This window comes from Tiliqua scincoides, chromosome 7, assembly GCF_035046505.1.
Source record: "Tiliqua scincoides isolate rTilSci1 chromosome 7, rTilSci1.hap2, whole genome shotgun sequence".
Lineage (NCBI taxonomy): Eukaryota > Metazoa > Chordata > Lepidosauria > Squamata > Scincidae > Tiliqua > Tiliqua scincoides.
In genome coordinates, this window is record NC_089827.1 from 60,475,376 (window position 1) to 60,763,733 (window position 288,358).

The following is a 288,358-nucleotide window of genomic DNA, read 5'->3' on the forward strand; positions in this document are numbered from 1 at the left end:
AGACCCCAGATATTTGAACATATGCATTTTCACTCATTGGTGTAGTGCAGATTGGGATTTGTAGGTTTAAAGTGGTGCAGACTTCTCATCATTCTTGCTTTTATGTTGTCTTAATCATGTTGACATGTCTTTGGTCATGTTAAGGCTGCCTAAACAATCATTCCTATGCACTGGCAGTTATGCAAGAAAATCCTATTTGCTTGCAACTTTCAACCTTTTTTTGCAGCCTCAGTCATTTCATGCATTCTATTTTAGGTGTACGCCTCATAAATCGATCTGTGAATGCAACAAACATGTTTGCAAGCAATTATATCATACGTATATGTGCAGTGATCATGCTGTCAGGGGTCAAATTAGGTGAAGCAAAGGAGATTCATAATTGAATTTTAAAAAAATGAATGCTGTTAACTGTTAGACTTTAGTATCACACTTTTGGATACAAATGAAACTGTATTTATTTATCTGTCTTCTTAAAAGCTGTAATGAAAGAAGAGATTTTGATTTTTTGACTCCTTCCCACATCAGGTTCCTGAATTAAATGCCCCCAAAGCTGCTGTTTGTCCTGTTGGAGAAAACATCTAGGTATGTTTATAGCAGCTTGCATCTGCTATAAAGGGTGGAGGTGTCGGATTAGGAAAATTGCATAGATAAAAAAGGTTGATCCCCTCCTTGTTATCACCCCCTAATCTGATGGGTGCTCACCCCTGGCTGTTTTAAGAAAAGACAGACATCTCACAAGACCTAGTTAAAGTCCTCCTGCATGTCATCTGTTTTGGCCCTCAGGACTGGCTTCAAACTCCCTGCTAAGTCTGCATTTGGTAGTCAACTCAGATTTGTTGCCCCATAATGCGTGGAACAATCCTCAGGAGGTTTGTTCTTAGGCCAAATAGGCCCTTCCATTTTTATTTTAGCGGGTTATTTTTCTGTTCAAATTGGGAACAAATCTTATTTGGGAAGAAGCTGAATGACAGCCTTCACCCTTTGCATCATTCTGTAATAAAATGGTACATTTCTACAAGGCAGTGATGGATGGAACCCCATAGTTCATTTCCCAGCCTTGCTTCCCTCCTTTGCTCTCTCACACAGAGAAATCCCTGTCTCCCTTCTCTTTTCCTTGCATTTCATTTTTACTTTTTATGCCTGGTTGCAGAACGGTAAAGTCCAACGTGAAGTGACATATATGCAAAGTATAATCATCCATACATTGATTGTTCATTATTATATGATCTTCTAGGATGCAGTGAATATTCTCCCCTTGGTACTTATCAGCTAGTCATTTTGTTGTATTCTACTAAGGAGGACCAAGAGAGGAATGGGGGGGGGGTAGTGAGAGTATTTTAGGGCCCAGTCTTATTCAGCTGTCCAGCACCAGTACAGCCTTGCTAATGGAGCATGTGCAGCATCCTGTGGTGCATGGCAGTCCTGGAGATCTGCTCAAGGTAAGGGAATGTTTGTTTCCTTACCTTGGGGCTCCATTGCAACTGCATCGGTGCTAGAAAGTTGGATAGGATTGAGGAAAATTTTCAAAGTCTGCTTTTATAAGATGACACCATTTCACTATTCTGGAAATGAGGTCTTGAGGTGGGAAAACATTTTTTTCCCATCATCTTCAGCAGCCAACAGCCCACAGGCTATATCTGGTCCGTCAGCTGCAGTCACCACGCAGAGTTTGGCTTTGGAGGCTTTACCCCCCTGCCGAAGTTGCCGTTAGCCAGATTAGGAATGGCAGAGCTACCTGCCATTCCCAGTCCTATACTGGATGGGAGGTGAAGTTTACAAAGCCAGGCTCTGCACGGGTCACTTTCTGGTGCTTGGCAACGCAGAAGTTTGGCCATGATGTGATGATGTCACCACCAAACACCTGACTCCTTAACAGAAAAAGGTTGCTGACCCTGGATCTCTGATCTACAGAGTTTCTTTTGACATGGACAGAATAATACGTTCACATAAGTGTGATGGGGTGTCAGTGTGAAAGGTGTGAAGTGGTTCCATCTAAAAATGGCCCTAAGAATGACTGGACTTCTTTCTAAAACAGTGGGGGAACCGTGGCGGGTTGAGAGGGTTGTGTGTCTGTGAGAGAGAAAGAGAGAAAGAAAAATGTGGATGCCCATCATCGTACGTGTCTGAAGGCAGGCAGAAGGGAGTGAATAAAGTAGGTACATTACTGGAAGAGATTACTGGAGCGGAGAGCATAAATGAGCTTGACAGGCAGCTCCGTTTCTTCCTCTGAAGAAAAAGAACAGTGAAGGCATCTGGTTAAAAAAAAAAATCATGAGGGCAGCACTGACCAGCTGAATTGGCACCCTCAGTTCCGGCTGTTTGGTCTGCCCTTCCTTCCTTTTCTAAAACTCTGTAGTCACCGGCCGTTGTAATTCTGTGTGCAATGTGACTTTCTAAACAGGAGCCCAGGCGGGCAGTGTAGCAGAGGCCAACACGTGCCACATTCTGCTCTTGAAGCTGGCAGTGTTTTCTAGCTGCCACCAACAGAAGACCTTGGGAAGAGGAATGGGCCTCAGCTTGTCACACAGTCACAGGGACACCATGGTCCAGTGCACAGCTTTAATGTACTGTGAAAATATATTGTGTTCAGCAGCTTGAGAACTTACTCCTCACCAATCTCTGTAAGTACAGAGGATTGAGAAAGCATCTGAGAAATGAAGGGGGGGGGGGAGGAAGGGATGAAAATGAATGATAAGACAGGGAAAGAAACATTGGGGAAAGAGGCAGATGTGAAGAGTTTAGGAAGAATATGGAAAAGAGAAATAAAATAGCAACCAAATAAGTCATGAACAGGGTTTTTGCACTATTCCTTATGGGACATTATGGGCTGATGTACAGCTGGATGAAAGAACTGTGTGCCCTAAAGTCAGGGCAACTCTTCACATCTATGGAAGTATAATTTCTTTCTCATATGTGCAATTCTCTCTCATCGTATGTGCCATCCTGTCGGTTCACTCTGCCAACGTAACACCCATGCTTTGAGATGGGCACCTGTCAGTATCCCAACATGTCCTGTGTCAGGGTCAAAGTTCCAGAACACCATAGCTACTGTTCCCTGCTAGGACTTATTAGACAATTCACCATGTTCTAAATAATGTAGACTTTGATAAAGTGAATAAATGTAGGGTGAACATGAGGCTATATTCAAGACCGAAGCACTTTGCATTGTGGTTAATCTGGATTTGCTGATGCAGCAAGTGCACTATTTTGGTTTATAGAGAGCTCTGCATTAGGCACAATGGCAAGGAAGATAGTTCTCTGTTATTTAGAGAATAAATTTGTTTACCAATAGCTAGAGGTGTTTGAAAATGGGGTGGTTTTACTCAGAAGTAAGCTCACTGTGTTTAGAAAAACTTAGGCCGCGGTGGCAAACCTTTCAACTCTAGGGCCTCTGGACCTTTAGCACTTCTGTCGAAGAGGGAATTTCAGCAGGTACAGCTTGTCATGACAGGCTGCACCTACTGAAATTCCCTCCGCTACACAAGTGTTAAAGGTCCAGGAGTCCTAGTGTTGAAAACCTGGCCACCCCTGGCTTAGGATTACAACCTGTCTTACTCACTGGAAACAAACACCCGTAATAGCACACAATCTTGATCTGTACATGTAACTGACTGATGGCACAATCCTAACTGGCTGGTGTGCTGGCAGAGCACATGCTTTGCTGGTGCAAAAGTGCTGGAAAGCACTTTGCAGTGGCACACCTGTTTGCAGTGCTGGCAAGAAGGTCAGAGCCGTCTACTGGCGCTGGCACACAGATCTGTGCCCGCCGGACCAGGTAAGTCTGGCACTGTGTAGTGAAGGGATGGGGGGAGGGTGGTGATGGGGGCGGGGTGGCTGGAGCAGGTTTGGGAGTGGGACAGGATCAGCAGGGCCAGTGTGCACTTTATCCTATCCTCCTTCCTGGGCCTGATCTGCTGACACAGGTCAATGCAGTCTTCTGCCAGCAATATTGCTGGCACAGGCCTGAGTTGACCCACAGCAGTGACTGCACCTTTCCCTGGAGCAAGGGGACAAATGTCCCTTCATCCCAAAGAGACCTCCTGCCATCTAAATCCCCCCCCCCGAAATGCAGCATAAGCTGTGCTGGTGCCACTGCATCGGTGTGTGTGAACTTTGGTAGGATTGGGCTGCCTTTCCCTTTGGAGCGGTATGTGGCACAGAAAACCAAAAACAAATACATTTTAATTTGTAACCAATCTATCCATATAACTAGAAATTCGAAATCTTCCCATTTTCAATGTCTCTATGCTGCAGGTGGCATTTCCTTGTGTGGCCAGTAGCAGGCAAGCTGTTGCTGTGGCTGAAAGGCTGAGTCTGGTTACTTCACCCTCCGCCTGAGAGCACAGAGGAGGTTGGCTTAGTCAGAGCAAGGAGCAGGAAACCCCTTCATCCTGCAGCAAACGGCTCTGAAGCATTTTTCCTTATAACGACACTTGGGACCCTTTGAGATGATGGAAAATAAGCAGTCGTTCTCTGCTACGTCATCATCAACAACCTCTTCCTGTTTGGCTTACATAGAAGTGAGGCTGCGCTGGGCCTCGTTTTCTTTTCTTTTTTTTTTGGCTTATTCAGAGATTGGGACCATGGTGGAGTAGGGTAGGGCAGGCCCATAGCCCCAGTCTTCAGGTGTTGATCCAATTGTAGCTATTTTTGGAGATATTTTTGTGTAGCATGATGTCATATTATTAAGTCAAGAAGGCCTTGTTAAGATCTCTACGATTGCTTTCAATCTTCTGGAAATGAATGAAGACTCCTGGAAATTCCAGGTCAACCCAGTAGGGTTGGCAACACTATTTGTGTTTCAGGAATTCAGCTCATGGGAGTGTAAATGAACCCCTGGGCTAGAAGCTTATTCAGGGTGAACCAGAATTTGCAAAATATGTGGAGCTGTCACTGTTCTGTGCCCCGCCCCCCATGTAGCAGAATTTGTGACATGTTGTCATTAGGCTGTGTGTTTTTCTGGCCTGCCTAATTGATGTCACTGACCACTGTTAGTAGGGGTTAAATGTGTAACCCAATGACATCATGTCCCACAACTTGTTATACGCTGAGTCCTCAGCATACAGACTGATTCTGTTCCAGTCCAGAAGATGAAACGTATAGGTTGAAGGAGCCAGCCAGTGCACTCGCACAAAAGCACCACAATGGATAAGAACATAAGAACAGCCCTGCTGGATTAGGCGAAAGGCCCACCTTGTCCAGGCTTCTGTATCTCACAGTGGTCCACCAAATGCTTGAGGGAGCATGCATGACTATGAGATACAACCTGTGTCCTGGTGCCCTCTCCTGCATCTGGCACTCTGAGGTAGCCTACCTCTAAAACCAGGAGCTTGCACATATCTATCAAGACTTGTAACCCATATTGCATTTGGAACTTGGATGGTTGTAACTCAGGGAGTCGTCGTACTCCACATTACTGGTCAGAGGGAAGAAAGAAATTTAGCTGTGGTGACTTCCTATTTCTCTGAATGTCTAGTTTCATCCTCAGTTTGCTTCTTTAAGGAGTGGCAGCTGGTGTACATGAGTCCTACAGACTCATGGGGGGGGGAGGATTTTATTTCTTTCCAACCACCTGGCAGACAGGAGCAGCATTTCATCACTTCATACTTATCCAAGGGCACACATGGGCTCTGGCACTTGAATAGAACTTCTAGTCCGGCCCTGTAAGGCGCCACCAAGAAAAGAATGGCTTTTGCTGCTGCTGTCTCTTGGTATTTATGTGCCAAGGCTGGGCAGTGTCACAGTCACCCGCTGTCTTACTTAATGGCTTTTGTGAGTGTGTTAAATTTGCTCCAGCAGGTCGGTGTATATGTGCCAACTCGTATAACCCAGGCAGAACTAAACCCATCCTTAATGGTTTGGCACCTATCTTAATTCTCTCTGGCTTGTCATCTTGAAGAGCAAACAGAACTTCCATTATGAGAATAGGTTAAGAGAAGAAATCAGTTTTGGTTCAGCAAAAAGATGGCTGTCTGGGTGGTTTGATCCTGTTTTTAAGGATAAGAATCAACGTACAGTGAAAGGATTGCTGCATCTAACCTATAGCAGCATAACTAATATAATGGGCTGAAATGGAAAGGCAGGAAGATTTGAGTCTGAGCATCACACAACAGTTCCTAAGGGTGTACTTTATTAGAAGGTAGGATAATCTTCTAATGGCAGAAGCCCCACTGCTTGAGTCATTTCTGACTGTATAACTAGTGGGGGAATATTCTACAGAGAACAGCCTTGAAATGACCAGGGGGAAAAATGAGATTATCAAATGGAAGCATTTCATTTATAAAATTCTGTGACACAAGCAGTGCTGTTCTTTTCAAATTCCTGGAAGCTGCTGCCAAAGCATCTATTTTTCCTATGTGTCAATTATGTACATGGGGCAGGCTTTGAAAGGAAGGATTAGCTTTGGTTCTGTTACTACCTAAATTATCCATGAACAGATATGAATTCCTCTTAGCACGTGCCTGTGTATGGGGGTGTGGGGGGGCACAGCAAAGGAAAGGGGAACCAGGAAGTAGAGGAAAAAAAGCTCGAGGTTACATAAACCTAACAAGGTTTAAAAGGTTTCTGAGAATGCTATCTGATGACTGCATTATTGTAGAAGATACAATGCTAAACGTAGCAAAGAAACAATGGTGCTGTGCTTCTTGGGACTCACAGGAGCTGGGCATGGTGGGAGCATGACCTGGCTGTGCTGGTTTGAAAGTGTATTGCTATTGTGCAACAACCCTTACGGAGAGGAGACCTCTGCAAATGTCTCTCCACAGCAGGGGTGCTCACACTTTTTTGGCTCGAGAGCTACTTTGAAACCCAGCAAGGCCCGGAGATCTACCAGAGTTTTTTTTACAATGTTTGCGCCATCATAACATATAACATTTATGTGTACAATGTATGTTGGTGTACCTTGAGCCCCACTGAGTATAACAGGACTTACTCCTGAGTAGACATGCCTAGGATTAGGCTGTGAGGCTGCAATCCTAGCCACACTTACCTGGGAGTAAGCCCCATTGAGTACAATGGGCCTTACTCCCGGCGTTTCCTCTCAGAGGCACCTGAAGGGGGGGGGGTCGGCACTCCGCGATCTACTCATTTTGCCTCGCGATCTACCGGTAGATCGCGATCCACCTATTGAGCACCCCTGCTCCACAGGATGCAGCGATAGCCATTCTGGTATTACTTCATCGGTCAGGGTGGGGGGTGGGAGGAGGGGAATGAATAGAATTGGGCTGTTACATATTTAAAAGATTTGTACCTTGTCTTTCCACACTTCTGGGAGCTCATGTCAGCTTTCAGAATAAAAAGATAAAACAATAAAAGGAGTCAATAAAAACCAGTGGCATCCTAATGAAAAACAATGTGGAATAAAAAGTCTTTCAGTGCCCTGCAGAAGGGCTGCAAGGAGGGGAAAGGCCTAAGTTTGAGGAGGAGTTCCAGAGGCCAGGTGCCACAACCGAAAAGGCCCTGCCATGGGTTGTTGATGCCCAAATATCAAAAAGTGACAGTACCTGCAACAGAACCACCTGTGATGACCTCCCAGAATGGGGAGAGTCACACAGGAGTGAGTTTGTTTAATTGGGGGGGGGGGAAGAGAGAGAGAAAGAGAAATGATAAATGGTGCAAATAGGTTCCATCAAGTGAACAGGATGACTGCTATGTGACTATAAACTGAACCCAAATCAGGTTATAAAGACAATGACAAGCAAACAAGGAGGTGGCTAAAAAGTTGATTCAGAAGAACCTCAAACTGGATGCAGTCTCTTTCAGCAGATACTTCCTATTGAGCCAGTGTTGAAGGTATGTTAAGAGTCTCAATCCACCCGGGGCATTTGGGCAGGTGTCAGAGCTTGCTATCCTCCCAATAAGGCTAGCCTGACAAAAGCTTTCATGTGATACGTTCTTGAGTCCTGGATCCTTTCAGATGGGTGGATATTTGCCAGGCTTTCATCCACACAGGCGGGGGAAACGAGGGGAGGGAAGAAGGAATGTAACATTAAAGCATGGCTAAAATTAGCTAAATTGTGCCAAGCTCTTTCTCAAATGGAGGAACAGCTTGTGGGAGAATGCTCCCAAGTCCTCTGGAATGAGTGATTCTGATCCCTGCTCTGAAGGGTTCTTGCCCTCGCCACACTGTGTGTCAAGTTTGTTTACTCGCTCAGAGATGGCAGGAGCCTCTGCTGCCCCGGCTTCTCACTGGCAGAGCAAACGGTTATTCTTTATTATTATCTGTTTCACTTATCAGCGCCCAAAGTGAACATGGCATTTTACAGACAAATACAATATGTCAGGAGCTTACCCCGTATAGCTTTCTCTCTAAATGAAACATTACACTCTGCAGGGACGGTGCTGTCTTCTTGTATCTCTGTTTGTTCAGGACCCATTGCAGGGCCGCAGAGGCAGGGGGTGGGTGGGTATGGGGAGGCCAGTCTGGCTGGGTCCGTAGGCAGAGGCGAAGAGGAAGACAATTATTTGAAAATGAACTTTTTGAAGTCAATCCCAGGTTCCTGATGGAGAAATAGATTTCGTAATAGCAAGAGTGATCAGGAGTCCTGGAGGGTAGAATTTCAATGGCAGAGCAGGGGGTTCACTACGAAAATGGTATGGCTGCTTCTACATTCAAGCAAGGGGTTGAAGCCTGTCTCCCAAATGGAGATAGAAATCTCTGTCTGGAAACAGCCCAGCCATTTCATTCACAAGCCCTCTTTTTCCATTCTTCTCTACCTTTGCTCTTGCCATCGTCTTGCACCATCTGCTGTCCCACACCTGCACCCACTTGCACCCTCACAGTGGGTTCCTGCCTCTAGTTTTACCAGACTAGATGTCTGGTAAAATAACGCATCACTTTGGATCAACACTGAGTTTGATCCCCAAACCTCAGCCCTGAATGGGTTCAGATGCAAGAACCTTCGATTGCTTCCCTTCTGAGAGGTTATTTTGCTTCCTTCAAATCATGTGGAGTCATGTGGAAGAGTTTCATGTGGACATCATTAGTGTTAGCTCTACAGCCTATATGGGCACCAGCAATACCTCTCAGGCTGGGTTACTCATCAGAACTGCAAACAGCTATTAAGCTCCCTGCTTTCCAGAGCAGCGGTTTGTCAAACTTGTACTACCTAACCATGCTGGAAGGTACTGCCAGAAAGAGGGTCTTAACCATTTTCCTTGTTACCTAGAGAAGCCTTGGAGAACAGCCCTGAAAGCCTACTCATATATCTTCTACATATACTCAGATTTTGTGACCTCAGGATCATAAACAGTGTGCTTCAATTTCATATCTGGAAGTTGTGTTGCACAACATTTTGATATAAGGGCAGCCTGTATATTGTGGCATCCAAAAAAGTCCAGGATCAAGAGCCCCTTTAATCCAGAATGGGGTTTGTAGTAATGCTACCTGACATCAGTAATAAGTCTGTGCTCTGCTCTTACAATTTTGTTGATATTTGCCTTGGAAGTAACCTTTATAAAGGTACAGTGTTAAATAAAGTTCTCATGGCATTTTGGTTTGTTAGTCCTGATATCCTGGCCAAATTCCAGCCCCAGTAATTCTACTTACCTGAATTTCCCCTGCAGGTTCAATTGAAGAAGTTATTCTTCATTTCTTCCCGTGGCATAAGTTCAGAGCTGTTGTGCAATGTTTCACTGCATTGCTAAAACTAACCTGCCTTCTGTCACACAGAAAGCTGCATTTTAAGAGTGGATGGTCTTGATTTTGTGGCAAAGAGATAGTGAATAATAAATATGCATCTCGAAGTGGTTGTACCATGGCTTTTATATTGATAGAGACATTTTGCACAAAGAGACCCTATGACACAATTGCTCCATGTAGAACTGTATCAAATGTAGTCCAAAAACAACAGCACTCATGTTCCTTATCTTCCCATCCCTAGGGAAATCCCCAGCCCCAAGCCACCCAGTATAGCGGTTTATAAAATGGGTGTCAGAGGATCATTTGGAATAGTGTAGAATGCAGAAGGGAACTATTGTGGGAAGGCAAAATTGCAAAAAAAAAAAAAAAAAATGTGGAGGGCAATTTCTGTGAATGGAACACCACTTACTTGAAGCTGCCTCCCATGCTTTCTTTTCATTTTGGCGATTTGCTACTGTCACAATTGCCCCCTGCATCACATCCCACAACTTTCCTGAGGACCCCCTGGCCTCCAACTGTGGCATTTCAGGGGCGTTCCCTAGGGAGGAGGGGACAGAAGAGATAAGTAGTATGAGCAGTGCTTCACTTATGCTACTTAGGTGACAACCCAGCATAAATAGTATGATTTGTAAGCAAAGCCGAGAATCCGATTTCCATTTTGCTGCTTCAGCTTGATTTTTTGACAGTTTCAAGAGTAGTGGCAAGGATAGGATTGAGACGCGGCTTCCACATACCTAATTTGATGTGCATGCACCCTGCACACTTGAGGGAGTATGTGCACACTTTGTACCTGACTACAAAAATAGGCCGTGAAAAGAATCAGCCATGAAAAGGGATTTATTCTTCACATATGTGAAGATGCCTTGAACAGGAAAGAAATCAATTGTTCTTTTTGTCTGCTAAGAAAACCCTTCTCTATTGGAATGTGGTGCCTCATAGGACCCTGTTTCTCCTGTCCTGTTTCTCACAACCCATACAGTAGTGTTATCATCATCACCATCATCATCATCACCATCACCACAAGAATATTTATATTCTGTTGTTCTATTAAGAAGTTCACAAAGCAGTTTCCATATGAAAATAATTAAATAAATGGTTCCCTGTCCCAAAAAGGGCTCACAATCTTAAAAAGATGCAAAGGAGACATCAGTTAATAACTTACTGGAAAAGACATCCTGCTAGGTGAATGGTAGTAGTAAATGCTCTCTCTCCAGTAAATCTAAGCGGCACATAGCTTTAAAAGTTTGCATGAGAGCCATTTTAGAGCAGCTGAAGCATTTGTAACTGGAAGTGGAATTAAACTGGAGTTTAGCCTAGTAGAATGTAATAGAAAACTATACTATTCAGCCATAACGTTTTCCACAGCCAAAACTGTTTACTCCTAAGTAAGTCCTATTCAGCAAAGGCCTTTGATAACTTCAATTAAAAGTTTATTACTTGTAGGTTCATCTCATTTTATTGCTTCATACTGATGGTGGCTGGGGAATTAATGACCTGACATTGCCCTTTGACTAGCCTCTCTGAATTGCCCCCATGTCCATTTCTGTTCCTGCAGAATGGGGCTTTAATTACTGATTTCCACTTTTTTTTTTTAATTTAAAATGGACTATTTTGCTATAAGAAATGAAAAGGAAAAAAATAATAGTACAGTAATGAGAAGGAATAAGTGATTAGGGCTGCAAGTGTTCTCACACTTTCCTGCAGCTAAGTCCTATGGAGCACATTGGTTTCTTTCTGAGTGGGCATGCACAGGATTGTGATGTTAAGCTTTTTCCCTTGCTGGAAACCGCAACTGCCAGTGGGGATGTCCTTCTCAGTGTGCAGAGATCTCCCATTCAGGTCCCTTTCTTATTTGGGGAGCGGCTGTAGCTAAGTGGTAGAGCACATGGTGGCACCTCCAGGTGTGGCACAGAAAGACCCTTATCTGACCTGGAGAACTGCCAGACGGCAAAGACAATGCTGCATTGGATGGTTTCTGACTGAACATAAGGCAGCTTCCTTTGTGCCCTACCCACCTGCATGCACGGTGAGGAGAAAAACAGGACTCGGTGGAGTCCTGTGGAGACCTTTCTATGTGTATGTACTGCTGCTGCCTCTGTGTAGGGAAGGAGCCTACCCTTAATTTCCTGGCTGTGGTAAACCGGTGTGAGAGATAGAGCAAAACTTTGATTTAAAGGATTTTGTCTGTGACTTAAACAAATTAGACTTTTTAATTTAGGGTTTTGCCATTTTCTTATTGACTGCCCCCCCCCAGTTGTGTCCTTAGTTCTGATTACAGGTGCAGTTGGGATATGGGTGATGGCAGTTTGTCTTGTAACTTCTGAGCAGGCAGAAACCACTCTTCTGCTTTGCAGTGTACTTCAAGGTAGCAGTGGTGTGAAGGACTGACTACGACTAAGGGCTGAAAGGGACTGTCAGTACTGCAACTAACTATGGCATAAGCAAATGAGAATAACCGGGGAGACAAACAGCATCTACTTTGACATGTACAAAAGAACGCACGTGCCCAGTGTGTTAAAGTGAATCAACTGATACGGTGCTGGGGACTATATTTTCTCTGCCAAAAAGAATCGAATCTACTGTCTTGTAATGAGGGGGTCACCGTTCAGCCGAAATAAAGTCAGCCACTCATTTGGTCAAAGTCTCAGAGTCTCCTTGTTCCCCTTTTGAGCTTGTTCTAAGAATGGAAATCCAACAGCAGTTACGATGGATGGTTCATACTCCTGTTCCTTTATAAATGGATTTGGACCCCCCCCCCTTTGCAAATTGTAATTATCCATGTCTTCATTTGTTTTGCTTGTTAATGATAGGACGGCGTGTTCCTTCCTCGGAGAAACACATTTGGGGCAATGGGCAAAGGGGTGCATGTCTGAATTCAGGACTGCTGAAATGACAGCACTGTAATAGGCTGAAGTCTGCATAAGCGGCTGTGGAATGGTCCCTTAGAAATGAAACTCGGCATTTCTAAGTAAAGATAGAAAGTAATCAATGAGGGTTCTGCATCAGCAAAATGGCTTATTAATTAGTGGCGCTGTTTACAGCCCATGGAACATACGGAGTTGTGTTAGACTATTCATCCTCCCAGGACTTGGCAGTGACTTTATTAGTTAGAGAGCACCACCAGTGCCCCCACACTTTTATTGCTGTGGCTGTTTACCTGTGAGGTAATAGTAGGGAGGGGAGATTTGAAAGAGGATCATAAAATAGCAAATTACAGGTGTCCAATGGGAACAACTTCAGTTAACTTCTGACTGAGCAGAAAAAGTAAAAAGAATAATGGCAAAAGGGACTCTCAGCACAATCCTACTCAGAAGTAAGGCCCATTAAATTCAATGGGACTCCCAGGGTAGTCTGTATAAGATTGTGGCTTACTCCCTATCTGATGCGATGCTCCTCATGTTGTAGGGGAAGACCCCAGAGGCCTCCTCTGTGTTGTGCTGGACTTGCAACCTGCTCTACAGGCCACTACAGACCTCAGAATGGTCTGCAGAAACCTCTGAAAGCTACTTCCGGTATTGCTCTGATTTGGAGCCAAATGGAGGTGAAGAAAGGTGGGAGGGCCCAGGTCATGACCCACCTGGCATGGGCTTGCCACTCATTAGTGGGTTGTGACCCACACTTTGGGAAACCCTGATCTAATGGAATCCTGGTGCTGTGGAGGTTTAATTTGTCACTTCAGATTAAATTACAGACCAGATCAGGGAACAGATTTGAAAAGTTTTGTTCAATCATTTCAGCTAATCATATTGACAGAGTGAGGGGTATAAAGTCAGCTACCTGCAGGGCTGACACTTCCATGAGGCTCAGGTGACGGCCTTAGCAGCAGATTGACAGGGGAGAGCCACTTCTGTCAGTCCACTCCGCTGCTCTTCCTCTCCCTGCTCCCTGGTTTGGAAAAGGAAGGTGGGGTGGACCGGAAGAGAGAGTCAGAATGGTGCATTCACACATTGGAGGCTTCCTCTTCCCTCCACCCCCCCTTCCTTGTTCAGTCCAGGGAGTAGGAGGAGCAGAGGCTCACACATCATCAGGTAAGGGGGGGCAGCGTTGGGCATGTTGCCTCCTTGCTGCTGCCTACCTAGATGCCCCTGAGATGTCATTTTTGCTGATAGCGGCTGTCTCTGGGTCTACCAGGCAAAGCTGCACTGCTCTGATTTTCAGTTTGGTGAGACAGTGATTGCAACACATACCTTACAGAGGTGCTGTGAGGATTAATTAGTTGCTGCTTGTAAAGTGCTTTGCAGATGAAAAGAGCTCAATGTTATTAAAACAAGGCACACTAAAGTATCCTGTAGGGAGTAATCTGGCACTAGCAGGGTTGCATTGATGACCTCATAGGTCTTCTTCATCACTTGTCCTTAGAAAAAGGAGGCAGTCTTTCCAGGGAGTGAATTAGAATTATAGCAGCAGTTCCATTAGCTTGGAGGCCTGCTGATCCTCAGGCGTGAGAGCAAAGATGATCACTAAAGGGGCTTGGGGAAAAAATTTAGATGTACAAGCGGCCACGCTACTGACAGTCATGGTCTTCTTTTAAATAAAATTAGGGCTGGTACAGCCTGGAATTAACTAATTATTGAAAGATATATATTCCGCAGCTTTCCTCTCGCACAAGGAAGGCACTCAAAGTGACTTACAAAGAACACCAATGAAAGCAGCGAAATGCATATAAACACAGATCAGTCTTAACAACAAAAGAAAGCAGCAGCCCAGAAGGGCAACACAGAATGCAAGTGCACAGCAGAAATCATAAACTAAAAGCTGAGTTGAAGAGAAAAGTGAGTCTTTAGCCAGTGCCAGGGGAGGCACTGATCTCACATCCTGTAGGAGGGAGTTCCACAGCCCGGGTGCTGCCGTGGAGAAAGCCCATTCACTCATTATTTCCAAATGGACTTCATGCAAAAGAGTCTTCTCAGAAGCTTAAGGGATGGGCTATCTATGTTGGGTTAGGGGAGGGAACCTTCAGTTACTGGTAATTTGCATTTAGTTCTATATGAAATGCATTATAGTCATATAAACGTAAGGAGTTTATGTTTATCCAGAGGAAGGATGCCTCAACTTGATCTAAGAAGGGACTGTGATAGGTGGTGGGAGGGAAATCCTGCCTCCCCGGCCTCTTTCCACACCATGGCACAGCTAGGGCATCTGACACCCAGAGCACGTAAATTTTTAACTCCCCCATACCTCCCAGCTACACTGTGCACAGCCTCCCTGGGGCTCAGAAGGCCTCTGAAAGGCACCCCCTCAAGGTGTGGTACCATGGGCAGTGAACCCCTTTGCCCTTTGCTATGCCACTGCTTCCACATCTTTTCTTTTGGATTGTTTTGAAAAAATTAGTTGCAGGTGGATACAGGTGTAAGCATTGTCTGTTACAGTTCAATTCTAACATACTCTTCTTATTTCACATAGGTTCCAATCCTAACCAACTTTCCAGCACTGGCATAGCTGTGCCAATGGTGCTGCGTCTCACGGGGGCGCTCACGGGGGCCTCCTCAAAGTAAGGGAATGTTTGTTCCCTTTCCTCGAAGTTGCATTGCCCTTCTGTAAGTGCTGGAAAGTGGGTTAGGATTGTGCCCATAGACTTTCAAAGGATGCTAATTCTCAATCACTACTGACTGTTGGGTTCTGAAATGGAACAGTGGTGTAATGGTTGCATTGGTATTCCCTGTCTGACCTTTGACTTATTTAGTAACTTATTCAGTGCTTTCCCCTTTAAATTTCCAGGTAAACTTTACACGGTAAAATGTTTTCTCCAGTCACTACTGGAGTTAAAGCAACATCTCTGTTTCAAATGAATAGTTTTATACTGAGACTAATTAAATGCCTCATTGGGGAAGGGGCCAAACCTTATTGGTACAGTCATTACATTGCACACAGAAGTTCGATTACTGGCATCTCCAGACACAAAAGACTCCTGCTAGAAATAGTGGTGAACACCTGCTAGTCAGCATATACAATACTGGGCTAGAGAAACCATTGACCTGATTCAGTGCAAGGTGCCTTCTTGCGTTCGATATGGTCAGGGCTCTTTACAAAGAAGAGACGTTATTGGGCTAACTGGACCAATGGTGTGCCTTAGCAGCAAAATGCCTTCTAGCTATGTTGAATTTTTTTTCAATGTTCTTCTCTCTGTCTCTTTTTAGGGAGTGCAAGAGCTGAAGATGAGGCCCAGAGCAGAGTGCTGTTCCTCAAAGTTCTGGCTTATGCTGGCAGTCTTAGCAACAACAGGTGGTGGGGCCTGGGCCCAAAAGAACCAACCCAGCATTGGCATTGCTGTCATCTTAGTGGGTACCTCTGACGAAGTAGCCATCACAGATGCCCACAAGAAAGATGACTTCCATCACCTCTCTCTCATGCCTCGTGTGGAACTGGTGGCCATGAATGAGACAGATCCCAAAAGCATCATCACCCGCATCTGTGACATCATGTCTGACAGGAGGGTTCAAGGTGTCGTGTTTGCTGATGACACAGACCAGGAAGCCATTGCCCAGATCCTGGACTTCATTTCTGCCCAGACCCTCACACCCATTCTGGGTATACATGGAGGCTCTTCCATGATCATGGCAGACAAGGTAAAATGTAACTTCTTTTTCACATTCAGAGCATGAGAGTGAGGCATAGTCAGCATTAGGAAATAGCCTGTTCCTCTATAAGTTGCATTGTACAGTATTTGTTCAAGTTGCTACAGAACTGGGTGTGTTGTGTAGCCCAGATTGTGTAGGTTATATGGAAAAGCGAATTGGAGATCTTACAACAAGTAGTATTTTGAGCTTGGCAAGTGGGACAGTTCTATCTTGCTATGCTGTCAATTACAATTCCAAAGGTTATTACCAAATACTGGGGATTTAGAATGGTATCTGTATGGTTGGTTTTGTCATAGAGGTTGAAGAGCCTTTAAGATATTGTGTGGTAAGTCTCTATTTCCACCATTGTAATGTCCGTACCTTTGATGGCCTTAAGGCCAATTCCATCAGGTTGGGACCACCAGTGGAAGCATCAGGATCCAGATGGAAGTTGCCGCACTTACTGATGCCGCTGGTGAGCACAACCAGGCTGCCAGCTCTGAGCCCAATCCTATCCACACTTCCCTGGGAGTAAGTCCCATTGACTATAATGGGACTTACTTCTGAGTAGGCATGCATAGGATGATGTTCTCAATCATTTGCGGCTGCATGCATTTGCTGGCAGTGAATGCACTGCCCACTGGTGCCTGGTAAGGGAGTGGAGGGGGTGGGCAGTGGGAGGAATGGAGAGGGAGTGGGAAGGACAGCAGCATTTCTGGGCAGGGAGGGGGGAGAAAGTAGGGAGCAGGGAGAAGGTGGAAGGGGATGGATTCTATGGCAATGAAGCATGCCGGATCTTATCCCCTCTTTTGTAAACATCTCTGCCCCTATCCCTCCTCAGACATAAGCCACCAAAATAGGAGATGGGGCAGCCTGGGGGCTTACTTGGAGGCAAACTGAAATGTTTTATATTTACCTCCAGCTTGCCATCAGGTCACTTCCCACCCCCCACCATAGGATGCAGCCTTCTTTCTTGGCATGGTTGCATCAGTGCTGGTGGGGGCTAGGACTGGGCTCTCCAGATTCTACCCAACCACTTTAGATGCCATTGGAATGATGTGCTGTTAGAGCAATTGTCATACCCCATTTTATCACGTTCATTTGCCATGCAGTGACTCACAAAATCAAGCCGTAGAAGAATTAAATGCATGTAGCCTAACTGAATTATAGCCATGGAAAAGATGCAGATGGTCTGAAAATGGTGAAATACCTACATCAAATAGATAGGGAATTAGTAAAAGGCTTAAGATTCCTTGCCCTACAACTTAAAGGGGTGGGGGAAGGAAGGTTGTTTCCTTTATTTGCTCTCTCTTATTTTAATGTTAATGTCAATCTGTTTTAAATCAAAATGATCACTTCTGAAATTTCTGAGATCAAGCGGAGGGTCCAGAAATACAGAGAACACTATTTTGTAAATGTCTCTAGAACACGAAGAAAAAGTATTTTGGAGTTTCACAAAGCTGTTAGGGAGAAATCTTTTATAAAGTCAGCTGTCTGAAAATATTAATTAGTGAGAAAAAGAAGGTGATTTTTAAGCTGCCTGCTAATTTTAGGATGTCACTTGCAGAGACATATTCTTTCTGAGGACGCTGAATGAAGATTTTTGTTTTTAACTGAGTAGCCAAGACCTTCTTAATATATTGCCTGTCGCAGGAGTTTGTATTCAGCAATGCTTCTAGCACTGAATCTTATTTACAGATAAGGGTAACAAACATGTTTTCATGAAATCATAGAGTTAAAAGGCCCCAAAGGTCATCTAGCTCCTTCCTTGGCCAGAGGAAGGATCATTTACATAGCCGTCTTCTCACAGCTGTCAAACTAAATAAACATGATGTGCCACAAAAAACGAAGTAAGCACACAATAGTAAGGAAAGAGTTTGTGGCCATTCTGTAGCCATCAATTCTTATATCCATAGCCTGCTGTAATGTTACTGGCTTTTCTCTTCTACTATATTATTTTCCACAATACATTTGTAGAATGCTTATCACTATAGTTAAACTGAAAAAACCTAATCTCTTTGTAAAGTAAATTCTCTATTCCTGTAATCATCTGTTGCTCTTCTGTGCACCTATTCCAATTTGAACTGATCCTTCTAGAATCTGGATTACATGGTGCATATATTTTAATCTCACCCCTAATTCTTTGCATAAGGTAACATTGTTTCTCTCTCTCTGTGAACGATGCCTGCCTCATAGATCCAAGAAAAACAATTTGCTTTCGCTGTTTCCTTTGTCATGTCCAACTGATGAGTCCTCTGCTTATCGCCAAAACATTTGCTTCAGTGTATTTTCATAGACCTATCTTTATATGCTCAGCAATTTAGGTAGTGAAATTTTTCCTGGTCTGTGCCTCTTTGGGCTTTGTGTGGGAAATGTTACATGCCTGAATGCTTTCCCATAGGGAAAAAATGCCCCTCAAATAGAAAAATATGTTAATTTTTATGTAGTATGTTAAAAAGAAGGCTGGGCTGAATCCTCCTCTGACATATTTCTTTTGCATGTGCGAGAAGTTTCTTTGTAGTCATACATGCTCTTGCCCCATCTTCAGCCTGAATTGATACAGTCCAGGAAAATCCTATTAATGTATCAATTGGCCCTTATTACTTTGTATTCCTGAATGTCAATCCATAGTAGAACACTTGAGTATTGCTGGGATGGAGGAGCTGCACTGCCTTCTCCCAGTTCCTCCCTGGGGTTGTTTGTTCCTCTGAGATGCACAAGCAATGGCAGCTCTAGGGATGGACTCCCTAGAGCTGTCTGTCTCCATGGGGAGATGGCCATTCTATGGAGCCACTGGCAGAGGTAGTGTAGCTCTTCTGTCTCCCATGGTTTGTAAAATAATTCCATCTCCCTTCTTCGAGAAGCCCTTGTGGCAGGGAATAAAGCTGTGGCTCACTGGTTTGTGCAGTGACCTGGATAAGCACAACCTTCTTCTCCCCACCTGTACTGGGAGAAGCAAGGGTTCTGATCTGCCAGGGCACTTAGGGACCTGGTTTTTCTCCCACCTGGAGAAGGTGAAGGTCCTGCTCACCACTGGACAGTGAAAGAGGAGTAGATCTCAAAGGCCTAGCACTGAAATCTTCTTGTGCATAACCATCTCAGTAGTCAGTAGGCATCAGATCAGTGCTGGAGCAACAGCACTCCAGGCTCTCTGCTCTCTGACCTAGTTCATACTCTAGACAAACCTAGACTTCAGCCAAAGTCTTGTTTCCAGTGCCTACAGTGCAGAGTCCTAGGTTTGGACACGAGATTTGTGCTGTGCACTCTGCTTTATTGCCTGCCTGTGAACTCTGCAATTCATCTACCACCAGGACTGGAGAAATAAGGGGTCCCAACTGTATCCCTCCAGTCCCACCAGTTAGTAGGCAATGGCTCTGGGTTTCAATCATGAATAGGAGAGTTATAGACTATTACACACTGTGTGTGGGATGGAACAACAGTGACCAAAAGCAACCACTTTGTTGACAGCTTAAAAAAAATCTGTGCAGACTTATTCTTTAATGCTGTAAATGGAGGCATTGGTGATAACTCCAGGACTTCTGCTTAGTGAAGACTTTGAAAAAAATCACTTTCAACTTTGCAGTGGTTGATAAGAAGCCAGGAAAAGCATTCTGACATCCCCCACTTAAAGTTCTTATATATTTATGAAGGAGCTGGTAGTATCTTTCTCCAGCTCTGAGTTTTTTAAGGATCTGATGAACTCTACTGGATGCTTTATACCTTCAGAACATGAGATGACGCTGCCTTAGAGTGCCCCATTCAGTCATGACCACTGCCTCTAGCAGCAACTCAGATTGGGAGACTGAGGAGGAAAAACCAAGTGCTAGTGCTGGTGCTAGACCCACAACCAGTCACTGGGCTGGAAATGGAACTCATTATCAGCCAGGAACCTCAGGAACCAGAGCCCCCAGAATCTGCCTCCCCCAAAGCTGACAGAGAGCCAACCGAGGCTGTGATCGTCTGCGCCTAGCCTGTCCTTGTCTTGCCAGTATCTCTATGAGGTTCTAGTGAGAACGAGACTCATCTCCAGTGGTGAATGACAGGTCTATGGAGTTTAAGCCCCTATTCGAGTTTGGCAAGCTCAAAGGGGCTTGACAACTTGAAGTGGGCATGCCTGACTCAAGAGGCTACGGTTTGTATTTTGAATTCCTCTTGCCTTGTAACATTTGGACCATGTCTCCTCTAGTGGCTTAGGCTAATGTTCATGAGTCTTGATTCAGACTGTTTTACGCTGCACTGCACTTCTCAGACATACCTTTCAAGCTTAGATTTGCTCACCCAAAAGTATCTGGGAAAGCCTCAAATCACAGATTTTTGGTTAAACAAACAACTATTAATGCTTTAAGATCTGTGCTGCCCTGAATTATTATCAGCAATGTAACACATTTTTAAAATGTGTGTTTTCTCACACTCACTTATACATCAATTTGCACCACTGACAGCTGGATAAGAAGATTAGTTTCTTAGTTCTGGAATAGGCAGACCTTTATTACAACCCTAAATGTCTAAATTAATTGCATTCAACATTTTCCCTGCCCCAAACTAGCTTCAAAATGAAATTGAAAATCGGGAGTGTGAAATTGACTGACCCTGCTTCCTTAGATCCTCAAGACATTCCTCAGAGGCCATCAGCCCGCAGCTAAGTGGTACTGCTGTACAGGTAGAAGTTTCTAGGTTCAACCCCTGGCATTTCAAGTTAAAAAAGAATAATGTATAGCAATACCAAGAGAGGCCTTGACCAAAACCCTAGAAATGGCCACTGGTCAGTCTAGTACTAGACAGATCACCAAGGACCCAATTCTATCCAGCTTTCCAGTGCTGATGAAGCTGCAATGCAGCCCTGAGGCAAGGAACAAATGTTACCTTGCCTTGAAGAGGTCACTGTGACTGCCCCTCCACTGCAGGATCATCACGGGAAAGTTGGATAGGATTGGGCCTACAGTCAGACCAAGTCACTGCTTTATGTATGACAGCTCTCTCTGGTCAATCTTTCTTTGCCTGTTTTGTTTTTATTATTTGGGGGGAAGAGATTGTAGAAGTTGAGATAATCACCTGGAAATGAAAGATACTGTAAGTATGTGGCTGTGATAGTGATATTTACTAGCAAGGAGACTAAGTGGGGGAAATTCCCAATTATTTTTACATCTTGGAATGCCCAAAAATTAGATGGGCCTTTTCTATGGCCTGTTGCAACTCTATTCCATCCACTGTTCTTTGGGGTAGATTTCAAGGTATTCCTCTCCAGGATTCTCTCCAGGAAAGAATCTGTCCTTGCCCCCAGCGAGTTGCAGAAACGTTAGATCACCTCCTTTTTCATTGCCCGCTTCATAGTGTGGCTAGGAGGAAACGCTTAGTTCTCCAATTTTATCTTAACTCCTCTTTTGAGATCTCTGTTATATTGCAATCTTTATTAGCCTCCACTGACCCTAACATCATTTTCCAGATAGCTACATTTATTTCATAAATAGTGGCGTCCAACTTGAAGCGTGTCCCTACTTCCTGAAGTCATGTTTTTTATTGTCAATTTTAGTCTGATATGTTATAGTTCTTTAGTCAGCTCTTTTAAGTTTTTTTTTCTTGTATATGTAAGTGTGTATGTATTGTAACTGTATGCCAATAAAGGTATTGAAATTAAAATAGAAATAGCAAGGATACTTCTGAGAAAGACAGGCAAATTTGCAAGATTAAAACCAAGGGGTTTTCCCCCCTTCCAGTGTGTTCTGATATCTTCCAGCTGCTTGGTTTCAACTAGTCATCTGAACGATCTGCTGTGACTCCGTGGCAAACAGTACGGGTTTTTCAAATGTTTTGTCACAAGCTTGCCAGCAATGTGGGTTTGTGAGGACTTGCTTAGATAACCCGTTTACCAGCACAAAGGAAAAGCAGTAGCACTTCAAAATACAGGTAGGAATCACATGATTGAATCTCCCTTCCTAAAAAAAAGCCCCGCTTGCACAGAAAAACCAAATACATTGCATGGAAGACGAGGCTAGAACACTTTGTCCTGACTTTGTTCAGGTAGGCAGTTTGGGACTTGGGAGAGCATTCAATCATGTTTCCCCTACATGCATTCTGAAGTGGTACAGACCCAGAAGAGCTGTATGATGTGTTTTCTTGAATGTGTAGTTGTATGTATGTAGAACATATAATGCAATCCTCAGCATATTTAGTTAGAAATATCATTTTAGGAGTCTAGAATTAAGTTGATGCAGCTGACCAACTCTGAGCACTTTAGACAGAATCCCCTGAAAGAAAAATTTCTGAATCCACTGGATAAGCCAGTGGTTCCAGACTGTGAGCCATGGCTCTCCGGGGAGTCTTGGAAACCAGCCAGGGAGCTGTGGGAGCCTCCTGAAAACCCTGTCACCCAATACAGTATATAGACATGATTGTATATACATGATTGTATATAGGATTGTAGCCCTAATGGAGAGCTATGGCCAATGGCCCAGGTCAAGGGAATTACCAGCTGAAAAAGTTTGGGAACCACTGGGATAAGTCAGCATAATCCTAGGGTCCAATCCTTTGAGTTTGTGGCACCCTTTGAGTAAGCGGCATCAGGGGGGAGGCCTGCGCCGCCCCGCCAGCATCTCGGAGGAAAACCCAGCCACCACTGCCCAGGTAAGCACTGGGCAGTGTGGGGAGTTTGGTGGGAGGATGGGGGAGGCATTTCTGGGTAGGGAGAAGGGCATAATGGGGGAGGAACCAGCCCTGGTGGCGGGTGGGACCACTGGAAGTCTCCTCCACTGGATCTTATCTGTATCAGGCTTGGAAGCCCAACATGGAGGTTCTCAAGACTAGAGTAGCCCCATTGTGGGGCCTGGGGTAAGGGGATGAATGTCCTCTTCTCTTGCCATTTTGGTACCACTGTAGCCTGCAGCACTGGGAAGTTTAGGATTGGGCTGCCAGAGATATTGAGATACATCAGCTATAATCTTTTATTATATTAGTATTTTATTTTAAATTACTGTAGTAATGATTATAAATAACTGTTGTATTGTTACATTTGTTGTTGGCAACCTTCAGTCTTGAAAGACTCTGGTATCGCGCTCTGAATGGTGGTTCTGGCACAGCGTCTGGTGTGGCTGAAAAGGCCGATTTGGGAGTGACAATCCCTTCCACACTGGAAGCAAGTGTAGTGTGTCCCTGGTCTGTCTCCCTGGCTGTGGGCCTTCCTTTTTTGCCTCTCTGCCTCAGTCTGTTGGCAAAGTGTCTCTTCAAACTGGGAAAGGCCACGCTGCACAGCCTGCCTCCAGGCACAACACTCCAAGGCCAATGTTTCCCATCTGTTGAGGTTCATTCCTAAGGCTTTCAGATCCCCCTTGCAGATATCCTTGTAGCACAGCTGTGGTCTACCCGTAGGGTGCTTTCCCTGCACAAGTTCTCCATAGAGGAGATCCTTTGGGATCCGACCATCACCCATTCTCATGACATGACCAAGCCAACGCAGGCATCTCTGTTTCAGCAGTGTATACACTCTGGGGATTCCACCTCTTTCCAGGACTGTGTTGTTTGGAACTTTGTCCTGCCAGGTGATACCAAGGATGTTTCGGAGGCAGCGCATGTGGAAAGTGTTCAGCTTCTTCTCCTGTTGTGAGCAAAGAGTCCATGACTTGCTGCAGTACAGAAGTGTACTCAAGACACAAGCTCTGTAGACGTGGATCTTGGTATCTTCCTGTCGTAAACTTAGGGGGTTTTGGGGTGCTCAGAGTTCTTGGTTCTCGGACCCTAAAACCCTCAAGGCCCCCCTGTTCAGTAGTACTGCCACCACCATGTATGTGCCAGTGCCTCAGTCCAGGGACACTTGAGACCCTCTAGGCTTAATTCTATCCCTTGCAGGCACTGAGCACTTTCTCCAGTTAAAGCTTCAGCCCTCAAGTTACTAGACCTCAATGAGCACTTGGTAGCTTGCTGAATGGCTAGGCAGGATTCTGAACCTTTGTCTCCAACAGACAATGAAACAACTTGGTAAAAGAGATTTTAGTTTATTAAGTACATGAGGTTACATAAGGCAGCAAATGCTAGAGGCATAAACATCTAGGAAACATATCAGCAATAAAATAATAAAGCTAGCTGGCTATCTCTATTAATCCCTATCTCTCACCTGGGTCAGTTACTCTTGTAGATCTTTTAGCTCCAGGCTGCCTGTGAGACCAGATGCCCATGGTGGACAATGGAGCTCACAGCATTCAGGATGTTGCACCCAAAACCTCTGTCCAAGAAGGAGCCGGACACACCCCTTGGGCACTCATTATTATACTTCTTATGCTAATAGTACTGAGGTGACTTCATACTTATTTAGACTGTCCAATCAGAAACTTTTGAGGACAGAACCTTCTCGGAGTGGGTCTGGTTGCTAGCCCTCCTAGTTCTTACCCCACCCAATTGGAGATCCACAGCTGCACTTCATCAGCTTGATAAGGCGCTTTTCTGTCTGCAGAGGTGCTAACATTCCAATAGGTTGTCATTCTTGTTGTCTGTCCTTTCTGGCCAGCAAAGGAGAGACAACAATCCTTTTGTTTATTTATTCACATTCTTGCAGCTAGGAACTGCTAGCCACTTCTCTGTTACTGATTTAGTTTGGTTCAGGCTCCACATGCTAACCAAGGCCTAACATGTACATATTCATGACAGTTCTGTCAGCTTCTTGTTGGACCATACTCTCTTTGTGAGTCTGGAAAATGTGGTAGCTGCTTTACCGATGCGTTTGTTTAGCTCTGTATCCAGAGAAAGAGTGTCGGAGATTGTTGAGCCAGGGTACACAAAGTCATGGACAACCTCCAGCTCATGCGCAGAGATTGCAATGCAGGGAGGTGAGTCCACATCCTGAACCATGACCTGTGTTTTCTTCAGACTGATTGTCAGTCCAAAGTCTTGGCAGGCCTTGCTAAAACAGTTCATGAGCTGCTGGAGATCTTTGGCAGAGTGGGTGGTGACAGCTGCATCATCGGCAAAGAGGAAGTCACACAGACATTTCAGCTGGGCTTTGGACTTTGCTCTCAATCTGGAGAGGCTGAAGAGCTTTCTGTCTGTTCTGGTCCAGAGATAGATGCCTTCTGTTGAAGTTCCAAAGGCCTGCTTCAGCAGGACAGTGAAGAAAATCCCAAACAAAGTCGGCGCGAGAATACAGCCCTGCTTCACTCCGCTTCAGATGTCTAAGGGGTCTGCACAATCCAGCCCGCCCCCTCACCCCTCCATGTCCCACAATCTCTTCTCTATCCACCATAATAAAATTGTTACATTTAAGCTACCCTGATCTAGTATAATATCACTTTGTTCTCTGTTTTGAGCATATACAGTAAAATTCCAATAATCCAGCATCATAGATATGTAGGTGGTGCTGGAGTATCATATTTGCTGGACTCTCCAGTGCAGAGGTAAATACCTTAATACAGAATGTAGTCATCGAATTGAAACAGCTGGAGAAAACGCACCTGGCATCACACAATGCCAGTGGCACACTGATCTGGGCCTGACTGGATTTGAGCAGTTTAGTAGCTTCTTTTTTCCAGAATGGAAGTTCAAACACTTCCATAGTCATTTTGATCCCAGACATATTGGGATTGCTGCAGTATCAGATGCTGGATTATCAGAATTTTTCTGCATGTTATGAAACGATTATGTGATTTTGTAAACTCATAGAATCAGTTTATCCACTGTTTATGGATGATGGCAGAAAGAACACTTTAAAAATTTTTAAACATGAATGAAATGGATTAGCAGAAGTACTATTTAATAAACATGATTAGTGGGATCAGGCTATAAAACACAGTGTTAAGCACTAACTCCCTCCTGTCAATTTAGTGTTAGATGCCAAAGACCAGCCCAGATTATAAAGTCTAATGACAGATCAAAAAGATGCATCAAAGCCTAAACTGGACTATCTTAAGAAGAAGGAAACTTTCTATATGTCTTTGATATCTGAACTTGGTCCTCTTCAGAGGACATTCTCTGTGTGTCTCAGAGACTGGGACATGACATGGAAAACAGAGTCTTGGGAGGCTTAGGTGGGGTAAATCCAAACTTGTAAGAGTTTGGCTCACAAAGTGCTCATTTTATCTTTTGTCCTGTATGCGAGCCATGATTCAGCTGTAGCATCTGAGCAGTCTTTCAGGAGCCTCCCATACAGCGCATTACTGCCCTCCTCTCACATTTAGCTCCATGGGTTTGTTAAATTCAGGGAGGGAGGAGCAGGAGCAGGCCCAGTGGTCCCTTCTCTGATGCCAAGCACCTGCTGGCTGTGTGCCTTGTTGTCTTGAGAGAGGTACCATAGCCCATTTACCATGCTGGCAGGAACCTCCCAGCAGTGTGGTATACACAGAAGATACACAGGAGGTGCAATTCTTTTCTCAGGAACACTGATATGTGGGTGCTGGAGAGGCATGGCTGGTGGGCACGGTCCTGCTCGCATTCCCTCATTCAGTAAATGAGGGGAACATTATATAAGGAAATGCTTATAGTGCTAGAGTCCTGAGGTTCTGAAAATAAGGCCATGAGGGCAAAGGGGAGTCCTTTAGTTTATCACTTTATCTGCTTAGAACCATCTTGTTCTCCTGTTAAAGGCTGTTCTGTTGGACTTTCTGTTGTTTTGTGAGTGAGCAATAATTGGCAGGTAATTGCTGTTTTGCTCCATGAGAGCTGGCACAGTGTAGTGGCTAAAAGGCTGAACTACCAATCAGGACTTCTCCAGTTCAAATCTTGCCTCTGCTATGAATTTTCACTAGGCAGTCTTAGGTAAGCCACCCCTTGGCCTAAGTCTTCCCCAGCTACAATATGGAGATAATAATACTTACCCTATAGTTGTAAAGATTACTTCAAGATAATACATGTGATGTGTATTGCACATTCAGGTAGCACAGCATGAATGTTAAGTATTGTTGTAGAAGCAGCTGGTACTGGCCACCCTACCTATGGATAATTAGTTGTATGATTAATGGACTTCTGTAGGAGATGAGGTTGCTGCAGCTAAATTAATGGACAGCTGTTTGAATGAAACTCAACGGAAGACCCAATCCTATGGGCCTTCTATGACAGCAGAACTCCAGTAGTCACAGGCTCAGCAATGGCTGTGCATTGTGTACTGCTGCTGGGCTATTCAGACCTGACAACACAAATGTTAATATGTCCTCGTGCCTACTGCCACAGAGTCCGGGCTGTGCCAATCATAGTTGGTGGTGATGGGGTATTGTGGGTGGGGAGAGCAGGGGGTGGTTTGGGGATGGACGGGGTTGATTACAGGGGCAGCAACTTCTACCAGAATCCTATCCCATCTTTTCCAGGCTACCCTGCCCCTTTCTGTCCTCAGAGTTACACCAGCTACATAGCTGGCATGGGTCAAGGAGACCCATAGGTGGCCAGAAGGCTCACCCAGAAATAAGTCTGTCTGTCTGTCTGTCTGTCTCTCTCTCTCTCTCTCTCTCATTGGTTGACAATGATGGAGGACAGGATTGGGCTGTGAAGGCTTAACAGTTTCTTAGGAGGGTTGGTTGGCAACCTTCAGTCTCGAAAGACTATGGTATAAGCCTACAGCACCCGGTATTCCCAGGCGGTCTCCCATCCAAGTACTAACCAGGCCTGACCCTGCTTAGCTTCCGAGATCAGACGAGATCGGGCATGTGCAGGGTAACAGTTGCTGCTCGGGATGAGCTAAAAGCACTGGTAAGAACTGAGCAAAAGTGAAACTGAGGCCTGTTGACAGGACATATTTCCTATTTGTTGAATTCTGTTCAACAGTCATAAGACATTTGAGGTGGAACTTAAAGCTGTTTCAAAGTGGGAGTGGACAGTACAGGAGGAATTGCATTGCAGGGGACCAGCTGTGCCACAATCAGGGCGGGTGGGAAGGCAAGAAGAACAAACTGCAAGATGAGCAGGATATAGATGCAGAAATATGTGGGAAGAGCAGGCTACAAAGACGATCTGGCATGATCAAAGGGAAAAAAGTTTCATTAAATGTAAGACCTGTAAGGCAATTTATAAAAAAAAAAAACAGTGGGGGGGGGGGGGAGACATGATTCTTGTTCCCTTCTATGCTGCAATGATAGCTTCTAGCCATCACTGTGCAAGGTTCTGTATGCTAATTATAAATTGAATTTTCAGAATGAGTTGGTTCGGAAGAGGAAAGCAAGAGGATTGAAGAAAAGGGATATCAACCGAAACATATTGGAATAAGGAATTAAGCCTGGCCAACTTATGGGGTACAGTTCTGGAGATCATGGCCCCAGGAAATGCCACAGCAAATAGCTTCAGCAATGCACAGCCAAACACACACCAAATGTTTGGACATATTTATTTATATTGAGGCCTTGTTACCTTATATTGTGACCCCCAAGGCAGAGAGCTCTGCATCAAAGGGGTTGCAGAGAGGAAGAAGCAGGTTGCATTTATTAACTTGGCTGGGCATGCATTTGTGTGGAAGTGGTTATGGGCCAATTTCAAGGCGCCCAATAAGCAAAACTGCCAGACACTTTTGAGAATGCTGAGTATTGAGAGCTAGTGTGATGTGTTGGTTACAGATGCTGGACTAGAATGATGATGGTCCAGGTTTCAACCCCCATTGGACCATGACACTCACTGGGTGATCCTCTTGGGCCAGCCACTTTCTCTGACCCTAACCCATGCCATGGGGTTGTTGCAATGAATTGATGGGTCACGGAAGAATCATGTACAGCTTCCCCTGAGCTCCTTGGAGGAAGGACATGATGGAAATAGTAAATAAAAGTTCAGTGGTAGTGCTAAGTCTTCCATTCACCATCTTACCACTTTTAGCCAAGGAAAGGAAAAAGAGAGACTTGGACAGGAAGCAGGTAAGACTTTGTTAGTCTCCAAGCTGCTGATTGTCAGCTTCCTGAGTCACAGCCATCAGAATTGTTGTCAGCTTTTTGTACAGATGCTGGTTGACAGGGCTATTCCTAGTCCTTGGAGATGGAGCTGCTGCACCCACTGCTCAGTACATTCCCCACCACTCTCTCATTCTGGAGCTCTCCTTCTGTGCAGCTATGACTCCAATCTCCGTGGCATTTAGCAGCAAGAGCAGAATTAGGATTTCAGAGCTGTATTTTGTTGGCTTGGCAAAGTATAGGGTGGAATCACTGCCAAATTATTAGCATTGCCAGGTGGCAGTTGTGTGCTTGTTCAAATATTGTTCTCTTTATATCTTGATTCTGGTTTTCTCTTTGTCTTGTTCTCTCTCTTTCTCACATTCTCTCTCTCCCTTTTGCTGTCTGCCATTCTTTCTCTCCCTCTCTCCACCCCCCTCCCCCCAATTACTGTTTGAAAAATGCTTTGAAAATGTAAAGTGCTATCTTAGGGCTGGCCCAGCCGTGAAGCAGGTTGTTGCAGGGCCTAGGAGAGGGGGGTAAAGGGGATAATTTGTACCTGGGCCCAGGGTCAGAAAGGGAGCCCGGGAGTCAAAGGAGGGGGCTCATAAAGTTCCCATCTCCCTGAACTTACTGCCTGCACACGATGCTGGGGGCACAACCATTGGCATGCAGTGGCAACTGCTGCAGCAAGCCATACTCACTGGACCCAGGAATGCTGCCATGACACTCCTTAACACAGTGTCATATCTGAGAGGAAACTGGCCTGCTACAGTAGCTCGTTGGCTTGTGAATCCGATAACCATGAAGGAGTGTATAGAAGCTCAGGGACTCAGCTGTGGGGCTACGGCTGCTGCAGAAGTTCATTTTGGTCTATGCTAGTGCTAGTCCATTCACCTAACTATGATGATGCTGATTTTCTGCAATGGATTTTCTATATTACAAAGATTTTAGAGAGACTTAGGAGTGTGTTTGGTTTTCCATATTGCTTTATCTAGCTGCCAATGCCTGATGGTTGGGTAGACCTGGGCTCCACATCAAGAAACTTGGTAGACCTGGACTCCCAAGACTATTCTGGATGTCAGCACCCTCCCCTTGCCCTATTTTGCTCCCTGTTCTGCCTATCCCCCTTGCTCCCTTTGAGAAGGGGCCCAAAAGAAACTTTGTACCCCCTGATAAAATTCCTCTCAGAGGCCCTGGGTTGATGCGACTTGTGTTAGTGGCAGGGGGTTGCGAATTCAGAGTGCCCTTCACCCTGTCACTGTCTCCTTCCAGCCCACTGCAAGCATAAACTTCATTGATCTGCTTTTCACTTGCAAAAAGTAGGTGGGAATCATATCATCCCCTTCCCTCCATCCTCACACTGGGTTTCAAGTTCAAAAGGAATGCATCCCTCAGACCTTAAACCCTGTGCAAAGAAGGAGCACTTTGCTACATCCTCCCCTCACTCTGTCCTTGTGTGCCATTTGAACCTTAAAGGAACATGCTCCCTTTAAATGTAAGCCAAGAGCAAGGAGAGGGGGTAGTGAAGCACTCAGTCCTCATGAACATTTAAAGTTTAAAGAGACATGATCCCTGATGGGGTTTAAACTCCATGTGAGGATGCAGTGCAGTGAGGAGGAAAGGGGCTTTTGTTGGGAGGGGGCCCTGTTTGCATGCATGAACATGCACACCTTGGCGAAGGCAGCAGCAGTAAGTTAGGGGTGGCTATGCCATATAAATGCCAAGTGTTGTAATTTCTTTCATTCTGGTTCCTCTTTTTCCATTTGTCTATTTGTGTTCACTTTCCTTTGTGATTTCTGGAGAGAGAATGTAGAGCTCTAAATTATGTATAAGCTTACAGAGTAATTACAGAAATGATTTAATTACTCTGTTAACACAGTTCTTTGCATCACAGCCTCTCAACCTTTGTGCAATTGCCTTGCTGCAGACCTTCAGATGCAGCAGGGGTGGGGCATGCGTGAGGGAGCAAGAAGCAGCCAATCTCTCCTGAAACTAACCCATCAGAATTGGGTTATCTAATATTAAGGTGTAAGTTAACAGTGATTATGTTAATCAAAGTCTGTTTAATGGGACAGTTTGAGTAAGGTGTGTCTTCAGCAGTTTGTATAAGATGAAAGATTCCTTTAACTTCAGAATATGGGAAGAAAATAAAAGGTATTGTATAGCTACCCATTTTTAATCACTATAGACAGAGAAGAAAAAACCTCACTAGTCCAAGGCTTTCAATGGTAATCAAATGAGTGATTAAAGACATGACTGGTCAACATCTTTTTTTTTTTAAATTGAATTCTGGCATCAGTTCAGTTGAATTCAGAATTTGTAGCAGAATTCAAACAGAATTCTACACAATATTAAACAGAATACTACAAATCTAACCTGATCTGGAAAATTAATTACAGCCTTTGAGAGGCATGAGCAGGCTATAGGTATGTTAGAAGTCTACCCTGCTAATTAGGTAAGAGGCACTTTTTCAAGTGGCTGCTCCTCTTTTATTTAGCAGGGGGAGAGTAACTGGCCAACCTCACCCCAGCAGTGTCTTTTCTAGTGACTGTCTGCTGGTGTTCTTTTGCATCTTTTTAGATTGTGAGCCCTTTTGGGACAGGGAGCCATTAGTTATTTGATTTTTCTCTGTAAACTGCTTTGTGAACTTTTAGTTGAAAAGCAGTATATAAATACTGTTGTTGTTGTTGTTGTTGAAGTCAAGTGAACACAAGTGATTCACAAGGTCCATTGGTCAGTTCAGACCATTAGAATGACAGGATTTTTTTAAAGCCGGAATTACTCAGTATTGACTACATCACTGTTTTTTCCATTAACATTTTATTGGTTTGGCAGTATACAGTATAGAGTGAAATGTGTATGCAAAGAATCAGGTTAACACAGGAATGCTATTCTGATCATATTTCAACTATATTATCCATCCCTTAATGAACCAAAGCTTTCACCAGTCCCCACCTGCTGCATACGTATCTTACCAGTATCCATTTGTCGTCTACCAATTTGTGGTTTGTCAGAGCCATTGCTACATGCCTTAACCCTTTTTTTACTCAGTAGCCTGCCACGAAATCCATGAACCGCCTCAATTGAAAAATATTGTATATGAGGCAATATGCATCTTCAGTCTGCAGTGTTTGGTCTGTAATGGGTTTTTCCCCACACATAGGCTCTTTCACCTTTTTATTGCAGTCAACAATTGATGGACGTACATTTATCTACAAAGCATAGAGATGCTGAGAAGCACCACAGAAAAGGAAGTTTTAAGAAAGGTTTTTAAGGAGAGGGAAGAATCGATAGGAAAAAACTTTCAGGGAGAGTGAGGAGCTAGACATTTTAGACCATTGTCTATGTTGTGCTGGTACTTTTCATTCCCCAGATATCTTTGCCATCAGATATAGATTTCAGAAAGTTTAGTTCTTTGCATCAGACTCGACAAATAAGAACTGTGATAATGTCTTTAGCACTATGTACAGGGAGAAAGGAAACGGACAAATGTCACACAGGTCAGTGGAACAAAAGAATAGGTCAGAGATTACTGGATGAATCTAAAACAGGGCTGGCCAAACTTTTTGGCAGGAGGGCCACATCATCTCTCTGACACTATAGCACGGGCCGGGAACAAAATTTGAATAAATTCACATAAATGAATATATTTGAGATGGAACTTATATGAATGAATGAAGGTCTTGCAATAGCTCAAGGCCTATAAAAGACCTTGCACCAAGCAAGGCAGGTGTTTCCTTCGCTGCTGCTACTACATCACAGATGTCAAACCGCAAGCAGCCCTTGTCGCACAGCTCACGTGAGAGGTCGAACGGTCACCCTCACGCTGAGAGCAGTTGCATCGGGCCAGCATGGGCTCCAGCAAATCTCCGGAGGACCAGACGCTCATTGGAGACTGGAGGTTCCCCACAGGTCGTATTGGGAGTCCCTGAGGGCTGCAAGTGGCCCCTGGGCCGGAGTTTGGGCACCCCTGATCGAAAAGAATACCAGCCACTGGGACTCATCACAGTTCCTGAAGGAATCCTGAAGTTGAGAGGTGGGTAGGTCACTAATGTTCCGGCATCATTCCAGTGGCTGAAAAAGTATAGTGCAATCCTGTGTATGTCTACTCAGAAGTTAGTCCCACTGAGTTTAATGTAAGTTACTCCCAGGTAAGTATGTATAGGATTGCAGCCCAAGGCTTCATAATAGACTTGGATAGGATTGTGTTGTTGTCGTAAAAGGGGAAAATAGTAATGACTGTTACTTTGACCGTTGTAGCAGGAGAGATATTATAACAAATAATCAAACATCTAATTTGTAATCTAGTACATTTTACAGTGAAGTGGTGATTGGAAGTCAGAATTGTTTCATTAAGAGCAAATCACGCTAGACCAACTGGTCATCTTTATCTGATAGAGAGTTAAATTCAGTGAACAGATGGAAAGTAGTTGATATTATATCTTTGGACTTCAGGCAAGGCTTTTTGTCTAGTCCCACATGACATCCTTATTATGAAAACGTGTCTTAGAAGACAAGAAACGTGTCTTAGAAGAAAAATGCCGTAAGTTGGGCATGCAGTGTACGAAGCCAATACATGCACAGCATGGCAATAAATAGACTGATATTAGATTGAAAAAGATACCCATTGTCATTCTACAGGAGTCCAATGTTGTTCAGTGCCTTCCACAATATACTAGACAAGAGACCAAACAGTAAACTTATCAGCTGCACTGCCAAAGCAAAATTAAAAGGGACTGCAAACAATCCAGAAGAGTTTTTTTTTATTATTATTTTAAATTATCTTAATACACTAGAGCAGCAGTTCTCAAACTGTGGGTTTGCAGCTTCTGGGTAGCACTGGTGTGATACCCACTTCGTTGGCTGCGTCTCGCCCCAGAATGCATTGTAGCCTTGTATCCTGTGGGATGACCCAGAAGCCTCAAGGCATTCCGGGGTGCAATGCAACCATCGAGGCTGACGAAGTGGGCTGTGGCAGTAAAAAGTTTGAGAACTGCTGCAGTAGAGCGTTGGGCAGATGTAACAGCATTTATTGTTCTATGCTGAATTTCCAAAGATTACTCAAAGAAAAGCAGGATCAAATTAAAGTTGTGAAGGAACAGCACTTTAGAGAGAGGTGTAAGAGTTATGATGAAAAACAAATTGAACCGAATTTTTGAAAATGAAAAGGCATCAACAAAAGTCCTTGGGTTATATTGGCAAAAAATATGGTTTACCAAAAGTAAGTTCCATTCCTCATCTTTTTCTCCCCGATTGTGTCAAAGCATATTTATATTTGCATTTCCTAATCATAACCTGCTACTTCTTTTAAGTTTCTTTTTAGGTTTAAAATCTTCTAGAAAATTTTCCATGTTACATTATCAATTATGTTGCTCATCTTCTTATTTTGGCTTTGTGCATGGGAGTGATATGCATATATGCTTATAGTAATACGTCTCTTTTCCCGGAGGCGCCTTTGCTCTGGAGACTTTGCCAAGTCACCCTTGGAGCATGTGCACATGTATGTATGTGCTTTTCTCAAATACTGTTTTGCAGCTTTTTTTTAATGCTTTATTTTCTTTTATGCAAAAGAAAAAAAATACGTAGATGTGATCATTCTTAATTTGCCAGCAAATTTGAAAACAAATTTTGAAAACAATTTGAAATTGTTTGAAAACAAATTAATTTGATTTGTTTGAAAACTTAATTTGAAAACAAAGCCAAACCAAATGGATATATCAGTAGTCTAAAGCAGGGGTCTCCAAACCCTGGCCCGGGGGCCAGATGTGACCCGCAGCAAGCCTCTATCCGGCCCGCGGCCAGCTTCTTGTCCCCTGAAAGCCCCTGGCCCGCTTTGCCGAACATGACTGGAACTGTGCTCTGGTTGCATCTGGAGGGTGTTCTAAGGGCCAGAGAGGTTGAATGAATGAGCCCATTCATTCATTTATTCACACATCTAAATTCCATCTCTAATTTATTTATATAAATTTTATATTTAAATTTTTTTCCAGCCCTCAAAAGCATGCCAGACATTCGATGCGGCCCTCTGGCCAAAAAGTTTGGAGACCCCTGGTCTAAAGTATTGAATAGATATATCTATATGCTTCACGTGGCTTAAAGTGTTTTGTCAAGGAACAGCAAAATATGCTGTTTGCTGCTGTTGCTTGTTCCTTTTTAGGATCATAGATGTTGTTGTTTTATTGTTTCAGCTGCTTAGTTAATGTAATGGCAGCTTTGGTTTTTTAAAAAATCTTTTTCCTGCACTATACAAGGTTTGTATAGAAAATATAGAAGTCAATGACTCAACAGTCATTTTTAGAGAGCATTGTTTCTAACAGACTTGTGAACCAACTTTTCATTAGGGGAGCTGATTGTAGCTAAGTTAACTTTATTTTGTTGAAATACATGTATTTTATTTTGTCTCTGAGCAACCTTATGAGAAAATGCCAAATATTTATATATTAACATATGAACATAAGAACAGCCCTGCTGGATCAGGCTCAGGGCCCATCTAGTCCAGCTTCCTGTATCTCACAGTGGCCCACCAGATGCCTAAGGGAGCACATGCAAGACTACAAGATGCTTGCATCTCACTGCTACCTCCTGCATATTAAGATACAAGTGATTTTCATCTTTTTTGGTTTCAGTAGTTTATTTATTCCAACTGAAAATCATGGAATGGCTTATTGGTGGTTTATCATGTGATGTGTAAGCTCACATAGAGGACTGGTTCATAGTACATCAGGGGTGTCCAAACTTTTTGACAGAAGGGCCACATCCTCTCTCTTACACTGTGTCGGGGGCCAGGAAAAAAATTAATATACAATTTAAATTTTAATAAATTTACATAAATGAATATATTAGAAATTATTATTAAGTATTTATTTATATACTGCTTTTCAACTAAAGTTCACAAAGGGGTTTACAGTGAAAAATCTAATAACGAATGGCTCCCTGTCCCAAAAGGGTTCACAATCTAAAAAGATGCAAAAGAACACCAGCAGACAGCCACTAGAAAAGACGCTGCTGGGGTAAGGTGGGCCAGTTACTCTCCCCCTGCTAAAAAGAGGAGCACCTACTTGAAAAAGTGCCTCTTACCCAGTTAGATGGAACTTATATGAATGAATGAAGGTCTTGCAATAGCTCAGGGCCTATAAAAGGCCTTGCCTTTCCCTGGTGCTGCATCACAGATGTGAAACAGCAAGCAGTGGAGGGAGCCCTTGTCCCACAGTTCACGCGAGAGGTCGAACAGAGAGCAGTTGCCTCAGGCCAGCGTGGGCTCCAGCAAGTCTCCGGAGGGCCGGAGGCTCATTGGAGACTGGGGGCTCCCTGAGGGCCGGATTAGGAGTCCTCAAGGGCAGCAAGTGGGCCCCAGGGCCGGGGTTTGGCCATCCCTGCAGTCCATGATAAACAAACAAACCTCTGGGGGCTTCGATGGTGCTGCTGGATGCAGTGGTAACCGTTTTGGCCGGTGGGGCTGCTGGCTTTAGGACTGGGCTGCCCATTTCCTGAGCCTCAGTGCTTCCAATTTCCCTCAACCCTTACCTTCTTAGCTCTAGAGCAGAGCTCCAAGGTGAACATTCCAATTTGTTATACCACAGCTGCACACCTCATTTGTATCTTGAACTTCTTTAGCTTTGGTTTAAAACCACAAGCAAACCAGGATGTGAAACCCACGTTGTGTCTCTGTTGTACAACTTGGGTTAATTGTGGTCTGTTGAACCACAGTTAAACAACAGCTCCAGTTTTGGACAAGCGGCACAGAGGAAGAACTGATTCTGCTGAAGAACAGCAAGAAAGGAGAAGTGGAGATGGTAGTGTCCAGGAGGTTTGCCTTGTGATTATCACCATTGAGTTATATGTTGATGGCCACCTGAAGCTTCCCACCCATTTCACTCAATCTTTTGTGGCTCATTTCATTATTAGTGGATTATTAAATGTCTGTTGAGTGAGCTTTGCTCATCTTTGGATAGATTCAAATTTTTGACAGGCATTGCTCAGGTAGGAATGTGATTCTTAAATTGTGGACTGATACCTTAATTTAGATTTATTAAGGCACTTTGTGGTCCATTAATTATGCCTTTGTGCTGAGTGCTTAATGCCAAAGAATGCTAGAATGTAGAAGTATTTCAGTCAAAGATGAGCTGAAGATGATACGCATTGGTGTCATTCAACATGACTGTGGAAACATTTGTTAGTGAGTAGCAGCCTTTGTCACTAGACTGATTTTTTTTTTTCTAGCTCCTAGTATCTTGGTGCAAAAATAGTTCTGTGGTGTTCCATTCTAGTAAACAGCAAACCCCTCCTTATTTTGCATTCTTTGCTTTAAACAGACTGAGGGCACAATCCTATCCAATTTTCCTGTGCAGGTGCAACTGTGCCCATGGGTTGCACTGCATCCTGTGGCAGGAAAGCATTCACAGAGGCATCCTTAAGGTATGGCAAAATTTGTTCCCTTACCTTGGGGCTGCACTGCGACTGCACTGGTGCTGGAAAATTGGATAGGATTGGGCTCTAAATGTGCTGGCTATTTTTTTTTTTTACATCTGTAAATTGTAGTGTTGACGAGTCTGTCTGTGGTTCTCCCAGAGGCATCTGGTTGGTCGTTGTGAGAATTGGGATGCTTGACTAGGTGGGCCTTGTGCCTGATCCAGCAAGGCTCTTCTTATGTAGGGCAAACTTTCATGAAAACCGTGTTGGCAGCAAGGAAAACAGGTACTAAGACCAGATATCATCTGGGGACAGGGCTAATTTATGGTAGCCACTTGCTCTCTCCTCTCTCACTTCCGAATCTGTGTGACAACAACATTCGTTACGTATGTGTATTTGCTCACATCTGTGTGCGTTTGCCTGGATGCATGTCTGCAGTGCTCAGGGTGGGAAGAAGCGGTTCAGTGTGTCTTGTGCAACCAAAATGCCAGGAGCAAGCTGACGGCTCCCTCTGCAGCGGCCATAAAATATAGACGCTCTCCTGAATAATGCATTGGCATTTTATTAACTAGCAGTAGCAGGAGTTCTAAGTTAGTTATTTTCTGTTTTCTCTTCTTCATGCTGGTGGGGGAAAGTCATCTCATCTTAAATTATTTCTTAAATCCCTATTGCTAATAACCAATGTTGGCCACGTGTAGTCAATAATGTGAAGATACTGTGCAGCTGTTTACCGATTTTTAGGGAGAGTCTATCAAATGTCTATGCGCACATACTATATGTAAGGTCTCTGGAAGCCTTGGGAACACAGGACCCCAATTATTATTAATAGAACAATGAATAAATATTAATAAATAATTTCTTTTTAGAACTCTTTTTTATCTTGTGGATTGTGATGGATTCTCATTTTAAAAAGTGGGTCCCAGTGCTAAACAGTTTGGAAAACTCTGGTTTATTGTATAAGTTAAGTGAGATAAGTACACAATACACAATATATTGTGCATATTCTTTTTTCCCTTTCTGTTTTCCCTGCCCTTTCCTTGTTGTGCCTTGTCTGTTTTTAGACCATGAGCCTCTGGGCAGGACCCAAATGTGTCTTTTTCTGGATTAACTTTTTTTAAGCACTATGCTACTATGATTACAATGACTGCCATGACTGCCACTACTACTGACAATTTAATCTTCATATAGAGCAGAGGTCTCCAAACTATGGCCTGGGCAGCGGCATTGCTAGGGGGGTGCAGGCTGCACTGGGTGACACACACAAGGGGGTGACAGCAACACTCGCCAAAAATTTTCAAATCTTAGTATTTTCAAATTAAACCATCATGTTATATATCACTCAGTGTGTAATTTCATGCAGAATGCAGTGAAACGAATTGCATTGAATTGGAAAAGGTGCAAAAGAGAGCGACTAAGATGATTACTGGGCTGGGGCACATTCCTTATGAGGAAAGGCTACGGTGTTTGGGCCTCTTCAGCCTAGAAAAGAGACGCCTGAGGGGGGACATGATTGAGACATACAAAATTATGCAGGGGATGGACAGAGTGGATAGGGAGATGCTCTTTATACTCTCACATAATACCAGAACCAGGGGACATCCACTAAAATTGAGTGTTGGGCAGGTTAGGACAGACAAAAGAAAATATTTCTTTACTCAGCGTGTGGTCGATCTGTGGAACTCCTTGCCACAGGATGTGGTGATGGCGACTGGCCTGGACGCCTTTAAAAGGGGATTGGACAAGTTTCTGGAGGAAAAATCCATTATGGGGTACAAGCCATGATGTGTATGCGCAACCTCCTAATCTTAGAAATGGGCTATGTCAGAATGCCAGATGCAAGGGAGGGCACCAGGATGAGGTCTCTTGTTATCTGGTGTGCTCCCTGGGGCATTTGGTGGGCCGCTGTGAGTTACAGGAAGCTGGACTAGATGGGCCTATGGCCTGATCCAGTGGGGCTGTTCTTATGTTCTTATCTCTATTCTGTTGAAAGTTACAGCTGAAAAACCAGAGGGTGCAGGGCAATGGTACATCACCACACCCACTGCTTGGCATTGTCCCTCACACTGCATGGGAGGAGGTCCATCGTAGGGGTGATATGCTGGCCTCCTGCACCGGGTGATGCCAATCCTAATGATGTCACTGGGCCTGGAGGCCATATCTGGCCCGCCACAGGTTTTTATCTGACCCACAGCAACTTTTTTTTTGTCGGAACAATTGCTAAGGTTTCACATTTTTTACTCATTATGTAGCATTTCTCAGTTTCAGCATGGCATTGTTTCTTTGCAATTGTCACATTTTAATTTTGTTCTGAATCATTATTATGCTGATTACAAAAAAGATTCATGTAAAACTTACTCATTCATTTAAATTTCATTTATAAAACTGATTTATTTTTTTAGCCCGTGAAAATGTGTGGAAATATGACATGGCCCTAGTACTGAAGAGTTTGAAGATCCCTGATAAAGTGTAATTTAATTAGCCCAATCATTCTCAAGAGAAAAATTGTTTCACAAATCTAAAAACAGTTCATCTAATTGTCAACACGCATATATTTATATCAGAATAATCCAAATACCTAATCGATACCTTAAAAAATAGTTTTTTAAGCAAACAGATTGTGCCTCGATATCCACGGGGGTTCTGTTCTGGATTTAAAAAAAATCAGTGGATACCAAATCAGAAAAATAGCTTTAAGGACCCACTTCCAGGTTTCTTGCTCCTCTATTGTCACCCCAAAATATATTGATATAGACACTATACCCAAATATTTTTATTTTGAATGTTATTATTATCTTCCTTAGTTGGTCGTGCAAACTACTATTCTGAATAACACTTTTTATAGTGTAGGGAGCACTGGGGATGACTTTATGGACAAAGGGGCAATGACCCCAAACATTTTGGGAACCACTGCTATAATACATTGTCCAACTGGCAATCTCATAAAACTTTACCTGTCAAAAGATATTTGGAATGTTCATTGTCTGGATGTTTTGCTGAATTTGCCAAAATCTTTCACCCTGACCCCAACTTCCTCAATATCTGAAAATGAATTTATCACACAATCTGGAATTTCCATTGAAAGAAGATCCTCAGATCGCTCAGACATATCTTCATGCAGCATACCAAATGGTCGCAAAAAACTTGCAGATGATCATCTTGTTTTCCACCTGTCTTCTTTAGCTCAGAAGGTCCTGGAAATTGGTATAGCTCATGATGGCCTATATTATGCTTGAATAGCATTAACTTTGAAATAAATGTAGAGATGACAGATTTGACCTGAGAAAGATTGACCTCATTCCCTTGCAGCTGCAAATTCATTTCATTGGACTTTGCAAATAGTTCTGATAAATAAGTCGTGTCATGCTTGATTGCTTTGAGTTCATCACTGAGCATTCATGTCTTCGAAAAACTCCACAACAGTGTCAAAAAGGTTGTAAAAGTATCTCACACAGTTGCCTTGTGATAGCCAACAGACTTCAGTGTGAAACAGCAAACGTTCAAAATATTCATCGTTCTCAGCAGAGACCTCCCAGAATAGTGATCACTGAGAGTATGGGCTTTAATTTTACTCAGTGCAGCAATGACAGCTTGTAATGCCTTGTGCAGGTGATCACTGAGGTTACTGTAACCAGATGTTGGTGATGAGTGAGACAGTGAATGGTAAAGGCATTTGGCACTGCTTTTTTTTAAGTAAGCAGCACACCCACGGTAGTGAAAAGTCTTTAATGGTGCTTCATCAGTTGCACAGACAAGTATGTTATAAGTGGAATTTCCTTGTCTTTGAGGAACTGCTCAACAACATGAAATAGTGACTCTCTTTTCATATCTGTTCTCAGTTGCCTTGCAAATAACAACTCTTGAGCCAAACTTTCATCTTTTCTAAAGTGCACGTAAGTGAGAAGCAAAGATTCATTGCCTGGCAAAGCTGACTCATCCACCTGTAATGCAAATTCTCTTGTCCTTAATATGCTGCATAATGTATCCTCCACATTTTTGGCCATTTCATCTTTGCATCTTTGCCCTAAATTGTTGCTGAGAGAAATGGTATTAATTATGTTGTGTGGTGACATGCAAAACAGTACTCAGAACCTCGCTAACAGCCCAGTCCAACTTATTGGCAGTGCCAGCAGAACACGTGTTCTGCTGGTGCTGGCTGACACAAAAGTGCCATAAAAAACTGCAGCAGCTGGCACAACAGTGGGAAGGCTGGAGTCTTTCTGCATGTGCCAACAGAGTGATGGAGGACCACTGGAGCAGGTAAGCCCAGCACAGGGGGTGGGGAGGGGGTGTAATGGAGTGGGGGAAGGGCGAATTGGGTGGGGGTGGGTGGATTGGGAGGGGGTGGGCAGATTGGGCCTGGAGGTTGGGATCAACAAGAGTGGTGCACATTGAATCCTGGGCCCCTTCTTGGTCCTGAACCATCTACACTGATCACTATGGACTTGCACCTGCTATATCACTGGTGCAAGTCCGAATTGATTCATTGTGGCTGTCAGGGCTTATCTCAGGGCAAGGTGACAAGTGTCTCTTTATCCTGAGGAGACCTCCAGCAGTCGCAAATCCCCCATGGAATGCAGCATAGCCAGTGCCAGCGCAGCTGCATTGCCACACAGAGATTTAGGGTGGATTGGGCTGTAACTCTTGGTAGGAAGAGTTCTTCATCAATTGTATGTGGCTTTCCCGACTTAGCAATCAAGAATGAAATGTTGTCTGTTGCACCCAAACCATCAGTGTTTTGTCGTGAAGCATTGCAAAACATACTTGTCAGTGTTGGCCACGTTTGAAATTTGTCACAAAGTGATTGAATAAAAGTTAAGTTCTTATCTGCCTTGTCAGGATGCATCTTCTTCAAATGTTCAATCAGTCTGGAAGGCTTCATTGCCTCGTTAGAAAAGACCTTTTCACATATTAGGTACATTGGCAGCTGCTGTGTTTTGATGGTGCTGGTATAAATCCATACTTCAGATATTCCAAACTATATTGGCTACATTTCTTATTGGATTTTTCTGCTTCTGTCATTTCTATTCAATGACAAAGAGACAAAAACAGAGGCAGTGACGACAAATCTGAAAATGCAGTATACTGGTCTGTCTAAAGCTCTGGTGGCAATATTTACTAAACCAGTGTTTTTCAGACTGTGAGTTGGGGCCCACTGGGTGGGTCGTGAGCCTTTTTCAGGTGGGTCCCCATTTATTTCAATGTGTATTTCATTTTTAATATATTATTCCTGATGCTACCATGGTATGTGACTGCATTTGGAGAAATGTTACAGATCTGTATTTTTTAACAGGCTACTCTGTATATTCTTTTAATAAGGATAGTCAGTGGGGCTTACTCCTGGGTAAGTGTGGATAGGAACACAGCCTTTGGGATGTTTGGGGATTTTTAAAAAAACAGATCAGCAACTGCTTGGAAGGGTTAGAAGGGTGGTTATTTTAAATAATACTTTAAAATTTACTTATCTTATAATACTTATTGTAAACTAAAAAAATTATTTGCAAACAAAAATACTTCTTGTAAACTTTTAATTTACTTACTTTGCCAGGATGGTTGTTGCAGAAAGGTTAGCCTCTTGCATATGCTTCCAAAGCAATGACAACTACCCAACAACCCATGGGTGGGTTGTGATGCTGCAATGCCTGTGCTTGCATAGAGAGACAAGAAGATAGCCTGATAGATAACTCCTTTTTAAAAGAGTGATGTAGTGAGAGTAGGAACCAAAGCCTTCCATGACTGGGTACATGGAGGGAGACAGTCCTTACAAATGCCTGCAGAGAACTGACTTACGGCAGCAGCCATTTTGGGATTGGTTGTTTTAGTGAGAGTTGCACAGTGTGAAGCAAAGTTTGTTGGTTTCATCCGTCAGTCTCCTGGGGCATCATTTTTGTAAGTCTGCAGCAGCAAAGGGAGACGCAGGCTGAAAATCAGTGAGGGGATGAGAAAGTGAGAGCGGTGTTTAGAGTCGTTCATGGGCAAAAGCGAACAGAGAGATTTTAAGGCAATATTTGAATAATTAATTAATGACCGGAGGGATGAAACTTTCTCTCAGAGCCATGAAATATGCATCGTGTGAGTTTTAGTGAGCAGGCCGCTCTCCCCTCTTCTCAGGGTTTCTCTCACTCTCACTTGGACTCGGTGATTGATTTCAGCACCCATCAGCTTGCTTCTGGCGCTGACACAGTTGCCTGTTGTGTCACTGATAGAATTTCTGATGCTCGAGCTTTGTGACGTTCTGCTCGCTGCCGAAGAAACATGTGCAGCTCTGGCGACCTCATCTCAAAACACATCCAGTTGAACTGAAAAGGTGCAGGGAAACAGCAGTGAGCATCATAACTGTTGCTTATTGGCGGAGCTCAAGCTTTGCATGAAAATGGTCTTAGCTTCAGTCCTGGCATCACTGGCTTAGAGCAGGGGTCTCTAAACTTTTTGGCCAGAGGGCCGCATCCAATATCTGGCAAAGTGTTGAGGGCTGGAAAAAAAATTTAAATCTAAAATTTATATAAATAAATTGGAGGTGGAACTTAGATGAGTGAATAAATGAACGAATGGGCTCATTCATTCAACTTCTCTGGCTCTCAGAACGCCCACCAGACACAACCAGAGCACAGCTCCAGTTGTGTTCAGGTGAGTGGGCCAGAGGCTCTCAGGGGACAAGAGGCTGGCTGCGGGTTGGATAGAGGCTTGTCGCAGGCCGCTTCTGGCCCCTGGGCTGGGGTTTGAAGACCCCTGGCTAAGTGAAACAAGGTTTATGAGGTAAAGGTAGGGCCTCTGTTAACTGTTTAGAAGCCATATTGCCTCAGTGCAACCCCCTGCTGGTAACCTGCCAAAAGGTAAATGGTTTATAGTTGCTCTGGAAATGGTTACTATTGTTAAGATGTGGCTCGGAGTGCCATCAGGGTTATTGGCTAGTCTTTCTTCACCCTCTGAACTTACATAAGAACAGCTCCACTGGATCAGGCCATAGACCCATCTAGTCCAGCTTCCTGTATCTCACAGTGGCCCACCAAATGCCTCAGGGAGCACAAAAGACAACAAGAGACCTGCATCCTGGTGCCCTGCCCTGTATTTGGCATTCTGACATAACCCATTTCTAAAATCAGGAGGTTGCACATACTCATCATGGCTTGTAACCCGTGATGGATTTTTCCTCTGGAAATTTATCCAATCCCCTTTTAAAGGCATTTAGGACAAATGCCATCACCACATCCTGTGGCAAGGAGTTCCACAGACTAACTACATGCTGAGTAAATAAATATTTTCTTATGTCTGTCCTAACTCTCCCAACACTCAATTTTAGTGGATGTCCCCTTGTTCTAGTGTTGTGTGAGAGGGAAAAGAGCATCTCTCTACCCACTCTATCCTTCCCATGTATAATTTTGTATGTCTCAATCATGTCCTCCCTCAGGTGCCTCTTTTCTAGGCTGAAGAGGCCCAAATGCTGTAGCCTTTCCTCATATATGAGGGGTGGCAAACTTATAATGCAGGGGTGTCAAACAGGGCCCAGCGGCCAAATGCAGCCCACAGAAGCTCTTTATCTGGCTGTTGGCCTCTCCCAGCACCACCATCAGCTGCTCTCAGCTGCTGAGCTGTGCTGAGGTGTCACTGCTGAAAGGATAGCCCACATGATAACTGGGATCCCCATATCTTGAAAAATATGATCAAAATTTGAGTATTTGCTTTTCGAACACTTGCAGCTAAGGAGTTCCTAGGTGGAAAAAAGTGCTTATTTCTGTTCATGACCTGCTTAATGACATCACTTCCTGCTTAATGATGTCACTTCTGGCCCTTAGCAGGCATCATGAATGCTATTCGACCCTCTGTATGAAATGAGTTTGACACCCCTGTTATAATGGGACAGAGGTATCCAAAAGATCAGATTGTTCCATTTGTGGTCATTCCATTTAATTGGTCAGTGTTTAATGTGATTGAGCCTGACAGGTGGCAAGTGTTGATTGGCTGAGTAGAGGAGGCCTGGAGAATGTTTCTGGCCAGGTACACCTGGTCACAGGAAGAGACCAGATGAATGAGTGAAGACAGGACCAGAGAAGCAAGAGATAAGACTTGAGCGCCAAGGTTGTAACGTGACCTTTGTTCCCTTGGTTTTTGGAATAATTTGGTAAAATATCAGAGAGGGAACTGAAAGACAGAAAAATTGCAGCATGGAAAGCATGGGGGTGGCTTTAATATTTTGGCTCCAATGTGGTTCCAGCTGAAATCATGTCCGTTGTGCACTGTGGATGGAAAAAAGCTTTGACTGAAAGCCAAAGAAAATCTACTGTTAATAGTGTGTGGGGGACATAATCCTGATCAAAACCATGGTGGGGCAAATTATTAAAGTTCTGCATGTCCTTAGAAACCATAGCTATGTGAAACAATATTTCAATAGCTCATTTATTTCTTGAACATACTATTTAGTCAATAGTTAAAATAAATTTTATTGCAACACTGCTTTTAAGTAGCTGGTCTTCTCGTCTGTCTGCCCTGTCCCTGTAGCCTTAGGGCCCACTCCTATCCAGTTTTCCAGTGCCAGTGCAGCTGTGCCGATGGGGCATGCACTGCATGTTGGGTCAGGCAGCAGCCACAGATGGCTCCTTGGGGTTGCATTGCAGCTACACCGGTGCTGGAAGGTTGGATAGGATTGGGCCCTTACTCAACTACTGAAGGGCATGGTGCACATTTGGGGGTGGGGTGGGGAGATATGATAAAGGAAGATTTTAAGGAAAGAAGTAAGTGACAGCAGGAAAGTAAAAGGGATAGAAGAAGGTGGGGTAGCAGAAACAATTCCCAGTCCCAATCCTGCTTAAAGGATTTCTAGTAGCAGGGAGGGGAAAGATTCCCCCTCAGATCTTGGAGAGTCATGGGCAGAATGCATAGTACTGGTCTAAATGGACTGAGTGTTGACTGCTTTTGTTGTTGACTCTGAGTGTTGAGTGTTGCTAAATTTCTTTAAGCCATTTGGTACAGGCAATTGTTGGAGGCAAGATTTTTGCCCTTACAAAAATTGCTCAGCCCTCTATTTTACACACCCCTTGTACTATCTCTGTATAGTTATTGGCAATGATTAAGTGAATTCCACGTTTTGCTGATTTTGTTGTATCAACAATGAACATGAGTGAAATGTTTTGTGAGAACTTCACAACTTTTTGCTGGTGCTTTGTGTTTCTCCACTGTTTGGTCTGGTTATTGGTCTTGCATGTGCCTTGTCGTAGGGTGTGCTCATAAGAGAAAGATGGTGCTTTTGTCTTCTACCAGGTAATTCCTCTTTGATTTTCATGCTCATGCCAAAAACTGATAAGGCAGAAAAACGTGCTTTCTGAATGATAGGAAGTATACAAAACGTGGATCCCTGTTTTAAGAGGCGGACAAAAATACAGCCCGTGATGAAACAGGCTAGAGAAGCCCTCCAAACGAAGCCAGTTGCTACTATAAGTGTTCAGCGCATCATCCCATTTCCCCTTTTCTCCTAGTAGTTCAACCATTTAACACCACAAATAGCCAGTTCTAGCTGCTATGGGGTGATTCATTGTTGCCATGGCAATGAGGCCTGTCTCTCCAAATTAGGACATTTTCCTGCTGCTTTTATTCTATGCAAGGTTTGCTCACGTCTTATCCCTCTTTCTTCTTGATGTCCACAGCTCAGAATGCTGCGTACTTTGCCTCTCACCCTTTGAGTAGAATCTTACTTCAGTAGTCTGAATTAATTCCTACAAAGCTTCTGCCATAACAGGTAGCTGTGCAGATTTCGCTGTCTGCCTTTTAGTTTACTTGTACGGTGACTGTGGTGACCCAGCTCCTTGTGCTCAGGAGACTGCAAGAACCAGAGGCTTGTTTATGAGGAACTGGGAATTAGTCACTGGGTACAGTGTTGTTCATTTTCTGTGGCCTTGTGTGTGTGCAGTTTCATACAATACATGGACAATAGATACCTGGAGCCAGGGATAAGGTGTACCTCCAAAAAATGGGGATGCTACAAGTTCCACTCACATGGCTGAGTCACTGCCACTACACCTGCTCCTCACTCCACCACCCAAAGCTGCTCATACCTGTTCTACTCTTGGAAGACCCTCCTGTCAGCCATAATAGCTACACGTAACATCCCTGTTCGGAGGAAGGATTCAAGTTGCTAATGGCAAGCTACACTGTTGGCCTCATGCCTTGCTCGTAAGCTTCCCAGGAGCATTTGGCTGAGCCAGTGCCATAAAAGGAGTCCTGGAGTAGATGGAGACAAGTGCAGGTTGAAGACCACAAACAAAGTACAAGCTTAACAAAGAGCATAAAGTGTTAGTTAGAGTGAACCGACACCAAGCACTGAACTGTTCCGCACATACTTAATTCCACATTTGCTTCTGCAGTCTTCATTTAACAGAAAGCCAACTAGTGAGACTGAAAGATAAATGGCTTGCCCAAGGTTATCAATTGGGTACAAGGCCAAGGTGAAGTCTGTTACCTGAACATCAAACCCTCAAATAATTTAACATTCATTACCCAGATTCTTCCAAACAATTCTCCTAACACTCATTTTCCCCTGGTCATCCAAAGAAAGAAAAGTGCCTGTTTTTCTCTCACCCGTGTCTGCCCCAGTGCAGTCTCTTTCAGTATAGTCCACCTTCCAGCTTGCGGTTTAAAGATCAGGTGTCAGAAAGAAACAAAGTAAATTTAAAATAGGCAACTGCTGTCTAATCAGGAGCTACCCAATGTAGCTGCCAGTCCATTCTGCCTCCATTACATGACCCTTTCAGACACCTCTCCCTAAAGATCATGCAGTGGCCAATGTGGGGGTTCCAAAGTCCACTGAAAGCAAAATCTGCACACTCTTTTCATGCACTGGTGCTGGAGCCTCCGAGCCTACCCCCAGCCTTTTTGAGGGAGGGAGACAGACAAAAAAAGTGGAGATTGGCTGAGATTTTTTGCTCTTAAGGGGGCAATTTTGTGCACTGCATGCTGTTTAGGAGCTGCAGGTACTTGGTGCTAGATGAAAATGCCAACTTTGATCTTTCAAAAAGCTCACCTTTACAGTTATGGAGATGTATCAGAAGGTATGCAGATAGTGTACACAAAAGGCTCTGCTATTAAGGACTTGAGGGCAGAACTTCTTGAGTGCATAGCTTCTTGAGTGCAGAACTTGCACCTTCTGTTGTAGAATTTTGGGGGATGAAATGTACTGCTTGTAGTCCTGAGAAGCAGGTTGTTACAAGCACAGCACCAGTTGATGCCCAGTGCCCCCTCTTCAGTAGGGAGTTGAGGATGGGAAGAGAGGCCCCGATCATGAGTTCTTGACTTGTCTGAGGTTTTCTTTCTCTGGACATCATTATCAGTGTCTTTTGCTACGGGCTGTCTGCTTGATGGCATGCCAGGGCTGCTCACCCAACTGCACTGGAATGTCTTACGCACTTCTGCCTCCAAGGGCGGGGAGAAGCACATGGCATTGCTTGGAGCAGGCTGCACTCAGCAAAACATGGAAGAGCAGCTGTGCTGCAGAAGAAACTTCAGCATTGGCCTTAGAGAATGTCAGGGAAACAATTGCTGCCCAAATCCTTCCCTGATCCCTCTGCACTGAAGCTCATGAAAAGAAAGGGACCAAACGGGGTGAGAGAGACAAAATCCGAGACCTTCTGTGACTGCATCGGAGGTGGAAATGCTTCTTAAGGGGTTTTATCTAACCCAAATGCTCCTCCTGCTGCTTCCAGTGATGGGCTGATCTCCATAGATTTGGTAAGCCAGTTCCCAAAGTTTAGATGCTTAGTCAGACCTTTCTGATTTGACGGCAGGCTGGCAATCAGCCAAGAACAGGCTTTTCTTACAAGCTTTCCAGTTCTTCATCATTAAAGCTGTGCTTGAAGTACTCTGAAAACAGCTTTTCTTCCTGATACACTGCTACCTTGACTTTCTGTCCCAGCTGGCATGCAGGAACAACCGCAATAATGAAGTGGCCGGGGATTCTGGAGTGGTTTTTTCATGTGTGTGTGTCCTCTCATTTGAGTCGAATATCTTCCTGTCATTCCTGCGATGTTTTCATTCTGCCCTGTTTTGTGCTGTGGTCCTGAGCTGCAGCTGCATTTGCAAAGCTGATAAACTACAGGACTGAAAATGAACGGGAGATGTAGTAGCAAGTTGCAAATGTGAGCTGAAAAAAACACCTGTAAGTGAGAGACAGAGTACAAGAGATAGAGTGGAAAGGACACTGAAAGAGAAAAATGATATAGCAGTGAAAGAAATCTGGAGATCGTGTTGGTTCCAAGAGGATTTCCGAAAGATTAGAAGTTGGGGCTTTATAAGGTATTGGTATCTTTAACGCTGATGTTCCAATCCTTAAAAGGATTTAGGGTTTAAGGAAAACCTCACAAGACAGGCTAAGGATTGTTTCCATTGTAACATCCTGTGCTTTTAACATTATAATTATATCATGGATAGCATTTTAGGGATCGTATTTATATAGCACTTTTTTGAGGTGCTTACAGTGATTCCAATCTCTTTCTCTTTAGTCATTGTTACAACCCTGTAAGTAAGCCCAGTATTTTTCAAATTTCCATATTATGAATGGAGGGTTGAGATGGAAAGAGAGAGTTTCTGGCCTTATGGCTAAGCTGAGATTTGAGACAGGGGCATCTTGGTTCACAGATTATGCTTTTAACCGCTCCGCGAGACCATTTCTTTTAATGATAGTCACATTGCCTCCACCCGTCTATGTCACATTGGCATCCATCAATTATAGAACTTTCCCAGGGCTCAAGCTGTGAAAGAAGAACTTGACAGAAATCAAGGAGTGTGCTCATAAATCCATCTGGGAAACATTGCAGCCCCCATGTAACATCTCTAAATGGAAGCGCTCAAGCAGTTGCTTTTAAAAGTCATTCTGTGAGCACAGAACATTCTGTTGGAAGTGGCTCACAGATAATCCCAGACCATCTTTCTCAGGCTGGTGCTGATGTACGAATTACCTTCATGGGAATGCTTTATTAGTAGCTTCTGTGAAGGAACGCAAGCTGAACACTTGAATTAGAATTGAAACTACACATGAATTTTTTTGCATATTGGTCTCCCTTTTCCTTTCAGTGTTTTTGATGGTAAACCAGCAGGTGGGGGTCTGTCTCTTTTTATTCTGATTGTACAGCACAAAAATGTATGTGCCGTGAGCATCATCGTCACAATCCAAATAATGTCTGTGATTCTGTTGACTTTACTCATGTATCTCTCCTGAGTAATTTGTTTAAATTTAGAATAATTCTTTAAGATTTCCCATTGAGATTCCTTTACAGACATAATGCAAGAACATTCCTACATTTATTTACTTACTTGCATAGTACAATCTGTGCTGTATATACAGGTGTCCCCCCATATCTGCAGGTCCCATATCTGCGGTTACACTTATCCATGGTTCTCAAATTCCCTCGTAATGCTCATGAATCACCTTTCGTTGTTGCAAATGCTTTACAAAAGACAGTTTTTCTTCTTCTTTTAGCTTGGAACACTTTGGAAAAGGAAGCGAAAAAAGGAAGCAGCTAGATTCATAGCTGCTAGAGGAACACTAGAGGAGGCAATAGTGAGAACACTAATGGACAGTAGACAGTAGAAGAGGTAGACAGTGAGAACAGTAGACTTTGCAAAAAGAAGTAAACCCTGCCTTTAGCAAAGCTGAATCCCAAGCCTGATCCGCCTTTCTGGGTCAATGCGGACTTGCGCCAGGGATTGAGCTGACACACACCTGAGTAGACCCATAGCCGAGTTGACCTGCGGCCATGTCCCCTTACACCAAGGAGACTTCCAGCAGCCAAAAGTCTCCTACGGGGTACTACAATAGCTGTGCTGGTACAGCTGCATCACTGTATGAAGTTTTAGTTAGAACTGGGTTGTTTCTTGATACAAAGTTGTCTAGGCCCTGGGGGTGCTGGTCATGACAACATTTGGCTTCTCAATCTCCAAGCAAGCACAGCCAGGCTCCCTTAGTGCCTTGCGACTGCAACTCCCCAGCAGCTGACCTTGCTTGTGGACAGTCTGTCCTGAGATATGGAAGGGGGAAGTGGTGCTGGCACCCTTTTTTCCTAACCTTAGCTCCTTTCTCTGGGTCATTGGGGCAGGGCTCTGTTCAGCACAGCCACCTCCACATTAATGAGCCTCCTCATCAGCCTGCAAAATGTGGGGCTCCCTGTGTGGACTGCCCCTTTTGACTCTCCGGCCATCCCAAAAGGAATCCTCCCCCTGTGCTTCCACCCCTGAACCCAACCATTTCCCTCAGTCTTGCCCTCTTCAGCCTGCCTGCGGCTTCTGCTGGGGGTGGCACCCTGAGGTTGTGTCAGAATGGGCCTCTGCCCACTCCTCCTGCTTCAGGGGGCCTTCTGGCATCTGCAACCATTGAGCACCCCAGAAGGCTTTACTGTGCAAACGCCAGTGCTAGCACTACCTAGCTTGGTTTGAGGGCAGTGACGGCCGCTGGCAAGAGTCTGCTGGCCGCAGCGAGGAAGGCGTCTGTAGCAGCACCTGCAGAGTGGTTTTGGAGCTCGCTGGCTGCGATGGGCACAGGGGACCCTGGACAAAAGTGGAACACTAAAAATTAGGAGGGGAAGTTTGTTCTACATTTGGACTGTTAACTTTATCATTACTCCATGCAGAAAAAGGAATATAAAAGGATCCCTTATCTAGGATAGATAAGAATGGAAATACTCAATGGATGTTTCCTAATAACTCAACTATTTATTACTGAGAGCTTACTGGAAAAATTAGTGCATAAAATTTAAAATAATAAATAAAAATAAGTATATTATATCTGCAACTGTAGTTTCTAGACCAGTGTTTCTCAGACTGTGAGTCGCGAGCCGATTTCAGGTGTGTCCCCATTATTTCAATATTTTATTTTTGATATATTAGACTTGATGCTACTATGGAATGTGACTGCATTTGGGGAAATGTTACAGACCTGTACTTTTAGCAAGCTTTACTTTACATGTGATGGTTGGACCTGTTCTCTGTTACACAGTTAGTGAAGATTTTGGGGAGCATTTGCAAACGAGGATTTGAAACCAGAGAAGAGTTTTCCTTGATTGGTCTTTTCACGATGCAATTCTGGATTAATAGACAGGAAAGAAGTAGTCCAGCCCCCTCTCTGCCAGTGTGTACTCTGCCCTTTAATCATTTGAAGAGGGTAGGCATGTGATGTGGAGGTGGGTGCTGGGGGAAGAAAGAGGCTATAGTTGCAAAGGGGCCTGAAGGCACAGACTCACAGTGAGCTGTTTCCATGGCAGTGCTATAGAAACCAGGTGCTGCTGCTTGCCTCCTCCCAAAGTGGAATTTCAATGCTTCGTGCTGCTGTGGCACAAAAGAGAAGCATCTCTTCAGAATATGCACATCTACGTGCTGTCTCCCCTTCCTGTCATCACTTCCCTGTCTCTGCTAGTGTTAATATGACATGTGAGTAGTGGCTGAGAGGCTGAATTGAGGCTCCCCTGATTCTTGTAGTCATTGACCGCAGCTCCCCATTACAACACCTCACCTCAGTTACCCCCCAAATGGGAATGAAGGTGTTATAATTATACACTAGAAACAAAAAAACAGCTGCCAGCACTCTGAGGCTGCAATCCTAACCTCACTTTCCTGGGAGTAAGTCCTATTAAACACAATAGGACTTAACTTCTGAGTAGACCTAGCTAGGATTGTGCCCTTTTTTGTCTTACAATAGCAGCCAACAGAGTACCCCCCCCCCAAAAGGAGGCAGGAGATAAAAGGGAGATGGCTGAAAAGGAATGGGTATTTTTATTTTTTAATCAATTTTTGGAGACAAAGCCATCAAGAGTGGCTTTTTTTTCTTTTTTGAAGGGGGAGGTAAAAGAGAAAGCTGAAGATCCTGGGTTAAGCTGTCACAGACCCCAAGCCTATGTAGGTCTACTCAGAAGTAAGTCCCATTTGAGTCACTGGGGCTTACTCCCAGGAAAGTGTGGAAAGGATTGTAGCCACACCGAGCAAGATTACAACTCACCCTAAAGTAGATGGGGGTTGCTCACACACATATGGACCCCCCCCCCACTAAAAGCAGGCTGGCTCCTTCCTTCCCCAGCAGAGGAGAGCGCTGAGCTGCTTGTACTTACTCATCCCTCCCAGTTTGAAGCCTGCCAGGAGGGCGCCCTGTGCTGATGAGATGCCGCACTTCTGCTGCTGCCCAGCCAGCCTTCTCTCCCACCTCCCCCCACCATGTTTCACAGCCCTCCCAGCCTCACGCTGCCCCACCCACCTCGTTCACAGCTGCAGAAAAGCAGCAAGTATGGAGGCAGCACATGCAGCTGAGCAGCTACAGCCACCTCTCTCCTTAGATGCCTCTCTTGCCCTGGAGGTTGCCCCTGAGGGAGGCTAGTCACACCCCTAGAGGCTAGCCACGCCTCACTAGGGAGGTGGGACACACAGATTGAATACCTCAGCCCTATGTGGTGATGAGGTTTGGCTTCCGAACACCTCTATGGGGAAAGGGGACATCTATTCCCTTGTCCCAGGGTAAGCCCCTGTTGTCTGGGTGGGTCTACTGAGACCTGTGCCTTGCTGCCGCAAGTGCGCATGGTCCTGGGAAGGTGGATTGAGCCTGGAAATGGGATTTGGATTCAGTGGATGCCACTGCCACTAAACCCACCCTGTCCACTCTCCTTCCCACTTCTATCATTGTTCTGTTCAGCCCATCCCCAGCCTTCCTCCTGCCTCCAACATGTGCTTACCAGGGTGGTGGCTATCTGGAGTCTTCTGGTGCGCAGAGCCAGCCGCTCACCACTTGTGGCGATAACTGACTCTGATGTGTCTTTTGTGACAGCTGGAAAGTGCCTAGTGCTCCTCAAACTCTCATTCTGTCATTGCTAGGTGCCAACTGGCTTGGGCCCTGGGACTTTCAAACGTGATCACGGGCACTTTGGACACAGACCCGGAGTAGAACTAATGGGATGACCACAAACTCTCAATAGTTTAATTACTACTAATAATTTTCAGCATTTATAAGAGTAAAACATCAGTATAATTTTCTTACTTCTGGACTGAGATGCCTGATACAATGTGACGAACACCGTAAGAGTCTCAGCACAAATGGGAGGGATTTTTTGAGTGTGCGAACAGTGCACACTGGAGCTTGTCTGCCAAGCCGAGCCTCCGACTGCTGCTTGTTGCATTGCATTGCTGGTCTTGCTGCCAGGTGTGGCAGTCCGGGGTCCCTTGGTACCACTGAACACCATCTCAAGTACCACCAGTGGTATGAGTACCACTGGTTGAAAAATGCTGGCCTAGAAGATTTTTAAACTGGTCCACAAATGCTTTAAAGGCAGTTTAAATATAGCCGCTTTTTTGAGCCATGACTGGTGGCAGAACCAAAAAAAAAAAGGCGTTAGTGAAAACTACACAATGGTTCTCCTCTGTAGCAATAGGGCAGGACACAATTTTACGTGTCATTTTGGATCAGTCACTTTCAACAATTACTGTATTTGGGGATGGAGAACAGTCCCAGACTAAAACCTTAAAATCTTCCCTCTAAAGAATCTAAAGAGAACAGCATGAATGCACTAAACATCTGACGATTTCCTTTTCTTCTGATGGTCATGTGCTTTCTCTGCTGTGGAAGGGCCACCTCTAGCAGGCAGAATGAAATTCAGAACCATCTGGTATAGTCACAAGCTACATGGTCAGCAAAACAGATGCTTGGAACTAATTGTGATTGTTTTATTTCTTACAAATTCCAGAAGGAACTGATGTGATGGTCTGCACCTCTTTTTACACCTCAGTAACAATGCCAGGGTTGTTACAGCCAGACAATGTGTTTCCTGTTTATGTTGTAGGACAGTTGAGTGAGTCAAATATGTGGAAAATGAAGTGTGGGATGGAGGAGGGTGAGAAATACTCAGTGTTGTTACATTTTAGTTGACCAACAATATCAGCATTTCCTTAGAAATTTTTCTTCAAAAAATAGTTACATGTAAAGTTTTACAAAATCACTCACCTCCCTGGCTCTGTCGCTTTTAGCTACTCCCTGGATTGCAAAAGAAAGAGGGGAATGAAGTGTCAGGAAGTGTAGAGGAGAGGAGAGCGATGGGATAGAGCAGTTGTTCTCAAACCTTTTAGCACTGGGACTCACTCTCTAGAATAACAATCTGGGGACCCACTGGAAATGATGTCATTAACCTGGAAGTGAAGTTATGGCCTGAAGTGATATCATCAAGCAGGAAAAATTTTAACACCCCGATACGACAAAATGAAATCAATCAAGTAAATTAAAAGTTTACAGTGAGTACAAGTTTAAAAATTTATTAAAAAAAAAAAAATCCTCCCAAGCAGTTGCTGTTCTGTTTAAAAAACAATTCCTCAAACATCCTAAAGGCTGCAATCCTATTCGCATTTACCTGGGAGTAAGCCCCATTGACGATCATTGTTAAAAAGCATATGCATAGTAGCCTTTTAAAACTACAGATCTGTAACATTTCCCCCAAATTCAGTCACATACCATGGAAGCATCACATCTAATATATTAAAAAATACACCTTGAAATGAATGAAATTCCCCTGAAATTGGTTCATAACTCACCCAGTGGGTCCCACAGTTTGAGAAACACTGGGCTAGAGCATGAAATTAGCACTCTGTCTTAGGCACTGGAAGGCCTTGAGCCAATCCAGATTCCTGGATACATTAGATGTCACTAAATTAAATCCCGTGACAGATTATCATTTTATTTAAAAAAAAAAAATTAATAGCAGCAGCTGTTTTGTTAGATGGTGACATACATTACTTTAAATTCTTTAAATGGTGCCCTTAGAGGGGGAAAAAAGTGTTTCTTCTCTGATTTGGCCTTTGGATGATACACAGAAACAAGTCAATGAAAGAGTGAGTTAGTCAGAAAGTACTGAATCTGTTATTATTCATTCTGTTGAATGATAAGGGAGGTAATTTTTGGCTTGAATACTTGCATGTATCAATTTGATTTTTCTGAGTCCTCTTGAATTGTACTGAAATGTACATGAAATATATTGAAATTTGTTTTCCATGAACGATCTTGACATTAAAACCCAAATTCTTGACGTAAACCAAACGATCTTGAACAATCTTGACATAAACCAAAAATTGGGCACAGAGGTCAGATCTAGTGCAGAATCTTGTGTTTATGTAGTGACATTTTCCCTTTGTTGCTGTCTTCTGCACGACTAAAGATGTGATCCTCCACACATTTATTTTGTAGTAAGTCACACTGAACAAAAATGAGCCCAACCATGGAGTAAACATGGAGTAAACATGGGCAAGAGGTCTGGTCTAGAGGGTTGAGCCTCCGTTTGCCTGAAGATAGCATCCGAAGGTCGCCAGTTCGAGGCCCCCGGCACTGTGAATGGCGTGACCTTGAAGCAGCTGACAAGCCAGCCGAGTTATTCCACCTGCTCTTGGAGAGATGAAGGAGCTGCTTGTCAGCCTGCGTGGGAGGAATCTGGAGGCCAGAAAGTGATAACAGACCATAAAAGATCCATCTGAAATTTTGTGGTTCTTGAAAGATAGAACCTTTCTTCAACTGTGTAAAAATCCCTATGGGGATTTAGAACAGCCTGCCTATGTAAACTGCCTTGAATTAAAATCTGAGGAGAAATCTGACGACCAAGAAAGGCAGTATATAAATGCCTGTATTGTTGTATTATTATTATTAAACAGACATAGGACTGGGCTGCACCTCAGTCAGAAAGTTTCACCTTTAAATGTTGGCTTGTTTTACTTGCTGCAGATTTGCGCATGACTAAGGTTAGTGTGTTTCGGACAGCTTGTTCTGTTTAATAAGCCATCGAAAACCAAGCTTCCCAGATGTAATCCTCTTTAGTGTACATTAATGTGACTATGGTGGGAGGAGACTATAGGAGATCAGGCACAGGAAGTCCATTTTATCAAGTTCTGCCTACACAATATTCTTCTGAGTCTTGATAACTGAGATCAAGAACTTAGGAAGTTAGTTTTTCAGTAGCCTAATGAGGAATAGGGGTGCAACCCTGACATTTACCAGGGAATTAGGGCCCAAACCTAAAGTCACCCAGCATCAGCACTGAGCCTAGCATTGGCGCTGGGTGCTGTAAACATGCTGTAAAGCACATTTACGGCACTTGGTGAATAAGGACCACTGGTGCTAGGCCTGTACCAGTCAGGGGCTGGGCCCAGCGTTGGCAGGAAGAGGACGTGCTGCTGCTGGGGGTAAGTGCAACCGCAGGGCAGCCTCTGGGGGCAGGGGAGGGTGGAACAAGGTTGGGGTGGGGGTAGGAATTAGGGTGGGAGGAGTGTGGGGTTGGTGGAGCTCTGCTTCACCGTATCCTAAACTCTCTGTCAGGCCGGAAGATCCAACACAGAGTCTTTCAGGTCTGTGTCGGCAAAATAGCCGGCGCGGACTTGAGAAGCCCCATTGCAGAGCTTGGAGCTTTCCCTGGGGGAAGGGGACAAAAGTCCCCCAAGAAGACCTTCCTGCTTCCTGGTGCTCACTGGATACAGCTCCTTTGGTGCTGCTGCTCCAGCGGGCGCAGGGATGCTCAGGATTGGGCTGTTAGTCTTTAATGGAACTTGCTTCTGAGTAATTGAATGGAACTTACTTCTGAGTAAATTTGTTTAGGATTGTGCTGTAAGGATTGTGTTGAGATGTGATTCGGTATGCCTTTAAAAGGGGATTGGACAAATTTCTGGAGGAAAAATCCATTACGGGTTACAAGCCATGATGTGTATGTGCAACCTCCTGATTTTAGAAATGGGCTATGTCAGAATGCCAGATGCAGGGGAGGGCACCAGAATGAGGTGTGCTCCCTGGGGCATTTGGTGGGCCGCTGTGAGATACAGGAAGCTGGACTAGATGGGCCTATGGCCTGATCCAGTGGGGCTGTTCTTATGTTCTTATGAAAAAGAATGCAAAGCTCCAGGTCAGAAGACTTGAAGGCTCTTTGGGTGGGAGGGGCTGAACTGGGAAGAGTAATCTGGGCCTTGGGGTGTTTAAGGTTTCAGTCACACTCTGGACTTTATTGCCCACAATGTTTTGCTGCTTCCATCTTTCAGTAAACCCACTGCGCCTTGTGTGTTCCCACTCGTGAAAAGGACAGATAGTATGTGATATTACCTTGGTCCAAACTGTGAAGTCTCCATTCAGCTGCCTACTGCATGGAAGTGAGTTAGCGAAGAGGACTTTTTTTCTTCCTCTGCCACCATCATGTCTGTAGAATACTCTCCACCAGAGTTGTTCCACATTGTGCAGGGTTGTTATATTCAACATCTCAGGACTGATTCTTCTGATGCCCACTGTGATGCTTTTGCAAAGCACTTTGCTGAAATCAGGCATGTGGATCTGACTTGAGTTGGGGTCTGCATTGACAGGGTTAATGAGTGTCTCTCATGCAACTTCCTGTCAAGTTATTTGGGATTCTTTTCAGTTGATATGACCAGAAGATGTGGACAAGCCTCTTTGGAGTGTGAGGCCTGCTTCATGCTCTCTCGATTCTTGCCCAGCATGGCAGTTATAATCAGCTTGAGTGAATTTGGCTGAATGAGTAGGGAAGACAGTAAATTCATCTCCTAGGGAAGGGGTATTGCCAAAAACTTTAAAGATAGTAGTAATTTTCCCTCTCCTGAAAAAGCACTCCCTAGACTTGATGGTCTTGTATAATTTCCAATCTCACTTTTGGGGGGCAGGTTGGACACTGGTTGGACACTGGGTGGAAATTGAGCAGGTGGTGTTTTCCCAGCCCCAGGGAATTCCGGAAGAATTGTTTTATCTGGACACTTTTCAGTCCAGTTTCAGGCCAGGCTACATGATGGAGACAAACAAAATGGGGGAGTGCATCCCTTTTGGTCCTGCTGGTCCTCTCAGCAACTTTGAATACAATTGACCATAGTGTTCTTCCAGAACTGCTAGCTGTTTTGGGGATTGGAGGCACCGATTTGCAGTGGTTCCATTCCTTCCTGGAAGCTCCAAACCAGATGGTAAGTCTCAGGCATTCCTTCTTGGCACCCTGGTTGTTGAGCTGTGGAGTGCCACAGGGATCCATTCTGTCCCCCATGCTATTTAACATCTACACCAGGGGTGCCCAAACCCTGGCTGTGGGGCCACTTGCGGCCCTCGAGGACTCCCAATCTGGCTCGTGGGGAGCCCCCAGTCTCCAGTGAGCCTCTGGCCCTCCGGAGACTTGCTGGAGCCTGTACTGGCCTGACAAAACTGCTCTCAGCATGAAGTTTAACCTCTTGTGTGACCTGTGGGATGAGGGTGCCCTCCACTTCATGCTGTTTCACTGCTTGCTTGCTTGCTGTGATGCAGCAGCGGCTGCTATGGAAAGGCCAGCCTTGCTTTGTGCAAGGCCTTTTATAGGCCTTGAACTATTGCAATATCTTCATTCTTATAAGTTCCATCTCTAATGTATACATTTATGTAAATTTATTCAAATTTGAAATGTAAATTAATTCTTTTTTTTTCCAGGCCCCCGACACAGTGTCAGAGAGGTGATATGGCCCTCCTGCCAACAAGTTTGGACACCCTGGCCAATTTTCTACTGCACCTCTGTGACAGGAGGCTTCCAAGCAATATTTTCAGTAACATTGTATCACCCTATTGCCAGTTAGCCTTTTCTTGCAACTAGTGGTAGCCTGTATAATTTTGGGGTTAATTTAGCTCATTGCTCTCAAACTTTGCTGGACACTGGCAGACTGCGTTGTCCGTTGAGTCACCTGGGAACACTGTAAGTCTTGTGCCTGGGGATGCGCCTGTAGGTCTTATGCCAGGAGATGCCTCTGTATGCCTGGAGGTGTTCCTATAAGTTGATGCTCTTAGGTTTTAGACAAATAAAACACTTCAGTGACAAGCTTGGACTAGACTTGCTTCTTCCACAGATCCCAAAGATCCTTCAGCCCACAGCCAAAGCTAGGGCCTGGAAAAATGTGGTTTCCGGAGGGATTTAAAAACGCATGTATTTCTCTTGGCTTTTGAGGAGGGATGATTTCTCTGAGGACCCCTTTAATAATTGGCTACAGCTTTATGTTATTTTATGTGACTTTTATTATTTTATTTGGATGTTATTATCCACTCCTATGTATTGTTACTTGGTTCTTATCTTATTGTATGTATTTTCATATAAGGTTTGCCCCCTTATCCACGAGGCTTCCATTCCTTATCTTCCTGTGGGTAACTGAAACTGCAGATATGTGCTTCCCTGGGCCTCCCAATGCTTTATAAAGTATTAAAAACATCACTTTGTGTTTCTTCATGAAACCAGAAATACGTGTTTTGAGCTGCTGTGCTCAGTCTAAGCCCGTCGGACACCATGGACAAATGTCTGTGATCTCTGCCGAGCTCAGTGGACCATCTGGGTCCCCTCAGTTCTGGAGGGGGCATGCATGGGGGGGGGGGTCCTGCAGACACGATCCGCGGATTACTGAATCTGGGGATATGGGATCTGTGGATAGAGACACTCGTATTGTTCTTTGTCATTTTAAATTTTTTTAATACTGTATGTGACTTTGAGACTATGGAAAGCAGGTTATAAATCTTTTAAATGAACAAATGAATCTGCAACATAAAATAAATCCCTAACTAATTCTGAAAACTTGAGCTTAATCTTTATGGTTAAAAGTTGAAGATGGTGTTTGAAACCCATGTATTTGGAAGAGCCTCTGAAATCTGTGGGCCATACGGCCAGTTCACACACAATTTGGGGTGTCAACTGTACATGGTGGAACAAGTCTCAGGCCTGCTCCATCTCCCCACAAAAAATGTAGACTTTGCCATATGGCAGAATGCCAGCAACACATATTTTTACCTGTATATGCCCAAGTCAACCCAAAACAAAACAATTTAAAAAAAGATGGATCAATGGGTATGACATTTATGTCTCAAGCTGTATGTGGAGATATACCAAATCACACAATGTGTTCTACCCATGGGAGACTGGCTTCCATGACCAATTGTATGTTGACATGGGTTCCTCTATGTGATGGGTTGCTGTGTGAGTGATCTGTTTTTCCCCCAAGTTGATGTGTTTAGCTTTACATGCTGATGTTTCTGCTGCATGAAGTTAGATTCTCCCTATGTGTTTTAAAGTTAAAATTTTTCAGGTTGCCACACAGTTAAAGAAACCTAACTTGTCTAGAAATCTTAGCATGGGCGCAATCCTAACCAACTTTCAGTGATGCATCAGTGACGCAGGGTTGTTTTGCAGCAGGCATTCCCTCCTTCCTTCTCCAGAGGAAAGCCCCTTCTATGATGGCACTTGTCACTTGTTAAGTGTATTGCACTTAAACAATGTGTTGTTTGATTGACTGGGTGTAAATTGTCACTCAGAAGCTTTCTAATTGATTGAATTTACTGATTAATAGACTAAACAGCGTAGGTCTATTCAATACTACTGTGCAGAATTTCAGTCTCAGATATGGAGAACTTGTATCTGACTCAAAGCCATGAGAACTGCACTGTGATATGGCTGGGATCAGATTTCCACCCACTCATGGAGCACAGTCCTGGATGAACTGTGATCTCTCTCTCAGTCAAACCTACTTTGCAGTGTTGTCCTGAGGAGGACATGTGGTATGGAAAGAACCTTGTATGCTGCTCTGTGCTCTTATAAGCAAGGTGGATCAAAATGTAGCCCATCATCATCATCATCATCATCATCATCATGGTATGCAGGCAGACCATGGATTGCAAACTGTAGTTTGCTGGATTTAGATGCATTGGCAAACTATCGTTTGCTTCAAACAAGGATGGGAAGTTTCTAATCTTGCACATCTTAGGAGGAGAGGGAAGAGAAGTATAGAACATGCACCTGAGGCTTGTGCCTGCTTGATCATGGTGTGCATGCAATGTATTTGAATAATTTTTTTAAAGTGTAGTGTTTGAGGTTGTGCCTGTACAGTACACTGCTGTACAGTAAACTTCATTTTACTTGGATGGCTGTTTTGTGTCTTTATAATACGGTTAAGAGAGGATTTATATTTTTAGCTCTGTTAATGTGTTATTATTATCTTTTATGATCCTGCATCTATTAGATATTATTCCTCATTGGAAGTGAAAAATATGTGTGCCCTAATTCTCCTCAATTCTGGAAGGCACATGAATGGAATTAGGGGGTGGTATGATGATTGAAAACCTCTCTTTTTCCAGTGTAAAGCTTCCTGCTTGAAATCAGAAACACTTCAGCTCATGATCGAACAAAGACTGTTTTGTGTGTTCCTTCACTTCTTCATTTGAGTTCCCCAAGAACAACAGTTCCTAGCCAGCGAACTGTTGGGATTGGTACACACCAGCCAGTTGGTGATCCAAGATTACCTGATCAGGTCAGAGGGTATTTAGTGATGCTCAGGTGGTTGTGAAACATCCAATCAGATGGCATAATATAGGTTTCTTAAAGTGTGGTTGGTTATGTTATGATCTCTCAGAGTGGATCACTGCATAGCTGGTTCCACCTACCTCCTGGAGGACAAGAAAGGTATAATGGTATCCAGAAAGCTAAGGCCCTGAGTCTTAGGGACTCAATAAGGGACTGAGTACAGGGACTGCTAGTAAAGTTAGATGTGTTAGGATGCAATCCTAACCCCTCATGTCAGTGCTTTCCAGCACTGACATAAGGGCAATGCAGCGCTGAGGTAAGGGAACAAACATTCCCTTACTTTGAGGAGGTCTCCATGAGTGACACCCAACCGCAGGATGCAGCACATGTCCCATTGGCACCGCTATGCCAGTGCTGGAAGCACTGACATAAGGGATTAGGATTGCACCCTTAGGCAATTACAATATTTTGCTTTCAAGTTTGCCTGTAATTGTCTACTTTTTTATGATCCCAACCTGGGCACTTACCTAAGACATTTTTCCAAGCCTGCTTTTTAAAATCTTTTTCTTCCTTTGTATCATAGAACTTCTCCTATCCTCTTTAAAAATACAAAATAAATTCTTTTTATGTTTTAAGTTATCTTTAAAAAAAAAAAACTTAAACAAAGCTTTGCCTTAGTCCTCCTGAACCTTTTGACTAGACGCTTTTGGGTAGGATTTGGGAGGATTTCCAATATAACTGGGAGAAAGTCTTCTGAGGGTGGTCTCTCTCTCTCTCTCTCTCTCTCTCTCTCTCTCTCTCTCTCTCTCTCTCTCTGTTTTTTTTGTTGTAATGACATTGGTGACCATCAATTTTTACCCTGGCATAGGGGCAGATCAGGAGAAAGGAGGGAGACAGTGGCACCAGGGTTTCCCCCCACCTGATCACCACTGATGGATACACAATGGGTCACTGGTGGAATGCATTGACACTAGCTGGTAGAAGTTAAAAGATTTAACAATGTATTGAGCTCCTTCCATAGCTGCTCTGGAATGGATGCTGCTGCTGTGCCTCCACGGTTGCTATGGTAACAAAGCTGGGTACCTAAATGACACACATTCTGCAATCTTTTCCCTTTCTTCTTCTCTCTGCCACCCCTCACTGGTTAATGGATGAACAAAATTTAGAGGATTTGTGGGTGGGCAGGTGAGAGGAGGAAGAGTGACAAGGGTGTGAGCTTATCATGGGGAGCATGACAATGAATGAGAAGAATCACAGTAGCACATATGTGACGGAGAAGGGGGAAGTGTCTCTTTTATTGTGATGGTTGCATTACCTCTGATGCAGTAAAAGAGTTTGAACTGATACATGTTCTGCACTATTTAGGAAATAATGGAGGGTTTCCTATGTAAGTATCTAAGAATGCAATCCTAACCTCACTTTCCTGGGCGTAAGTTCCATTGAACACAATAGGACTTCTGAGCAGCCTCCGCAGGTCCCCATAGGGCCCCCCCCCAGTCCTTGAATCTTAGAATGTTGAAAAAAAGGTGATCACAAACCACTCCTCCTGCTTCTGGGGGCGAGAGCTGCAATAGCTCATTTTCAACATTCTAAGACTCTGGGAGCCCTGCAGAGGGCTGCATGAGGTGCCCCACAACTTCTGGACATTGCAGCAGCCCTCTGTAAGTAAAAGCACCCCCCTCATCCTGGGGATTGTGCCCCCTCCCCTGCAAAGACTTACCTTGGGAGTTTTACTCCCGAGGAGTTTGAGAACCCCTGCTCAAGACTAATGACCCAGTCCTAACTAGGACTGGGCTGGCATATAAAGCGTTTCACAACAGTGGACCAGTGTACTGATGTTGGTGCTGTGGTGTTTTATGAAGCTGGAAAAGCTATTTTAGGATTCTTTTAAACACATCAGTTGTCCAAAGATTAGGGCAAAGATTCCAAGAATTGTACAACTAGTTGCATTCACCCTGCTGGATTCTGAGCTTGTGTTCCCTCTAGCAGCTTTCCTAAGCCAAATGGCAAACTACTTTTGAAACAGAGGGAACTTTCAAAGAACAGATACAGGTGTAACCTAATTATCCATGGATTTTTCATCTGTGGTTTTATCTCAATGCAATGAGAAGGGCCCTTTAAATTAAAGGAAAAACATACTTTAACAATAGCCTCACTTGCCATTGTAACAGTGAGAGTTAATCTCTCTCTCTCTCTCTTCTGGTGCTTAAAACAGTTCTCTCCCTTCCCCCTGAGCATGTGAAAGAATGCAAAGGGAAGTGATTATCACCTCTTCTTTACATTCTTTCCCCAAGCTCCAGCCGAAGTTTTTCTCAGTGCCTGGAGAGAGATTGATTGCCTGCCTGCTGCCTCTGTCATGCATTACAAAGGTAAATAAGGCTATTTTTAAATCACTGAGCAAAGAGACATTGTTTTGTAAATGAATTTCCCTTAACAAGATTTTTGTCATACAAGGGGGTTCTGGGATCCCTCCCAGAATCCCTGGGACTCAACCTGTAATGATATGACAGGTGAATCTCTCTTGTTTAAAGAAACAAAATCCCACTGGGCATACTCACACCTGTAGGCATACCTAAAGCAGTTTCCCAGCCTAAGGCCAGAAGAACTTTAGATTTTTATTGGGTAGCAAACCCCATTGATTTTAGTGAAACTTCCTTCCACATTAGAGTACTAAGGATTGTATCTTTACTTGATGAATTTAAGAATGATTACTTCCAGCTGTATCTTTTGTTGACTTCTTGTAAACCATAGCAAAATAAGTATATTCAAACATGTATCAAGAAGTTTTCAGGAAAGAATATTCCATCACATAAGATGTTACTTAGGTTGCCACCCAGTAGTTTATTGCCCCATCTTTTGTTTTCTCTTTATAAATGCTCTTTGGTCATTTTGCACTCACTTTAAAGTCTGTGCTTTGTATTCAGGAGTAAATCCCATTGAGTTCAGTGGAGATTACTCCCAGGAAAGTCTGCATATGGTTTCAGCCTTAGGGTTTTTCTAAAGGTAGCACCTCTAGAAGTCAGCTACTGTTCTTGAATATAAACTTTGCATCCAAAGTCCTCTGTTGTAAAAGTTGTCTGCATCTTCATCTGTGTTTGGAGTTGAGACAACCAAGGCCTTCTGATCCTCCTCCCATGACTTTATGACCGGAACAGTTAAGGTTGATCCCAGGGATAACTTTTATTACATTTTCAGAGACACTATCAGTTTTCACTGACTTTTTAAAAAAACACACACTATTTGTCTAGTGCTACTATGTTGCATGTTAAGATAGTGGAGTAAAATTAATTAATTAACAGTATTTATATACCGCTTTTCAATGGAAAGTTCACAAAGCGGTTTACAGAGAAAATCAAACAAACAACTTATGGCTCCTGCTCCCAAAAGAGCTCACAATCTAAAAAGATGCAAAAGAATACCAGCAGACAGCCACTAGAAAAGACAGTGCTGGGGTGAGGAGGGCCAGTTACTCTCCCCCTGCTAAATAAAAGAAGAAGAAAAAGTGCATCTTACCCAGTTAGCAGGGGCAAGACCACTTTGAATGTCTGTTAGGGAGATAAAGTGGGGTATAAATGAAGGAGTAACGCACCCATGAACATCTCTTTTGCAACATGCAATTGGGCTAAGGCCTGAATCCCAACCAACTTTCCAGCACTGGCATAGTGGTGCCAATGGGGCATGGGCTGCATCCTGCAGTTTTATGGCACTCACGGAGGCCTCCTCAAAGTAAGGGAATGTTTGTTCCCTTACCTCAGAGCTGCATTGCCCTTATGTCGGTGCAGGAAAGTGGGTTAGGATTATGCCCTAAACCTACAAACAAAGCTTTTGTTTGGTGGGGGGGGGGGTATGAAAATATGTTTATGGACATAGTCCTGTGGTCCCAGACCGGGACTTCGAAAAAGTGCTTGGCTCCAAGGAAACTGCCGTAGGTGATAGCTTGAGTTGCTTAGTTGAACCCTGCTGAGGAGGGAGCCTTTTGTGGTTATTTCTCCTCTCATAAAAACTGTTTCTTCTGACCCTTTCAAAAGCAAATTACAGTGTTTATTTGGAACCTGCTGTGGGAGGTAATGAACTGCCTACTTCTCTGCCCACAGAGTGAGCCCAGAAGACCCTTGGTTTAAGACACATTTGTATTCTCTCCTATTACAGCTTAACGATTCCCCTTCCCCTCGGGGTGGGATGTGGTGGAACTGTGGCACCTCTTCAGCTCTTGGGTTCCCTAAAATTACAAGCCAAGGACCCTGTTAGATTTGAAACATGCATGAGCACATATGTGATTGTGTCTGCAGTGACCTTTGCATGCCAGAGACCTATGGTAATCTAAAAGATGTTAGTGGGCAGTGGAGAGGAGAACTATCATCATTACTAAAACATACATATATGTGAATCATGCTGGAGAGAAGCAGATTATTGAAGGATGAATGATCATGACAAGGCAGAGATAACACTGGAAGAAAGGGGCGACATCTAAAAAGCGACACTGGTTGCCTTGGAGGATGTGAAATGCCGGACACAGTATTTTATTTCCCCTTTCAGATCCTTGTTTATCTTCCTTTGTTGAGTGCTCTAACTGGGCGACATTCTGACTGAATCATCTACTCCTTTCTTACTCGCTGGAGCTCCTGCTGTTACTTCTATCTACACCCCACTTTGCCATTGTACCAGAGTGTGGCTTCGAGAGAGAACAGACAACGGGAGATGCAAGAAAACAAGATGTTTTGGATTCTCTTTTGAGTCTGCAAAAGAGCTATTTCAAAACCTTACAAGCCTCTCCTAGGTTTTTATTCTTGCAGATTCTTTTATTCTTCATACTGCTATCCCTGCATTTGGCAAACAAAGGCAAATGTTCCCACTGCTCCACATCTGTGTCAGAAGTCTTGCACCATATGTGCCACTGATCTATTTTGCTCCTTGACGTTTGCGCATCGCTCTTAGGAGAACTGGAGCTCAGGCCTAACTGTAATAATTAAAAGAGAAAATTCTAAATCTGGATTGAGAGGAGGAGGAAAAGGAGGACAATGGAGTAAGAAGGAAAATGCTTGGTTTTGTTTGAACATACCTGGCGTATGTTTAGCTGGTGTACCTAAATTCCTAAAATCTAGTCTTTCTTTCCAGAGGCTTGAAAAACAGGAAGATGCTTTTCAGTGGTGATTATTGTGAAAGTAGATGTTTTTGCATTTAGTATGAAATGTCTGTAAAATTTATTTGTCAAATCTGTAACCAAATTTAATGATTCATATTAAATAGTTATTTGCTCTACAGTGCAGAGCACCATGTTCATTCATACAAGAGTTGATGTGAAGCATGGTTATCGGAGAGTTTCATACGCGTTATCTTGACTATCTTAAATACAGACACCACCACCCCCGCCTAGATACCTGAAAGTTGCTTCACACATTACAATTTTAATTTTTAATTGCAAGAGAAAGATCTGCTTCATTTACCTACTAAATCTCAGTATTTGAAACAATGCATACTCATATCTCCATGTTCAATTACAGAAATATGTGCTGAGGTCAGCAATGGCAACCCACAACTTCCCATATTCATGGATGTAATTTAATATAACAAGATAAATTCATGTTTCCAGAAATCCGCAATTCTGTACAACTTCCTTGTATTCTTCAGGACGTTATATGTGCATGAGATTTTATACTGTATTATATAAACGGGATGTGCATGTTATAAATCTATGTATGTATGATTCATCAGTCTTTGGTTTCTACGTATAAGTGACTAGAATTCCACTGAATGGGTGAATCTCTTCCATTTCTAACTAGGGTAAACTGGACTTGAGTAGGATAAAAATCAGTGTCTTTCAGCTTATTTTCCAGATAAGCAATGGCAAATGAAATTGTAACGTGCTTTGACCTGGTCAGATTCTAACTATGCAACAACTGGCTTAAGCATGACAGAAGCATGAGAGTGGGATGTATGCATATATGTACAAGGGTTATTGTGTATGTCCTTAAGATTAGAAATATACCATTACAATAGAAATATCTCATGGAGATTACAAGAAGTAATGGTACCTCTGTATTCTACTTTATTCAGACACCACCTGGAATGTTATGTCCTTTTCTAGGTACTGCAGTTTAAGAAGGATATTGATGAACTAGAGCAGGTCCAGAGGATGGTGGCTAGGATGGTGAAGGGGATGGAGACCATGTTCTATGATGACAAAGAGATAGCAAGTCATTGAAGGAATTGGGTTTGTCAAGTTTGGAGGAGAGATGGTTAAGAGAAGATATTATTATATAAATATCTGAGGGCCTGTCATGTGGAAGATGGAGCTGATTTGTTCTTGGTTGCTTGGAGGATAGGACCAGGACAAATGGGTTTAAATTACAAGGGCAATTTCAATTAAATGTTAGGAAGAACACACTGATGGTAAAAAGTGTTTAGCAGTGGAACAGCCTGCCTCAGAAGTTTGTTGATTCTCTATCCAAGATCTTTAAGTACAGCTGGATCTATCTGGGGGTGTTGTAGTTGTAGACAGCCAGCACTGGCTATGCAGGTTGAACTGGACCCAGTAATCTTGCAAGTCCCTTCCAACTCTCTGATTCTATTCTTAGAATTGGAGAATATTGATGGAATTAGATGGAGACTGGATAGGATGTATCTTACCTCCTTCAATATTCTTCTAAATAACCCAATGAGTTTCACTAGTTTCAGAGTATCTTTGGAGGCATGGAATCAATAATCATTTAAAACCTTAAAGATCAATTAGATGAGCAAGGAAGATGCAACATTAGCTTTCTGATGCAGCTATTACTTGCTGGTTGATCAGAAGTCTGGGTAAGAGGTAAGATGGATTTTTCACTGCTTCATCTGGGCTTTAGGAAAGCTAATGGTAATTAGCTACTATCACATTTGGAAGTGCCTGGAATTCTGGCACTGCCCCACCCCCCCATACACACTCAAATGCCTGGTGTAAACAGTAGAGTTCCATTTGTTCACAGGCACCCATTACAGATAGTACAGAAATAAAACCAACTTCTCTGTTTCTGTGCCAACAACATTTTGATGGGGTTATCTGGCAAACTTTATGGACTTGGGCTTTCAGAAAGTATTTGACTCACTAATGACTCTTGAATATACTTAGTAGTCAGGGGATAAGTTTTCTCATGGGTTAATCCTATCCTGCCCCCCCCCCCCATCAATGCATCTACACCAAAAAGGTTTGTGCTGCATCTTGAGAGGGGGGCAGTCCCAGCGGTCTACTCTTGGTAAGGGAACATTTGTTCCCTTACCCAAGAGTAAGCCTCCAAGGTTCAAATGGGTCTATTTGGACCTGCGCTGGTGAAATCACTACTGCAAGTCCATATGTATCTGGGTCAGGGGACTGAGTTTGGGAAAGGGGCTTGGATTCGGCAGACGTAGCTGCTGTCAAACCTGCCCCCTTCCCGGACTCGATCCATCCTCCTCCCCACCCCTGTTGTCACCCTGTTCTTCTCACTTTCCTGAATATTTCTGAGCATTTATACTATTATCTCTGTCTATCTAAATTGTGCTCTTAGTCCTTCTGAAGAACCTTATCAGCACATGTCCTGGATAAGACACCCTAAATGGGATTTTTCCTCTTCCAGAGCTTTTGTTTGTTTTATAAGGCTACTTGTAAGATAGTAACAGGTGTTTTTTTTATTTCTAATCCAACCAGGAAAAGCTGTAAATTATACCCATGTTTGATACAGCAGGAAGTATGCTGAACTGTTGCCTGCTGCCACCGGTACTAACTCTCAGGAGTTTATGGGGACAACCACACACTTTATGAGTGGTTACTAGGGAAACAACAAGATCTCAGCTGGAACTAGAACTGCAGGGACCATTTTGTATGTAGTCTTCTCAAGATGAGACATTCAAAATATACTTTGAGTGTGTATTATGTTATCTACAACACACATTTTGAAGTGGGTAATGCAGAATCTAGTGTGATTTCAAGTGGTTGCAGTTTCTACCAAGAGACCCCTCACATGTTTTGAAAGGTATTTCAAGAAATCTCAACTAGTTGAAAGACCGAAATCTAGCCTCCCTGCAAATGATATTAATCCTCCATTTCCTTAGACTGGGCCTTTCAACCTTAGGGCTCCTGGACCTTTAACGATTGTATAGAGGACGGATAAGAATATACCTGGGGGCTAGGGGATAAGAACCCTGAGGGGCTTGGGGATAAGAATAAGTCCTCAGTTTGGCTGTATTTGTCGTAAGAGGTGACTAAACAGCCACCGGGTAGATGGAACTTGTTAGCCTGGGAAGGCAGCTCATCTGAGAGAAGGAAAACTCTGATCCCAAAACTCCACTGCCTTGTGGCTACATCCAGTTATGGAAAAGGCTTCACGAGTCAACCTTGAGGCAAAATCCGGAGCTGGAGTCCTTGAGGCAGTTTGTGGCTGAACAGAGTCACGTTGTGGCAACTCCTGTGACGCCACTAGAACCAACCGTGTTGGCCTCTGCCTTTCCATTGGACCATTTCAGCGACGTGGAGAGGGGGGATTTGCTGCATGGGAAACAGTCTATCCTCCATATCTACTTTACCCAGGCTTCGCACACTGGAGAGGACCATTCAGAGTGCAATACCATAGTCTTCCGAGACTGAAGGATGCCAACATTATTTTACCCAGAAACATTTGAATTTCTGCGACAGAGCTGTCAGTCTTTCTCTGGGTTCCATACCCATTGGCTATGGAAGTAGGGCCTTTAGGTTTCTAATCACTGAATCACAGGATGCAGAACCGATAACTGAGTTCATTCTCTGACTTATGACCTGCTACACAATCCAGTAAAACTGAAATGATTGAACCAGATTAGTCCATTTCTTTAGATTGTCTTAGTTGCAACCAGGACGCAAAAAACCCACAAAAGAGCAAAATCTCAATTTGTGGCAGTTCAACAATCCTTTTGTATTGCAGTGGAGCTGAGAGAATCTTGTAATATTCTACCTGCGACTTGTATTGGTTCCATTTATTCTCTGACTCTTTCCTTCACTTTCCCTTTTATCAGAAGAGTAGCTAGGAAGACTAATTTGAACCCTGAAGTCTATTTTGCATTGCTGAAGCTCAGCTTCAGATGATATGAAGAACAAAACATATGTAGAGTACCTTTTCATCACTTCTGAATAACCTGTATCAAGTTCCACATTTCTGGGACTAAATGTTTGTGACTTTCAAGCAAACTTGAGCCCTGGTACAGCTACCTTTTAGAGATTAAGCACTGTAGCCAGGCCAGTTTAATTGCTCAGAAAGACTAGAGAAGCCTGTTATTTGTGACTTCCACTAGTTTCAGTGGGGCCATGGTTAATTTTAACCAGATTTGAGCTATGTCATTTGATGTGCCAAATATCTGCTGATAGTTATGTCAAACTGGATTTTTCCCCCCCAAACACTGACTAGTTGGTAGTGCTGAAAAAGTTAGATGGCAATAGATACATTTCTGAACTTTCCAACTTTCCAGTGCTATTAAAATTGAGTGTTTTGAAACACTTTGAAGCTTTCTCCTCATGACTTGTAATAACAGACCAATGGGAGATTTGATTAAAGAAAAGCACAGCTAATTGAGAAAGGATAATGTAAGTATGACTTCAGACAGCATATAGATGATCTGTGGAATGTAGTGTTCCTTGATGACCTGTTAGAAACCAGTTACACTTGCTAAAGCAGAGGCTATCCATTAATGATGAAGGAATCTGTGATTTTCTATTTTAGGCTGTAAATCACAGATGGGCTGCTTCAAGCTCCTTTGGGCTAGAGCTCCTTTATAATATACATATCAATTCTTAAGTTTACACTAATGTGCATAAAGATGTGTTTACTTTGAGAAGTAATTGCCTCCTGCTTGTTAAAAATACTTAGAATCTATATAGTGCTCTCTGAGCATTTCATGTGCATTATCTTGATGCCATCCTTACTACCTCTCTGTAAAGTAAGTGAATGTTATTATCCCAATATTGCAGTTGAGTCTGAGAGGAAGTGTCTCACCTAAGACCATGTAGTGGGTTCTCCGAAGAGGTGAGATTTAAACTGAGAAAACTCTGATTTGCAGTTCAGTTTCTTTTAGGCTGCAAACCATTTCAGTTATCTGGGAGTAAGCCCCATTCACTATAATTGGACTGGCTTCTAAATAGACATGCATAGAATTTGGCTCTTACAATATAATCCTATGATTGTCTTTTCAGAAGCTAGCCTCATTAAGTTCAATGGACTTACTCTCACGTAAGTATGGTATAGGATAGCAGCCTTTGTCATTATGCTGTACCTGTTCTGTTTTCTGTCATTTGTTTTTACTTTGACATAATCATTCTTCCTGAGAAGCTACAAGACAGTACTCTCTGAATACACTCACAAAAATGTATTTATTCATTAAAATGTTTATATCTTCCTTTTTGGTTCTCAAAGAGACTCCCAAGGTGGTTGACAAAGTTAAGAGGAAAGAAAGACCACTCAATAACATAGGCCAGGGGTGGCCACCCTTTCAATTTTAGGGCTCCTCGAACTTTAACAATTGTACACAAGAGGGAATTTAAAAAGGTACAGCTTGCCATCTCACAGATGAATAGTGAAACTAACAACAACCACAAAGTGGAGTTAGCAGCAAAAATTAATGCAGGGAAAGAATTATTCAAGTCATAACAATAGCCAAATAAGATGGTTTTTACTAAATACTGAAATACCATCAGGGCAGATGAGATGAGGCTTTTGTGGCAAGGAGTTCCATAGTCTGGGTGCTGTAGCTGAGGAGGCCCTAGCTATTGGCTTCTTCTCTCAGAAGACAAATGAAATAGTTGGACCTGGTCTATTGTGATTTTGTGAATGACTATTTCATCATATTTGTGAATGACTTCCCGTTTGGCGGAGGTGGAATGCGATCGCCCCGCTCTCACTTTCCCTGACTCGAGGAGCCCTGCAGGTGCTCGCGCCCGGCTCCCCACAGCCAGGGACGGCTGCTGCAGGGACTGGAGGGTGCACCCCAGTCCCTGCAGCCTGGTCAAAAGGGGAAGTGGGGCAATTGCGCACCACTTCCGGTTTAGCGGAGCAGGGCGCGATCGCTCTGCTGTCACCTTCCCTGATCCGGGGAGCCCTGCCGAAGGTCGCGCAGGGCTCCCTGCACCCCCGGGGGCTGCAAAGGGCTTGGGCAAGTGCACCAAGACCCTGCAGTCCCCCTGAGTGGCACGATCCTGGGGATCGTGCAGCTGCCGCCTCCCTGCCTCCTGGCTGCCCCCACCCCTTAAGGGGAAAGGGACCAGGACCCTCAGGCTGGGGCGTCACGGCGCCCCAGTTTGAATACCACGTGTAGAGGAAGGAATTTCAGCAGGTGCAGCTTGTCATCTGCGAGATAACAAGCTGCACCTGCTGAAATTCTTTTTTTTCCAGGTTGGCTCTATTTCCTCCTTAAAAAAAAATTATAAATTTATCTTAAGACACCAAAGGTTAACAAATACAAACTCAGAAAATTGGAACTGAAAATAGAAATGAAAATAAAAACCGGTATTGAAAGCTGTGTGGCAAGTGTGAAGTTATAAATCTTTGTTTCTTTGTTCTACAAAAATCATATAAAAATTCCCTCTTCTACATAATTGTTAAAGGACCAGGAGCCCAAAGCTGAAAGGTTGGCAACCCTTGTATTGGAGGCCAGTTCAAAGTAGTGTTCCCTTTTTTATGCTCAAAGGCAATGTATAATAGATTAGACATTAACATGTGTCCTACCACTGTGCCCTTTCCGAATTTTTTTAAAAAGATACTGCAGTTCCCCTCCCCCACTGCGTGGCTCATCTGGGATGAATGCAGAAGTGTGTGTGTACTGAGTGACTATTCATTTACAAGGATCATCTAATGGTAGCACATTGACTCGTGACCCAATCCTTTGGGCCATTGATGACAGTGGATCTTATGATTTGCTGTCATAAGTGAGCCAACGATGACACAAACGTTGCACCACCATTGCATGCAGTGGGGCCACAGGGTTTAAACTAACTCTCATATTCCCCCAGCAACTGGCCGGATGAAAATGATATCTTGACAGAAGGGTAATTGTCTAAATGCTCGACAGAAACGTTTTAATCAGATCAACCTCCAAGATAGAATACATCCATTGGGACCGTGCGTTAGAACTGGTTGAACCCAGTGGATACAGAAGAATGTGGAGTTTGTTGCTGCTTGTATCAGTCTAGTACTGCTCTTGTGCTCTCACAATACTTTCCGAAACATCTCCGTGTGATGACCTGAGGGAAGGATTCACTTTCTTATTGTGTTTCATGGTATAGCTTATAGTACTTCAGACAGGACTGATTGTGTTGAATCTTTGAAAAGTAAATTTAAAAAAAATAATGTGGGGAGAAACAAACGTACAGAACTCTGGCTGCAGGCTAGTCTGTGCCAATCGTAAATGAACTGTTAGCAACAATGATCTCACTTTCATGTCAGCTTTACTGTAATAAATGAGGTTTGAGGAATAGGGAAAATTTAATTATTAGATTCTATAGCTTTCTTTTTGAACTTCCATCCAAACTTCAGTTGTTGAATGAATTCATCTGTACACCAAAGTGTGAGGAGAAAGGCTACTAATAATGTCTTATTTTTTTCTTGAAGATTGGAAAATTGAATTGGAGAGCCAGGATGGTGTAGTGGTTTGGGAGGTGGACTTAGACCTGGATGATCCAGGTTCAAATCTCCCCTCAGCCACAAAGCTTCCTGGGTGACCTTGGGCCAGTCACTTTCTCTCAGCCTCACCTACCTCACAGGGTTGTTGTGATAACAAGAAGGAGGGGAGGAGCAGCTGTGTAAACCGCTCTTTGGAGGAAGGGTGGTATAAAAATGTGAATAAATAAAAAAATAATAAAAAAAATGCACACTGGACTTCATGAGGACACGGTTTTTGTAGCCTTGTATCCTTATTACTCTTTTCTTTCTTTTCCTACTCTTTTTTTTAAAGAGAATTTTTGCAATAAACTAAGACTAGTTAAAAATTAAATTCTCTTAAAGATCACAAATGCATTTTGTATCCATGTTGAATTTAGAGTGTGTTCAGAGGTTGCCTGTCCTGATATGTCAGCCATCTCAAGGCAAATGGGATATCTATGGAAAGTTTCACCGCTTTTTACCTCCAAAATGATATGATTGCTTGTCTCGCTTGAGTTTGCCCTACAATAAACATTGGTGCACATCCTTGGTAGTAAGCAAGCTACAACTGTTTCATGATTAGTTTGTAAAACCGTTTGAACAACCAGCTTACATTAAAGAGTGACATTACTGGAACATCATAGAATGATTTGCCATAAATATGATGGCATTGAGAATCTTACATATGCTTAAAATCAGCTTTTTGCTCAGTCAGGAAAATGGCTGATTAGATGTCACAACTTCCTTACCCAATAGGCACAAAGGCAACATATGCTTGGGCAAGCCTCTCCCTTGCTAGTGAAGCTGCAGTTATCTTTGCATTGCTGTTAGAGGAGTATCCATCCAAGAGGGAAGCATGGCCACTGCAAATATATTTTATTTTAGCAAGCCGGGATTTCACTCAGGTGCTATTGGAGTAGAGATGAGGGATGTCCAAAAGGTTTCTCATCACTTCATAAATTTCTGAGGTCAACAAGTGCTTTCATATTTTACATTTGTTCTGTAGATTACACTGTTTGGGGAAAAACGAATGGAAGAAATTCTCCATTCCCCAAAGGGCACCCTGAAAAATGTGTCCCTCTCTTTGCCATATCTGCGAAAAATCATTGCTGAACAACAAGTGCCAGTTGAGCTAACTACTATGGTCTGATTTGTCTGTGAGACATTTCCTCATATCCTTCCCAGAGAGCTCTTGTGGCAAAGATAAAAAACATTAAACTTTGTTCTTAAAACAAAGCAGGGTGCAATCCTAACCCCTTATGCTAGTGCTTTCCAGCACTGGCACAGCAGTGCCAATGGGACATGTGCTGCATCTTGCAGTTGGGAGGCACTCATGGAGGCCTCCTCAAAGTAAGGGAATGTTTGTTCCCTCATCTTAGAGCTGCATTGCCGTTATGTCAATGCTGGAAAGCACTGACATAAGGGGTTAGGATTGCGCCCGCAGTTGCTTAAAAGGCATCGTTCTCCTCCCAAGAGAAGACTCTACAGTGTCCTCTGTGTGTGTGTGTGTGTGGTGGGCAGGGAGGCAAGGGTTGTAGGGTTTGTCACACTGGGAACAGGCGGTCATTCCTCTTACAGAAGTGGCCCCAAGTGGGGAAGGGACTTGATCTTTTCTCAAAGTCTCTAACCATTTCAGTGCTAGGAATAAGACTCCAGTATGTGTAATTAACACACCATATCTGATAGCAGGAATTCCTGACAAACTTTGAATCCAACAGAAGTTGAATCTGAGGCCAAGCCACATCTTACATTAAACACAAAGCTGTCTAATTAGAGGCTTACTTTTCCCTACGTGTAATAGTTGTGTGAGGCTACGGTTTGGATCAGGACCACAGTGCAGAAGTAAGGGTTATTTGCAGCCCAATCCTAACCAACTTTCCACTGCTGATGCAGCTGGAATGCAGCTCCATGGTAAGAGAACAAACGTCCCCTTACCTGGAGGAGGCCTCTGTGAGTGCCCCCCCTCCAAGTTGCAGTGTATGCTCAATAGAACAACTGCATCAGCGCTGGTAAATTGGATAGGGTTGGGCTGTTAGTCTTTACCTCTGTGTCATCTTCCCACCAAAAATTGTACCCTGAAGTGACTATTTTAACCATGAAGATACAGTAAAATATCAGTATTGATTCTTCATCAGATCCATTGTCAGGGATTCCTACTACTGGTTGAGCATCTCTAGTCTGAAATTCTCCAAAATCCAAAACAGATTATCTTTATTTGGGTGGCTGCGATTGCGACACCTTTGCTTTCTGATGGTTCAATATATGTAATTTTGTTTCATGCACATAATTATTTTAAAATATTGTATAAAATTACCTTCAGGCTATGCATATAAGACATATATGAAACGTAAATGAATTTGTGTTTAGATTTGGGTCCCATTCCCAAGATCTCTTGTTATGTATATACAAATATTCCAAAATCTGAAAAAAAATCCAAAATCTGAAACACTTCTGTTCCCAAGCATTTTGGATAATGGATACCAGTGGCATCACTAGGATTCGCGTCACCCGGTGTGGGAGGCCTGCGTGTCACCCCATGCAGTGGGCGGGGCAACGCCCCGGGGGGGATATCTCATTGCCTCGCCCCCACTGGTTTTTTGGCTGTACCTTTTGTTAGAACACAGATATTTCAATGTGGATTGTTTCATTGCATTCTGCATGAAATTACACATTGATTGATATATAATATGATGGTTTTATTCCTCCAAATTCTGATTTTAGTGATTTTGAAAACTTGTAGAGTCTCACACACACACTCCGTGTCATCTTATTAACAACTTTTTGCAGTAGTTCTCAAACTTTTAGCACTGGGACCCACTTTTTAGAATGACAATCTGTCCAGGACCCATTGGAAGTGATGTCATGGCCAGAAGTGATATCATCAAGCAATTAAAATAAATAATTATAAATAATTAAATTAAAATAAAATAATTAAATAAGGGGGAGCCAGTCCTGTTCCACCAAGTGAATCTACTCTGAAGTAAGTCCTATTGTGGTCAGTGGGGCTTACTCTCAGGAAAGTGTGGGTAGGATTGCAGCCTGTGAGCCCAAGCCTATGCATGTCTACTCTGAAGTAAGTCCCATAGTGGTCAATGGAGCTTACTCTGTAGTCTGCCTGCAATAACAGCCCCCCCAAAAAGAATCAGTGAGATTTCCAGCCCTCCCCAGTGCCCAGTTTAAAGTTCTTCTATTTCAAGCAGATCAGGATAAAGACCCACCTGGCTTTGCAAGTGCAAAATAGAAAACTTTCCCCTTACCATTCAAGCCTCTTTTTTGTTCATTTTAGGGGGGAAGGCTGCCTTCTGTTGTGCTCCAGCTCCATCGGATCAGGACCCTTCTGGTGTCCTCACATTCCCCTTTGCCTGCCCTGACCACCAGCCAAGGCACGTCTGCCTACTCACGAATAAACGCGACTGCGAGGCTGCTTTGCTTTCCTTAGGGCTCCATAGACTGGGAGGGAGGCAGCTGGGCGGGAGGAACCTCCTTCTCCGGTGTTTTGGGGGGCTGCACTCAGTGGATGAGGACCACTCTGACATCCTTGGAGTCTCTCAGCCTGCCTTGACTAAGGCAAGTCCGCCTACTTGTGAGTAAACGTGACCACGTGGCTTTGTTTTGGGCTCAGACTGGCAGCTGGGCGGGGGGGAGCGTCTCCGGTGTTTTTTTTTTGGGCTGCATTCATTGGATCGGGATCATTTTGGTGTCGTTGGATTCCTCTCAGCCTGCCCTTTCTGACAGAGTATGGCAAGTATGCCTACTCATGAGGAAACGCGTGATACGTCTCACTTTCACTTTCCATAGGGTTCCATGCATTTTTTCCTTCTGGTCCGCACCCCCTGCACCCCCGTAGCGACGCCAGTGATGGATGCTCAAATTGGATTGACTAATTTCTAATAACCATCTACACACACTGTGTGTCTTCTTTCTAGCAGTGGAAATTAGAGACTGGAAAAAAGCATACATTTGCTATCCCTGTGCTAGTAACTTCAGAACAGATTTTCAGCAAGGGCACATATTTGTGTTGGCCAACAAACTGTGTAGATTGGATCCATATCTAACTCAACTCCTTGGAGTTAAAGAGTGCAGCTGTTGCATTCAGAATGAGGGTGCTTTGTAGGCTCTGGAGGGAGAGGATCTGGCAGCAAAATCTCTCTTCTGCTTCAGGCTTGTGAGGCTTTGTGAAACATTTTGCTTTTCCTGTTAAGCACCAAGCAATAGGATGTGTTGCCCACAGCAGGAAAAGATAGGTGAGACATAACTAGGGAATCACAATTGGTTGGATTGCTGCAGCCAATGATGGTGTTATCCCGCTTGAAGTAATCACTTAAATTTACCAATCCTCCCTGACTGGAATAAAAATCAATTATTAAAGCTATTATATTAGAACTGGACTGCATGTATTACTTTAAAAGCATAGACTGTGATGTTAAACGCTAACTTAAATTTGAGATACATAAAGGCTTAAATGCGTTCTCACTGAAATAATTTGAGTCTATTTAGAAGCATACTGAACCATTAAATACTCTTATAACTGTAGCATTCCATTAGTGAGTGAAAGGATGCTTGTATATTATTTACAGGACAAAGTAAAATGGTTTCAATGTTGGATCAAGCTGTATTTCTTTTTCTTTTTCTTTTTTTTAAACACCGATTTGTGTGATATATACTGTATAAAAATTCAATATAAAATTCAATTTAAAACAGCATCTTGGAAAGAATTTTGGCAAATCTCATTTTAATAAATGAAAGCATACCTGTCAGTTTCAGGCAATTATCAACATCCTCTGTCACAGCCTTTATTAATCTAGCGTAGTTATACTCCACAGCTAGTAAGGCAATTTCCAGAAAACCTAATATATTAATATCTTTCTATCTCCTCCCCCCCCCCCTCACTTCAAAGAATAAGGCAAAGTCTTGAAATCCTATCCTGGTTTCCCATATTAATGCCAAACCATTCATATTTGTTTCAGTTAATTTTATATTCAGACCTAAATTTCAAGTTCTCTAGCTGGGAGCAGAATCCTATGGCGCAGCTGCTCCTGAGCTGGTGGAAGGTGTTGAAAACATGCCACAAGGCACATCGTGACACCATGTGAGTAAGCAGCTTTGGTGGACTGGCTCTGGTAGCTGTCGCAGGTAGATAAGATGTTGAGTGGCACAGAGGCATGGGGATAGTGGCGGGGGGGGCAGGGACAGGACATTTCAGAGTGGGGGAGGGCAAAACGGGGCAGGCCTGGGAGAGGGCGGGATTGGCAGAGGCATCCTAATCCTCTTTCCAGGACAAGGAGCTTTACACCAGGCTGCTTGGATTTCCACTAGCTTTATAGCAGGCAGAGATCTGAGTAGCCCCATAGGGCAGGGGCATTACTCAAGATAAGGAGAAAAATATCCTCTTACCCCAAGGAGACTTCCAACCAGCTCCCAACTAGCAGTGGATACAGTGCAGGCCATGTGACCTGGCTGCGCCAGCGCTAGTTTGGATTGGGCTGATAGTACTGCTACTGAAAAGTCAAGTATAGTTAACAGCAATTGCATGTCGCCTAATTTTGAAAGAGCGCTCTCGTACCGTCATCCCTTTTCTATTGCCCGCTTTATGTACACCTTTATGACAAAGAGTTCAGTAGATGATGTGGAAATGGTAATGAGTCCAGCCTTTATTCTGATTGGATGTAAATAAAATAGAGCAGAAAGAAAAAAAAATTCTGATTTTGAATACGTTTTAAGGCTGCAATCTTATGCATCCATGCCTAGAAGGCATTCCCACTGATATAACAGTGAAACTTATTTCTGGGGAAACTTCAATAATAATAATTAATAATAAAGACTGGCGCACTGCACACCAGTCCCACTCATGGATCTTTCTCCCATTCCACAAGCGTCCAATACTTTTTTCAGGTGCATGATCGACTGCCTTTTTAGCACCTGAAAATATCACAGCAGTTGTTTTCTTTGATAATTTTATTGTGCTTATTATATTGAATAATCTCCATTTATTACTAGTAATTATTTTTGTACAACAAATCTTAACTTCTTGAAAATATTTATAAGTACTCTACCAAACCACTTGACCATCCCGTAGTCCATATCTGAATGCATTGACTTAGTAATGATCGGTACTAGATACTCATAGCTTCTTTTTTCCTGAAATTCCATAGTGGCACCTACCTTTTCAAACAGTTTCATACCACACTGAGTTCAGCAGTAAAAAAAAATCATTTCTGTATTGTTCAAATAGGTCACTTTTGTGGTGATTAATAAACTACTGTTGCACCTCTTTGACCTAACCTTTCTGAGTGAGATGAAAAATGGTGGCTATCCCATATTATTTTGCACTGAATAAAGGACTGTGGGTGTGGGGAATAAAGAAGTGCTGTATTTGAGAAGGACAGATAGGAGACCAGAAATAACCTATCACTGAACCACTCATCTCTTTCAAGTAATGCAGGAGAGACTGCAATAAATTACTGCCTAGTCTTTTAGCCATAATTTGCAGTAGCAATTTACTGGTCAAATGCAAACTACATACAGGTGCCGAAGCACATCCAGCGGTTATCTCTATTGGTAAACCAGTGGTAGAATGCCAGTGCAACTGTACCCTTAAATCTGATCCATAGGTCATGTTCGCTGATGATAAATAGCAGATGTACCAAAGGCAAAAATATAGCAGTGAAGCAGTCATCACATATTCAAGCTTCATGACACGTTGTAACTCATAGAATTCATGGAGATATAACTTAAAATGCACTTATTAAAAATTTGAGTAAAAAACTATCAGGTTGCCGAACTTCGTGCTGTGGGGCTTGAACACTTACAGAGAACACTGCTGGAAATATGCTGACCACTAATGCAGGTGATAAAATACTGGCGTAGTCTGATCTATATGTCTCATGCTGGTCAGCAGTCATGCAGCAGCCTTAAGCACCCGCTGAAGTTTCTGAATGGTCTTCAAGGGCAGCCTCATGTAGAGAGCACTACAGCACTCTAAGAGATTGTGATAAGGTCTGATGTCCTTTATCTTAGTTTATCCTCCTCTGGTGATCAATGATTTTTCTAAACTTCATTTGGGCAGATGAAGTGTCAGAATGATTAAGCACAAAAGAGTGTTTCACCAGGTGGCAGTATGGAATGGCTTCAAGAATCCTAAGCCTTGAACTGAATCCGCCTTGAACTGAATCCGCCTTGAACCGAAGATGCCTCTTGCTGATGTAGTCAAACACCCAGCATGTCAGTGGCTTTAGAATAGTAGGGACATGCACAGTGGGCTGGTCCACAACATTTTGCATGGGAATGGTTTAGAAGGACTAAGGAATTGGATATTCCAAAGAAGATTACCTGTGTGAATGGCCTTGTTTTCTGTTGAGCTACTGGAAGTAGCTCTATCTCAAAATCTAATTCAGGGAGATTTGGGTAGAATGAATCTAAATAACAGCCAATAGGATGTATACTACATGCAATTTGAATGCAATCCAGAGAAAGCTATGTATGCCTAAGCCCCTTGAAATCAACAGGACAAAATGCTGTATCTCCCCAGCCTTAACATATGTTGTGTCCAACTACAAGTGGAGGTCCAAGAAACCAAGTCTGGGCAGGTGTGAATGAGTAAGGTGCATCAGAGTCACAGTAATGGTAGCTCCGAGGGAATCAGACTGTTTTGGCAAGTGTTAGGGGAACACTGAGGCTTTAAATTCTTCCCACAGATTTCCTGGGGCCTTATACTTTGCCTTGTCTTGGTCCTGCCTTGCCTGTTGCCAGCTTAGAAAAACCTTGTCACGTATTCAGTCTCCTTTTTGTTGCCTGGAATTTTTTTTTATCACTAAATGCATCATCTTTGTGCCTTTATTTGTTTAAGATTTCTGTTTAGTGAAAGAATGAAACTGGAAGGAAACCATTTATATATAATGGTTTATATTTTGTGAAATAATTATGCCTGTGCCAGGAGGTAGGCCACATAAAGTCTGTGGTTTCTGTCCAGCCCACCAAAATTTCTCCGGGGGAAACATCCTCCCCTCTTTTCTCTGGGGATGACTACTTGTGAGGATATTGTGACAACGATCCACTCCATACTGGGGGGGAAGCCTTGGGTGGGATATGTCCTTTGAACATAGGCCTGTCTCTTCAAGGGGAAGGGGTCATATCTCATTTGTAGAACACCTGCTATGCATTCAGGAGATCTCAGGTTCAAACTCTGGCATCTCCAGGTAGGGTGTGGAAAGACCCCTTCTTGAAACCTAAGAGAGCTGCCAGCAGTCTCCATGAACAATATTGACCTAGATGGACCAATAGCCTGACTCGGTATATGGCAAATTCATGGGATTATTTAGGATTGGCAGAAAATGTATGTTTAACTGTCATAGGCCATCATTTTGGATGATTTCATTGACTCTAGAGTGGCATACTTGATTATTTGCCTTCGCATATCTTTACACTACACTCATTATAAACTTCTATTTATGCTACAGATAAGCTATCAGATTCTTCTAGCTTCTGGAATTATGGAATGATGGAAAATAATTTCGAGTATCTTCACTTCACTCACACATTTTATCCATCCTTTTCCTAACACTAGAATATTTCTAACAAATGTCTGTTCAAGATATTGCAAACAGTCTTACAGCACAATGCTATGCATGTCTACTCAGCAGTATATCTACTCAAAGAGTTCAAGGAGACTTGCAGTCCAGTCCTAAAGGCGTCGCCGTCGCCAGGTACAGTGGCACCAAAGCGGCTACTGCTGCATCCTGTGACCCCACAGCAGCCACCAGAGGTCTCCTCAGGGGAAAGCCCCAAACCCCACAACAGGGCTTCTCAAGTCTGCACCAGCTGTTTTGCCGGTGCAGACTTGAGAGACTCCATGTTGGGCCTTCCAGCCTGACACAAAGTTCAGGATCTGGTGGAACAGGTCTCTGCCTGTCCGACCCCCGGAACCCTGGTTCCTTCCCTGCTCCGCTCTTCCCCTGCTCTAGAGCACCTCTGCTCTGCTGCTGAGACCCTCACCACTGCCCAGAGCTCTGGGCAGTGTCTGGCCAGCGCTGGGCTCAGCACCAACTGGCACTGAGCCTGCGCTGCAGCTGACTCGGCGCAGGGTGTTGCGGGCATGCCTTATGGCATGTTTGTGACATCCAGCGCCGGCACTGCAGGTCAGTACTGGTGATGTCCTAAGTCTGGATTGGGCTGTTACTCCCAGGTGAATGTGAATAGGATTGCAACCTTAGTATTGATCTGACGCAGGGGTGCACAAACCCCGGTCCGGAGGCCATTTGTGGCCCTTGGGGACCCCCAATCCAGCCCACAGGGAGCGTCCAGTTGCCAATGAGCCTCTAGTCCGCTGGACACTTGCTGGAGCCTGCACTGGCCCAACACAACTTTTCTTCATGCAAGGAACAAATGTTCAATCTCTCGCATGAGCTGCTACCTTGCTTTGCACAAGGCCTTTTATAGTTCTTGAGCTATCGTGACCTTCATTCATTCATATAAGTTCCATCTCTAAATATATTCAGTTATGTAAATTTATTCAAATTTTAAATGTAAATTAATTATTTTTTTCGACCCCCCAACACAGTATCTGAGAGATAATGTGGCTCTCCAGCCAAAATGTTTGGACATCCCGGGTCTAATGCTTCAGGTGTTGCTGGCTTGGTAGTGGGAGGGGGGTATTTTCTCCACCTCTGAGTTTGGATTTTGTAGCTTGGTTCTCCTCCTTCTGGATATCAGGGATCACTAGACAGGAACTTAGGTGATCGATTCATAATTGCACACTCTAAGCTTTTTTCTTTAGGGATGGCTCAATGAAAAAATCCTATTCTTCCTCAAGATCTCACCGCTCACCACATGTTAGCAATCTTTTATAATCAATCATTCTCAGCTTTCAGACTGTACAATGTCTCCAGGGCAGTAAGGAAGGAGTCTTCTCCTCAAATTGGTTAAGGGAAGACTGACTGGTGATTGGAACATGTGGTTTGTCTTTTTTGCAACTTTTCTGTATCTTTTTCAGTGCACCTGTTTACTGTTTAGGTCACACTGAGGTCTACATTGTGTGGATTATCTGGAGTGGGGAAGGTCAGAGCTGGTGGCTGATGGTCTCCTTTTCGGGCAGGCTGTTGGGTGATTGATTTTTATCCTTCCAACTCTGTTCATAGGATTTTAAGACAACCGAGACACAAACTGTAGACATCTTATGCCATGCTGTCATTGCATATTCTGCTGTAAAATTCATGTACGGTACAGTTGTTTGTAATCATTATCCTAAATATAAAGCAGACTAGTGCAAGATAGTTCTTATTCCTCCCAATCTCACTAGAGCTGTCCAAAGAACTTATTGTTTCCTTCCATTGATCTTTGCTCCTTTTCTTTTTTCCTGTAGGATGAGTCATCCATGTTCTTCCAGTTTGGCCCATCAATAGAACAACAAGCTTCTGTCATGCTCAACATCATGGAAGAATATGACTGGTACATCTTCTCCATTGTCACTACGTATTTTCCTGGCTATCAGGACTTTGTCAACAAGGTCCGCAGCACTATTGAGAATAGCTTTGTAGGCTGGGAGCTAGAAGAGGTACTTTTGCTGGACATGTCTCTGGATGATGGAGACTCAAAGATCCAGAACCAACTCAAGAAACTCCAGAGTCCTGTCATCCTCCTTTACTGTACTAAGGAAGAGGCCACCTATATCTTTGAGGTGGCCAACTCTGTGGGTCTGACTGGCTATGATTACACATGGATTGTGCCCAGCTTGGTGGCTGGAGATACTGACACAGTGCCCTCTGAATTTCCCACTGGACTTATCTCTGTGTCATACGATGAATGGGACTACGGCCTTCGTGACAGGGTGAAAGACGGAATAGCCATAATAACCACGGCTGCTTCTGACATGCTCTCTGAGCACAGCTTCATTCCTGAGCCCAAAAGCAGTTGCTATAACACACAGGACAAGAGGATCTACCAATCTAACATGTTGAATAGGTAAGGAAAATAAGCATAGTGTGGATAGGCAGTGATTATCAATATGTTCATCAACAGCGTGAGTACATGGTAAAGAAAGCATTAGGAAGAAAACTTCCTGTTGGATCTGATTTGTTGGGTAAATGAGGAGTCTTTCAAGGTCAGCTGTTTTTCCCTTGCAAGTATTTCATGTGTGCATGCACACCAGGCAGGCATTTAGTAATCAAGTCAGAATGCAAACACGGGATGAATATCAATGACTCGGTATGGAAGCCAACAGGAAATAGAAGTAAAGTAGCATCATTATATCAAGGGGGGTTTGTACACGTTTCTGAGACAGAAAGCTATTTTGTGTTTATGTGCTCTTGTCAGGGCTTCCTGTAAACGAACTGGTCTAGGAGCTGCAAAGTGGTTTTAAGATTTAGCAAAAAGAAAATTGTGGATTTTTTTTATAAAGAGGGATGGGTTTTTAACTGGCAATGCGATAAATACCATGGTATTAGGAGCAGCTGGTTTTTGGGGGCTAGATTGGAATAGGGGGAAGCTGGAAGAAAAATATTTTGTATGTTGATCAGGATGGTTGAAAGGAGCATCCAGGAATAAGCATGTGAAGGCAGAAAGGTACTACAGGTTGAGACTAATTATTTGCTTGGGTTCTGTTCCAAGCCCTCCTGTCCATGGCAAAAAACACACTATAGCAAATCAATTTAAAAAACAAAGTTCATTTGTTCCATTGATTTAAAAACAGCCTTGCTGACCTTTGTGATGTAAGATAAGAGTAATTAACAAGACAATCCATCAATCAGTCCTCCTCCAAGAACTTACAAAGAGCTGAGGGCGTACACTCAGTCCCTCCCTTCACCAATGCAAAGGGATCACCTTTCTTTCACGTGCTCAGGGCAGGACCTCTGAGAAGCATTTTATCAGGGGGTACAAAGTTTCTTTGGGGCCCCTTTGCAAAGGGGGAGGGTGCTGATGGGCAAGCAGAATGGGAACAGGGAAGGGCAAAACAGGATGGAGGGAGGGTGGAGACAGCTGGCTGGAAAAGTCTTCTGAGCCCTGGTCTACCCACCCATGTGGCATCGGCAGATAGATATAGTAATACGGAAAACCAGACACACTCCTAAGCATGTATGGTTTGCCAGTAACTGCAGCTGCATGCCTGTGGTAGTGTCCCCAGCATCCCATGAAAGCAACAAGTCCGAATAGATTGGAAAAAGTAAGATCCCAGAAAATTGCTGGGCCCCCTCCTTTGGCTCCTGGGCCCCCTTCTTGACCCTGGGCCCGCGTACAAATTACCCCCTTTACCCCCCTCTGGCTCAGGGGGAAGGGAGGGGTCCACTGGGGAGAGAAGGATTGATGGATTGTCAGCCAGCTGCCCTCTCTTTCTCTCATTAAGGAGGCTATTGCTAAAGGACTGTCCAGTTTTTTAAACTGATTTTGAAGGGGTGCATTTTCCCCTTCTCCAGGGATCAGCACATTCCTTTTCATTGCAGCGGCCATTCATATTGAGTCAAATCCGTATATATAAAAAATCCTTATATAAGCTGGACCTGTAGATAACAAAAGCAAGCAGGCTGTGGATGGTCCCAGAAGGGGCCAGTAGAAAATGTCCAGGGCAAGGGTGTCAGGGCACATGGAAAAACCCTATAAGCACCAGGCATGTCCTGAGGGGGAATCAGGAGATCACTGTGATCCTTTTGGACCTTGAAGTAGCAAGCAGACATTTCCACACTTGGGTAGATGAGGGATTTGTGCCTACCATGGCTTGGGGAAAGGATGGAAGCCTAGGCAAGGGATGGTACAGCTGTGTTCTGCCAATATGGGTTTAGCTTTTAGCTGTACCAGCTTCTGGGCTACCTGTCCCTTCTTTATCAGCTTCTGGGCTACCTGTCAGCCTGAGTCAGGGCAATGCAGTGGCTAGGGCCTCTGAGAGAAATTTTATCAGGGAGTACACAGTTCCTTTTGGGCCCCTTTGCAAAGGGGGGGGTGAAACAGTGGGGGAGGGTGGTGACAGGCAAGCAGAACAGGCAGGGAGGGGCAAAACAGGGTAGGGGGAGGGTAGAGACACCTGGAAAAGTCTTTGAAGCCCAGGTCTACCAACCCATGTGGCATCGGTAGTGTCCCCAGCATCCCATGCAGGCAACAAGTCTGATTAGATAGGAAAACATAAGATCCCAGAATATTTCTGGGTCCCCTCCTTTGGCTCCAGGGCCCGGGTACAAATTACCCCCTTTACCCCCTCTCCTAGGCCCTGGCAGTGACACTAAAGCAGCTTCCACTGTATCCTGCAGGGGAATTTTTTGCTTGTTGAAGCTTCCTCATGGTAAGGGAACATTTGTTCCCTTGCCCATGGATAAGCTCCAGCAGCTGTCATAGGGTTCTATAGCTGGCATAAGTCTGTGTTGACCCATGAAGGTAGATCAGACCCGGGATGGGGATGAGGGTGTGGTGGGTGTCCCTGCTGCCAAAGCCATCTTCTTCCTGGGTCTGAGCCGCCCTTCTCCCTGCCGCATCTCCTCTCCATTCTGCCCGTCCCCTGCCTTTCTCCCAACCCCTACGCTGCTTGACTTGCTCTGGTGTCCTGGCTGCTCATCACTTGTGGTGGTGGCCAGGCTGCATGTGCTGGTGCTGTCATGCTTGTGATAGCCATAAAGCTGTTTATGCAGGCAGCAAACATGTTCTGTCAGCGTAAATAGCCAATAGGACTGGGCCATAAGGCTGCAATTCTATATATATTTTCCTGGGAGTAAATCTCACTGAACACAATGGAACTTGCTTCTGAGTAGACATGCATAGGATTGTGCTGTGAAACTCTGTGTTTTCAGAGGGTCTGTTACCATTTTAGCAAATACAAAGTTTTCACTAGATGGAGAATATTTTTAGTCATTTTGTATTACTCACGTCCTCAGTCACACAGGTGTAGATTTAAAAATGTAAATAGTGGAGCCAAATGAAATATTGTAAATAGTGAAGTCAAATGAAATATTGCATGTCGTGTGTGACAATTCTGTGTAAAGGTTAAATGTATGTAAGGAAAGCACAGTGCAAAGTCACAACAGCAATAATTGCTGGTGACAAAATCCTTCGAGAGTTGCTAAATTTCATTAGCCCTGGAATGTGTCAGGGTTAGGGGTATGACAGTCTATTACATGGCATGCATGAACTACTAAGTTTCTATCTGAAGACCTTCAAAATTGAGTTCATCAGGTGATGGGCTGTACTGCTCTCCATAAGTACCTGCATATTGTAGGCATTACTAGAAATAATTAATAACTGTTTCTATTGAATGCATTCCTCATATAAGGCTGGACATGGTATATATTGTAATGTGGTGGGAGTAAGGACTAGTCATGAAGTTCTGTTAATGTTTCAAAAGAGCGAACTGCATACTGATTACAGAGTTCTTTATAATGCCCGATCAACATGTAAATACGCTACCTGCCCACCTTACTTGTGATTCCTCAGCAGCACCTCACTTACTGCCTAGTGGTCAGACTGGCCATTGCCCATGTTAAGATTATAGTGGTTCTATACTGCTCAGATCATTAACTGTTCCAGACCATGGAGGAAAAAAAATTAGAGGGAAATTGCGTGAGACATTATTTGAATTTCTTGTTAGTGAACTGGTTTTTTCTCTCAGTGTAAAAACACATTGTTTTTATTGTTGTGTAGTAGGAAAGTGAGCAGTTTAGTTTCTTCTCCTGAAATTAGTGTTAAATGGCAATCTATAAAGCATTTGTTCTTATTGGTAATGATCTCTTTATGTGCAGGCACTTCGTGTTCTTTTCTATGAATGGGTATTGATCCTTGGGCACAATACTCTTTACACTCCTTGGGAGATGCTCTTTACACTCTCACATAATACCAGAACCAGGGGACATCCACTAAAATTGAGTGTTGGGCGGGTTAGGACAGACAAAAGAAAATATTTCTTTACTCAGCGTGTGGTCGGTCTGTGGAACTCCTTGCCACAGGATGTGGTGCTGGCGTCTAGCCTAGACGCCTTTAAAAGGGGATTGGATGAGTTTCTGGAGGAAAAATCCATTATGGGGTACAAGCCATGATGTGTATGTGCTACCTCCTGATTTTAGAAATGGGTTATGTCAGAATGCCAGATGCAAGGGAGGGCACCAGGATGCAGGTCTCTTGTTATCTGGTGTGCTCCCTGGGGCATTTGGTGGGCCGCTGTGAGATACAGGAAGCTGGACTAGATGGGCCTATGGCCTGATCCAGTGGGGCTGTTCTTATGTTCTTATGTGCTACTACTCATGCATTTATCTCTTCCAGAAAATCACGAGAAGATCTTTATGCATGGAATTGGCTGTGTGTTTATGTTGGAAATGCTGAATTATGGTCACTTATTTTTTGGATAAGTGGAATATTAGAATTGCCATGCCTTCATAGAATGGGGTTTGTTTAAACAAGGGTGAGGAAATACAATACACCATATTTTCTTTTGACATCTGTATCAGGGACATAAACTATGTGACTGAAAAAAATTCAGTGACATCAGAATGCCTGGAACAAAATGACACATTAATGTAATGTTGGGCAAAATAAAGTGTCAGAATAGGGTTATTGGCTTACTGAAAGAATAAGAACCACAAGGTGGGGAAACCTTGCAAACTACAAGAACCGAGCTCTCTGCAGGGCAATTAACAGCTATTTTATTTGTGAATAGCCTCAAGGCTTGAGGGGCTTCATTATGTGATCCAGCCTTCACTTGCCCCCACCACCTGTCATTGATGGACCTGGGGGTGGGAAAACTCAAGTATTTATTTCCTTATATTTACACAAGCTGAAGAGTCTTGCATACTGCAAGACCTGAGCTCTTTGCAGGGCAATTAGCAGCTATCTGATTTTTGAATAGCCTCAGGGCTTAAGGCAATTAGTTAACTGATCTGTCCATCACCTGTGTGTATCACTTTCCTTCATTACCTGAAGAGGTTAATGAAGAACAGGACACTTTGCTATTGTTCAGTTGAGCTGTAATGGGCCTGTGCTGCTCCTAAATATGAATGTTTTAGGACAGCAAGACTGCAGATGTCATGCAAATGCATTTACAGAAGAAACCATGGCCTTGATTTCTCCTTTATTTGCAGTGGTAGTTTACACGCAAATTTATCACTGCAGTTGATTACGGTGTTTTTATCTTTCTCTGAAAGGTTTCAGCCCAACTGAAGAACAAATGGTAGATCCAGACCTAAAACAAAATGCCAAATTTTCAACTATAATTTTATTAGGGTTGCAGTGGGGGGAGTAGAACCAGGCATGGCAAAAAAATTCTCTGATATAGTCATTTCTGCCTCATTTTTTTTTCTTTGAAAGCATGTCTCTTAACAGTATGGAAAAAAAAATAATCAAATGAATAGTAGACTCTTTGAACTGTTCAGTAGCCAAAAATCAGATCAAAAAAGTGATCCTAAGTATCTGAAACTAATTGTCAAATTAATGTAGCAGATTAATGTCAAATTGTCAAACGAATGTTTTGGACTAGCAGAGATTAGGTGAGGGAAAGTAGAAGGATTTGCAATGGAACTGCTGTGTTTGGGTTGAGATGCATATGTGCCATGTTACCTAGTTGGGCCTAAGGCAGTGTTTCTCAACCAGTGATATGGGTTCCACCAGTGGTACTTGAGGTGGTGTCTGCTGGTACTCGCAGGACCCCCTGGGGCACCTGCTACCCAGCAGCGAGACCAGGAGTGCAATGATACCCATAGGTGATAAGTAACAAAAAAATGTTTTTACGTACCTCCATTTGCCTTTGAGTTGCAGTCTCCCACGGGACGCAATGTGAGCCTTTTTGGTGTGGCCACATTGGTGCTGCTGGTGGGGGACAGGTTTGGGGCTGTGTCTCCTCTGCAGCTAAATTATCACAGCTGAGAACAAAGCACAGAAGCAGGAGGTCATGCAGTTATAAATGAAAGTACACCATCAAGATTTCGCTGTAAGGGGTCCTTGTTCTTGAAAGTTGTTTCTCCTGCCCAGTTTCATTAACATTGAACGTCTGGTTCCAAAAGTGTCATCTTAGGTGGGGGGCGGGGAGGAAAACAGAGAAGGGGGCTGCATTTAGGGACTATCACTTTGTGATTATATGCCGCAGCCTAAATGTCTGTTGCACAGGATGGGAGCCCTATAGTCGCATTTAGGAAATGTCAAGAGAGAAACGGCGAAGGTCAAAACCCAGAGAATAACTTCAGGAATGTCCAAAGTTGTGGATATGCCCAGTGGGATCATTTTGTTTTGAGCAGCAGCCTCCATGTCATATTACTAGAGAAGTGATTTTTCAGTGATAACGAAATAAAAACACGGAACACCGGTTTCTTCACTTCGCATTTTTGTAAAAACAAAAACAAAATCTGCAAAAAAATAAACTGGGAAATCTTCAAAAAATTAAATACCAAGTAATGGACTAGATGGAGGGGGAGGGTGCACAGGTAATGACTGCGGCTGTATCTGCTGATACTACACCACCTATATCACTTACCAAGTACACTTTTATGGTGAGTATAGTTTATAATTTATAAAATGGAATAAAAACACCTAACACCGCTCTCTGCACTTTTTTTCCCTGGGGGAAAAATGGAATTCTGCAAAAAAATTAAAAACATTTCAGAACACCTCTACGTACTATCAAACACTTCCGAACTGAGAGAGGAGAAGTGGGGCAGCTGTCAGTGGGGGGCCTGGAACTAGCCCGGTGTCTCTCTTGATTGGGTCAGTGGTTGGCAGTCAGAAACGACTAATTGAAAAGAGATGCCATTTCTGGAACGTCTGTTAGAATTTTCTATGAGCTCTTCACAAATTCTAGATTTTACAGGCTGTGTTCTTGTCCCATTGTAGCTCACGAGCCCCAGGGCGCTCTCGTGAGTTGGTTGCATTTAAAAGTTGCTTCTGAATTCCGGGCTCTGTCCATTGTGTTTTTGTTTTGAAGGTTACTAATGAGTTCTACACTGATTGGTTTTAATAATCTTTCATTTTGCCTTAGGAGGCACACATATGAGTTTTCATTTCAGTAAACTCATTGAACCATTGGATGAGGCACAACTTTGGAATTAAAGTCTTTGCGAAGATGTGTAATAAGTGGAAGATGTGTAATAAGTAGGCGGAAGATGTTCCCTTTGCAAGCTTTAAATATTTGGTGCTTTGTTTCAAAGAAAGAACTGGGCAATACTCTCTTTCTTTGTCCTTTTTTTTCAATGGAAGCTTTGAAAAGGTGAAAGCTAAGCTATTGCTCTGTAGGGACCTTACTGCTTTCCTTCTCCATCAGGCACCAGGTACAGTAATTGTACTACATGAATACGAACAATAAATGACAGTGATGATCATGATAATAGAGTTAATCCTGTTTCATGCCAACAAAAATGCATGCTCTCTCTTCTTTTCTACCTGGTCTGTGCAGCCAAGCTGCACAAAACTGGGTGGATATATCTTTCGACGTGAATGGAGTCCCCATCTGGAGTGCCAGCTATTGTGCCCTTCTTGTGCACAACCACAGCTGGATCAGGGTCAGGACCTATCTGTACACAAAGTGATCACGTATAGTTTCTAAGGTTATCTCAAACTCTTGATTTTGTCTTTAGTTCCACATATGTGCTAGTTCCAATCCACAGCCAGGTGATATTCCATCTTCATATAACGGGTGGAGAAAAAGCCTTGTTGCAGAGATGAAAAGCCTTCGCGTAGAAGATAAGTGGTTGACGCTTCTTGGGGATCAGGGGAGATAGGCCCTGCAGTGCTTGAGAGGGTGCATGAAGGTAAGATGACACAGATTCTCAGTGTGTAGTTGTAACGTACTGGGGCTCATCCACAACCATGATGAAGTGACCATTATACATAGCTGTGTGTGAAGCAGAATAGATGCTAATTTGTGGCTAAACTGATTGTTTAAAATTAAATCACCGACGGCTGCATCATCTGCAGGCTGCATGAAAAGGCAGGTTAAATGAATTATTTTTGCTTCTTTACTTGAACGTAAGCTGGCTATAAGCTTTTTGGGAGGGGTGGTGGTGGTGCGACTAACTCGCTAGGACTCACCCTAACTGTAACCAATGAAAGCAAGGTAAAATCTTTCTTTATGTCTGGACAGCAACTGAGATAAGATTGGTCATGCAGCTTATGATGATTGGCCCAGGCCATATAGCATGATGACAGAGTGTGTTGTAAGGAGAAAAGAAACAGGAAACACTTTAAGGAGGGCATCTGTGTCAGATCAGCTGACATGTTATCACAAACAGGACTCCCAGCCTGACTACACTTCCTGTCTCAGCATAGTCAAAATGATCTTTGAAGGTGTCTGCTGAGAAAGTTCTAAATACAGACCTGGGGCAGGTGAGAAATTCTTGCTACTATGGAACCGTCATGGATGGGACACAGCTGATGCTTGCTGAACAGTTGTTATAATATGTGCATGAAAAAGATAGAAAACGATGTTGGGGCCCCTCCCAGATGTCCTGACCCCCGACTTACCCTGGAGCAGGCACCCCATGCCCAGGGTGGGGAGGCTTCACTGCCCTTGAAGGGGGCAAAGCAGGTTGGCTCACCCCAACTAGCCAGAGGGAGCTGGCAGGGCAAACAAGGAACACTACAGGAAACAAGGCAGGAACAGGAAAGGCCTTTTCTGCCCCACCTGGATGAAGGGGAGTGGCCAAAGGGGGCGGGCTTGCTCCGTAAAACAGGGAGGCCAGGGATGAGAGGCAGTCAATGTGAAGCAGGGAGCTGTGAGGTGAACAGCTCCTGCTCCTAGGCCAGGTTCGGCAGCTCTGCTAGGGAGGAGGACAAGGGTGCTGGAACCCCCTCCCCCTTCAGCCAATCTGAGGCCTCCCTGGGGGTGGAACAAGCTTGCTCCAGGCCCCTCCAGGGCAGGGACCCTACAATGAAATGCACAGGACTTATTTCTGGAAATGGTAGAATGCGATTTGCAGAACAGAGTAGACATCCTGAAGCAGATAAAGTACGGACAGGCTGTAAGTTAGGGTTACAAAACTGTAGAGGCCATGGTTATGGCAGTGTTTCAAATAAGTCTGGGAAATACCAAGGCGTGAAAACTAGGGTGCAGGATGAATGTCTTCAGGCATTATGTTCGATGAATGTGCACTGCAGGGTGAACACATGTGGTCATGAAGAAGAGCCCTGAAGTGATGATGTGTTTTGGAAATATGTAGAAGCTGTACGCTGAATTTTCACGCAGCCTGCAGATGGAAAATTATTGAGGAAACTGCAAGACACTCTTCATTCTGTGTCAACAATTAGACAGAGCTGAAGAATCAATGCTGTTCGACCCCTTGTGAAACATCCAAAAGGGGTGCTAACTTCTCTCTTCCAAATTGAAGAATTGACTGGACAGCAGAAACATCGGCTGATGTTGCTTATTGAATGGATGCAATCCTTTGAGTTCATGCTTCTGATTACAGTGTGGTACAAGGTACTTCAGTCCATTGATATTCCAAGCAAGCTTCTCCAGGGACCCAGACTCTCCATGAAAGAAGCTGTGCAACTTTTAAGAGCATCTTAGAAGAAAACGAATGGCTGAATGATCCTTGGCCGTCTTCTCATAGGTCATAACTGAGGGGTTAAGTGTCACCACTGAATTCAACACGCATCTGAAAGAGGAAATATATTCATAATGACACAGCAAAATACAAAATACACAATGTGGGCAGGAGGTCTGGTCTAGAGGGTAGAGCCTCCGTCTGCCTGAAGATAACATCCACAAGGTCGCCAGTTCGAGGCCACCGGCACCGTGCGACCTTGGAGCAGCTGACAAGCTGAAGCCGAGCGATTCCATCTGCTCTGAGCGTGGGAGGATAGAGGCCAGAATGTGAAGCCAGATCGGAATGAAACACCTTGAATGTAGTCGTTCTTGAAAGAAAGAACCTTCTTTGAAATTGTAAAAATCCCTATTTAATAGGGATTTAATAAAGCCTGCCTATGTAAACCGCCTTGAATAAAGTCTTGAATAAAGACCAAGAAAGGTGGTATATAAATACCTGTTATTATTAATGTATTCCCTTGAAAATACATTCAAGGCTGAAATGTTCATTACAGACATTCTCTCAGAATTCCAAGCCCCAACTCAAACCATGGGGAATCAAATCTTTCCAACTTGTTCTTGCCCAACTTTATCTACCAACTTTTGCAGAGGATGAATAAGCTGCAAAGACTACCAGGAGACACGTACAAGGACAGGTTGCAAGATGAACTCTGAATCCGGACATCTGGAGGGCACTGCACTTGAACTTTTCAACCAAATTGATGGTAAAGGTTGAGAATCTGTGTTCCTTCGCATATGCATTTGCTTGAGGATGCTCACTGCCTTGCCAGCCTCTGTTACATCTGGGAGTGCAACTTTTAGGAAGCTTATTAAGAAAGATTTGTGGTCAGCAATAAGAGAGGCTAGGTTGAGCTATTTGCTCATACTTTTAGTGGGAACACACTTGCAAAGCAAATACATTTTAATGATGTAACTGAAGACTTCGTATCCACAAAAGCAAGAAATTCTTTGCTTAGACATGCTATGTAAACTGTACAAGTCATCTTATTCCTAAAATGAAACCATGTACTGCTGCTAAGAACATAAGAGTCCCGCTGGATCTGACCAAAGGCCCATCTAGTCCAGCTTCCTGTGCAATCTCACTTTCTTCCATTTGATTTCTCTTAGGGCCCAATGGAGGGACTCTACCACACACCATGTAAAAATGTGTGGCAGAACTGGTGGTAACTTTTTTAAAAAATTTATTGTTACATTTTATATACCACTTTTCTGCATTGACATTCAAGGGTGTTTACAGTTTGAAAAGATTAAGTTAACAGTAAACATTACAAAAGATACAAGAGAATCATCTACAAGAAGACCAGTGCTGGTTTCTCTAGGAGCTGATGGTCTAAGTTCCCCTGCCCTGGACTCTCCTGCAAAATCAACCTTTGTACTCAGACAGGACTTGAATGGGCTTCACAACTATTTCTTGTAGCATGTACATCATGCTGCTGTCCAGCAAATCACATATAAATTGAAACTGGGTGCAACTTAAGACTGGAAGAGAGAGAGAAAATTCAGTCAAACTGAACTCAGTTCAGTCAAACTGTGCATTTTTGAGGGATTTTTAAGACTAGAAGAATGTTATTAATTGGCGTTCAGGATGATCGCTACACTTCAGCTGTATGCACAGAGTGCCCTGGGATCGTCTAATGACCATGAATATTGTCAGGGTCTCCCCTCAGGACAGAGCCACAAGGGGACTCACTGAGCTGGTCTCTTGGCAGATCAGAGCTTTAAGTGAAACAAAGGAAAGGGAAAGAGGCTCCAGAGTTGTGCACGGAACCATGGCAACTCAGCGGTTTCTATTTTTATAACTTGAAATATAAGAATGTTGTGGGGGAGGGGAGGAACGTCAATTAAGAAAATGGAAAACAGGCAAGCATGTTCTTTCATTAATTCCTTCACAGGACCTTGTCATGGTAAGTTTACCAGCAGTCACTTAAGTGTTGGAGATGCTCAGCACTTTCATTTTATTATTCTGCGATTGTGGCCTATTATTCATTATACTAGTCAGGCCCAAACCCTAACCAACTTTCCAGCACTGCCACAGCTGTGCCAATGGAGCATGTGCTGCATCCTGCAGTTGGGTGGCACTCATGGAGGCCTCTTCACAGTAAGGGAATGTTTGTTCCTATACCTCTTTGCTGCACTGCCCTTATGTTGGTGCTGGAAAGTGGGTTAGGATTGTGCCCTCAATGGCTTAAAGCTGAATTCTAGGAGTATTTTGCCTACCAAGGAGGAGGTTGTTACATTGTACCTGTATGGTGTCCTCCTGCTTTGGCCTGCTCTTCTGTGGAGCATTGAGAGGAGATCTGTAGCTCATTTCTCCAGAGAGAGAGATGGACTGACTGAAAGAATCCAACTGTACTACACAATACATTAACAACTGCAAGGATGTGCCACAATAACAAAAGTAAAAAGATCTGGTGTGGGAACGTAGAAGATTTCAAATTAGATAGGCAAACATTCTGATCTACTTTCTGGTGTTAGACAGAAAAATGTAACTTGTACTGCTTTATAGGGGAGTGGGCCACCTAAAGGGTTTATGGGGCCTGGGGCAGGTACAATGTTGAGGGCTCACTACAAGTACCATGCATTTGGGTAGAAAGTTGGGGAACCATAGGCAAGAATTCTTGCATACACACACTACAGGAATGAATTCCCACTTGTAGCTCTTCTTACCTTTGGAACTAGCAGGCTTTCCTCACTCATTCATGTGGTAAGGATGGCTACACATAGAGCATTTACCTCAGACACAGATTACGAAAGCGAAACAACAGTTTGTGAGTGAAGCTTTCATCAAACTTATGTTACTGAGATAAGAACTACAGAACAAAACGAGAAGAGCAAAATCAGAGACACTTTGTTTAGTTGTAGGCAAGCAGAATTAGGGAAATATTTTCCCTGTATAGAAATCTGGGTTGCTTACTTATTTAAGGGCTGATGCAGCTGCAGTGCAGCCTCAAGGTAAGGGAACAAACATTCCTTACTTTAAGGAGGCCTCTCTGGTTGTCCACCCACTGCAGGATGCAGAACATGCCCCATTAGCATGGCTGCATCAGTGCTGGAAAGTCGGATAGGATTGGGCCCTAAATGTATCTGTTGGCAGAGGTCTCCAAACTGTAAATAGCTGTGTCCCAAAATCCCCTTCCTATCCCGAGCGATGTTTACCATTCTGCTGCGGTACCCCATTTTTTTTCAAGCTGATCTGGGCACAGGGAGGCAGAACAGTAAGTGCAGCTCACGGGGTGGGGGAGGGCTTTTTCCAAACCCTGGATCCAGCCTGCGGGCCAGGATTTGGAAAGCCCTGGTTTATAGTCATCACGTTAAAATCAGGGGCAGAATACCTCCATGGTTTAAAGGCTGCGGATTTCAGCCCCATGAAGAGTTCATTCTCCAAATTCAGCAACATGATGATGGGCAAAAGGTGTTATAGGTCAGGCCTCATTCTACCACTTTGTTTTGAGGCAGCCTATACATAACGTTTCCAACAACTTTTGCTTTCCTATGCAGCTTTGCAGCTTCTCGAGCTCTTATTCAGCCAGAGGCAAATGTTTTGAACAATCTGAACAAAACAGTTCATCCAGTTTTGAGTTATGACAGTGTGAAATAAATGCATTAGTTCTGCTCTCAAATAATTATTCCGATGTGAATTTTTTTGGGCATAATTAATTCAAATTGCTTAAGTTTTAAGCATTCAAACTTGGGAGTGCTTGGAATATTCAGTGAAGGGTGCTTTTGTTGTGAGACATGGAAGGATGACTTTGGAATAAATTTACTAACTTTTGAAGATAACATACCTTGCTGTAAGACGGTGGTCTGGTCTTTGCGCTCCTTCTCCTAGTTTTTTTAATATATATTTTTTTGCACTGTACATGCGGTATATGGTATTTGTATAAAACATTTGAATGAGCTATGTTTCCTATTTCTAAGACATTATTTATTATTTGAAAAACAGGAATGACTTTGAAAAATTAAAACCAAGGAGAGAAAATCTATTAAATTGTCTATTTCACCCTCATCACCCGCATCATTTATCTAGTGAAGGATTGTATTGTACAATGTATTCAGACATGAGTTATGATTTTCCTTTGCATATTGGAACACATTTAAAAGGTCTTGCATTTGCCTTGATCAATTGAGTAAAGATCATTACCGGAGAGATGCTCAAAACCAGAATGTTATGAATAGTATATAATAAGCAAAGCTGGATAATGAATAGATGAAGCCTCTTAGAAGAGACAGCCAGCTCGCTGGAACAGCTCATCATAGGTGCAGTGGACAGCCTTGATCAGATTGGGAGTACATTCTTATTTTATTTTAATAGTGTCTTTTGATAGGAGTCATTAAAACATATATCTGGAATGCCTAGCAATTAATTTAAATCTGACATGATAATGCTATATATATTGTTCAATTTCACATAAAATAAGATGGATTTGTTTTTCTATCCTATGCCGGGGTTTTTAGCAGCACAAAAAAGAACTAATTTGTTAGCAAACTGCTCCTTTCAAGCAAGAGTATGAAAACATATTATTTTATATTATTTATGTTTCTTATTATTTACTTCTGATTATAGCATTTTTATTTTCAAAGCATGAGTTTTCCAAATGGCAAAAGGTTGGTTTAACTGTGCAAATGCAAACATCGCTAGTGTGAAATATTGTCACTGTTTTGTGCTGTTTCATATGCAGTGGTATTTAAGCTCACGGCATGTTGGCACTAGAAATCACCTTGGTTCTTAACCAAGTATTATCTGTAGAGACTTGTTTATTTTAATGGTAACCTATTCAGAATCAGAATATCAGTGATTACTTCACTCATGGTATCTGTATTTTCCTGCCAGATTTAGAGATTATGTGCCTCTGAATACCAATTGGTGAGAGAGAGAGAGAGAGAGAGAGAGAGAGAGAGAGAGAGAGAGAGAGCGCTTTTGCCCACTAGTCCCATAAGGGCACCTTTCGGCCACTCTGGGAAGCAGGATGGTGAGCTAGATGGATCTTTGGTGTGATTCCTCTCATGTTCCCAGGCATTATCCAGACACTGATTTTTTGGTGATTACCTTGGTTGATAGTTGAGAGTTGAGACTTGTTTGAGAGTTGAGTCAACACCAAGTTGAGACTTGGTTGAGAGTAGAGTCACTACCCACTCTGCCAAAGATCTCCAGCAGCTCATGGATCGTTTTAGCAAGGCCTGCCAAGATTTTGGACTGACAATCAGCCTGAAGAAAACACAGGTCATGGTTCAGGATGTGGACCATTACATCCTGCATTACAATCTCTGCGCACGAACTGGAGGTTGTCCATGACTTTGTGTACCTTGGCTCAATGATCTCTGACACTCTTTCTCTCGATACTGAACTAAACAAACGCATCGGTAAAGCAGCTACCACGTTTTCCAGACTCACAAAGAGAGTCTGGTCCAACAAGAAGCTGACAGAACATACCAAGATCCAGGTCTACAGAGCTTGCATCCTGAGTACACTTCTGTACTGCAGCGAGTCATGGACTCTTCGCTCACAACAGGAGAGGAAACTGAACGCTTTCCACATCCGCTGCCTCTGATGCATTCTCGGCATCACCTGGAAGGACAAAGTTCCAAACAACACAGTCCTGGAACGTGCTGGAATCCCTAGCATGTATTCACTGCTGAAACAGAGACGCCTGCGTTGGCTCGGTCATGTTGTGAGAATGGATGATGGCCGGATCCCAAAGGATCTCCTCTATGGAGAACTCGTGCAAGGAAAGCACCCTACAGGTAGACCACAGCTGTGATACAAGGACATCTGCAAGAGGGATCTGAAGGCCTTAGGAGTGGACCTCAACAAGTGGGAAACCTTGGCCTCTGAGCGGCCCGCTTGGAGGCAGGCTGTGCAGCATGGCCTTTCCCAGTTTGAAGAGACACTTGGCCAACAGTCTGAGGCAAAGAGGCAAAGAAGGAAGTCCCATAGCCAGGGAGACAGACCAGGGTCAGACTGCACTTGCTCCCGTTGTGGAAGGGATTGTCACTCCCGAATTGGCCTTTTCAGCCACACTAGACGCTGTTCCAAAACCACCTTTCAGAGTGCGATACCATAGTCTCTTGAGACTGAAGGTTGCCAACAACCTTGGTTGACTGCAACATTGTAGATGTTGTCCCACTGATATAGTTTCAGAAGCACTGCAGTTTCAGGTGAAGAAAAGAATCAGATTGTATTAGTAACAGTCTTTGATGAAGGACATCAGCAGCGGTTGTACATGTACCTTTGAGGAAATCCTGGGATGTTCAACAAGCACTACAGAAAAAAAAAGTTTAATCTAAACAGATCTTACTTTGCTTCTCTTCTTGTTTTGGAATGTCTGAACGCTGAGGTCTCTTACAGCTCAGTCCTATTGGGGTCGTACAGTGATGGATCTCGTGATCCGCCACTCTGAGTCCCAGAACAATCGCACAGAAGTTGTTCTGTCATTCTGTGGACTGGGCATGCCAGCAGAAATGGCCAGAAGTTGCACACGGGTGCCACCGGCCCTCATGACCTTCTCCTGCCTCAGCTAGAGCACCCTCGGTGGCATGGGTGGTTTAGGGTAGTTTGGGGGAGGATCAGGGCAGAATGGGGCAGGGAGTGGCCCTGGCTGGGAGTGGGAGGTGGAGGATCTTGGCAGCAGCCGCACATAGTCCTGCCCCCTGAGTTGCCTGAACCTGTCCCCTCAGTCTCCTCAGACCTACACCTTAAATAGCTGGCATAGGTCCGAGGAGACCTTTCGGAGTCCAGGTGACTTATGGAGAGGTATATAAGGAAAATCTTTAATTACCTCCCCTGGGCCTTCTGGTTGCTCTCTTCCCCCCTCCCCAATAGCATGCAGTGTGCACTCTGGTAGTGGTACTGCATGTTATGGACTGGTGGGAGGAATAGGATTGAACCCTTAGTCACCATAGGCTTCCCTTCTTAGGGAGCAGGTGGTCTTTTTTCTTGACTTCTCCCTGTTCCTCAGGTCAGGACTCATTAATTCATTGATGTTTGTTTCATGGAATCATGGAGAGAGAGGAGGAATGACAATTAGGCCATTCAGCCTTGTAAGGCAGAAGCAGAGCATAAGTATTGTGAATGGAATGAAGGTTGCGCAAGGGGGTCTTTTCTACTACTTCTTCCCCACTGCAGCTTCCTGAGACTCCATAGTGGCTACTCCTGAGGGCCAGGAGAATGGCAGGTTGTGGGTGTTGAAGCAAGAAGGGGAAATCCAGTGAGGGCACCTTAGGGGACTGCAGTGGAGAGGAGAGTGTGGAAAAGAATCCATGAACTTTGTTCTGCTTGCACAAGTCTGAATCCAATCTGTGCAAGCCAGACAATGCTGTGTCTGAGGAAAAAGCCACGTGCATTGCACAGAGCCTGTGGAGCAAATGGTTACAGATGACTAAAACAAGCCAGCCACGTTGAAAGCTGCAGAAAAAAGTAAAAGCCAAGCTGGCATGATAATAGCAATCATGTAGACCCTGGGCATACTCTAAAGATGTCTGTTATCCCCAAGCATTGTTTCATACGTGGCATTTTCTTACATGGAGGTCATATCAGTTAAGGAGGAGGTGGGAGGTTTCACTACTCCAGTGTTGATGAATGTGGTGTGGTTGGTATTCTACTGTAACTACTGAAATGGGCAGGTGCTGAATGTACTGGCTGGCTAGTCTGTGCACTGGTGAAACCAACTCTCATGTTGCACTTGGTAATGATGATAGGCAAGCTTCATACCCCCCCCCCCCCCCGGGAGACTATATGTAGGAAAAGTGTCACAGATGTAGTGATCCTTGGTAATTTTTCACCTGGTGTTGAGACTCTGATGGAATAAGCTTAGGGCCCAATCCTATCCAATCTTCCAGCACTGTTGCAGCCATGCCAATGTGGCATGTGCTGCATCCTGTTACGAGTCAATGTGGCCTCCTGAAGGTAAGGGAAATTTGCTCCATTACGTCGAGACTGCATTGTATCTGCATTGGTGCTGGAAAGTTGGATAGGATTGGACCCATAGTAATATTATGAAATTGACTATGGGGCATTTCTGAAAATGGAATGAAATTGAACAAGGAGTTCATATCTGGTGGCCTGTGAGATCACCATTCCATGTGGAGTTTCTCATACTGGTTGGACTGTGTTATACACTGGCATAATTATTTGCTATATTTTTATTTCTCATCTGTATGTCCTGCCCTTCTGCCAAGGAGCTCAGGGTAGTATACACGGTTTTCTCCTTCTCACTTTATCCTCCTGAGATGGATTGGGCTGAGGAGACTGGCCCAGTGAACTTCAAGCAGGGATTTGAACCGAGATCTCCCAGATCAAGTTTGACACTCTAACAAGAGTTTTTAGCCACTATGCCATGTTGGCATTTTTTGGTTATTAAAATTTAGAATACATGCTTGAGAATTCCCTCCCAGACTCCGAGCTGGCAACGGCACATTCAGTTGTCTGTGCATGAAATTGTCTAATTGTTGAACATGTAACTTTATATATATATACAAAGTTGGTTTTGAAACATCAGAGATAGCAAGATAGAGTACTACTAGGGTATGTTTGTCTTTTTTGTCATTAGCATTTGTTACATACTTATTTCCTACCTCATTCCTGCTGTGATATAGACTGAAATATCACTCAGAAACTTGCTTATGTCAGCATGCATAGTGAGATGGACTGAATGCACAAGCAAATAAAACAAACATGTGTACAATGCATACTGAGAATTGCCTACTACACATACACAGAAACCAACATGTGAACAGTGAATCATGATTTTACACATTTCATGTACTGTCTGAACAGGTTTAAGACTTAAACTACGTGTTACATGTAGGGTCTAAGTCCATTTTGTTTGACTTTTTGGAGCCACATTCAGTCTGGGCAGGCTACAAGCCAGGGCAAATGGAGAGAAATATAATCTCAGTATAATCTTATTTCCTCTGGTCATTTTTCAGCTGAAAACCCTGAGCTGCATTTTTACCTACAGGGAGAATGATATGGGATTGCCTTGAGGGGAACTAGTTCTGCATCCTCTCTCCATTCACCCTTTTCCCCTGACTCACACAGCCTGCTCAAGCTGATTTTGGCTTAAAAGAATGCAAAGGAAAATAATGTGGCACTCCATGTAACATGTGGTTTGAGCCTCTGAAACGCCTTTGACGGTTTCTCCCTGAAGCATTAATATGTTTAAGTCAAGCTGATGTGCTTAAGATTTTCATGGGTCAGAGTGTTTTGGAATAAATATTGTGTTCTATAATTCAGCAAACCAAATTAGGAAATCTATACTGGTTAGATTTATAGTCTCTTCACTAATTTCCACAACCAACTTGATACATTAAGGTTGTGAGCTGTTCAAGATTCAGCATGTGATAAGGAAGTGATGTGATTCATCTGCGAGGTGTCCAGGTTGCAATCCAGCCTGCACTTACCATGACAACATTGCCAAAAGTGGGTTGAATAGTAAATAAATTAAAAATAGAGTTTCAAGCTAAGCATGCCATGAAGGAATCACATGCCCACTTCATTCATTTTTAAAACTCTGCATGCATCCACTCAGTGTGCCATTCTCAACACACCACTTTGATTGTTTGAACCTCATTTAAAATGAGGGCAAATCTCAATAATGAAAATATAAGAAGCTAATATTCAAGGCCCTCAAAACATTCAAATGGGTTGCCCTTGTTATTAATACTGTTAATTAGCACTTACATGTTCATACTTCCTGAAGCTTAATTGGGACATTATTGTGTTTGGGAAAATGCACAATGAGAAAAAATAGAACATGCTGTTGGTTTAGGGTTTTTCTCTCTAAAACATTGTTAAATCAATGGCAGTGCAATCCTAATCTTGTCTCTGCTGTGCCGGCCAAGGATGTTGCAAATGTACCGTAAAGCACACTTGTGGCACCCTGAGAGCAAGCAACGCTGGCAGGTAGGCTGCACTGCCCTGCCTACACTACATCCTGAAGATCAGCCACTGTCAGAAGTGACTGAAGTGCCAGGTGGCAGAGAGGTAGTGGAAGGGTGGAATGGAGGTGGGGAGGAGGTGCTTCTGGGTGGGGGAATGGAACAGGGCAAAACAGGCCCTGGAGGGGGCAGGGTCCATGGAACAGGCCTCCACCATACCCTATCCTCCAAACCAGGCTTGAACATGCCCTATACAGGGCTGCTCAAACTTGCGCCAGAGAATTAGCTGTTACAGATCCAAGTAGCCCCATTGGGCAGGCTGGAGTAATACTCGGGGTAAGGGAAAAAATATCTCCTTACCCCAAGGAGACCTCCAGCCTGCTCCCAACTAGCACTGGATGCAGTGGCCACGTGCCAGCACTAGTTAGGATCCAGCTGTGAGTGTTGTAAATTTTGTCTCCATGGAAAATCCAGATGTTGTGGACCTGGTGAAAAGCATATGTCCTCAGATCTTAGGAAATCGAAACAATAGACCTTTGTGTTTGGTCTTGGATGGTTCTAGAGCAGGGGTGTCCAAACTTTTTGGCAGGAGGGCCACATCATCTCTCTGACACTGTGTCGGGGGCAGGGAAAAAAAAGAATTAATTTACATTTCAAATTTGAATAAAGTTACATAAATGCATATATTAGAGAGGGAACTTATATGAATGAGTGAAGGTCTTGCAATAGCTCAAGGCCTATAAAAGGCCTTGCACAAAGCAAGGCCAGCCTTTCCTTCTCTGCCACTGCTACATCACAGATGTGAAACAGCAAGTAGTGGAGGAGCCCTTGCCCCGCAGCTCAGGTGAGAGGTCAAACAGTCGTCCTCATGCTGAGAGCAGTTGCATCAGGCCAGCATGGGCTCCAGCAAGTCTCTGGAGCGTCAGAGACAAATTGGAGACTGGGGGCTCCCTGAGGGCCGAATTGGGAGTCCTCAAGGGCCGCAAGTGGCCCCAGGGCCTGGATTTGCGCACTCCTGTTCTAGAGGAAGACAATAGAGTGACAATTCTGAAGGTGACTAGAATCTGGGAAAGAGATCAGAGTGACATTCCAACTATTTAGTCAATGGAAATTTGTACCAGAAATAGTTAAATGACTAAGGTTTAAGGACAATGGATTTGAGTTTTCATTATTCAGAACATTTATTTTCTTTAAAAGAACCAGCATTTATTTCCCTCAGACATGTTTTTTCCCCCAACTTCTTAATGCTTGGCAGTGGGTTGATTCAGTCTAACCATGATAGTCGTTGGAGTGACTTTGTATTTCACCCAGTTTCATTCAGAACATACAGTGCAAGATAATAGAATAATTGCTGGGGCATGTAATCTCCAGAGACACAACCAAACCCCAGGAATGTCAGTTTTCTTCAAAGGCTGTGTTAGAAGCCTAGAATGGGGTGTTCCTGCTGTTCCTGGAGAGGTGACTGTTTTCAGAGAGGCTTGTAGGGGTGCAAAAGTGGGGAGGGAGGAGGAGCAATTATAATTTTGTAAGAACAATTATAATTTTGTAAGAACAAAATACCACAGATTTTTGAACGCTGCACAGATTTAAAAGGAACATTTTGGAGAAAGACTTAAAAAGAGCTTTGAAAATATCAGGGAAGTTTATTAATAAAGACAAGAATTATGCACTACATTATGCTGGCATTTCAACTCCGGGGGTGGCATTTATGTTTCCAAGATGGTGCCCACTGCCGACGGATCTTTCTTTCTCCTGTTCCCATCACCATCCATGTGTGTCTTTCTTTCATCCATATGTTTCTCTCCTCTTCCCACCCGCACCTTCTCTTCTCTTTCTTTAGAGACACACAGGAAAATTAAACCTTGTTTAGTAATAATCTAATCTCAGTCTTTCCAGATTGTCAGATCTTCTTCCAAAATAATTTTTTAATTCTCCATGGTCTGGCACACAATACAATTCTGCTCTTTTGCTCCTGGTTTCCTTCTTAATAATTTCTTCTTTTTATTATCTTTGTTGGGTTCTTATCAGGTACCTCATTTTCCCTTTTCTTTCCTTTTATTCCTTCTTTATGGGCTTTCCTGCATTAATATGCTAATTCCTAATTTGTATCTATCCTGGTAATTGAGGGATTTCTAGAGTGAAATATTGGAAGTGAGAGAGATGTGGAATGAAGCAAGTGACTTGGCAAAACAAGATGTGGTGGGGCCAGGGGCAAGGTTGCATCAGTGGCAGATTGCAGGGGGCAAGAGGGCGGCAGATTCAGGGTGCTCTTCACCCTGTCACTACCACTGCCTCTTCTCCAGTCTGCCAGGGATGCAACCCCCACTGATCCACTTTCTGCTTGCTTAAAAGAAACAGAAAATGGTCCACTCGACTCCTTGCTTTGCTCTTGGTGCAGTTTCTTCAAATGTGAAAGTGCAGGACTTCTGGTTTAATTTACAAGGACAGTGCAAATGAAGGAGCTTTGCATGGTCCCTTTAAATCAAATATGGAAGTCCTGCACTTCTTCAACCAAAGAAACCACCCAAGGAGTGCAATAGGTGGCTGCCTTAAAGAAAAAATTGTGCAGAGGTAGTGGACCTAAGGTGGCATCAGGTCAAGTTCTGGACCGCACCTCCACTGGGTGAGGCAGCCTGTTTGTCTTTTCATGTGTCTACCTCGTTCCTAAAGCATGGGTCAGGGCAGGGTTTATTTTTTACAACAGGGATACTGACTAGACCCCTGTTTGCACCTGGTGTGTTGAGAGTGAAGGTTGCAGAAACTTTAGATCCTCACTTGTCTTTTTCAATGTTAAAATTAGACACCCTCCCAAACCCGTGCCTTATTCAGAGGTGGAGCACATGTGAATAACATGTGTGGCTGCCCCCTCAACATCTAGTTTTGCCCTTCAAGGTGGCTATGGGAATGGATTGAATGTAGGGAAAACTGGTATGGGATGGGGGTGTCAGTGGCTTTGGGGGAATGAGGCACGATTTGGGGAATAGGAGATCATATTGAGCCACAGGAGGTTTCTGCTGATATCTTTGAGTTTTAGGAATGACTCACTGAGGTGGTAATAGGGTATGGAGTTGAAAAGCCTTGAGGGATATTCCCTAAATGTAACTGACCCAGTGGATCTACCTTGTTCAGCTGTTTGATCATGTTGTTTACATGGTAAAATAAAATGAAGCCCATTTTATTAGGTAATAGGTAAGCTTTGTGTTTAGGAACAGCAGCATATGACCTAGCTTCCACAACATTTTCTTCCTAATTTCTTTTGCCATGCAATTGATTTGAAAAATCTAATAGACATACTTTTGTATCTAAGTCTTCATTCTGATTAGATTTCCTTAAGAGATGTTACTTGGTTTCAGCTGGGTGGAACAATCTGTTGTTGATTGTTTTGTCCAAGCCCGTGTGAGGAAAGAACAAAAGTTTAAATTAGGTGAAGATCACTAATGTTTTCCCCATAGTTGGGAAGCCCAAATCTACGTGGCCTTATGCTGCAGGAACTGATCTTCCAGAGGTGTAAGGTCCTTCATGGCTCTCACAAAATGCGACATGCTGTTTGGAGGAGACAGGTCACTGACTCAAGTGGCAAGTAGAGTGCGGCAGCCCACCAGTGGTCCCTGGACACCCCCAGCGCCAGTAAATCAGCATGAGAGAGGGATGGGAGGGAGGCAGGAAGTGGATTGAGTGGGGTAGAGAGGCATGGGGAGGAGACCAGGCAGAAGGAGGACTGGAAGAGACTGCTGCTGCTATCTTATCCCCCAGCCAGGCTTCAATCTGCCTTCCTGGGTCCATTCAGACTTGTGCCAGCAAAGCTGCTGGTGCAGTCTGAATAGACCCATTCTGGTGCCAAAGGCTGGGTCAGGGAATAAATGTTCCCTTATCCAAAGGAAACTTCTGGGATGACCCCCACCCCTGCAAGATGCAGTGGGCACTCCGGCAAAGCAGCTACATCAGTGGGGAAGGGAAGGGATAGGACTGGGACCTTGAGACAATAAAGTAGTTGCATTTTAGCTTTGTGCTCATGAAAATAAATGAAGAATGACTTGACCAGCTGAGGGTGATTCTGGTAAAGTGGCGCCGATTTTGTGTAGAAATATTTTTTGGAAAAATGCTAATATTTTGATTAGAAATGGCACATGGGGTGGTCCCTGACTGAACTCAAAACCACAGTGAGGGAACACTACTACAGCCCCCTCCCTTACCACAGTTTTGCCCATTTTGTAGCCCCTACTTTCTACTTCGTTATATTCCCCCCCTCCCAAAAAAATAATCTGGTCTAGTGGATTGAGTTAAGCACATATCTGACTAGACCCTAAAATTGAGCTGAGAAGGATGACCACTAGAGGAAGAAACAAACTTATATGATGATGAACCTTAGCATTAAATTTATATTGGGTTATTTGCTTATGGGAGTCTAAGCAGGCCCAGCTGAAGCCCCCTGAAGTCCTGAAATCATAGTCAAGCAACCCTGATCAGCCCTTTCACCATCTGCATATCCTCCACCTTCTCCTCATGTGGTCACCTTTCTTCTTGTTCCTGCTACCTGTGATTCCAGAAGGTAGAGAAGGGAGACAGTAAGTAGAAAGAGAAGTGGAAATTGGCCACCTAAAGTGACTCCTCCTTACAGGAAGTAGCATCTTGCTAATGGTGCAAAGAGGCAACTTTTAAAGTAACAAGTCTTCTTTATTTGGTGGGAGATAAGCAGCTGACATTCATCCCAGCATAGTTCATCCCTGTACACTCCTTCAAGTGGCTGTTTGCTGGCATCTACTCTTTTTCGAGGCTGAGACCTTTTGGGACAGGGAACAGCTTCTTATTCCTTAGCTATGTGAAACACTCTGAGCAATTGTTGGAAAGGAGTTTATACATCATGATCATGCTCTTCATGGCTGTTGAGAACACTCCTGTCATACAACACAAACCATTCTTTGGTTCAGGCAAACCACAATTGGCTCTGTGCAGTTTTTGCAACTTCTGCAGGATGCCTAGATGCATAAAGAAAATAAGAAATGGTATGCTTAGATGTGGCTGAGTAACTGTGCACTCAGAACAATGCGTCATTATTTATTTATTTTATTTATTAGATTTGTATTCCGCCTTTCTCCCCAAAGGGCACCCAAGGTGGCTAACAATCAATTTAAAATATTATTATTATTATTATTATTATCAACAGTATTTATATACCGCTTTTCAACTAAAAGTTCACAAAGCGGTTTACAGAGAAAAATCAAATAACTAAATACAAACAAAGATACAAATAAACATTAAAAATACAAAACACTTAAAAACAATTAAAATAAGATAAAATACATAGCAGCAGATTAAAAGCATGCAGTAAAAGACATAATTTATACATTTATAAAAACAGCCCTTATAGCGCCTCAAAGGCTTTCCTGAATAAAAAAGTCTTCAGGCCCTGCCAGAACGTTAATAACGAGGAAGCTTTCCTCAGTTCAAAGGGGAGGGAATTCCATAGTGCAGGTGCCAACACCGAAAAGGCCCTGTTTCTGGCCGCCATTCCCTTCACTGCTCTCAATGACAGCACAACCAACACGGCCCCTTCTGATGACCTTAGAGAATGGACCGGACTATACGGAGGAAGGCGGTCTCTCAAATATGCTGGTCCCAAGCTGTTTAGGGCTTTAAAGGTCATAACCAGCACCTTGAATTCAGCCTGGAAACAAATGGGCAGCCAGTGCAGTTGCTGGAGTAGCGGCGTAACAGAGTCAAACCGCCAACCCCCAGCAACTACCCAAGCCACCGCATTCTGCACTAGCTGTAGCTTCCGGACTATCTTCAGGGGCAGCTCCACATAGAGCGCGTTACAATAATCTAATCTTGACAAGCTGCGAACCTGCTCTCTCAGGTTCAGTGCAACCCCATTTAGAGCAGGATGATAGTCCAGCACCCGCATCATGGATTTCTGCACCAGGAGGACCTCTGTCTTCTGCGGATTTAAGTTCAGCTTGTTCGCCCTCATCCAGATTCCAGCTGCCTCCAGGCAACGCTCCAGGACAGAGACAGCCACCCTGGAGTCAGGTGGACAGGAGAGATAGAGCTGAGTGTCATCAGCATACTGATGGCACCCAACTCCAAAGCTCCAGATGACCTCTCCCAGCGGTCACATGTAGATGTAAAACAACATGGGGGGCAATATAGAACCCTGCGGCACCCCACACCTTGAGGGCCAGGGTGCCAAACAGAGTCCCCCAGTACCACCATCTGGAATCTGTCGTCCAAGAAGGACTGGAACCACTGCAAAACAGTGCCCCTGATCCCCACCTCGGCCAACCGTCCCAGAAGGACACCATGGTTGATGGTGTCGAAAGCCGCTGAGAGGTCCAAAAGGTCATGAGAGGATAACTAGTATGGTTTAATTTTTTAGTGGCTAGTGCATTCAAGAGTCAGAGATCGAATGTGCTACAGTGAGTAGGGTGGGATGATGGGATACTTTTTCAACACATGGATGTGTTATTGCCTCCGCATTCCCAAAAGAAGACATAAACTACATGCATATATGGGTTATCTGTGGGCCATTGACTTTACTAAATGCAAGGAGATCTGAAAAAAACCAAACAAACTAGTTGGAGTCAAACTCCCCCCTTCACTTTACCTCTAAGGTAAACCATTCTTGCCTTTTCTTAAACTGCATTGGTCAGCAGGCAGCAGCTTCCTCAAGGCCCAGTCCTATCCAGTTTTCCAGTGCCGGTGCAGCTGTACCAATGGGGCATACGCTGCATCCTGTGGTGGGAAGGCAGTCGCAGAGACCTCCTGAAGATATAGGAGCATTTGTTCCCTTCCCTCGGGGGGAACAATGCAATGTTCCCATTGCAATGTTCCCACTGCAGCTACACCAGTGCTGGAAAGTTAGATAGTATTGGGCCTCAGGCACAGAGATCTTGGAGAAGAGCCCCCTTGCCTAAATAGCACAAGAGGGCACCCTTCCTGTAGGGCTACTCTGTACAAGGAGAGCCAGCCAGCATGAGCCTATCTTTCTCCTCTGCTTGGGTGTGGGCAAAGCCATACACATACTGCAGGGGTGATACTTTTCAGTATACTTTTATCTGACAAAATCTGGAAGTATAATGTGAGCATGTCTGTGTGTCTCTCTTCTTCATGATGCATTTGCCTAGCTCTGGTTGCCTCAATTGGGAGGAAGGGGGGAAGATTTTGGGAGAAAAATGACTGTTCTCACATACTTGACAAATGTTTCCTAGTTCAACTATTAAATGCCAGATTAAAAAAACAGAGTGAGAACTGGGCTCTTGGACATAGGATATGAGGAGATTTAAGCTTCAGTAACATTAAGAGTGTGAAGAACTGATGAGTGGGTGAATGAGCCTATATCGGGGTGCCCAAACCCCGGGCCGGGGGCCACTTGCGGCCCTCGAGGCCTCTCAATGCGGCCCTCAGGGAGCCCCCAGTCTCCAATGAGCCTCTGGCCCTCTGGAGATTTGTTGAAGTCCGCACTGGCCCAACGCAACTTCTCTCAGTGTGAGGGCGACTGTTTGACCTCCCTTGTGAGCTGTGGGATGAGAGCTCCCTCCATTGCTTGCTCTTTGACATCTGTGATGCAGTAGTGGCAGCAAAGGAAAGGCCAGCCTTGCTTTGTGCAAGGCCTTTTCTAGGCATTGAGCTATTGCAAGACCTTCATTCATATAAGTTCATCTTTAATATATTCATTTATGTAAATTTATTCAAATTTTAAATGTAAATTAATTCTTTTTTCCCTCCGGCCCCTGACAGTGTCAGAGAGCTGATGTGGCCCTCCTGCCAAAAACTTTGGATACCCCTGGCCTATATGAATGGATTTCTCGGGCCAGGGTGTGATCTAGAAGTGGTTGAAAACAAATGTATACTGTGAGTACAGATGAGCAGATGAATGTGAGTGAATTGTTAAATCATTATGTGCTGGGTTGAATCAGGGCGTCCAGCAAAGCAAGTTTGAACCTGGTGTGGGGTCATGGTGTGAAGATCATAAAGCCTAAAACCTGTGCTTTGTTTCATGCTGTAAGCCCAGTGGGTATTCTGAGGACACAATAGTTGGGCAATACATTAACTTCTTCAGCTGTGCAGGAGTTTACAAAATCATGTTACCCACTTGGGTTTTCTGGAAAATTTTTTTACATGTAACAAATGGTTGGAGGGCAGTGGTCCTAATTAAATCAGAGTAATATCGTCTTCTTTTTTCTTATTTCACCCGTTACTACAGTCTTACCACCTTGCACCTGCTGTTTTGTTCTGTCATTTAGATTTTGCATGGGTGTCTCAGTTGAGCCGTGATCTTGCTTTTTAAACAAGGTTGGTAGCAATTTTGCCTCTTGAGAGATAAACGTTACAAGCTTTTGCACAATCTCACTGAAGAAAGAGGGGGACGTAAACTTTCTGCTGGGAAGAAGTACAAGAAGGTGGTGGAGTAAAAAGACTATCAGAAGGAGCGTTAAGGGATGGATGGAGAATTGCTGGCACTTGAAAAGACAGCATAGTGGGGAAAGGATTTCTTGGAGAAAGCAAAGCTGTTGGTTTTTAATAACAGATAAAGCGATAACAGTTCAGTCATGAGTGTGAACTAATCTTCATAGTGTGCTCCTATTTTTTATTTTACTCTACAGGATTCATTTATGCAGGGTCACACCATTTTCCTCTAGATTAAGGCTGCAATCCTAATCATACTTTCCTGAGAGTAAGCCCCATTGAACAAAATAGGACTCACTTCTGAATAGACCTGGTTAGGATTGTGCCCTAAGTAAACCAAAGTAACTACCAGATTAAGTAAACCAAAGTAACTTCTGTATTATTGAAGCAAACTGGATCCCCTCTTCACTCATAACTATACTATATTTGTAAAATATTCACTTTTTGTCACTCTTTGGCTGCAATTCTGTATACCAGTGGTTCTCACATATTTAGCACTGGGACCCACTTTTTAGAATGAAAATCTGTCAGGACCCACCGGAAGTGATGTCATGACCGGAAGTGACATCATCAAGCAGGAAAAATTTTTAATGGTCCTCAGCTGCAATCCTACCCACACATACCCTGGAGTAAGTCCCATTGGCTATCATTGTTAAAAGTATATACACAGTAGCTTGTTTAAAGTACAGGTCTGTAATATTTCCCCAAATGCAGTCACATGCCATGGGAGCATCAAGTCTGATATATTTTAAAAAATATTGAAATGAATGGGGACCCACCTGAAATTGGTTCATAACCTGCCTAGTGGGTCCCGACCCACAGTTTGAGAAACACTCAAACATTCTTATCATTAAACTCACTGGGGCTTATTTCTGAGGAGACGTGCATAGAATTACACTGTCTGTGATTGGAACCTTGCGGTCATTTTTTTAAACGCGGTAGCTTTTTGTTTATCTACTCACCTTTCTTCCAAATAATTCAAAGTAGCTAACAAGCTAACTATCAAAGCAACTAACAAAAAACATCAAACCAAGACAATAAAATCAACACAAATACACACTAGCAGAATGGAGAATAGATGAAGTAAGGGCACTTCTTTCATCTTAGGCTATGAATGTCTTGTGACAATGGGAAGAATAAAATGGCATGTGATACGGAGATAATGTAGTGAGAAGGAGTGCGGTCTCCAATTATTGAATTAGAATTTGTTTCCACTCTCGCTCCCATTTTGCAATATTGGAGGAGGAGGCTAAATACAAAGGAGGCTTGAATGCTGAGATAACCAGAGGCCTAGAATTAGTAGACTGTGTTCTTGCTTGGCATCCTTTGTCCTTGTTCTAAAGGTAATTTTGGCACTGTATTTGAAACTCTCTGTAAATATGCTGCTAAACGTGACGAGCTTACTTTCAGGAAGTACCAAACACCTCTAGTTAGTTGCCAGTTAGTCTGTGGGAGGTGTCGGTGCTCAGCTGCTATGAAAAGTAGGCTAAAATCTCATTTACCTTGGATAGCATTGTTTTACTAGTGGTTGAACAGAGCCGAATGATTTTTGTTGCTGAAGGTTTGAAACACCCCAAACTAGTCAGGATAGTGTATAGAAAATATTACAGAATATTTTTTTCTAATAGCTTAAAATTAGTCGTTGTTTTAGACCATGGTCATTAGTTTTGGGGCAGCATATATGCGAATAAGCAACTGATAGGTGGCAGAAACTGGTCTGCAGAAAATTGAATCATTTGAGAGTTTTACTACATTGTTGCTGAAAATCTCTCCCCCCCCCCCAAATTAAAAAATTCTGGTAACATTTCCAATTCATATAAGTATTTAATAAGCAGAATATTTTGGCGTTACGGACATTTGCAAATGTCTGCAAGCAAAGCTTGACTACAGTTTTCTGATAAAGCAAAATGTTTTTGGTATCGAATCAAATAAAATAGCCATGTGTAGATATTCAAACTGCAAATAGTGTATTAACAGCCCGTTTCTATCTCTCCCCCTACGGATGCCCTGTGTGTCAAAAAGGCTTGTGCTGCATCCTGCATGTGTGTGTGTGTGGGGGGGGGGGGAGATTGTGATGTTTGGGAGAGGTAAACTCTGTAAACCTCTGCTCACCAGTGGGTGCTCTTGGCCCTGCTCCAGTTCTTTTGCTGATGCAAGTCTTAGGAGAAAAAGGGTGTGAGGAAGGGGATAGCATCCAGCGCAAGTCACCTCTGCTGGGTGTCTCCTGCCCTTCCCATTCTGCCCTTCCCCTGTCCTGTTCTGTCTCTGCCTCTGACTCACCATCATCAGCGCCAAATCCTGTGTCTTATGGTGCATGGTGGACCTCTGCAGCCTCTCTGCAGGAGTTCCAGCTGCACACAGCTTTGTGCTCTGCTGCAGCAGATGCTATGACTGCCATAAGGCAGGCTCCACTGTCAGAATACTAGTTCCTGCAGCGGAGAAGCCCAATAGAATTGGGCTGTTAGAAACCTTTCATCCCCAGCACTTGCCATCATGTTTGTGCTGTAGATATCAGTGTAGCTACAGCATCTAACAATTGCTTAGTCTCTTCGAGGCCCTTGCAAACATTGGTTTTTAGAGCAATAAATGCACATTTGTGACCTATTTGTTTCATGCTGTCCAGATGTTTTCCCTCAAGATTGCACTTCTGTTGTGGGAATATCTTGTTTTCCCAGCACTGGATGTGATGTAATTTGGGGAAATATGATAGTTGTATGGAACGTATGAGTGTCGTAGGCATTATTGTGTATTGTAATAGACACAGCTCCAAATGGTGCAATTTTTAAAGACTTAGGTGTTTTTCTTAATTATCAGTTTTTAATGTTTCAGATGCTTCTCATGCCTTTTAGAAAAAGTGGTAAACAGCAACAAGGCTGCATTGTCCTTATAACAACATTTCCCCATTTTCTGAAGCAGTTGCTTTTATTTTATTTAGTCCTTTGAGAGTGCGCACTTTCTGTCTTCAGCACTGGGGTTAATATCTACCCTAACCTAGAAGAACATAGGTGATCAGCAATATGGCAGTTTCCCCCTTGCCACAGCAAGAGTATTCTCCCCGTGCATCACGTAGGAACAAAATATCACACAATTGACTTTCAACAGGAATTCTTGAAATATGCAAGAGTGCTAAAATGTGGTTGGGGTATTTACTGGCACCTGGAGAAGATCTCATTTGTCTTGCTACATAATCTCAGGGTTTTCCTTGTCTCATATCAAGTCGTTTATTCCCTGTTGATATTGGAGGGGGAGGAACTCTCTCCCCTTCTGTGTGAGATTGCATGTGCAACTATGATGGTGTTAATTCCTTGAATCCTTCTTCATGGATCCCATCATACCCTGATCAGTTACCCAAGAACTACGGGGTTTCAGTAGCATTAAGACATATGGTGTAAAATGGATGAAAAAGAAGAAATGTCTAATTAGGTTTTGGAAATTGTAGTTGCAGAATTGTAATCGATAGCCTTGTGAGATTGCAGGGTAGCTCAGACACACCTCACACAACAGAACAAACTTTCATAGCCATGGTATGCAGAAACAGAATGATACACATACGGTGGTTTTCTATGCCTCTTCACAAGCTGAGTTCTAAAATGTAGTACATTGTGTTGGTATGACAAAGTTGCCTTTCTCTGAAGCAGATGGCGTAAAGAACATACCAGTTCTGTTCTAGCATGGTAATTTAAGAAGCTTGGCACTGGCTCACCAGAGGAAGATAATCTGGCACCAGTTTCTGGGATGAGATGATTAATATTGCCTTGTGTGCATTGGTAGAGGGATAAAAATGCAATAAATCAGCTTGAAGAAACAGTCCAGTGAATATATTTTTTAATGTATTACAGAAAGGTGCCTTCTACTGATTCAGATAATTGGTCCATGTAGCTCAGATTATTGTCCAGCTGACTAGCAGGTCTGCAGGGTTCCAGACACAATATTTTTTCCATCCCTACCTACATACATCAGTGATTCAGCCTGGAATTTTCCCAGTGCAAGCAATGCCTCCTCCAAGCCTACACTATCAAGTAAATTACAGGTGGTGCCTCGGTATCCAGATTCAGTATCCACCAATTTGACTCACCACTGATGCCGAGGTCCACCTTTAAATGCCTTGTAATGAGGAAAAAAGCATCAAAATCTAATTTCCTACTTTTGCTCTGTTAAATAATTAAAATTTCTTCCACTAGATTCCATTGTTCATCCCATCTAGTGTCTGTACCAATACATTCTAGGGTGACAGTGGTGGAGCAAGAAACCTGGAAGTGGGTCTTTAAAGCTATTTTTTCCACTGATTTGGTATCCACTTATTTTTTTCTATCCACTAGAGGTTCTGGAATGGAACTTGGGTGCCGCTGTTGAAAATGCCATGCCTCTTTTTTCAACCAGGCTTTCATTGCTATAAGTCAGGAACTATAGCCAGGCCCCTGAAGAAGAATGCAGTCCATATGCAGAAACATATGGAAGAAGATGACCTTTCAAGTGTCCAGATCCTAAGAACTTTAAAAGTATTGACAGCACTTGAATTAGGCCTGGAAACATATTGGTAACCAATGCAGATACTAAAGTATGAGAGTGATGTGGTCAGACCAGCATGCTCTCTGAAAGGACGTGGGCTGCTGCCTTCTGAATCAGCTGAGGTTTTTGTGTTGTTTTCAAGGGCAGCCCAATGAAGAAACAGATGCAATAGTCCTGACAGACGTATACGAGCAGATTGCCCGTTGTTTGGAGAGTTCATCAAGAAAGCTTTCTGGGTTAAGTGTGAATCATGGCTGTGATTTTATCCCAGGAAAATAAAACTGTGCCCCATATATAAAAAAATTGGGAATGCGTTAATGAACTCCAATACTATATGTTTTCTCTCCAATTGCTTTATCCAAGAGTTGGTTTCCTGTGAAAGCGCTGCTGGGAGAATTTCCAATAATAGCAAGCAATTTGATTTTCGTTGAAGACATTTTAGAAGAAAGAGCCCCAAATCTTATTTTAAATGATTGGCTACTTGATGTACCATAGTAATTTACCTCTTAGTGCTACTTGAGGCTTTGCCAGTCATCTTATGTCTTTTCCGCGCTACTCCCTGTCAGAACAGGGCATCATGGCACAAATCTAGGAATGGCTGATGACATTTTGCAACTCTAGGGGGTCAGGGATTTCCATGACAAGGGCATATTTCAGAAGAGCCATCCGTCATCCAACAGCTACTTTGTGCCCCTCGTTCAATTCATTATTACTCTTGCTGTTTGCTCCAGTATTCAAGTTGGATGAACACATCCTGGAATGTTGCATTTTGAACAATTCCAAGGAGCCATCAGGTATCATCCTTTATATTGTATTGGCAACCTTCAGTCTCGAAAGACTATGGTATCGCGCTCTGAAAGGTGGTTCTGGCACAGCGTCTAGTGTGGCTGAAAAGGCCAATCCGGGAGTGACAATCCCTTCCACACCGGGAGCAAGTACAGTCTGTCCCTGGTCTGTCTCCCTGGCTATGGGCCTTCCTTCTTTGCCTCTTAGCCTCAGACTGTTGGCAAAGTGTCTCTTCAAACTGGGAAAGGCCATGCTGCACAGCCTGCCTCCAAGCGGGCCGCTCAGAGGCCAGGGTTTCCCACTTGTTGAGGTCCATCCCTAAGGCCTTCAGATCCCTCTTGCAGATGTCCTTGTATCGCAGCTGTGGTCTACCTGTAGGGCGCTTTCCTTGCACGAGTTCTCCATAGAGGAGATCCTTTGGGATCCGGCCATCATCCATTCTCACGACATGACCAAGCCAACGCAGGCGTCTCTGTTTCAGCAGTGAATACATGCTAGGGATTCCAGCACGTTCCAGGACTGTGTTGTTAGGAACTTTGTCCTGCCAGGTGATGCCAAGGATGCGTCGGAGGCAGCGCATGTGGAAAGCGCTCAGTTTCCTCTCCTGTTGTGAGCGAAGAGTCCATGACTCGCTGCAGTACAGAAGTGTACTCAGGACGCAAGCTCTGTAGACCTGGATCTTGGTATCATCCTTAAGGAAGACTGAATCATAATGTAAATACAGTTCCTGAGACCGGCATTATCTGTGGGCCTTTTGTAGCCAACACAAACAGCATCTTTGGGAAGTCAGTTCCTACATGCATTTGGAGCTACTGGAAGAGCTGATTGCAAACAGATTTTTACTGCCCTGGTGTGGACTTATGTCAAGCTGTACCCAATGGAAGCTGACAAGCTGACAGACCAGATCTGTCAGTGGAATATGGGGAAACGGGATGTCTCTTATGCCCATCTTAGAGACATGGATACAAAATATAAGACCACGGGTGTTCCAGGGAAGCACTTGTAAGTGATACAGGCCTATGTTTGGATAGCCTTCTGGATGCTGTGATGAACTTTGTGCAGAAGAAAAAAAATATACACAATCTGAAAAAGAAAGCTCTAGATGTTAAAAACCTTTTGTCACAACAAGTAGTCAACATGAATTGGATTTTTTTTTCCAAAGGGTATTCTTTTTGGCCTTGAATATGACCTGAAAAATGTTAACACTAAACTTTAATTACAAACTTGATATGAGGCTGGAGGCAGGCAGTGTTTGCTGCTTGATTACTTGCCAAAAATGGGAGTTCAGAGGTGGAACATTGTTTTTTCTCACCCATATCTCAGGCAGCAAGGATGATTTTTGGCTTTTCCTGTTGGCTTTTCAATTCCAGCACAAAATCGATGTTTAGATAATTTGAGAGGAACAAAATAAGGCTGAACTATGGAGGATTAATTCAAAAGAAGCTGAAAGGATTAGGTCAGATCCCTTCAAGAAACTGAGGATTTTTAGAAACATTGATACTTGAAGCTCAGATGAAATGTATACTTCAATTCATAAAAGGTACAATCAGGTCCAAAAGAATACCAGCATGGTTAAACAGTTGAGTCAAATAAGCCATAAAAGGAAGGAAGATTTCTTTGAAAGATGAGAATCTTGTCCAAGTGGAAAAATTCAAAAGGTAAGTAAGCAAAAATAAGTTATTGTTGCATTGATTGGGGGTGTAGAAGGGTCGTGAAAATACTTCACAGTCAGACAACTGTGTACAGGGAATCCACTACATAAGTGCAGGTTCCAGAAGTCAGTAGTAAAGTTAAAATGTACTTAAGTTGCAACTTTATTTATTTGTTTATTTATGCGTGCAACGTGAACAAATTTGTGAACAACTTTCTATAGTGGCTGAAAAACTGTATAAAAATATTTGTTTCTATAAATTATCTATAAAATAGATAATTCACTCCCTACTGATTGTACACTCTGTGGCAACCCTGGTTTTTTGCTTTTTCTATTTTTGCATAATGTACAAAATGGGCCTTAGAACATCTTATGTGCATAGGGGCTGAATTGGGCAGGGCAGTGGTATTCAGACTGGGGTGTTGCGACGCCCCAGCCTGTGGGTCCTGGCCTCTGCCCCCTTAAGGGGCAGGGGCAGCCAGGGGGAAGGCAGCGGTGTGATCCACAGGATCACGCCTTTCTGGGGGGCTGCAGGGGCTTGGGTGCACTTGCCCAAGTCTCTTGCAGCCTCCCGGGCTTGCGGGGAGCCCTGCACAACCTTCAGCAGGGCTCCCCAGGTCAGGAAAAGTGAAAGCGGAGCGATTGCGTCCCACTCTGCAAAACCGGAAGCGGAGCACAATCGCTCCGCTTTCCCTTCTGACTGAGCTGCAGGGACTGGGGTGTGCCCTCCAGTCCCTGCAGCAGCCGTCCCTGTGTACGGGGAGCCCTGCGCGAGTGCCTGCAGGGCTCCCCAGGTCAGGGAAAGGGAGAGTGGGGTGATTGCGCTCCGCTTCCGCTTTTGCAGAGGCAGAGCAGATCACTCCACTCTCCCTTTCCCTGACCTGGGGCACCCTGCAGGTGCTTGCGCAGGGCGCCCTGCACACAGGGATGGCTGCTGCAGGGACTGGTGAGTGCATCCCAATCCCTGCAGCCCGCTGAGCAACGCGGTCCTGGGGATCGTGACGCTGCCTTCCCCCTGCCCCTGCTGCCTCCCCCCCTGCCCCCACAAAGACTTATTGTGGGTTTCAAACTCCCGGAGAGTTTGAAAACCGCAGGGATAGGGGCTAAGAACATAAGAACAGCCCCGCTGGATCAGGCCATAGGCCCATCTAGTCCAACTTCCTGTATCTCACAGCGGCCCACCACATGCCCCAGGGAGCACACCAGATAACAAGAGACCTCATCCTGGTGCCCTCCCTTGCATCTGGCATTCTGACATAGCCCATTTCTAAAATCAGGAGGTTGCGCATACACATCATGGCTTGTAACTTGTAATTTGTATTAGTTGCATTTTACTACTTGCCTTTTACATTTTACAAGTTACAATTTGCATTTGTATTAGTTAGAGAGGAACACAAATACAGTTCTGTTAACTACTGTACTGGCTTTCCTTTACCCACCATTTCTGTATCTCTGAAGTCTGTGGAACTCCTTGCCGCAGGATGTGGTGATGGCATCTGGCCTGGATGCCTTTAAAAGGGGATTGGACAAGTTTCTGGAGGAAAAATCCATTACGGGTTACAAGCCATGATGTGCATGTACAATCTCCTGAAATGGGTTATGGTAGAATGCCAGATGCAAGGGAGGGCACCAGAATGAGGTCTCTGGTGTGCTCCCTGGGGCATTTGGTGGGCCGCTGTGAGATACAGGAAGCTGGACTAGATGGGCCTATGGCCTGATCCAGTGGGGCTTTTCGTCTGTTCTTATGTTATTAAGTGTGTCTCTCTGCCTTTCAAAGACACAGCATCTTTGAATGCTCCATCCCCCAAACTGGTGTCTCTTTCCCACTCTGAAACAGCGCCTCTCCCTGTCTTCAAAACCATTGCTGTTGTGCCTTTTCGAAAACATCAGTGTGGTTGGAATACATTTGCACAAAAGCAAGATGCAACTGCTCTTAAGTCGAGACATTGGTAAACGGGATATCCTTAAGTCAGGGGTGCTCACACTTTTTTTGGCTCAAGAGCTACTTTGAAACCCAGCAAGGCCCGGAGATCTACCAGAGTTTTTTTTACAATGTTCGCACCATCATAACTTATAACATTTATGTGTACAATGTATGTTGGTGTACCTTGAGCCCCACTGAGTATAACAGGACTTACTCCTGAGTAGACATGCCTAGGATTAGACTGTGAGGCTGCAATCCTAGCCACACTTACCTGGGAGTAAGCCCCATTGAGTACAATAGGCCTTACTCCCGGCGTTTCCTCCCAGAGGCACCTGAAGGAGGGGGTCGGCACTCCACGATCTACTCATTTTGCCTCGTGATCTACCGGTAGATCGCGATCCACCTATTGAGCACCCCTGCCTTAAGTCATACTCTATAATACTCTACGTTCAATGTAGTCTACAAGGATTGCTTCTATAATCCAGCCCAGGGGTGTCAAACTCATTTCATACAGCAGGCCAAAGAGCATTCATGGTGCCTGCTGAGAGTCAGAAGTGATGTCATTAAACAGGCCGTGATCAGAAATAAGCACTTTTTTCTCACTTAGGAACTCAGCTGCAAATGACAGAAGAGGAAAAAATGTAAATACTGAGCATCTCTTCAAGATATGAGAGAGCCCAATTATCATGCGGGTTGCCATTTAGCTGTGACACCTCAGCCCAGCTCCGCAGCTGAGAACAGCTGATGGTGGTCCTGGGAGAGCCCAAAGGCTGGATTTAAAGCTTCCTCAGGCAGCATGCGGCCTGCAGGCCTTATGTTTGACACCCCTGGTCTAGCTAGTAAAGACAGAACTACACTACATTTGCTATGGGAAATGTTAGCATTATTATGGTTTTGCACAGCAAACATGTAATGTGTGGAAGTAGTTATTCATTTACGCAGTCTTTAAACATCTATGGGCCTGCTTGACGCTAGTTTCCCAGATGTATGCACATAAGTGCGTAACTGAGTTCATTCACATTTTAGTTCCACACTTGCTGCAGGAAACATCTGTAACTCTGGTGTTTCTGGCAGTAATTAAGAAGTGCTGGCCTACATTTGTACCCAAAAATAATTTTGTCAGCAGTCTTGCTTATTGTGAACTAAGGGCCGGTTTTTGCTACTGAATTTCTCAAGGTAGTTGTGTACATAACTGACAAATTATTTCAACAGCTGCCTGAGCCAAACTGCACTTTTTCATTCTGGTGCAGTCTTTTATGTCCAAACCAAGCTCAGTCTCCCTTGGTGAGAAGCAACTCCTTTAAGCCACTTCTGCCCAATGTTGCATATATGCAACAGGGACCCAATGTGTACACCTGTGTGGGCCAGGCAAAAATGGGTTGAATGGGGTGTACTTGGCTTGGAACCTTGAACTCCTTTGGTGCCATATGATTTCTTGGAAAGCCTGGTGGCATCTCAGGCAAGGAGAGACTGGGTAAACGTGGGGTCCCAGATAGTGTGGTGGCTCTTCTTCAGGGGTCTTACCTGCTCTAGGGAATGGGGGTGCTCGCCCCAGATGTGTCTGACTGCACAGTCATTCGAATCTGCTTCTCCCTAATGAATTGAGGTTCTGCAGGTCATCTAATGCCACATTTTCCAGATTGGTTGGGGTTCATACCAACGTTCAAATATGCTGTTGTTGCAGTCTTACTTTGAGTTTACCAGTGACTTGGTGGACAGAGTCATGATGAACTGCCTATGTAGTAAGCTAGCAATGATATTGGTGATTTCAGCTGTGCTTTTTCTGGCCGTTGCAATAATGGAAGGTGGATGCCAGCTCACTGGGTATGATGCCTGTCCTTGTGGCTGGATGATGCTCCCAGGACATGGTGGAGCCCTTGGATGCTGGGTCACGCCTTGCAGAGACAAAAATGGATGCAGGCAGGTGGTGACTTGTGCCCAGAGGTCCCCTGTAGTGCCAGTGGAGATTAAATGAAAATCCGACTGCCTTAATAAAGCAAGAGGCTGTATCAGAGAATCACCTGGAAAGAACTTCAGGGCTGTGGACTAAGCTTTGAGGCAAACAACTTGTCCAAACAACCATGTTCAGAGCAGCACTGTGCCCTGTATGAAAATTGCTTTGAGTCTCACACCCTCTGTGGTCTTGATGGAGGTTTGTTTCTAAAAAGAGAGGTTTATAGAATAGTAAAAAAAAAAAAAAATCTGTTTATAAAACTGTGCATGGTGTGGAGAAATTTGACAGGGAGAAGTTTCTCTCCCTCCCTCACAATACCTAGAAGTCAGGGTCATCCAGTGAAATTGTTTGGTAAGACTTTATTTCCACAAGGTGTAGTGAAGGCCACTAGCGCAGAGGGCTTTAATAGGGGATTTGACAAATTCACAAGGGTAAGTCTATCAATAACTACTAATCGTAACAACACTGTAGAACCTCCAATGTCACAGGCAGTTTGTCACTGAATACCAGTTGCCAGGTGGCAATAGTGATAGAAGCTTTTACCTTCATGTCCTGCTTGTAAGCCACAAGGTGGGCATCTGCTTGGCTGCTGTGGGACACAGTCAGCATTTCATTTAGCCCTGCTGGGCTCTTTTTATGTTCTTGCAGTCTCTTAAAGGGAACGTGCTCTGCCCCGAAGCCTAGTATTCTTTCAGTGTTCCTGGCAAGCTCATTTCGGTTTATATGCCACTTTTCTGTCACAATGGCTTTCAAAGCAGCTTGTGGTCAATAGCTAAAATATAGTAAGAATGTCATGAGACATTTAAGATGAAGAAGTGACATAAACTATCCCATAAAAACAATAGAGGCCTACTAGAAGTTAATCAGTGACTAAGCCCAGCATCCACAGGAGACCAGTGGAAGAGAGATGTTTTGATGAACTACTTGTAGATCTTAATAGGACTTGCCTGGTGGATTTCCCTTGGAAGGGAATGAGTTAGGACTACAGCTGAAAATACGCGGTTCTTTTTAGAGGAAAGCCCCACTGTTAATAGTGGTGGAATGCAAGGCAAGATCTGGTCAGGTTGGCGTAGTTAATTTGGGGTTTTATATGTGAGAAGACGCTTCCATAAGTGTCCCAGTCCCAGGCCATTTATGACTTTAAAGAGCAAACCCAGCATTTTGATAGCCACTGAAGATCAAAGAGAATTCATGTTGCAAAATCTCTGTGATCAGCTTTGACCTAAAATCTAAGCTACCACATTCATGAGCACAACTTTCAATTAGCTAGTAAGATAACAGCCCATTGGGCTTCATCGCTGCCAGAACTAGCTTTCTGGTAGTGGTTGCTGCCTTGGGCAGTTGCACAAAATATTCCAGCAGTGTGCAAAGTACACACTTAAAAATGCTGATGGAGAGGCTGGAGCGAACCTGTGAATGGTGGCAGGTTGAGGAAGGGCTGCCAATTCAGATAGGTTGTTGGTGTGTGTGTGGGGGGGGGGAGGGGGAGAACGGGGTGGAACAAGGGAGGGCTGGGCACATGATGGAGGGAGCAAGTGGGTTACTTGTACTATAGTAGCTGGTACAGCCCTTTTGTCTCTTTGGACCTGAGCTATTATAAAGTGCTTGCACGGGTCCAAGGAGACCCACAGGAGACTATGACACAGTGGAGTAGGGTAAGTAGTACGTTGTCCCCCACCCCTGCAGGATACAGCACAAGCCTTCTTAGCATGGCTGCATTGGCAGGGGGGAAGAAGGATAGGATTGGGCCCTTAGTATTTCCACCCTCCTTTATACCTCTGGTCCAGGAGATGTTTCTAGGTATTCCTGTACCAGGGCCTGATCATGGCATTTCTTTTTTTATTTTGTTTGTCCTTCATTATCCTTGTATTGCTCTTTGACTTTCTCAGTTTGTATGATTTCTTTCCTTGGGACTGTAGGTTTTATTTGAAAACACCAAACAGCCTTGCAAATAATCACATACCTCTACGTAACCAATAAATTTGTTGTGGTAAGCAAACAAACAAAAAAGGAGCTAAGATCTTAAGATGCATCCGTTGCAGCATAGGCTGCAGTAGTGCAAGGTCAAAAGCAACTCTTTTTCCTTCAGAATATATTAGTACAGTGCTTATTCCTGAACAGGTGGATTTGTGCAAATTATATTTAAAACGAAAACTGAAAAAGAAAATGGCTCTGGGGGAGCAGGATAATGGAAGAGGGGCAAGATAGGCCCGGTTCTGTTCATGAAGTTCACTGGCCTGAGGCAGCGGGCTGGGAGGGAGCGCCCACCTCCACCTGCCTACTCACCTCCACTGTCCCGTCACCTCCTCCCACTTCCTGGATTTTAAAAACGGAAGTGTGAGAAAGAGGGCACTGGTGGGCTAAAGCCAGAGCACTTTCCAGACATCTACCATGTGCAGAATGAATGTGGGTGGGTGAGGAAGCAGCATTGTAGTGACAGTCTCCACCCCACTTCTTCACCTTGCTTTGACACTCTGTATATTCAGCTGACAGGGCTCCCATTCGCATGGAGAAGACCCCAAGTTCATATGTTTGCGACTGTACGTGTTGTTGTTACGAATCTGTGTGTAATGCTCCTTCGGATGTGGAAACAAACATGTGTAGATTGAAGGCAGAGTATTGCTGCCACAATGCTGCCCTGTGCCTACCCATGTTAAAATAATTCTTTGTGGTTAAATATCTGGAAAGGACTAGTGCCCCTTTTCTGTACTAAACAAAGTAGCAGGAAGGAGGCATCTATCAGATGTCATTAACAGTTTCTTTTACGGCTGCCATGTTTTTTTTACATACAGTATTTGTTTTGCACATTGATATCCTGCTCCAAGCATACAGTGCGCGGAAGGCGTCTTACAAAGAACAAAAGTCAATTAAATCAACAATAAGTTTAAAAAGAATACAATCATTAAAAACAAATCAGAGCAAGATCTCGGAGCCATTGCCACATAACAGAAATTAGTCATAAAGAGGCTTCTGGAATATATACTTCTATTTAAATTCCTTTTTTTTTATCATACAGCATCATGTCATGTCCTGGACCTCTTCAGTATTTGGGGGTGTTTGATCTATGGGGCAGGCTTGTCAAAATGGGGAGCGATCCAAGAAAAAAGTCAGATGGCTGAAGGATTAGCTAGTCAAAGAAAAAAAAAATGAGTGGGTTTTTTTTAAAGTAGCTAATTTATGAGAAAGTAACATTTCTATATTGCTTCCTGCAATTACAGATGACATCTTTATTCTTGAGCCATCTGGGGTGTGAAAGCAAGTGCATCTGTGTAGCCCAAATTGATACGAAAAGACAGAAAGGAAACTCAATGCTGTGGCAAAATTCTCTCCGTTTTCCACCTCCACAGCTTGCTTCACCATTCTTCCTTTCATTTACAGATATCTGTCTCTCTCTCTCACACTCTGTGTGTGTATGTGTACTTGCACAGAGTGGAATGTGTACTTACACACACACAATATAGTTCACCAAATTTCATTCAGCATGGGGGAAAAAAATCTTTGCACTGTATTGGAAGCTGTGTCCCTTTAAGCCCATGGGCTGTGCAGACTTTTATCTGCAGGTACATGGGATAAGGTAGTCCTTTGTGGACACCTGGAGAAAGAACAATGCCTCTCTGGACTGTGTATCTGTATCAGGTTGTATCTCTTCCGGCCTATCTCTTTGCCCCCTCCTTCTACTTCTCTCCATCCTCTTTACTGGGATCTTGACTTACTTTGGCAGTTAGCTGCGTATGTAACAGGGTTGCCATGGATACAGTATCCAGCACAGTGTAGTCTATCTCTCCCCCCATCCCACTCTCTCCTTGTTCTAAAGCCTGTTGCCATGGAAAAACTTATAATCTACCAAAAATTTCAGAGCACCCCCCACATTTTGATCAGAGGTGTTTTTTTTTTTGTTTTTTTTTTAAATCATTAAGGCATTTTATATGCAACAAACCCTGGGGGTAGGGTGGGGGCACACCTTCTTTAAAACAACCTACCTGCTGAAAGTGGGCACACTGTGGTAGGTATGTTGGTAGGGAGGAATCTGGATGGTCAGCATGATTGACCAAGTGATGGCCACTGTGTTGTAGCCATTGGTGTGTTGGATTTGGAGTGGGTAGGACCGGGCTGAAACCCTCACCTGGCTACATGAAGCTTACTGAGTAACCCTGGGTCACTCACACCATCTCTCAGCCTTGCCTACCTCATAGGATTGTTGTGAGTATAAAAGGGGGGAACCATCTATGCTACCCTAATTTTTTAGAGGAAGGATGGGATAAAAATGTTCAAGCAGTCACTTGGAGGGGGTGGGCACCACTGAATGTGTGTGGGACAAGAGATATACTCCAAGATCCCCTGGTAGCAGGGCCACCTGAGCTATTGGGCTATCTGAGGCAGCCCCCCCCCCTTCCCAACTTCTTCTTCTTCCCAACTTGGCTCCTTCTTCCACTTGGACTCTTGAAGCAGAGCAGGAAATGTGAAGCATTCCAACTTTCTCCCAAAGCACTCTACATCTCCTCCTTTGTTTAAAGAGCACCTGCAGTGGAATGCTTTCTATTCCCCCGCCAGGCTCTTTTAAAGCACCCAGTGTAGGAAGGGGAGGGAACCAGACTGCTGTGAGCAGAAGATCGTAATGCAAGGTCCTTGCTTCTTCCTCTTTGTGGGCTCTTTACACAAAGCAGAAACTGCAGGGTGTGCTGGGAATGTTGATGAAAGAGCTACACAGAGGAAGGGGGCAGTGAGGAGGCCGCCTCCATCCACAGTGGGGGAAGTGGCTGGTGTCTGTGTGCTGCTCCTCCGCTTGGACCCCTGTCTGCACCCAATGTGAATGGGCTCATTCCTATCATAGATGGGCTGGTCGTGCCTGGTGGTGTTACCTACCCCAGGCTTCCTGTGTGATATTGCTTGGGTACATTTCTCATAGCAGAATGATGTAAAGCAGCAAAAAGACTTGCTGTCTTAGTAGCCAGTACAATATTCATCTTGATCCAGATATTGTTTTCTCTCTCTGAAACCGTATTATACTCATTGTATTAGGTAGGAATGAGTTTTACAAATTAATAAGTAACTAATTAACTAAAAGCACATATATCCCACCTGTTTATCCTGTTTGAAGAGGCTTTGGCACATGATATTTAAACAGCAACACACGTGCACACACTCAAACACACACAAAATAATTAAAAAGAACAGCCTACAATAAACAAAGAAGCAACAATGTAGAGGAGCCATACCTGAGAGGTGTACAGCACCTTCTTGGCCTGCAGAAAGCGCCAGGGTCAGTCCCTGGCAACACCTTTAGGAGAGCTAAACACCTGGAGAGCTGCTGCCGCTCAATGGAGACAATGCTATTGATCTGTCTCAGTAGAAGGCCGTCTCCTATGGCACTAATAAAGCAAAGATGGGAGAAACTTACAGAGCAATCCTATTGAGTGCTGGCATATGCTGTATTTGTAAAAGCATTGTAAAGTGCTTTTTGATGACTCGTGTAAGCAGCACCAGTAGGAAGGCCAACACTGTCCTGCCAGTGCTGGTAAGTAAAGCGCAGAGCAGTGCAGGGAAAGGGAGGTGGGATCAGCGAAGGAGGAATGCACCGTATTCTGTCCTCCGTCTTGAGTCTGGAAGCTCTACATGGGGCTTCTTGAACTTAGCTGGCTCAGAACTTAGTATCCCCATTGGGCAGGCTGGGGTGTTACTTGGCTGGGGTGTTACTTGGGATAAAGGGAAAAATATCAGTAGCTTGAGGAGACATCCAGCCTGCTCCTAAGCCTCCCTGGGTAGCAGCAGAGGCTGTCTGGCCCTGCTGTGCCAGCGCTAGTTAGGCTTGGACTGCCTATCTACCAACTAATGGAGAGCAATCCCCTCCACGCTCAAGGGGCTCCAAATGCCCCCTGAAGCCATACAACTTATAGCTGTTGCTGGAAGTGCAACAGGAAGAACAAACTTTCTCTGAGGTAAGTGTGAACCAGTCCTTGAGTCCAAATCTCACAAGTGTTGGTTAGTTTTTATGGCAATATGTTTTCTTTGCCTTCTTCTGCCTGTGTTGTATCCCCCACTCCTAGTTTGGGCCCTGCAAAGAAGCAATAATGGAAAAATGGCACGAACGGCATTACGCCGTTTGTGAAAAGAAAATGGTTTTGTTGGAACTGATGGTTGGCAACCTTCAGTTTCGAAAGACTATGGTATAAGCCTACAGCACCCAGTATTCCCAGGCAGTCTCCCATCCAAGTACTAACCAGCCCTGACCCTGCTTAGCTTCCGAGATCAGACGAGATCGGGCATGTACAGGGAACTGATGGGTGTAGCGCAAGTTGTGAGCAGAGCACTGGCAGGAAAGATGAAAGTCACATCCTTGTGATGATGATATAGGTGATGATGGTGATAGAAGGGTGGTGAAGGCTATGGTAACTATGGAAAGCAATGGTTCAGTCACTGATTTCCCCAAGCACAACAACTGCAATTTAATTAATCTTGGCAATGATAAAGATAGTGGCTAATTAGGGGCTTGATTGTGATGAGGAAGAGGAAAGCTGGTTAGAAGAAAGTCCAAGATGGTTATAGCTGTGACTCAGGGCATGTCTCTGGATATTTCTGCTGGTTTTTTATTTATGCCTGATTTCAGCACTTCAGCTATGTCCTCAAACTGTACTTTATAAGAACACTGGTTATTTTATCTCTCTTTAACTTTCCATCACCTCTTACATTTCTCATCATGTTTGCATAAAATGTGGGGCTTTGATAACTACTTTGCCCACACAAAGTGACAGTCTAATCAAAATTGTTGTCTTGTTGTTTAATTTGTATTGCAACGTGCTCATGAGTGGTTTTATCATTAGATTCTAGAACTATGTAACAAACAGGCATTTAAACTTAGTTCACTCCAAAAAGTCATCTCAGTTAATATCTTGCATCCTGCACCTCTTGCAAGGTGAGCATTGAATGTACCTATTATTGCCAGAAAATAAAAAAAAAAAGATGAAGGAAAGGAACCTCAAGCAAGTCTGAGAATGTGGCTTGGCTAGGAAAGGGTAAACAGATTTAATGCACAGTAATTTCAGAAGCATTAAAGAACATGTTTCTATGGAAACATCAACTCACAAAGGGAGAAGAGGGGAGAGAGAGAAAAAAATGAAATAATAGAGAAAATGTGGTTTTTTGAAAAAGGAAGAACAGCCGTGTTCAGACCCCCACATAAGACTAAAAGACGTGATTATTATCTATTTGTTTTAATGGACTCCCTACTGAAAATGCGATATTGAGGGCCTGGTGGTGCCGCGATTCAGCTGTGTGTGTAAAAGAAAGGGCTGAACCTTCTCTGACTTATTGAGAACTGCTTAAGCCACTTTGCATGTGTGGATCTTTTCAGATTTGAACCATGCCTTACATCCTTTTTTTCAACTCCATGCACATTTACAGTATATTAACGTTTGAGAACCTGAAACATCATAAAGAATATTTGTAGTAAGTTCCTGGAATTTGAGCTGGTACTTTCTGTTCCTGGGTAACATTGCTATGACATGATGGAGCCACCCTGATAGCAACAGAGAGGGGCAGTAATTCATTACCGTAAACAGACATAAAATTTTTTAGAGTGATCCAAGGATAGTAGTGTTCGTACAAAACTAAGTGTGTAATGTGTAACTCCAAATAATTGCTTCAGACATTATGGGTCAAGAGGGTGCTGGGTGTACACATTCTCGTCTGAAGCAGCTAAACATGACTGTTTCACAGTGTGTATTCATGTTGAATATACAGTCTGAATCCACACCCAGTTACAGGTCCCTGCCTGCCAGTACACATGGTGGAGTATATGCTGTGTAGCCATTTCAGTTGGGATGATGTACTATATTGTGCTTACTAACATGTCTTCACTCCCATATCTGTAATGGATGAACAGCCATGCATATTCTCAGAGAATTGTAGTGGCAAGTGGAGCTGAATTGCATGAGATGCCTCTTCAGGTGTTGAAACACAAGGCATTTGGTTCTTTAGCACAGGTTGTAAAGGTTCATGCTTTTTAGATATGATGGATTGCAACCTCTCTTTGATGTGGTGGCATCACCATAAATCTTTCTCCTCCCTTTGTCTTATTTATGGAGCTGGCCCCAAGCAGTTTAGGGATCTAGGCAAGGTGTTTTAAAGTGCCCATCTCCCAAGCACCAGATAATGGAGCTTCTGGGCTTGAAAGGCAGCCTGACTACCCCATGACTCTGTGTCTTGTTGACCTCAGCAAGAATTCTTTACCTTTAAACGTCCATACCCAAACTAAAACCAGCCTGTCATCTTCTCCACTTTTCTTATCTCCAGATCTGCCAATAAGCCTTATATACCTCCTACATTATGACTGATTGATTGCTGGGGTTCATGTGCTCATGTCTCACATCTTTGTTTCCTTCTGCGGTCAGTGGGACAAATCCCTTTCTGTCCCTGTCTTTTTTCCATCACTTCCTGCGCTTAGCGACAAAAGCACATGTGTCATAGTGATGTGGGCAAGGATAGTGTCAGATGTAATCCGGGTTGGGCATGAGCCCTTGACCAGTGGGCCTGCCTGACTCGAATGACCCCTGAACCCCATATGGGTGGTAGCAGTAGTGCCTGTTGTATCACTGGGGGTAGCCAAGGGACATCACGGGTTTGCCCCAGTGCTTCCTGCAATTTGATGAAGGCACTGGGTTTTGGAAAGGAAAATGCCTGGGGCATTTGGTGGGCCGTTGTGAGATACAGGAAGCTGGACTAGATGGGCCTATGGCCTGATCCAGTGGGGCTGTTCTTATGTTCTTAAAATCTCCTGACTGCTGCAGTTGCAGAAGTCTTGCTCTCTAAAAAGTACTGTCTCTAGGCCATTTATAGCCCATCCTTATTAAATGAAATGGGAGAACTCCCAAAATGGAGTTCAAGAAGGAGAGAGTGCACAGAAGAAATGTTCTAGTTTACACCATGCTCAACCATAACTCCTTGGGTCTTTTGCTTGGAATTCTTTTGCAACAAACTGTACCTGACATCTCCCAGATGTTTCCCCAAAACAAGCAGATGTACCCACATCTCTCAGCTGTACAAGCCGTTAACACTGTAGCAGCTGATGTGATAGAGAATGCTGGTGCCAAATGGGGCAAGGGAGGTGGGAATGAGTGATATCAGGTTTGGCAGTTCAACTGTGATAAGCACTAGAAAACGAGGTGGCTTATCTGAAGCTTAAGTGAATTTTTGTGACTCTCTTGGGCCTCTCTCAGATTGCCCTTCGTATCTCATGAGAACAGGGTGTTCTGAGCAGTGTCAAGGTCTGGAGTTGGTTCTAAAGTAATCCTGCATGTGGGTCCTTAAGCGGATTCTAAGAAAAGGTGGAAAGAAGAAAGAAGGGGGGAAATGTGTTATAACAATAATGGCTTGTGTGATCGAGGTGAGGTCAAGGTACTGGTCCACGAGTCTAGACTGATACTCTATCTTCATTTTCCTACTGTTGTTTCTAATTGAGATGCCTATGAATTCTGCAGTTGTGTTTGAGTCAGGGCCAGGTTATCCTATAAGGGAAGAATAGCTAAAATGGGATGGGCAGGGGAGAGGATACTTTGACGTTCATCTTCCAAGAACCTAAAAGTAGGCAGCAGACCTTAGTGGTTCTGCATTCAGGATTCAGCTAGCCTCAAATGTTATTTTACACCAATTATTATTTTCAGCATTCAGCATCTCTCTATCCCCTGCTTTTTGTCTTTCCTCTGAGCTATGTGTTGTGTATATGTATTCCCAAAAATAAAATGGCTTCTCTGTCTTTCCTCTTGCTTCTTTGAAGATAAAAAGGGGACCCCTATTGCTAATACTGGAGCAATGGCTTATGGTTTGTCTCTGCTTTTTAAGCTGCCTGTTTTACAAAAGTGACCAGCATTGGAATGAACGTGCAGGTTTCAGACTGGCTGCTTCTGGTGTAACAACTACAGACCGAAACTCACCCCCCCTTTCTGTGACAGACAGAGAGACCTCTACTGGCTGAACTAGGATATCTTTAAAAAATCACTTTGCAAATAGCTCAGGGGTATCTCATGATTCATATGCACTTCAGGTAAGTATCTGAAGCCATATTAAGCAATACTAGCTTGTTCTGTTTCAAACCTTCATTTTTTCACATTAACTTGGTTACTAAATGAATCAATTTAAATTGCCATAATTGTTCTTTTGCAGCCTTCAAATCCCAATTAGACCTTATGTGACTGAAATTACCAGTCCCGGAATCTACTTGATTTTGGCTTTTTTCCCCTGCGATTGCCTATGTGGTTCTCTGCCACAGCTGGCCGATTGAAGTGGTTGCCTCAGGCAGCAGGCTGGCAAGGGATGCCCGACTCCCTCTGCCACTCAGCTCCACTGCTCCTTTTCTTCCCACTCCTTGAACTGGAAAAAGAAAAAAAGGTGACGAAGAAGTATAGAGGACAGTGGTAGGCTAGAGCACTGGAGAAACTCCAGCCCAGCATTCTCCTCTCTTCCACACGTCCTCTTCTGCTCCATCCCCTCTTTTATTTCCAATTCAGGAAGACAGAGTTGCAGAAACTGGTGCTTCACCAGGTGACAGGACCAGCATGGCTGCCTCCGGTGGCTGGAGGTCTTGGGTTGGCCCCATTTTATGCACACGCAAATTGCGCTTGCTCTCTCTTGTGCGTTCTCTCGTGCTCTCTCTCTCTCTCTCTCTCTCTCTCTCTCTCTCACTCTATATATAGTTATAATTATTTTAAAATATTTTGTTAACTCTTGTCTTCCCAGAATTCTTCTTGCAGGTATTCTGCCTCAAGCCGTCTCCATGCACAAACACCCAACTGGAACCTTTACTTCACCACCCCAACAGGGGAAGGAAGGATAATCCACCCCACACAGGTAAACAAAGAGTGGAAGGGAATCCAATGTTATATTGATGCTGCATCTCCTTCTAATGTCTGTACCCTCCCCATTTGGACCCTTCAGGATTGTTACAGTTGTCTCTGCTGTCAACCTTTCTGCCTAACCATCTCTTCTTTTTGCATCAGCTAAGAGCAGAGAGTGTCTGCTCCCTTTTGGGGAATGCCAGGGACTCCAACTACTGCTACTGCTGACCAAATGTTCATCAGAATCCCTTTTGATTTTAGGACTGCATTATTGCCATGATTGAACAGAGGCCCTTTCCACTGCAGTTCCCCCCACCCCCACCGGAGAGGTTACAGTAATGTTCCAAGCCTCCATGCTCATGCCCCCCTAGAGGGCACCACTGCATGTATACTCTGGTGGCACCACTCTCCCTCCCAAACACCAAACATGCATCTCAAGCTAGAGAACAGGTGTGACTGATGCTGTTCTCCAAACCTCGTTACTCTCTGTTTCTCTTTGCCTCCCTACAGGCAGCTGTTCTACAGGTGAGGATGTTGGGAAGACTTCAAGGGACACTTATAGCCTGCCTGTCTGCTTGCGGTGACCAGAGTGAACCTAGCTGCACCTTGGCAAGATTGCTGACCTTACTTCTTCCAGTCAGGCCCCTTTGACATTGTAAACTCCATGGCAGATATTAATCGAACTGGCACAGCCAGACCTCACTGGCACCTGATACTTGACTGTCTGTCTGTTGGATAACATGCAGTAGCACAATGGCCCTGCTGGGAGGAGATGATGGGCTACCCCACTTGCATGTTTCTCTTTCAGATGCTGCTATGTCACTACTACTGTTCAATAAAAATCTTGACTGAATCACTCTTGTTGTTACTTTGTTAGCAGAGAGCAATCCCTTCTTTCCACTGTGGTTGTTTCTTGCCTTAGCTAGCCTCAGGGTGGGGCTCAGCAGGGGGAGGGGCCTCTCTGCTCCCAGAGTCCACAGCATCCTCATCACATGACTTCATGGGCTCTGAAGGGGGCACTCCTCAAGGATCATAAACCCCCTGTTCTCTGCTGTCTCCATATATGATGGGTAGTGGCAAGGGGACAGGAGGGGCAGCCTTCTAGCAGCCACACTGGCAGGTGCCAGTGATGAGCAAAGGGGTATGTGGTGGATGTGGGTGGGGGTAGCTGGGCAGCCTGCTGTACTAGAAGCCCAGTGATTGACTGGTCCATGCAATGCTCCCTCTGTTAGGCCCATGGGCTGCAACCACCCAGCCAGGTGTGACTTTTTGCAGTGATGCAAGGTGTTAAAAGCCAAATGAGGTGCTCTTTACCTGTCTGGTGTGGCTGGATGGTTAGAGAGCAGCTTTATGGAGTGGCTGGAGTGGATTTTAGACACTTCTCCTTTTATCCCTGCCATGGATGTTTCTGAGCAGTCTTGCACAGGTGAGTGCCTCGCTGATTAGGGTAAGTCTTTGGCTGGGCATGAGGCCATCTTTCATGACTTCCAGCCTTTCTCTTTGTGCAGTGAACTACCAGTCCCCTGCTTTGCTTGAGTGCTGTTGGGACTCTACTTGTGACTTCTTCCAGTCCCTCTCTGGCTTAAGAGCTCCTTCCAGCTGGTGGAGATTCCCACGCAGACTTGAACCTTGCCATGAAGAGACTTGTGTGTTTAGGTTTACATGGCTGCCCTCATCTAAGGGAGCTCTCTTTCAACCCTTTCTTTACTTTGCTCAAAAAAGCTATTCCTTGGATGTGTGTGTGTGTATGTGTGTGTGAATGCAATGAGGGGGCTGGATTCAAGGGCATGTAGCAGTTCTTTGCTTGTTGCTGCTGATTTCACTGTAAGAGATGTGGGGGTGCTGTGTTTGTGTTTGGTGTCCTTTAGGTATCTCCTCATCTGTGTGTGGGTGGGGCGGTGGGTGCCTGTTGCTGTGTTGCTCATTCCTAGTGGCTGGCAAGGGGGTATCCTTCCAGTATAGGCTGCTGATTGACCCAGCACCTGCCCCCTGCCCACTTCACCCTAGTGATGATTCCCTATCTACCTGTTTTGGGGCTGTTTGGATGTGGTGATTTGCAACTTGGACTTCACACCTATGATGCATGAATGTCACACTGATGATGTGCCAACTGTACAGTGATTGCGCATGGACATCACATGGATGATGTGCCGACTTCACAGTGATGACACATTGACATTGTACAGATTGATGACATTGATGATATACTGATGTCACAGTGATGATGCACTGATTTCAGAGTGATGATGGTGTTGTACCAACATCAGGACATCGCTCCATGAGTAGCAGGCTGTATTGGTGTTTCTGTGCATGCTGGGGGTGTTATTGGAAAGGGCCGTACCAGTGATGTTTAGCCAGGGCAGGCTTGGCATATAGTCCTTGATGTTCTAGCATTGGTGCATTGTCAGCATGGCGCCAGGATGGGCTTAGGATGTCATGCCGACACTGACGCATTGTCAGCATGGTGTCCAAATAGGTGTGGGCCATAAATTCCATCAGCAAAGTGTGAAACCGCTTGGACTGCAATCCTCAGCATGGTACTCCTAACTTTGAAGTCCTAACCAATTGCTCCTGAATGATTAGTGGTGGTTTTGATCATGTTATTGCAGAACCAGTGAGAGCTAGTTGTAAGATATTTCTTGCCAATTTCTGTGCATATCTGTGTGCTCTTCACAGATGGTTTTATGCTGGAAATCCCAGGATTTGGCCACTCCTGGGAGGTTGGGAGAAATGTTTAATATTAATGTTTGTTATATTTTTCTTAAGCACTGTTTCCCAAACACTGAGACACAGCGAACGTGATTGTTGAAGTATGAGTGTATCTGACATCATTACGATAGTATTTTTATTCTGGTTCTTGGAATCTTCTCCATGTGAGTTAAAGCACCAATATTAGCAAAGCACAAAGATGTTTAAAGGATGCGGCAGGGTTGCAAAAGGAATGAAACCAACCTTCTATTTTGGGTGCCTAATTCTGATTCCTGAAAGGCAATGTCTGGAATCCTACAGCAAGGAATTGCAGGTGATACCCACCTCTGCAGAAAGAGGGCAGCTCAGGCTCTGCAGACCCCCCCCCCCCAAAAAAAAAAAAAAAAAAAAAAATGGAGCCAGCAGTCAAGGAGAAGACTGAAGTGGTCATGGTTAGCCTCTGAACCCGAAGTACCTCCTTTGCTGTGGTCATATTTGTGCCTCACAGTATTGTTCAAGCATGTGCATGAGAAAGCATATCCTTTAGAGTACATCTGAGGAGCATTCGCAGCATACCAATGTGCTATGGCATACTGATTGAAAATCGCTGTGAAAACTTTACCTACATGCATGAAGGGTCATGAGCCATCATATATATACATGCACATATCTTGTATCTGTCTTGATTACAGTTGTGCATATATAGCAAACTTAGGCATTTACATTAAAGCATGCATGCTGTGATCCTTTCAGTTTCAGTGGTATAAATCAAAAGATACAAAAGGGATGCTATCAAAAAGCCATGAAATGTAAGTATGTGCAGTATTTACTTGATGGTCTTCCGTGCTGTTTAGAACATGACATTTTTAATAGTCATTTAGCCCAATCATTTGTTTAGTCGGCTGTTTCTACTGGGGCTTTGTCATGATGCCTTGCATGTTGTCTTATCTGTGGGACATCTGCCATGGACAAGTTCATATCTGCAGTCACTGGCAAAGAGATTCATTCTGTTCACTTGGAGGTTCATTTAGAGTTTGAGAATTTGATCTCTTCAGATAGTTGTGTTGGCAAAAGACCTGTCATAGCGTTGGAATATTTTATAATGCCCTTCATTAAGAGCAGAATTTAGTTTGCGAATGCTAAACATTCTACTAGGCATTTTGCCAGGGCAATAAAGTTTTTGTGTATAAACTTGCTACTCTTAAACCTTCATTATTTTATTGACAGATGTCATACATATCAAGCAATGAAGTTCTTATTGACTCAAATGATAGTGAGGAGCATTTAATATATTATTTTTTGTTCTCTGGAAGCCATTAACAGTGCTATTTATTACCTGCACTGAACTATCATTCATAAATATGATTTTTGGGGAAAGCTGTGGTTTATACATTTGTAACCACTTTTTCATGCTTAGTCTGTGTATCTTGTGCTCAGGAAAAAAAGAGCAACCTGAGAATAGCTCCTAAACTGTAAGCTGTTAACAGCTTAATCCTATGCATATTTATGCAGAGGTTCCGTTGAAATAAGTGAATTTTACTTCTGAAGAAGCTTACGTAGGGATGGACTGTATATCTCTTAGGAGGAGTGAGACTGGCTACTCATGAGCGTACTTTGTTTTTCTCTAGATCCTTCCCGTGTTAACTGTTTTCTGAATGGAGTTGCTTCTTTATAATTTCTGCCAGAGAAAAATTAAGCAGGTGACCTGGTGGCAAAGTGGTGAGAGAATCTTCACTTGCTTAATATCTGTTGGTCAAGTTGGTAAAAATGGAGGAGCACGGCCACCACAAAGGTGGCAACATTCCTTCTGTGCCCTGAGGAATACTTCTATGATAAATTTGAAAGACATGGGTAAACTCTTAGGGGCCACTGCTGTGCGTCATGTTCCACGGAAAGATGATATTAAAACTCATGGGGGGATCTCTTCCGTGCATACAAAGCACTTATAGCAGCCCTCATCAATCCTGGGTTTGTGTCTCTTTTTCTCTTAAGCAAACAGTAAGGAAGGTGAGCAGTTGCTGCTTCTTCAGTGCAGGGATTCTGGTGGAGGCAAGGAGTGGCTTACCCTTCACTGGCCCTATTCAGATAGCGGGGCTCATCCTCTGTGTGTACAATGAATGCTGGAAAAGTAAAAATCTTGTGTGTGTGCGTGTGTGTGTGTGTGTGTGTGTGATTTTTATTAATTAAAACTATTACTTTTAACCCCTACCTATTCCTACATAATGTAGTGGTAATACAGAAATTTCTACATGAAACCAGTGGGAGACGTCATCAGGAGATTTTGGGTGTCATCAGTATGCTGATGATACTCTATCTCTCCTTTTCATCAGATCCCAGGGGGGCTGTTGAGGACCTGGAGTGCTGCCTGGCGGTGGTTGGGTCTGGATAAGGGCCAATAAACTGAAATTGCAATAAACTGAAATAAACCAGATGCAAGGGAGGACACCAGGATGCAGGTCTCTTGTTATCTGGTGTGCTCCCAGGGGCCACTGGTGGGCCGCTGTGAGATAAACTGGACTAGATGGGCCTATGGCCTGATCCAATGGGGCTGTTCTTATGTTCTTAAATTAAATCTGGACAAGACAGAGGTCCTCTTGGTTCAGAAACCCTTAAGGAAAGGCCTAAATGGCCTAAAAACATTTTTATTCACATTAGCGTTTGGGGGTGGGTAAGGGTGGAACACTCCTGGTTGTCGTTTAGAAACCTGTTTTTATTATGTATTCATGTGTTTTTAGTTGGTTGGGTATTACTTTTTACCTGTCGCCACCTATGGGTTTTTATTACTGCTGTGCTGGTTTTAAATGATCTAGATTTTAACTGTGTTTTATTTATTAAGTTTTTGTAGGCCGCCTTGAGCTTTTGGAAAAGCGGAGTATAAATGTTTTAAATAAAATAATTAAATAAATAAAGTGCACACGCTCACACAAGCAATTATACATGTACACCAAATATACTGAGAATAAGGTATTATCTCTGAATCAGACCATAGTGTATATAGTCTGTAAAAAGGGATGCACGAAATCTTAGATAACAAAGGAGAAGAAATCCATGAATATTGTATTTCGATATGATCTGTTGAGCTCTGGGCCTGCTTCCTCTTTGTGGTGTACAGTGAGTGATCTGTATTTTGTGGATTCTGGTGATTCTGTGTTTATTTTATACACTTGCCCCAGAGGCAAGTTTTGGTGATGGGTGGCTGAGGATTTAATCTGAGCCAAAGCTCAGGCCTGCAAGGGCCAGGTGATTTCAAGTTAGGGACAGATTTAGCTCTGGAATTAGTGAAGAAAAGGTAATGGAAAGAGTACTTCTGAGCAAGTGCAGAGCGCAGGTTGGTGGTGGTTGTTTCAGTCAGCTTTCACTGCTAGACCTGTAACTTGTTTTCATTAGCACAGGTCTGGGACATGTTAAACGAAGGCAGAGACTTTAATGCCCCTGAATTTATCATCATTACTGAATGGGTTCAGGGATCAGGACTTTATAGACAGGAAAGGAATACACTGATACATTGCAAGAGTTCAGGACGTCTAAATTTATCAAGATAAATCAGGAGGACAGCATCTGAATTAAAAATAAATGGCTGTTTTCATGGATGCAGTAGATGAGTCCTGTAGGAGACGAGCTGTTCAGATAATATGGTTAAGCAAACAAATCATTTAACCTCAATGCTTGCCTTGAATTGTCAAAACGATGTAAGTGTATCTGTCTTGGATAGAAGGTACAATCCTTAAAATTGCTTTTGGAGTTTTTCTATATGTGTGTCTGCTCTCCATACATTTATTGTATTACATTTCCCAGGGAGAAAGGCAGCTTGTAAAACAATTTGAATTTGCAAAAAGGCTGATGCCCCCACTGTTCTCCCTTAAAGATTGTAGCCTTACATGGCTGGTTTCCATTTGAAAAACGGTTGGGAGAAAAGTTACCTGCATCTTTGTATAATATCTCATTCAGCCTGTGGTAGAGTTTCAGAGAATGGATCTGTTTCTTTCAAATCGGATTGAGAAATAACCCTGTCCTCTTATTAAGGGTTCCCCTTGCTGAGCACATATAAGGCGTACTTACATGTAATTATGGCTGATTCTTCACAGTCATTCCTGTTAGAAGAAATAAACGCTAAAGATGTACTTGCACCAAAATGATAGTTAAAGGCACTTTCAGCAGAAATTTGACGTGAGCCACTGAAGAAAGTAATCATCCTGTGAGCAATGCATTTTTCACGAAACAGCTGAGGTCTACTTGGCCTGTTTTCTTTGGGGGAAATGCTTATTGTTATATATTCCTTCTGTTTCTCTTTCATTCCCCTGCCACCTCTCAGTTTAGTTCGTAGAGGTATTCATACTGTTTTTACAATGCAGGTGTTCTATCGTAGACAGAAAAGTTCCTGGTGTTCCTTGTGCATGAGCTGTCTATCCTGATTTTGTTCTTTTGCCTTTCTTTCTTCTCTAGGTACCTGATTAATGTCACCTTTGAAGGAAGGAATTTGTCTTTCAGTGAGGATGGCTACCAGATGCACCCAAAGTTGGTTATCATCCTTTTGACCAAAACAAGGACGTGGGACAGGGTAGGAAATATTGGGTAACTCTCGGGATTGGAGTGGGCGGCAGGGGGCGAGAGGGGCCCTTCCAAGGACCTGTTTTGAGAAGCACAACTTGTTATTATTTTTAACTGTCTCAAGGCCAAATCCTATCCAACTTTCCAGTGCTGGTGTAGCCATGCCAATGGGGTGTGCGCTGCATCCTGTGGTGGGAGGGTAGTTATGGAGGCTCCTCAAAGTAAGGGGACATTTGTTCCCTGGCCTCCAGGATGCATGGCAGCTGCACTGGCTCTGGAAACTTGGATAGCATTGGGCCCTTAGAGATTTATTTGGAACAACTAGTTATTGATTAAACTCAGATCACAATTAAGTTCTCATTTTAGTTTGCCTGAAAACACCCATAGGTTTCCTTCATAGTTTTTTTTCTCCCTAATATGTTACTTTCAGCCCGAAACAACAGAGCCCATTGAAATGCAACTTTTTTATCTTTTGACTTGTCAAATCTGCAGTGAACTTTGCCGGACCGATGAATGTATGGTGTTTAAGCATTTCTTGCCACTTCACATCACTGTCCTTTAAGTCAAGGTACTAGTGAACTTTATAGTCAAAGGAACGGGAGGATGTGTTAGCAAGTCAGGCTTTCTCTGGAGTTAGCTCAATGTGTACACCTTCTCTTCCAAGCGGCATGATGTGAAGCAAAGCGTGATGAGACTGCGGGTGCCATTCTGTGTAATAGACAGCTTCGGTTCCATTGAAGTCAGTGAGATTTAAACAGCCCAGTTGTGAACAGGGTTGCAGTATCTGAGAGCAACATTTCATTTTCATTGAATTGGCTGCATTTGATGGGAGGCTTATAGATCATCAGCAATGCCCTGAAGGCACCATGACCAATGTCATAGCATTAATAAAAGCAATTGTTGTATATGGTAAAGATAGTCTTTACTCCCTCCGTCATCCAGAACTTTCCGTGTGTTGGATATTCTGCGTGACTCCCGGTTGTTGTGCAAGCACATTGGAAGTTCTCCTGTAATAATTTTGGTTATGAAAGAATGTCTCAGCTTTAATAAGATTTGACCATAGTCAGTTACCACTTGTGCTGGTCAAGCCTGCTGATAACTTTGAGATGTCCATTAACACAACAGCCATGTAGCACAGATTTATTGTGGCATAAGCTTTTATAAAACACTGTCCACTTCAGCAGATGCATGAAGTGTTAACCTCCGTTCCTTGTGGTCTCTGTGCATTTGTGCTAATCTGCATCTGCACTGTACAATTCTTGAGAATGAATTCTAGAGAATTTTGGCACTAACTGTGCCCTTTTCCACCCAAGGACTGGGGGAGTTATAGGCTATATTTAATGGCTTCCTATTCAGTTCTTTTCTGTCTGCTGTGTGGGGTACAGATCTTTGGAACTCCTCTGAGAAACCTTTCACAGACCTAGCACTTTCCCCTTTCTTATCTCCAGTTCTTCATCATCCACTAACATACTTTTCTTGCTGCTTTTAGTGGTGCAGTCTTTCATAATGAGTAGAATGCCACCTTACAGCACAGCCATGCTCTTTCAAACAGTGCATCTCCTGCAACAGAAAACTTTCAACCTCTTGGTGGTCATGATAGTTGTCTCCATACTATAGAGTGGATTCCTGTATCCCCTGCCACACAAGTACAACAGGGCCCTTTTTCATCTTGGCTGAGTTTGGGGGAAAGTCCCTTCAGTGTACTAATGGACGCCACTGTCTCATGATTGGCATCAGCCCCTCCATCCTTGGTCTACATTGCAGCTCCACCTGCATCTACCAGTGAGTGGGAAGTGACGGATTTGGACTTGAAGCACAAGCAGGATTGCCCACCCACACCAAAGCCCTTCTTGGTATGGAGGTCGGTCCTGATGACCTTCCAAAACCCACAAAGACTGAAAGTGCACTGCTTCTCCAGATGATACCACCAACATTGAAGCTGAAAAAGAAGATCAAACATCATTTAGATTTCTCCAACATGCAACGCGTTGATCCTCCAATTTAAGCATTGTCTATGCTGACCTATAAGTGTGTACCTTCCAAGCCTGTTGTCAGGATTCTAGAGGTGGTGGGTGTCTATTTTTTCAGGGTGGACAATTATGTCGGGTATATATACTGGTGTACAAAATTCGAGGGTTGGCAAACTGCTGACTCAGGGTGGGCAATGCCCACCCTGGCCCCTCTCTAGCTATGGCCCTGGTACCTCCAATGCTGCATTGGCAATGTAGCTGCCTTGTGACATTTCATCAAACCTGGCAGAGCCTGAACCAGTAATAGACTCCAAAATGACACAATAGACTCCAATATGACCTAGTTCTCCATTTCTGGTCGACCTGCTGGTCTCAGAAGATGAAGTGATTGATACCACACCATTGTCCAAGCCTGCACTGAACTAACTATGCATATCAGGCCATGACCCAGTGGAATTCCTCTTGGACCTTCACACCATCAAGAATCTATAGTATGGCGCCCCAGAAGGTAAATTCTTGTGGAATATCACAACCTCTCTGGAATTGTACCAGAGACACCTCATAGAGTTCTCTCCAGATAGGTGATACCCATTCTGATGCACACCACACAATGGATACCATTCCATTGAAACCCCCACGCCACCACATATGGAGACATGGGCTTATTGTTCCCCATCACTTTATGGCAAAAACGGTTATTTCTTTTCCTGTTGCCATTGCACTTCTCCCATTGCTGAAATCCTCTATGGGTGTTCTTCACACTATTATTACTTTGACCAAGACAATTGGGGTTGACTAGACTATCAATACCAGTATAAGCAGGATAGATGGAATCATTTGTACTCTTATTATCTCCTTATGATCAGGGTTTGAGTCAGATTGGAGTGTCAACAACAGTCTCGCCATACCAGGAAGCCCTACACTCCTCCTTCACTTGCCTCATCAGCATAGCCTCCTCATCCTATGCTGACCATTTCTGAAGTCTCAGCTCTACAACCAGGTTCATTTGCTACATTGTCCTATTTCAAGGCTTTGGCTTGGCTTGTCCACTGCACAAATCCGAACACTACATACACTGCATCACAATCCCAGCGCTACATACGCTGAGACCATGTAATGTGCCAATCACTTCTTCAACAACTGTGTGCCCAGGTTTTACTGCAGTCTACCCAGCAACCTCTCTTCCTACTGAAACTAGGCCCCATGTCACTGGTACATGCCTTGGTTAATCTGATGATACGGTTCATGTCATTATGCTGTCACTGAACCAATTATCTTCAGGGGGAATCTGATTCAGGTGGGGCTTCCTCAGGTCCTTCCAACAGAGCAACTGACACTTATTTTAAGCCAGATTCTTGGCCAACCCCCAGCACATAATTTCCTGGCACATTCCAAAGGGGGAGGAATAGCAACTGGTGTTTTTAAAATGTTTAGAGCCCTTCTACAGCCACTGGCCTGAAAAGAATTCAAGGTCACCAGTGGCAATCAGGCAAGTGGTCAAAGGCAAGGCTACTTTAGAAGTGTATAGCATTAGAGAAAACAAATTAAACTGTAGAGCCCAAAACCTAAAAGGTGAATAGTGGATGCCATTTAGTGGAGTCCGTCACTTAACAATCTGTTTCTTCAATAAATCTGTTAGCCTTTAAGATGCCACAAGACTCTTTTTGTGTGTGTTTGATAGAGCAGAATAACAGCCACCCATGGCAATTTGTCACCACTGATAGATAAGAAGTCAAGGAATGACACAGAGAGCGGAGCAATGCATCATCAGCATCCTGGTGACAACTCAGCTACTTCCCCTAGTTTCAGAAGCCTCATGTATATTTTAAAGGGAATGAGTGACAGGAGAAATGACCCCCACCAGAAACACAGTGCAGGCAAGTGGATAATGAGTAGTCGGCTATAACTCCTTGCTGGGATTTCCTTGGAAGGAGTGAATAGAAGAGTCCTATCGGATGCTGTTCCACCCAGTCCTGGACTGCCATGCAACCCTGGTTTGCATTGCTTGTGCTCAGTGCGCAATCCTAAAGTTTGTTTAGGCCAGCGCAAGTCCCTTGCACTGACCCAGGAGGGTCGCAAATGTGCCATAATACACATTTGGGCCTCCTCGAGAGTCAGCTCGGCCGGCTCAGGGAAGCGTGCCGGCCTGCAGAGGCTGAATCTAGCCTCTGCGCTGACTCTGGTAGGCAGGGTTCGTCAGTCAAACTTGGCCAATGCAAGAGTCTGGGGAGTGCGGGGAGGAGGTGGGAGGGAGATGTTCTGGGGCGGGGGAGGGTAGGCAGAAGGTGGTCCCGGGGCAGGAGGGCGGGGGGCAGAAGGCGGGGCTGGGACCCAGCAGTTATGCCAGATTCCAACCCCATTCCCTGAGTAGTGCGGAGCAACTGCAAGCCACTCTGCTTTTCTTGGACTTATGCCACCTCCTGAGGTGGCGCAAGTCTAAGGAGTTCCATTGGGGCTGTGGTGGCTTACCCAGGGGTAAGGGGAAGAGCTTCCCCTTACCTCTGGCTGAGCCACTTTGGGCCCCTATCTTGCGCTGGATGTAGCGCAGGACTCCTGGCCTGCCTGTTCCAGTGCAAGATAGAATTGTGCTGCATGTCTCATCCGCAGGAACAGCTGATCTTTGTTCGTCACTAGAATATGGCCCTTCATGTTCACCAAAATCATACCAGTTTCATGGAACTGTCTGAAACCCATGAAATTCTTCCTGCTGTCTCTTTACATCCTTCTTGCAAACAAACAAACAAACAAACAAACAAAAACGCCAAAGCAAAATAACAAAACAGAGAAATATCCAACAATCCTTTCTTTTAAATGATCACTGGATACTTGCCTGCGCACTTGATCTAGCTCACACTGAAGTACTTGTGATCGCACTCAAACATCTACTGTCCCTATAGGTTGTGTTACTCAAAATCTGCATCAGAGGAGAGCACTTGTTCCGCATTCTATCTTAGCTAATTCATAGGAGTTTGAAAATCTCCTCAGTACTTGATTTGCAGCAGCCAAAATATGCAATCTGGCATGCCCATGCCTTGCAAAAGTCCTCTGCAAATGGTACTTGCAATAGTTTTCTTTGTTATTTGTTCCAGTGCTATTGACTTGCTAACAAAGCTAATCTGCATCATTTTGCTCTTGTAAACAATCCCAGTCCACCTGTGCAGTGCTCCAAAGAATGGTCTGGAATCAGTGGATCTCAAACTGCTCAGTCTGTAGAGCCCTTTATGTTCTTAAAAGGAGTTTCTGGGTGCCCCATCAGCACATCCTTGGAGCCCCACAATGTGGGGTGGTGCAGTGCCAAGCCCAATAACAAGTACTGTCAAAGAGCCAGATCAGAAGGGGTACAAAGAAGGAGAGCCATGAACAGGGGAGGCAGGAGGGATGGATGAGCAACCCAGACAGGCTCAGGGAATACCAGGTCTCCTAGGAGCACACTTTGAGAATTGGTGTATCTCAACCAGTGGTACAGGTACCACCAGTGGTACTTGAGGTGGTGTCTGGTGGTACTCACAGGACCTCTGGACACTTGCTGCCCGACAGGACAGTGAGACCTGGAACGTGGTTGGCAACCTTCAGTCTCGAAAGACTATGGTATAAGCCTACAGCACCCGGTATTCCCAGGCGGTCTCCCATCCAAGTACTAACCAGGCCTGACCCTGCTTAGCTTCCAAGATCAGACGAGATTGGGCATGTGCAGGGTAACAGTTGCTGACCTGGAACGTGATGCAACAAATAGCAGTAGGAGGCTCGGCAGGCAGAGCTCTAAAGCACTCTTTTCTGCACTTGAAAAGCCCTATCAATCAATCCTGAGCCTCTTACTTGTGTTAGCCATGTTGCATCTGGCCTTCCAACCCAGAAGTAAGTGGCGATGATGTCATTGCCAGTTACTTCTGGTGGTACTTTGAACAGGTGGACCATTTGAAGCAATACGGCAGAGAACAAACCTTGAGAAACACTGGTCTAGATAAATGATGAAGTTCCACTGTGGAACTTAGCTAGGTGGGAGCCCACTGAAAAATATTTATCAGCAGCTCTGAGCTCTGCAAAGGGGGAATGGGGTAGACTGTAATATATATAAATTAAAAATGCAGGTATGGAAAGAAATGCAGATATGGAAGTGTGACTATTTTTTTCATGAGACTAATCCTGTGGATCATTTTTTCCTAGATTCAATGTGCCTGGGCACTCCTATGGATGCTAGAACAATATATGATAGCTTCCTTTACTTCCAGGGTCTTTGTGATGTCAAAAAACCTACGTCAGAGGACATGCAATTTCTGTGAAGTTTTAAAAACTACTTCTGCAAATATTTCTCTTCACCCTCATTTTACCTCACTGATGTACGTTAGGTAGTGATTATGAGAGTCATAAATTGCACTCACCTTCTCCTAAACTTCTAGCATTTTCTGCAATAGCATAAAAGAAATAAAGACATGTGTTTATGTCATAAACCCCACTCTTTATATGTTATGTGCTTTTTGTCCCATAATTCCAATGTATTTTTTGGATGTGATCCTCTTTCATTGATTTCTCATAGTAGTGTGAGGCCAGACCAGTGCTGTCAGAGAGATATATTTGGCAATCTCGGTCTCCTTGCATCTTTTTATTTCACTTTGCAAGGCTGTGCAATGATCTTCAATTACTTTGGATTTTTTTCCCTTTTTTTCCTCCTCTTCTGTAAGTTTGCAATCTTGTCAGCATTTTTTCTCCCAAGAACATTAGCTATATTTCTGTCTGCCTCTGAATATATTTAGTAAAAGTTTTTAGCCTTATCATTTCTGAAGCAGAATCAACTTGAACTATTGCCTGGTTTATAGTGTTCCCTATTGGAAAAGTGCGCTACTTCTTTTTTTCAGATTTGTTACTGGAGATTCAATGGCCCGATCCTAACCAACTTTCCAGCACTGATGCGGCCGCAATTGCAACTCTAAGGTAAGGGAACAAATGTTCCCTTACCTTGAGGAAGCCTCTGAGACTGACCCCCAACAAAAGGATTCAGCATATGCCCCAGTAGCACAGCTGCATCAGTGCTGCAGAGCTGGATAGGATTGGGCCCCAAATCAACCAGCAGCACCTTATGTCTTCCAAATCCATCTATTTGTGAGTTCTTCCTTGTGCTTGCATTGTTTTGCTTGGCCTCAGATATACAAAATATTTTGCTGCTTTATGTCATACAAGCATCCTTTCCAGGTCTTGGGAAGAATGACAAGTGCTTGGAAAGACCTCAGAACTGGTCAGATACACGACTTTTTCATCCAGAAACCCCACAATAGTTAGTTTCTACCAAGGAAGAGCCACATGCCATTTTCTTTCAAGTGCAGTGACATAGCTCATTGCAAGCAAGGTAGAAGATACCACATGCCACTGTAACCCACTGAAAAATAATTGTTTGTCTTCAATGAGCCAAAAATAGTCCTTAGCAGAACCCTGTTTGCCAAGCCTCAAGGATGCAACATCTCAGCAGGGTCCGGGGCTGTTTAATAAGTTATGAGATGTGTTTCCTACTTGATATTTGTTATTCCCAGTGTTCTCAGCAGACACAAGAAAGCACTGGAAACGTCAACATTCAACTGACCTTCATTAATAGGACAAGGATCCTTGACGTTTCTCTTCAAGATAACTAGAATACATCTTGTGTCTCCTTTCTTCTTTCTCATTATACTTCCTCATCTTAAAGGATTGATTGCTTGTCTTGAGTGGAGCTGCACAAAAGGAAGCATGCAAAGAAGCAGAACCAGTGACTGGTCATTATATATGAACTAGACAAACTAGGATTGCCAACCCGCTTTGAACCATAGCTTGCAATTCTGGTTTGGGGGCAAACCGTAGTTTGGCTGGTTTGGGTGAAACAGACATTAAGGAGGGTATCGGTGTGTGCAACGGGAGGAAGGCACGTGGAAAGGCCTTGTTCACATAGTTTGGCATCATGGCTGAACCAACCTTTTGTCTTTAAAAACTCTTAGCTACACCAATTTCTTATTGCCCCCATAGCTGCCATTTAAAGACAGGGAACAATTCTTTGAAGAAGTTCTGTTCTTTCTTGAGACTTTTGTGTTGTAACGGAGCTTTAGATCTGTCCTCTAGTTTCCAAAATGGCAGGCACCAGCATCACCTGAAGAAAGTGAAATTGTTTATTTTCTGTGGAACAACGTGGGCAAGAGCCACTAACTGCAATTAACTCCCAACAACTGTCTTACAACACCTCAAGTAGCTTCTCTTTCTCAAGTGACCAAAAGGAGGCTGAAGGGTCCTCTTCTGATGGACAGTTCAGTATTAACCACCGTTGAAAATTAAGGACTTGGGGGGGGAGGGGAATTGATTTTCACTGATTTTGTTTCTATAAAACATTAAATGTTCTTTTCCAGCCATCCTTGATTTGCTGAAAGTCCTTCCTGGCATTGAGATTTATATCACAATATTACTGGAGAGACTTAATGCTGTATTTACTTTACTTCGTCTCGGCCTCCACTTTTTTATCACTCATAAATTGAAAAGAATTCCAACCCAAGAAATGAATGAATTCAGGGATTGAATGTTAAGGTGCCATTGGGAACTTGGGTAATGCTTCACCAGATATCTTTGTGAACTTACCTCTCTGGTACCCATAGCTAAAGGTACCAGAGTGTTGAAAACGGTGTTATTTATTTTACTCAGAAGTAAGCCCATTGTGTTCCATAAGACTTGGGCTATAATTGTATCTTTCTAACTAGAAACAAATACCTCTACCCATAGCTGATATGTGTACTGTGATTAGTGATGGGTGAACCCTAAACAGTCAGGCTTTGAATATGGGATTGGAAAGAACAAACCCTACCTCTTGGAAAATAGTACATTGTGGGCACAATCCTAACCAGGTCTACTCAGAAGTGAGTCCTATTTTGTTCAATGGGGCTTACCCTCAGGAAAGTGTGGTTAGGATTGCAGCCTGTGTTTGCCCCCATTTCCTAGTCTTTTTGGGTCCTGCTGCATTGCCCATGATGTCATTGGGAGTGCAGTAGAATTCAGTCTGATCTCTCTCACAACTCACTGTTAATTTCTATTGTCCCTCCCCAAGCAATAATTGGGGGTGGGTGGGTTATGCAGGCAGGATTTAAGTATCTCTCCTACTCAAATTAAAATCCAAGATAGGGAAGAATTTTGTTGCAAACTGTTTCTTGCTTTAGAAGGGAATAGTGCAGAGCTTCCAGATGCTGCTTTAGAACAGTGTTCAAGTAAAACTCATTAGTATCACTAGGTGTCATGAGTTGCTCTTCTATGACAGTCAAGAGTCAAGATTGGTGGAAGATTCAAAGATGCATTGTCTGAATTCTCCAGTTACAAATGACAGTTCTTTAGATTATTGATTTGTTTAAACTCTGGCTGCTTTGTTTAACATTGTTACAACCAGGAAACAACATTATCATCTTAATTTTATCGCTTATCAGGGAACTGTCTATCTTGCTTTGGTCATATGACATGTCTCTGTGGATTTATGACTAACTGAATCCAGTTAACCTCACACTTTTTTCCTCTGGAGAATTCATCAGTTGTAACTGACTGTGAGAAAAACAGTGCATCTTTTTGATACAGTCTATAGGTTATCTGCATAGTTATTCTAAGCACTTAGTAACTTGGTAGGATTAGAGCAATTTGTGTATTTTTTTTAAATACTGGTTCAGTCTCGAGTCCCTAAAGAAAAACTCTAAAAAGTCCATCGTTTTTAAGGATTTTTTTTTCCTTTGTAACCTTGATTACAAATTGATTACAAATGTAACTCGCATTTCTTGTGCTAATCCAGAGAGGAATTCATTCAAAGTATGTCCTCAAACTTAAGAATCTAAGGAAGTATGCAACAATGATATATGGTTCCAATGGTCATGGGATGGGGGAAAGACTCCGCAGAGATCTGCTCAGCCTTTGATCCAACTACTTCTCTCTTGGCTCCTGTTAAGAAGACCTTTACATGCCTGCTGTAGTTTTTGAATAAATGCGCATGAATGAATATACAATAGCGTTCTAGCTATGGGCAGATAAGTGGTTTCTCGGCAGAGTGATATGCACCAAAAGAGCTATGCACACAGATACAAGTTTACAGAGAAAAAGAAGTGCAAAGAACAAAAGAGATCAGACGGAGAGGCTCACAAAGATGTGGCATTGAGAGAAAGAAGCAGGTTCTGGAAAACAAATAGCAGTAGAAAACAACACAACATTCAGGTGATTTTCTCATTGTTGTGCTTTAGAGGCAAACTGGAAGTCTGGTGGAAGGCACCACTAAAGCAGATACAATGGTCAGGAGGAGTGCCATAGTAACACCACACCTTGGGTTGTGTGGGTAACAGTTAGCGTGATCTCCTGACATCCCTGGGCAGTGTTGTCCAGCAGTTCTTGAGCTAAGCTAATGTAGAGGTGGGTCATTCAGCTGCATGTGGCTTCTCCTTCTCTACTGTGGACAGTGACAAGGCCTGATGTCCTGGGTTGAATGGAGCAGGCAGAGAACAAGCAAACAATGGGATATTTAACTGCCACTGTTCAGCAACCCCCTGAAGTAGGGCTGCTGCATCTGTTTTCTGACTTTCTAATGTTGGACACTGGGAATGTCTGTCCCCTTCCATCCCCTTCCATTGCATCACAGTCTTCCAACTGCAGGCCATTGATGGGAGTCAGGAGTACACAGTCAGGGCAACTACCCATCAGTGGCCTGCAGTTGGAAGACTGTGATGCGATGGAAGGGGATGTGAATAGCCACCATGAGAACTGGCTTGGAAGGAAGGTCTGTTATCCCAAAGCAATGGGGAGGGGGGAGAGACCAAAAACATATAATTCTGATTATAAATACTTATAACATTATAAGTATATATACTTATAATATATGTAATTATAAAAATAATTGTGATTATATTTTATTATTGTATATAAGCTGGCCTGAGAATCCTTTTGGATCAAAAGATGGGCTGGAAATCAATCAGATACAGGTGAAACCTTTTTATATGCTGGTTTTTTAATCTGCGGATTAGACTCAACACTGATGGCCATTGCAGATAAGAAGGACCCTGCTGATCCCTGGAGAAGGGAGAAAAAACACATCCCCATTCTAAAAACTGCTTTTCTAGGGAACCAGGGTGTCAGACTGTTAGAGCTGCTATTTTCAGCTCGCTCCAAGAAAAAATGACCCCTTCTCCCCAGCCCACCAAAGAATGGAATGCAGAAGTGATTAAGTTCACATTCCTCTCCCTGTTTTTGCTGGTCTTTGACCATAACAATAAATACATACATTCCACTCCCCAGCAAGCCAAGGTGAAGGGAGGGGACTGCCCCTCTCAGAGTGAGCTGAAAACAGCAGCCCCAATTGACTGCCTGACTGACTCGTGTTTTGTTTTAACTGGTTTTTATTTAATGTGATTTTTGGTGTCTGCGGGGAGTCCCAGAACTAAACCCCAGTGGCTACTGTGGCACAACTGTAAATAAATAGATTTGCCTAGTATATTTGAGCTCTCCTAGGCCTCCACCCCAGTCCTGAAAGGGGATGGAAAGAGAATCTACCACAACTGGGTGTGCAGACATAGAAGACTTATGTGCAGGCATAGAAGATAGTTGAAGAAGGCACGAATGGCAGCAACGGTAGTACAGCAAGGTTTTCTCAGCAATTGTGCAGTTGAAAATTGCCCTTTTCAAAATGAACTTTTCCAGGAGCCTCATAGGAGTTGACACATCAGTAAAAATTGCATGCTCAACCGAGCCCCTTTGCTGTGCATGTTTCTGCACTGTAGTACTACCAGTTCTTCACTTTGATCAGTAGAAATGCCTAATTGCTAGATTTGATGCCACATTTCACCTAAAGTGGAATTTGGGGCAAATTGAGATGTTCCACTTCAGGCAAAGCACCCAAGGAATTCTGAGGGCTGTGAAAAGAGCTTATTTTTAAAAGAAGTAAAATTTGCACATCCCTGTCAACTGTGAATTTAACAAAAATCTATATGAGAGGGGCAGCGGTGGAGGAAAAGCAAGTGATGCCCATGCTTACAGTGATCTGTGGTAGCACCATGTAAGGAAACACCAAAGCAAAGCATCTGTTGAATTTTGGTGTACCTGGGTTATCTCGGGGAAGGACTTGGATACCAACCAGCTGTTCCTTTATTTCTCAGACAGTGTGGCAGCATTCGCCTCCTTTCTCTCTACTCACTGCTTTTGCTCCTTCCTTCTCTATTTCTTCCCAGGCCCTCTAGGGACAAATGTGTAGGAAGCAAACTGCAAAGGGAGGCTATAAGTATACCACAAACTTCTGCCATATAAAGAGTTGTTAAAGGCACTTTAATGCTTTCTAGAACATATGGCAGCACTAGTTTCACTCTTGCCAGACTCTTCCTCACCCCCACTTCATTCCTATGACAAAACATGCTTTGGTTTCACACTTGGCATGTATGGGATGTCAGTGATAACTTACTGTGAAGAGTGTGGTCCGATCCCCTGATGAGTGGTACACACAGTCTCCTGATTTCCAGATTTCACCAGTGGGTCACAAGAGGATGTATGCGCCCCAACAAGAATTGCAAAAGCACACTCAGTGTTTCCATTTGCTTCTATGAGCTGCCAGCGAGGACTGTGCTGCGTCAGAAATCAATAGGCATAAGTTATAGGCACAGTGCTGAGAAAAGGGGTAGAAATATTTTAAATAAAAAAAAGTGGGCCACATTTTCTCGCTCTTGCTGTGTACACACACAGCTCTCATGATATGATGTAGATCCTACATAACATTCAGCCAAGCCCAGCAAAGGTCATACTAGATTTCAAGGCTTGGGGTGTTTCTGATGACATTTAAAAGCATCCCTTGATAAAATATAAAATGTGTATTTTTTTTTTCCTTTGGTTGACTTTAATGTTGAATGAGTTCTGTCCCAAATAACCTGGGATATAGTGTATGGAAACCAATCTGCTAATCAGACAGCTAACCTTTCTGTGGCTACAGGTGTGACCTGGGAAGCCCCCATTTCAAATTCCACTTTGGAAAAGCTGCTATACTTGCAATCTTACTGCCCCACAGTCTGCAATATAGGAACAGTAATTTAACATTATGTTAAACATGTGGTCTGGATGATGCATATTTTGTTTGGTGTTGATGGCTTAAAAATCAGTCATGGATATTACCAGCCCAAGATTAGGACCATGGTGGAGGAAAAGGCCTAAAGCCTCCTTCCTAATCAGGTCTCTGAGTAGAAGTGGAGCTAAAGGAGGGGTGGTGCAGTAAGTGCAGCACACTCCATTTGGGGCAGTGACAGCAAGGTACTATTGCTGTCCTGAATGGCTCTGATGCGGAGGGGGACGGGCTGCTTACACAGCATGTTGCGAAGTGTTACGTACTTAATGCTCCACCCCCTTCTTTCTCCACTTCTGTTCTGATGTCTGATTTTTTTTTTTTTTACAATCCCTCCTCAAGCATGCAAGAGCCAAACCACATGTTTAATATAGAGTATACTTTGGCCCCAATATTGGTGACACTCTTTATTATTTTGATATATTTATCACATTTTTATCTCACCCATCTTCAAAGGAACTTGGGTCTGTGTGAACGGCTCACAACAACTCTCCAAAGTAGGTTCAGATGTGAGATTGTTATTGACCCAAGGTCATCTGGTGAGAGTTTCATGGCTGAATGAGCCATCTGAACCTACATTTCCCTAGTCTGACCCTCTAACCACTATGCTACAATGGCTTGGAATGCTTGAAATGTACTGTGTCAATGCTAATTATCACCAATTATTTCCAATCATAAAAACTCAAATATTGCCACAGATGCCTTAATCCCATCTAGTCCTGCGCAATCTGTGAGCCAACCCCAGCTTCACCATCTCTAGAGGTGTCCTTCTGCAATCGCTTTTGGCCTTATCTAGCCCCTTGCCTGAATGTAGAAGATCTGCTCACTCCCTTATTTTGCTAGCCAGCATGGAACAAGAGCTGTATCCAGCTTGTGCTGTACATTTCCCACTACTTATTAACTGGGGACGAATTTACGTCAGTTGGTGTCCTCAGGATCTTTCCCCCGCCACTCCTTGATGACTAGAGCTCTTTGCACATGTGAAGTGATAGTTTTCATTCATTTTGCAGACCGTTTAAATATGAGTGCTTGTACACTCAAAGCGCTTCACTTGACACACATTTTATATATGCTCTTCCAATTTAATTGTCAGTCAATGGAGGAGCGCATCCTTTAGGAGGGTGAGCAACTTGAAGAGATTCTACTGGCCCCAGCTCCAGAAGGCTAGCCAGTGTTGAAGACAGAGCATCATTTTGTGGTTGATGTCATAAGCTCTTCTTGCTGCACTTTGCTAGTTCTCTTTTTTGAGAGGAGGTGTTGCGATGACGTGCCTTCCTTTTTCAGGAGTGTTAAGCAACCGGTCCCAAGACTCAGGAGCAGATCTGTTTCCTCAAATGCTCACAGTCCTTTGGAGACTCTTATTAAATGTTCTGTTGCAGAATGATTACAATAGTACTAAACGGCGACTAAATACTGCTAAATACTACTAAATGGCGACTCCAGAAGTATACGGGGAAAAACATTGAAACTTTTTATGCTCATCTGTACATTTCTCTGTCTCTCTGAGGATCCCCTGATAACCTCTAGTTTCATTCCTATTCATACTTGCCTAGGAGTAAGCTCCATTAAACACAGTAGGGTTTCCTTTTGAGTAAACATACGTAAGATGGTGCTGCTCTTGTATCTTTTGTCTTTCTCCCTGTTTGTCTTTTTTTTTTTTTTGCTTGTCTGTATGTTTTTCCATGTTCTTGTAACTTTCTCTGTGCATTAAAACAATTACTTATTTAACATTAAGGGACAGAATAAATGTGGAGGTGTCTACTAGGCATTACCCTATAATTTTGTTACACCAAAGACTATATAATATTAAGAGCACATTTAAGTTGCTTAGATCCCGTATGGAATGCTTTTCTTTCTTGCTCCTAATGACATTTGAACATGCAATATACAGTCACACATAGATCTCTGAATTAGCATTGAGTCACAGGCCATGCCACAGTGTATTCTGTTATTCTAGACCAGTGATTTTCAACCTTATTCATCTCATGGTACACTGGCAAGGCACAAAAATGGTCAAGGCACACCATCAGTTTTTTGACAATTGACAAGGCACACTGTGCTGTCACATCCCCCAACAGCCCTACTAATAAATGACCCTCTCCCAAATTTCTGCGGCACCCCTGGGGACCAGTCAAGCACACCAATGTGCCACAGCACAGTGGTTGAAAATGGCTGTTTTAAACCATCTCTGATGGTGAACATGGACATTTCTAAGGGACCTTTTGTAAAGTGGATCTTTTTTTCCCCCTAAGTAGTGAATGGAAGAGGACCTGAAATAGTGCAAAACTGTGGCAGAGGGGACCTGAAGCCTTCGCTCTTTCTTCCTCTCATGGTTCCCATCTTGACGGCCATCCTCCATGCTCATTGATTTTTTTTTAATTAAAAAAGCCTTCCGCTGATATCCAATGGAAGGGTTTTTAAAATTAAAAATAGCACATGCTTGGGGGATGTGTTTGTGTTGTGATGAGGGTGGAAACCACAGTGGGAACAAAGAGCTTAAGGGCCCAATCCTATCTAAAGTTCCAGTGCCGGTGCAGCCATTCCAATGGGGCGTGCACTGCATCCTGTGATGGGGAGGCAGTCACAGAGGCCTCCTCAAGGTATGGGAACATTTGTTCCCTTATCTCGGAGCTGCTTTGAGGCTGCACTGGTGCAGGATAGTTGGATAGGATTGGCCCTAAGTCCCCTACCCCATGCCATGGATTCCTATTTTTCATTTTTAACTCTTCCCTTCCTGCAACGATCAGGTTACACCTGCGTGTCTGATTTGGCCCTAAGACAAGAAATTGAAGACAAACCCAAGTGACACTGAGAGGTAACTTGGGGTCTTGTCTTACAGCTGAGCATTCTAAAGTGTTCAAGATCAAGCATGAGAATCCTTACGCTTGTGGAATGTCACAAATCGTAGTGTTGTGCCAGGACATGTCTCTGACACTGGCAGTTAGCCCCTGTCCTTGGCATACTGTGTAGGGGTGCCACCAAAGGCCAGATGCACCCGACAGCTGGCAGGATGGGACATGCACCCACTGGGCATATAGGCTTGCCTTGTAACACAGCAGGTCTTTTTTTCCAGGACTGGCTGACACATTGCAACCCCTAAAATCATAGTCTGATATGCAATGCTTGTCTGGCAAAGGATGCCATGAGAACAACTGCCCCCATTACCAGTGCAGCATGGTTGGGATGTCCACTAAATGTATTTAGGACTCTGGCCAGTAGTGCTATTCTTATGGCTTAAGAGAAAAATCACATTTTCTTCTCTTTAGATTAGAAAACTGTACAAGTATGCAAATCTATACATCCTTACCTGGGAGTAAGTGCCATTGAATTTAATTGGTGCTACTTCTAAGTAGACATGCATAGGCTTGTGCTGCAAATGATATTTTAAAGTAGCACTCTGGCAGGTATAGCTCATAGGTATTAGGGATTCCTGAACAGGGTTTACCTGCCTTTACCTTGCTCCTATCATCATCATCATCATCATCACCATCATCATCATCATCATCATCACATCAAAATGACAACACAGCTGATAACGATCCTATACACACAAAAACACAACATTTATCAGCTGGTATTATTTTTTATTGTTATTATTCACATCAAAATGACAGCTGATAACTATCATATACATACACACAAAAATCACAACATTTTTCAGCTGATAAATCCTCATCCACAAGGACATCTGCCTGATGTCTAGGTGTAGATGAGGTACTGATGAAGGATGGATGCTGTGCTGATTATGGCGGTAATTTGGTAATTCAGCTGGTGTTATTGCCGGGGCATCCAGTTGTGCAAATTACCTAATCACTGGAATGGCCCACGTTTTTATTTCCTTTATGATGTTCCCAGCGTTCAATTTTGACTTATCAACTTTTAATACTCTTCTTAAGTATTCTTTCTGAGTCACATTTTTTTCCCTTGAGTGCAGTATATTGTTGCATTCAAGTATGCCATATTTGTACTGGCCATCATGTGCAAGCACTTTTATTATGTCACCATTGGTGAGTTCGACACATTCTAGCTGGTGTACTTTCCCACGCTGCAATGACAATATTGCACATTTATCAAGTCCAAAATTCTTCTGTATGTCCTCGAGTACTGTACTTGAGTATTGAAGATTTGCACTGTATTCAACAAGGACGAGTTCAACAGGGCTTCTGGCATACAATTTCAAGTCGTTCATGTACAGAAGGTAACTTATTTTGCCCACCTGCACTGATATGTTTTAGCCCATTCCAGTTTTGTTCAAAATATCCTCAGAGGAATATCCTTGATGGCATCCTTCAGTCTCGGAAGACTATGGTGTCACGCTCTGAATGGTGGTTCTGGAACAGAGTGTCCTCTCTAGTGTGTGAAGCCTGGGTAAAGTAGGTATGGAGGATAGGCTGTTACCCATGTAGCAAATCCCCCCTCTCCACGTCGCTGAAATGGTCCAATGGAAAGGCAGAGGCCAATACGGTTGGTTCCAGCGGCGTTGCAGGAGTTGCCAGAACGTGACTGTGTTCAGCCACGAACTGCCTCAGGGACTCCGGCTCCGGATTTTGCCTCGAGGTTGACTCCTGAAGCCTTTTCCGTAACTGGATGTAGCCACAAGGTAGTGGAGGTTTGGTATCAGAGTTTTCCTTCTCTCAGATGAGCTGCCTTCCCAGGCTGACGTGTCCCATCTACCTGGTGGCTGTTTAGTCGCCTCTTACAACAAGTACAGCCAAACTGAGGGCCTATTCTTATCCCCAGCCCCCAGGGGGATATCAGAGGAATAAGAACATAAGTTAAACAACAGGGGTGATCATGAATCGCCTTGAAAAATTCCTCTCTTGATGTTGACTTGACCTGTTTCTTCTCCATTAGTCAATAACGTAGTGGACCACTTTTTCATACTCTGTTTAATGAACTTTCAAATGTTTTCACTGATTCCGTATTTTTCCAGGCAGGTGTTGATCCAGCAGTAAGGCAAGGAGTAAAAGGCCTTCTTGTAATCAATCCAGGCCGTATTGAAGTTTGTTTGTTGTCGTTTACAGTTTTTCAAGGTCATTTTGTTTATCAACAGTTGGTCTTTGATACCTCTGGATTTCTTAAAGTTGCCTTTTTGCTCGGTTGTGTAGAGAGAACCATCATGTGGTTGTATACTGAAGTTGCTGTGATTTTTGTGAGAAGCTTGAAGATAGTTGGAAGGCACATAATTGGGTGATAGTTGCTAGGCACATTGCCTTTTTCCACATCTTTCGTGATAAAAAATGTTCGCCCTTTGGTCATCCAGTCATCAGTGGTTGCATTTTAGAGCATGTGATTGAATTGCACTGCAATTCAGTGATGGAGACTACTCGGATATTTCAACCAGAACCCATGTCCTTCATCTGGCCCAGGTGCACTCCAGTTTTTAACAGTCTTTGCATGTTGTTTTACCATTTGCTCTGCAATTACAGGTTGAGTTTTGTTATTCTCATGTAAATGGCAAAAATCACACTAAAGCAAATCAATTTAAAAAACGAAGTCCCTTTGTCTGTGATTTAAAAACAGCCTTGCTGACCTTTGTGATGTTAAGGCAGAGTCTGTAGGCAGACAGTCCATCAATCAGTCTCTGTCCAGGTGAGGCAGTGACCCCTCCCTTCACCCAGAGCAAATTGATCTTTCTCTCACATGCTCAGGGGGAAGGGATAGTTCGCTTTGCCTTGGAGTGAAGCTGGAGAGAGAATGCTTGATAGATTGTTAGCTGCCTGCCCCCCCTCTCATTAATGAGGCTATTGTTACTGATTTTAAAGGGATGTTTTCCCCTTCTCCAGGGATCAGCACATTCCTTCTCATTTGCAGTGGCCATTGGTGTTGAGTCAAATCCTTGTATAAAAAATCAGTGTATAACAAGGTTGGACCTGTATAATGTTATTCATTTGTTTCTCACTGTTGTTCTTGTTAACATCCTTAATCCAGGAAGCGCCATTATTATGTTCAACTGGGTTCTTCCAGATGTCTTTCCAGAATTTTAAAGACTCCTCATTATTTTGACCCTCGTTATTCTGCACTATGCTTCTTTTCTGGAGTGATTTGTAGAACAATCACTGATTCTTGCAGAACTGGGTATTTTGCTGGAACTGTTGTGTCAATGCCTCATATCTTTCAGTCTTTTTGGCAGTGGCTGTTTGAGCTCTTCGATGACTATGTTAATCGTTTTTTGTTCAAGGTCATGTCTTTTGTAGAGACTGTTTTTGTCTTTCTTATTCTTTAATTTTCCTTCTTTCAGGAACTTCAAGTTACTGAGACCTGCTCTCAGTTTCTTTATTTTATTTTCAAGCTGAGTTATCCACCTTGGAGGACTGGATGGTTTATCTCTCTTGGACAATTTGTACTCAAGTTCCGTGGTTATAATGAAGGCTGTACTGTATCTTAGCCTATTAGTTTTTTTCCAGTGTAGTGGTTGGAATCATCGAAATGGCAGCGTTTACATCATGTAGCAGGCTAATTGCTTCTCTGCTGCAAATCTTTGGCAATTTTTGCCTTTCCATATTGTCATTCATGTGTCCCATGATTCTGTCTTTCAACATTTGTTGATGTTCAGTTAAGTCCTGGTCGTTTACTTGTTCAACAGCTGATTGGTCGAGTTTTATGCCCACATTTGAGTTATCTTTTTCGGAAAATGATCCTCTTTAACTATTTGATGTGTGGTTTTGTTAGGCTCTTCAGCCTTTTCTTAGATTTCTTGCAGTTCCAGTTCAGTGAAAATTTTGGTTCTTAGGATAAAGTGCCATTGGTCCATGATGTGCTGCTCAGAGTTTTGACTCTCTGGGTTCCTTTGGATCCAAAATTCCATCATACATTTTTGAAAACCCCTTTCAGAGGGATTGGTTTTGTAATAACAAAATATAATTTCACGGTTTTCATTGCCTGTACATTTTTTGGGGTCAGTTGATTATCAGTGGCTGGCTCCACTATCCCCTGTTGCCCACTTATTGCCAGGTGCCCAGGTGGCCCAACACCTGATGCAGTCAGTGTTGACCTGGGCTGCGACTGATCCGGTATGGGATTTTTCTTTTTTGTACTCATCATAAGATGGTGGGCTGGGGGCACTTGGTCTGGCCCGTCAGCTCTGGTCTTTCTGTCTTGGGTGACCCTGTTGGTAGAATACAGTACCGCCAGCATAGCTTGAAGCATCATCGGGGCACACAAGCCGGCATGACACATCAAGGTGGCCCCTGTAGGCTGGATTGTTGTTGTTGTTGTTGTTTGATTCAAAAAATTCAGAATCCAAACATGGTTTGATTTGACACAGAGCAGAACTGCTGATGGCAATATTCCCTGTCTCCTCACCATCTCAACCAGAGCCTGTCACCTTGAGACTGCAAGTTGAAACAAAACAGAGCTCCTGTAGAACACTGTTGAAAGAGTTTGTGCCTGCTTTCCCCCTGCATTTGTTGGGTGCATGATCCAACGACAACGGGAGAAGCCATGGAATGTCTATTGCCTGAACATATTAAAGTTTATAGAAAAGTGGGGGAAAGGAAATACCATCAACATTACTGAGTTTTAGATGGAAAGAGGAGGCTTAGCTTGTGCTTATGGAAACACAGAGGACAGAAGTGCTAGCAGAGCCCGAGGACATTGTTTCCTCAGCTCTGTTCTATTCGATTAAGACTATCTCTCATTTTGACGTCTTTTTCTGGCCTGAGAGTCCTTTGCTGCTTTGTTTTGTTTTGTTTTACTTGCTGCGTTTCACTAACCGAAGATGATTGTTTTCTCCCTTGGACTTTTGGAAGGGTCAATGGAGGGTATATGTCTTATTTTACTTGCATATTTAGAGTGCCCTCAGATATTTGTGTGCAGTCTGAATTTTTGGTGCCAGTGGTTTGCTTTCATTGGAACATTAAATATGTTTGGCAACATTTACTTTTCTGATTGGTTTTTTTTTTTTTGGCCGGCCAATGTCTAGCTTTCCTCCCCCCTCTCCCACTAAATTGGATTGGTTTGCCAGCCATCTTGCTGGTTACCTCCAGCAGTTGGGGTGGGGGCAAATTCAGTACTGCAGTATGCAGTCCTGTGCTTAGAACAGCAGGTGACGAATGATACAGCACACGATAGCCACAAAGAGAGACTTTTAAGTCAGCAGCACATAATTAACTAAATTGCAATTCTACTTGCAACCCTCAATTAGCATCACCAGCTTTAGGAGCAACTGCCAAAAGATTCTTAATAAGTGGCCAGCTCCTTTTCTTTGTACCTCCTCTCAAAAGTAACATCAGCAGCATAAGTTCATTTTTTTTTTCCAGTTCTGTGTGGGCACATTTGTACAGAAGTGTTTTAGCTATATGGAAGGGTGTCTACTCAGGTAGCATATGTGTGCATCACCAGCATCACATTCTGCATTTGTGTCTGGCAGGATTTTATGGGTACAGAGTTGTTTACTGCATGTGAACTCAGATGCTCCTAAATCCATAAGCCAGGAGAAATAGGTTAAGAAATTAAGGCTCATTTCATTTACACTTGACCCAAGTCTCAACCCTGGAGTGAATCACCCTGCGCACCTTTCCGTAGTGTTCCAGTGCATGTATTAGTGTCTCTGAACAATATCCAAGGTGCTGTTTTTGGCCTATAAATTCTTCAGTGGTTTAGGGACAGCCAGATTTTTTACAGTCCATCATAAACATAAAATCATCACATTCTCCAGCAGTGAAAGGAGGAGATCCTCACAGAGTCAGCCCATCCATGAGGCTGACTGAAGTAGCAGAGGTTCCTGCCCCCCATCCGTATGTCTGCTCCCTTGATTTGAAGAGGAAGTAAAGCAGAAGAGGAAATGTGTAGGAGCAGAGTGGCGGGGAAGAATATCTCTAGTGCTCCAGCTCACTACTCTCTTCTCCTCCGTGCTTCTTCTCTGTTAAACTCTTCCTTTTCAAATCTATAAAGAGGCAGAGATGCAGCACCAGCTGGTGGATTGCTGAATGGGGGCAATTGATATGCCACTTCAGGCACTGTGCCAGGCATGGATCCTTTCATGAGTTCCACCTTCCACTCACTCCAAAAGACAGGGCAGTGTGATCACAGTGTGTACTTCTCCACAAAATGTTGGTGAACTATCCATCCTGCATGAAAGTTATGCTATTGGCACTTGAGTCCCTTTCTGGTGGCTGAAGTAATTTATGTAATTTTTTTGAGTTATATGCCAGATTTCTCTCAAATGGGCACTGAAAGTGGCTTACAAAATATTCAAACACTATCATATAATCATGATAATCAACACTATGGCATTTTATCTGAATACCATCCCATATTCCCTCTTTTCCTCCTTATTCCTGCCCTTATGGGTACCAATTCCTACTAGCACTATAAACTCCAGTGCAAGTAGATGGCCTGGAAGAATTTCAAGTCTAAGACATCCTGGATATTTGTACATCCACAAGGGATAAGTGCAGTATCTGTTTGACTAGAAGGCATATGAACTGGAGTAGGGGATTTGGTGCATCTCTCTACAAAATATTTGTGAGCCATCCATCCTTCACCAAAGCTAATGGGAACTTGCAACTTGTATTCATGCCCACTGACTTGTTTGCCACTAGCTAGTTATCTAGACAAGCCTGGCTCCACCCTGCATCTTCAGGATGTTCAGGTGTGTGTGTGTGTGTGTGTGTGTGGTGTCAGGACCCTAGGAACAGAGGACTTCAATTGGAGGATGAGTTGGAAGAGTCAAGTAGGAGGCAGATTCAGGAATCCCCTTGTTGCAAAACCAGGATTCCCCTTTCTCCAGAAATCCCTGAGTAGGAATTGGACTCATCACCCCTGCCATGGTCAGAAGACACATCTCTGACCCTTGCTTTAGACGAATTTGCAGTGGAACTACAGTTTTCCCTGTGCTGTAGGAGTCAATATTTGAGAAATCAGGCAGGGACTCTCTCAGCCACAACAGGCTTTCTGGGGGAAAGGGTGGAGATGACTGTCTTAAATTCGTCAGCTGCTATATAAACTGCTGTCAGTCAATCTCAGACAGCTGCTGGAACAATGTCGGAGTTTACTTTGAAAGAGATGTCTGGCCCAGTCTGTTTTATGGCTTCCCTTGGAGCTGTCCTTGGTCCTGACTTTCAGTATCTGCAGAAATTGCAGATTCCTTAGAGGCCCAGCTTACCTGATTGAACCCATGTCATGTCTTTGGTCCCTTTGTGCTCCTGGGCCACTTGCGACTGTGCCCAGAGCAGAATACCTTGTCATGGGAGTGGATGAATCAATGCAGGATGACATAATGCACAACCATGAACAGAATAGTCATAAGATTCAGACAAGTCATGAAAGTTCTAGCCCTTAAAGTGCTTTGCTTATCCATACAATTCAATGGCATTTGTACTAGAAGAGTTGTTTGATGATTAATCTGTCAGTTTAGCAATCCACAGTAAACATTTTCTCTTTGAAAGCAACCCATTCCACCTGCCCCTCTCTCAAGACAATTTCCAAAAGCCCCCACTTCCCCAACTCAATCTGAGTTTAGGTGCATGTCTTGTTTCTTTGTAAGGCTTGAAAATGGAGCATAGAAAACATTCATTGCAATTATAAAATATACTAGGTTGCTATTCAGTGCCTCTATTTGAATGCTGAGACAAGCAGCAGCTGCCCCCAAAGCTTACTATCTATACACCACTTGTATCAATTGAGTTTTCCAATGACTTTTTTTCCTCTTCAACAGGAAAAAAAATAAGCAACTTATTGAACCGCATTCTTAGAACACAGCTGACATGGTCAACATCTGGATTCAGATCAAAGTATCTAAAATAACTTGAAGCACTTGAAATTGCTGCAGTAAAAAATGACTTCAGGAAAATTACAGGCACATAACAATACAATTTAATTTCCTATGGGATGCAGCTTACAGCTCTCACCCACCAAATGGTTCCATAGAGTCAAATAACTGAATTGTAGGGAAAATACCATAGAAGAAATGTGATTTCAGAGCTGTTCATATCAGAAGAAAATAGAGCCTAATTATGAAGATGTAGTTGATCTTCTTTAGACAGATGTTTTGGAGTCACTGGAGTGGTAGGCCACATACCCACTTGAAACACTGTCTCTCTTACTGCAGGTTTCCCTCCAACCGTTCTGATCCCCATGCCTTGCCCCATATCCAGCAGCCATCCCCTGTTACTCCTTGGGGATTCCATCTCTAGACTGATTACACAGCCCAATCCTATGCATGGCTACTCAGAAGTAAGTTCCATTATAGTCAATGGTGCTTACTCCCAAGTAAGTGTGGATAGAATTGCAGCCACAATCACCTGTCCAGCTTGCTGAGACTGATAGGCTTGTGGAAATCTCCCTTTAGTCTGAATTTGACCTTGCCAGTTGCTATGTCTGCATGTCAGCTATGGGTTTTCTGGGGTTTTTTTTTTTTTTTAAGAATTGGCATATGCGTTATGTATAACTTAATTGTGACGGCTAAAAGAGCAGATCAAAAAGTTCCTGAAGTTGCCCTTAGAGAAGATGCTTATGTCTCAAGAATAGACTGCAACTAATTTATGAACTTTTAAAATAATTTTCTCTATTTCTCTTCAAGTTTCCATACAGTACATTCATATTTTTGTCTTTTAATGTGAGAGACACAGGAAGTCATTTCCAAACTTCCTGCTTTTATATGCCTACTTTTTTACATTGAGCAGCTGCTCTTGGAAGCTTTATCCTTCCAAATTTGAGTTTATACTGACAATAAAATAGATGCACCTGCTTTTTGGGGATATCTTGAGGTTCTTTAGACAGTTCCAGTTAAATCAGTTTTAAACTGTGCAGCGTGAGTCAGGAGATCTTTTTAACGTACTGTATCTTTGAAACATTTTGAGCCTGGCCTTCCAAGAGGATTTGCCCAAAGAACAGGAGCACAAAGCCAATTAAAACAATTCAGATATATAATCATCTGAGATGGACACTGAGGCCAACATATATATAACTGAGTATAGGATTGTGGCCTTTTAGTTTTTAACTTCCTTTCGTGGTCTGTTAATACAGAATTTTGTACCGAATGGCAAGAGATCAGAAGCTCAGCATCAGCTCATTTGAAAAGATGTACTTAGGGGATGTAATTAAAATGTGTATGCAGTGAATGTGTGACAAAAATGATTTCCATGGGAAATTCACTGGGGAGGAGCCATCATGCAATCATGTTCAGTGTCTGTTATCTCGTTACTTATAAATATTGGCACGTTATTATACAGTGGCAAGTAGAACATCTTCTCTCCAGAGGATTGTATGTGTGCGTACATTGGCCAAGCATTACCTAAAAATGGCTTTTAGTGTGCGCTGACTGATATTTATATGAAATTAAGGAAGTAAAGATTGGAATGGTAGAATTTTCAGGTCAAAATGGGCCAGTCTGAAGCGGGGAAAAGCAAGAGATTTGGCAATTGGCTTCAACTTTATGGAAGCAAATGTTAATGCACCATAAGAAAGCCTGAAAAAAATGAAGATAATTCTTTCCAAAGTCTGTTAATTATTTCTGATGCATTTCAATGAATGATTTTTATTCATTTATTTTATATTATTATTATAAATAAGGGGACATGGAATGTTGAATTGCCATTTGTCACTTGCACTTTGGGTGTGTAAAACCTTCAACGTCACTGAGCAATTGAAAGGCTGTCAGCATTTCTGCATCATATACTTCCATTGGAGTCCTCTGACAGCATGTGGGGTGATGATAAGGGGAAGTGTGTGAATTTCAGTGCCATCCATGTCATATCCTAATATTCCCATTTCTAAAATCCTTCATGCTTTCAAAACCTCTGAGAGACAGCACAGGAGCAGGTGGCTGAGATGAAAACCCTGCTTTTGGGGGGCTAGGGAGGGGAAAAAACCTTTAAATTTAAAGAAAACCAAGAGGAATTTGCAAGAAATGTGTGTGGAGTGGGAGGAAATAAGTGATGGCCCTCCGTTTTTTATTCCTTTGCTTCTGTTCGTCTCTCTGCATTAAATTAATTGCTGTAGGAAAGGGGTTAGATCTAGGCAATGTTTCTGAAGGGGCCAATCCTCCCCCCCCCCCATGATCACTGCAATGGTGCAGAGATATACTTCCCTCTACTACTGAAGGAATAGGGTAGGGGACGGCTCTTAAAAAGCATGCTGAAAGGTGTGGGGAGGCTTTCTCTCCACTGTTATCGGTGGTGATTTTTAAAACACACGCAACATGCACACACAGGAAAAACTTGCCTGCACATTCAGTTCTTCAGTTCAGAAAGAGAGTAAAGCAAGAATCGCTTGTGCTGCAAGTGCAACTATCAAAAATAAAAGGTACTTGTAACAGGCATGTGGAAGGGCTCATGGGGGCACTACTTATGTAGTGTTCCCCCGTGTCTATGGTTTCTGGTATTTGCAGGGGGATCAGGATCACATCCTCCAGACATACCGGGGGCAGCCTGTACTTTTTAGAGTTTCATGGGAAAAGGGTGTTTTAAATCCTGTGTTTTAATACATCGTTCACATAGTTTGAAAAAGAGGAAATAGTAAAAAAAAAATGAATGTCTTGAGAAGTTAGAGATCAAAGGCAAGAAAATATACATAAAACTATAAAGACGGCCCTTTAAATTATAAGACCAACAATTGTAGAAATTGGAGTTTAGGCTAAAAAGCAGCTGGTAAGAAATTGTCGTTGGAACTGACATGGGTAGTGACCTTGCGCTCATTGTAGCATCTTGACAGGATCTCTTGGTCAGCCCTTTCCGGCGTCCTCTGCTCTGTTTGCTGTCCTCTGCTTTCTGCTCTTCCCTTCTCACTGGCTGCAAACTGTGCTCCCCTTTCTAAGAGCAGCCCAGCTGGGACTGAGGTGGAATTGAAAATCTGCCTGCTATGCACTTTCCTAAATGCCTTTTTAAACAGTCTCAATAATTGATGAGCACCCAGGCCCTTTTCCGCGCGAGAGAACACGGGTGGTGCTCAGAACACGGAAACGCCATTTGGCCCATCAGCGCTCATCCCAGAAACAACACCATTTCCCCAGGATGCCGTTTAATTGTTCTTTCCATGAAACCCACTGGTTTTGTGTTTGCCTCAGTGGTCTCAGTTGCACTGACTTCCTTGATCCGATGCTCTTTGTACCACATGTTCTCTCTGCTCACTCCACTCAGCAAAACCGAACTCTGCAGTGGCCCTGTTGGCTCCTGTCCTCCTGCTTCCTGCAGATGTTCACTTACCACTGTCAATCCTGTCTTGGGGAGATAGTTTTGGGGAATCAGACACAGTCTTTTCAATACATGTACTCTTCAAACCACATAACTGGTCTGCTTGCTGGTATGCATTGCAGTCAGAACCAATCACAAGATCTGGGCCTTTTGATCACCATCATGTAGTAATGTCAGGTCTTTCGTGCCACATTGTTCCTGTCTTGCCTTGGGCTCTAGGGAAGGAATTTTCATGCTTGTTGCAGTTCAACACTGTTTAAGTCACTGGATGGGGTGTGCATGAAAATGGTTATACAGAGATTTCCCCAAATACCCACCTCAGACAATTCTAATGGATTTCAAAGTAGCTTTCAAAGAAATATCACACAAAGTTCATTTACATGCAGCCCTTGCACCCAGCACCATGTTCAGTTTGAATGGATTTGAACCACTTTGGGAGATATTTTTTGTCTGAAAATGGGCATAAAAATATAATGAATAAATATGTAGCTGAAGAGGCTGTTCTGGCCTGGTACCAGTCAGCAACTAGTTATGAGTCTTATCAGGTTGGAATGGCAGGCTGTAAGGCACCGGAAAATCCCAATGTGTAGGAGATGGTAGTTGACAAGATGCACAAGGTGATGCAAATCAGAGATATGGTGGTCAAGGACTGAGATGCATTGACAAGATCTTGTGTATATTTCTGCATTTATGTATGGCCTCAGTCAGGGGAAGGACTAAAATAGCAGGATATGCTGCAGGTCAGGACTGAGGTTTATTGCTCTAGCTGCCTCCAGTTGTCAGTACTGCTGTGAGTACTGCTTCAAGTCATGTTTGAGGAGGAGGAGTAGAGTGTATAACTGTGTTTATTTCCAGTGATGGCAGGAAAGGACGGATGGCTGAAAGAGGCTACAAAGATAATACATTTTGTTTGCCAGTGACAGCTTGGAACTGTGTAGCCCCCTTCGCACTCCAGAAAGGAAAATGCCTTTCCTAGAGCCCAAGGCAGGACAGGAACAATGTGGCACAAAAGACCTAACATTACTACATGATGGTGATTATAATACCCTGTGTGCAAAAAGGATTGTGATTGAATCCTTCCCCTTCCCACTTTTCTTTGCAGTGCTGGCATGCCATCAGAATATGGCTTTTCTCTCCCTACTTCACTCAATTTGCATTAGCATCTTTAAGTTGTTCTTTAAGGCTTTTCCAGCAATTTAGGGCCTAATTTCCAGTGCCAGTGGGGTGAGCACTGCATCCTGCAGTCATGGAGGCCTCCTCAAGGTAAGGGAATAGTTGTTTCCTTACCTCAGGGCTGCATTGGTAATGGAAAGTTGGATAGAACTGGGCCCTTAGTCAAGTTTCTGTGTTGAATTCCAGTAACCAGCAACAGCCAGCAGGACAAAGCATACCAAATGCCCCAGCTCAGAGCAGATTCTCTCACAAAGAACCAAGGTTTCTTGATATGGATTAAGTCCGTTGCCTTCCTATTTCTTCATTGTACTGAAGGATCTGGTCTGAAGTACTTGTTGCCAGTCATCACGCCTTTGTCCCAAGACACTCATTCTCATTGCCCTGCTGCATGCTAACTTCTGAAATCTTCTCTGGAAGTTGCTATTCTAAGCAGTTGTTATTTTGAGCATCCAAGGGAGATTATAATACTCTGTGTGCAAAAAGGATTGTGATTGAATCCTTCTCTTCCCCTTTTCTCATCCCATGGATTTATCTGTGGGTGTGAAGCACTCAGTGAAGCTCCTGCACTGCCAAGAGTCTGGATTTTTCAAGCGTTTTAGAGCATTGTATTCTGCAGCAGATTCAACGCACTTTCTTGAAATGAATCTGATTGCCAGCTCTTCTGCAGAAAGACTCTGAGTTCTCAGCATCTATTGATTTAAAGACTGTATAAGTGTTCTTGTAATATTAATGTTCAGGTACAGGGCACATGTCACTCTACATACCACTCGGTGAACCATAAGCAAAACAGTTTGATTTCTATTGTTGGTTCATTGTTTCCAGCTTCCTGCTCTGGGAATGTTTCCACGCTTGCTTTCCTTATGAGAATAATGTCTACTGCCCAAAGAGACCCTTCAAATGTACACTTGGACTTGCACACACAAAATTGGGGTGGGGGGTTCTCTCTCTGTGTGCATCACAACAGCAGCTCCATGCACTCTGTCAGGATCTGCTTCTGTGTTCAGTTACTGAAGAAATGCTGCACAGAACCCCCCCCGCCTGCCCCCCCCAAAAAAAAACCCCAGTGCTAAAATAGGGATATTAATCCAGGCAGCCAGATCTAAAAAACGATACTGAGACCTGGGGGTAGACTTTTTTCTGGCAAAATTATGCACTTCTTCATGGCTATTCCCTCTGCTTTAAAAAGACCTATAGTTCCGCAGCATGCACTCACTGAAAGAAAGTAAATGTCCCTGACTGCTTTATGATGGTCAGTGGGCACGGTAGAAGTTAGTGGAAAGAGCAGCCGAGCACCCTCAAGAGGACACAGAATAGTTATGCACATTTGGGGGGATGAATGAGCTTTTATGTGGCAACTTCAAAAGTGGGAAATGATGTGACCATTTACACTCCTGAATCATTGCACAGTTTCACTGGTTTTCCTTGTGTTGAAGGCTCTTGGCTGCCTTTCTCCCGCTGAAGCATTTCGTGCTGAAAATTGCATGCAAAATACGATGCAGCACAGAGTTGTTTGGAAGTGTTTCGGTGAAACAGAATAGTAAAATCTGGATAGTAAAGACTTCAGTGACTCTCTTCTTTTTGTGAAGAGCCTTTTCCTTGCCGTTTAATCCTAGCAAGTTAATCTCATGATGAGCTGACTTTGCCTTGCCAGTTAATACAAGTCTTGTGCTGTGCAGGCTGCCATTTCTTCTGTTGGCATTCTCTTGCTCATCTTTATGTACGGATGCACCCAGCGTGATGTAGGCACCAAACAGAGTAAACACAATGCAGTAGTCCCCTATTGGGACTCCACCTTTGTCTTAAGTAGATGCCAGTTCATTGATGTTAAATGCTTATCTTTGTCCCAACCGATTAAACTAATCCAGAGAGCTTCAGCCCAAAGTTGGCTTAGTTAAAATCAGTATATGAACTCTAGTTCCCCACTTCCTTGACATCTGTGGTCCACTGACCAAATGCTCCTACCTCCCTTGCCTTTGCACTTCATTTTTCCATCAATGGCACATGTATTCACTTGTCCTGATGCTTTGAAGATTCCTGTAGTTCTTTTGGCTGGTTTTTTGAGCAATAATCAGCTGTTAAGCTACATGTGGTTGCTTTAACCATTCAAGTGCAAAGTTGCTTCTAATAAACAGACTTGCCTGACCTTGTGTAGTGACATTTCTTAGCCATTTCTGTATGCAACTCTTTCCCCTGCATTTTGCCTCTACCCTATTCTTTGTTGCGTACCTTAGGACCCTCCATTATAGCTTCACTTTTCAAACACCTTCAACAATAATATCTAAAAAATACAATTGATGCATTTAAACTTTAACTCGTGCAAGGAAAGCGCCCTACAGGTAGAGCACAGCTGCGATACAAGGACATCTGCAAGAGGGATCTGAAGGCCTTAGGAGTGGACCTCAACAAGTGGGAAACCCTGGCCTCTGAGCAACCCGCTTGGAGGCAGGCTGTGCAGCATGGCCTTTCCCAGTTTGAAGAGACACTTGGCCAACTGTCTGAGGCTAAGAGGCAAAGAAGGAAGGCCCATAGCCAGGGAGACAGACCAGGGACAGACTGCACTTGCTCCCGGTGTGGAAGGGATTGTCACTCCCGAATCGGCCTTTTCAGCCACACCAGACGCTGTTCCAGAACCACCATTCAGAGCGCGATACCATAGTCTTTTGAGACTGAAGGTTGCCAACATGTAGTATTTATAGAAATAATCTTACACCAGCTTTTGGCCCCTCAAAGGGGAACTTACCCCCAAAAATATTTTTTTAAAGATCAAAGAAGCAAGCATTAAGAAGATAAAGAGAACAGTAAGAAAGTAAACAAAAAGGAGAAACTCAACCAACTCTGGGTTCAATCGTATCTAATTTTCCAGTGCCAGTACTGCTGTGCCAATGGGGTATGCACGACTTCCTGTGTTGGGGAGGTATGGAAACATTTGTTCCCTTATTTTGGAGCTGCATTATGGCTGCGCTGGTGCTGGAAAGTTGGATAGGATTGGGCCCTCAGTCAGTATTTTTAAAATTCATATAAAAAACATTACAGCAGCAATTACACCTTGGGAATGGCCTGTAGAGCTCTGAGAAATTCTCATTACATAGTCAGGGGATGTACCTCTGTGAATTTGTATAGAGAAATTTATCAGATGCTACTGTTTTTCAGTTGTCTGCAAAATTTGAATTTTCAGAGATAGTTGCTCAAGTATGCATTTTTTCCTGTTCCCCCTTCAAAATATGAAGTCCTTAAAGAACACTGATGAGAAATATTTGCTGCTGATACATTTGAGATCAAATTTTGAGTGATGTTTAAGCCACTCATTTATTTGATTTTCTTCGTAAACCACTTTGTGAACTTCTTTTGTGAAAAACGACATACTGTATAATCCTTCTTCTTCATGGTGATGATGATGATGATGATGTATATCTTTCCGCCCAGATTGTATATTTCAGAACTTGCAAATGCTAAGTCCTGAACACAAATTTTGTGTGTTAAAAAAGTGCTGGTACAGCACAGTGGCTAAGAATGACGAATGATGAACCTATGAATCAAATAGTGCCCAGTTTGAATCTACCTTGAGTCCACTCAGTGGCCTTAGGCAAGCCACCTCCTTCTGCAATTTGGGGATAATAATCCATACTTCACTGGATAGTGGTAAGGATTACAACAAGATTATTATTAAGAATATTTATATATTGCTTTTCAACAAAAGTGGTTTACATCGCTGAACAAAGATACTACATTGTAATGCACTTTGAGAGCTTGAAAGACAGGGAGCAGCTCTTTGAGGATTCAAACAGAAACCTTAAGCTGCACCCTGCTGTATAGCTGGTGCAGCTTGAGGAGCGAAAGGGGGCATGTTAGGAGGCTCCTGAGAGGATAGCATCCTGGTGCACAATGCTTGCACCCAGATATACCCCCTCCCACCTACAACACATCTTGTACCTTTTCCCCAGTCTACCCGTCCCCCTGCTTACGCAATGCTCCGCTACCAACAAACTGGAACCAGCAGAGCCTCTCCAAGCCTCTGCATGCTGTTCATTTTCTCTAATAGTGCTGTTCACTGTCTCTAATAGTGGCCTAGAAGTGTGCAGTAATATGCGTCATTGGAATGGTGTTTATGACACTGTAGAGCATGTCTCACTGTCAGAATACTAGTTCTGGCAGAGGACCAGCCCACAAGACTGGGCTGTAACTCATTCCACTGATGTCAGTGGGACTTGAGCAAAACTAATTTTATCTGAATTGGGACCACAGTGTGTTTATTTTGGCATCACCCGAGCCAGGGATAGCACAACCTAGAGTGCCTCCTGATGCCATCTCAGATCCACTGCCTCTGCACTTGAAAAAACAACACAAAATCTCTTTGTGCCTTCTCTCCTGCAATTAATAGTAGAGAAAGATTTGAAGGGTGAGCCATGTGGAGGCCTCCTTATCTCACTGTTGCAAAAGAGAAGTCTCTTCTGTCAGGTTTGCCCAAGTTTTCGCTGTCTATTTTGGGTGATAGGTAGACCTCCACTGCTGTGGACAGAGACAGTCAGCACTCAACTGATGTGGGGACACTGCAAGTTTGTTTGGCAGAGACTGAATTGATTGACTGCTATTGGCAAGGAGTTATTTTTGGGAGGTAATGATAAGAACATGCTGTACTCCTATGAGTTTGGCTCTGCCTTGCAAGGTTATTATCCAGGAGTTTAATCAGAGACTGTCAGATGCATAAAGAAAGTGGCAAGTGTCTTCAGAAGTGTCTTTCAGGTGATGTAAGTCTCTAAGGTACAAACGGAACCTATAAGAAATAAAAATGGTGTTTCTTAGGGGGCCTCTTCAATGCATTTCTGAGCTCCTTTTAGGGCAACATACATGCGTGTGTTTAAATCAAAAGCAATCTTTTATATCTTTGTTCCTTTCTAATCCTTCAACAATGCTAGATGGTGGCATTATTTTGTCCATTTCTCCTATAGGCATCCTAAGCTCTTTAAACAACTTCTTTACACAGGAACACTTCACATCCACATATACTGAAATTTCATCTGACAATTTTTTTTAATATAAAGGAAATATAAAAGGTAGCAAAAACCTTTTTTTTTAATCAATGTTTAGAATGTGTTAAGTTATGGAATGAACAAGCAGCGGAGCCTGTCAAAGGTCCACCACATTTGTGGAGTAGGCTTCTTTTTGTCTATATGAGCTCAGTCCATCTTGAGGGATAGCTGGATGTTACTGCTGTCCTCTTTGAAACTCTCTTCTGAATGGTGAGAGTGGGGGGTAGAAAGTGGGGGAGGGGTAGAAAGTGGGAACTGAGAAGCATCTGGGAGAGGAAAGGAATCTGTGAAATTTTTAAAATCTGTTTTAAAGCCCCATGTGAATCCCTTCCGATGGTAAATGTACACAGTCCAAAGTCTAAGGAAAAATATTGGGGCTGTTGCACCAGACATCCTGAAAATAAACCATGGAAAGAACCTCTCAAGGCCTAAAATGCTCTTGCTGGAACCAGCCTGGGGTCAGGATTCCCAACCTGCTTCACCGAGCATGAATCCAAGCAGTTAGGCAATAACTTTAGAAAAATGGGTGTAATCTCCTGAAATCCCCCAAGGGTGAATGCATTTAGCTTTGATTGCCCAGCCATTAAGTGGGAAGAGAGTGGAGAAGCCAGAGGAAATAGAACACAAGGTACGACAAACACTTTGTACTCCATCCTGACTGACTTTGTAAAAGGTTTAGCAGGCAAACTGACATTTGTTTTTTTTACAGACAGAGTTTTGTACCTCTAAAGTGACTTCACTGCAGTTAAGTAAGCAGAGAAAGGTTAATAATCATCACAGCTACTAGTTCAGTTTTGTTGTGGCTGTGTGCATGATAGGGAGCCATCAGCGATGTCTTTCCTAGGCCTTTGAATCATAACCCTCAGCTGGATCTGGATCCTTGATGGAGAGAGTTGTAGGAAGTACAATTTGAAGGCTTGCATTTAAGTTGGAATATGTCTGTAAACCTGGGTTTGGGTAAAACACAAATAGGTCCAAATTGGTCCATATCACAATATATTCATTGACAGAGTTTGTGCATCTCTTCATGCTATCTTGTATCTTTTCCAGGCTGAGATACTGTGAAATGTTCAAAGTCAGCCAGAGGATCCAGTCTAAATCCTTGGGACTGAATCATAGAATGTAGAATCAGAGTTCAAAGGGAGCTATAAAATCACCAAACCCAACCCTTGGCAGTGCACAACTGCAGCATTCTCAGCCTCTGGTTATAGACTTCAGATGATGGAGAGTCTGGCATCTTCTAAGGCAGACAGTTCTCCCACCGAACACTTTCTAATACCAGGAAGTTCTTCCTAATGTAGTCTTCCATTACCACCTCATCTCTCTTCTTGGGAAATTTGTTTCTTACTCTGTGCACTGGATTCTAGTGACTTTTAACAGAAAAATTCATGTTAACAGTTAATAAGCAGTTTGTATGCTTATAAAACAATTCACAGATCTGGTAGTTTTAGGTTACGCAGCTTATCATACACTTGCATATTAAATGTACACATCAAGGGTATGATCTAACTAAAGTTATGCATGTATCCCACCTATTTCACTGTGGGAATATTCAGCACTTCCTAAACTCTCCCATTGAATATGATTGGACTTAAATGTGTTTAGTTTTGGTTAGATTGTACCCAAGATATTTTCTTCGCAAGCAGAGAATTCTCAGCCTTACAAATGAATGATAGTTCAGAAATTAATTAGTTCTGCTTGTTGCGTTTCCCCTTGCACATTTTAGCAAAATTGATGAAGGACAGACAGAACATTTTCCTCTATATTACCTGCATGGAGGTTGTTAACACTTGGGTCATACATCATATCTATCATATCTGAGTTGTAATGCAAACCTTGGGGAACTTAGCATCCCAGCAGCACATGGTTCCTAATGGCCTGGGAGAAAATTATACTCAGTTGTGTTCTTAGTTTTCAAATGCTCCAAGATCTATATATTGTAGTTCATACGTGTGCGCAATTCTCTATCTTGTGCTGCTGTTCAAAGGGTTAAACCAACTCAAGACTAAGTAGAGTTGACCTTCTTTGGTTACCGCAAATCTATCCCTTGCATCTTCAGTGACTGGATTCTTTTTCTAGCATGTCTTTGTGTATGCATATGTTTTGGAGGACATTTTTGTATGTTGACATTTTCCTGTAAGAAAAGGCATTCATGTGTCTTTCCTGCCCCTTAGCAAGAGACAACCGTAAACTCTCCAGGGAGATCTCTGTTACCTCCTGTACTCCCTTCCCCTGCCAAGAGTATCATCTACAGGCCACCCCTAAGGGAAAGGTTTTTAGTAAGTATGCATTAACTGTGTAGGGGTCTTCTTCTGAAACAGGATATGGCAGAGAAGAACATTTCACCTCCCAGAGAGTAACACATGTGGGGGAGGAGAAGGTGGGGGAGAGAGCACCTCATTTCTGTGCAGAGGTGTTAACATTTCTTAGTAGAGGTTGATGTTTCTTTAACAGCTTCTTAGTGCTTCTTTTAAACTGTAGGGAGGTGATTTTGTAGAACATCAGTCAAACAATTATGCCTCAGTACAGTTGGTGTCTGTTAATAAATAAAATTGTTACTCTCAGATTTATTTATTTATTTGTTATGTTTTTTTTAATATCGTGTCAGAAGCAGCAGAGGTGAAGTTGGGGGGGAGCAGAGTCCCAGAACGTCTCCTACAACAGGAGCAGTGATATCATCAGTAGATGTACTCCTGTGTTACCATTGAAACTTTTTCAAAGGACCTTAGCCAAGAAGCAGCACCAGGCTCACAAGAAGGAAAACTGAGAAATTTGCCTAGGGAGCATATGTCTAGGTCACTGTCTTTCCTTAAGGGCCATCCAAAACAGTCTGTGACCAGTGTTACAATTCAGGCTCTGATCCTATGCAAATTTACCTGAGAGTGAACCCTGTTGAACACAGTGGAATTTACTTCTGAATAAACATTCATAAGCTAGCACTCTGAGGGTGCAGTTCTACGCAAATTCCCCTGAGTGTCAACTTCACTGAATTTAATGGGGCTTACTTTTGAGTATGTATGCTTAGGATTGCACTGTAATATACCTTTTATATTTATTTGAGATATTTTTAAATCTTGTCTATAAGATTAGTTTTATATATATATATCTATATCTATATCTATATCTATATCTATCTATATATATCTATATATATCTATATATATATATATATATATATATATATATATATATATTTATATATATTTATATATATATTTACTCTGTTTTTAGACATTTGTTTTCAGTCTCTTGCAGCCCACCCCAAGAGTTTGAAATAAAATGAACTAGATCTGTAAATGAAGAATAAAACATTTGAAGTAGGAATAAGTAGCAGGAGAAGAAAACAATAACGAAGGAAGTTAAAGTTGAGTTTTGTTATTATAGTCTTAATGAGGAGTGGCTGTGGGGATGGGGGTCATTACAAGCTCCTGCACTTAAAAATTTACGTCCACATCTCTGTTCTGCAGTGCTTCCAAGTCACTTCATAGATTATAATCAAGGAGAACCAAATCTCACAAAACATAGACAATTCAAAACAATGGTTTAAATAGCAGTTAAAACAGCAATTAAACAGTATAAAAAGATGGGAAACCAATTAAAGAATTGCCATTTAAACACTTTACATGATAGTTTCTCTTATATTCTATATAAGTTTATCTTATATTCTATAGCTGCAAAATATCTGTCTATATCGCAAATTTACATAACGCTGCAAGACCTTGTTTTTGGAATGTACTAGAGCTGAACTAAAATTCTGTTTTTAGACTATTCCTATTTCATAGAAATACACAAAAACATGAACTAAAATTCTGTAAGCCTGTAAAATTTGTCAGTTGCAGTTTTCAGAATTTGGGTTTTGATTTTGAAATTTGACCTAAAAGTTCAAAAAATGACTCATTGGATGAGTCATTGGATGAGTCTCTGTTAGATGGCGGCTGTAAAGCATTCAGCCAGTTTCCTGGCTGTACCACACTGGCGTGCAGATCACCCTTCCCTCCAGTCATGTACACCAGATTGTATCCCTTCTTTCCAAAACCTCCCTGCCCCTTTTGTCTTCTTGAACATGCACAACCAAAATGGCTGGTGTCTGCCTGAGAAGATGCATAGGCAGCCTGTAGGCTTATGCAGAAGTAAGTAAAACTGTCTTTTACTTGCCTCCCATTTGCCTTCGGGTCACACAGACACCCCCCCTGCCCCAGCATGCAATGTGCACCTTTTTGGTGCAGCTGTATGCTGTAGCATGATGGAGATAGGACTGGGCTCTTAATGTAATAAACAGATTTATATCTGCTGTTTGTTAATTCTGGTGGCAGAAAGCCATAGAGCATGATGCCAACTTAGGGAAACTATAGATGGCTTCTGCAAATTTAAGAACAAACTTCCTCAAATTTCCCCGTATTTGTTATTGGGTTCAATCTCATGACACACAACTTTTTGTTTTGTTTAGCCAAGCATGTATAGTCAAATTAACATACGTTAAATACGCATGTGATGTTATTCCGCTGTATGCTTATGGTAGCTGAGTTAGCCAGTGGCACAGCTGGCCCACCTATGGTGTGAATGATGTCACCTCTCTTCTTCCTTGCAGGTCCTTTAAATAAAATAGAAACATTGGGAGTTCTCAGCATGACCTGCGCTTCCTGTTTTGTTGGAAATGGCTACATTGTTCTTCTGAAGTTTTGGGGAGGGAGGGATCATGTGACAGTAGTGTGGGGGGGAAGTCAGGGGTGGCATCACCTGGCAGATGTGGTTGGGCTGTCCTTGGTCAACAGACATACCAATCACACTGTAGAATAATGCCTTGCAAGACATTTCTCATGCCAGCTGCTTAGATATGGCAATAATATATTGTGGAAATGTTCGATTTACTGAGATCTCAGCTGAGAAATGCAATGTGCTTGTGCCAATACCCCAGTGGCATTTCCTTTCCCTGTTGTCCCTGGCTGTTCTCGCAGAATGCGTTGCATGCTAACTGTACATACATATAGAATAGTTCTTTTGTCATCCACTCACACAGAGTTCTGGGGAGGGAGGCACATAATCCTTTTCTTGATGCTGCTTTGAATACGCAGTTCTCTCTTCTTACGTCAAGAAAAGCAACTAATTAGGATATTGTCATCCAAAACACAAATTTTGATACTTTAACACTGATTAGATTAACTGTGATGCTCCAAGAATTGCTATACCCAATTTACAGATGATGAAAATGAGCGACAGAGAGGTTAAATTACTTATTCAAGGTCACGTAAATAGTGGGTGCAAGCCAGTTGGAGACTTGTCTCTCTCATTGAAACCAGCGACATTTCAAAGTACTAATTTTTGACTGGGTCATGTGTACTTCAGTGGCAGGACCAGAAAACCTGATCTGACGCTCAGGCTACCCAGTGTTTTTGGAACAAGGCTGCCCTTTCTCTGGGCAAGTTACCAGAAGTCCATTTTTTCCTGAACAGAAAAAGTCTGCATCCTTCACCCTCCTTCCTCTAACACAGTCTCATCCCTTCTTGTTCTTCCTTTGTCCTCCTATGTACTGTTTGCTGCTGCTTCCTTAGTTTGCCTTTCTCTGCTACTTTTGCTTATGGTTTCTCCAGCCTGGCTTCCTTTTTCTCTTCGGCAGCCTTCGCCCAATGCCCCAGCACGTTTTTGTCTTTTTCCTACCTGGCTGCTTTGCTGCCTGTCACTATTAATGACTCGTTCCCCTCCTGGGGCTTCCTGCTTTCCCGCTTCTCTCCTTCTACCTTGCAGATGCCTCTTTATCATGTCTTTGATGACTTTGGAACCCACTTAATCATTTTGTACAGATTTAACCCCTTTTTATGAAGGTGCAACTATAAGTAGTGGAGGGTTATATTATACATGTCGGGTTTTTTTGTCCCTGAATATATGTTTGCTAACTTTCCCCAAGCTCATAGCTAATGAACACAAATAATTCAGGGAAGGTGAAGAGTCCAGCTTTCAACTTGTGTAGTAATGAGGATGATCTCTGAGTTTGGAAGTAAGAACTTGAATGTTCAAGGCGATGCACTCCTTCTCTATCCCTTCACTGCTCCACAAATCCCCCCTCCCCATTTCCTTTTGGACAGAAGCAACCCTCCCTTTTCCCAAATACTGGCTTGAGATGTGGATGGCAGGTGGGCACTTCTCTCTGCCTTTTAAACAGTAGAGAACCGTGTAGTAGTAGTTATCAGATCGGGGTGGCTGGGAGTTCATTGTATTGCATGAGAGAAGTTAGTTTTTCTTAATTTGATTTGACCTTGATATTTTAAATTGATTTGATCCTGCATTTGATCCAGATGGAACCCCAAAGTGTCATAAAGCAATATAATAGCAGAGCTATTGCATCTACATTCGGTGACATATAGCATTGCACCAAAGACAAACAGAAGTGCCCGTAGCATATCCCACCTTTCCTCCAGAATTGCAGGCTGTCTTCCTGTCCAGAGAGGAAGAAACCAAGTGCAGCAATTGTGTGATGTGTGGACTGTTGAGGCGATGGTCCCTTTTCTCAGACAATACAAGGAGTGGCGCTTCCCTCCTAACCATGGTTGCCTCTGGGTGACAGAAGACTGAGCACAAATCCCTTCCTTCTGGAGTGACCACAGTAGGGGAGAGGAAGAAGGAGAACAGGCCTGTGGTGTGCTCCCCCCCCCCCAGTTTGCATTCTAAGTGAAGGAAGACTTGACACTTGCTTCTTCTCTGAAGCAACCATGAGAGCAGGAGCACAAATTATGATTCCCCCCCCCCCAAAGATAGCCACTTATTGGTGTTAGTTTGGTGCCTTCTGCAGTGAGGCACCGTACAGAAATTCTTAGAAGAAACAAAGACTGGCCTGAAAGCTTGCAAATTAAAATTCAGTGGCGCCATTGGCTAGAGATGTTAGTTTTTGTTGATAAGCAATTAAAAACAAAATAATACAATTTTTAAAAATGCAATGTATTTGTTTTTGTGTGTGAAATATTAATAATTTTTACTATTAGGCATCAGGTCTCAGTGTGGCTGGCGGAGTGTGAGTCCACTTCCCGGAGGAGGAGACCACTGGCCTCACCTCAGGCCCCAGACTCAAGCCATGGGCCGATTGAAAGTGAGGGTCAGGGGGGAGAGAGATGGCATTGGTGCCTGCATCACAGGGCATTCTGGGGCAATATGAGGCTATTGCCATCTGACAACCTGAAAGTGCCAACTGCTGCTGTGACACAGTGGCAGGCAGTGAAGGCAGGAGCTCCGCCCTTTGTGCTGGTCAGCCACCAAAAGAGGTCACTGAGAAGGAAGACTACCAGGATAGCCAAAGTTGCCCTTTCCTGGACAGCCCATGAGCCCTGAAAGCTCCAGACCATGGGGTACCACCCAGGTCCACACCCCAAGTCTGGACAGATGAGTTGCTTGCTTAAAGCATTTACCCTGTTGTCAAATGTTTTAGCTTAACGATAGAAGAGTGTGCCTTTTCTTCATCAGAGGTATCTATTTCTAGTTTCTCATTTGTAGCCAAAGCAAACCAAAGCAATAGCTGCATATTGCTGTTGCTACCTGCTCCAGTCTCAGCCTACTAAAACACAGCTCTGGCAGCAGTATGTGTGTATTCCACACCAGTGGACTGTTCTTGCCTCTCTTCCTGTTTCCTGTTGAGGGCAGAATACTGCCATCATGTCTGGGAGGAGATCGTGGCTTCTATAAGAGCTAAGGCTGGGTCCACCCATTGGTCTACCCACTTGGGCAGGGCAGGGCATGCACAGAATCTGAAGCAAATCCAGTCATCTGGGTAAAATGGCAAACCTACTCACAGTGGAATCTTCAAAGAACAGTGTTAAAAATGCAGGTGCTTTTGTTCTGTACACCAGTCTAGCAGGCCTGCCTTCCACATCCACTCTTTCAGTCTTCTATTCTGCAGTTTTAAGTCTCCTGTCTAGTTGATCCCAGAAGAGCACACAACAAAACTGTAGTCAAATAGCCTGCGCCTTTGCCTCACTTGAATGTTCGTTGTATCTGACAGTTCTTCAGTATGGAAACCAAATTCATTAATCTTCCAATGGGTTATGCAGTTAAGGTGTCTCTCTGGCTGTGATGTAGATTGGCAAGACCTTCTGCTGAAAACATGTTTAAAAAAAAAACTGAGTGAGAAAAGAGGAAACTCAGCAAAAAATATTTCTCAAGAAGAAAAGCCAAGGGGATAAAAATCATTAGGGAAGGAATTGCATACCTGGACACATGCTATATGCAGAGACAGAACCTGTGTGATGCAGATTATTGTGCATTCAGATATTTGGTATATTGTACAGGTGTGCCCTGGTATTCATGGGGGTTCTGTTCCAGGGACCCCCCCCCCATGGTTAACTGAAACTGTGGATACCAGGGAATGCCACCCCAACTTCTGGAGATGAGGTGGACTCCCTGAGGACTTCCCTGGGCCTCCTAATGCCTTATCAGGCATTAAAACCGGAAGTGACTTTAAAAAAAACTCCGAGGTTCAGTCGGAGCCCAGCAGTGGCAGTGGATGGATGTGCTCAGCCTCTGCTGGGCTCAGAGGGCCCTCCGGATGTGAGCATGTGGGGGGAGGGGCTATGGACCTGACCCAATCCGCGGGTAAGCAATTTTGCGGATACAAGATCCATGGATACAGCCCCCCCCCCCCCGTATAAAGCAGTACAGAAACAAGCTCCACCTCTGCTGCAATGAACAACTGCAAAACATGAACATCAGACTTTCTGGTTAAGGTACCTGAGCTCTGGTACCTGCAGCTGTTTGCCATAACCAAAACCTAGATTTTGTACTTGTATCACTCAAGCAGGCATTAGCCAGGGACCAGATTAAATCCTATGCTCAACTACCTCGAAGTAAGTATCACTGAATATAGTGCGGCCTTTGAGTCAACTTGCATAGGATTGCACTGTCAGGTTCATGAGTCCCTAAGCACACATTCCCCTGTTCTGCATAGAAGGCAGGCCCAAACATTCAGCATTATTTTCGCAAAAGAATAAGAGAGGGTATTATATGAATGGGAAAAACCATTGGCTTTGAAACAACTTGAGCAAAAAACTTCTAGGAGTTGTTTGTTCTCAACCATTTTGCCCATGAGGAAATGAATCCAAAAAAGCAATCCACTTTTTTTCAAATGAAGTTTTATGAAACTTTTTTCTACCTCTTCTCTATAATAGAATATTTCTAATATTTAGATTCTGATATTACATTTAGTGTGCAAATGTTATAATAAATTTGTCCAAAGCTTTGCAATTTACACACTGGTGCTCTTTGAACATATGTATGAAGCCACTTAAGACAGCATGGGCAAGCATTCAACCAATTCTCAATTATAAATGAAATTTTCTAAAGTATTGGCCCAGCTTGTATGAACCCCGCCACCCTACACAGGAAACTATGTGGCCTGCCCTCAGAAGATGGAATTTGCTTGCCAAAGGGGACTGAAAGACATAAAGATTCATTTAAGGGCACGTGTCCTATGACTCACATAGCCCTTATCCTTTCTGTGTCACTATGATTGACCCATTGAGCTAAGCACAGAAGCTTTTAAAGTGTACCTTGTTGACCTTCTCAGGCTTGTTAGGTCAGAGGGCAGGATTTTAGTAGCTGTGGAAAGTATGCAAATGTTGTAATAAGGAAACCCATAATTAATGGCATTTTAACAAAATGGCAAGAATTGCCTAAATGCCAGTGAGGTGATGTGGGGAATGAGTTTCTGAGAAGTGATAATTTTATTTCAGCAGGAGAGAGATGAGAATTAAATCATGCATTTTTCTCTTTATGACATTTGTCTCCTGCACATCCATTTAGTTGGATGCGAAAATGCAAAAGAAGCAGTGTTCTCTTTAGCTCTGTAGCTATCCCTTTTTGCCAAATGTAAAGCTCATTAATAATCATCACCTGTTCTGCAGGTGTAGTGATAAAAAGAGACTTTGCCAGGTGAAAAGTCAAAAGGCGAACTTGAGGCTTGTGAAGGAACACTTTTCATGCTAATTAATTCTGCTTGTGAAGCATCTACCAATATTAATCTCCTTTGACCAATATGGTTAATTAACTATCCTAAGTGTTTGTAAACAGATTTTCTACATACTCTTTCTCCACCTGCTCTTTCAGTTGCAGACTGACATCTTTGATAATGTGGTCCTCTGAGAGCAGAGACTGAAATGACAAATGACAGAGATAAAGTCATGCCCAGGTACCTTCACTCCTCTGGTTCAGTCCACTTCCTGGAGATTTTTCAGCAGGTGCCATGTTCTGATGCAGGCACCTCAAACTATTCTAAGACCAAATCAATACATGCAAGACCATCCAACAACTTGTTTTGACTTCATCAGCACATTAAAATGCTTGTAAGAATCCACCTTGGCTCTCACTTGGACAGAAGAGTTTTCTTTGGTCTGTGCATGTTCCTTGTGGGTGTGCTTGTTGTTCTAGGCCTACCCAGAGGATTCTAATGTCTTTGTATAGTGACTGTGCTTAGAGGCAGTAGAGGCTAAGAAGCAGGTAATGGGGAGCTGTACTAGTGATGCCCTGTCTTCTAAATCCAGGCCCCCAGAGATAAAATCAAAGGTCTGCTTTTATTTTCTTACTCATGATTTTTATTTTCTGTTTTACAAAACTCTCTGGCAACAAGTTCTGTATCAAAAATGTGTGATAATCTTGCACAACCATTTTTTTTTTGTTGGCCTACCATATTTGGGTTGAGAGTCAGTATGTATAGGATTCCCACAGTAAAGGTGAACACGAACAATAGTGGAGAGCAATCCCATGATTTTTTGAACCTTTATTTGATGCTCCCAGAATACACAACATGGAAACTTTCATTGTTGTCATTACACAATTGGCTAATAAGAACAATTCAGAAACTTTTTATGCCCAATCAGCTGTTTCAGGTGCTTTCATTTTTTTTATTTTGTTAACAATAAAAATCTGCAAAAGTGGGATATTTTGTGTAGGGAGATTGGAGGAAAAGCAAGTAAATGGCTACATATCAGTGAAACAACTTTAGGTTAGTGTTTTATTAAACAAGAGGTTTGAGCAGGGCTCCAATGGAGTTTGTCTTACCTGAGCAGGGAATTACCACTTGGAAGTCATCATGAAATCAAGGGTTGTAATAAATTACTACCAGCTCAAAATTTGCAGAGAACTCTATGACACCGTACTTTGCTTTGTGAAACTTCTCAGGGTTATTATTTTTATTATTTACCAGAAGCCTCACCTGTTAATAATTTTGCCAAGACAAATATGTGGGTTTTCAAACATATCCATCTTTTTAACACATTCCTCCCTCTCCATCCTAGAGATGATATCATATCAAACACCAGTCTGATCTTTTTGCTTTCACATTTTCTCCCTCTCAGATCTGTTCCCTTTCAATAAATCACCTTGCTGCTGTTCAGGAACACATGTTTAAAAAGAGTCACTCATGCATGTTCATCCCATGCTAATGCATGACCTACCATCTAAAATGCACAAAAGGCTCCTTTCTTCCTATCCAGTTTTCCAAGGTGGGTGTTTCTCCCTAGTCTGCATTTATAGACTCCAATCTGCCCTTCCTTCTGTGCCTGTTTGAAGTGCTAAAGTGTTCATTGAAGCATTGAAGCACAAAATGTTAACATATTTCCATGGCATTTACTTGGTCCAACACACTCACACAACTTTCTCTTTTCCTCTACTTTGGGCAATTTATGTAATGCTTATTGAAATGGAATGACTTTTTATATTTCATTCCTTCTCTACTGGGCAGGTAAACAGGTTCTAGAATGCTGTGTTTGCACTTTGGGTGCTACAGTGCACTCGCTGTGGCTTTCCACTCTAAAGCTATGTGACCTTTGTTGGTATACACTAGAGAGAGAAAAAGATATGGAATGTCTGATGTTATATCGCCACAAGAACCTGATGCTTATTCATCAGTAAGTTCTGCTGTGTTCAGTAAAAGTTGCTCCCAAATAAACATTAGAGTATAAGATTTCATCCAAGCTGCAGGTCATAGGCATGTTTACTTAGAAACCCCAAGTTGTTCAAGAGGATTTACTTCTGGGAAAGTGTCCACCAGATTGCAGCATTCATGTTCCTTCTACTAATAGTGTGCCTTTAGATGACTCTGTTTCTGATGTTAATACTCTATAATGTTATTTGTAGTTTGAAAGTGTGCCTGCACTGTTGCCTCTGATTTCTTGGGCAGCACAATCCTAACTTGCACTGGAACAGGCTGGCTGGTGGGCCTGTGCTGTACCCAGTACAAGTTTGGGGCTGGCCTGAGGCTCTCCCTTACCCCAGGGAGAGCTGTGCCAGCCCCAATGGATCTACGCGGATCTGCGCCACCTGAGGAGGTGGTGCAGATCCAAGCAGAACAGAGCAACCTTAACTGTGCTGCCTAGGAACGGAGCTAGGATCCAGCATAACTGCCGGATCCCGAAACCTGCCTCCCACTCCCCGTCTGGCCGCCCATGGTCCTGCCTGCCACTCACCCTCCCTGCCCCGAAATGCCTCCTCCCTTCCTCCTCCCCACCCTTCCCACACCCCTCTCAGACCTCTGTGCTGGCTGAGCTTGGCCAGCGTGGGCTCACCTGCTGCCACTGCAGTGGCCTCCACAGGCTGGTGCACCTCCATGCACCAACGCAGCTTACTCCAAGGCCAGCACAAGGGACTTGCGCCGGCTAAGCACATCTTTAGGATTGCACCACTTGCGTGCCTACCATAGAGTGAGATAGGGCAAATGCCCTAGGCGCCGGCCGCTAGGACCCTGCAGAAGCCTCTGAGGTTTCCAGGGGGGGCAGAAACTGTGCTTCCGGTTTGCCAGAAGCAGTTTATAGTGCCGGGGAACCTCTTAGAGATTTCTCTGGCATGGGCGGAGGTTGAGCGACGCTCCATGAGCCTCTGTTGAATGGGGGGGCGGTGATAGTCCGCGGGTGGGGCGCCATCGCGGAGCTTTGCCCCGGGCGTGGGGCTGTGGAGGTCCGCGGCTGGATTGTGCTCTGAAACTTTTTAAACATTCTCCCAGGTGTGTGGGAGCTGCTCATCTTTAAGTGGATCACAAATGGTTAAGAGAACACCGAACACAATCATGTGGCCGGGGGTGACAGCATGGGGACACCTCCACTCCCAGCCGAGTGCTGATTATGTGGGAAAGGCTCACGTGCTTCGTGGCAGTCATGTAATTTGATCATTTAGTTATGCAGCTCTCAGCTATGTGGGAGTCCTCTGCCTGATAAATGCCAAGGGACATGGTTGTAATGCTGTACGCCACCCCCCAAGTAGCAACTTACTTAACCCTTGATGCACATAGCCTAATCTGCTCTGTCAGTTTTGCATACCCCTGAAAACTGGGTCACAACCCACTGGTGGGTCCTGGACCCACAGCTTGGGAAACACAGATTGTTGGGTTGTGTCCAGATTTTGAAGACAATTGGGAATTTCCTGAAACCTATGATTTCTTCCATTCACTGAATTTCCTGCATTGCAATCTGACATGGGAAAAAAATCAATTTATTTAATCATTTATGCAAAGTGGAAAGTATATGTAAAAGGTGGGACATTACTAAAGTTCATTTTCTTTTCAGAACATGACATCTCTTAGTGGTTGCTTAGAAGACAGTCGGGGCTGCACCCATAGACCTGTAATACCTATGAGGTTGTCCTCATAGTGTAGGTTGTCCACAAAGTGTATGATATTGTCCTGATATTGTGTATTAGCACAATATCATACACTTTGTGGGGTTGTGTAAGAAGGCAATTGGTACTTCTAAGTGACTTTATCAAGTGATTTTCTCGTTTCTTTAAATAACTTGTTCACTAAACTCATAGTGGATTTTCTGTGTTTTATTTTTTTTTTTAAATTCAAATTAAGATGTTCAAAGTGCAATAAATGTTTGATGGTAATTCTGAAGGCTGTCAAATTCAGAACACTAGGAAGTCCTTGCTTGTAGCAAAGTAACCCCTGACACCTAAAGAGCCTTTAATAAGTGGTTTTGTTCCATGATTCTAAAACATCAGATATAGGAGAGGGTGAATTGACAGCCACCGAAGCCCACAGAGCAGGTATAAAGTAAGCAACCGAAGTTCATGTTAGTTTCCCGCCCACATTGCCCCTGCTGTCAGTTTGCCTTGACAGAGACTCTGTGGGTGAAGATTGAGGGAACCACATTCATGAAGACGAAGGGAGTTGTTTTTTTTTTAGATCCATTCAGCTTGTATCCTTTTGGCTCATAACAGTTCACTAAGGTGGTAATTACCATCCATAGTGATGGGGAAGAATGTGTACAAAGGCAAGGCTGTTGAGTTTGAAGTGCTCATGGGTGGTTTTCAGGAGTTTCTTTAGGAAATATTCTCCTCAGTTGGCATCTGTCCTAATTGTGTTACCTCATGATTGGTTCAGAACCAGCTTAAGGTTGCAATCCTATCCACACTTAACTGGGAGTGAATAAGCCCCATTGACTATAATGGGACTTATTTTTGAAAAGACATGCATAGGATTGGGCTGTCAGAAACATAACCTTTTGCCGAAGTGATGTGCCTACTACTGATGGAATGTAAAAAATATAACCCTCTAATGCCAAGTTCACATTTCCCGGATAATTTTGCATACTTATAGAAGATGAAGGCTCACCATTTCACACCTCATTGTAATAAAATTGATGTATTTGAACTTTCTATTGACATTTTGGCCTGGTTCAGTCCATAGTTTGTTGGCTCTTGAACAAGTCATGTTCCATACATTCTCTCATCCCCTATCCTTTGTCCTCCTCCCCTTTAAATTCATTTGAATTCAGAGTTTACAGTTTCCCATGAAGACCAAACCAAGAAACTTTTAAGTGATCCATACAAACCAGGGTTGCAAACCAGGATCAGATTGCTTAAACCATATTTCCAGGATTGGATAGCATAGGAAAATTGTGGTCTTACAAATTAGGGAGCTTTGGGAAGGAAGCACATGGCTTGTTGATTGCTGGATTGACTGAAATGAACCACTAGTATGCCTCCGTTTTGCTCCCACTGCCCAGAATGGCTCCAAAGGGGAGGGGCCACTTGTATGCTGCGGTGAGGCTCCCTGCAGAACTTAGTGCTTTGCACCCCTTCCAACTACGCCACTGATTGTTTAGAACACGTTTCTCTTTGCTGTATCACCAGTAGACATTAATATGCTCTGTTGTTCTGGTCCTTAGTGCCTTTTGGGTAGAATTATTGTCCGGCTCTAGGCTCTCTGTTTTCCGCGTTTCTACAGGGCTCAGCTGACCCCAGTGGATTGTAATTTTGTAACATGGCTTTAGCAGTGATACAGCATCTTTCTTTGCTCTTGTATCTCTGTAGGTGGGATGGTGGAAGGACAAGCGCCTCAAGATGAAGTATTACGTGTGGCCCCGTTCTGAGCTGTACCCTGACTGTGAGGAACGTGAAGACGACCATCTGAGCATAGTGACTCTAGAGGAAGCGCCATTTGTGATTGTGGAAAATGTGGACCCATTGAGTGGTACCTGCATGAGGAACACTGTTCCGTGCCAAAAACGAATAGTTACAGAGTAGGTGCCAACAAGATTTTTCTCCAGCCGGCTCCCCTTAGCATATTTCTCCCTGATGCTCCACACCAGCAAAGTCAATTGGACTGTCTCAGACCAGCCATGTTGCCATTTCTCACTAGTGCTTTCCAGGTCGACTTGGCTCACGTGGATGCTCAGCATCAAGTGGGTTTTTCAGTGAGGGATATAGCAGGGAAGGATAGAAAGAAGTAGTTATGGAAGGAAGCTGGGATTAGTCGGGGGAATTTTTCCACAATCTAAATTTTATCATGGCTGAAATATTTCGCAAGGCAGATTTTTTGTTGAAAATTAGCATTTTTGTCTAAAAAATCAAAGAAATCACAAGATGCCTTTTCTACTTTTCTGCTTACAGTGTTCTTCTTCTGCTAGTTGGGAATGTTAGAGAAACTTCATAAAATCCAAAAATGGGGAGTCTGAATTTCTCAGCATAAGAAACTTCAAGTTAGGATAAAGCAAAATGGAAAACATGAACTCCTATGTGCTTTAGTTTTAATTTTAAAGTATTTTATCAGTTCTATTTAATCCCTTTTTCTTGTGCTTATTTAGGAACAAGACAGATGAGGAGACTGCCTATATCAAGAAATGCTGCAAAGGGTTTTGCATTGATATTCTCAAAAAAATCTCCAAGTTTGTCAAGTTCACCTATGACCTTTACTTGGTAACCAATGGCAAACATGGGAAGAAAGTCAATGGAACATGGAATGGGATGATAGGCGAGGTAACCTATGGAAGTGACTGCTTTTACCTATTGTTCTGCCATCAAATTGAATCTGATTTTTGCTTTCAGATCTCACTTCTTGTCCTTGAGACTTAACTGAACGGAACGGCACGTTCCAAGTTTGTATATCAAATCTGAGTATTTTCTGCTTGGAATAATTCTTTGGCTTTTCCCGTACATATTTCTGTTTTCATCTGTGCAGTTGTATGACAGGTTATAGGAAAGCCCAATGTGAAAAGAGCAAAGATTAAAAGAGACATTGTGCTGAAAGATGTGGGGGGGGGGAGAGAGAGAGAGAAGGGCACAAATAAGACTATCTTTTGTTTCTTGCAATTCATTTATTTCCATAGGGTTCCCACACATGCAAGGAAGAAATTAAAGCCGCACTTATCTATTGAAGTGGGCATGTATTAGATGTCTATGTACAGAAGATGGGGGGGGGGGTGCAAGACAAGATTATTGGATGGATCAGTAAACATCTGTAAGGTCCCCCACCTTACCACAAATATGTGTCTTCTATGAGCTTCACCTCCTATAGAGGGAGGAGTATTTTGTATGTATTTTGTATGTGTGTGCATTTGTACACACACTGGTTTAAAAGGCCAGACACAGAGACTATGTCAGCTTATTCAAAGAAGACTTTTTTTTTCTCCTGTAGACAAACATTGTTCTTTCACCCCCACATGCCCTAAGTAATTTTTGGTTTTTTTCTTTCTGATCTGACTTTCTGATCAGTCACTGATCTGACTTTCCTTGGGTAATATACAGGTGTGCCCCCATATTCGCGGGGGTGGTGGTTCCATTCTGGAACCCCTTGTGAATACCTGAATCCTATACCCACCCTCCGGAGATGAGGGGACCTCTGTTCCCATTGCCTCCAGAAGGTCCTCTGGGCCCACACACATCTGTCCATGGTCTCTGCTGGGCCCCAACTGAGCCCTAGTGGTGAAAAACATCACTTTCATTGTGTGTGTGTGTGTGTGTAAAACTGGAAGTGGCATTTTTAGTGCCTTATAAGGTTTTGGGAGGCCTGGGGGAATAACCGGAGGGGGGCTCCAGAGGGGGCATGCGCCGGGGCGCACATGCGGGAGGATCCCATGGACCCAATCCATGGGTAAGTGTATCCACTAATACAGGGGCCTCTCTGTATATAAATACATATATATACGTAGAACAGCATTGTGGCTATTCAGATATGCAGTGGAGTGGTTCTTGAATATTGTAAAGACAACACACTGTGACTGAGCGGAGCTTGCATTTTAGTTGACTGTAACCATTTTTATTTCTCCTTGTCATAGGTGGTTGCCAAACGTGCCTACATGGCGGTGGGATCCCTCACCATAAATGCAGAGCGTTCAGAAGTGGTGGATTTTTCTGTGCCCTTCATTGAGACAGGAATCAGTGTCATGGTGTCACGGAGCAATGGGACTGTCTCACCTTCTGCCTTCTTAGGTAAAGGCTTCTTTTCAGGCTCAGAGGAAGAGGAGGGTTTATTTTTATGAGAAGTAGCCTCCCGTTAAGGCCTAAAATACAGTTTATCAAATTACAAGAATTACCACTGCATCACACGTAGCTTGCTTTAGAAAACGTATACAGAAGTTCTAGCCTGTAGCAGAATTTAGAATCAGAATCCAGATGGGAGAATGACAATATTAAGGCTGAAATCTTATGCACACTTTCATAGGAGTAAGCCCTAGGAAAGTGGGGCAATGGGACTTACTTCTGTGTTGAAATGTGTACAGTTGCTATTACAGTTAACCTCAGAAATATGGATCTCAGGTTCCAGAACCAAAAGTCTCTGGTAGTTCATTATGTCCAAACAAGTTTTTTCAGCTTTTCCCCACCTTTGCTTTTCTAGTCTTAGAGGTGACCCCTTTGATGATTTGGCAGGGTTGCCAGTCCCTTTACTGGCCCTGCTCCTGTGCCTTTAAGAGTAGTATGATATACAGAAATGTAGTAGGCAATACTTTCCCTCTGACTTGCATCCAAAAAACCACAAGTGGAGTTTTGCTGGCAGAGTAGGGCTTTTGTGCCCCTCCTTCCTGCTGCAGCCTCTTGCTCCTCTTGCCAAAAAGTGACCCTTATAAGAGAACAGCATGAGATTGGGGGGGGGGGGGGCGGCGGCGCGCGGAGCAGCAACTGGATGGAGAGAAGCAATGAGCAGAAATGAGTAAGCTCCCAATGTGCAGGCAGAAGTGCCTTCCACTAATATAAGGGGTTCTTTGCAACCCCCTTATTTTGTAACCCGCTATAACAAGTCTAAGCTTTTTCCCATGCTATAAAAAAAGTTTCCTCTCTTTAATTTCTAAATATTATTCTGTTGTAAAAGGCATAGAAAGAGCTAGTAGAAAAAAACCAAAAACAATCTGGTCATTTTGTCAGCCTTCTTGCCCACTACAGTCTATAGGGGTGCCCTGTTTCTGCTGTAATTCCATGGAAGTGCAGAATGGACATTTTGGGCATTTCAGCTTCCTGTGACTGTAGCTTTAACTTTCATAAAAACCGGTTTTTTAAAGTCTTCTAGCTGTGAAGATATGCATGAAAATGTGTGGGCAGTGGCTGATGAAATCCTCGAAGCAGGAGGAAGGGAAGGGAGGTGGGCTGATGAAGACTTCCAGTCTGCGAGAATGGTTCTTTGCCTCTCCACTTGAATTAGTCACATAAAATAGCAAGTCTATGTAATATATTATGCCAAAAATACAGCTTATTTAATTTGCACAAGCAGCAAATTTATTTATTTCATTTGTATCCTGCTTTTCTTCCTTTGTGGAATTCAAAGTGGCCTACATGAAGTTCCCAGGCAGCTACACATCCAGATGCTGGCCAAATCCAGACCTGCTTAGCTCCATCTTTTTAAGCACATACATTGCCCCATCTATAGGCTTTTGTCCACACTGTTAGGCTCCAGTTTCATTAGGGTAGCTGTATGTCCCCTGTTACAGGTGATTAGGATGTTGGATTAGGATGTTCAGGTGTCTGTGAATGATCTGTTCTTTTTTCTTCTGTTTAGAGCCATTCAGTGCTGATGTGTGGGTGATGATGTTTGTCATGCTGCTTATAATTTCTGCAGTGGCTGTCTTTGTCTTTGAGTACTTCAGCCCTGTGGGATACAACCGGTGTTTGGCTGATGGCAGAGGTAAAGAAATGCATCTTTCACCATGTGGTCAACATAGTTTCTCTTTTTCTTCCTGGTTATTCAGGCAGCAGTTTTTTTCCTCCTTATGCATACATGTGAACTTAGCTTGTTGACAGTCTGGACAGATAACTTTAACCAATGGATCCCTTGTGTAGCTCAAATGTTTTATTTCTGTGTCACTGTCAGCCCAGTCCTAACTAAATCTCCTGCAGTGGTGCTGGTGCAGCTTCTGCTGCATCCTGTGGGGGGTTTTCAGTTACTAGAGGTCTCCTTGGGCTAAGAAGACATTTGTCCCCTTGCCCAGGGGTAAGCCATAGCAACCACTCATTTCTTGGCACAAATCTACATTGCTCCATGCAGCCTGGTCAGGCCTGGAAAGGGATGTGGGATTTGGTGTGCACCACTGTTGCCTGATCTGCCCTCCTCCCCGCCCCGTTCCGCCCTCCACCACCCCTGTTCTGCCCACCCTCCTTTTCATTCAACCCCTTCCTGACTCCCTCCAACACCTTGCAATGGCTTACCTGCTCTGGTGGCTGTCTGTCATCTTCGCTGGTGGTCCTGCTGTGTTCATCGGCAGAGGCAGCTTTATGACAGCTGTAAAGCAGCCTTTGCTGGTGCAACGCTAGTTATGGCAGCAGGAGAGGGGGTTAGGATTGGGATGGCCCCATTTGTATCATGAGAAAGATTTGCTAGCCTGCGGAAGCAGTTTTTGAGGAAAAACCAAAATCAGTGCCTTCTTCCCATCATGCCTTCTCTCCTACTATCCCCATAGATTTAAAATATGTTGTTCATTAATGTAAAACATAACCTACATGCCAGAGAGAGGGAAAATGAAGGAGTAAGTATTGGTTTTCTTAGACTGGAGAGAGAGGCCGGGGGCAAAGCTGATCTATATCTTCTACTGGATGATTGATGAGAGAAGCGCTAAAGGTAGACATAGTATATATATCAATGAACAGAGCTTGGATACCGGTAAGTTACTGGTACTCTCTCTTTAGCTTCATTAAGCTGTGAAATGGCCCCCTACCTGAGGCCTTCTGGTTTGTTCACAGAGCACTGATATGATAATGCTTGAATTAAGATATTTATGTGGAAATCTCTTTCCCCGCTTGCCAGATTTGCCCTGAGCAAATTTATGCCACCAAGTTTCTGAACCCTGAAGAAAAGAGATTTGTAATGGAAATTGAGGCAGAGCCTTGTGCACAACAATGCTGAGGGCAGATGTTGTCCATGAGCTGAGGACAGCCTATATGGGCCAATGCACAGATCTAAGGAGGTCTTTGCAGAGTTGTAAATATTAATGTAACTCTTCATACAGAGATTCTCTGTATACACACAATGGAGCAGATGTTTTTAGTACAGGTAGCAGACCATATGTGAATGGTAAATGGCTTAAATGCATCTCTTGGCAAAACTGGATCCTACATATGAAATGACATTAGGATAAGAAAATAACATAAGAACAGCCCCACTGGATCAGGCCATAGGCCCATCTAGTCCAGCTTCCTGTATCTCACAGCGGCCCACCAAATGCCCCAGGGAGCACACCAGACAACAGACACAACCTTCCTCATGTTGCCCTCCCCTGCATCTGGCATTCTGACAGATAGAATATTTAGATAGATTATTATAATGTAAAATAGATAATAATAATAATAGGATACTAATTATGATTATAATAAGATAGTATAATAACATAATATAACATAGTATAACATAATAAGATAGATTATTATGAAGAACTGACATTATACAGATATGACAGTGGGTTTTTTCTTTGATAGCAAATGCTAAGATCACTTATAAGTTCCCAAAGCAGACTTTTATTTCCATTCACTTTCAACATGGAGTTGGGTGGCTTTGGCTAGTTTCCTCAGCATCACTGCTCCAAGACATTTTGTAGGGTTCTTTCAGGACAAGGTGTTTGGGAATCATAGCAATGTGATATATTATCTAAAGATCTCCACCTACGTCTTTGGGATCTTAAATTGTGGGGAATATCAGTTGACTTGTTGCCTGCTGGTCCTTTTTCAGTGGATCATCAGTTTTTGCTGATTGCTGAGATTCATAAAAAGACTGTTGGACTGGCTGGGTCTTGGCCTGATCCTGCAACACACTATTTACTTTTCTTAAGCAAGAAATGCATATCAAGAGGATCACTTGACACAGATTAGTTTTGTCTTTCCTGTTAAGAGGTCCAAAATTCAGCAATACCTGGCACTTTCATCTGGTTAGGGACCAGAACTATGGACAAAAGTAAAAAATGCATGAGTGTCGAAGCAGAGCTTTATTTAGCTTGCAGATTTATTTTGGCCAGCGAAAAGTGTAAATAACTGTATAACACATGTGAATGCATGTGAAACCTAAATAAACAGAAATAAAAATAAACGTAAGTACTTCAAAAAAAATGTTGTGGAAGGTTGGATGAAATCAGACAGAAAAGGAAAGCTCATGGACAAAATTTGAAATGTGGTTATAATGGAAAATGGCTGAAAGAGCAAAGCAATGATAGTCAAGTGGATGAAAGTCAAGGTATTGCTAGATGCACTCCTGCTTTGTAAATGCAAAACATGTTGGTGGTCCATGGAGATTCCAATTTCAAAATAAATAGATGGTGCAAGACTGAAGCAGAGGGGCCTACATTCAATACTTGGCATCTCCAGATAGGAAGGAGCCCTCCTTGAAACTCAGGAGAGCTACTGCCAGTTGGTACTCTGCTATGTACCATTTTCAACCATCCAGAGAAATATGACTGAAAGCTATAATTTAATTCATTACCCATTTTTGACTTTCTTTCACTTTAAAAGTTCCTGCATCTTCTAATTTTTAAAAATGCAAATTGCAAGCATCAATCCAGAGATAAATTAATTTGCATGCAAAAAATAAATGTTGATGAAATGCTTCACTGTTAAGTATTCAAAAAGCAAAGAAATGCAAAATGGATGTTTCTCATAATAACTTATCTCATCTGCATTGCATATGGAGGAGACAGATTTGCCATCAGATACATTCATTCAGTGCTTATTGAAAGTCAGCTGGAGTTGTGGTGTATAAAGCCGCATTAATAAGCATAACTAATAGCCTCAGTGAACTAGGTTCAAGTTAGCCGCATGCAAGTCTCAAAGGAGAAAGAGAGAGTGAGAGAGAGCATTGCACTTCACTGCAAGAATGATTCTAGTCATTCTGATTCTGGTGCCTTTGTAAGGGACTACACTCTTCCCCCCTTTATTTGTAAGAACTTATTTGATAGAAGTATGGTACCAAGAATGATAATTTGTTATAGAGGTAGAGCCTTGCAAAACCACAGTTCCACTCATGGGCATTTGGGAGAGATCATAGGGCTTTTGCGTGCTAACAATCTCTTCCCAAGTACAGAGTTTTTTCTATTAAAAAAAAAGTTGCACTTTTGTCAGGCAGCGCATGGGTTTTCAGAGTACGTTGGTATACAGGTAGGGCTTGTTGGCACACTCTTGTTGCCTCCCATGTAACAACATTCATGGCCCAATCCTACTAGTGCAGCTGTTCCCAAACTGGAGGGTTGCGACCCACCAGGAGAACTGGAAATGGGCCATTCCCCTTGAAGGGGAGTGGCCCAGGAATGTGTACCCTGATGGTGCCACAGCGATCTTGGCACCATGGGACTCAGGGACATTGTAACATACCTGAGGGACTCCTGAAGCCTCCATGAGGATCCCGGAGGCTCGCAGTCCCCTCAGCCTCCTCTCTTGGAAGAGTTTGGGAACCTCTGTACACAAGTGTGTTGTGCCACTAGAACCAGTGCACTGCAGCACAACATAGTTGCAAATTGTGACTCAACAGAGCAAACAATTTGGACACCTGCTGCAGGTAAGAGTATGTAGGGGGCAGGAAGGAGGAGGCAAGGGGTGGGTGAAATGGGACAGCTGTGGGGGCAGTGGCAGGAGCAGATCATGTTCACAAATGGGGTCATTTCAACAGCAGTGGTGCATGCCAAAACCTAACCCTGTGATCTGCCTTCAAGGATCCACGCAGACTTGCTCTGCTGATATTGCTGGCACAGGCTGATATTTTTAGACCCACTGGGCCGGCAGGGGCCTACACCAGGGGAAGGGAACAAATGTTCCCTTGCCCTGAGGAGGCCTTTAGAGGCTAAAATTACCCCACAAGAGACAGCGGAAGCCCTGTTGGCACCAGTGCGTTACCATGCGGGGAGTTAGATAGGATTGGGCTGTAAGAGTATCTGCATAGGGATTATTGTTATGCTGGTTAAGATATATATAATTGTTAATGCTAATCAGGGAAGGTAGGGCAAAGGCACATATATGCTCAAAGAGCAAGAAAAGAGAGGAGCTCATAAGTTACATGGGCCTCCCAGTCACTAAGCCATGTTTTGGCAATCAGGCAGTATATGTGTTAAATCTGATATAAAAAGAAAGTGCAGGTTTTTCTTTGCTCATCTAGAAAGGACCTTTAAACTGCTGATTGTGCCAGTCTCACTATTTGAGTTGCTTTTTTAATAAAAAAAATACTTTATTCTAAGAATAAAATGCATAATTCAAAATAATGTGCAAACCAAGATCATATAACTCAAACCAAGGAATGGAATTACATTATTAAGCAGAGGACAAAAAGCAAAAACCAGAAAAGCCAAACAGTCCAATGAGTCTAACCAGGAAGTAAGATACAACTTATTGTTATGAACCAAAGAGAAAAGTATAATAGCTTTGACTTTAAAATACCTTAATAATGCCATTGATTAATATATACTTTTTTATTTTCAAAGCTAAAGCCGTGTGTCCCAGACTGGTCACACCAGTTCCATAACTAATCAAACACAAATAAATGCTGAGCATTTTGTAGTTAGACTAATCTCTCCTTATTTGCCAAAAAAATTTCATTTGGCTCTAATTTATATCTTTGTTTCATGAATATTGTGGTGCACATAATACCTTTGAAACATCCTGCTTCATATGCTGATAGGTGAAATTCCAGTATTCCAAAGGCTGTCACTTATTGAAAAAAGGATCTCCTAAATTTATCTGTCAGATCTGTATGTTTGTCTAAGAGGGGACTCCCTCCTAAGCTCTCGATAATTGCTCTTCTTTACAGAAGGGATTCTGGTCTGTTTCCAGTTCTGTGCCAAGATTGCCCCAGCTGCTAGTAAGAAGTTTGCAAGTAGCACTTTTGCTCTGTCTGAGGTTTGTGTTTCTGGTGATTTCAGAGCCTGGTGGTCCTTCCTTTACTATTGGCAAAGCTATCTGGCTGCTCTGGGGCCTGGTGTTCAACAACTCTGTGCCAGTTCAGAACCCGAAGGGGACAACTAGCAAGATCATGGTGTCAGTGTGGGCCTTCTTTGCTGTCATCTTCCTGGCCAGTTACACTGCCAATTTGGCTGCCTTTATGATCCAAGAAGAATATGTGGACCAGGTGTCAGGGTTGAGCGACAAAAAGGTAAATGCATCAACAACTGAAAGCATCCCTTTCTCGTCATTAAAGGTTTTTTTTTCCCCTCTCTCGTTTCATTGCCTCATCGTGTCTAGCAGTAATGTAGTTTTGAATTATGATGATAATTTTAGTAGTAAATAATGTGATGTTTCACTTATTAAGAAAACTGTGCTTTCTGTTGATCATTTTAAATCTATACATTAGTTTCTCTGCTCTTACTTGTGTTAATGTAACCCAGTGGTTCTCAAACTCTCTGGGAGAGCCTGAGAGCCTGTAAGTCTTTGCTTAAGGGATGGGGTGGGGGGGAAGGCAGCAACATGATGCCCAGCGTCGTGCTACTGTGGGGGGGGGCACAGGGGCATGCTTCCACTCATCCCCCCCTGCAGCAGCCTCTTAGGGGTCGGAATTGCTCAATCGCAAAACCAGAAGTGGTCACGATCACATTCTACAGGGGTATGTGCTGTGTGGAGAGTCTTGCCATTTACATAGGTTCCCATGGGAATAGTAGTTAATTTATGTGTTTTTAGTATATACATTTTCAGAAAATGCAACCCCAGTGTCAGATGAGAGCTGCCTGTACAATTTTATACCCTAAAGCAGCCATTTTCAACCACTGTGCCATGGCACACTGGTGTGCCACTGAGGGTCTACAGATGTGCCACGGGAGTTTGGAGGAGGATCATTTGTTAGTAGGGCCACTGGGGGATGTGAGCTCCTGCTATCAGTGTGGCATGCCTTGTCAGTTGTCATAAAACCGATGGTGCGCCTTGACCATTTTAGTGCCTTGTCAGTGTACTGTGAGATGAGAAAGGTTGAAAATCGCTGCCCTAGAGCAGGGGTGGGCAAACTTTCAACTTTAGGGATCATTGACCTTTAACAATTGTATAGAAGCAGGAATTTCAGCAGGTGCAGCTTGTCTATCTCACGAATGAGAAGTGGCACCTGCTGAAATTTTCTCTCACTCACCCCTGTTTGCCCACCCCTGCCCTAGAGGATCCAATACATTGTCCCAAGTTATATATTTCCAGAATGGAGATCCTGCTCCATATCCTTAGTCTGCAAGCCTATACACACTTTCTTGGAAGCAAGTCCTACTGAATCCAATGAGACTTACTTATGAATAGACATGCATAGAATTGGGTGGTTAGTATTTGCTATATACTCTGTATCTTTTTTTTTTGTTATTTTTGTTATTCTGTCTGCAGTATTTTGTTTAGCACGTCATCAACTCTGATGGGGCTTGGTTTAACTGTGGTTGCTGACTGAATATACACAGAAGAGTCGCAGATTCATTCCAGACAAATTCAGAACCTGAGCCCGGTTAAACCTGCCTTCCTGTGTGTGCTTTGCCTTTAGCACGTGGGCTGGGATTCGTATTAAACCTTTTCATGTTAGAGTGGCATATTTCATTGTTTGCGCTGGGGTTTCTATATAAACTGACTTATACAATGTTTGCAATTATTTTGGAGTTAGGAAAGAAGTTTAGATTATGTGTGAATGTATAAAGAGAGAGAAAGAGAATTTGTTTGTTGGAAGCCACCTTGCCTGTTTGTCTGAAATGGAAAGCTGGGGTGTAAATACTTTTAATAACTAAACAGCTGTGATCTTAAACAGCCATTCTCAGCTAGACGGAGGTGCCAGGGACGGCACCTTCCAGTTGCCTGAGCAGAGCAATACAGCTCAGGGAGATTCTTCTTTCCTTACAAAGTGGCCAAGAACAGGCATGTTTCTGTTCTTCATTGACTTCTCATGGAAGTTTCTGGATGTTTCAGCCTGGCACTCTTCAACAGGCTTCATAGGGAGGGGGGTCCTGTTATTGCTGGGAAATTGGGAAATTGGGAAAATGGAACCAAAGTGATTTATCCACTTTCCCACAAAGTCCGTGACGGGACAAGGAGTTGCACCCAAGATTTATGGTAGAGTGTTTGGATTTGGCCCTTTTAAATTTTAATTTTCTTGTGCTCTCCAATAGAAGCTGCTTTGTTGGAAGAAAATAGGCTGATGAGTTCTAAAGCTATGAATGTTTAAAGACATCAATGTGTGATATATTTCTGCCTTTTCTATGTGCCCCCCCCCCCTCAGCTCTTTAAATCTCAACTCAAAGCACAGGCTTAAAAACACTAGCGTGCCTGTGATGTGCATTGACTCATTCCTCATAGGATCCTCTCTCTTCCACAATGCTGCAGGGATTAATGGTGGTAAAAACTTGTAATGGGACTCTTCAGGATTAATGGGAGTATAGTACAAGTGTGTGTGTGTGTGTGTGTGTGTGTGTGTGTGTGTGTGATTTTTTTATCCAGTACCTTAAGCAGATAAGGCCTAAAGGCCAGGAAAGAATAGACATGCTCGCCTTTAGGCTTGATCACTCTTCTAGAATAGGTGTCTGAAAATCTGTGCGGTGCTTGTGGCAAGATGAGAAGAAAAACTCAGCCCAGTGGCCGTGTCGGAGGGCAGGCCTACCTGGGCGCATGCTCCTCAAGGGTCACCCCATGGCTGCCACAGGACTGTCAAAGTCTACTTTGAAAACCGTGAATCCCAGGGCAGACAGTGGGGTTCTTCCAGGAGCTTTTGGATCCCCTGGGAGCAACTGTTATTGTCTGCTGCATAGGGGAGGGCATGATCCAAGCTGATGGGGCAGCCACTTGGGTGCATTTCAGGATGAGAAGGGGAGAACGCTTCCCTCCCACCCACACAAAGATAAGCCCCTGTCGGTCAAGCTGGGATGGGGAAGCAGGGTGAGTCAGGGGGTAAGATTGGGGGTGAGCTGGGGGCAAGCTGGGGTACGGAATGCCTGCATGGTTTACACAGGTACAGAAAGAAGCCCAGAATTGGTCACTTACATTTATTTAGTTAGCTAGAGAGTAGCTTCACATACAGCCATGAGTGACTGGTTATCCCTTTGCACGTGTTTTGTGTAATGTGCAAAGAAGGAACTCGCTCACCTTCTCTTTGAGGAGAAATGTGTGCTTAAGATTGCTAGTTAAGATGCTGTATATTTTGATACTGCATGTTTTATAACTTTGAGACTGCTTGTGAATTCCAGTACAGCATTTTGTATATTAGCATTTTGTGTCCACATCTTGGTTCCCGAAATAATTCTCATGAATGCATACATGTGAAAACCTTTTGCTGGAACTGGTCACCTTCACAGCATTTCTTGAACTGAAACCACCCCAAATCCGGCTTTGGGCACCATAAAAGTTGGAGGGAAAACTCAGCAAATCATGAGAATTCTTCATTCAATATGCAGTCTGTACAACATGTTGCATTTCTGTGGTTTTTGGATCAAACAGAAAATTGTACCATTTTGTCAGATATGGAGCCTTTTAATGGCTTTTAGACCACACAGCCCAAGTGTTCCTCAGTTCTCTTGATTCGACCTAAGTCAGAATGATGGGCTGAATTACATTGTTAACTGTTCTACAGTTTCTTGTATAGTCTTTGCTGAATACCCAGAACTGGTTGCGGTTTGAGACAGAAGTAAAGTCTAGACAAATTGCTGTTCTGGTCTAGTAGGCAACTTTTAAATTTGTATGCAGTACCATTCTGGTGTAGAAGAGATGGTGTAGCCTAGCAACAAGGTCAGTGTAGAGGCTACATAGTAAGTTGGTTGTGAGATTCGGCTCTGATCAGAGATCCAGTATGATCAGAGAAGTGGCTGTGTTACTCCAAATTATTAAGTGGTCTGTTTAGTGCAGAGATTGCATAGTTTTGGTTTTTGTGCATAGAGGCCCTGTCAAATTACTGCATGACAACCCTGCTGTATACATTTTATTGTGAATAATTAGCTCATGTGGTTACCCACCTAGCTCAGTAGCAAAGCTCATACACTGCATGTGAAGATTCCAGGTCCGTCCCTGGCATTTCCAGATAGGGCAGAGAAACATTCTTGTCTGAAAACTCTGAAGAGCTGCTGCCAGTTTTTCACCACTCCTGCCCCTTGAAGCAGTTGGAAACCATGTCATATGGGTGTGCCAGCCCTACTCACAACCCTGTGAGGTAGATTAGGTAAAGACTGGTCCAGAGTGAGCTCTATTGCAGAGTGGGGATTTGAACTTGGATCTCATCACCTCTAGTTGGGACCTCAACCACTGTTCTACACTGGCTCTAGTCGTCTGGGCAAACTCAATTTTAAGCATAGATTTCTGTATTCTGTGGTTGTGGATATTCTTTAAAACCCTCTTCTGTCTAATTTCTGTTGGTTTTCCATCAGGGGAAATATGTTAACATGTGCTTTTGTCAACTCTCTCATAAGCTAGCCAGAAGTTTAAGAATGGAGATGCACTCCAGCTGAAAGGAAATGTGCAACATGGGTGAAAGTGAAGAGCAGCACATGAATTTGTTTGTGCATCTGAATGTGCACCCCATAGAAAGTAATGGACAGCATCTACGTTTGGATGTTCATTCTTGTATGCATTCCATTTATGCCCCCAGTTCTTAAAAACAAGGATCTCTGAGACGCCGGGGCAGAAATCCATGGAAATAACAGGTTAGGTAAGGTTGTGCACATTCCTAGTCTTGAATTTGCATTAGTTCTTTGCCCACATACCTGGCTTATAGCATGGCACTAGGACCAGTGTGGGTTACCCTGTCTAAATTGCCCAGGTGATGTTGCTATTAGATCAGCATACGTCAGCAGCTTCCAAACTGGTGGGTCGCATCAGGGACCAGGGGAACCAGAAGCAGCGTTTTCACAATGAGGGGAGTGGCCCTGTTCCAATGGCAGTGGCAGTGCTGTAGAGCTGCCAAGGGGCTTTTTTATTTACCGGGGGGGGGGCAGTGCTGGCTCCTGGAGGCTTGTGGCCCCCACTGATCTCCCCAGCTGGTTTACAAAGCCCTTATCTCTACTCTAAAGCTACTTCTGGTTTTCAGTGAAAACCGGAAGTAGCTTTAGATTGGAGATAAGAGCTGTTTACAGCAGCCATAGAGGAGATCAGAGGGGGATGCAAGCCTCCAGGACTCTGCAGGAGGCCAGTACTGCCCCCCAGGTAAGTAAAAAAGCCCCTTGGCAGTGGCAGGACTGCAATCTCTGCAGCACTGTCACTGCCCCCCTCTGCACTCTCCTCTTTGCCTGTGCAAACACTTATCTGGTTCCCAACTGCCCGAGGGAACCACTGGCATATGTTGTTTTATGTAGCTGTGTGTAGCTGTGTTGTTTTATGTTCAGTGCTAAAAAAAGGCAGCGATTTTCAACCTTTTTCTTTTCACAGCACACTGATCTGTATGGTTTTTTTTTAATGTCTCCATCTCTTGCAGTGTTGCTTCTGGGAGACTTTTCCAGGTTCTGTGGCTTTTCCAACTGTCTGTAGCAATGGCCTGTCCCTCTTCCTCTCCTGGCTCCTTAAGGAGGGACAGACAATTCATTTTTAAAGACAGTTGTCCTGAAAACAGAGCCATAAAGCCCAGAAGAGTTTTTCAGTGATTTTCAAGTGCTGTGTTCCAAACTCTGACAGCACACCTGCAGACCTTTCATGGCACATCAAAGTGCCATGGCACACTGGTTGAAAACTGCTACCTTAGAGGGTGCAAGTTCTGCACTGGTGCCTTGCATGTCCTTGGCAGTTCATAGAAGAAGAGGATCATCTCAGTTTGCGTGTCTGGTTGCAGCAGAATGAAAACTGAGAAGAGGGTTCCAGCTTCTTCAATTGGTGATGGTTGTGAGTTTCCCAGGCTTCCAGTTAGTACTCTTGCACTACGAATAGAATGTGGAGTTGTATGCTATACAGATGTATACTGAGAGTGCCTTGGGCCCCCTCTACAATGAAGTTAATTGTTTATCCCAACGCATTAAGATTCATTTGGAGACTAAATATAGTAGGACGCAGGAGAGAAAAGTAGGAGAAATGTTAAGAGGGATGAAGTATAAGAACTGGAATAATGAAAACTGGAATGTTTGTGTATGGCTGAATAATGTTCCTGAGCTAGAGATGGATTATTGTTCTTTTTCAGAGTGCAGAAGGAGGTATTAAAATGTCATTGTTCCTTGGGATGTGCATGTCCATCTCACCATTGTCTCTAGCAAATATGTTTTGTACGGTTGCCAAAACATGCAAACCTCTTTGAACCATGGACAACAGTTTTTGGGTTTCTTTAAAATGCTAATATTATTTCATTAAAATTTTCCCCTTTTTCATACCACCCGTCCTCCAAGGAGGTTAGGGTGGTGTACAGAGTTCCTTCCCTCCTTTTGTTGTCACAACAACCCTGTGAGGTAGTTAGGCTAAGAGATAGTGACTGGCCCAAGGTCTGGTGTTAGACCTAGAACAGGCTCCTCCAAACCGCAACCTGGGGGCCAGGGCTGGAGTATGGGGAGAGCCTTCCACTCCTTGAGTGAAGCTTACCATTCCACTTCTACATGCTTCGTCTGTTGAGTAGACTGCTGGACAGTTGTGTCTGCCCAGATGTCCTGTTGCACAGCCTTCTGGGACACCAAGCAACAAACTGCCCGGAGTGTCTGGTATGCAGATCTACTCAACAGAATGAGCTGCACGGAGGCAGAATGGTTAGCTGTGATCTGAACAGAGACTGCATTTTCAGAACACAGCGCTCATGAGTTTGGCGACCGCTGACCTAGAAGATCCAGGTTCAAATCTCTGCTCAGCCATGAAGCTTCCTGGGTGACCTTAAGCCAGTTTTTCTCTCTCAGCCTGACCTACATCACAGGGTTATTATGAGGTTAAAAGGAAGGAAGGAACCAGGTACACCACCCTGAGCTTCTTGGAGAAAAGGCAGTATAAAAATCTGATAGATAAATAAATACAAGGAAGATGAAGGATGAACTTTGAGCAGTTTCCTGACAACGACAGGACTTTTCAGATGTTGGAAGAAGCTTTAAAAAAGGTTTTTAAAACACATCTGAAAAGGGGACATTTTATCAACAACATTATCTGGAGCATTAAAAATGGAGTGAGTTTTTGAAATTGGGCGGTGGGGATAGGAATTGGAAATGGTCCAGATCCGCCTATCATAAGCAAGGCCCTGGGGGAAAAGCCACACAGTCACTTCTGGTTCACTTAGCAATGTGGCTGGATACCTTTGGATGTTCAGTGCATCTTAAAGAATATGAATTATGGATGACAACATGTGGAAGATGAAATCTTTCCCTTTCTCCCTCTTACATTTTTTCCTAGACAGGGCTGGCTCCAGCTTTGTTTGAGCCCAGGGCTGTCACCGCCTGACACACCCTACACCTCGCCCTGTGTGTTTTTGTTTTTGCTTTGAAACTTGGGTGCTATCCCCCCCCCCTTTCCACCTCAGCATCTTGTTCATTCACTTTCATTTCACTTAATTGTACTATATGGGTCTGACCAGGTCAGTTTGGGTGATTGGGTAACAAAGTATCTATGGGCCTAATTTCAAGCCCCATTTAGTGTCAGCAGTGGGGGGGGGGGCCCTCCCATTTTTGCTCACAAAAGAATGCAGAATGAATGAAAACTCAGTAAGAGAAAACAACAGATGCAGTCTGGGTTAAACACTGTTTCCATCTTTTCAGTGTTGCTGGCTCTTGTGCTTTTCTTTGCTGCCTAACAGGAGGAGAAGCAACAGGTGCTTCTTGTCTCTGCTTGGAAATACAGTGAAGTGGGGGAAGTCCTCCATTCGCTAAGACTACAGTCCTATTCACATTACCTGGTAATGTCTCTTTGAACTCAGTGGGGCTTCCTTCTGGGTAAACATGCTTGGGATTGCACTGTAAATTTCAGGTGTCCTGCACTAGTCAAAGACTCAGCAGGTGTTCTAAAATTCAGCCACACCAGTTTGTCAAGGTTCTTCCTTGCTTCTCCTGCTGTCATCACTGCCTGCCCTCTCCATCCAAGAGGCATTGTTTGTACCTGACCATCTCTCTCCCTCTCCCACCACTCAGGGCAAAATCATATGTTTATGCAGGAGATATGCGTACAACATAGGGTGCAATCCTTTCCAGCACTGACATAAGGGCAATGCAGCTCTGAGGTAAGGGAACAAATGTTCCCTTACTTTGAGGAGGTCTCCATGAGTGACAACCAACTGCAGGATGCAGCACACGTCCCATTGGCACCACTATGCCAGTGCTGAAAAGCACTGACATAAGGGGTTAGGATTGCGCCCATAGTGTTCCTTTGTGGGGGGGGGGGGTAAGGAACTTGTGCTTTGCTGTTTGTGGCTAAGTGTGGGGGAAGACAAGGAGTACAATTCACATCATGGTATCAGTATGAGGAGTTAGCCCCCAACCTCCCATGCCATGGTCTCGATCCAGATCATACAGATACACTCTGCTGCTTCTTTTAGGAACAGAAAAATACTATTTTGTGCTTCTTGTTTTCCCAAGCTGTGAAAAGGTCCAGGGCAGTGCTACTCCCATTTTGGCTTCCTTTGGGAGAGAGGTCACTGGAGACTTAGGGTGTCTTTGTAATATTTACAAATGAAGTGGTTACCTGCTTCTTGATGGTAATCTGTTCTGGAGACACCACTATATTGTGAAAATATTGTAATGTGAATCTAATAATGCATAGTTTTTTGGTCTAAGACCTTGGAAGTTGACTTTTCTGCCACAGAACTGAGCTATTTCTCTCTCTGAAAGGTGATTTAGAAGGTGCCTACTGTGCTCTTTATGGCAGTTCACATGATGTTGTAATTGTAAAATGCAAATTAGAAGGCTGCATCCTTCCCTCTCTACACACAGCCACATGTTAAAAATGCTGTTACCGGCTGAGACACAGGCCTGGAAGGCTTGCTTTTGCATAAGTGTTTGCACTGGCTATGGGTGCAATCCTAACCCCTTATATCAGTGCTTTTTGGCACTGGCATAGCGGTGCCAATGGGACATGTGCTGCATCCTGCAGTTGGGTGTCACTCACAGAGGCCTCCTCAAAGTAAGGGAATGTTTGTTCCCTTACCTCAGAGCTGCATTGCCCTTATGTCAGTGCTGGAAAGCACTGACATAAGGGGTTAGGATTGCGCCCTATATCTTTCTCTGCATGCACACAGCCACAATGTTAAAAGCACAGCTGTTGACTGAGATGCTACCATTTGCAGTTAATGTCTAGGCCAGTGTTTCTCAAACTGTGGGTCAGGACCCACTAGAGTCCCAGTTTCAGTTGGGTTCCCATTCATTTCCATATGTACAGGTAGAGCCTGTTTATTTGCAGATTTTACATCCACGGATCTGGCTCAACATGGGTCTCCTAGACCCATGTTGAACCAGCCTTGGCTTCACCTGAACCCTTCAAACCCTCCACAGGCTGCATCTGCCTACGGCCTCTGTGAGCTTCAGAACGACCCCGTAGTGCAAAAAAAAAGAAGAAGCTACTTCTGGTTTTTGGGTGAAAACTGGAAGTGATGTTTTTATGCCTTCAAAAGGCATTAGAAGGGCCAGGGAAGCCCCAGAGACCCAGCTGGCCCAGTGCCAATAACCCCTCCTCTCTGGGTGCCATAGAAATGCCTTAGGGCAGATTTGTGACACCCAGTGCCATGGCTGGAGCTCAGCACCAGCACTAATGGAGTTTAGGATTGGCCCTAAATGGAGTGTGGTCACGTATGGGTATCATGATGAGTTCCTGCCTTTTCAAATGTACACCGCCACTTGCACCAGGAATGCAGGCTTCAACAGTTGCCCACCTGTGCTTGCCACTAGCTGCATGTGTAAAGATTCATGCAAATTAAACACAAATATATGAACATTCAGTTCTATCTGTTTCTCTCTCCCCCTCCCCAACTTACGCACCATTGCACCATCCTTGCAACCTTTTGTGGAAACCATTAGAAAAGTATACAGTCAAGACCTGCTGATAAATGTGCCACAGACATTTTGTATTTCCCCCCTACAATGAGCTTTGATTAAACAGGACTTTATTAGGCTGTTTTCTGGAGCTGTATGAATGATTAATTAATTTTTAATGCCCATCCACGAAACCGTTTTTTTGCACAGACTATGAAAAAAGTGACAAAACCAAATTCCAAACTTGGGTGATTGGTAGAAGAAACACTCACTGTGATCTCCATCATTATGATGGTTACTCAATACCTGTTACAATTTTGGGGTGTAGAAAAGTTATATTTTTCAAATGGACATAACACTAAGTTCTGTCAAATATCTCCAGAATTTAAATCACCTTGCTAGGTTGTCAGGAAGAATTTCACATGGTTCTGTTCTCTGTTTATAACCAGCCAATAATAACTCGCCCTTTATTTAATTCTCCACTTCCTTGTTAAATTCTTTTTTTCCTCTTCTGTATATAAAAAGCTGCTACAGTGGTATAGTGCTACATTTTGTCTCTATCAAGATACTGGTTGCAGATGTTTTGTGTAGCTTGCCCAGCAGCCCGTGTGGGGGAGGGGCAGGGCGACTGGGACTTTAAGTGGGTTGAGAATGCCAGAGGTTTTCTAAGAGTCCACCTCCAGCAAGAGTTCCTAAGATCTTTACTGATCCCTCACATTTTTTTCCTTTTGAGATGGCTCAGAACAAATTACCTTTTACATGAAAGTAACTCAGCACCAAATGGTTGGTTGGCAACCTTCAGTCTCGAAAGACTATGGTATAAGCCTACAGCACCCGGTATTCCCAGGCGGTCTCCCATCCAAGTACTAACCAGGCCTGACCCTGCTTAGCTTCCAAGATCAGACAAGATTGGGCATGTGCAGGGTAACAGTTCTTGCAGCAAGTCCTGGGGATCCTGGGCAGGGATTCAGCCTTTGAGTTAACACCAGTCTCTATCCACAGGAAGGAAACTACAGGTTAGTCAACCAGAATAGACATTGAAGGCCAGTAGCAAGCCACAAAAGATGCGTGACCGGGCCCCACTTAAAAATGTTCAGGTTTGGGGGACTTGTTTTGCAGCTCTTCTCTGCCATGGGCTTACTTCTGGCTCCCCTTACCCCGCCGTGCCTCTAGCAACACACCTCCCTGTGCCTGGCACGAGATGGGTTTGACGGCACTACAACCTAGAACACAAAGGCCCTCTGGGGGGAGGAGGCTGCTTTGTGGGCCTTCTGCTAATTGACCTCATTCAGCAGTCGCCGACTCACAAATGCTTTGCACTCATACAGGCTCGGAACAAATTCTTCAAAATCCCTACTCAGAGAGGCAGAAACGAGGCTGTTCTCCAGAAAAAGAAAAGAAAAATTTTATGATACAGAATATTTTTTTTCTGTAAAAGTAAGGAATGTTCTTCTTCCTTCAGTCTCTTCCTTCACTCCTCAGGCCCCCATGGGCAGTTGAGTGGCAGCTGGGCATCGATTCCCTTCAGTGTTGTGAACACAAAGCCTGAAGACTAGGGATGAATATTTATGTGTGTTCCTGTCAAGCTTATGACCAGAGATCGCTGGGCTTGAGTATCTCATGGATCCTTGCATTTCATTTTCAGACTTTCTCTGCACAGGACTGCAGACTTGGATGTGGGAACAGGGGAGAATTACTACAAGTTGCAAACATTGAATTGCCGTGTGTGTGTGTGTGTGTGTGTGTGTGTGTGTGTGTGTGTGTGTGTGTGTGTGTTTAGCCTTTCACCTGTGTGCTAGCTGTTCCTAATGTAACCACCACACATCTGTTGCCGAGAACCCAGGGATCACACAGTCTGATTCAAGGATCATGTACTTCTTTTGCACCCTTTTATATGGTAATGAAATCTAGTTGGCAACTTTGTAACATGCAGTGGTGATCTGTTTCTTTACAACTCTGTGAAGAGTTAAGCACACTGAAATCCTATTGATTTCCAAGTGTCTCATGGGCACATACCAGACACAGGGTTGGAGACATAATTTGCTTTCATTATGGGTGCTTAGTCCGTCCCTTTGACAGGGCGGCTTGGTTCTGTGATGCACTTTACTAGACTTCTTGTGTCTAGTCATACTTTCCCAAAAAAAAATAAAAAAATGCCAGCTTATATTTGAGCAAATACATTTTTCACCTATTTTCTAGCTGTGCAGAAGCACACTGAAAATACCTTTTAATGTATATTTCTGCATTTCATTTGAGGGAGCCAATTTCGCTTGTTCTGCCAGCTCGAGGGATTAATGTTACCACTAGAATATAACATTCTTGCTGGCAAAGAACAGTGTACTGTACACTTTGCTATTCCAGAGAGTTCTAATTTATATCAATTCACAGAGTGACGTATATGGAAGTGGAGGAGGAAGAGTGCTTTTTTGCAGTAGGAGGTGATGATATGTACTCCTCGTACGTCTGCCGTATCCATGCACCCTTAATTAATGGTGCACAGACCCATATGTTTATCTGTTTACCACAATATCACAGCAGCTATGGCTGTTCAGTACATTTCACTTCCTGCCTGCACTGTATTAAATTGGCAAAAAGTGCTACTAAGCTACAAAGTAGCTCTCTGCAGCCCTGAGGAGAGAATATTCTGCTGACTTCCGATGCTTTGGCATAATATCTGGTGAATTCTTGTTCACCAAATCCAGGCAGTCTAATTTGCCTATGCAAATTGTAGATATTGGAGGATTTAAGATTACCATTGCATCTCCATTACAAATTGCCCCTTTGCAGCAAGGCCATGGCCCATTGCACTTTTCTTGCAGACAGTTGCATGTAACATGTTTGTTTTTATTATAACATTTGTGTCCCACTTTTTGGCATAAAATTACCTCAAGGAAGTTTACAATAATAATGTGTAGCTGACTTCTCAAAGGCTAAATAAAAACTAACGTTAAGTCATTTGACAGCACAGTCCTATACATGTTTACTTGGAAGTAAGTCCTATTTTGTTCAGTGGGGCTTGCTTGCTAGTAATTGCGTTTATGATTGCAGCCTGAGAGTGGAATCCTATAGAACCCTTCCCAGGGTGAATTTGAAATTGATGGGACCTTCTGTGTAAATGTGCGTGGGATTCTTCCATGAGTCTATAGTGTAACCTTTAAATTGCTGCATAGGCGTTGGTATCCTTTATAATCTATTCTTCCTCTTTTTATGCATGGCAATTCCTTACGTAGTAAAAGGGACACCTTTAGGTGACACTATTATCTCTGACATACCCTTCACCATGTCACAACAGGTGACAACTGAGACATGCTTGTATCACCCCTGTTCTTAAACCAGAGACTATTTTGCCAGCCCCGCTCCTCCAGCTTCCTGTATGATTGGAAGCTCTCATGGCAGCTCATTTACCCTGCAATAGTCTGTCCTCCACTGTTTTAAAACCCAAGGGCAACATGTAGGTGTGAATGTTTGGGGTTTTTATACACAGGCTTACCTCAGGCAGCTGAAAGATGGGACTAACCAAAGGCAGGTGGAATTTGTCTTTAAAATTACTAATTGAAGCCCAGGAAGCATCAAAGCAAAATACATGTTAGCACAGATGATCCTCTTGTTGCTTCTTCTCAGGTCAGGTCTTCAGGAGAGTCATACCAGAGCAGTGGTGGGGAAGGGAAGCTCTTATTAGTCATACCAATGATCTGCCATTCATTTGTAAAAACTAGCCTCACCATTGCTTTCCAGCTTCTTTGGAAGCTCCCAGGCTCCACTCCAGGAACAGAGAAGTAAAGACAGGAGTTCCTGCTCTTGAAGCTTTTTTTCCCCCCACCCTTGGAGCAGAAATGAGAGCTGCCCATCGAATTCAGTAGAGAAATCCATGATGTTAGCATAGCTGTGATTGGGCAGCAGAATCTCCTCCCCCTGAAGAATAGCCAACCACAACAGAAGGAGCTAATGCTTCTTCCAATTCAGGTCTTATTTCATATTTTGTTCTGGTTTTGTTTTATTTTTAACCATTTTAAGATTGTTATTGGAATGCCAGTGCAGTCCATTTTGTGCACATTACAGATTGGGGAGCCTGTGATTAAGACAGAGTGGCTTACATTAGCCCTGCAGTGTACTACATTGTTAATAGTACAAATTAGAGGTAGAACAGAGTCTGGTTTACATTTCTAGCCAAAAACCACTGGCTGAGGAGAACACTCTTCAGGTTGCAGCAAAAGTCATTCTACTGGAATCTCTCCCTCACACTCCTTTCCCAACCAAATTAGCACTCAGCTGCAAACCTTGTACATACTCCACTTACCTGTATGTAGACATGCCACACTTTTAAATGATTAAAAAATAACTAACCAAATAAGTATAATTTTAAAGCATGAAATAAGATCTGAATTGGAAAAAGGATACTGTAATCTTCTGTCTTTGCTGCTACCTCTTGGAGATGGGGGTTGCCCGATCACAACTCTTCTAAAATCCTAGATTTCTCCATTGTTTTGCTTCCACCCAATAGCTTCAAAGAGGAACCATTAAGTAAGTTCCATCCTAAAACAGCTGAATGGAGCCTGAACTTTTTCCTAGTTCTATGAGAGGGGAAGAAAGCATTTTATCAGTGCTTCCTGTCCATGTCAATCTCAGCTCTGCCTTCCTTCATTCACTAGTAGAATAGAGCGTAGGAGCAGTCTCTTCTCATGGTAGGATCACATGAGTATTTTCTGCCTGGTTTGGCTCAGATCTTGACCTGCTTAGCAGTCAGAAACTTGCCTTTAGAAAAACTGAAATCTGGCAATCCAGCCCGGCTAACAGGGAAAATGGAAACTGAGTGAGATGCCTTAAAGACTGTGAAAAGCCTGCTGATCTGTGTAATATGACAACTCTAATAATAGCCCTCCCCAATGCTGATTTTGAGCCCTTGGCTTGCACTGCAGCTTTTGTTCCTCCCCCCACCTCCCTGGGTATGGATTTTAAGGAGCCTTCGTAATTGTTAGTGCTAAAGTTTACTGTTCATAAAACCCCAGAAAGCATTGATTGTGACTTGAGTAAACCAAGTCAGCATATAAAATCTTACAGCAGTTCAGCCTGAGAAGAGTTTTATGAGAGATTCACCGGGAGCAGCAAAGGGTTTTGCAGGATGGCTTCCACCCCATTCTCTTCCCTATTTTCCACCTTTGCCTTAACCAACTACCAGAGTTGCCAGACAGATAAAATTCTAAAAAATATGCAATTTGTTGTCTGTTCTGTGGGCATCACTGCTTTACTTAACAAGGACAGTTTGTTGGCGATGTTCTGGAATGAGGAGAAGACAAAGGCTACAAAAGAAAGGGGCATACTATCAGGCAGTAGCTTAGCTAGAGGGGGGTGCAAAGCACTAAGTTTTGCAGGGAGCCTCCCCCTCCCATTCAGAGCCATTCAGGGTGGGGGAAGCAAAACAGAGCGCTTCTTCTCTGGGTTGTCTCTGGCCTTCGCCTCCATTTTGGTCCTGCCTAGACTGGCTCTAGAGGGCGAGGGGCTACTTCACGCTGCAATGGGGCTCCCTGCAAAACTTAGTGCTTGGCATCCCCTCTAGTGACGCCACTTCGAGCAGGCCTGCTCCTACATTGCAGAGGGCAAAGCTCTCAGTGAATTGGGGTGGTTAGCATTAAACTACTTAGTGGTGACTTGAAATAGAAGCTCTCTTCCTCAAAAATTCTCAATATGAAAAAAATGAGAGCAGCCACAGGAATGGATGGAACAGGGCTTTGTTTGTGTTTGTCCTGAGACTGTGGGAAGCTGTTTCTCAGCAGTATCTATGCATTTCTATTTAGGATAATGTTCAGAATATTCTAGTTTTATTATTAAAATTGTGATTTTGCAAAACTTTGATTCTGGTTCAAAATTTGGAACTCTTGTGATGGATCTTATTCTCCTTTCAAGAGTTGTTTCTGTTAAGTGTTACAACGCCGAGTTGGGAAACAATAATACCCCCTGTATTTTATCAGCTCAGCCTCAATGCCAGGCAATCAAAAATGCATATGAATTGAAATGAATTATATACATAAATCCTCAACACATTCATATTCCGGATCTTGCCTTCTGGACTTTTGGAAAGCCAGTGAGACCATGTGTGACTTGATATGAGAATTATAGTTTTAGTTAACTCTGTGATTTTTAAGATTTCTTTATTATCTAGGATTCATCATTTGGTTGTTAACTTCTGTATTTCTTGTATTTTAATCTGTTCATTCAATATTGCCTTTGGGCCTCATTAAGGAATTTACAGCTCAGACAGCTAAGATCTGACTTGGGCTATTTGTGACAGTTCCTTCCCATCACCTGTTATGTCCCCTCCCTTCCCAGTTTTGCCCCCACATTGTCTCTGTTCTGTCCTCCTGCCACCCCCCCACCTCTTCCATGGTCTTACCTACTCCAGTGAGTGGGGACATTGGCTTTGGTGGGGGCGGGAAGGCACAGACAGTGCAGTGACTCAGGTGCTGTCAGAGTGCCTTCTGCAACAGGCACTGACTGCTTTATGGCAGTCAGGGCTGTCACAGGAGCTTCGCCACCATTGGGCAGTGAAGTGAAGATGGGGCTCTTGGTCAGCTAGCAAAATGCCACTCATTCGGATGGGTGGCTGCTGAGACAGCATCAGAGGCAGGCAAGGTAGGGCACTGGCTGAAGACTCATGTCTATCAGAGGGCCAAACTTTCAGAATGACCCTGAACCCTCAGTGCCAGGAGCAATGGTAGAGCCCAGTATATTATCGGGAGGGCAGGCAGAGGCACCATGAGGGGCCAGCGCAGAACCTTCCTCTAAGCTCCCTAGCAATTTGGTGCCAGCGCTGGGTGAATGAAGGGCTTGCATAGCTTGCACATGGCAAGGAGTCTGAGGTGCAGGGCAGCTTGTGTTTTTCGTAGGGATGTACACTGCACCCTCCTTTGGAATCCTTCTCAGTGAAGATGACAGTCTAGTCTCAGGGAGTTTTGCCCTCTCTCTGACAGCATGCTAAACAGAGAGTGATTTTTCTCCAGAGGCATGAAGGCAACTATTCACTTAGGGCAGAAAGTAAAGGGATGCCCTTTCCTAGTGACACCAGTGATAACACCACAAGAGTGAGAGCCTAACCTGCTTTCCAACTCTGGTAAAACCAGTGAACCCAGCAGTAGTACATGAGAATCAAGGCTGCTTCTAGTTGCATAGCTCTATATCTTTATCTGCACTCTGCAATTCTCTTTATTGGTCATTATAGGTTACCAATGTCTAATTTTTTTTTTTTGCAACAGGAGGCAAATTAGAAGAAAATTTCAACAGCATAGCAAATATTGTTCTGTTTGGGGAAGCATTTGTTTTTCTGTGTGTCAGTTTTAAAACCAATACTGCAGTCAAAAGTAGGTGCCAGCAAGTGTAACTGGTGCTTCCGCTAAAAGTTCTCTTTTTGCAGTGGTTTTGATAACCAAAGAGGCAGGCTGCTTTTAACATTCAGCAGCTTGTCCCTTCTGCAGCTCAAACTGCTGTGGTGAAAAAACACAAAGAACGCTACTGCTACATGCATGTGTATCGCTTGTGAACACATGTACGTTCTTTGGACCTTGGTGGTCTAGAGACCTCTCTATAGGGAAGAAGAGAGAGCACCAAGGCAAAAACAACAAGAGAGGGATCCACAAAGGCATTCTGAAGATGCATTTGGTTGAGTCCACAACTCAATATTCAAAATAGCTCTGAGGAAATTGAGAAGGTGGCTTTGTTTAACCAGTGCCCCTGAAGAGAAGAGTTACTGACTTGGGATATGTGAGGCTCAATGAAATACATCTTCAGTTCATCTTTGCAGTTCCTCTCTTGTTCTTTCTTGATGCCAGTGTGCCACTAAAGCTGTGGAGCTCCTTCCTACTTGACTTCCTGGGGAATCCAATGCGCACTCTTACAACCACTGAAAGAACCGGATAACCTGTCTTTCTTTTTTTCCAGTTCCAAAATCCAAATGCTTTCTCACCACCTTTCCGTTTTGGGACAGTCCCCAACGGCAGCACAGAGAGGAACATTCGCAACAATTATGAACTGATGCATGCATACATGGTGAAGTTCAACCAAAGATCAGTGCAAGATGCGCTATCCTCGCTGAAGACAGGGTGAGACTGCCTCCTTCCACATTTATTCTTGTTTCACATGAGGTTGATAATATAAACCTGAATGTGTGACGATCTCTTTGAGGACTCTGAGTAACCTACTCCAGAATACACCTCCTACTAAAAAGTTGCATATGCTATATGTACCACAGCATTGTTTAGAATCAGTTAATGCTCATGTAGTCCTTAGTTCTCTTTGTTTAGCAATAAAAGTGTAACTAAACCTATTTTCCAAAAAACCCTGGTCTTTGGAAACAATACCTTAGAGCAGGGGTGGGCAAACTCCAGCCCAGAGCTATTTGGGGCCATCAGGAACCCCAATCAGGTCCACAGGGAGCCCCCAGTCTCTAGTGAGCCTCTGGCCCTTTGAAGACTGTTGGAGCCCGTGCTGGCCCACAACTGCCAGATTCAACCGCTAGACACAAGCTGCTGGCTGAGTTAGAGCAAGGCCTTTTATAGTCTCCATGTGCTTTCTGCTTTTCCCTGGCATTATTTTAACGTCCCCTCCCAATTGCCTCTAAACAATTTATGTCTCCTTGTGTTTCTGGCTTAGTCTGTATGTTTTCACTGTGCAAAAGGTGTGTGGCAAACAGGTCATAGTTCTCATGTGAGTCTACATGCCTTTATTATAGTTCTCATGTGTATTATAAATAAACTAAGTAAAATGTATTCATTCATGTAAGTTCCCTCTCTAATGTATTCATTCATGTAAATGTATTCAAATTTCAAATGTAAATTCTTTTATTTCCTGACCCCTGACACAGTGTCAGAGAGATAATGTGGCCCTCCTGCCAAAATGTTTGCCCATCCCACCTTAGGGTACAGTGCAATATTTAAAAGAGTCAAGGCCAGAATTCACCCAAAATTCTGTTCTCCTGGTCATCTTGAAATAGCCATGATATGAGATCCATTCCTTTTTTTTATGTCAAAAGATCAGACTGTTGGGATCAGAGCCAGGATTATATTAGGTTAGCACCACAATCATAGCATTATGATTGCTTCAAGAGACTCACTGATGTTTTCCACCACAGTAAACACAAAAAATCAATACCATCCTTGTAAATACACTCATTTTGAAAAATCTGTGTACACATATTGGAGACTCATGATTGTGCCAGGGTTCTCAGGCAAAAGTGCTTGGCTAGTTAAAAACTGAGTGTGCATGCATGTGCAATAGTGGCCACACTTTGTGATTGCTGTGCAGATACTGGTGTCTGCTGCAACAATCATAATGCACAGAGCTGCCATAACTTGGGTAGCTAAGAGCCCAATCCTGAGCTCATACCGCCTGCGCTCCACCAGCGGTAAGTGTCCCAAGTGTGCCATGAAGCTACTTCCCTTACCCGGGGGGAAAGGAAGGAACATCTCCTCCTCCCAAGGAACTTCTGGCAGCTGCCTGGTTGCGCTCAGATGCCGCGGCAACCATTTTTGGCACCATGGCAGCCCTGCGCTCTCGGCAGCTCAGGATTGGGCTGCCCATCTACAGAATTAGCACTGCAGATTGTAAAACTCAGGGTGTAGGTGAGAGATTGCAGGGTTGAATGCACCTCCATATTATGCACCCCTACTTCACATAGAAAACTTGCTCTCTAGACTACTCTGCACCATGAGTGTAGGAATACCCCTTTCCATATGTGAGGATGGGTTTTTTTTCTTTTTTTGAGAACCAAAAAAAAAAAAAAATCCCTACCTAGCAAAAGCTGCATATAGCATGTTGGAATGTGTGCATCATCTCGCCATAAGACTCTGCAGTCTTCCCCATGGAATGTCTCCGTGATGGTGCTGTACGTCCTTCGGGACACCATTGCCTGCCTGCCTGCCACTTTCCTCATAAAATAGCCAATCCACATGATAAACCATTCATGTAAACTACCATAACTTTTCCAAGACAGTCATTCCTATCTCTCCTTCTCCTTGCCAGTATTCTTATTTCGTAGCTTGGAAATCTTGGTGGGCTTGTGATGCTTGCCTCAATAGGGCTTGGATTCAAATGCAAACTGTAGAAGAACTGCAGTCTTTTCAGGCAAATCAGTACGTCACTTCCTCCCACCTACCTGCCTGTAAGTCCTACCTACCCACCCTCACGTGCCTTTCTTTCTGTTCTAGCAACATTTAAAAGGAAGAAAGTTTTTTTTTCCTCCCTTCCCTCTCTAATTTCTGGCCTGCTGCTGTGGCCCACTGTGAGGTGCCCAGAGTACTGGGAAGTATAGTTTTCCTTGCAATACTGACATAGGGGAGTGCTTGGAGGCTCACTACGGAAGAGATTGTACCATATCCTGCTCCTCATGATATGATTGGTTTCACTGTAGGGTTAGGTTTGGGCTCAGAATACTGTATGCTTATTTTTTGCGTTTTTGGAAAATAGTTTAGTTTCACTGAGTCCCATTCCAAGCCTCTCCATCACTATTCACCCAGTAATGTAATTATTCTGCTGGGAAGGAGTGGATTCCTTATAGAGACAATCTGTTCTTTAGAAAACACAGGTTGGGATGTTTCCGCCATTTTTCTCACCTGGATTTTGGATTCAGATTAACTGATCTTGTTTCCTGATGCATTAGAAACTCTCCGTCATTCCATTTTTTAACATCTGAATTTTGTACAGAGCCCTGTGCATCCTTAGCTAGTGCCAGCTTTCCGTTCCTTCATTCATATTTTGAGGGAGTAGGAAAGCTTTTGCTTTGGGATAAATACCCTTGGTACTTATTTATAGCAGGAGGAGGGCTACACATGATATGAAACAACCTGGATGTATGAGAGAAACCCAAATAAGACATGAAACAGAAAACCTCAGCATACTAGCAGCGGTCATCTGCATGACCTGCAGCTGGGTGACTGCACCCTTAGTGTTGGAAGTAGCAATTTTTTTGATTCAGTGCTGGTTCCATTCCTTAGTCTGAGGTTAGTGGGGCATTATAAAGCTGAAGTTACTGCTCTCCTAGGGAGACATAACTTGATCTCCTAACCACTTGTCATCTTTAAAGATGCCCATGGGACTCTTCACAAGAGCAGGGGTCCCGGCCAAATCTAATTTGAGTAATTACATTTTGCTTAGCACGATCTCTCCAGCTGTTTTGTTTGGAGATGGTCAGCTTTAATGCCTTAATTCACCATGTAGTTATGGTGGCATGTTACTGAATTGCAGCTGCATTTGTAGCCAAAGATGGAAGTGTAGCTCAGGAGTGAATCAAATTATTTACAAGGGGATGCAAAGGATCTTTAGATTCTTTAGGCTGGAAAATATTGGAGAAATTTAAGCAGATGCAGTGAGGGGTCTTCCCACTTGACTCCACTCAGGCAAAATGTCCTATAGCATGGCTTCCCACATTTTTGGTTTGCCAAGGCCACCCTTGAGCTCTGCATTTCCGTCAGTCGTATGTGATTTAGGATGGGACAGAATCTCCTCTTGACTGTTTTATCTCCCGGTTCTTTGCTGCACAGGAAGCTGGATGCCTTCATTTATGATGCCGCAGTCCTCAACTACATGGCTGGCAGGGATGAAGGTTGCAAGCTAGTGACAATTGGCAGTGGGAAGGTCTTTGCCTCCACAGGCTACGGCATTGCAATCCAGAAGAATTCTGGCTGGAAACGGCAAGTAGATCTTGCCATCCTGCAGCTTTTTGGTGATGGTAAGTGATCCAGATGAGGAGAGAGTTCCTGAGTCACCAAATCTTCAGTGAATGGAACTATTATTTCCCTCTTGTTTTGAAACTGGCATGATTCCCCCCCCCCCCTTTTCATTGCTCACTCAAAAGACTGCTCTGAGGAACAGTGGAAGTTTTGTATATTATTAATAGTATTAAAGGGAGAGTAAAAAAATCTCAAAGAATATCGAGAGCATTACATGGCAAAGGTTACTTTATCTAAACGTATGTCAGTATGCTTTTAAATGTGGAATTAACAAATGTGAGAATCTTGAGAGAGAAACATTTTTGTTACACTCTCCTGTATAGTTCCCTGTCTCAAAGCAAATGAAAACGTAGTATAATTGCAAATGAAGCTGGGGGAATGGAAGGTCAAGGTGGTTCATTCACTTCTAAATGGAGATCTGGGGAATTCAGAGGTAAATCACAGAGTGAAAATATCTGACAATCCTTTCACTAAAGCTGAACCGATTTGCTTTTATCGGTGAAAGATTAATGTTACTGGTAACAGTGCCTTTTCCTCAATGAGAATGGAAAGACAGCTTCCTTATTGGAGAAGATTTCTTCAGGTTTGCCCTTTATCTGCATACTGTGTTAGTTTTGAGAAATTAAAAGTTATTTTTATGTAGTCCATTAATAAAACACTAACGAAGTGTTGCAGCAAAAAGGAAGCAATTGAAATGCATTCGTAGAACAGTGTGTTAATGTATGTGTGGCCAATCACCTTCCCCCCCCCCCCAATGTAACTCATCTTTTTCCTCAGGTGCAAAGCATTTATATCACTGCAACCAGTGGCATAGCTAAGGGGGTGCAGGGGGTAGCAGTTGCACCGGGCATCAAGCTTTAGGGGGGCAACAAGTTGAGCTTGACATTAGTGACCAAAATTGTGAAAATCTTGGTATGTATGAATAATACCATCATGTTATATATCATTGGAAAGGTAATTTAAGGCTGAATACAATGAAGCAAACTGCATTGGCATATCCATATTCTATCAAAAGTTATGGCCAATTAACTAAAAAATGAAAACACAACTGCCTTATGGTACAAAAAGTGGATTTTCTTAACTCAAAACTGACCTATGAGACTGATTGTTTTGAGAGCCAATACATGTTATCATGATAAAGCATGAAACCAATAAGGTGATAATATGAGTTGGCTCACATTTCCATGTATCATATATAGTTACCCCTGCTAACTGGGTAAAAAGGCACTTTTCAAGTGGTGCCCCTCTTATATTTAGCAGGGGGAGAATAACCATCCCTCTTCACCCCAGCACAGTGTCTCAACCAATCAGGGGCAAACTTTTTATTTATTTACTTAATTAAATTTGATTTTGTCTGGTGGGGGGGGCTACAAATCTTCCTTGACACCAGGTAGCAGATAGATGCCTTAGTTATACCACTGACTGGGGGGAGGCAGCAGAGCAAGTGGTTGGCAAGCTGCTGGGGGAAGGAAGCAGATTTTTCCCAATTTTCACTTTAAAAAAAACTCAGGCATGACGTCACTTCCGGTTATGACATCACTTCCAGGGCAACATTTTGAGCTTGGCACCGGGCTACACGATCATTAGTTATGCCACTGACTGCAACTTAAGATTTTGATGGCACTTCATATAGAAAGAACTACAAGATAATATCTAAGATGTGGGACATTACAAGATGAATCCAAAAACAAATATATTGATTACTCTGATAAATTTTTATATACTAAAGTCATATTAAGGTCTCTGGACTGCATTGTGAGTTATACAGAAAAACAATATTTTGGACCACATCTGCTAAATATTCCCTGCTAATTAAAAAGGCATGGTGGAAGATGTGATGCCCTTAGTTAAAGCCCTTTTGTTACTGAGAATTCTGTGTTATGATGGCTTCATGAGAAAGAAATACCATCTGTATTTTTGCAAACGTATTGAGCCTTACAAACTGCTAAGATAATTTATTATTTCTGTTATGGGTTCATTTCTGATTATTGCCATATATAATAACTATTACACCAAACAACAAGTGATATGATTTCAGGATATTGCAAAAGGTTTAAATCCCTAGAACTGAAGAAAAACAACCAAACGCGAATCATTCAGCAAGAATCGTTTGCACACAGCCTTTTATATACACATGCATTGCTTTTTATTGATTGATGTTTGTATCCTGCTGTTTTAAAACAAATAAGACAGCTATTTATAATCTCAGGAATTTTGGAAGTCCTGTACATAATTGGTTCATTCCTTTAAATGTCACATAGTATTCTGGACTGTAAGTCTTGAAACAGGGCCCTAGAGAAGGGTTTTTTTTTTTTTCTGATTGTAAGGCACCTAATTTTATGTGCTGTAAAACTAACAGCACATAGCAGCAATAATAATAACAAGGTCGCAAAGCTAGGCATTCTGCAGTGGATCAAAAAGAACCACAAAGTTGGATGCAACCAAAATGCCATCTAGTCCATCCTCTGCCACAGAGCGGGACTATGCACAAGACCCCGCACAGAGCAGGATCATGAAGTTCAGACTCTTGTGCAGTGTGCCAAAGTGCACCACCCCAAGGTGTCTGCAGATCAAACAGTTCTAAGGTAAGCGAGCGAGTCATCTGTTAACGTGAAACCCCTAATTGCTTAGCACACACTTTGAGCTTTCTGATCTGCATGTCATAAATAAAATAGTATAATCTTTGGAGTTTGTAGTGTCTTTTTATAGAGTTTGGTGGAGCTGTCAAGTCTCAGAACATTTATTGTTTGATAAAAGAACTCTAGGCTTACCTCACCCTGCCTTGCTGTGTATACACCCTGTGTATATGCCTGGAACTTATAAATCCTTGGTGTGGTATCACACTTGCGTGGTTTATTGCTGATTGTATAAGACACAGTAGATGACACAATGGTTAAAATCAGCTTGTTCAGCCTTTCCATGCAAATGCTTGTCTTTGACTGATGTAGAACCCAATATCCTGACTTTGTAATATACTGGCCTGTTGTTTGAAACATAGCTACTAAATACAGTATACAGCTAATATAATCTAGTGGATGAGAAGACTGACCTGTGACCTCACCAGCTTGAGTCTGGGTGTTAGCCAATGACCTGCTAATCACTTCCAGCCTCTTTTTTGCCACCTTAATTTGGGGACAAGATTGGCTGCTCACAAGTGGTTGTTGTGAGGTCCCACAGGATGAGCCCTGTAAAGCAGTGGTTCCCAAACGTTTTAGCATCTGAACCACTTTTTAAAATGACATTCTATTGGGACCCATCTCGCTTTACAGGACTAAAAAAAAAAAAGTTTCATTTGACCAACCACTCAAGCCTCTGTTTTGATCCTTTTTACCTGGCCTTCAGTAAGAGCTGAGGCCTACTCATAACTAAACATGCACATGGTGCTCCTTCCAGTTTCCATAGGGCTCAATACATTCTCCTTATCAGCTTGTCAGTTTTGCAACCCACCAAAAATCAGGTCATGACCCACTGGTGGGTCCCGATCCACAGTGTGGGAACAACTGCTGTAAAGCATTTTTCACATCAGTAACGTTTTAAAATAAGAGCTAATTCTGGTAATTCTCTAGTGATTGCACCTGAACCTTCTCTAATGTTTCCTTTTAATCCTTCCCATCTACTTTTTATAGGAGAGATGGAAGAGCTAGAAGCTCTGTGGCTGACTGGCATTTGCCACAATGAGAAGAATGAGGTGATGAGCAGCCAGCTGGACATAGATAATATGGCAGGTGTCTTCTACATGTTGGGAGCAGCCATGGCCCTCAGCCTCATCACCTTCATCTGTGAACATCTCTTCTATTGGCAATTCCGCCACTGCTTCATGGGGGTCTGCTCTGGCAAGCCTGGAATGGTCTTCTCCATCAGCAGGGTGAGTATGGCCTGCCAAGTCCCCTCTTGTGGAATGCTTTCCCTCCCCAGAGAAGTACACCTGGCACAGAGCCTGTGTTCGTTTCAGCATCAGACGGATCACTTTTAATTTGCCCAGGTCTTTTAATGTACATTGACTTTTTGGCTTCTGCTCAGTGCTGCTGAAACCTTTATAGTAATTGTTTTTATGTTTTATATTATTTTATTGTTGATGTTTGTTTTGCTTGAAGGGCAGAGTTGAAATTCTCTAAATGAAGACCTAAATGTAATCAACGGAAGGCAGAGTGGGGATGCTTCCACTTCATCATCATCATCATCATCATCATCATCATCCTCATGGGTTCTTGGTTTGCCAGATCAGTCAGCCAGAGAAAGACAGTTGCCTTTAATGCTCCCATCACAGCAGGAGAAAGGGCAGTGGTGGCTCCTCCCCCCTGCTGCCTCCCAGGCTAAGGTGCCCACCCCCTCTCTAATTTTAACCCATTTAATCCCTCAAGAAGCTAAATTGCTGCCTGCCCCTGGATGGCAACCAACGAGAGCAAGGAATCTTTATGTGGATATTCAGGTAGTGGAGGGTAGTGCCGTCAGCAGTACAAACACACAGTTGTTTGTGTGTGCCTGAGTTGTGTGTGCTTGTGTGTATGTCACAGTTGTTTGTGTGTCCCGACTGATGCCAGTGGCCTGCATCTGCCCTCTTAAGAAGCTCCGTGTTTCATGATCCTGATGGCAGTTCCCTCCACCATTGAGGGATGGATTCTGGGGCTGGGGAGAAAACAGGTGGGGGGCAGCAGCTGCCATTCATTCTGCTCCAACAAGAGCATTAAAGGTGTTTGACTTGCTCTGGTTGACTGATCTGGCAGGCCCTACTTATGACCATTCCCTCCACTCCAACCAAGACGGGCTGTTGTCTTTGGTATTATTCACCAATTTTGTCCATTATGCTTTCAAGCACCCATTGGGCTTTCATCATTTCCCTCTATGTTGTCATTTCTGGCCTCATTTGGAATGGAATATTACCATGAAAGGGGATCTACAGAAAACTATGTCCTTTGAAAGTGCGAGAGAATGCTCAATTTTGAGACCAGAACTTAGGTCAATTTAAAAAGGGAAAAAGTTTTCTTCCATCCCTGGTCATATAACCGAAAGGTTCAAAAGAAGCTTTCAGATTTGTTGGACAACTCTGTAAGGTTCGTGACTTTTATGTGACTTTCCCCAAAGTTTTTGGAAATATTGTGCTGAGGGACAAAAAGGGAATTGCTGCCTAAAGCCACCCCTCCCTCAGCAAGTAGCTGTGAATTCCATTTGCCTTGGTTATAAATGAACTTGGATCCCAAAATGGTCTTTCTTTCTTGTTCATCATCTCACGTTTCTGAATTCTTCCTCTTCTCAGTCCTGCAGACAGTTGATACTTCTATATCTTAATATCATAAGCTCTAATGGAATTAAGGGCACAATCCTAACCAAATTTCCAGCACTGGCATAGCTGTGCCAGGGGGGCATGTGCTGCATCCTGCAGTTGGGAGGGGCAGTCATGGAGGCTAAGGTAGGGCACCCAAGGTATGGCATTGTTTGTTCCCTTACCTTGAAGCTGCATTATGTCAGAACTGGAAAGTAGGTTAGGATTGCGCCCTTACTGCCCATTCCTAATGGGCAGTCCAATCCTGAGCTGCCCGGGGAGCCCCTGCTCAGCGGCACCATGAGGGCTGCTGCCGAATCCAGCGCCTCCTGTGCTACCGTGGGAGGCACCACAGGAGTAGGAGACGTTCGTCCCCTTCCCCTGGGCAAGGGAGGCAGCCCCGCAATGGGGTTACTCACTTTAGCGGCTCCCAAAGGGGGCCACTAAAGTAAAGGCACTCATGTAAGGCACGCGGCCTCCCCAAGTGCTGAGGATCCTGCGGAGCAGAGTTCCGCGGTTCCTCCTCCTGCCCACCCCCAGGCACGCCTCTGGAACGCCCCCTCCCTGCGTCACGCCAGCCTCCCCGCCCACTCCCCATGTCATGGTGGACTCCCCCCTCCCCAGAATGCCCCTGTCCCCGCCCTGTTTGCGGTTCCGCAGCCTGGCGGTGGCAGGCACCTCCGAGCTGTGGCCTGCGGGCACCCGCTGTGCGGTGGCTCAGCACCGGCTGGAGCTGAGCCACCTGTGGCGGGAACCCGGCAGTAAGCCCCGCAAATGTGCCTTACGGCATGTTTGCGACTGTGGTCCGCACCACGGAGGCGCGGTGCGGACCATAGGATTGGGCCCTTAGTTTGTTACTAAATATATCTCTGATCCAGACCCCTGCACCCACCCCCCCAAGGTATGGCAATGTTTGTTCCCTTACCTTGAAGCTGCATTAGGTCAGTACTGGAAAGTAGGTTAGGATTGCACCCTTAGTTTGTTACTAAATATATCTCTGATCCAGACCCCTGCACTCACAAGGGGCTCCTATTGTCAGCTATGGTAAATGTGTATGAAGATCCATTGCTCTGTTCGAGCCAGCAGTGGACAAATCTTAGCTACAGAAGGCTGCATTGTTGGACTATAGCCAGTATTATCACACTGCACGGTGATGCTTCTGTGAAATAGTTGCTTTATGTGAAAGCTGTTGGTCACATTATAAATTCACCAGTTTGACCCCTTCGTAGATCAAGGATGGTTTGGGGATAGTCATGTAACTTCACAATCTATTTATTATAAGGATGCAGATTTTTTTTTCATCTTTAGATTTTTCATCTAACAGCTTAGGCTATTAGTCCCAAAATGATGATTTAAATAGAGGATGCCTTTAAAATGTCAAATTCTTTGACTGGAAAAGACAGATTTAAATATTGGTGAAAGCAATGCAGTTGTTTTGGTTGAAAAAGTCAGTTCAGTAGAATTTTAAATTTTGTTCAGAGTTCTTTGTCGCAAGATGGAAAAGGAACTTTGGAACTAGCACAAAGCTGTGGGTCGATGGCCGTGATCAAGATGAATAACAGGGACTAGAAGCTAAGCAGAGGGGTGGGAGGCTGTGCCAAGTGAACGAATACTTAGCAGTTCTCTAAGCTCTCCAATTTCCAAGTGGTCATATGTTTCCTTTGGCCTGTTCCCAAGAGCCTAAAAAATATTTGCAAAGGGAGTGAGTATGACTCCTTCAGGACATTATAGAATACAACTAGAATCCTGAATCGGGCCCAGAGGCTCACTGGAAGGCAATGCAATGAGGCAGTAGTAGCGTAATACCCACCCTGTGGACCTGACTACCAACCAGCATATGGGTGACTGAAATCTGCAGTGTTGTCGGAATCAAGAGCATGTTCAAGAGCAGTCTCATGATGGAGAGCATCATAGCAATCTAACGGAAAAGTTACCAGGCAAGGAAGACCACATCAAAGTCTTTAAAACCAAGGAGTGGTCATAGCTGGTATGAAAAGTGGAACTGAGAAACAGTGCTCCTGGCCTCAGTTGCCACGGAGGCATCCCACAGTAATGAGCAATTCAGGAGCACCCCTCAACTGCACTCCTGTGACCCTTCAGAGACATAGCACATGAAAAAACTGAACAGGTTTCTGGATTTCATGCAAATACCATGATGGAGAGGGGGGAAAAGAGAGAGACAAAACTAGAGTGGAGCAACAGCAAAAGGATAAAAAGTGAAAGAACAACACGTGTTGCTACCTCGAGATATCAAAATACGGACTATAGATTGCGCTAGCAAAATCCAGGATTTTTCAATATCTCTGTTGTGCAGGCCTTGCAGCCCCTCTGCTGGAGTTCCCTGCTTGCTAACCTCTCTTTTCTTTTTTTTATTGCAGGGTATTTACAGCTGCATCCATGGAGTGGCTATTGAGGACCGCCATTCTTCTATGAACTCCCCAACTGCTACCATGAACAATACCCATTCAAACATTCTCCGCCTGCTCCGTACCGCAAAGAACATGGCCAACCTTTCAGGGGTCAACGGCTCACCACAAAGTGCCCTGGATTTCATCCGCCGCGAGTCATCCGTCTACGATATCTCTGAGCACCGCCGCAGCTTTACTCACTCGGACTGCAAGTCTTATAACAACCCCCCCTGCGAGGAAAACCTTTTCAGTGATTACATTAGTGAGGTAGAAAGGACCTTTGGTAATCTTCAGTTGAAAGAAAGTAATGTGTATCAAGACCACTATCACCACCACCATCGCCCCCATAGCATAGGCAGTGCCAGCTCCATTGACGGACTGTATGACTGTGATAACCCCCCCTTCTCAGCACAGCCTCGGTCTCTCAGTAAGAAGCCATTGGATATTGGCTTGCCACCAGCCAAACACGGCCAGCTAGGTGATCTTTATGGCAAGTTATCTTTCAAGAGTGACCGATACAGTGGTGGGGCACATGATGATTTGATCCGTTCGGATGTGTCCGATATATCCACCCACACAGTGACTTATGGCAACATTGAGGGCAACGCTGCGAAGCGGCGGAAACAGCAGTACAAAGACAGCTTAAAGAAACGCCCAGCCTCGGCAAAGTCACGGAGAGAGTTTGATGAGATAGAGTTAGCTTATCGTCGGCGTCCCCGTTCCCCCGACCACAAGCGCTACTTCAGGGACAAGGAAGGGCTAAGGGATTTCTATTTAGACCAGTTCCGGGCTAAGGAGAACTCACCTCACTGGGAACACGTGGACCTGACAGATATCTATAAAGAGCGGGGAGATGATTTCAAGCGCGAGACTATAGGGGGAGCTGGGACGTGTACGAACAGGACCCACCACAAACACGGGTCTGGGGACTTTGGAGCAAACAATGAGCACAAGCACAGTGTTGTGAGTGGAGTTCCAGCACCATGGGAGAAGAACCTCACCAATCTTGACTGGGAGGATCGTCCTGGGGCAAATTATTGTCGCAGCTGCCCATCTAAGCTGCACAATTACACCCCAACTGTGGTAGGACAGAACTCCACCCGCCAGCCATGCATCCGGTGTGAAGCCTGCAAGAAGGCAGGCAATCTCTATGACATCAGTGAGGACAACTCCCTCCAAGAGCTGGATCAGCCATCTGCTCCTGTGCCCGTGGCCACCAGCACCTCCACCACCAAGTACCCCCAGAGCCCTTCCAACTCTGCCTCCAAGGCGCAGAAGAAGAATCGCAACAAGCTCCGCCGGCAGCACTCCTACGACACGTTTGTGGATCTGCAGAAGGAAGATGCGGCCCTGGCCCCCCGCAGTGTGAGTCTGAAGGACAAGGGCCGCTTTTTGGAGGGAAGTCCCTACGCCCATATGTTCGAGATGCCAGCAAGCGAGTCCACTTTTGCCAACAAGTCCTCAGTGCCCGCCACCAGCCACCACCACCACAACAATCCTGGCATTGGTGGTGGTTATATGCTCAGCAAGTCGCTCTATCCCGACCGGGTCACTCAAAACCCTTTCATCCCCACTTTTGGGGATGACCAGTGCTTGCTCCACGGCAGCAAATCCTATTTCTTCAGGCAGCCTGTGGTGGCAGGAGGGCCCAAGGCCAGGCCAGACTTCCGAGCCATTGTCACCACCAACAAGCCGGTGGTTTCCGCCCTTCACGGGGCTGTGCCAGCCCGTTTCCAGAAGGACATCTGTATAGGGAACCAGTCCAACCCCTGTGTGCCTAACAACAAAAACCCCAGGGCTTTCAATGGCTCCAGCAACGGGCATGTTTATGAGAAACTTTCCAGTATTGAATCGGATGTCTGAGTGATGGGGAAAAGCTTGGGAGGGGATGGTGCAGGAAGGAAATGCAAAGTGTGGGAGGGGCAGGTGGCAGGTTCAGACCTACTTCCCATTTGCTGCTCTTCTGCTACTTTTTTTTCTTTGTGGAATACTGGTGTTCTGCTTGGGCAGCACTGGTGAGAAGTGCCACCTCTTTCTTTCCCAACCCCCTCCCCTCTTTATCTCTTTTCATTTCCCCACTCACAGTCGCATTCCTGGCCATCACACGTCAGAGCGTAGGAGCTTGGCTTGTGTTTTCACAGGTGGAAAGGCGGGGCATGGTTGAGGTGAGATCAACATACAGGTGGGGGTCACGGCCACAGAGTTTGGGGTTTTCTGAGCACCCGGCAAGTGATGGTTAATGCAGATAAGAGAATGTGGCATGAGGTGGAGAGTAGAAGAGATGGAATGGGCACAAAGAAGATGTAGCTCTTCCGCATATTTGTATTTTTTAAGCAACGTTAAGAGGACATGAATAGTGTGGGATCAACTCAATACAGTCTACGTTGATTACGTGCAAAGATACATTCAGTTCTTTTGTGAAGACTTTGTGGGTTAAAGGCTGAAATATGTAGTTGCATATATACCGAAGGAAACAAAATGTACTGAAATTTTGGGATATTTACTAAGGGGAGGGGAAGTTTGACATGTACGCAACTCTGGCCAGTAGTCCAGTCAAAGTAACCAAGTGGGATCACTTCTGAAAGGTGAGTTGGATGGAATGAAAGAAGTGAGTATCAGGGAGATCAGGAAACCCTCAGCAAAAGCTGTGGAAGGATTAAAATGTGGGGTCCCGGGGAGGGGAGCGTGGCAAGTTTTACCCCATTCATGAACAACTCATTGTTAATTTTGAACTCACGATTCTCAGATGTGCTGAACGTACATGCAACAAGCGTACATAACTAATAATTTATATGAAACATCTCTTTATGAACACAAAATGCATTTATGATCTAGAATACATATAGCGGGGAAACCCAGCAGAGCAAGCCTTTGAAATGTAGGGGAATGCAAAGGGCTAAGAATGACAAGAAAATGGGGCCTGCCAATGCAGCCTCCGCGGTTCACGAAACCTTGTTCTCTGACGGGTTTCATCTGGAAGGGAGATGTCTCCGCATGCCTTCCTGCCTCTTGCCTGTCACACAGTATGACTCTGCAAGTGGAATAGAGAAAAAAGCCTTTCTCTGCTGTTGGTGTTGAGGTGCTTCCTCTTGAAAGGGGGAGGAGATGGTGTTGCTGCTGGTTAGGAATGGGGCCAGAACAAGGATCTGGCTGCACAACTCAGACATGTGTATATGTGTATTTATTGAATATATACTTATATTTGATAATTATAGTGTTGTGGAAATACATGGCTTGTCTTCCACAGGGCATGAGGAGATGAAACATCAGCTTTCACAGATGCAGTGGTGGGGACTGGGGAGCAGAGGTGGAAATATAGCAGGGAAGAGGGTTGTGGAGATCAGCAGATACTAAACTGGAGAAGTGGTCATTGTTGAGCAGCTGCAGAGATGTCCTCTCCCTGTTCTCAGTGCATACCATATGGGTCATAGCCGCTTTCCTGCCAAGGAGTATGTGTAAACATGAGTTAAACAACATCCATGGAGGTGATAGCTGAAGTGTGATTGTTTGTTTTACAGCAGGACCCCTCAGGTAAGGGCAACAGAGCCACTGTTGCTTCCCAAATAAGTTGCAAAGCATCTCACTTTTTTCTGGGTCTGTTCTACTTCCTGCAAAGGAAAGCTGGATGAAAAGTGCTCTTCTGCTAGATCAGGCACACGGCAGTAGAACCGAACACAGGTAGAGGCACATGCAGGCCCTGAACTTTGGAAGCAGCCATTTTTTTTTCAAGCCACGTTCGTTGATGCTTGTTCTCCTCTCTCTTGTATCCTCCCCACCACACCGTTCTTGCATTTAAGCCAATAGAAGGCCTTGTATTTTTTCTGACATGGGGCAGGGATGGGCCTAAGCATTTGGTGAGGTGGCAGTGTTTACCCCCTCTGGATGTACTGAGCAAGTAATGGAAGAAGTCGTGCCGTCTCTATTCTTGGAAGAGTCAAACGGCTTTAGGTTCCTCTTCTCTTTCCCCTGTAAAGGCAAACTATACTTGCCTAGAAACCTGCAAATCATAGAGCAACAAGGCAGAATTCTATCACAAGGAAATTGAAAAGGTATTCATTTCATTTGTAAATATAGGTTTTTTTCTATTGCAATTTGTACAAACTAGTGCTTCTCTTCTTGTGAATATTCAGGTTTGGGGAAGAGAGGGGTTTTAGGTTTTTTTTTTCCCCTACAACTTTCAGACTGTGTGTCTGGAAGTAGTTTTATGTGAGCCCAGGCCATTAAAATGGGGGGAAATAAAAGAAAACTGCATGCATTGAAGACCTCTTTCTAACCCACACCTGTCACCTTTGTTCTTCACGATTAGAAAATGGTGGTCTCTCATCTCAAGCCTTGCTAGCAGGGCTTTCATGTTCTAATGGAAGCACACCATCTCCCTTGCTTCTTTCTAAACTCCATTCCATAATTCCTCTCTGGAATCTGGGTCTTGGGACCTTGTGCTGTTTTCCTTTGGTGACAGAGTGAACCATCATTATGAACGTTCAGTTTAGGCCATCATCCAACACTACAGGGACTTCTCCAAAGTTATGTTGGCTTGGGAACCTTGGGACTGGAGAATGTCCTCCATTTTCTGGTTCTCCCAAAGGTTTATTGGCAGCTGGGTTTGATCCTACTGAGAGCTGTGCCACTGGCAGCTATTTCAGTATTCCTGTCCCTCAGCTGAAACCAAAAAAATATTAAAGAATGGGACTTTGGAGAAAATTAAACTGAAAAACAAACCAAAAAGATGCTAACTGAACTCTCAGAATGATTCCAGAAAATGTGTTTTGCTCAAAGGTTCACTACGGTTTTTGTTTTCTTACAATCTTTTTTCTTTCACCTGAACTCTATTCAATGTTGAACGACATGTTTACATATATAGTGTTTAGGATTGATAATGTTAAAGTGCTTTACAAATGTTAATTTGCTTGCACAGAGCATGAAAAATGTCTGTTTTAAGGACAACTTGAAATGTTGGAGAACTTTGAGCAACAGTCAATCTGCAGGAGTCTTACGTATTTTCTTTCGACACATGCAATCAGCCTCTTAGTCTCTTCCATCGATCCTTCCCTTTCTTTCTCGTGACATTTGGCCAAGAGGAAAAGAGTCAGTTGGATAGCTTTCTCACACATAGGTGATACCTTGGAATGCTGATTATCATTTTGTAATTTAATGTTCCAAGTTATTTCACTAAAAAGGATCAAGTGAACATGATGGCACATTTTCATAGCAGGTGCTGTTTATACTAGAATGGAGGCAGAATATTTTTGTTTGTTTACCTTGCCAAAAAAAAAAAAATCCTGGGGTTTTGCATGATATGGCAACAAAGTTGAATGTGTATCATTGTAAAAATTATGTTTCATCTTCCCTCTTAAGAATACATAACCTCTTTCTAATATATCTTTATTTTCCCCAAGATATTGTCTCATGTGTGGGTGAGTAGTCCTGTACTGAATGTACACCTGATACGCTTTTCAGTCTGGCTTCTCTTGCCATTTATCTTGATTAGGAGGAAGTTTTTGAAATACGTTTGTAATACTAATCCTTCGGGAGCCATGACAATATGCATGTTGTAAGTGCAAAGGGATAAAGGAGCAAACAGTTTTTTTTAAAACAAAATTGGCAGGCTTTCCAAGCTGTTAAACTTAGTATGGCATGCCACCAGACCACTTATTTCAACATTCAGTAATGGACATGATACAATGTCTACCAAAACAACAATTCAGAATGTTATGTTATATCCTGCCATAATACATGGTATTCCATAAATATGGTGATTGGGGATATTATGCATGACAGTGAAAACGTTAAAGAAAGTGGTTTGCACCTGCATCAGCACTAATCTACAATTTTTAAGAAAATGTACAACTCTTTCCCTCCAGCCCATTAAACACGTGAAAATATATTCCAATTCAACACAATCCAAATTTTGGTTTAGGTGTTTTGGCATTTTTCTTTCAGCCTTCCTCACCCTCTTGGGAGTTGCTTTTTCCAAAATTCTTTCATACAAACTTGCTGGAATTTCCCCCCCGTGATTTCTAAACACATATTGTTGCTGAAAAGAGCCATTTGGTTCCACTGTTCTCCAAGAAGTTGCTGCCATAATAGCCCAAAAAGATTTGTGTGCCTCTTGAGTTTCTTTATATTAGTTAAATGTGGGCAACTCTTCTTGCCAGAAAGAGTTGGCATGCTGATTGTACTATTTGGTATTGCCCACCTGTTCCAAAATGGGACTTGTGTTGCTTTCATGCCATTGACATTCATCACAGATAAATGCATGAAACTGTTTGGAAGGTCAGGCCTTTGACATCCTTGAAACCATAGAAGAGGGACCTAAGCCTATCTAACTTGCTTTTACATCCTCTCCCATAAGTGCTTCCCTGCAATTGAATATACTGAATACCGTAGGTCTGTCCAAGTGGAATACAACCACTATATTGCCGGATACTGCTCGAACATAAAGAAAGTAATTAGTGGGACACCAGCTTTGTCCCCCAAGGGCTTATTTCCAGTTTGTAGCCAAATAGGCTTTCAAGCCATAATCCCCTGTTCTTAATATTCCCTACACCCTCACCACAGGAAATGTCGGTTGAGGTTATAACCGCCAGTTATATTTCCAGTCATATAGCTTCATTTCCATTATGGGTGGGTCTCCATTTCTGAAACCCATCAACATAAACCTCAGACAAGACTCAACCACCTCATTTTGAAAAGGTTAATTTTAAGTGGTTTGAAGCCCTTTCTACAGCTTCTGAATGTTTGCAGATTTGCTTTATTGGTGACAATAAAATGTGAATTGTATCACCCTAAAGGTAGTGTAGGTTACATCTTGACAATGCTAGAAAACACTGTATAAGCAAAGTGCAGTGGAGAAAAAATGTCATGAAGACAGATTTGGTTCTCACAACCAAATCAGCATGCCAATACACCTGTAGTAAAGGAGGGGCATGGAGGGGGAAACCTCTCCCCAAATAAAATGTATTTCAGTTTTTGTTACCTAAGATCTTTCATCTGAAGGCAAAGATGTCTGAGACCTCAGGTGACCAACATTTTAGCCAACTTGCTGAACCTCAAAGTAAGTTTGACTGCCTTTCTCCATGGTAGGTTAGTAGACTGAGTGGACTGAGGCTGAAGTTTGCATATGATGAAACTTAAACACATGTCCAACTCACAAATCAACCCTCATTTGCCATGCTGTCACAAAACTGTAAGATGTGGGTTGTGGGATGATGTAACAGTTTCACCATGCACCAAACTTGGCTGGGATCCATTCAGTCAGCAAATGCAACGAGCCCATGTGATCATTTGAATGGGGTCCATGAGAAATATAATCTGTATTAGTATTAGTCATTTGTTAGACATTTACATGATTTATTAAACCTCCTACCATAAGAGATTGTCATGAACACAACCATTAAATTTTTGGAAAGCCCTACCTATTTCATACTGAATTGGTTGCATCTCCTTCATTGGCACTGATGTTTGTGTGTACTCACACACACACGCACACACACACACACACACACACACACACAACAAAATGAAATAATACATGTATGTCTCACATAACTTCCAACAAAAAGCCTGATTATGTACGGACGCATCCCAAACACAGAAATCATACATTACTGCTAATGCTTTGACTTTTTAGTCTCAAAAACGCATTTTCTCAAAGCAGAAACAATGCAACCTGTCCTGGTGTTATTGTTAATATTATGTATTCATGTTGTGCCATTTAAACCATCCGCTTATTTGATTGCGGTTCTATGTAAATATAAGTGTACATATGTATAGGAGCTAATCACAACAGCTATATTCAGGTTGGGGGAAGAGGGTAATTTTTCTATCTGTACAGTATTTCCATATTAGGCAAAGGCATGGGGTAGGGGCGGGGAAGTTGACTTATGAGTTGTGGTTTTCCTTGGTCTGTGGTGTTTGCAGTTGTTTCAGTGGTTGCTTTTGCTGGTTTGGGAAGTTTATCTGGATGTTCTATGTGTGTGCTAAGAAAGGGACTCATGTTGAGGGAGGTTTGGGGCTGGTGGCGGGTGGGGAGGAAAGGGTGTTAATAGTTTCCTTAATTAGAACATGTATTGATTGCTAGAGATTATATGTTTGAAACACCAGATTATCCCCTTCTTTAAGTGGTCTGTTCTTACACTCTTTCCTCTTTGGTTACACATACTGTTTTTCCTGTCTTCGTCCTGGGGTCTTAGCAGCACTCACCATTTCAAGACTGTCTTTTCTCCTTAATCGTTTCGGGACCATCATTTCCTCTTTATTCCCTTGTACAAGGAAGGCTCTTCTTCTTAGAGCACTCCTATATCCAGCTGACATATAGTTGTTTCTCATTCTGGGTTTTCTGTCCATGTTGGGACCTCACTGTCCTTGTTCACATCCTAGCATAACCTTTGACTGAAGTGTTCAGGTCTTCAGGGGTATGTTATCATCTCTCCCTCCCACCTCCACTCCATCTTCAGTAACACTTTGTCTGTGTCTGTCTGTCTGTCTGTCTGTCTGTCTGTCTGTGTATATTGTGAAGATGGTATCACTTTTCCAGAGCCAGAATCTTTCATGATACAGGCAGTGGAGTAGTGTCGTGGAAAGAGTGTTAGACTTGAGTCAAGACCTAAATCCCTTAGCCATGAAGTTTGCTGGTTGGGCTGTTTTTGGGAAATCTTGATCTCTCAACCTCATTTATTGTGCAGTTTTCACAGAGGATAATATGCACCCTACATATGCCATCCTGTACCCTTTGAAGGAAGGGCTTGAATAATCCTATCATCCTTTCTTCCTCACACACAACCCTTTTTCTGGCCTATACCTCACCTGTGAGAACCATCCGTAATGTCAGTTAGTTATGCACTCCGATGAGTCAGGCAGTGACATATCTTAAGTGGGCAACAACATGTATGTCTCCTTGATCTATAGTCAGGAAAGAGCTTGTGACTAAGACAGTTGGTAGGACTAAGGAATTGAGGCATGGACAGAGAGCCAGAACTTGAGATGTACCTTTCTTCTGTCTGTAACCTGACCCATTAAAAATGAAATATTTTCACAGATTGAAAGATCATTGATGGCTCGAGTGCGGAATGCTAACAATATATTATTCTTTCCCAATGTATCAACATACTGAGACATCTAATGTCGCTAATGGATGTTTTGGGAAGACATTGATTCTTTTTTGATGGAAGTGCAATTGATGGAAAGTTCACTGCTTTTGATCCTCCATGCTAAAGGTGGATCATCATTGCACCTTAACATTGCTTCTTTGTTTCATTTGAATGTCTCTACCTTTTTGCTTCCACTTCTTGTTTTTTCATTCTCTGTCTTCTATATCCAGGGGCCCTCTAGAACTCTGCATTTGTTCTTGTGATGGTACTCATGTATCAAGAGCACTTTGTTAGCCTTTTTAAAACAACCTAACATTTTATTAACTCTCCTATTATGTTCTCTTTTTTTTTTTTTTTGTAAAATCTTAATGGTGGTTTGCTCATCTCTATGACCTTTCCAATTTTATCAGGATCTTTTTATAACAGTGCAAAATAAAATTAAAAGCAAATGCACTACTCTGGTTTACCACTATGTGCTCCTGCCCTGTTTACACATCTACTGACCTCATGAACCCCTTTGACACCATCCTGTGGAAAATTCAGTGTCTTCTCTGACTCTAGGGTCACATTCAAAGCACACGTGAAACAGTTCACCAGCTCTCCTGCACAAAGGAGGAGCTGCACAAAGGAGAGCTTCTGAACACGTGAAACAGTTCAGAAGCTCTCCTGCACAAAGCCCTTTAAAATTGGTGAGAACTGTGCGCTGTCTTGGTGAGGAGTTGTACCTCTTATTGTGCATAGTTGCATGGCTTTTTCTGAATGCAGTGGGAAATTTTTTCTGTATGTAGCAGACCAAGCCTAATCCTAAGGGCACAATCCTACTCTGCGCTGGAACAGGCAAACCAAGAGGCTTGCACTGTATCCAGTGCAGGATAGGGGCCCAAAGTGACTCAACCAGATGCAAGGGGAAACTTTCCCTCTTACCTCTGGGTAAAGCATGCTGGCCCCTGTGGGTCTCCTCAGACTTGTGCCACCTCCTGAGGTGGCACAAGTCTAAGGAGAGCGGAGTGGCTTGAAACCGTTCCAAACTCCCTGGGAACGAGGGTTGGGATCTGGCCTAACTGCTGGATCCCAGCCCTGCCACATGCTCCCCCCTGCCCGCCCCCGGGGCTGCCCACTGCCCGCCCTCCCCTGCCCTTCCCCCACCCAGGAATGCCTCCCTCCCGCCAACCCTAGAGCCTTGCGTCAGCCCAGCCGGGCAGACATAAGGCTTGCAGAGTAAGCTGCCACAGAGGCTAGATTCGGCTTCTGTGAGGTGCGCCGATGTGGCTTACTCCAGAGGAGGCGCAAACATGCTTTCCGGTAAGTTTGTGACCTTCCTGGGCTGGTGCAAGGGACTTGCGCCGGCCCAGGAGTGCCTCTGGATTGTGCCCTAACCTGTTAACTTCACCCCCCCTTTTTCCTGTCATCTACAAACGTTCTTAGCCATGAGTTCATATGTCACAGACTGTAGAAAGCAGTTTAGAAAAGCAATAGCCTTAGAATTTTGTCCTTCAGAGAACACTTGATGAAGAAAAAGCTCATGCTAATTGTCCTTTCCTTTAGCAACTGCAAGCCATGAGGAACCTGCCTTTCACAACCAGAAGGATACTAGCACCTTGTTTCACTTCTGTTTAAGCAAGATGAGTATCTGGCTTCCTAAGTTCAACACCTTCTAAAGTTAAGTGGGGTTCATTGTAGGCCTCTCTAGCTGCTGTATACAGAGCCTGACTATTGTTCCGTCTAAGTACAGTCTTCCCTGACCAGCAACAGATGTCCTGGTTCTCAGACAGGGATGGGTCTTTTCCACTCCTATCTGAAGACACTGGGGATTGAACTTTGGACCTGCTCCATGCCAGGCAACCAGCCACAGCCCCTTCCTTCACTCTTTACCATTTTGCCTCTTCAGTTAAATGCAAACACACCCAGAATTTTATTGGCCTTTTTTGTTCTTGCTTTGGAAAAGTCTTTGTTTATTAATAATTCCCCATGGAAAACAATGAATCAAAACTGTTGGTTGACCAGATCTCCATTCAGTTAACATGCTTTACTCAACCTAATTTGGTCTCAGTAGACCTTAATTTCCATGTCAGCCCCTGCTAACTGGGTAAGAGGCATCTTTTAAGTGGGTGCTCTTCTTTTATTTAGCAGGGGGAGAGTAACTGGCCCTCCTCACCCCAGCACTGTCTTTTCTAGTGGCTGTCTGCTGGTGTTCTTTTGCATCCTTTTAGATTGTGAGCCCTTTTGGGACAGGGAGCCATGAGTTGTTTGTTTGATTTTCTCTGTAAATCGCTTTGTGAACTTTCCGTTGAAAAGCGGTATATAAATACTGTTAATAATAATATATTTGGAACTGAAATACTCTCACCTGTACAGCAAAAGACACTATCACCCGGCCGGTTTGAATAGAACTGTTTTGCAGCTTTGATGTCTTAGCACAGTTTGGGGCATAAACTGTGTCAGCATAGGAAGTTACTTTCACATGGTAACTCCCCACTTACCTAGTGCAGGTTGAGTAGAACATTTTCATCCCCATTCATGGAGGATGCACTGCCATGCAGTTGTTTCTCCCTGATTTGGGATCGATGCAGCCAAAAAGTTTAATGTTGCAATTTTGTACTAGATGTTAAAATTGGACATGGAGAATCACATTCTGAGTGAACAAGTGTTTTGACCTGTCCTCTGTGTAATTTGAAGGTCCAAATATGATGGGGAAACATGGCTACAAGTAGACCAGGCGCCTCTGTTCCTCCAGGCCCAAGGCAGGGCTGTAGCTCAATCCTACAGTTTGCCAGCGGGAAACTGAAAAGCAGTGAAGAGAATCTATCTGGTTCATCTTAATTAGTTGTCGTGATTAGTAGCAGAGCAGACCCTCAGGGAGAGATTTATTTTTATGCCCGGTGTAAATTGTTAAAGCTCCTAACTGGGAGTGTCAACAGTCTGGTCACCTCTGTCAGGTTGATTTCACTGCTCTCTGTGTGGTTGGGGTGTATTTACTATCTAAACAAAGTGGGAGAGAGCTGACTGTATTCTTTATGGTGTGCAGTTTATGGTGTATTCTTTATGGTGTTCTTTATGGTCTTTAATATATATTATTTTATTATTATTTAATTTATACCCCGCCTTTTTGCCCAACGGGCACACAAGGTGGCTTACAAACGCTTTAAAAATACAACATTAGAAACAATAATTAAAAACAATTTACAATAATTAAAAAATCTAAAAACAAACAAACCCCGTGGATTTTCATATAAAAAGCAAGAAGCAAGAACGCCAGCCAGCCTGTCAACAATTAAAAGCTTTTTGAAATAAAAAGGTCTTCAGTCCGCGCCAGAACATTAGCAACGAGGGAGCAGTTCTAAGGGGAGGGTATTCCATAGTTCGGGGGCCACCACTGAGAAGGCCCTCTTCCTGGCTGCCGCCCCTCTTGCATCTCTTAGTGGCGGCACAGTCAAAAGGGCCCCTCCAGATGATCTAAGAGCACGAGCAGGATTGTAGGGAAGGAGGCAGTCCCTCAAATACCCTGGACCCGAGCCATAAAGGGCTATATAAAATATATAAAATTTTCCTGTGCAATTCATGAGGTACAGAAGAGACTGTGGTAACAGTCCAGTGTTTGACTCCCTCCTCCTAGCCAAACACCACCATTTTGTAGGAGTGGTGCCTTATGTTCATAGAGTGAACGATGCTGTCAAAACAGTCTGCAGACAGCAAGTCATGGATGCCTCAGATCACCACATATGTGACACACCACTACAGCAAGCAATGGCTGCATCATGCTCTTCTTGTGTTTTTGCCATGCCCACTTTCTTTGCAGCTACGAGCTCCTCTGCCTCCAGGGCAGGTCACTGCTTTGCTGCCCTGTCCTCCTTATTCACAACCTGATGCCTTCCTTGTTCTGCTTGGTGCAAAGAATTCTTCTCGCCTCATCACTGCTGAACAAGACGATACCCATGTCATTGGGCAACCTCTTGGAGGAAATGATGCATTTGAGTGGGCTTTGGATGACTTGATGCTTTGGCAAAATAAAGAATGTTCTTCCTTGCCCGTGCATCATTTCTTCAAATTAATGTTAGCATTGCCACCTTCTGCTATGAAAATCCAGTTACAGATTGTTAAACATATGCTTAACGCTGACACCTGTTTTTCTTAAAAAGCTAGACCAGGGCCATGATGTGGGGAACGGGGAGATTTAACCTTTTGACCCCACTGTAATCCCTAACTGTGGGTGCTACTTAAACAGAAAAAGCTCCCGGCTTCCTATCAGGACCATAGTGGCGATAAAGTGTTAAAGCCTTTCCATAGCACAGTCCTGATTTTTGGGGGCTGACTTTGTAGGCTTATTTATAGCATCATTAACCTTGGAACAAGTCTCCCTCCATCCCTTCAACTGAATTATAAGATCCCTTTTATACACCCATTTTGCAAATGTTTCATGGGAATTCCTTCGACTGGGGAACGAGGAGGTGTATTCTACAATATGATTTTAATATCTCTATTCTAGACTGTATAGTTTAAACAGAAAAGTGTGTCTGATAATAGAACTATTTTGCTATGCCTCTGCACTCCATCTCTAACTGGAAGCTAATTCTGCAGTATGCCCCCTTTGGCCTTGTATCTGTAAGAAAGCTGCTCATTTTGGGTGCAATTTTCCCATTGTTTCCCCTCTTTCCATTTTCATTAAAGTCTTTACAGGTGATCAAAACCCATCACATTCTAGCACCCTATTTGTGCTAGCCCCATTCCAATAGCGTGACATCCTGTTTGAAAGTCAGTGATAGGGGAGGCCATGCTGTAGGCAGATTGTGAGGCACCTTTTCAAAAGCAGGCTACCTGATCAAGCCAGATGAGGTGTAATAACAAAATACTATCAAGTACAACTCTCTGAAATGGCTACATGTGATAACCTGACTGAATGACTGCTCTATTACCACAGAAGCCCAAGGCAAGAGGAGCAGAGCAATCAAGTCTCTTAACAACCTCCCCTTTGGGGGGGGGGGAATTATAGCACTGGCTGTGATGGTGGGGCATCAGTAGTGTCACTGCAGGTATTATCCAATCAACACCTGTGATGTTCATGCAACTACTATTTGCGCAGCATTTGCACTAGCAAATATTGTGGGTTGGATGCTCAGAAAATGTGGGTCTATGCAATAAAAGGAGGAGATTAGAGGTTACCAGGATCTGTGCCACAAATGAGCAACGGCTGCACCTTTTTTTACAGCCCCAAGCCAAGCAGAGATGCATCTAAAGCCACTGAATGTTTCATTGGAACAGAATTCTGGGTGCATATACCATCCAGTCTGTCCATTCCCCCACTCTCCCTGTGGACAACATTTATCTGTACAGGCAAATGCAGTCCATGAGGAGACTGGGGAAGGAGGGCTTCCTGCTCTGGAATGTAGCAGGATTTGTTGGTGTGCCTGCTCTTCCACCACCACGTGTTCCCCTTCCACAGAGAGGGAATGTATAAAGAGGGCTCCCCTCTCTCTTTCGCGAAAACCTATCTGAAATGTTTCATTTCATTGAAAGCATTCAGTGGGCTGACGCATGTCTAACTCTGCACAGGTCTGCACTGCAAATGTGTTTTGTGAACTGATCATTTGAATTTGTTATCCCCCTCCCCCCGTCCCTTAAGAAATATAGCTAGGAAATGTCTAACTTTCTTTGCAGGGGAAAAAAAGCACTTTGCCACCATTGGGCTACCTGTAAAAGGGGGAGGGGGATTTTTTTTAAACTGAAGTGGAACTTCATGGATAATTTAAACTAATTAAAATGATTGTTTTGTATGTGTGGAGTGGATAGTGAGACCAAGTTAGAAGAGTTTGTCTGAAGCACAAAGGAACAGAACATAATGTGAGATTTCATTTCTTTTGTCTGAATTGGAACAAAACAAACCAGTGGGTTTTTTTCTTCAATTAACAGAGAAACTCTAATCTCAGGTAGTGCTTCCCAAAATGCAAGGGAGATGCAGCATGAATCATACTATGGTACAATTTGATTTTTTTTAAGGCCCCATCCTCTTCTTGTCCTTGTGCCTCAGTTTTCACCACAGTTTTCCTATCCTCATGTATAAGGAATAGCTAAATCCCACCAGCTTGTCTAATGCAAAATCTAATTTCGGTACATGAAATGATAGCGTGCTGTACGTAACAGAAGTGAAAGTGTGGAGTTAATGCTTAGAATCCTTATGATTGGTTTTATGAAGTACGGTGGTGAATTAGACATGAATTGATCCTAAATGCATGGATTGATCCTGAATGTGGCAGTGTGTAATCTCATCATGGACAATAGAAGAATAACTGAAATGAGTGGAGAGAACAAGTACAGAGGCAAGTTGAGCAAAGTGTATCTGTGTTGGTTTTCCATTGAAAATCCTGTAATGCACATCACAGATCAGACCTACCCTCCTCCTCCTCGCCAGTGGTCTTTCCACAAGTGTTTCTTGTATTGCCCATGCTGAAGAGGAAGGAGAGGACTGTTCACTGGACTTCATGCTACTTCATTCTAGGCATTCTATTAACTGAACAAGATTTTGAAGAGACAGAAGGTGAGTGCAGATGGCTCGTGGATGTAACTGCTTGGTCATCTGCAACATCTTGCCCCATGACAAGAATTTTATCAAGCATTATCCTATTAGAAATTGGTGGGAGCAGTGGCATGGTAAAACTCTCCATCTTCACACCTTGGTAAGTTATCACTCGATAAATGATCACCTGTATTCATTCATCTAAAGCAGGGGTGTCCAAAGTTTTTGGCAGGAGGACCACATCATCTCTCTGACACCATGTTGGGGGCCAAATTAATTTACATTTCAAATTTGAATAAATTTACATAAATGAATATATTAAAGATGAACTTATGTGAATGAATGAAGGTCTTGCAGTAGTTCAAGGCCTATAAAAGGCCTTGCACAAAGCAAGGCTGGCATTTCCTTTCCTGCTGCTACTGCATCACAGACATGAAACAGCAAGCAGTGGAGGAAGCCCTCATCCCACAGCTCACTCGAGAGGCCAAACAGTTGCCCTCACGCTGAGAGCAGTTGCATCGGGCCATTGTGGGCTCCAACAAATCTCTGGAGGGCCAGAGGCTCATTGGAGGCTAGGGACTCCGAGGGCCACATAGAGAGGCCTTGAGGGCTGCAAGTGGCCCCTGGGCCGGGGTTTGGGCATCCCTGATCTAAAGAGAGCATGACATTTATGAGGGACAAGGTGATGAGATAGATTAACATGCTGTCTCCAGAGTTAGTCTTCAGTGTGTGATGTGCTCAGATGGATGCAAGGGGTATTTTGTTGAAAAAGAATCCTATGCATCTCTATTCAGAAGTTGGTCCATTGTAATCAATGGAGCTTACTCCCAGTTAAGCATCCATAGAATTGCAGCCTCAAACTAGAAACAGATTTGCTCCAGTTTGGTCTCAATTTATGTGGTGACTCTTACGAGTAAGTAGCTATAATCTTTAGATCTAATAGTGCCTAACTCACTGACCTAAATCAACAACCTCCAAAGCGCCATCAACTCCAGAGCTGATCCCAATTCCAAAATATGACCCTTAGGTGGGTTTTTAAAAATTAGAATTGTTTTTTCTGCTTAGCAGTCTAGGTCCATTGATTTGAGGTGACAATATGGATTTTTTTCAGACTTTACAAGAGGGATAATTTATTCATCATTCTAATTTGAAGATTGGAGGGAAAAGTTTGGAATTAATGTTATAAAGCTTATTGTGTATTTTATTTTTAAATAATGTAATGTACTGAGATGCATTTGTTTGAATTCAATAGAGACAGAAGGATTCCTCCACAGTGAAAATCCCTTGTCAGGGATTCCTTGTTAGGCTCTTCTTTTGAACGTCCATCTTCTATCTCTGGGGAAAACATTGGATTCTCTCAGTCTTTTGCTTAATATCAATAAATTCCTCTTGGGCTGAATCCTGTCACCTCCTCTTTGATCAAATTCATGCCAGCCCTTGGATCTCTTCACACATTCCATGTGCAGCCAAAGTAACATGACTGCCCAGGTGACTTTTCATGCCCTGAAAGAAATTTGAGATACACACCCGCAGATTTGTTTGTGGAAGTGGTGCCAAAATGATGGTGGTAGCAGGAGGAAGTGGGAGGCCTAGTAACCCTAGCTGTAGTAAACTTGCACATATTCTAAAAAAGACAAGAAAGAAGGAGATTCCTTGAAATATTTTGAAAAAATATTGTGAATACTTTTTGATAGCAAAAGTAATTTTAACGTAGCATTAAAGTCACCCAGAACAAAACTATCAAGAACAAAAAGTGTGAAAAGAGCTTTGGTTGGGGTGTGGGTTGAAGAGAGAGAGACTGCAGGTTGAATGTGCTGTATGGGAACAGAGCAGGAGAGTCATAATGCAAGATGGGTGTGACTGGAGCATATCTACCTGCTCATGTGTTGCGTGGTACATGATGGTTTCCAGAGGCAAAGGACATCTCTCCTCTTGGCACAGTGTGGTTAGTGAAGGTGGTTTTGATGCTTACAGGACATACAGAGGGATGGCAGGTTTTGAAACTCTCCCTTTGGCACTTGAGTACCAAAATGGAAATGCTGGAAGTGAGGGGAAAAAATCGGCTCCTTCCAGTAGCTGGATGCTTTTTTCACAGGCTCATAACAACTATGAGGTTTGACTAGATAACCTTTTAGTTACCCTTCCAACTCTGTGAGTCTGTGATCTCCCATCATGCAATATGCACAGGACCTGCACTGTAAACCTAGGATCTCATACATGCAGTTGAGAGGAAGGATAGTATAACATGGACAAGAGACCTATATTTCCCCTTTCATTGTGTGGACCCACCTTTTGCTGGTTTCTTTGTTATTGTAGTGCTTCCTGTTCTTACTGACAAATGGTTGGTGACCAACAGTACCCCTCATTTTGTTTGCACAGTGCATCAAGCTGCCATTTAGAGGGCAGATGTCCCACAGGAGTGCAAGTATGATTCGCAGAGTTTGCTCCCTGTCCGTTTCTGCAAATTGTATTGGAGTGTTGCATGGGTGCCAGCACTTTGGAGTCACCAGATCATGGAGAAGGTGCAAGTGGAGAAGGCTCTGTATTGGTGGCACTGGTGGGTGATTGGCTGCTGACTGGCCAGCTACCCTTTTCCTAATGAAAGCATCATTGTCCCGACTCTGGGAGTTTGTCTCCAGCCTCCCCCATGTATCTCCAAGGAGAGGTGGGAGACTGAAAGGGAGAGAGACCTGGCCTGGCTTCTTCCTTGACATGGGTAAGAAAAGTGGGATTTTCTCCTTTCTTTGTGAGGGAAGGGGAAGCAAGGAAATTAATTGAGGGTAATGTGGGTGGAAAATTAATTTCAGGGACAGTAAATCATTTGGACGGAAATTGATTTCAGATGGGATCTGCGGGGGAAATTAAACGGTCTTCTGTAATGATGTTTGTTGGGTTGCAGCGGCATATGTGGGGGTGAAAGGAGTGATTTTGTGTTTGGGGGCTCAGACTTCACCTCTAGCTTGTATTCCATTTCTTGGGTGAGTTACTTGTCTCTCTACTGGTTTGCCTTTTGTGAAATGCATATTGTGTTGCATTAACATAAGTGAGGTCCAAGGAGTTTTTGGGTGGTTAGACCCAGCTTTTGCTTTGGATTAAGTTTGGGACCTTGAGCTTGTCTCTAACTGCTCTAGCTCTCTGTTTACAACAGTGTACAGCCAAATGTCTCTGAAGTATATAGACTGATTCTTAATACAAATGCCACTCAATGATTTTATCATGGAATGAGACATGGGGAAATGGGGGTGGATTCTTAAGGTGGAACAGGGAGGAAATCTCCTGTGACAGTGCAGCTCAATGACCCCCAACATCATGTGAATTATCTACCCGCCGTGAGGTTAGTGTATCATTTAGACCAGGTCATAAAAGCAGGGCATCAAGGCAACACTGTTCCCCTGTTGCTTCTTTCCAGCATCTGGCATTCAAAGTGACAAACTGTGTGTTCAGGCTTTGTGTCATGATCTCCAACTCGGAAATGGTTCAGTATTTTCTTTAAAGTATTTTTCATTCTCAGTACCATTGGTTCACTTACCGCAGCAGCTTGGCTCACTTTCTTGAGCTCTGCATGTAGGTTATTTTCTGCCTTCTGATTATCATACAATTGTAGTCTGGATTCAGATGTCATAAGTAGATTGTACTGCTTGCTTGCAAACGCACAGAATTACTGTACACCTCAGATAAACAGCATTTTCTGTGAGCTCTGCCCCTTAACCTACAAGGCTCTGCCTCTCATCCCTTGACCTGCTAGATTCTGCTTCATGTCCCTTAATCTGCAAGGGTACATCTGTGGAGCCCCTAGATTCTGCCTCTTGACCTTTGCCCTGCCATTCTCCTCTTGTAAGGATAGCTTGGTTGAGTGGTTGTACTTGTGGCATCTTCACTTTTTGGAGGCACCAGCCACCAATGTTGGTGACTCTCATGTGCGCAAGAACAGATCTAATGAATCTGGTACTCTCCCACACATTCCCTTGACCCCTTCTGTCTCCGATTAAAACATGATGTCTCAATACTCCAAACTTTGAGAAAAGATAAAGGCTGAACTTCAACTCCAAAGAGATAGAGCTGGTTCCCAGCCATCTTGAAGAAATATGAAATAAATCTTTTCTTTCTTTCTTTCTTTCTTTCTTTCTTTCTTTCTTTCTTTCTTTCTTTCTTTCTTTCTTTCTTTCTTTCTTTCTTTCTTTCTTTCTTTCTTTCTTTCTTTCTTTCTTTCGAGCTTGATATCTTAGGAGGCAAGGAAATGGCCCATCACAAACAGGGACTATTCTACCATCCTTTCGTATGTGATGTATGCTGGATTTCTTTGAGCTTTCCCATCATTCCAAAGGTTTCCCAAATTCTTCCGAACTCAATGCCACCAGAATGTATTCCTAGCTGTGCGGAAAAGTAACCTAGGAGAACCTTGTGATTTTTGGACTGGGAACTTGAGGGTTGTTGCCATACTGAGGAAAGTCAGAGAAACCTGATGTGAAACAGAAAGTGTCTCATTTCTTTGACTAGAAGACCTGCATGTTTCTGGGACTCATGCATACATTCTTTGGTCCTTTCTTGAATGACACTGCTCATCTGACTGCTATGGTTAGGTCTGTGTGGACTAGTCTGATTCTTTTCTTGTTCTAAGATAGTCCTGGGATGGCATCACATCCTAGACCAGAGAAGAGCAGGTATGTGAATGATCACTCCTCAGCTACCACATGTGGAGAACCACCTTTCAACCCAGTGCAGGCATCTTGCTGCTTTTTCTGCACTGTCTTAACAGCAGAGATGCCCCATCTCTATCCAGGGGAAGAACTGGCTTCCTTGGCTGCTTTCTTCTCTGAGCCGTTGAGCTAAACCGCATTAAGTGTTCTCTGCCACTGTCCGATTAGCCAGTCTTTGCTGAGGAGGTGTGAAAACCGAGCTGGACATCAAATCCTCAAGCTCAAGGTTAAGTGCAGGCTCTGCAATTGTCCTTCAGCAGCTCGCTTGCTTTCTATTAGCCGTGGGGGGCTCTGTAGAATTTTAAGTAAGTTTCTGTGTGTGAGTGGAACTCTCTGATGATAAGTAATGTGGGAGATTGCGTACGTGTGCCTGCATGCTGAGGAACTCTGGGTACTTTCAAGACTTTTTTCAAGGAGAAATTTTCCTTCCCTCACTAGAAACTCCGGCAAAACATTCCCAAGCAAGGTTGTCTTTTTGGATGCTCTCATTCCCCTGTTTTTCTCCCCCCCCCCATCCAACATGCTTCTTTGGAATGTTCTATCTTTTATTCCACAGTGTCAGTCATTGCTGCCTGTCTGGGTGGCCCAGGAGAATGAAAACTGATGTGTGTCATGATTGTCCTGGTGCAGAGAAAAGTCAGTTAATGGGGGTCATGATAGCGGTTTTTGCAAGTATCTAACTGAAGAGAGCAACTCTTCCACAGAGCCATTGAGAGGCAGACAAGAGGCAGTGGAAGTGTGTGGCACAGAAGACTGTAAACATCAGGAGGACAAATCAATATTGCACAGTGGTTTATATGACTTTTACTGCCATGGCTTTCCCCAAAGAATCCATAACATTTTTTGTTAGAGATTCATAATCCCCTCCCTGAACGACATTTCCTAGGGCTTCCCTGGGGAGAGAGAATGATTGTCATGTCTTGACCAAACTCCAAACAGTTCACAACTGGGGAGCCTATCCTGGCTCAAGCAGATGAGGAGTGAAGGGGCCAGGGCAGAAGATGTGGGCCAAGATGGGCTCTTGGTTAAGACGTGGCTCAAGCAAGGCAGAGCAAGGCGGACAGCATAGTTACATGGGCCAAGACGTGGGCCAAGATGGGCTCTTGGTTAAGACCTGGCTCAGGCAAGGCATGGAAAAGCAAGGCAGTCAGCCTAGTTATGTGGGCCAAGACATTCATGTAGTTAGTCTCTGGATCTCCTTGCCATAGGATGTGGTGATGGCATCTGACCTGGATGCCTTTAAAAGGGGATTGGACAGATTTCTGGAGGAAAAGTCCATCACAGGTTACAAGCCATGATGTGTATGTGCACCCATCTTATTTTAGAAATGGGCTATGCCAGAATGCCAGGTGCAAGGGAGGGCACCAGGATGCAGGTCTCTTGTTATCTGGTGTGCTCGCTGGGGCATTTGGTGGGCCGCTGTGAGATACAGGAAGCTGGACTAGATGGGCCTATGGCCTGATCTAGCGGGGCTCTTCTTATGTTCTTACAAGGGTCAAGATGGGCTCTTGGTTAAAACCTGGCTCAGGCAAGGCAAGGCAAAGCAAGGCAGTCAGCATAGTTACTGCCCAGCATACATCACATTGCTCAGACAGGGCAATCAAACCTAGGAGAGTTCTCTACGTAGAGGACCATAAGGACTCCTATTGACTCCCTGGGCCCCCTGGTTCTTCTGAGCAGACTGGGTACAGTTTCTTTTCCTGCCATTGTCAGAAGGTGCTGTGGAGAAGCAAGACTCGGGTCAGCCAGTCCCTCTCCTTGTAAGCTGTCCCTTAATGTGCTGGAGGCCAGCTGCCAGAAGCCCTCGGTACAGACTCCCTATGCCACAGTTCACTCTTAAGCCCATTTAAATGTGTAGCATGCACATGTCCACTGGCTGTCAGTACCAAAATGTCCAGTGACATTTTGCATATGTAGACAGTGTATGTTATTTGAACGTACAAAATTGGGATTGGAGACTGTCCAAGGGCAAAATTTTAACAGCACCCATGACTCAATTGACACGAGCCTTTATTTATTTATTTATACATACATACATACATACATACATACATACATACATACATACATACATACATACATGCCCTGCTTAAGGGCCCTCAAGGCGGCTAGTAGTTAGTCTGTAGTTAGTTATGAATAAACACCATACTTTCTAATCCCACAAACATCATGTGTCTGAAAGGGTGAAAGACTTGGAGATCTACCTCCAACTGATCTTATACAATATCTTGGTTCCCATGGTCAAGGACATCAGGTGCAGGGGTGGTCTGAGGCTCCCTGCTAGCAGACTCCTTTCAGATCTGCCCCCCTCATACACGTACTTGCTCATCCATCCAATGTGGCGCTTGCATCTCTGCTGCCTCCACTTCTTGTGAAATGGTGGGCGGAGAGAACGCAGGCCGAGGAGAATGCGATGTATTCTCAACATCCCTCCACCTGCCCCTTGCAAGCAGTAGTGGCGGAGCTGCCCCCATCCTTGTCTCATGCACTCTCAGAGCCACGAAACAAACATGGGGCAGCTGGTTGGAGCCACAGAGCAGATAATGGGCTGGGGGAGGTAGCAGGTGGGGAGAGCAACCTTGCCTCCCCCGAGATGATAGATTCAATCAGCCTCATGGCTGGTCTGGCATGTGGTGGGATGCTCCACTGCAGACACAGAGCTCTGCTCGAGCAGGCTTGCCTCTGTTTGCCATCTCTGGGGCCTGCTGCCATGACTTTGAAGAGGACGGGATTGCCTCCGCATTGATGAAACTCCTTCATTGATGAAACGCATCCTGAAGCTTTGTGTTGAGGAAGATATCAGGCTGCAATCCAGGTCTTATAGCTGTCAGTAAGCCTTAAAACAATCTCTAGTGTTGATCATTGGTTTGCGTAGCAGCTAGGTGCTTCCTAGGCAAGTGTGAAGACGCAGACCTTCTCCTTCAAATCCCTCACAGTCTAGATGTTACCCGTAAATATGTTTACGTTTGAATTTATATTAACAGGTAAATTGACAGATGCTATCGTTTATATACATTATGCAAATTGTCTTGCATAATCGTGCCTCATACACAATTACATAGTATTTGCCAATGAATAAATTGGGTATGTACAAATAATATAGAAAGCAATCACAGGAAGCAAACAGTTCCATCTGTTGTTAATCCCTTTTATGCTCCATTGATTTTCGTGGAAAACTTATGTGCATCTTTAAAACTTGTTGGAATCCAATGTTTAAGTGTGCCTGGATCATACTGTCGATTGGAGCACAATCCACTTTGCGCTGGGAAGTTCTCCTGTGTAAGCCCCACTGAGCTTAATGATCACAATGCAAGACCCACTAGCATTCGTTTTAGTGGTGCAGGTGCAGGAGAACTTCCCAGTGGATTGCGCCTTAGGTGAATGCCATTGGCCTTCCAGATGGAACATGTTTGGTTAGCTATATTTGGTACTTGTGTCCATGTCCGTAGAGCCTGTGGAATCTTAAGAACATAAGAACATAAGAACAGCCCCACTGGATCTCTGCAGGAGATCATTGACAAAGAGTCCAGTTCTTAGTAGTAGCTTGATTTCTGAGGGACAGACCTGGGGTTCTGGTTTGGAAGAGATGCCTAAATGTAGAGCACTCAGTCTGAACTTGCTAATAAGATCCAACACCAACTCCAACACCATTTTCTTGATGAGGAACTTACCGTTGTCAAGGAGCTCTGTGAGATCCGACCTGTAGCAATTCCTACTGCTACTGCTTTGGTTTCTGGGCACCTTTCCCTAAAGCAACTGTTACCCTGCACATGCTGGATCTTGTCTGATCTCGGAAGCTAAGCAGGGTCAGGCCTGGTTAGTACTTGGATGGGAGACTGCCTGGGAATACCGGGTGCTGTAGGCTTATACCATAGTCTTTCGAGACTGAAGGTTGCCAACCATTTTCCTTAAAGATCACATGAAAGGCCCCATCTTTGTGGTTCAGTGCCAGACACTTTTGCTTTGCTTTGCTTGCATTTCAGTGCGCTGTGCCCCATGAATGTATCTACTACCACTTCAAAGGGTCCCTCCTTCTTGCTACTCCCGGTTTCCTGGCTGCAATGATACATTCATGCTTGTATCCAAACTACACTTGCAGACTTTCAGTGAGTCTTTAGCTCACTGATCCAGGACTGATTCACTCAGGCCAACCACTTGTCAGTTCTGTCAATCAATGATGCTGGACATGATCTCAAACAGATGGATAGGCTTTGATTTACCCCTCTATAACTTGTAGGCTTTTAAATTGTTCCCCCTGCAGGGCCTGTCCCAAGAACATTGGCACTGAAGGCCTGATTCTTCATGGATTGCCCTGGGCATTAAGATAGCCTTGGTCACAAAATGAACTCTTGGCATAAACCAGTGAAGTCTTGATTTGCATCCGAGCCACTCACTTCTAGTGTGGGCCGCCACTCTTATGCATCCTCCTGCAGGTTTTGGGTGTGCTTCTGCATGTTCCCTTTGCTGAAGGCACATGGAATAGAAGGTTTGTAGAGAGCTTTTGCTACTGCCACGGCTGCAGGGGCCAGCTGATCTACTTCTGGCCCATGGTCTCCCCATTTTTTCAGTTCTTGGCTGGGTCATTTCCTTTAGCTTTTCATTCCCATCACTGCTAGCAGACTCCAAGATAGACAAAGCCCATCAATTCTCAGCTACTCACTGCAATACCAGACCTTCCAAATGATTCAGCTTACAAAAGTTGTGCTTAGGATTGTGAGTCTTCCACGCAACCTCGTGTATTTTTTGGAAAGTCCCACTGTGTTCTGCAGGGCTTTCCTTTTGACCATGCCTAGGATGGGAGCCTTCCTTCAAGTGTAGAATCATAGGAAAATTGCTCCATTATTTCTCCATGTACCTGGGGCTTTATCCTTAAAGATAAAGATTTCTAAAGATAAATATGTCTTTCTGATCTTTGTCTTGGATAATCCTTCCTAGCCCACAGAAACTAGGGGGGATTTAACTGGCTATCTAGTAGTTATTGTTAACACAAGGCTGCATTTCAAAGGCCTGATCCATCACCACTGTTGCTATTAGTGTGGTGGAATGAATCCTGTTTCAGCTCTTATCACAATGGGTAGGAGGCATGCAGTTTATTTTGGTGAGAGCTGAACTGGACTCTGGGATAAGGATTTTGACAGCCGTAAACATGCTGCTAAGAGAACTTTTGTTCCTTTTGTTCAGTGTGCATCATTAAGGCTGTGTGTGTGTAGGATGGTGCAGCTATTTTGTTTTAAAGGAAAGCTGTCAACAGAATAGATTCATTTTCCTGGTCTTGGATTCCATTAGATCATTGCAAAAATTCTGAAAGTAAGCTGTCATTATTAGTTTATGCTCTTGATTTAGCATGGTTCGTTTTTGATATGATGCGATCAGTTTTGATTAGGGATCCGAAGGACATTTGTTAGAAATCTGGTCAATATTCTGTTTCTGGATTCAGGCTCATGAATTTGGGGGATGTAATTTATGTTGTCGTTTGAATCCACCAGTGTTTGTATGTGTGGATGGCGTTCTGGTTTCAAAGCCGACATACTCATAATTCAGATACCCAAACACTTAAAGAAAAAAAAATATTCTGGATTTCCCCCTCCCTTTGGAAATATTGTTTTATAATAGTACAACCTAATGTCATTGTGCTTGAAATCAGGATGGTGTTAAAATTCAGGAATCCACAACATTATTTTAGAAAGTTAAATAGAATTTTCTCAACCTTCCAAATGTGTTATCCGTTTTTAGACCTGAATGACTTAGGACATTCCTTTTAGTTTATATATGATTCTTACATGATATATGTCCTGAAAAATCACAATTGGCCTGAGAACCTGTAGAATTGATACTTACATTCCAAAGCATTTGTAGTGTAGAACTCACTGAATAATAATAATAATTAAAAAAAAAAACAAACCTCACAGTTTATATTGCAGTAGGGGTAAGAAGCGATGTAGTTGTCCAATGGAAAATGCACATATTGGGTGTTTCCACATTAATTTTCAAGGACATGCATGACTCATGCAAGAAAGCAAGCCATTTTGCAGTCATCGGTTCTCACAGTTGTAGCGGTTAATGTGAAAGTTACAACTTAACACTGAACATTTTCAAGCGCGTGGAAAATATAGTGTACAAGTGCTCTGTAGAAAATTTTTTTTTTGTCAAACCAAAAAAACTCTTGGTTTGCCTTTGGTTCCATTTACCTGGTGCGCCCCAGCTTAATGCGGTGAAATGCACACATGCTCATGCCTGCACACTTTAATCTTCCATTTCATGACATGAATTTTCATACGACGAAGAGAATGTTTCAGATAGAGGAGATGGGTGGGAAAAGGAGAAGCACACAGTTCCAGGCAGTGGTTCCCAAACACGAGGTCCAGACCTGCCTTTGGACTCAACAGTTGTGGCTGGACTGGCAGTTGCCACTGTTAGGGCAAATTCAGCACAGTGGAATACAAAGGAGTGTCTTCCTGTCAGAGGGACTGGTCTGGCAGGTGTATGCCAAATGAAGGCAAAATTTCCATTAAAATGTTTGGGAATCCCTGGCACGGGAGACTGGTGACTTTAATGGAGAAGAGCACATAGCATTTTCTTTCGACATCTCCGCTGTCTGCTGAGCTTTTGAAATTCAGTTAGGGTTGCCAACGATCACGCCATTCCCTTTGAAACTCTGTGGTGCCAAGAACGGATGCAGACCCTGTATCTGTCCCGTTCCTCTGCCCGCCCCTCAGTTTCCCCTCTCTCTGGGTTTGCTGTAGGACAAAGTTAAAGTCCTGCTTGCTAGAGGAGGCAGAGGTGACAGGTGGGCAAAGGTCCTGGGAAAAGAGCGGAGCAGGGACTGCCTTGCACTGCCTTGGAGCTTTTAAAGGAGCAGGTTTGGTGGTCCCTGGGTTGACAGGTGGCAACCCTCCATTCAATGCCTGAGCCAAATGAGATGAGGTGGATAGGGCCTGGGTGATGTTAGTTTAGTTCCTTATCTCTTGGTTGTTGCTCTGAACAGCTAGTCAAGGGGGGTGTGCAATTATTTGAGAGCGGGGGCTGGGGCAGGGAGGGCTGAGAGTATGGCCGGGAGAATCAGGGAAAAGGGTTTCACAAGCATGGTGTGTCCAGTCTCAGTTTTATCACCAAATGGCCAGCTTGGCCCCGATTATTTTCAAAATGGCCACCGGTGCTATTTCAGCGTATCAAGGGAACACTGCTATGGATTCCGGTAGGGGCGGGACAGAAGAACTATGCATTCTGAATGCAAGCTTGATGACTAAAACAGTATCCAGTGTGGGGTTGAGGCAGAGACTTGGAAATGCAATTTCTCACACAACTCAAATGGGGGAAGGAGACATCATGGTTACTTTCCCAGCGTAGCGTCTTCCCAAGGGAACGCGCAGTCGAACTCAGGCTTGCCTCGTCTCTCTGAGGCCCGAATCCCAGTACCCTCACCAGTCACTACCCTTCTTTCTCCCAGTCCTCCTTTCCCCAACCCCCCCTCTCCAGTTCTTTTTTCTGTAAATAGCTATTTCTGATTTTGGACAAGCAGGGATTGATAGATTCTGGAGGGGGGGAGGACAATTGTTTTACTTTTCCCTTTCTCTTAATGATTTTGGTGTTTGAACTTGAAAATATTATATATAAATGCGTATATATGTGTATATATATATTTATATATATACATACACAGGCAACATCAACACAACATACACACATAGACACACACACAAATGGATCCTGGAAAAAAAAAAAGCAGTTGATTTTACCCTTTTGATTTATCTTGTTTCTCACTGGGCGTTGTTTTGGGGGCAGATGGTTTTTTGGGGGTGGGTGGGTGAAATGTATAGATTTCCAGTACGGCATTGTTCCAACGATGCAGGAAAAACTTAAAAAGAAGGGGGGGTAAAAGGAACAACAAAAAAATAAAACAAAATGAGAAAACTTTGTGATGTACAGAATCTGTAAATAGTAAAAGATTCTTTCTCTTTTCTAACAGCAAATTATTTCTGTCACTTTATATTCAAAAATAAAGAAACCTACCACAAAATATCAGGGTAAAAAAAAAATCTTCCAGTATCGGAGTCTTTTCTTGGTTATCTGTCCTTTTCCATTATGTGCTGAAGAGTGAAAATGTGAATTGTTTGAGTGGGGGCAGAGGGAGGGAAGAAGGAATTGCAGCAGAGACTGGAATTGGTGACACTGGCTGTGTGAGGTGCACAGGGCAGTTGGGCCTAGTGAGTTGGGCTCCAGCCTCCTACACAAGGCTACTGTGCAATTGGGGTGTGTGTGCTTTCGTGTGTGTGACTGTGTGAGCCTGATTTGCCTGATATAAATGTCACATGCTAACTGAAAATGAAAATAACACTCCCTTGGAGAAGGCTGTCCTCTCCCTCCCCTCCAGAAGCCCCTCTCCTCAAATCTGTTTCTCTGTGGCAAATATGATTATGCAGACTGGGTCTGTTCAGTTGGCTGGGAACTGCGTATCCTCCCTCATCTCAGCCTTGGAGTGAAATGGCCAGCTTTTTCTTCAAAATTGATTGCCATATGCACCATCTCCACAAGTTCTATCTCAGGGACAACTCCACAAGAGAATGCTTCACTGGTGAAAATGCATGTTGGGTCAGGTGGCATTCTTCTTTCTCTGTGCGCATGTGTGAAAGAGGGAGTGGTCTAGAAGCCAGTGCGTATGTGCTGGAATGAAGTGAGTGGGGTCAGTGAGGTGAGACATGGAGATTGACAAGGAAGGCCCTGCAGGTCAGTGCATCTGGGAAGCGAGAGCAGGCTCTCCAGAGAGCATTTCAACAGTCCCCACCTTGTCCACACACGTTTGCAAATGTTTATTCTATAAGCAAGAGACTTATTTTTAAACCATCAGTCCCAGTTCAGTTGCCATTTTAAAGCAGAGAAAGCTTCTATGATTGTAGGTTTTAAAAAAGAAAGTTGGGAAGAGCTTTTCTTTGCCCCCACTGTGCCACTTTTTATTAGACCTGTGAAGCATTTTTTTCCCTATTTTTCCCCAAAGCAAGCCTTATTTATTTCTGCCCTGAGTTTGTGACCAAACCTAGACAGGTTTAGCTTCAGCAAGGTGGCTGAATTGTGCATCCTCAGAGCAAGCCCTGGGAGCTCACTTTCCCATCGCACTGCAACTGCGGAATGTACAGAAAATACGTAAGTGGTAACCAACCATAATTAAGGGTCATTTCCTTGAGTGTCTCTGATCCAGTTTCGACACGTGGGAATGTTTGTTCCACCACTAAACAGGGGTCTGTACTTCCCAGGCTGTGCTTTCTAGACACTGGGGGGAGTTTCCCCTTGCCCAGCCGCTGTCTATATTCACACACATGCACCCATAGACCCTTTGTGGCCTCCTTTTAGGCCAGTCGGGAACTGAATTCAAACTGTGCGCAGGTCTTGTGTGAATCGTCCTGGCCCAAACGGAAGAATCAGAAGTTGCAGCAGTCCAATCACGCGGACTTTAGAGCCAACTGTGCCATCGTGTTCTGTCAGCCCTTCCCAATGCTTTGAATCACTGGAGAAGAGACAGAAGTGGGGAGGCGCACCACTGTCCGGATGGAGGAGCCACTCTACCCCCCCATCACTCTCATCCCCAGTCAAGCTCTCAACAATGGGGGTTATTGAAACCAGAACTGCTACAGCTTTAAGAACTAGCAACTGCAACAACCACAAGACAGTATTGCTTTAAGTATTTTGGAGTGCCCTTGGCCTGGAAAGCAGCACACAAATGTGTCAAATAGTATTTGATTCCAGATAAAGCATTTTGGTATTGTTCCCTGAGTCACGGACATGGAAAAGATCTTATACTGTCCGGTATTTTTGCCGGGGAGTGGGAATCAGCTTGGCTCAGATAATGCCAGGAAGGACTCAGAAACAAGGGAACAGGTGAATGCACAAAATGTCCAAAGGAACCTGGCAGCTCACATCTCCTAAGGAATGTCCGCATTCAAGGGGGAAGGCTGTATACAAAGTGGCCAAGTTTCTGAGAGTGATAGTGGTGGAGACTGCTTCTCAGGGTGCATTCAGAAATCACAACAGGATACTCTGTAATAGTCCTTTGCAGGTCTTTTGTTGGCGGTGGTGGTAGCAGAGAAACCCATCAGATCACAGGGGCCTGGGACCCTCCCTTCGCCTGAGAGGACATGCTAAATACTGCCCCCCCCCTTACCAGGGCATGCTGTATTGCCCACCTCTCCTCCTGTTCTCCAATGTTCTAGCTCAGAACCCCTCTCCCCAGTTTTCTCTTCCTTCTCAATCCAGGGAGTTGGAGGTGCAATGGAGGCAAGTAGGCAAGCAGAGGGGGGCGCCCCCTCCTCATGAATCTACTGCCTGAGGCAGCCCCTTCAATAGACCTCATGGATGGGTCAGCCCTGCAGGGGCCAAAGGGTAAGTTTCCACCTTTAACATGAGAAGATGAACTGTGTTCCCATTGCTGTGCTACTTGCTCAGCCATTGCCATCCACTGATGTCATCGGCTGTCCTTAGATGCCTGTGCGTCTTCTGGGAATTTTTCTTGGCTTGTGGCTGCTTTGCTTCTCCTTGTTTACCTCCTGGTGCTGCTTATATACTAAAATGTCATGATGAGAATATCCTCAGGCAACTGGGCAGCAGTACAATGCAAGCCTGAACCTCACAGAAGCATCACCCCCACCACATAAACAAACGTTACACATAAAAGAAGTAGGAGTGACTATTCCACATGGAGAAATAGTGCTATGTAATGTGTAAATATTTTTTAAAAAGGATGTTTCTGCACCCCCAAAAAGCGAAATTCTGTATTCATTACTTTTGCAAAGTAACACTGCAATTCTGTGAGCTTTTCCTAATTTCTGGTGTTCCTGCAAGTCATGAATGAATGAGCAATGAGCTCAGTCTGGTGATCACTGAAAATCCTTCTCTGGCCCACCTGCCCAGTTTCAGAGCCATCACTTGGCATCATTGTCCACATGTTTCCAAGCCTAGCTGTGCAGCTTAAGGGTAAGAAGCTTGTTCTAAAAAGTAGGAAGAAATTAAGATTCTCTTGAGTGTCCGTGAAGGGCTACCATCCATTCCAAGTTTGCCACTTGAGCACAAAGGGCAAGTGGGGGAAAGCATGACTCCCCCCTTCAAGTGCCATGTTATATGAGCTTTTGTGCATCCATTTACTGTGCACATGGTGCCATTTCCACTGGTGTTGCGGATCCATTACTCTGCCACATGTGCCATCTGAGCTGCCATGTGCCAGGAGATCAGTACATGAAGTGCTGATTCAGAGCAGCATTGCCTGGTGTCCAGGATTTGTGGACTAAGCTACTGTTTTGGTGCCTGGGTTTGAGAGGGGAAGCTATATGGGAATGCCCCAGGTATACAACCGGAGGAGGAGGTGCAAAGATTGTGCCCAAGCAGCATAGATGCCCAGTTTCCTCTAGGGCATCATGATGAAAGAAAGCTTCCCACCACCAGAAGTGAACAGGATTTGAAGTTCAGTGAACAACAGTGAGCTCCCCAAACAGCCATCAACTAAGCATGGAGTGCTCCATCTGTAGCCATTTTATGACAGTGGAAACCTCTGCATTTGGGTAGGAAATGGCAGAAGCACATATATAAGACTGGAGATTACACATGATAGACTAGCGTGAATTCAAGTATATGTGCTCAGTCCTCCCCCCCCCCCCCCTGGAGAAAAAAGACAGAGAAAAACAACAGTTTAAACAGTGCAGCAACTCTGGCCGACATTCCACCTGCTCTGCTTATGCTCCAGGGTGAACCTGAAATGGGAGCATGAATCTGCTGTTTCCTCAGATCCTGCATGTCTTGTATCCTTGTGCTGTGATTTTAGTTCTTAAAGAGACAGCATGTATTTGTTTACTTTTAGGGCGTTTTGACTATACAGTACCTGATTTTGGCTTTATATGCTGACCTCTGAATGTAACCCTTATATACAAGAGGTGGGTTGAGTGTACTTGTCTGGGCAGTAGTACATGTGGAAAAAAAAATCTAGGCTTTTTAGCAGACAACTAAACATGAGCTGGCAAAGTGATGAAACCACAAATAGGGTGACTGCAACTCCCCAAGTTTTACCCCTGACTTATCTGAGGGTCATGGAGCTTTCCATGATTTTTGGCTAAAAACTTGCCCTCGCCTTATCTGTGAGATCACCATATAGACAAGTATCTGTGGTATCTACAAATATCTGATTAGCTGTCATGTCATGGAGCAGATTTGTTCTCAGGTAGATATTGATTAAGTGTTAGGAAGAACTTCCTGTTACAAATAAGTGTTTGGCACTGGAATAGTTTGTTTCGGAAGGTGGTAGACTCTCAGTGGCTGGATGTTGTTAAGCAAAGCCTGGATAGCCTTTAATCAGGGATGTTGTAGTTGTGGACTGCCTGTATTGGTAGGGTGTTGTATTCAGTGATTTTGTTGGTACTTCCCAACTCCATGAATCTAGTGGGCAGCTCTTCACAATGCTCAGTTCATGGATGCTCTGAAGAAGGTTGAAGCAACCAAACCAGAAAACAGAATTGGGCCGCAGCAGAATGCAATTCCAGGTTGAGGACAGCTAATACTCCCTTCTCAACTGGTTCAGGACACAGAAGCCAAGGTCTCTGGCTTGCCCAGCTTAGGTCAGGTCATCACAGCCTGTTCCATTTGCTTAGAATTGCTGCTGAGAGTTAGAAAGGGATTGATTGCAACAGATATAGCATTGTTGCAAGCTCTCGCCTCACTTCCCTGAGCAGTGAGAAGTTCCAGCAGCACTACATAGATCCTGGCTTCCTTTGGAGGAGAGCACAGGAGGCTTACAGTGCATTTGTAATAGTTGCTTGAATTACAAATATACACGTTGAGCATTGGACCAGGTGGCAGCTCACCACCTTGGCAAACATCAACAGGCTTCATGTGTTTTGGGCATCTTTGGTGGCTGCGAGGTGTCCTTGGTTGCCAGCTTCTTCTCATTTCAGCTTCAGACTCAAATAGTACTCTTTGCCCCCCCCCCCAGCATAAGCTACCTTTGTTATTTGAATGACCACCAGAGGGGAGAAAGAATCATCTCCCACCTCAGCCCTTTGGTACTGTATGTGCAATTCACCAGCTTTTTAATGGCCAATTCTCAGTCCTGAGAGGCATCTTGGTGGTACTTAGGACTGTTGGGTGACTTTTTCTGAACCTGGCTATGAACCAGGATACCAATTTTGGAGGCTCTGATGGAGAGGTGAACTTCCATATCTTCTGACACTTGTATCAAGCTCACCACTTGGAAAAGTCTGTCCGTTAAACCCCCCCCCCATTCCCTAAATTATTATTTTACTCACAACTCCAGCAGTGAACAGCAAGCAGTGAGTGGGGAGTGTATGGGGTCCGTCTGTCCTCCCCCCCACTCCCCAGTGTTCCTGCCTGTCAAAGGATGACTGCCACTGTAGTAAAGCCATCCTGTAAAGCCTATTCCCAGGCAGTGCACCACTCTTCCTGACTGCTGGGGGCTCAGCATGACCACAACATGTTGTTTGTGTGTGAAGGGAAGAATTGTGTGAACTGTGAAGGGAAAAATGCTTCCTTTGTGCACAGGGGGTTGGAGAAAGAAAGGAGGAAAAGAAAGCACCTCCTTGTGTGCCACGGCAGTGGGAGGCAAAAAAGGGATGTTGTGGACTCCACACACTCCCCACTTCTTGCTTACCATTCAGTGCCACAGCCGAAGAACCAACATGCTCCTTGGAAGGGCTAGTGGAAAAGGCTAGCAGCTGGTCTGGCCAAAGACCTCCTGTTGCCTGAAGCAGGCTCTGGGGTGGCACAATTGGGCCTTGGCCCAAGAGAGCCTCTGTGCTATCTCAGCAGCGATATATTGCTGTGCAGAGTGGTCTGGGCTCAGGTCGCTGGATGCCTAGCTGGGAGGCATGACGACTGATGCTTTGCTACTATGCGCTGGCCTGCAGCTCCCCAGAAAGAAACCTAGCAGGGCTGTGAGGAAGCCTCCAGTCTTCCATTCCTCCTGGTCATTGGATGCAAGTCCCAGCTGTGCTCTTTTCCACCTCTTGCCTTTCATGTGACATGAGTTAACCGGCCAAAAAACTGCGGTGAACAGGGAATTGGGTGCAAATTCAAATGGACGGAGGAGAGGTGGGTGCATGCGCAGGATAAGGGTGATCATAACACATTTGATCGAACACAAACATTTAACAGTATTGGCAGTGAGTACTTCTTTAGTAGGGTACAAATCTGATGGGGACAACGACCCAGAAAGTGGCAGGTTGGTCAATGAGAGGATACATGGAAAAGGTGCTGTTTCTCGAGGTTTCCTCAGTGACACATCATCCTGCAATCACCCTGCTCACTTTCTCACTTGCCGTCAAGGCCATTTTCTTGGCTAAATTCCAGCAAGGGTAATTAAAATCAAGTTATCTCCAAATGCTATCTGCATGTTGAGATGTTCGGGGCTGGCTTTGTTTAACCTTTTTCCAACTCTGACTTCCCACTGACAAATCTGATTTTCGACCGTTCCAGCTTTTAACACTGTGTAACGCATGTTAATATGCCCGTCAATTATAGCATATCTACAGGAAATATAGACATTAGCATTGAATGCATAAAAATATAATAATTTCACATTAGAAAGAGCTATTAGTGTATAATTTTTCCTCATATAGTGGAGGCAGGATGAAATGATACCTTTTGCATTGTCCTATGTGATTAATATGGCAACAAATGTGCACTGAAATGTAGAACGTATTCAATATGCAGCAAACATCATAGAGTACTTTTTTATAAATAAAAGAAGGAAAATGACTGAACATTTTCTCAACACCACCACCACCATACGGAGTTTTCCAGAAGCAGAACAATTTTATTTTTGACAAATGTGATACGATGAGTCCTCTTTTATTCAGATGGGTCCCAGGCGAGCTCTTGTCATGAACCAGTAGTTGCTTGTCACAAGTGGGGTGTCTGCCAAAGGAATGCACATCTCTTTGCACATTAAAAAAAAAAAATGCTTCGAGAGAGTACTATGGCTGAGTTTTGCGGTGGGGGCAGGGATGCACATGATTGCCTGCACATGATTATCCAGGCAGAAGGGTGTTTATTTGCAACATTTCTCTTGTTGAATTGGAGCACAGGTCTATAAGACAGCCAACGTGATCCAGCACAATCAGTGTCATAGGAAACATGACAAAGGACCCAATCCTATCTCCCGCCAGTGTGCATGATGCATGACTGCCGGTGCAGCCTCCACTACATATTGTGTGCTGATCAGAAACCAGGCTGGCCAGAAGGGGTAAGAAAAGAGAAAGGTAAGAAGTAAGAAAAGAAAAAAAATTGTACTTACTTCCTGGTCACCACATGGTCCCTGGTGGGACTCCTCAGTTCAACACCAGTTCTTTTCCTGCCATAGCTCTGAGGGACATGTCAGGCCCAGGACAGGAGTTCCAGATATGGTGGGCACCATCCTGATCCTCACCCCTCTGCTGGCAGATCTGCATTGGTGACCAGTCTATGCTGTGCAGCTGGTGGCACATAGCCTTCTGGCCTTTGCTTTGGTGGAAGTGCTGTGCAGAGTGGCAGTGAGGCTGTCATACTTGTGGACCTTATGGTGTGCTGCTGTACCATGAGGATAAGATTGGGCCATATAGCTGCAATCCTATACTCACCTTCCTGGGAGTAAGCCCCGTTGAACACAATGGGACTTACTTTTGACTAGACATGTAGAAGATTGTGCTGCTTTTCTATGATTAGATTTGCAGTCCTTTCTTGGCTTTGTCCCATAGCACTGATCTCTCAGCTCAGCTGAGGTGGAACTCACCAGTGTGCCGGTTTTTCCAAAAGCACTACAGGCATGCCCTGGTATCTGTGGAGGTTCTGTTCGGAATCCCCTGAATCTGTATATACCAGGGATGCCCCCGCCCTCCTGGGCATTAATTAGGAGGGCACAGGAAGGCTTTAAAGAAATACCCTTTAAAACCTTTTAAAAGAAAAAAGCAGGAGTGACTTTTTTGGCCTAAACAACCATTCTAAGCCCCACAGAGGATGTGGGTGGATGCACACAGCCTCTGTGGGGCTCAGAGCTCTCCTCACTTCCAGAGGGTGTGGAGGGGTGCAGGGGGGCCCCACATCTGCAGTTAAGTGAATCCGCAGATACGGGATCTGGTGGGGCCCTACAGTTTGTATGATCTTCAGTTCTTTCTACAACACAAATTCTTGCAAGGAGTTGAGGCCATCCTCTGGCTGGGATCCTGAGGCTGCTTACCTGAACAGAAGCTCCAGTGAATTCAGTGGAACTTTCTTTGGAAGAAACCTCCCTAGAATCTGACCGCAAGTTGCAAGGTCTTTGGGCTTATTCACACAATCCTGCAAAGGCACCTGTGCATTTGTTTTCCATTGCACAATCTTCCCACAAGCCATCATAACACTCTGAGTGCTTACTGTGGTCCCCTCTGGACTCTCAGTTACTGAAAAACCATTTACCTTGAAAAAACCAATACCCTCACAAATCAAAGGGGATCACAAAGTGCTCTTTAATCAACTTTTCTAAATGGGTTTTCTCACATTATTCTTTTGCCCTCCCCCATACAGTACAGAATTCCAAGCAGGAGCACAGCAGGTAATCTAAATAGTTCTGATCCTACATGCCTAACTGTTCCCAGTCCAAAGAATGGGGGAATAGACCCAGCCACTGGTGGGCCACCAGCCAACCTGATTGGTGCCCAGCCCAGTGAGCAGAGGCAATACTGCAAGTGGAACATGTGTTGTTCCAGGAGCCGGGGTGTCTGAGCCAATTCCTCACTCAGCAGCACCTGCGTTACTAACATGGCATTTTGATGGCCATTTAGCCCTCGCCAGCCAAGCTGTTTCTACACCCTGTCATCATGTGTTTTCAGGTGGTTGTAAAACAAGCAGAGGTTTGTGAATACAAACAGAAGGCTAAGCGAAGGGGAGGAGGAGAATAGCGTAATTAATAGAATAGCCTAATTAATAAAAATGCCAAAACCTCCAAGGTCCAGATGACTGGAATCAAGGGAAGTGGTCTCAATATGTAATGCAGGAAAAGGCTGGAACATTTGTAGCTGGAAAATTGAATATCACAAATAATGCATTGGATGAAGAGCCCATCTTGCTCTGCTTCTTGAGCCAGTAGGGACCATCTGAAGACCCTGGAAATGGGAGTTCCTATTTTTGGTATCGTCAAAAGACTGCAGTTCCTAAACGGTTCAATGTTGATAGTTTTGTTCTGGTGTTTCAAACTCCAGAGCTCTGAGACCCCAGTGTGAAAGGCGTGCTGCGAATTGTGGTTTTTTTGTGGGCGAGGGTGAATCAAACTGCAAACCAACCAACTGTAACCCCAAGGTATCCCAGGGCAATCCTGTAACAAAGGGGAAGGAGAAATTACAGATTGCAACCAGTGTTACGTAAGAACATAAGAAGAGCTCTGCTGGATCAGGCCAAAGGCCCACCAGATCCGATAAGTCAGCAGAAGAGGGGGGGGGCGGAATGGGGGATGGAGAGGGGGTGAAATGGGGCAGTAGGTGGATTGGGCCTGAAGGGGGTGGGATCTGTGGCACTGGCTTCTCCGTATCCTAGCCACCTTCTTGGTCCCAATCCACCTTTCTGGACCCCATCACATTTTTTTTTTTAGTGAACATGCCAATGCTTTCTCTTTCACAGAAGTGCCCAGTGCTCTCTTGAAGTTAACCAAATATTTTTGGAAGGGATAGCCATATAGGACCCTGAGCAAGTGGAGGCCCATTTTGAAAGGGCGGCATGGATGGGTCTTACAACACTCCCCTTCATTTTCTCATTTCCAGTGACTGCCGGTGACATCACACGAGTCAGAGGCTCACCAAGCAGAGGGCGCACATGTTTCGGCTGCAACATGACGGCTGCTTAAAAGCGCAGCACAGGTTTGCTGTCAGCACATCACGAACCATTCATGCACAGCAGTTCATCATACAGGCCAGGTTATTTTTCAAAACAAAGAAGACTTGGAGAGAACAAAACCATCTGCTTGGCGGAGCGAGTTCACATGAGCAACATGGATAATTTTAAAGGTGCCCCCAGCCCACCCATCATCTCTGAGGTTCATCAGGAGCTAGGTCCTAAGGTGTAAATAAAATGCTCCATTATTTTGAGAACCCAGCCCTGTAGGTTTCAGAATAGATCAGATAGTTAAGAAGCAAGACTTATCCCAGCAATTTTCAACCACTGTGCTCTGGTACATTGGTGTGCTGCAAATGGTCCACAGGTATGCTGCGGACATTTGGGAGAGGGTCATTTATTAGTAGGGCTATTAGGGGTTGAGAGCGTTCCACTGGCAGCATAGTGTCCCGTGTCAGTTGTAAAAAAAAAAAAACACTGATGGTGTGCCTTGAAAATTTTAGTGCCTTGTCAGTGTGCTGTGAAATGAAAAAGGTTGAAAATCATTGCCTTAACTAGTGCTTCACAAGCAATCCCTTATGATATCACCACTGCTGGGGGTTCATATAGTGCAAACATAGGAAACTAGGAAGCAGAAGGTCAGGTGTGATGGGGAGAGGGAAGAGGAGAACAGGAAGGCAGTCTATGAGATTCTTCCCAGAATTGTTTTATGTTGGTATAATCAGAACGGCATGGTGAAGAGAATGGCTAAGCAGAAGGGAAGTCTCCTAGCAGAGGATTGCTCAGCAATTAAGATTTTTCAGGGGCTATGTCACATGTATTATCCTTCCATATTCCACAAACACAGGGGCAGATCCAATGGGGGTGCGTGGCCCTCCCCAAACTGTTGTGTGGGGAAGGGTACCCACCAGAATGGGGAGCAGCCCAAGCATGACTGGGAGCCCAGGTCTACCCCCCTGGAAGAGGTGGCTCAGAGTCCAGGTCTATCTGGCAAGTAGATCTGGGCTCCAAGTCCAGGCAGGAGCCCAGGTCTACCTGCCCAGCAAATCTTGGCCACAGAGGCCAAAGTTTAGCAGAAGGCCAAAGTTCAGCCAAGAGCCCAGGTCTACCTGCCTGGTTGACCAGGGGTAAGGTAGTGCTCATGGGTCCTCCCAAATACAGTCAATGGTTCTGTGTGTGCCATACATGTAGGCATTAGCAAGGTTCTTGATGGCCAGCCAGTCCAATTCCGACTCTGTGCAGATCCCAGAATGTGACATTTTCATCCCTTTTCTTGTCATCTTGATTGTTCATTCAACATGGGTGGTTTTACGCAAATTGTCAGATTCCCCCCCCCCTCCGGTGGCTGACCCAAGAATAAAAAAATGTAATTGCACCATCCCATCCATGTCCTGGGTTTGCTTTCTTGGTGGTGATAGGAATGTCTGTTTGCATGAGCTTGGGCATGTCAGGTTGTATGTTACTGCATCATCTGTGACTGCTAGACACGTCCCCCAAGTCCTTAATGAATTGGTTCTGCAACCCTCTTCTACAACCTGCTCAGGAGCTCAGTTGTCAATTTTTTTCTCTCCATCAAGAACTTCCTGTACTAGTGTTGCCAACATCTCTGCATGGCACCGGCTCTTACGCAAATCTGCAGGCTGACTGCGCCACATGGGACCACTTTGTACCTATTTAAAAAGTCCACACTCAAATTAGCATTTGGAAGATTTTTTGTGCAGATTCTGCAAAATCAAGCTGGTGGAAACGTATTTTGAGAAGGCCTCTTGATCATCCCCACCATCACCTTCATCATCTTCAACGTCACTGCTTCTGCCGTCTCTCTGAATGCACACAAATCTGTGCCTGTGCAATTTCACCAAAAGCAATCATTCTGCAAAATGTTTGCTTTAATTGTACTTCGTGCAGCAATCTTTGCGCTGGACAGTTGCATTACATGGAAATGGCCTCCACGTTGATTGCAAACCACTCCAATCTTGGTGGTTTGTTTACCTTATATTGTCTTTTTATGCCTTGATATGCATTTTTAATTAGATGCGCCTCAGTTCTTTCATTGCCTTCATTTGGGAAACACACTTTGCACGAACTCTGCAAATATTCACTATTCTTTGGAGGCCCCGTCTCTTTGTTTACAACAAGATTGCTTTGACCTGGTTATCACTTATCCCACAAATTTGCTTTTTCAAGCTTGTCTATTTAACTGTTCAAATTCACATGACTTGACTTTTCTTTCACTCTTTTTTGATCTGAGAGGGGGGAGGAATATAGAATGATCAATGGGCCCAGCTGGAAATGATCTTCTGGTATAAAGGAGCAAATGACAGCCTGTCACTATTTTTGCAATGCTTGGGTATGTTTAGCATGTCACGCAGCCCAGTCCTATGCTGGTCTTGTGTTGGTGGATCTTGCAATCCACCACTGTGAAACTGGGACTGCCGGCCCCGCAGCCTCTCTGTCCTTCTGTGACTCACAACTGACAGCATGGGAGCCGGGAACTCTGTGCTGGCAGCAACAGGCCCCCAGAATTTCCTCTGGGGGAGGTAAGTCAGTGGTGGGGGTTGTTTGGGAGAGGACAGAGACAGGGAATGGGCTGTGCTGAGGCCCATAGTCAGGATTCTAGAGGAGGGTGGGCAACTATTTTTGTAGGGTGTGCAATTATGTCAGGTATATATGTACTGGTGTGCAAAATTAAAGGATAAGGTGAGGGTAGGCAAACTGCTCGGACCCCCTCTAGCTATGGCTCTGGCTGGGCCAGAAGGAGCTTGGGAACAATTTGTGGGATCATCATGGTGGCACGATCACATGCTAAGATTCTGTCCCCCCTTCCCAGTCCAGCCCACCTCCTCACTCTCCTCAGACTACATTAGGGGCAAGGTGTTTTTTTAAACTTACCTCTCCTGGGTTATCTGGTTCCTGCATCCCCCCCTCCAGCTCATAGATTGGTGGGGCTGCATATTCTAGGCTGGGCTCGGACATCCCAATCCTATCCATTTCCCCACACAGAAGTAGTGTCCCTAAATGGTGATTGCTGCATCCAATGTTGGAGGGGGGGCAGTTGGGGAGGTGCTCTCTGGGTAAGGGAATACTAGTTCCCTTACTTGGGAGTAAGCTTTCATGGGATGGGGGGGAGGTGTCTACTTGATCCTTGATGTCTATGTGGACCTGTGCCATGGGATTGGGTTTGAGGAGGGGGGATGGAATATTGGGGGCACCAGCACTGTTAATCCCTCCAGGGCCCGAACCACCCCATGCTGTTTCACCCACTCATTGTCTCCGTTCCACCCTTCCCTAGCCCTCCCCACTCTCCTGCTGATTTACCTGCTCTAGGGAGCAGCAGGAGATGTGATAAAGTAGGCAGGAAGGTGCAGGCCTTGCCACCAGCGCACTAACTAGTGCATGGTCAGAGCACCTTTACAACTGATTGCTTTGTGGCAGTCAGCACCAGAGCAGGAGCAGGCTGACCAGAGACAATGGAGGACAGAATGCCTATACCTTTAACCAGTGTATAGAAGAGGGGATTTTGGCAGGTATAACTTTTTAAACCCTTCCATGTTGAGCTGCAAAAAACTCCCCTTCTGCACCCTAGTTAAAGATATAGGCGCTCTATTCTCCATTGTATCTGGTCACCCTGTGCAGGAGGCATGCCTCCATTGGGCGACACGCAAAAGATTGAAGCCTAAGGCTGCAATCCTGTGCAGATTTACGTGGGAGCAAGTCCCACTGAATTGGGTGGGACTTCTGAGTAGGCATGCATAGAATTGGGCTGTTAATTGCATATTTGCTTATTTAGCACCAACTCTGTAACTTGGTGCTTTACAGAATAACATGCATAGAAGCGCATGAACTCTATCTACAGCCTTGTAGTACATTAACATAGTTGTCACAAACAGCACCACTGGACATCAGTGGTTCCTAGGCTTAACCACTTCAATCTGACATTTCCCCTCCCCTGGAAGCAAACTGCTGAAAGGTGATGGTGTTTCTGACACAGGGAGTGGAGACCAAGAACTCTCTGTCCTCTTTCCCATTCCGTCACATGCACTTTGGTTTCTGCTCTGCTGTCCTTGAAATCTGGTTAGCTCCTGGTGGGGAACCAGCTGCTCCCCTGGGTTTCTGCTCTGGAGCAATTACACACTCATCACAAGTGGCTTTTAGTTCAGACATATCTCCTCTTTTTATTATGAAGAGCAAATGCCCAGTGTGCAGCCTCCATACCCAACAAGCAGGTCAGCTATGAAGAAATGTATACTGGTTCAAAGATGCAAGGGGTATGTGTACATTCACATCAAGAAAGACCACCCCCTCACTGTTTTAATTGTACACACCTATGATTAAGTCATACTCAAGAGCAATGAATGGTGAGCTTGTTAAACATTTTGTTTTGGATTTCTCTGAAGTCCTATGATTTCCCCGAAATGACACCCCCAAAACCCGTTGTGTAATCTACACATCCAGCAGTATGTCTCTACTACCTCTTGATAGGCCTTGGTATTGCTTAGCGCTGCTCATTATGAAGACACCAAGTTCATGGCAAAATGATAAGACAAGTTCAAAGCACAGTTCTAAGTAAAAAACATCTTTAATTAACAAGAGTCCTTCTTCAAGCTCATACTAAGAAAAGGATACACACAGGTTATATGGATTCTATACGACAAAGGAAGAGCCAGTGGCAGCCACTATATATTTATGCCTAGAAGAAGACATCTCAGGGTCACGAATGGTCGCAACACCAGGGACATGCAGTGGGTGGGGAGCCAGGTGAGGCTGTGCCTCCCCACCAGAGTCCGTCAAAAAGCAGTACCGCCACTGTGTGAGGTGTGCAGGCACTCACAACCCATGTGCTCTCATCTGCCTCCCCACCCACCGCACATCCCTTTGATAGTGTACAGTCTTGGTGTTTGCTGCAGGTGATGACAGGGCCTGGAAGGCAAGGAAGAGTATGGTAAGTCATTTTATGGTCACATAGGAGACTCCCTCGGGACTGCTTGCTTTCTGAGTAGCAGTTCCATTCACTAGTCTGTCTCCCCCCCCCCCAGTGCTTTTTTTTTTAACTCAGGGAACTTTAAACAGCAGCTTGCAATGAGAATAAGAGCATTGACTGTGGCCAGAACAATGATGTCAATATGCTGTCCAGTCTCGGGTTTGGTGAGAGCCCCCCCCCCCGCCTTGCCAGTACTGCACACAGGGCAAAAGAACAGCAAGAGTGTTTGCCTACCTCTTTAGACAAAACAAAGACTGTTTGCCTTGTGCACTTTCTTGCCTTCTTCAGGCAAAGAATTAGGCGATTCTGTATTTATCCAAATGCCTGCTCATCCCTCATCCTCCATTATAAGACAACCCCAGCCGACCAAGACAAATGGGAGGTGAGGCATCAGTGAAGCTGTTTGCCTAGTTAATCACTGGCAGTCAAGCCGGCCTCAATCCCTTCATCGGCCTCCAGCAACAGAGACCCCCAAATCTGGGGCTGATTGGATTTCAATGTTCGTATGGCTGATTGCGCAAACTGCCTCCCCATCTCAGGACCCTACAGAAATAGCTTCAGTGCAAATGATGAAATACTTCACCCTTACTACAGGCCTCCTCCATATGGTCTCAAAGCTAAGCAAGTATGAATCAGGTCACTTCCTGACAGTTCCTCCTCCCTCCTGTTCCCCACTCTGCTTGCTACTGTAATGTCAGCCCATGGGGAAGGGAGGGAAGAAGATGTTTTCCCCTCCCAGCATCCAACAGGGGCTGCTCCCAACTCCACTGGCTGCAGCCTGGCTTGAATAAGCTGTGCAGTTGAGGGATCGCATTAAGTCACATCAGACCACCATGGATGCAGAAGCAACTCTCATGCCATGGTCACTGCCTGCTTGTTAGGGGGCAATGGGTTGGCTAATTTGTTCACCAAGGGCTGAGATTTTGCAGCCTACTGAAGGCAGGGTCAGCCCAAGTCCTGCTGGTGCTTGACGCAGCAGGCCAAATGTCCCCCTCCCTTCCCTGATAATATGCAATCCTTGCTCCCTCTACTCTCCAGTGTTCTAGCTCAGCCTCCTCTTCCCATTTCCTCTTCCTCTCTGTTCCCCAATTCCTTTTCCAATCCAGGGAGTAGAAAGAGAAGGAGGCACAGTAGAGCAGGTAGGGAGACAGAGATGGGCACCCCCCCCCCAGCAACCTGCTGCCTGAAGAAGCTGCTTCAGTTGGTCTCATGGAAGGGCCAACCCTGACCGAAGGTCTCCCCAGTACAATGATGTCCAACATTTCACCTTCCATTTGCTCACCAGAAGTTGTCAACTGCCGCAGGTGCAAGGAAGAGAAAATGCATGTACCACAGGCCCCTGCCCCCCCCCAAATGTTTTTTTTCACCTTGTCAGTTGAGGAGTCGAGAGCTGGCCCTTCATTGGACTGAAAAGGACTGCAAGAGATCCCCAGTGCATTCACATGCTTAGTGGAAGCACTTCCTCCTGCTGGTGTTTGTCCCTGTGAACTGGGCCACTGGAGTTCATAAACAAGATGGTCACAGCCTGACCCCCAGTGCCCAGCCTGGAGTCACACTCCTTCAGAGTCATTGCACCTGGTCTTGTCCGAGTGCTCCATGATGCTGGCCTGATGGAGCAATTAATGCAGCGCTCTGAACAGGGAGCTCTGCTGTTACTCAGGAAATCACTCAGCCGTCCCCAGCAGTTCTGACTGGAGCTCTATCTATAATTGAAGAGCTCTGGGAGGTTTGCAGGCTAGTGGCTCGTCTCCAATTAAGGCTAAAAGGCTGCATTTATTAACAACGGGCTTGTTTAAATAACAGCACTTCCCTGCACCGTGTGACTCAGGGAAGCTCTGGGAAACGGAGAAGCTGGAGGGAAAGTCACCGTATATGACCCAGGCACATAAACACCTCTCTCTCTCTCATGCGCACACATGCACAGACTCACACTGACCATTTGCCCTTCTCCTGCAGTAGAGGCTCAGTCACTGTCCACTTGTTGGCGCTGGGTGGCTTTTGGGATACAAGCTCTCCTGCACAGGGATGTTGGCACTCAGCCAGATGCAATCCCACCCTTTTCTCTTGCCTTGAGATGCTTAATGTGTGATGCTTCACTTGGTCGTGTACCACTGAAGCTCGCTGTTTGCACTCTGAAGTAGTAGGGCCTGTGGAGGAAGCATTGAGGGGATGTGGTGAGATAGTACGAAGCAAGGCAGTTTCCCTGGTGCCCTCTGGGTGTGCTCATGCCGAGCTTGTACTTTTCCAACTCAACAAGCTCTCCTACTTTTCACCTTTCCAGCAGCTTATGCTTTGAATCTGCTGTGAAGTCAGCTTCTCCCCCCCCCTCCCACTCTTGGTCCTCAACCTAACTTTTCTCGGCTCCGTTAGCCCTCACAGAGGCAGCATGAACTTTTGGCATGTTTGTTTTCCAAAAAACCAGAAGGCTCTTTCGAACATGAAAAGCCAGAGGGCGATCAGGAAATAGTCAACAAGAAATCTAGCCTGCACTTCACTTCTAATCAAAGGATGGAGGAAGGATGTTACATTAGGACCAGCCCAGAGGAACTGAGGTGTTCCTGTCACAAAAAGACGCATGCTAAAAGATCTGTTCCCCAATGAGTAAATCTGAGCTCATTTGCATTATCTGTCTGTATCTGGAGAATTAATAGAAACTCTGCCAGTAGAAAATACAGCTGTCCTTTTTTCCAAACTAGATCAGGATAGTAATTCTTCTGTTCCCACCCCAGGGCCAAAAAAAAACACCTCTTGTATGGAAATTACTATTGCCATTATTAATACTTTAATTAGTTAATTATGCAAGAGTTGGTGTGAACAAGAGACGAACAGCCCAATCTTACTGAAACCCCCACCTGCGCACCAGCTGCTTGCGCTCCCACAAAGCGCATCACCTTGAACTCACTTGGTGCCCTGGGCAAGCCACCCCCCTCAGCCTGCACTCCCCAGCTTCAATATGGGGATGATGATTGCATTACAGGCTTGCTGTTCAGATTCCATCAAGATAACACGTGCGAAGCAGAGATGAATGAACGGTCCTGCCTCTTGGATCCATCTCTCCATCACCCCCCCTCCCAATTTTGCATCCAACAAACTCCCTGTGCTACCTAGCCCTATGGTGTGACAATGGAGCATTTATTCTGAACTCCTCATGTCACTTCTCAGGTTGCAGAGAGTAGAAGGAAGCCAAAGTTTATCAATAGTGCCCCTACACTCCGTGTGTGTGTGTGTGTGTGTGTGTGTGTGTGTTTTAATGAGACATGAAGACAGAAAGGTCAGTTTTCCTCTGTGGCTGCAGCAGTAGCATTGCAGTCAAGCGTGGACAAGGGCAACATTTAGCATCTGTCAGTCAGCTTTCTCATGAATTGTCTCCAGCACAGGCCCCCCCCGCCCCCTTCTTCTGAGACCTATGGGATGTTGTGAGGCCACTGGAGCAGAAAGCAGAAGAAACTGTATAGAATTACAGAGTCCAAAAGCACAGCAATGACAGGTGCTCTCTGTGTTTCAACCTTCTCTGGATAGGACCCAATCCTATCCAACTTTCTACTGGTGATGCAGCTGTGCCAAAGGGGCATGCTCTGCTATCTGAGGTGGGGGACAGTCACAGAGGCCTCCTTTGAGGAACATTTGTTCACTTTGGGGCTGCGTTGCAGCTGCATTGGCACCAAGAAGTTGGATAGGATTGGGCCCACAGTCTCCAACTTGACGTTAGTGAATTTGTGGCACTTAATTTGACCCTCATAATTCACTAGGCCCACAGATATAGAGTGTCCTCCTTATTCATGGGCTTGGCAGCTGCAGATTTGACTCCACAGAGATCCCGAGCCCGTGCTGGAAGGCCTCAGAGGATCTCCAAGACACAACTGGAACTGCCTTTCAGAGACATCCTGGAGGCCTTCTGAGGTTGCACACAGTCTCCTTGCACTTCAGAAGGCCTGCTGGAGGTTTTTGAAAGGCTCTTTCAGCTTGCCAGCAGACCCCGGATTTCACTGTCCACAGAATTTGGAATCCGCACAGGCATGGATCCCCAGTGCCCACTGTATTCAGCAAAGGCTTGATAATCAATACCAGCATTTGACTTCCAATGATGGTTCAACAGCAGTCAGTGTCTGAGAGTAACAGCCCCGCACAAGTCACCTGGCAGTATTTGGGAGCTCTCTCAACACCATTTCGTACATTCTCAACTCATTTCATTCATTCAGCCGCTCAGAAAACGTTCCCTAGAATAGGTGACGGAGCCTGACAGCCGACATGCAATGGGAGTCAGCGTTTTGCGCTTTCTGACAGATGACATGCAGAAGAACGTCAGCAAGGCTCAGTGGACGGAGGTGTCTGCGTCTTCAGAATAACCGAATCAGGGATGCGACCCGCAACTCTGCGAAATAAGTGTGCAGCCTTTGCATTTGCAGCCTCTGCATTGCCCTGTCACCCTCTCCTTTCTCCCTGTATCACCAATTAAGCAAAGGAAACAAACGTTGCCGTTAATTGCCCTTTTGCAGGGTTGCTCTTTCCCCAGAGACTGATTCTGCAGAGGCTTTCTTGGGCCAAGTCCAGGAAGCCCCAAGAAATATGGAAAACAGAAGACTTCAGGCTTGGCAGATGGAAGGAGGCAGCTGTGGCTTGGCGGACAAGCTCTTCTAAATACCGCTTACGGAAGCAGATGAAGGGTGCCAGTTTGCCCTCTTTATCCTCAAACGTTGGGTGTCAGAAAGACTCACAGTTCTTTGCCATCTTCCATTTCCCCGAGTGCCTGTTGCTGGGGTCCCAAACAGAGGATCTGCCTTCATCACGTGGCACTTCTGGTGTCTTTAATACTTGCCCGTCGGTCTGGCATTGAGCCGAAGAGACTTGCAGACATTTTCAAAACGCCTTGCTCTGGAGCGTCTCCCTTTCTCAAAGCTCTGGGCAGCTGGTCTTTTCTCCTGTCTCATGCCAACCCCCTTTTTCTTAGTAAGGGTATCCACTGGGGAATGTCACAGATTCTCCCCCCTCCCCCCCCCCCAAATTTCTTCAGTACTTGAAATGGAATGGCAATTTAACTTGGGAAAATCTGACCCAAGGATGAATGGGCAGAACAACCTACCATGTAAACCTCAATGTTTGGGGCTTGGGTGGGGCTCCAGCCAGTGCATATATATACATATGTAAGATGAATATTTCTGGCCATTTCTACAGATTGATGTGTTCCCTTCTAGTATGCCAGGACATCCCACCCCTTCCCACTTTCATACCAGCAAGCTTCTACTCTGTGTGCTATGTGTGGCTCCTGAGAACCCCACAGTCAGGGAATAAGAGGGCAGGTCCTCTCATGGATTAGGACAGTGGTTTTCAAACTCTCATGGAGAGTTTGAGCCACTATAAGTGCTTGTGGGGCTGGGGGGAGGCAGCAGGGGTGGGGGGAAGGCAGTGGCTCGGGGCTGCAGGGGCTTGAGTGCACTTACCCAAGCCTCCTGCAGCCTGGGGGGGGGGGTGCAGGGAGCCTGGTGCCATCTTCAGCAGGGCTCCCCGCAGCAGTGAAAGTAAAAGCGGTGTGATCACGCCTTGCCTCCGCTAAAGCAGGGATCGTGCCTGTGCCTGTGCCTGTGCCTGTGCCTGTGCCTGTGCCTGTGCCTGTGCCTGTGCCTCCTCCCTGCCTCCAGGCTGCCCCCACCCTTTAAGGGGGCAGAGGCCAGGGCCCACAGGCTGAGAACTCCACAGTCAGGGAATAAGAGGGCAGGTCCTCTCATGGATTAGGAACTTGAAAAGCCCTGGATTAGGAACTTGTTGACGATCAGGAAACAGAGAGTGGATTTAAATGGGCAATTTTCACAGTGACAGAGGTGAAAAGCAGTGTGCCCCAAGGATTTGTCCTTGGACTGGTGCTTCTCAACTTGTTCATACATGACCCAGAGACAGGGTTAAGCAGCGAGGTGGCCATGTTTGTGGATGACACTAAACCTTTCTGGGTGGTGAGGACCAGAAGCGATTGTGAAGAGCTCAAGAAGGATCTCTCCAAACAGGGAGAATAGGTAGCAAAATTTTTATTTAGCTCCAGCCAGTGCTGGAGTCCTGGGGGTCTGGAGAGCCCACCACAGGGCTCCCCAAACCTCTGTAAGTGTAAAAAAAAATGGGCACTTCGGTTTTCATTGTAAAACTGGAAGTGCCCTTTTTCCCCTTGGGGAAAGAGGCTTAGGGAGTCCTGCAGACCCAAGGAGCCAAACAGCCAGGACACTAGCGCTCACTGGAGGTGAGTAAAAAACCTCCTATCCCTGGAAGCAGCGCGATCCAGGGGATTGTGTTGCTGCCATAGCCCCTCTACTGCATACATTTACAGTGCTCCCAACTCCCTTGTTTGAGAAGCACTGTGCTGAGCTGTCTGAACTGAGCTGGGCTGAGGGTTCTGAGCTGTCTGTGATAGATCAGGATTGAGATCTTGAGGTGCTGATGAACAGCTCAATGAATGTATCAACCCAGTGTGCAGCAGCCTTGAAGAAGGCCAATTCCATGCTCAGGAAAATTTGAAAAGGGATTGAGAATAAATTGGTCATTATTAGGCCATTGTACAAATCAATGGCAAGGCCACATCTGGAGTATTGTGTCCATTTCTGATCATCATATCTCAAAAAGGATACAGTGGAAGTGGAAAAGATGCAGAAGAAAATAATCAAAATGATTACTGGGTAGGGGCACCTCCCTTATGAGGGAAGATTACAGTGTTTGCAGCCCTTAAGTCTAGAAAGACAGCACCTGAGGGCATGATTGAGACATAAAATTATGCATGGGATGGATAAAGGGAGTTCTTTTCCCTCTCACACAACTCCAGAACCAAGGAACATTCACTAAAATTGACTGGCAGGAGAGTTAAAATAAACCAGAGAAAATGTTTCTTTAGACAGTAAGTAGTCAGTGGAACCCCTTGCCAAACGAAGTTGTGATGGTGTCTGGCCTAGATGCCTTTTTAAAAGGGATTGGATAGATTTATGGAGGAAAGATCTACCACAGGTTACAAGCCATGATAGCCAGATGCAAAAATCTGGTTTTAGAGGTAGCCCGTCTCTGAATGCCAACAGGACACAGGTATCTTGTCTTGTATCACACAATTGCCAGTAGCATACAAGGTGGAATAAATGGGTCTTTGGCCTGAGCCAGCAAGGCTCCTCTTACGAACACTGGGCAAGCTCATTTGTTGAAAGATGTAGCACAGCCCTTCTCAAACCTCTACGAATCTAGCCTTTATTTCCTGGGAAGCTCCAGTTGTGCCTGCCCCGATTCTGCAGCCCTTAGAGGCGCATAGGATGCATCAGAAAAGTCTCAGAGCTGAGCTCACCTCCAACCACCCACTAACCAGTCCACCTCAGTTCCAACACCTTAATGACACAGCACATAGGCATGTGTCATGCATTATGTTCTTTAAGCATGAAGGCTACAAATGTGTCATCATACACTCAGTGGCATAGCTAGAGGGGTTGCAAAGCAGTAGGCTTTGCAGAGCAGCTCACTGTGGCATGCAAGTGGCCCTGGCCCCTTCCCTTCCCCTCCCCTCCCCAGGGGAAGTGTTGGCCTCCATTTTGCTCCTACCACTCAGAATGGGTCTGAAGGGGACACTGCTTGCACACTGAGATGAGGCTCCCTGCAAAACTTAGTGCTTTGCACGCCCTCTGGCATCAGGCTTGGCTGAACCTCCCAGCTGATTGTACACTTACAGGCAAACCTGGTTTGCTGATATGGAATGTGTGAAATGGCCCTTGAAGTGCATTGATACAATGAAGCTCAAATTGCCCTTCAACTTTTATTTTACTTTTTGTGTTAGCATCTGATCATTACTAATGCAAATGGGAGGTACACATAAGACAAGTGAGAATTCAGGCCCCAGCAGGTTTTACATGTGCATTACAAAGCCATTGAAGCAAGAACCCTGTAAGCCTCATGCAGGAAAACTCTCTCAGTGTCCACTTATAAAAAAAAAATCAAAGATTACGGCTGCAATCCTATGCATGCTTACCTGGGAGTAAGTCTAATTGAACTCAAGGGGCTTACTTCTAAGTAGACATGCATAGGATTGCACTGCAAGTTAAGTCTATGTAAGGAAGACAGAAACAATATGGAACCTTTGTACTGTGAAATAAAATCAGTGTCAGGATCATCCTTTCACACCAAAATGGTCAATATTCCCTTCCTTTTATGCCCCCGCTTTAGAGTTGGCAATGTCACCCCTTACTGTAAAGGAAGGAAATTGCCAGGCAATGGAACAAAAGAATTTCCTTAATGATTTACAGTTTGGACCTTATAAAAAACACATGATGATGATGCTGATTTGAACTCAAAAAGCAAAGTACACGGGCTACTTTATTTGATCTTCAAAATATCAAATATCTAATCTGATCTTCAAAAACCCTGTGGTGTGGTTTAAGCTGAGTGGCTGAAAGTGACACTATTGGACATGGTCTCCTTAGTCCTAATCCAGCACTCTGAGCACAGCATCACACTGGCTTTTGCATGCATTTGCCAATCTATGCTGCTAAGAAGGAGCTTTTCGGTGGCATTGTGCCAGCCAGCGGGTGACAGGAAATAGTGAGGGGGTCCCTCACTCACCTGCATGCCTGTGTTTGAGGGCAATACACACATGCAGAGCAGAAAAGCACAGCTTTGCCATGGCCAACCCTCATAGGAAGCCACAAGAGTGATGCTGTTCGCTCTCCCAAAACATCCTCAGAAGTTACTGGAGTCCACCGAAGCCTATGAAATTGAACACCCAGAAGCAATGCTCAGTCAGGGGGACTCATGTTGTCCGTGCCTTGCAGCTTTCGCTAAAAAACCAAATCTGGGATGGAATTCTAAAACTGAGGGAGATAGTAATAATCTGAACCGATCCAGAATCTTACCCTGGATCCCTTGGCATGATCTGGCCTGAACCCACCTTGTTCAGTTTCTAAGATGCCATAAGGAAAAAAGGGCAAACCAAGTGGTTTCTCAGTACAATGCCTATTCTGCAGATAAGGCAAGGCATGAACAAACACCCAGATCATTCAAACAAGCAAGGAAGTTGTGCAAAGGTACAGGATCCATAGCCAAACTAATCTGGTTCATGTGCATCCCTGTTAAGCTTACATTTATAATACTAATGTCAAGGAAATGGAAGATACTAGAAGTGTCAATTATCACCCAATGAGTCAGGAAGTGATTAGGGGGAAATACCCAAGCCCTGGCAGGATGCAACCCACACCCTCTGCCACTAGCCTCATCCACCTAACCTTTGAGGATAATGTAGTCCACTTATAATACTGTAAGTACCCCGGTTCTTTTGAAATACATTCCTTTGGTCAGTAAAATACATTGCACTTAACCTTCAAAATAGAGAAGTTTTATTACAATTTTATTTTATTACAAAAAGTTTTGTAATATTTTTGAGAATATTTGTAAGAATTTTATTACAAAAAAAGGTTAGTCTTTAAGGGAGCTCTAGTTGCTCCATAAACATTAGTACATGCATTTACACTAGCATACCAAAATAAGAAAGATTAGCTAGCTTACCTAACAGGAGACTAAGAGTTACCAACATTGCAGGCCAGTCAGCCATATTTTGCTCCAGCATGAGGCCTGCTAACCCAAACTTCTTTCCTCCTTGTTCTCATCTCTGTGAGCCTGCACCAAGGTTTTATACTCTAAATTACTAATTAGCCACACTTGAATAGCCTCACATCTTTTATTTAGCAACCAGTTTAAAATCTCTCTTAAAGGAAAAAGCAACTCGCCCAGCCCTGTGACAAGAAGGTCATCTAATCATCCTCCCTTTTTTGTTCTGCAAGCCATCAGTACTCCTCCTGAAGTCACCACTTTATTCAATCCAGACTAAGAGAATGTGCCACCAGAGCTGATGGTGACATTTGGGGGAATTCCTGGACAAGAGATCTGCTGCATGAATCCCCCAAGGCCTACTTCCAGCCATTGCAACCACCCAAGAGCTTAGCCCAAGCCTGGGCCCAAATGTCTACACAGGTACTTGTCAGTTCTGCAGCGATCTCCCAGCATTCCGCTCCTGCTGCTGCCTCAGCTTGACTAACCTCTTGTGGCCTGTAAGGTGTAAGGCACACACGGTGGTGTTGGGCCCAGTCAGCAAGTGGTGGTGCTAAAAATGCTTCTGTGGGGAATGGCGGCAACAAGTCAGGCATGGTCAGGCTGGCCTGTGGGGGAAATTCCTTCTCAGTCCCAAGTATGGCGTCCAGTCCAATCAAGACACCACCCAGCATGTCATTCCAAGGGAAATCTAATTATCAGCTGCATTGGGTGCTCCAAATGCCTGCTCCATGTTTCCAGCCGTTCTTGATCACCATTGACCTTGCAAGGGAGGGCACCAGGGCACAAGTCTCTTGTGTGCTCCATGAGGCATCTGGTGGGCCACTGTGAGATACAGGAAGCTGGACTATATGGGCCTTTGGCCTGATCCAGTGGTGCTCTTCTTATGTTCTTATATTTTTTTATGTTCTAATGACATTTTGAATACACTTTCAATCTGGCAGCATTTTACAATGTTCAGCTGTTTGAAAGTTAAAACTTTTCGTGTTTGGCTTCCGAAAATCGACATCAAAGGATTTTTGAAATACTCTTCTGTCATGTCCCCCTTTATTCATCATTGTTTCTAAGCTAGTTCCACCCCACCCCATACTCTAGCCTTTCCTTCTATGGTGCAAGTGTCAGCCCCTGTGTAACTTTTTTTTTTTGGGGCCCTTTTTCTAATTTTACAATAACTTTTTTTGAGCAGGGCAACCCCACATGTGCAAGGACAGATTGTTATCCCCCCCCAATATTTTTCATAAATACCTTCCATTTCTCTCACAACTCTACTCTATCCATAAAGATCTTTTCCTATCGTAAGGGGTGCTGTGGAATGTGAATGCCTGTCAAGAGCGATGGTATGGAGAAGTTAAATAAGAGCAAACATTATTGTCCTTTATACAAATTAGTACAAGAGTTGGCATTGGGGAGCCTTGAAGTCCTGCTGTAATTCTGCTCTTGACATATTGAATGGCTCTGGGCGAGTCGAGTGAACTCTTTCTCTTTCTCTTTCCCCATCTTCAAAGTGCACATAACAATATCTACCTTCCCATCTGAGCTCTCAAGGGCATTGTGGAGATTAATTAATACTTGGCAAGCGCTACACACATCTCCTGAAAAGAGCATTAAATGCCAGCTCTTATCAGAATGTCAGCGCACAGTCCCGTGCTGAGGGTTCTCGAAGGCTGACATGCTGCTGCTCTATGATGACTTTGTGTGGATTCTTCAGGCATTCCTCACTGGGTATTGGTGTCAGGCACGACTCAGTGATTCTGCCATGCAATGGAAGCTTGTCTTCTGCCAGATCTTCTGTTAAGTCCATCCCCTTTGTTTGACCGCCCATCTTGTTTCAGTATTCAACACCTGTATAACATCTGGTGCGCTCCCTGGGGCATTTGGTGGGCCGCTGTGAGATACAGGAAGCTGGACTAGATGGGCCTAAGGCCTGAACCAGTGGGGCTGTTCTTATGTTCCTATGGGGTGAGACCGCACTGGGTGATACATTTGCTGTGGTGGTGACACCACTTCTGGCCCTTCTGGCCCTTCTGGCCCAATGTGTGCACAGAAGTGGTCCTGCTTAACTAGTGTGCATCACTGCCCTCTTGACACTTCCTGTCACCTAAATGAGTATCACCGGGTGCTTTTCCTCCTTCATAGATTGAAGACTTCGACGGCTGGGATTATTACCCTAGCGACTTCCATCACAGTTTTGCTCCGGCTTTATATACATTTTTGGTGGCTGATGGATCGATTTCAAAGATACATGTTCTGCTTTTTCAATCTAAAATGACCAGAAGCGTCACCCAGAGCGAGAACCCCATGAAGAACCTCCTCCCGTACCGGACCATACAGAATAGATTACAATATCATATGCACAACCTAAATGCAGTGGCATCACTAGGATTGGTGTAACCCCGTTAACTTTATTTATTTAAATATATGATTGTACAGGTCACCCAACAAATCAGAAACCTACTCAAACTTGACCAACTTGATGGCACTCACACAACTGGATAAGAGTTCTAGTATTAGCTCTGATACATGGAAATGAGAGCTCCCTCCTACTAACTCCTTCATTGTTCCCTGCTGTGTCATAAGAACATCTCATTGGCTCTAGAACAAGTAGTCTCATTGGTCAGTTTTGAGTTAAGAAAGTTCATTGTTTGATTCATAAGGCAGTTGTATTTTCCTTTTCTGATTATTTGGCCATAACATTTGACAGAATATAGATATTTCAACGGGGGTTGTTTCATTGCATTCTGCATTAAAACACACATCAAATGATATCTGACATGATGATATTTATTCAAAAATACAAAGATTTTACAATTTTGGCCAGAAGTGGTGTCACCACCACAGCAAATGTGTCACCCAGTGCGGTCTCACCCCATAGGAACATAAGAACAGCCCCACTGGTTCAGGCCTTAGGCCCATCTAGTCCAGCTTCCTGTATCTCACAGCGGCCCACCAAATGCCCCAGGGAGCACACCAGATAACAAGAGACCTCATCCTGGTGCCCTCCCTTGCATCTGATATAGCCCATTTCTAAAATCAGGAGGTTGCACATATGCATCACGGCTTGTACCCCGTAATGGATTTTTCCTCCAGAAACTTGTCCAATCCCCTTTTAAAGGCGTCCAGCCCAGACGCCATCATCACATCCTGTGGCAAGGAGTTCCACAGACCAACCACACGCTGAATGACTGTCCTAGGCAGTGCAGTAAAGATTAGTAAAAACAGAAACATGGTTGAAATACACCTTCAGATATGAAATCACTCAGGTGGCAGCAGAACAGAAAGATGGAATTAAGAAGTGAAAAAAATAGTTGCATCTGATGATGCAGCAAATGAAACAGCCATGAATAAGTTCTCTCCAGATAAAATAAATATCATTGTTCATTTAAACCTTGGGGAGATAAACATGGGTCCTGGTCTTGGTTCTTACAAACTGAGGAAAGAAAATGCCAGGTGGGCATCTCTGGGGAAAGCAAGATGCCACCACCAAAAAGTCCTCTACACCCCTCAAAGCACATGTATGGGCTAATTAATTAGGTCATTCTTCAGATATCCAGATCCCAAATAGTCAAGGCTAAAACTAGCACTTTGACACAGGAGCCCAGCAATGAAGCCAGTTGCCAGCATGTCAGTTTGGAGTCAGGCTGGAGGCAAACCACCCCACTTCTTGTTGGCTTCCCCGCCCCCTAATGAGGCTCACTCTAACAGAAATTATTCCTTTGCCGGAGTGAACTAGCATCGCTCTGAAAGACCAGCCACAGCTGTTCAGAAGGACTTGGCAGCCACTCTCGTTCTTGATCGCACTAGTTAGAGCTCTCATAATTCAGATGCCGCCTCCCACTAAATGGCGCAGCAGAGGCTTTCTTCATCTTCTCGCAATTTGATTCTCCTGCATTCAGCAGAAACTCTGCCAGCTCTTCAGCCTCCTCTGTTCCAGCCAGGAATAGGCTTGCTTGGCATGAGCCTCTCTTGTCTCATATAGCACTGAAGAGCCATGATTGGATCTCCCGATTTTGTCTTGATTGTTTAACTTAAAAGCAGTGGTATGGGAGTGGGGGAGTTGCCTAAGTCCGATCAGAGCAGTGGGGCTGTGTGAGGAGATATGTAAGGCCACCCCATTCCTCCCCTGGCTGCTATGGTGGACAAACTACAGGCATGAATCAAGTGGGAAAAGAATATGGGGGAGGATTAAAAGCTCTCTCCAATGTTGCAGCTTCAATCAAATTTGTATTGGGACCATTATATACTGGGAGGGGGCTCACCCTTTTCCCAGTGCTGCCCCACTGCCTGATCATCTGATTATCTATAGCAGCAATTTTCAACCACTGTACCGTAGCACATTGGTGTGCCACGAAGGCCATGGGACATTGGGGGAGGGTCATATATTAGTATGGCCGTTGGGATGTGAGTCCCTGTCCAGCAGTGTGGTGTGCCTTGTCAATTGTCAAAAAACTGACAATTTTAGCGCCTTCTCAGTGTGCTGTGAAATGAAAAAAATGTTGAAAATCACTGAGAAGGAATACCTGTTTTTTCCTTAGAGCAAATAAACAAGTCTGAATTCAGTGGGTACATTCAAATAACCCAGAGTGCATCGGCATGTCCATTTTGACTGTGAAGGTCAAAGTAAGCTTGGGGAGGGTCAAAGTAAGCACTGCTCTGTTCCCTGTGAAAATACAGGTTTGGGTGGAGACAAATGCTTGCACCCAGATTGATGCATTTATTTGGGTGAATATTGAACAAGCCAATGGCTGACTACAGAATACAGAATGTTCCAATAAAAGATAAATTTCAAGTCATAATAATAAGGAACACATGTACATCTCTATGGTAACGTTGAAAGAACAACAAGATCAGAAGCAAACAGGAAACCAGATTCCTGGGTGAACTGTCAAAAATGCACGCACACAATTTCACAAGTTAAATCACATTTAATAAAAAGATACAGAGTATGTGCTTTGTCAGATTGATCCTTCAACAACTAGTGCCTTAAAATAAAGCAAGGTGGGGGGGAAGGGCAAGAAGGGGCAGGGGATGGGCATATTGGACCTGAGAGGGGGGGTGGGATCATCAGCAATGGCCAGACCCTTCCAGGCCCAGTTGTATGACCCCCCCAATGGTTCCCTGCCCCTCCACCATTTATACCATGCATGCAAACTCAATTGCTACTGCTGAGTTGTGAGGTGCTCTTCGTCAGCTCCAGCTTTTGTAAGACCGTTCCCCCATGATGCACATCCCCCATGCATATCTGCATGCCAGTCCCCTCCCCTGTTGTGGTGCCCAGGAACCAAGAGAGGATAGGCTGCAGTCCACTGGGTTGTGGTGTGCTCCTTGCTGATGGTGGGCAGCATTAGCTGCAGAATTTTGTAAAATGGGGCTGAGGAAAGAAGAGACTGGTCCATGCTACCACTGCTTCCCACTGCCTTCTGGTAATTCAATCAGTGATCCGCAGCCCAACGAGGAGGCATCCTGGGAGGCAAACAGACAGGCACAATGGGCCATCCTCTTTCATTCCCTGGTGCTAT

The 288,358-nt window shown here is 43.9% G+C and overlaps 1 protein-coding gene and 3 pseudogenes across 1 annotated transcript; 1 reads left to right on the plus strand and 3 right to left on the minus strand.

Annotated features, from left to right (window-relative positions):
* The first annotated feature begins 15,795 nt into the window (after nucleotides 1–15,795).
* On the plus strand, nucleotides 15,796–232,055 carry GRIN2B (glutamate ionotropic receptor NMDA type subunit 2B). Its single transcript, XM_066633361.1, has 12 exons — nucleotides 15,796–16,206; nucleotides 85,661–86,259; nucleotides 142,858–142,972; nucleotides 191,612–191,820; nucleotides 192,385–192,556; nucleotides 193,855–194,008; nucleotides 195,567–195,692; nucleotides 200,893–201,122; nucleotides 218,740–218,900; nucleotides 222,336–222,523; nucleotides 226,151–226,389; nucleotides 230,163–232,055. The coding sequence occupies exons 1-12, from the start codon at nucleotides 15,796–15,798 to the stop codon at nucleotides 232,053–232,055; spliced, it is 4,497 nt and encodes a 1,498-aa protein (XP_066489458.1).
* On the minus strand, nucleotides 27,718–27,837 carry LOC136657790 (5S ribosomal RNA; annotated as a pseudogene).
* Nucleotides 148,526–148,642, minus strand: LOC136657705 (5S ribosomal RNA; annotated as a pseudogene).
* Nucleotides 211,633–211,755, minus strand: LOC136658203 (5S ribosomal RNA; annotated as a pseudogene).
* Nucleotides 232,056–288,358: the final 56,303 nt, after the last annotated feature.

Bases quoted from the DNA above. Each gene is read 5' to 3' on its own strand.
- GRIN2B (XM_066633361.1), top strand. From the start codon at position 15,796: ATGAGGCCCAGAGCAGAGTGCTGTTCCTCAAAGTTCTGGCTTATGCTG. The intron at 86,260-142,857 runs GTAAGGAAAATA...TTTCTTCTCTAG, and splicing joins CAATCTAACATGTTGAATAG to GTACCTGATTAATGTCACCT. The intron at 222,524-226,150 runs GTAAGTGATCCA...TACTTTTTATAG, and splicing joins CCTGCAGCTTTTTGGTGATG to GAGAGATGGAAGAGCTAGAA.